Here is a 288,358-nt window from a genome sequence, read left to right as displayed (position 1 = left end):
CAAGTGAACACTCACAGGAGAAAAGCAGACTAAATTTTTGTGTACATTCTAATTGTAGGTTTTCCTGTAATTTCTAAATATTTTAAGTAAAGAACCCCATGTTTAAAGAAAAAAGAATATAGGTGGCAAGTTCTCATTAAATAAAAATGTCAACAGAGAGACAGAATGATATATGAAAAGAAAAACACTGATGATTTTGGCATTGAAATTCCAATAACTTTTAGGTAAAATGTATTAAAAGGGCTCAGGAATAGATTGGAATTGCTAGAAGAAAGAATCTCTACACTTAAAATAATGGGAAAAGTAGAGCAGAGAGAAAACGGGCAGGAAAAGCATCGGAAGAAATAATGGTTGAATATCTTCAACAAATTCAATGATAAATTTCAATCTGCATATCCAGGCTCAATGAAATCTAAGTAGAATAAGTACAGTAAAATCTACAACCGGATTTTCTACTACCATCTTGAAAAAGTTATGAAAGACAAAGAAAATCATAAAACCCACAAAGGGCTGATGGAAAGCACTGTCACCCAGAAGGTTATATCTAGTCAAACTATTTTTTAAAGTGAAGGTGTAAAAAAGAGATTCCCAAATTTTAAAAAACAAAACAAACAATCGAAAACTAAACAGTTGGTTTGCCAGCAGAGTTGCCTTAATAGTAATAGTAAGGAAAGTTTTTATATGTTGAAAGCAATTGACTTCAAGCGGTAATTTGATTCCCTCCTTTATTTATTTTTTTTTTTATTTTTTTTTTTTTTTTATTGATTAAAGTATTACAAAGGGTATTACATATGTGTCCATTTTATCCCCCCGCCCTAGACAGTCCCCTAGCCTCCCCTATCCCCCAATGTCTTATGTCCACTGGTTATGCTTCTATGCATGCATAAAAGTCCTTTAGTTGATCTCTTACCCCCCTACCTCCTGCCCCGCAACCCTCCCCGGCCTTCCTGCTGCAGTTTGACAATCTGTTTGAGGCAGCTCTGCCTCTGTATCTATTATTGTTCAAAAGTTTATAATGGTCTCTATTATCCATGAATGAGTGAGATCATGTGGTATTTTTCCTTCATTGACTGGCTTATTTCACTTAGCATAATGCTCTCCAGTTCCATCCATGACGTTGCAAATGGTAAGAGTTCCTTCCTTTTTAGAGCAGCATAGTATTCCATCGTGTAGATGTACCACAGTTTTCTAATCCATTCATCTACTGATGGGCACTTAGGCTGTTTCCAGATCTTAGCTATGGTGAATTGTGCTGCTATGAACATAGGGGTGCATATATCCTTTCTGATTGGTGTTTCTGGTTTCTTGGGATATATTCCTAGAAGTGGGATCACAGGGTCAAATGGGAGTTCCATTTTCAGTTTTTTAAGGAAACTCCATACTGTCTTCCATAGTGGCTGCACCAGTCTGCATTCCCACCAGCAGTGCACAAGTGTTCCTTTTTCTCCACATCCTCTCCAGCACTTGTCGTTTGTTGATTTGTTGATGATAGCCAGTCTGACAGGTGTGAGATGGTACCTCATTGTTGTTTTGATTTGCATCTCTCGGATGATTAGTGACTTTGAGCATGTTTTCATATGTCTCTTGGCTTTCTGAATGTCCTCTTTTGAAAGGTGTCTATTTAGGTCCTTTGCCCATTTTTGATTGGATTGTTTATCTTCCTTTTGTTAAGTTGTATGAGTTCCCTATAAATTTTGGAGATTAGGCCCTTATCGGATATGACATTGGCAAATATGTTTTCCCACACAGTGGGTTTTCTCGTTGTTTTGTTCATGGTTTCTTTTGCTGTGCAGAAGCTTTTTATTTTGATGTAGTCCCATTTGTTCATTTTCTCTTTAGTTTCAAGTGCCCTAGGAGCTGTATCAGTGAAGAAATTGCTTCGGCATATGTCTGAGATTTTGTTGCCTTTGGATTCTTCTAGAATTTTTATAGTTTCCTGTCGTACATTTAAGTCCTTTATCCATTTTGAGTTTATTTTTGTGTATGGTGTAAGTTGGTGGTCTAGTTTCATTTTCTTACATATATCTGTCCAATTTTCCCAGCACCATTTATTGAAGAGACTATCTTGGCTCCATTGTATGTTCTTGCCTCCTTTGTCAAATATTAATTGAGCATATTGGTTCTGGCCGATTTCTGGGCTCTCTATTCTATTCCATTGATCTATATGCCTATTCTTGTGCCAGTACCAGGCAGTTTTGAGAACAGTGGCTTTGTAATACATCTTGATATCTGGTATTGAGATCCCACCTACTTTGGTCTTTTTCAGGATTGCTGCAGCTATTCGAGGTCTTTTTTTATTCCAGATGAATTTTTGGAGAGTTCGTTCTAGATCTCTGAAGTATGCCGTTGGTATTTTAATGGGAAGTGCGTTGAATTTATAGATTGCTTTGGGTAGTATGGACATTTTAATGATGTTGATTCTACCAATCCATGAACACGGTATGTTCTTCCATCTGTTTATGTCTTCCTCTATATCTTTTTTCAACGTCCTGTAGTTTTCTGAGTAGAGGTCTTTTACCTCTTTAGTTAAGTTTATTCCTAGGTAGCTTAATTTTTTTGGTGCGATGGTAAACGGGATTGTTTTTATAATCTCTCTTTCTGAAAGTTCACTATTGGTGTATAGAAATGCCTCGTATTTCTTGGGGTTAATTTTGTATCCTGCTACATTGCCAAATTCATGTATTAAGTCCAGTAGCTTTTTGATGGAGTCTCTAGGGTTTTGTATGTATAATATCATGTCGTCTGCAAATAAGGACAGTTTTACTTCCTCTTTTCCAATTTGGATGCCTTTTATTTCTTCTTCTTGCCGAATTGCAATGGCTAACACTTCCAGTACTATGTTGAACAGGAGTGGTGAGAGGGGGCATCCCTGTCTTGTTCCTGTTCTTAGGGGAAATGGTGTTAGTTTTTGTCCATTGAGTATGATGTTGGCTGTGGGCCTGTCATATATGGCTTTTATTATGTTGAGGTATGATCCTTCTACTCCCACCTTGCTGAGAGCTTTTATCAAAAATGGGTGTTGAATTTTGTCAAATGCTTTTTCTGCATCAATTGATATGACCATGTGGTTTTTTTCTTTCAATTTGTTTATGTGATGTATCACGTTTATTGATTTGCGGATATTGTACCATCCTTGCATCCCTGGGATAAATCCTACTTGGTCATGGTGTATGATCTTTCTGATGTACTGCTGGATCCGATTTGCTAAGATTTTGTTGAGGATTTTGGCATCTATGTTCATAAGCGATATTGGCCTGTAATTCTCTTTCATTGTGTTGTCTTTACCGGGTTTTGGTATTAGGGTGATGCTGGCTTCATAGAATGAGCTTGGAAGTGTTCCTTCCTCTTGAATTTTTTGTAGTAGTCTGAGGAGAATAGGTTTTAGTTCTTCCTTGAATGTTTGGTAAAACTCCCCTGTGAAGCCGTCTGGTCCTGGGCTTTTGTTTGCTGGAAGCTTTTTGATGACTGCTTCAATTTCTTCCATAGTTATTGGCCTGTTGAGATTTTTAGATTCTTCCTGATTGAGTTTTGGAATGTTGTATTTTTCTAGGAATTTGTCCATTTCCTCCAGGTTGTCTAGTTTGTTGGAGTAGAGCTGTCCATAGTATTTTTTAACAATCATTTGTATTTCTGTGGGGTCTGTTGTTATTTCGCCTCTATCGTTTCTGATTTTGTTTATTTGGGTCCTCTCTCTTTGCTTCTTGGTGAGTCTGGCTAGAGGTTTGTCAATCTTGTTTATCCTTTCAAAGAACCAGCTCTTGGTTTCATTGATTTTCTGTATTGTTTTTTTGGTCTCTATGTCATTTATTTCTGCTCTAATCTTTATTATCTCCTTCCTTCTGCTCACTCTGGGGTTTTCTTGTTGCTCTCTTTCTAATTCTTTGAGTTGTAGAGTTAGATGATTTACTACCATTTTTTCTTGTTTGTTGAGATAGGCCTGTAGAGCTATAAACTTCCCTCTCAGGACTGCTTTCATTGTGTCCCATAGGTTTTGGATTGTTGTGTTTTCATTGTCATTAGTTTCCAGGATGTTTCGAATTTCTTCTTTGATTTCATTGGTAACCCAATCAATATTTAATAGCATGCTATTCAGCTTCCAGGTGTTTGAGTATTTTGGGTTGTTTTTATTGTAGTTTATTTCTAATATTATGCCATCGTGGTCTGCGAAGACGCTTTTTATGATTTCAATTTTCTTGAATTTGGGGATACTTTGCTTGTGACCCAATATATGGTCTATTTTTGAATATGTCCTATGAGCATTTGAGTAGAATGTATATTCCCTGGCTTTCGGGTGAAGTGTTCTGAAGATGTCTATTAAGTCCATCTGATCTAGTGAGTCATTTAGGATTGCTATATCTTTGCTGATTATTTGTCTAGAGGACTTATCCAGTGCTGTCAGTGGTGTATTAAAGTCCCCTACTATGATTGTATTGTTGTCGATGTCTCCTTTGATATCTTCCAGGAGTTTTTTTATGAATTTGGGTGCTCCTGCATTGGGTGCATATATGTTTACCAGGATTATATCTTCTTGTTGTATTGATCCCTTTAGTATTATGAAGTGGCCTTCCTTATCTCTTGTTATGGCCTTCACTTTGAGGTCTATTTTGTCCGATATAAGTATTGCTACCCCAGCTTTCTTTTCCTTTCCATTTGCCTGAAAGATATTTTTCCATCCTTTCACTTTCAGTCTGTGTGAGTCCCTTCTAATGAGGTGGGTTTCTTGTAGACAGCAGATGTATGGGTCCTGTTTTTTTATCCATTCAGCCACTCGATGTCTTTTGTTTGGAGCATTTAGTCCGTTTACGTTTAAAGTTATTATTGAAAGGTACTTGTTTGTAGGCATTTCTGTTTTTGTGTGGCTGTTTTCTTTCTGAGCTTTTTATTTCTTATTTTTATACCAGTCCCTTTAGCATTCCTTGCATTGCTGGCTTGGTGGTGATAAACTCCCTTAGCCTTTTTTTGTCTGTGAAGCTTCTTATTTCCCCTTCAAGTTTGAATGATAGCCTTGCTGGATAGAGTATTCTTGGATTCAGTCCTTTGCTTTGCATCACTTTGTAAATTTCCGTCCATTCTTTTCTGGCCTGATGTGTTTCTGTTGAGAAATCATTTGACAATCTAATGGGAGATCCCTTGTATGTAACTTTCCGTCTCTCTCTTGCAGCCTTTAAGATTCTCTCTTTGTCCTGAACATTTGCCATGGTAATTATGATGTGTCTTGGTGTGGGTCTTTTTGGGTTCACCTTGTTTGGGACTCTCTGGGCTTGTGTGACTTTTTTCTTCCCCACCTCAGGGAAGTTTTCTGATATTATTTCTTCTAATAGGTTTTCTAATCCTTGTTCATCCTTCTGTTGTTCTGGTACCCCTATTATTCGTATGTTGTTTCGTTTCATGTTGTCCCAAAGCTCTCTTAGGCTCTCCTCCTGTCTTTTCATTTTTTTCTCCAATTGCAGTACATTTTGGGTGTGTTTTGCTTCCTTGTCTTCTAAATCACTAATTCGGTCCTCCGCTTCTCCTAGTCTACTGTTGATACTTTCAATGGAGTTTTTCATTGCAGCTATATCACTCTTCATATCTTCTTGGGTCTTACTTAAGTTGTTGATTTTTTCATCTGTTTCTTCTAGCTTCTTCCATATGTTATCGATTTTTTCATCTGTTTCTTCTAGCTTCTTCCATATGTTATCGATTTTTTCATCTGTTTCTTCTTGCTTCTTGCTGAGGTTGTCGATTTTTTCCTCCATCCGGTTTATGCACTCTAGGACCCTTATTCTGAATTCTTTTTCTGTCATGTTGCATGCCTCTGTATTACTTAGCTGCTTTTCTGGCGAGTCCTCCTTCTCTTTCCTTTGGGGGTTTCTTTGTCTACCCATGTTTGATCTCACTGACATATCTAGACGTTGAGTCGTTCAGTGGCTGCTCCCTTGGTGGCAGTGACTCCTTGGTCTGCGGATCCTCTTCGGGCGGTTGCGGTAGCAGCTGCTCTTCAGTTGGCAGCAACTCCTCTGGTGGGTGCTGTTCACAGCTGTGGTGGCTCTTCTGGCTGGTGGGGCGAGGTTTCACGTACAGCTGCTGTTCCTCAGCAGAGGGTGTGGTGCTCAGGAGGTTGCTATTGCTTGGATCTGCTGTGTTGATTTAAAGGCACAAAATACAACACAACAAGGCACCACGTACCAGGCACTATACACAAATATATTCACGATATTAATAACCCCAAATAAAGGTGACCACCTGAATTAAGAGAATTAGGGGATAAGGAAGAAGGAAGAGAAAAAGAGAAAAGAGAAAAAAGAAAAGAAAATTAGGGACCAAAAAAAGGAGTGCAAAAATGAAAGTGGGAAAAAGGAGGGGTGAAAGTAAAAGCGAGAAAAGAAAGGAAAAGAAAAAAAAAAGAGCGAATAGAGAGAATGAAGTGGAAGAGGGGAAGAGACTTTTTATATGAGGAGAATACTCCTATAGAACAGCCATTAATCCCAACAAATTCCAGCAACAGCTCCCTGGAGATAAATGCAAACTAGAAACAACCAATAATATAATGATGAAAATAGAATGGAGAACACTAATCCCAAAATAAAATAAAGAGAAAATAAAATGGCACTTTTAAAAAAAAATGGTAAAATGGTAGCAGTAATAATACTGGTTAAAAATAAGAAGGTAGTAATTAAAAGGGTAAAATCAGGTGATGGAAAAAAGAAGAAAAAAAAAAAAAGAAGAAGAGGAAAAGAAAAAAAAAAGAAAAAAAAATTGGTTTCTTAGTTAAAAGGTGAAAAAAGAAAAAGAAAAAAAAATATTGCAGTAGTGAAGGTCCTTCGGTTCTTCTATTCTTCAGTGTGGCTCGCCTTAGACCTGCCAGGTATTCAGGAGAGTGTTGAGTTTCCCTGCGATACACTGTTCCTCTGTGTTGTAAACCACAGTCCTTATTTTAAAGCAAGCCGCATTTGTTTCCCAGACTGCCTTATTTTGTGTTTAGCAAAGAGTCAGTTTGTGGGTCAGCCTCTGGGTGGCAGTGCTCTGGGGTTGGCCTCTGAGGCTACAGGGCCTCTCTGTCCAGTGGAAGTTCACTGCCCAGAGCTGGCTGCGTAAGAGTTACCAGTGCTGTGTTGTTGCTGGGATTGAAAATCCCTCTATAGGCCAGACCCTGTTAACTCCCAGGGACTGATCAGGTTATTTTAATCCTTGATCTCCTACAGGGTGGAATCTGGGTGTGGCTGTGCTCCTTGCCTGGGGGCTGGGGGGAGGGGTCTCACTCTCTGGAGAGAATGGCTGCCTCAGACGTGGGCTCAGGGGTGTCTCAGCACTCAATTCGCTGCCACCTCTCCCGGCCCCCCTTCTCTCCTCAGTCTCTCCCCAGATTCCACTCCTCCGCACACTCTCCCTCTCTTCAGCACAGGTGAGTGTCTGTATCCGAAATGTCCCATGAACAGGGTTCAGTGAAAACAAACAAACAAACGCCGGCCGCGGAAACAGGGAAGGCTTGGTTTCTGTAAGCTTCTTCTCTTACCGGGACTGCATGGTCTGGTCAGCTCTTCAGGCTGCCCCTTTAGGCTTAGTCCTCTGTGATCACAGACCGAGCTCTCAATTCCCCCGGCAGCGCCAGGAATCCCGCGGTTCTCCTTTCCCCCGTCAGGGGCTGTGCCTGTCCCAAGGGACGCGGCTGTCTGCCACGCGGTCTCCCTCCGACTCTCTGGGCTCAGAGGTCTGGCAAACTTTCCTGCCCAAATCCCTGGTTTTTTTACCTTTCCAGGGGAGTTCTGCTCTTCCCGGCTGTAAACCGTCTCGCCAGCTGAGGAATTTCGCCAATTCGGGGTGGATGTTACTAGTTTCAGCTGCTCACTCCATTTGCTCAGGGACACGACCTGGGACGCGTCTGCCTATACCGCCCTGATTCCCTCCTTTAAAGGAACATGGGTTCGATGCACCTTTTGTCTCCTTAATTGATTTCAAGAGGCAATTGAATAATCCAAATGTATATCATTGTATTGTTGTGCCTATAAAATGTGGGAAAGGAATACATTCCACTGTAGCAGCACAAAAGAGAAGTGTGGGAGTCACGATGTATTTCAGTAACATGCTACAGCATTTGTAAACTCAAATGTGCAAAACAAATGAAGAGAACCTGGAATCATAAATAAAGAGACTAATATAAAAAACACATTGTAAATATATACTTTCTCTTCTTTTTTCTCAGCTTATTCAGAGGACAACACTTATATAAAAACAAGTATAATTCATGACTTTATATCATAGGTGTATTATTACTATCACCTTCCATTGTCTGCAGATTTAATTTGGGCAGTTTCTGTTACCCATGCTCAATCATGAATCGAATATATAAAATGGAAAATTCCAGAAATAAATAATTCATAAGTTTTAAATTTGCACTCTTCTATGGAGCATTAAGAATCTCATGCAGTCAGCCTCTGTCCCAACCAGAACATAAATAATCCCTTTATCCAGGATATAAATGCTGAGCATGTTTCCTCACGATGACCATTCTGTAGCCTTCTCATTTATCTCATGGGTAAGCACCATCATAGTATTTCACTGAAATATATCAGCTAATGTTAGCCAATTTGATATTGTTCTAACTCATAAATCTATAAAAATATTTCTAATCAATTAATGAACACTTGTTCTGCCCAATATGAGCTATTTAAAAAAAAAAAATGTTTTGTGGTCCCCCAGCTGGGAAACTCTCTGTGGAGAAGGTACATGGTATGTGTTGGCTGGCAGTCATAGTGGAACCTTTTATATTTCTTCCTGGGCTCAGGCATTTCTTCAAAGCAAAAGGTCTTCTGTGCAGTGTCAGGACCATGAGATGTTTCCAACTACACTTGCAGGGTCCACTAGAACTTACTTCCAAAACCCCATATACTGTTGGTCCCGAAGTCCACTCTAGTTCACCAATCCAATTTATCCCTTCTACAAAACTAATTTCTCTTTAGTATATTTCTTGCATTTTTATGTCACTGAACAAACATAATAATTGTTAATTGTAGGAAAAACTTTGAATCATCTGAAAACTCCAGTGGAAATGGATTCAACCAGTACCGTGGTACTGCTGCAAACTTAACCCTTTCCTTCTTGCACATCACAAGCTCTCCATGCCAAAGGATCTTCACGGTTATTTTTCTCAATCCAAACAAAGTCTTTTTATTCTCTTAATCACTGATATCTACATGGCTTACAGATACAGAACGTAAAGGGGAATTAAAATTTTCCTTGGTGAGTCAAAGCATTTCTGCTCACAGTAAGTTTATGTGACTATACAGTCTATGATTTGCAACTTCTCCTGTGGTAAAAACAACAATAACAAAAACAAAGCAAAAATAAACAAAAAAACAAACTCACAGAAAAGAAACACACAAACAGTGAAGTTCTGATGCATGAGGTATATCCCTAAAGAAAAAGGATGCATATAATATAAGCCTGGGAGTAATTTTATTATCATAACTTCTCTGGGATGATTTCAATTTGCATAAGAGAGAATTTGTATGGAATGAACACTGTTTAAGGAATTATGTGGCATAGCTCCTAAAATGTATATCAATTTTGTCATTAACTTGATACTTGGTTTTGGACAAGTCAGTAAAAGTCTCTGATCATAAACATAATATAGCTGATATCCTCGCTCCATCACTTCCAATTTAAGTTTCTGTGAAGCTACAATCCATATATTTTAATATAACACTTTTCTGGACAATAAAATATGCTAGTTACAACAAGCATACACACTCACTCTTGGAAACATATATATTCCTACATAAATGATGATATAATGAGTTTTAAAGTCTGCTTGTTTCTATAGGGGTTAATGCAGAACCCTCAAAAGATGCAACTGCACATGGTATAATAAAGGGACAACTCAAGACACAATCAATGAAACTCCTTGGTAAGAAGAAGAATTTAAAAAATAAAATATTTCAGTATATTTATATTATTTTGAGTTGATTTAAGTGTGGAACTTAAAAGAACTAAAGTACCTATAAGTTACAATTACATAGAGAAAAGTTTTTATGAAAATTGTCCTTTAATTAACTTATTTTGTGAAGTACAGGCATACGTTGGACATGTTTTGGGTTTGGTTCCAGAGCATTGCAATGCAGTGATTAGCACAAAAACAAGCACATGAAATTTTGGGTTTCCAAATGTGTACAATAGTGATGAGTACACTATATTATAGTCTACCCTGTGTGCAATAGTATTTTATCTACAAAAGAAAATAATGCATATGTTTAATTAAAAATACTTTATGGCTTCAAACTGCTAGTAATCATCTGAGTCTTCAGTGATTTGTAATTTCTTTGCTGATGGAAGGTCTTACCCCAATACGATGGCTACTGATGGATCAGACTGGGTAGTTGCCAAAGGTTGAATAGCTGTGGCAATTTTTAATATAAGATAACAAATGAGTTTGCCAAATTAACTGACTCTTCTGTTCATGATGAGTTCTCTGTAGCATTCAATGCTGATTGATAGCACTATACCCACAGTAGAACTTCTTTTAAAAGTGGAGTAGTATTCTCAAAACCTGCCACTTCTTTATCAGCTAAATTTAGGTAATGTTTTAAATCTCTTGTTGTCAATAGAACATTCTTCCCAGCATCGTTTTGTTTTGTTTGTTTGTTTTCTAAGAGTCAATTCAATCTCATGAAACCACCTTTCTTTGATCAGTCATTAGAGAAGGTGCTCCTCATCAAAGTTTTATCATGAGATCGCAGCAAAAATCCAGGCTCCGGTTCTTCAGTTTCCACATATTATTCTAGTTCTCTTTTCCACCACTTCACCAGTTATTTTCTTGATGGAAAACTTGAAATTTTCAAGGTCATTCAGGAGGGTCTGAATCAACTGCTTTCAAACTCGTGTTACTATTGATATTTTGACCTCCCTCATGATTCACAGGTTTAGTTAATGGCATAGTGGGCCATTTCCTACAGGTTTACAACTTACTTTATCCAGATCCATTGGAACAATTACTATGTATGGTAGCTATGGCATTTTGAAATGCACTTCTCATATAATAAGACTCGAAATTACTTAGCATTTCTCCCTTCACCCATGTGCTTTAGAATGGATGTAGTGTTGGCTGGTATGAAACACCATTAATCTCATTGGCCATCTCCATCAGAGCACTTGGGTGACCAGGTGCCTTGTGAATTTGCACCAACATTTTGAAAATATTAATTTTTTCCTGAATGGTTGGTCTTACAATAGGCCAAAAGATTCAGAAAACTATGTTATAAGCCGATGTATTGTCATCTGTGCATTGTTCTTACAGTGTTCAAGCCATTCACCCCTCAAGGGCTATTCTCATTGCCTTTCTGATTACCAATATTGTTTGCTCTCTCTCAATTCAAATGAATCAATTCTTCTAATTGTATTTGTTGGAGGAAGACCAAGGAATAACACATGTCTGCTAAGGTTGTCCTCTCATGTGTTGCTGTAACTAAGGTTACTTTCACAAACGTCATAGCTTACTGTGACAAAGTTGTTCTGGCCAATCCAGTATGTCTTTGTCTTTGCTAATGTAGCACCTTCTTAATTTCATCTCTGCTTAGATTGTTGTGGTGGTATGTTTGTACTGCCATGGTGATATTCATGGGCTCAGTCATTTCGTTAAAACAAGGCTTCCAATCTATGATGTCTACATCATGCCAAGTTTCTATCTCAGTCCATTTGATTTGGAACCATTTTATTTATTTGTTTGTTTGTTTTGCTGAGAAAACTTTATAAAGTAGGTGATGCGGAGTCACCATTCAAATTATGCTTTCTGCATGATGCAGATTTTAAAACTAAATTTCATTATAGTATTTTTGTCATTGGGCCTAGAAAGTAGTTTCCAAATCCAGCAAAAGGGGAAAATTCCCAACGAGTCATGTGGAAAGGGACACAATACCAATGCTCACATTGTTGTAAATTACCTATTTTCCCTCCCCAGCTAGAAGATTTACATTCTTATAAGACTTGAGAGGGCATAAACTTCACCTCTGTCCACAAATTACCTGTTATTCTTTTCCAATGCTAGCTAATGCCTAACTGCTTTACACTTACATAACAAAAAGAGGATGAGGACATGAATATATTCATAGACAATTCTAAGTATTTCTGCCTCACAGTAGGATTCTGTGACTATGAAGACCATTGTTTGCAATCTGAACTTGGGAAAACTGTTTGGACCTGCCTAACTAGATTTATCCTTGCAATAGAAATATGTTGTTGTTGTTTTTTTTACACATGAAAATTAAGTTATTAAGATCAGCTCTCAGGATGATTTGAATTGGCAAACTAATTTGTATCTTATGAGAAAAGACCCAGTTAACTAATTACGAGATATCAGTTTGTGATTGAATTTTATCATTAGCTGGATATGATACCTTGATCAAATCACTGAACATGTATAAGCCTCAGAACAAAGAGATTTATCTAATGGTTAATCACTCTAACAATTCTAAGGTGTTTATTTGAAAACACATATATCTCAGTATAATCCTTCCCCAGTGAGAAAAAGGCTAATATAAGGTGAGTACTACACAAAAACACTTACACACAGAAAACAACACATACACAAATCAACACACATAATTAAATATTTGCCTTACAAAACTGATTTAAAACTGCTTCTTTCTATAGAGACTGATATAGAACAGTTACCTGGTGCTTTTGGAAGAGGTATAATAAAAGGGGAAGCCAAGACACAATCAATGCACCATGCTGGTAAGAACAAGAATATGTTTATCTTCTCATAAGTTTATTTAAGTTTGGACCTTCAATAACCACAGTACCTATATGCTATTTTACATAATAGCATAATTTAGATACATATTTTATCTATAATGTTTTTTAATATATTTTATTGATTTTTTACAGAGAGGAAGAGAGAGGGATAGAGAGTTAGAAACATTGATGAGAGAGAAACATTGATCAGTTGCCTCCTGCACACTCCCTACTGGGGATGTGCCCACCACCAAGGTACATGCCCTTGACCAGAATCGAACCTGGGACCCTTCAGTCCGCAGGCCAACACTCTATTCACTGAGCCAAACCGGTTAGGTCTATAATGTTTGTATGTATTTATTTATTTATTTATTTATTTATTTATTTATTTATTATTATTGCTTCTAAGGTGATTTTATTTTACTTTTTTTTTAACTTTATTTTTGAAAGTATTACATTGGGTCCTCCTTTTCTCCCCATGAACCTCTTCCAGCCCTCTTCCTGCTCCCCCTGACCACCCATGCCCTCACCATCCTACTGTCTGTGTTTTCTGGTTATTCAAATATCCATACAAGTTCATTGGTTGATCTCTTCCCGACCACCCTCACGTGCCTTCCCTCTGAGAGTCTAAAGTCTGTTCATGTTTCTGTGTCTCTGGGTATATTTTTGTTCATCAGTTACTTGGCTCATTAGATTCCATGTGATACTTTTGAGTGAGATCATGTGATACTTTTCTTTCTCTGACTGGCTTATTTCGCTTAGCATAATACTCTCCAGTTCCATCCATGCTGTTGCAAATGGTAAAGGTTCTTTCTTTTTGATTGCTGTGTAGTATTTCATTGTGTAAATGTACCAAAGTTTTTTTTTATAAACTCATCTGCTGATGGACACAGGCTGTTTCCAAATCTTAGCTATTATAAATTATGCAGCTATGAACATAGGCATACATATATCCTTTCAGATTGGTGTTTCTGATTTCTTGGGATATATTCCTAGAAGTGGGATTACTGGGCCAAATGGGAGTCCCATTTTTAACTTTTTGAGGCAACTCTATACTATTTTCCACAGTGGCTGCATCAGTCTGCATTTCCACCAGCACTGCAAGAGGATTCCTTTTTCTCTGCATCCTCGCCAGCACTTGTCATTTGTTGATTTGTTGATGACAGTCATTCTGACAGGTGTGAGATGGTAGCTCATTGTTGTTTTGATTAGCATCTCTCAGATGATTAGTGACTTTGAGCATGTTTCCATATGTCTCTTGGCTTTCCTTATGTCCTCTTTTGAAAAGTATCTATTGAGGCCCATTGCCCATTTTTTTTATTGAGTTGCTTAGCTTCCTTTTGTTAAGTTGTATGAGTTCCCTGTAAATGTTGGAGATTAAACCCTTATCAGAGATAACATTGGCAAGTATGTTCTCCCATGCAGTGGGCTGTCTTGTTGTTTTGTTTATGGTTTCTTTTGCTGTGCAGAAGCTTTTTATTTTGATGTAGTCCCATTTGTTTATTTTCTGCTTAGTTTCCATTGTCCTAGGAGATGTATGTGTAAACATATTGCTACCAGAGATGTCTGAGATTTTGGTGCCTATGGTTTCTTCTAGGACTTTCATGGTTTCATGTCTTATATTTAAGTCTTTTATCCATTTTGAGTTTATTCTAGTGTATGGTGTAGGATGGTGGTCTCGTTTCATTTTTTTGCATGTACCTGAGCAATTTTCCCAACACCAATTATTGAAGAGACTGTCTCTGCTACAATGTATGCTTTCGCCTCTCTTGTCAAATATTAATTGAGCATAGTGGCTTGTCTCAATTTCTGGGTTCTCTGATCTGTTCCGTTGATCTATATACCTGTTCTTGTGCCCATACCAGGCCATTTTAAGCACAGTAGCTTTAAGTATAACTTGATATCTGGTATTGTGATTCCTCTAACTTCTTTCTCAAGATTGTTGCTGCTATTTTGGATCTTTTTTGGTTCCATATAAATGTTTGTGTTTTGTTTGTTCTAGATTTGTGAAATAAGCCCTGGTATTTTAATAGGGATTTCATTGAATCTATAGATTGCTTTGGGTAGTGTGGACATTTTAATGATGTTGATTCTACCAATCCATGAACATGATATATTCTTCCTCTTGTTTATATTTTCCTCTATCTCCTTTTTTCAATGTCCTATAGTTTTTGAAGTATAAGTCTTTTATCTCCTTGGCTAAGTTTATTCCTAAGTATCTTAAATTTTGTTGCAACAGTAAATGGGATTGTTTTCTTAGTTTATCTTTCTGAGAGTTCACTATTGGTGTATAAAAATACTATAGATTTTTGGGTGTTAATTTTGTATAGTGCTACCTTCTGAATCCGTTTATTAAGTCTAGTAGTTCTTTGATGGAGTCTTCAGGATTTTCTTCAAACCCTACAGTATCATGTCAACTGTGAATAATGAGAGTTTTACTGCCTCCTTTCCAATTTGAATGCCTTTTGTTTCTCTTTCTTGTCTGATTACTATGGCCAGAACTTCCAGAACTATGTTGAACAAGAGTGATGAAAGAGGTCATCCCTGTCTTGTTCATGTTCTTAGGGGAAATGGTTTTAATTTTTGCTCATTGAATATGATGTTGGCTGTAGGTTTGTCATACATGGCTTTTATTATGTTGAGGTATGATCCCTCTATTTCCAGGTTGCTGAGAGTTTTTATCAAAAAAGGTGGTAGATTTTGTCACATGCATTTCCTGCAGCGATTGATATATTCATTTGATTTTTGTCTTGCAATCTGTTGATGCGCTGTATCACATTTTTTTATTTGTGAATATTATACTAGCCTTGTATCCCTGGAATAAATCCCACTAATCATGGTGTATGATCTTTTTAATGTGTTGCTGGATCCTTTTTGCTAAAATTTTGTTAAAGATTTTAGTGTCTATGTTCATCAGTGATATTGGCCTGTAGTTCTTTTTTTTTTTCATTCTTTATCTGGTTTTGGAGTTAGGGTAATGCTAGCCTCATAGAAAGTTCCTTTCTTTTGATTTTTTTGGAATAGTTTGAGGAGGATAGGTGTTAGTTCTTTAAATGTTTGGTAAAAACTCCCCTGTGAAACCATCTAGATCAGGTCTTTTGTTTGCTGGGGGTTTTGTTTGTTTTTTTGTTTTGTTTTGTTTTGTTTTTACTGCTTCTATTTCAACATTAGTTATTGGCCTATTCAGGTTTTCTGATTCTTCCTGATTGAGTTTTGCAAGGTTGTAGGTTTCTAGGAATATGTCCATTTCATCCAGGTTGTCCCATTTGTGGGAGTAAAGTCATTCATAGTATTTTTTTTATGATACCTCTATTTCTGTAAGGTCAGTTGTTACTTCACCTCTTTATTTTCTGATTTTGTTTATTTGGGTCCTCTTCTTTTGTTTCCTGGTGAGTTTGGCTAGAGGTTTATCAGTCTTGTTTATCTTTTTGAAGAACCAGCTCTTGGTTTTATTGATCTTTTGTATTGTTATTTTGGTCTCTATGTCATTTATTTCTGCTCTAATCTTTATTATTTCCTTCCTTCTATTTGTTCTGGGCTTTTTTTGTTTTGTTTTGTTTTTATTTTTCTTTCTAATTCTTTAAGTTGTAGTGTTAGCTAGCTTATTACCAGTTTTTCTTTTTTCTTTTTCTTTTTTTTTTTTTTTTTTTTTTTTTTTTTTTTTTTGAGGTAGGCCTGTAGTACTATGAACTTGTCTCTCAGGATTGTTTTTATTATGTCCTTTAAATTTTGGATTATTGTGTGTTCACAGGTCTGCCTGTTCAGCTGCCATTTTCTCCTCCCTACATACATAATATATGTTTTAGGACTAATATTTTTAAAGTGATCTACAAATATCCAATGATAGTGTGAGCTTGGAATGTGCTCAATGGTAGCCTTTAAAATGCCATTTTACTCACTTTCTTAATCAGACCCAAATCATTAGTTGCTTTGTATTTGCAACTGCAGAAAAGCTACCTAATGAAAGGTATTAAAAGAGGAATTTAGAAATAGATATTGCATTGTTTATGAATACTTCCCATGTAATTATACTATCAGGCAAATTTCTAATATCTCAGGTGAGGGTGCATACTTTAGTTTTTCTCTTTTTAATACAGTTTAAAGTATAAATTATTGCTTCCCATGCTGGAAGATCAGTGGCTAACACACGTTGTTACCATCTTTGACATGGTAGCAAAGGAAATGGGCAGATTAAGAGAGTAATCAGGGAAGGAGACAGTAAAAGAGAGGCTTTAAAAACACCAGTCATCCAAAGGTGATGTTGTTCATGCCCTAAGTTCATGCCCTCACAGGAACAACCCTAGAAGCTTCACACTGCAGGGAAGGACACATCAGTAAAATATGAAATAGTCCAGACTTATCACTCAGTAAGTTACTACACACATAATGACTACAAGCCTTAAAATGAGGGAGATGGGGAACACACTACCCAGATTTGCTAAATTACATTGCCAAAAATGCACAGGATTTACCACAAAAATGCATGAGTCATACAATGGTAGAGTAGTGTGAACTCTCTACAGGAGAAAAGCAGACTACAAAAACTCCTTGTGTGAAGAACCCCATATTTAAAAAAGAACAGAATATATGTGGCAAGCTCTCATTGAATAAAAATATCAACAGAGAGACAGAAGGACATATGAAAAGAAAAACGCATGATTTTGGCATTGAAATTTCAATAACTGTAAGGTAAAATTCTCTAGAGGGGCTTAGGAATAGAATGGAATTGTCATAAGAATCTCTACTCTTAAAATAATGGGAAAAGTAAAAGTAGAGCAAATAGAAAAGGAGCAGTAAAAGCACTGGAAGAAATAATGGTTGGATATTTTCAAACATACATATTAAATGATAAATATCAATCTGCACATCTATGCTCAATAAAATCTAAGTAGAATAAGTAAAGTGAAATCTACATAAGACCCATCTTGATGAAAGTTTTTTGGCAAGAAGAAGAAATAAAAGGCATCCAAATTGGAAAAGAGGAAGTAAAACTGTCCTTATTTGCAGACGACATAATATTATACATACAAAACCCTAGAGACTCCATCAAAAAGCTACTAGACTTAATACATGAATTTGGCAATGTAGCAGGATACAAAATTAACCCCAAGAAATCTGAGGCATTTCTATAAACCAATAGTGAGCTTGCAGAAAGAGAGATTATAAAAACAATCCCGTTTACCATCACACCAAAAAAATTAAGCTACCTAGGAATAAACTTAACTAAAGAGGTAAAAGACCTCTACTCAGAAACTACAGGACATTGAAAAAAGATATAGAGGAAGACATAAACAGATGGAAGAACATACCATGTTCATGGATTGGTAGAATCAACATCATTAAAATGTCCATACTACCCAAAGCAATCTATAAGTTCAACGCACTTCCCATTAAAATACCAACGGCATACTTCAGAGATCTAGAACGAACTCTCCAAAAATTCATCTGGAATAAAAAAAGACCTCGAATAGCTGCAGCAATCCTGAAAAAGAACAAAGTAGGTGGGATCTCAATACCAGATATCAAGTTGTATTACAAAGCCACTGTTCTCAAAACTGCCTGGTACTGGCACAAGAATAGGCATATAGATCAATGGGATAGAATAGAGAGCCCAGAAATCGGCCCGAACCAATATGCTCAATTAATATTTGACAAAGGAGGCAAGAACATACAATGGAGCCAAGATAGTCTCTTCAATAAATGGTGTTGGGAAAATTGGACAGATATATGCAAGAAAATGAAACTAGACCACCAACTTACACCATACACAAAAATAAACTCAAAATGGATAAAGGACTTAAACGTACGACAGGAAACCATAAAAATTTTAGAAGAATCCAAAGGCAACAAAATCTCAGACATATGCCGAAGCAATTTCTTCACTGATACAGCTCCTAGGGCACTTGAAACTAAAGAGAAAATGAACAAATGGGACTACATCAAAATAAAAAGCTTCTGCACAGCAAAAGAAACCATCAACAAAACAACGAGAAAACCCACTGTGTGGGAAAACATATTTGCCAATGTCATATCTGATAAGGGCCTAATCTCCAAAATTTATAGGGAACTCATACAACTTAACAAAAGGAAGATAAACAATCCAATCAAAAAATGGGCAAAGGACCTAAATAGACACCTTTCAAAAGAGGACATTCAGAAAGCCAAGAGACATATGAAAACATGCTCAAAGTCACTAATCATCCGAGAGATGCAAATCAAAACAACAATGAGGTACCATCTCACACCTGTCAGACTGGCTATCATCAACAAATCAACAAACGACAAGTGCTGGAGAGGATGTGGAGAAAAAGGAACACTTGTGCACTGCTGGTGGGAATGCAGACTGGTGCAGCCTCTATGGAAGACAGTATGGAGTTTCCTTAAAAAACTGAAAATGGAACTCCCATTTGACCCTGTGATCCCACTTCTAGGAATATATCCCAAGAAACCAGAAACACCAGTCAGAAAGGATATATGCACCCCTATGTTCATAGCAGCACAATTCACCATAGCTAAGATCTGGAAACAGCCTAAGTGCCCATCAGTAGATGAATGGATCAGAAAACTGTGGTACATCTACACGATGGAATACTATGCTGCTCTAAAAAGGAAGGAACTCTTACCATTTGCAACGTCATGGATGGAACTGGAGAGCATTATGCTAAGTGAAATAAGCCAGTCAATGAAGGAAAAATACCACATGATCTCACTCATTCATGGATAATAGAGACTATTATAAACTTTTGAACAATAATAGATACAGAGGCAGAGCTGCCTCAAACAGATTGTCAAACTGCAGCAGGAAGGCTGGGGAGGGTTGCGGGGCAGGAGGTAGGGGGGTAAGAGATCAACTAAAGGACTTGTATGCATGCATATAAGCATAACCAATGGACATAAGACACTGGGGGATAGGGGAGGCTAGCAGACTGTCTAGGGCAGGGGGGTAAAATGGACACATATGTAATACCCTTTGTAATACTTTAAGCAATAAATTTAAAAAAAATAAAAACAAAATAAAATTATGTGTGAGGAAAGTCTCAAAATGTTGAAAAAAAAATCATAAAACCCACAAATGCCAAACAACTCACCATGAAAAAGGAAAACCTGGTAAGATGAAAAGCTGTCTTGACATCACAAATTGGTGAGGCCTGAAGGCAATGGGCTGGCATGTTCAAAGGACTAATGGGAAACACTGTCACAAAGAAGGTTATATCTAGACAAACTATCTTTTTCTCTTTCTTTTTTTTAGGGGTAAATATATATGAATTTATTAGGTCGTCTGGATACCAGATGGGCTGAGCCCCAAAATGGTACCAGTTAAGCCAAACTATCTTTCAAAAAGTGAAGGTGACAAAAACAGATTCCAAAATTTAAAAAACAAACAAAACAAAACAAGCGATCTGTTTGCCAGCAGACCTGCTTAACAGTAACAGTCAAGCAAGTTGCTTATGTTGAAATTAATTAACTACATGCAGTAATTTAATTCCCTCCTTTAAAGGAACATGGGTTCAAGGGACTAAGTAACTCCAAAAGACTGCTTGAATGCATCTTTTGTCTCTATAATTAATTCAAAACACAGTTGCATAATCAAAATAAATATAATTATATTGCTGTGCCTATAAAATGTGGAAAAGGAATACATTCAACTGTAGCAGCACAAAGAAGTGTGGGAGTCACAATGTATTTCAGTAAGATGCTACAGCAGATGTAACTTCCAATGCACAGGAGCAAATGAAAAACAAATGTGGCAGAATAAAAATTAGGAGACTAATATAAAAGAATGTTGTAAATATATACTTCCTATTCTTTATTTAGCTTCTTCAGAAGGCACACACATATAAAAAATGTATAACACATAACTTTATATCATAGGTGTATTCAGTACTGTCATTTCCATTTTCTGCTGTTTTAATTTGTGTGGTTGGTTTTCCATTCAATCACAAATTGAATATATCAAATGGAAAATTACAGAAGTAAATAATTTATAAGTTTTAAATTTGCACTCTTCTTTTTATTTTTTTTAAATATATTTAATTGATTTTTTACAGAGAGGAAGGAAGAGGGATAGAGAGTTAGAAACATCGATGAGAGAGAAACATCGATCAGCTGCCTCCTGCACACTCCCTACTGGGGATGTGCCCGCAACCAAGGTACATGCCCTTGACCGGAATCGAACCTGGGACCCTTGAGTCCGCAGGCTGACACTCTATCCACTGAGCCAAACCGGTTAGGGCAAAATTTGCACTCTTCTATGAAGCATGAAGAATCTCATGCAGTCACCCTTTGTCCCACTCAGAACATAAATCATCCCTTTGTTCAGTATATAAATGTTGAGCATGCTTCCTGACCAAGATCATTCTGCAGCCTTATTGTTTTTCACATGGGTAAGCACTCTCTCGCTATTGCAGTGAAATATATCGGCTAATGTTGTCCAGTTTTGTGTTGCTCTAGCTCATGAACCTTTAAAATATGTTTCTAATCAAATAATTAACATTTGTCCTGCCCAATATGAGGAATTTCTGTTTATTTTGTTAATGGTATCCTAGCTAGGATATTCTCTATAAACAAGGTGTTATGGTGCCTGTTGACTAGCAGAGTCATAGTGCAACCTTTTATATTTTTTCATAGGCTCAGGCATTTCAACAAAGCAAGAGGTCTGCTGTGCAGTGTTAGGACCATGAGATGTTTCCAACTACACTTGCAGAGTCCACTAGAAATGATTTCCAAAACTCCATACACTGTTGAATTCGAAGTCCACTCTAGTTCACCAATTTATCCCTCCCACAATATTAATTTCTATTTAATACCTTTCATGCAATTTGTATGTCACTGAACAAATGTAATAGTTGTTAATTGTAGGAAAAACTTGGAATAATCTGAAAACTCGAGTGGAAATGAATCCAACCAGTACCTTGGTACTATTACAAATTTAACCATTTCCTTCTTGTATTTCATAAGCTCTCATGCCAAAGGATATTCAGTGGTCATCTATTTCAATCAATCAATGTCTTTTTATTCTCTTAATCACTGATATCTACATGGTTTAAAGTTACAGAACCTAAAGGGGAATTAAAGTTTTCCCTGGTGAGTCAAAGCATTTCTGCTCATGGTAAATTTCTGTGACTACAACACAGTCTATGTTTTGCAAATTGTCCTGAGGTAATAAAAAAAAAATACACAAACAGTAAGGTTCTACTTCATGAGGTACATCCCTAAAGAAAGAGTGCACATTTGTATAAGCCTGGAAGTAATGTTATTATCATAACTTCTCTGGGATGATTTCAATTTGCATAAGAGAGAATTTGTATGGAATGAGCACTGTTTAAGGAATTATATGGCATAGCTCCTGAAATGTATATCAATTTTGTCATTATCTGGATATTTGGTTTTGGACAAGTCACTAGGAGTCTCTGAACATCAACAAAAGATGGGTTTTTTTCAATCTTTAATTTCTTTATTGATTAAGATATTATATATGTGACCTCATCCCCCACAACCCCACCCCCACCCCCAACGCATGCTCTTATCCCCCTGTTGTCTGTGTTCATTGGCTAGGCTTATGTGCTTGCATACAAGTCCTTTGGTTGATCTCTCTCCCTTACCCCCACCCTCACCTACTTTCCCTCTGACATTTGACAGTCTGATCGCTGCTTCTCTGTCGCTGAATCTGTCCCTGTTCATCAGTCTATATTATTCACTATATTCCACAAATGAGTGAGATCATTTGATATTTTTCTTTCTTTGACTGGCTTATTTCACTTAGCATAATGCTCTCCAGTTCCATCCATGCTGTTGCAATTGGCAAGAATTCCTTCTTTTTTACCACAGCATAGTATTCCAGTGTGTAGTTGTACCACAGTTTTTAAATCCACTCATCTGCTAATGGACACTTAGGCTGTTTCCAAATCTTAGCTATGGTGAATTATGCTGCTATGAACATAGGGGTGCATATATCCTTTCTAATTGGTGTTTCTAGCTTCTTGGGATATATTCCTAGAAGTGGGATCACTGGGTCAAATGGGAGCTCCAGTTTTAGTTTTTTTGAGGAAACTCCATACTGTTCTCCACAGTGGCTGCACCAGTCTGCATTCCCACCAGCAGTGCAAAAGGGTTCACTTTTCTCCACATCCTCTCCAACACTTGTTGTTTGTTGATTTGTTGATGATAGCCATTCTGACAGGTGTGAGATCATAACACATTGTCGTTTTGATTTGCATCTCTTCTATAATTAGTTACTTTGAGCATGTTTTCATATGTCTTTCAGCCTTCTGTATGTCCTCTTTTGAAAAGTGTCTATTTAGGTCCATTGCCCATTTTTTTAAAAATATATTTTATTGATTTTTTACAGAGAGGAAGGGAGAGGGATGGAAAGTTAAAAACATCGATGAGAGGGAAACATCGATCAGCTGCCTCCTGCACACAACCTACTGAGGATGTGCCCACAACCAAGGTACATACCTTTGACCAGAATCAAACCTGGGACCCTTGCATCTGCAGGCTGACTCTCTTTCCGCTGAGCCAAATCGGTTAGGGCCATTGCCCATTTTTTAATTGGATTGTATGTCTTCCTTTTATTAAGTTGTATGACTTCCCTGTAAATGTTGGAGAATATACCCTTATCGGTGATAACATTAGCAAATATGTTCTCCCATGCAGTGGGCTTTCTTGTTGTTTTGTTAATGGTTTCCTTTGCTGTGCACAAGCTTTTTATTTTGATGTAGTCCCATTTGTTTCTTTTCTCTTTAGTTTCCATTGCCCTAGGAGCAGTATCAGTGAAGAAATTGCTTCGGCATATGTCTGAGATATTGTTGCCTTTGGATTCAGCTAGTATTTTGATGGTTTCCTGTCTTATGTTTAAGTCTTTTATCCATTTTGAGTTTATTTTTGTTTATAGTGTAAGTTGGTGGTCTAGTTTCATTTTTTTTTTGCATGTATCTGTCCAATTTTCCCAACACCATTTACTGAAGAGACTATCTAAACTCCATTGTATGCTCTTGCCTCCTTTGTCGAATATTAATTGGGCATAGTGGTTTGGGTCGATTTCTGGGTTCTGTATTTTATTCCATTGATCCATATGTCTGTTCCTGTGCCAGTATCAGGCAGTTTTGAGAACAGTGGCTTTGTAATTCAGCTTTATATCTGGTATTGAGATCCCACCTACTTTGTTCTTCTTTCTCAGGATCGCTGCAGCTATTCAGGGTCTTTTTTAATTCCAGATGAATTTTTGGAGAGTTCGTTCTAGGTCTTTGAAATATGCCATTGGTATTTTAATGGGGATAGCATTGAATCTATAGATTGCTTTGGGTAGTATGGACATTTTAATGATGTTTATTCTACCAATCCATGAACACAGTATGTTCTTCCATCTGCTTATGTCTTCCTCTATCTCTTTTTTCAACGTCCTGTAGTTTTCTGAGTAGAGGTCTTTTACCTTTTTAGTTAGGTTTATTCCTAGGCATCTTAATTTTTTTGGTGAGATGGTAAATGGGATTGCTTTTTTAGTCTCTGTTTCTGTAAGTTCACTATTGGTTTATAGAAATGCCATAGATTTCTTGGCATTAATTTGTATCCTGCTACATTGATGAATTCATTTATTAAGTCTAATAGTTTTTTGATGGAGTCTTTAGGGTTTTTTATGTACAATATCATATCATCTGTGAATAAGGACAGTTTTACTTCTTCTTTTCCAATTATGATGCCTTTTATTTCTTCTTCTCGTCTAATCATAATGGCTAATACTTCCAGTACTATGTCGAACAGGAGTTGTGAGAGTGTGCATCCCTGCTTTGTTCCTGTTCTTAAGGGAAATTGTTTTAAGTTTTGCCCATTGAGTATGATGTTAGCTGTGCGTTTGTCATATATAGCTTTTATTATGTTGATGTATGATCCTTCTATAACCACCTTGCTGAGAGTTTTTATCAAAAATGGGTGTTGGATTTTGTCAAATGCTTTTTCTGCATCAATTGATATGACTATGTGGTCTTTTTCTCACAATTTGTTTATGTGATGTTTATTGATTTGCAAATGTTGTACTATCCTTGCATCCCTGGGATAAATCCTGCTTGGTCATGGTGTATGATCTTTCTGATGTACTGCTGGATACTATTTGCTAGAATTTTGTTGAGGATCTTGGCATTTATGTTCATGAGAGATTTTGGCCTATAATTCTCTTTCATTGTGTTGTCTTTATCTGGTTTGGGTATGAGGGTGATGCTTGCTTCATAGAATGAGCTTGGAATTGTTCCTTCTTCTTGAATTTTTGGAATAGTCTGAGGAGGATAGGTTTTATTTCTTCCTTGAATGTTTGGTAAAACTCCCCTGTGAAGCCGTCTGGCCCTAGGCTTTAGTTTTCTGGAAGCTTTTTGATGATTGCTTCAATTTCTTCCATAGTTACTGACCTATTGAGATTTTTAGATACTTCCTGATTGAGTTTTGGAAGATTGTATTTTTCTAGGAATATTTCCATTTCCTCCAGTTTGTCTAGTTTGTTGAAATAGAGTTGCTCATAGTATTTTTTAATAATCATTTGTATTTCTGTGGGGTCTGTTGTTATTTCACCTCTATCATTTCTGATTTTATTTGGGTCCTCTCTCTTTGCTTCTTGGTGAGCCTGCCTAGAGGTTCATCAATCTTGTTTATCTTTTCAAAGAATCACGTCTTTGTTTCATTGATCTCATGTATTGTTTTATTGATCTCTATGTCATTTACTTCTGCTCTGATCTTTATTATCTCCCTTCTGCTCACTTTGGACTTTTCTTGTTGCTCTCTTTCTAATTCTTTGAGTTGTAGAGTTAGATGATTTATTACCATTTATTCTTGCTTTTTTAGGTAGGCCTGTAGAGCTATAAACTTCCCTCTCAGGACTGATTGCATTGTGCCCCATAGGTTTTGGATTGTTGTGTTTTGATTGTCATTAGTTTCCAGGATTTTTTTAATTTCTTCTTTGATTTCATTGGCAACCCAATCAATATTTAATAACATGCTATTCAACTTCCAAGTGTTTGAGGTTTTTGGATTGGTTTTATTGTAGTTTATTTCTGTATTATGACATTGTGGTCTGAGATGATGCTTGGTATGATTTCAATCTTACTGAATTTGGGAAGACTTTGCTTGTGACCAATATGTGGTCTATTTTTGAAAATGTCCCATGTGCACTTTAGAAGAACGTATATCCCGTGGCCTTGGGGTGAAATGTTCTGAAGAAGACAATTAAGTCCATTTGATCTAGTGAGTCATTTAGGATTGCTGTTTCTTTGTTGATTTTCTGTCTAGAGGATTTATCCAGTGATGTCAGTGGTGTTTTTGAGTTCCCTACTAAGATTGCATTGTTTTCAATCTCTCCCTTGATATCTTCCAGGAGTTTTTTTATGTACTGTGGTGCTCCTACATTGTGTGCATATATGTTTACCAGGATTATATCCTCTTGTTGTATCAATCCCTTCAGTACTATGATGTGGCCTTCCTTATCTCTTGTTATGGCCTTCACTTTGAGGTCTATTTTGTCCAATATAAATATTTCTACCCCAACTTTTTTTTCATTTCCATATGCCTGAAAGATATTTTTCCATCCCTTCACTTTCATTCTGTGTGAGTCCCTTCTTCTGAGGTTGGTCTCTTGTAGACAGCAAATGTATGGGTCATGTATTTTTATCCATTCAGCCATTCGATGTCTTCTGATTGGATCATTTAATCCATTTACGTTTAAAGTTATTATTGAAAGGTACTTATTTGTAGCCATTTTTATTTTTTGTGCCTGTGTTCCTTCTTCCCTTTTTATTTCTTCTTTTTACACCAGTCCCTTTAGCATTTCTTGCATTGCTGGTTTGGTAGTAATAAACTCCCTTCAGCTTTTTTTGTCAGTGAAGCTTCTTATTTCCCCTTAAATTTTGAATGATAGCCTTGCTGGATAGAGTATGCTCGGATTCAGTCCCTTGCTTTGCATCACTTTGTAAATTTACTTCCATTCTCTTCTGGCCTGATGTGTTTCTGTTGAGAAATCATTTGATAATCTAATGGGAGATCCCTTGTATGTAACTTTCCGTCTCTCTCTTGCAGCCTGTAAGATTCTCTCTTTGTCCTGAACATTTGCCATGGTAATTATGATGTGTCTTTGTGTGGGTCTTTTTGGGTTCATCTTGTTTGGGACTCTCTGTGCTTGTGTGACGTTTTTCTTCCCCACCTCAGGGAAGTTTTTGGACAAATATTTCTTCAAATAGTTTTTCTAATCCTTGTTCCTCCTCCTGTTGTTCTGGCACTCCTATTATTCGTATGTTGCTTTGTTTCATGTTGTTCCATAGCTCCCTTAGGCTCTCCTTCTGTCTTTTAATTTTTTTCTCCAATTGCAGTTCAGTTTGGGTGTGTTTTGCTTCCCTGTCTTCTAATTCGCTAATTCGGTCCTCTGCTTCTCCTATTCTACTTTTGACATATCCATGGTGTTTTTTTATTGCAGCTATATCACTCTTCATTTCTTCTTGATTCTTACATAAGTTGTTGATCTTTTTCATCCATTTCTTCTTGATTCTTGCATAAGTTGTTGATTTTTTCTTCCATCCGGTTTATGTAAGCTAGGACAATTAGTCTGAATTCTTTTTCTGACATATTGCATGCCTCTGTTTCACTTAGCCGCTTTTCTGGCGAATCATCCTTTTCTTTCCTTTGGGTTTTTTTTTTTTTTTGGTCTACCCATTTTTGGTCTCCCCAACTGATCTAGATGTCGAGTCGTGTAGGGGCTTCTCCTTGGGTGGCAGTGGTTCCTCGGGCTGCAGTTGCCCCTCAAGTGGTCACAATACTGGCTGCTCCTCAGTTGGCAGCGGCTCCTCTAGTGGGTGCTGTTCGCAGAAGTGGTGTCTCCTCTGGCTGGTAGGTGAGGCTGCTTGCCCAGTTGCTGTTCCTTGGACAGGGGTGGGCTGATCATGAGGCTGCTGCTCTTCAGGTGTGGGTGGGTTGAGCGCGGCTGCTGCTCCTTGGGCAGGAACGGGCTGTTCACGTGGCTTCTGCTCCTCAGATGGGGGCGGGTTGCTCACACAGCTGCTGCTCCTTGGATTGGCCAGGCTGCTCATGCAGCTGCTGCTGCTTGGATGAGGGCAAGATGCTTGCGCAGCTTCTGCTCCTTGGGCTGGTGCAGGGTGCGAGCTGTGCGCAGCTGCTGCTCCTCGGATGGGGGCGGGCTGCGCAGGGCTGCCACACCTCAGATGTAGGCAGACTGGTCATGCAGCTACTGCTCCTTGGATGGGTCGGGCTGCTCGTGTAGTTGCTGCTCCTTGGACGGGGGAACGGGTTGCTCACAGAGCTGCTGCTCCTTGTACTGGGGCAGGCCACATGAGGCTTCTGCTCTTAGGCCTGGGGCAGGCTGCTTGTAGGGCTGATGCTCCTTGGACAGGAGCGTGCTGCTCATGTGGTTGCAATGCACTGGACTAAAGTGTTGGGCTGGTCAGAGGAAAGCGTGCTTCAGAACTCACAGGAACCTGCGCCCAGGGTGGCTCGAGACTCGGTGACCGTGGAGCCACCGCCAAGGTAGCAGGTCCCTGGCAGGGGTGGCTGTAGAGTCCCAGGGTGTTACCTGAGGGCACCCTGGGTGGAGGTGAGGCTGGGCTCTCAGTTACATCAGCTCTCCCCTTCGAAAAGGTGAGGCCTCTGAAGAAGAGCTGGCCTCCTGGTCCTGTTTGGAATGGTAGCAGAGGCTGCCTAGTTAGGCTAGCCCAGTTAGCCTGCCCCCAAAGGTCCTGCAGGGTCTAACTGTCCCTCATTCACACACACACACACACACACACACACACACACACAGACACACCCCACAAACAACCACACACTCCTCTTTTGCTTCCTCTCTGCTGCCTTCTTTCTGCCTCTGTAGCTGGCTCTAGGGTGTAATTGACCTGTTCGTTATGAAGTTTCCTCTCCAGGGGTCTGGTTATGTGGCTTGCTCTCTAGCACTTTAGCCAGACAGGATAAAATTCATCTTAAGAAACCAAGATGGCGGCATAGGTTAACGCCGGAGATCGCTGCCTCAAACAACCACTTCAGAGATATAACTAAAGGACAGAACGGACATCACCCAGAACCACGGGAAGGCTTGCTGAGTGGAAATTCTACAACTAGGAGGAAAGAGAATATCATACCCAGACTCAGAGGAGGCGCAGTGCTGAAGTGAAATACTCAGATCCCCGGGGACCCGCCCCGCCCAAGCCCTGCGCAGCGCCATTTGCCGGATAGCCTCAGGCAAACGCTAGATTAGCACCACCCTAGAGATCCAGCACAGAAGCCCTCCCACTACAGACACAGCAGACTCTCATAGCCAGTTAGCCTGGAGGTCAAATCACCCCAGTATTGCAGACATCAATCAAGGCTTAAAGGCAACAAGACTGCGGACAAAGACCACTAGGGGGTGCACCAAGAAAACATAAAAAATGCGGAGACAAAGAAACAGGACAAAACTGTCAATGGAGGATATTGAGTTCAGAACCACACTTTTAAGGTCTCTTAAGAACTGTCTAGAAGCTGCCGATAAACTTAGTAAGGCCCTCGAAAAGACTGGTGAGACCGCCGATAAATGTAGTGAGATCCTCAAGAAATCTAATGAGACCCTCGATGTTGTGATAAAGAACCAACTAGAAATTAAGCATACACTGACTGAAATAAAGAATATTATACAGACACCCAACAGCAGACCAGAGGAGCGCAAGAATCAAGTCAAAGATTCGAAATGCGAAGAAGCAAAAAACACCCAACTGGAAAAGCAAAATGAAAAAAGAATCCGAAAATATGAAGATAGTGTAAGGAGCCTCTGGGACAGCTTCAAGCGCACCAACATCAGAATTATAGGGGTGCCAGAGGATGAGAGAGAGCAAGATATTGAAAACCTATTTAAAGAAATAATGACAGAAAACTTCCCCCACCTGGTGAAAGAAATAGACCTACAGGTCCAGGAAGCGCAGAGAACCCCAAACAAAAGGAATCCAAAGAGGACCACACCAAGACACATCATAATTAAAATGCCAAGAGCAAAAGACAAAGAGAGAATCTTAAAAGCAGCAAGAGAAAGAAACCCAGTTACCTACAAGGGAATACCCATACGACTGTCAGCTGATTTCTCAACAGAAACTTTGCAGGCCAGAAGGGAATGGCAAGAAATATTCAAAGTGATGAATACCAAGAACCTACAACCAAGATTACTTTATCCAGCAAAGCTATCATTCAGAACGGAAGGTCAGATAAAGAGCTTCACAGATAAGGAAAAGCTAAAGGAGTTCATCACCACCAAACCAGTATTATATGAAATGCTGAAAGGTATCCTTTAAGAAGAGGAAGAAGAAAAAAAAAAGGTAAAGATACAAATTATGAACAACAAATATGCATCTATCAACAAGTGAATCTAAGAATCAAGTGAATAAATAATCTGGTGATCATAATAGAATCAGGGACATAGAAAGGGAATGGACTGACTATTCTTGGGGGGGAAAGGGGTGTGGGAGATGCGGGAAGAGACTGGACAAAAATCGTGCACCTATGGAAGAGGACAGTGGGTGGGGCGTGAGGGCGGAGGGTGGGGTGGGAGCTGGGAGGAGGGGAGTTATGGGGGGAAAAAAAGAGGAACAAATGTAATAATCTGAACAATAAAGATTTAATTAAAAAAAAAAAATTCATCTTAACAAGACATGACCCAAAAGGAACAAAGCATGAATGTACTCATGACACCGATAACCCCAATATAAGTGACCACCTGAGAAAAGAGAATTAAGGGAGAGAAAAGAGAGCACAAATGATATCTAAGAGAGAAAAAAAAAGATAGGAGAGAAAAGAAAAAGAAAAGAAAAAGAATATATATATATATATATATATATATATATATATATATATATATATCTTCTCCTTAAACACCACAGAACCAATAGATAAACCAAAGAAATACAAACACAAAACACCCAGTAAATGGTGGGGGCTGAATCTGTAGAGGCTGAGCTGATATACAGGAAATAAGGTTAAGAATTGGATAAATATGGGGAGGACCTCAATTCAGTATAGAGGAAGTAGAAAAGAGATGAGTGGATAAGAAGAGAAAGAAGGGGAACAAAATAATATATTTACAAAAAAATTGATTTAAAAAATGATATAAAAATAGAAAATAACAAGTAAAAATAAAATAAAATTGAATGATGAAAAAATAATGTGAAAAGAAGTAGAAAATAAAGCAAGAAACAAATAAAGGAAAACAAAGGAAAAAGCATAAAAAAGAGCAGCAAACACAAAAAAAGGAAAACAAAGAAAAAAACAAAAAAAAAGAAAAAGAAAATAAAAGAGCCAAGAAATAATAATAAAAAAATAAAAATGAGAAATTAAAATGTCATTCCTTTGGCTGGCTTAAGATCCCAGTTTTCTGGAATGTCTATGATTTTTTTGTTTGTTTTTTGTTGTTGCTGTGACTGAAGGCCTCTCTATAGGCCAGACCCTGTTAACTTTAAGGGACTAATCAGATTTGTTTAATCCTCCTTCCCATTCAGGTTGGAATCTGGGTGTGGCTGTATTCCTTGCCCGGGGCCTGGAGGGAGGGGTTAGAGTAGCCATGGGCAAACTACAGCTCCTTTGAAATGAATAAAACTAAAAAAAAAAAAAAGACCATACCCTTTTATGTAATGATGTTTACTTTGAATTTATATTAGTTCACACAAACACTCCATCCATGCTTTTGTTCCGGCCCTTAGGTCCAGTTTAAGAACCCATTGTGGCCCTCAAGTCAAAAAGTTTGCCCACCCCTGGGTTAGAGCTTCAGGAGAAAATGGCTGCCTAGGTCCTGGGCTTAGGCATGACTCAGCACTCAACTTGCTGCCACCTCTCCTGGACTCCCTTCTCTCCCCAGCCTCTCCCCTGATTCCACTCATCTGCACCTTCTCCCGCTCCTCAGCACGGGCGAATGTTTGTATCTGAAATGTCCTATGAACAGGGTTCAGTGAAAGGAAAAAAAAACAAAAACAAACGCCAGCCACAGGAATGGGGAAGACTGAGTCTCTGTGAGCTCCTCTCTTACCGGCACTGTGTGGTCTGGTCAGGGCTTCAGGCTGCCCCCTTTGGGCTCAGTCCACTGTAATTTTAGAACAGTGGCTTTGTAATACAGCTTTATATCTGGTATTGAGATCCCACCTACTTTGTTCTTCTTTCTCAGGATCGCTGCAGCTATTCGAGGTTTTCTTTTATTCCAGATGAATTTTTGGAACGTTCATTCTAGATCTGTGAAATATGCCATTGGTATTTTAATGGGGATAGCATTGAATCTATAGATTGCTTTGGGCAGTATGGACATTTTGATGATGTTGATTCTACCAGTCCATGAACACGGTATGTTCTTCCACCTGTTTATGTCTTCCTCTATCTCTTTTTTCAGTGTCCTGTAGTTTTTTGCATATAGGTCTTTTACCTTTTTAGTTAAGCTTATTCCTAGGTATCTTAATGTTTTTGGTGCGATAGTAAATGAGATTGCTTTTTTAGTTTCTCTTCCTGTAGTTCACTATTGGTATAAAGAAATGCCATAGATTTCTTGGCATTAATTTGTATCCTGCTACATTGACGAATTCATTTATTAAGTCTAATAATTTTTTATGGAGTCTTTGGGGTTTTCTGTGTACAGTATCATGTCATCTGCAAATAAGGACAGTTCTACTTCTTCTTTTCCAATTTGGATGCCTTTTATTTCACCTTGTTGTCTGATCACAATGGCTACTACTTCCAGTACTGTGTTAAACTGGAGTGGTGAGAGTGGGCATCCCTGTCTTTTTCCTGTTCGTAGGGGAAATGGTTTCAGTTTTTGACCATTGAGTATGGTGTTGGCTGTGGGTTTGTCGTATATGGCTTTTATTATGTTGAAGTATGATCCTTCTATTCCTACCTTGCTGAGAGTTTTTATCAAGAAAGGGTGTTGAATTTTGTCAAATTCTTTTTCTGCATCAATTGATATGACTATGTGATTTTTATCTCTCAATTTGTTTATATGATGTATCACGTTTATTGATTTGCGGATATTGTACCATCCTTGCATCCCTGGGATAAATCTGACTTGGTCATGGTGTATGATCTTTCTGATGTACTGCTGGATCTGATTTGCTAGAATTTTGTTGAGGATTTCAGCATCTATGTTCATGAGGGATATTGGCCTGTAATTCTCTTTCACTGTGTTTTCTTTATCTGGTTTTATTATTACGGTGATGCTGGCTTCATAGAATGAGCTTGGAAGTGTTCCTTCCTCTTGAATTTTTTGGAATAGTCTGAGGAGGATAGGTTTTAGTTCTTCCTTGAATGTTTGGTAAAACCCCCCTGTGAAACCATCTGGCCCCAGGCTTTTGTTTGCTGGGAGCTTTTTGATGACTGCTTCAATTTCTTCCATAGTTACTGGCCAATTGAGATTTTTAGAATCTTCCTGATTCAGTTTTGGAAGGTTGTACTTTTCTAGGAATATGTCCATTTCCTCCAGGTTGTCTAATTTCTTGGAGTATACTTGTTCATAGTATTTTTTAACAATCCTTTAAATTTCTGTGGGGTCTGTTATTATTTAGACTCTTTCATTTCTGATTTTGTTTATTTGGGTTCTCTCTGCTTCTTGGTGAGCATGAAAGGATAATCTTCTTTATCCTTTCAAAGAACTAGCTCTTGGTTTCATTGATTTTTTGTATTGTTTTTTTGGTCTCTATGTCACTTATTTCTGCTCTGATCTTTATTATCTCATTCCTTCTGCTCACTCTGGGCTTCTCTTGTTGCTCTCTTTCTAATTCTTTGAGTTGTAGAGTTAGATGATTTAGTATCATTTTTTCTTGTTTTTTGAGGTAGGCCTAGATAGCTATAAACTTTCTCTCAGGAACTGCTTTCATTGTGTCCCATAGATTTTGGATTGTTGTGTTTTTATTGTCATTAGTTTCCAGGATGTTTTTATTTATTTATTTTTTAATATATTTCTTTATTGATTTCAGAGAGGAAAGAAGAAGGACAGAGAGATAGAAACATCAATCATGAGAGAGAATCATCGATTGGCTGCCTCCTGCACACCCCCCCACTGGGGACCGAGCCCACAATGCAGACATGTGCCCTTGGCCGGAATCAAACCTGGGACCCTTCAATCCACAGACCAATGCTCTAGCCCAGCCGTGGGCAAACTACGGCCCGCAGGCCAGATCCAGCCCGTTCGGCTGTTCTATCCGGCCCGCGGAGCCAAAAGAGCAGAGGGTTCTCTTGCTCTCCCCTCTGCTCCTTCACCAGCAGCAGTGTTAACATGGCAACGTCGGGAAACACGGCCGCAGCTCCTTCTTCTGAGTCCAGTTTAAGAACCCATTGTGACCCTCGAGTCAAAAAGTTTGCCCACCCCTGCTCTAGCCACTGAGCCCAGCCAGCTAGGGTAGTTTCCAGGATGTTTTTAATTTCTTCTTTGATCTCATTGGCAACCCAATCATTATTTTGTAGCATGCTATTCAGCTTCCAAGTGTTTGAGTTTTTTGGATTGGTTTTATTGTAGTTTCACTTTCATTCCATGTGAGTCTCTTGTTCTGAGGTGGTCTCTTGTAGACAGCATATATATTGGTATGTATTTTTATCCATTCAGCTACTCAATGTCTTTTGATTAGAGCGTTTAGTCCATTTACATTTAAAGTTATTATTGAAAGGTACTTGCTTATAGTCATTTCTATTTTCATGCCTGTGTTCTTTCTTAGCTTTGTATTTCTTCTTTTTACAGCATTCCCCTTAGCATTTCTTTCGTTGCTGGCTTGGTAGTGATAAACTCCCTTAGCCTTTTTTTTGTCTGCAAAGCTCCTGATTTCCCCTTCAATTTTGATTGATAGTCTTGCTGGATAGAGTATTCTTGGATTCAGTGCTTTGCTTTGCAATACTTTGTACACCACCTTCCATTCCCTTCTAGCTTGATGTGTTTTTGTTGAGAAATCATTTGATAATCTGATGGGGGATACTTTGTAGGTAACTATCTCTTTTTTGAAGCCTTTAAGATTCTCTCTTTGTCATGAAGATTTTCCATTGTTATTATGACGTGTCTTGTTGTGGGTCTTTTGGGATTCATCTTGCTTTGATTCTCTGTACTTGTGTAGCTTTTTTCTTCCCCATATCTGGGAAGTTTTCTGTCATTATTTCTTCAAATAGATTTTCTAATCCTTGCTGCTCTTCTTGTCCTTCTGGCAGCCCTATTATGCACATGTTATTTTATTTTATGTTGTCCCAAAGCTCCCTTAGGCTCTCCTCCTGCTTTTTAATTTTTTTCTCTAGTTGCTGTTCAGATTGAGCTTGTTTCTCTACCTTATCTTCTAACTCATGAATTCAGTTCTCTGCTTCTTCTAGTCTACTGTGGAAACTTTCCATGGTGTTTTTGATTGTAGCTATATCACTTTTCATTTCTTCCTGATTCTTGCATAGGTTGTTGATTTTCTCATCCACCTGGTGAATGAATTGTACAACCATTATTCTGAATTCTTTTCCTGTCATGTTGCATGCTTCAATTTCACTAATTTCCTTTCTAGGCGACTCCTCTTTTCTTTCCTCTGGGGATTGTGTCATCTCCCCATTTTGACTATCATCAGAAGGTTCAAACTTCGAGTTGCGTGGGCCTGAGCCATGTGCAGTGGGAGCTTCGCACCACCCTAGTTTCACTGAAAAGCTCTGACATTAAGATGTGTGGCTGTCATGGGTTGATGGGAACCAGGTTTGCCCAGAGGCAGCGTTACCAGCATTCAGTGTGGCCTCGTGTGTGCACCTAGAATCAGGACCCTGCCTGCACCTCGCTGAAACAGAGACCCCCCCGCCTGGTGTGTGTTGAAAACGGAGACCCCTAGCGTGTGCCAGGAGTCAGAGTTCCCCAAGAATCCAGTATCTCAGCCTCGTGCTGAGAATCAGGGTCCCTGTGTGCACATGCTCCAAGAATTGGAGTCACTGGCTCTTAGTGTGAATGCACTGGGAATCAGGGATCCCAGGCACACATGATAAGAAACAGAGTCAAGTCACTGGTGCTTAGTGCTGCCTCCCGCCTGGAGAATCGGGGTCCTGGTCAGCTTGGGGGACTTCAGTGAGTGCTTTCCCAGAATCAATGTCAGGTGGCATGGGCTTTGGGTTTGGTCACCTGATTGTGTTGTGGGGAACAGATTCCCAGTCTCGCCTCAGTCTCAGGCTCAAATTCCTATAACGGCTCTGTTGTTTGTGCGAGGGGCGGGTCTATCTGTTACTATGGCGCTGCCCTTTGCCCGGGAGCCTTTGGGGATGGGGATGGGCTTTGTTACTCACAGAAATCTGTGGCCAGGATGTCTGGATTCTTGGTGTCTGTGGATCTGTAGCTGTGGTCATAGGTCTCTGTCCGCAGTGGCTGCAGGGTCCTGGTTTGCATCTGAGACCAGACTGGGTGGTGCTGAGGCCAGGATCCTTGTCTCAAGCAGCTCTGTTTCTCAAGATATGGCATGGTCTCTGTGCCAGCGCTGGCTGCCCAAGAGTGCCCACGCTGGGAGTGGGGCTCCGCCGTCTAAGACTTCCCAGTTTGGCAGCCCCTTCGAAGATCTGCAGAATCTAACTGTCCCTAGCTCATACACACACACACCACACACGTCCACACACTCCTTTATCGATCCCTCACTCTCTCACACTCTCTCCCGCCCTACCTTCCTGCTGGTCGCCATCGACATCACTCAACATAAGATGGTTTTATATCCTTGCTGCACCTGTTCCAAATTAGGTTTCTGTGATTCTACAATCCATATATTTTAATATACTGCTTTTCTGTACAATAAAACATCTAGTTACAACGAGCATACACATTCACTCTTGGCAACATATATATTCCTACATAAATGATGATATAATGAGATTTGAAGTCTGTTTGTTTCTGTAGGGGCTAATGAAGAACACTCAACAGATGCAACTGCACGTGGTATAATAAAGGAACAATTCACAACACAATCCGTGGAACTCCCTGGTAAGAAGAATTTAAAAAATAAAATATTTCACATTTGTTTATCATCTTTGGAGTTGAATTAAGTGTGTAACTTAAAGAACAACAGTACCTAGAGGTTACTATTACATGGAGAAAAGTTTTAATGAAAACACTCCTTTAATTAGTTAGCGTCTTTTGTAAAGTACAGGCATACTTTTGAGATATTTTGGGTTTGATTCCAAAGCTTTGCAATACCGTGACTAGCACAAAAACAAGTCACATAAATTTTGGGTTTCCAAGAGTGTACAAAAGTGATGATTACACTATATTGTAATTATACTATATAGTCTACCTTGTGTGCAATAGTATTTTATCTGCAAAAGAAAATAATACATATCTTTAATTTAAAATACTTTATGGCTTTAAACTGCTAATAACCATCTGAGCCTTCAATGAGTTGTAATCTCTTTGCTGATGTAGGGTCTTACCCCAATGTTGATGGTTGCTGATGGATCAGACTGATGGATGCTGAAGGCTAGGGTAGCTGTGACAATTTCCTAAAATAAGACAACAATGGAGTTTGCCACATCAACTGACTTTTCTGCTTAAGGATAATGTGTAATGCATTATGCCCACAGTATAAATACTTTTTTAAAAATTTGATCTAATTGGCTTTATTAAGTGCCACATGAATCAAGCAGCTTCTCACCTACCATTTAGAAGGGCTTTCTCAGGAGTTATACAGAATGGAAGGTTTTTATAAGAATAAGGGTGGGGCAAGAAGGTTTTTAACAAAAGAAAATATTTTTAGGCCAGGACCTCTACATTTGGGAGAAAGGGAATTGCAAGGTTGTTTTTGTTTTTTAATTATTATTTATTGACTTGATTCTTGTATGTGCCCTACCAGGGATAGAATCTGCAACCTTGGCATATCAGAACAATGCTCCAATCAATTGAGTGACCAGGCCAGGGTTGTTTTTATTTTTCATTTTGGAGTGTTAGCAGGTTTTTTTTATTTTTAATTTATTTTTTTTCTTTATTGATTAAGGTATTACATATGTGTCCTTACCCCCCCCCCACCCCCATGCCCTTACCCACCTGGTGTCTGTGTACATCGGTTAGGCTTATATGCATGCATACATAAAATTGGAATAGTACTCTCAAAACCTGGCACTTCTTTATCAGCTAAGTTTAGGTGATGTTCTAAAACTTTGTCCTCAGTGGAACAAACTTCCCAGCATATTCTCGTAAGAGTAGATTTCATCTCAAGAAACCAATTTCTTTGATCATACAGAAGAAAGTGCTCCTCGTTCATTAAAATTGTTATCATGAGATCCCAACAGAAACCCAGACTCCAGTTCTTAGGCTTCACTTATTCTAGGTCTCTTGCTATTTCCACCACCTCAACAGTTATTTCCTTGATGGAAAACTTGAACTTTTCACAGTCATTCAGGAGGGTCTGCATCAACTTCTTTCAAACTCCTGTTACTATTGATATTTTGACCTTTCCTGTGAATCACAAGTTTTGTTAATGGCATACATCATAGTGGGTCCTTTCCTACAGGTTTACAACTTGCTTTACCCAGATCCATTGGAGCAATTACTATGTATGGTAGCGATGGCATTTTGAAATGCACTTCTCATGTAATAAGACTTAAAATTACTCAACATTACTCCTCTTCACCCATGTGCTTCAGAATGTGTAGTGTTGTCTGGTGTGAAACACCATTAATCTCATTGCCTATCCCCTCAGAGCACCTAGGTGACCATGTGCCTTGTCATTTTGCAGCAATATTTTGAAAACATTATTTTTTTCTGGAAAGTATATTTTAACAGTGGGCCAAAAGATTCAGAAAACTATTTAGTAAGCAGATGTGTTTTTATCTGGGCATTGTTATTCTCATTATAGTGCAGAGGCAGAGGAGTTTGAACCTAGATCTGAAGGGTCCTAGGATTTTTAGAATGGCAAATGAACATGGCTTCAAAGTAAACTTGCCAGGTGCATTAAATCCTAAAAATTGTGATCTGCCTGTTGTATGAAATTCTGGAGGCAGTCACTGACTTCCTTTCTAGCTATGCAGGTTGCTACTGAACATCTTCTTCAACTATAAGGCTACTGTTTCACCAGTGAAAACCTGCTGTGTGGTGTGGCCACCTTCATTAAGTGTCTAAGCTAGAGCTTTTTGGTACTTTGCTGTGGCTTCTCCGGGAGCACCTGCAGCTTCCCCTGTACCTTTACGTTTATGGAGGTGGCTTCCTTTTTCAAACCTCCTTAAACAGTCTCTCTGAGCTTCAAACTTTTTTCTGCAGCCTTCATAGTATTGAAGAGAGTTAGGGTCTTGCTCTGGATTAGGTTTAGGCTTAAGGAAATGTTATGGCTGATTTGGTCTTTTATTCAACCACGATAATTTTTTCCATGTCAACAATAAGAGAGTTTTCCTAGCTTATCTTTATTGGGATTCCTGGAGTATCAACTTTACTTTCCTTGAAGAAAATTTTGGGTTTATAAAACCTGGCTCACTGCCACCAAAGGCCTAGCTTTGACCTTTCTTGGCTTTTGCCATGACTTTCTTACTAAACATAATCATATCTAGCACTGGATTTAAGGGAGAGGTGTGAGACTCTGCCTTTCTGTTGAAGACTTAGAGGCCAATATGGCATTATTAATGGGCCTCACTTTAATAGTGTTGTGTCTCAACAATAGGAAGACTAGGAAACCCACAGTTAGGGAACGAAATCGAAAAAGTCAATGTGTGGAGCCATCAGATAAACCACAACAGTTATTGGTTGAGTTTGTGATGGTGTATGGGCATGGTATGAGGTACTCCAAAACAATTATAATGGTAACATCAGATATACCCGTTTGCATATCACTATAACAACTGCAATACTAATGAAAATGTTTGAAATATTGTGAGAATTACCAACATGGGCCTCAGAGACACAGGTGAGCAAATGATATTGGAGTGAGGATCCCAATTACTTACTTGATGTAGGGTTGTGAAAATCTTCGTTTTGTAAAAAATATAGTATTTGCAAAGAAAAATGAAGATATGATGAACATATTACATTAAATAGGTAGTATCAACCAAAAGATAAAAATTAATTTGAAAAACCAAATGCAAATTCTGGAGTTGAAATGGAAAATGAGTAAATTGGGGGGTGGGGGGAGAATCATGGGAGGGGTTCAAAGGAAGATTTGACAGGCCTGTAGAAAGAACCAGCACCCTTCAGCAGGTGCTGGGAATACCAGAAGGAGAGTAGAGACAGAAATGAGCAGTAAAAATATTTGAAGAAATAAAGCTGAAAATTTTGAGTAGTATTGAATGAAAGTTATTAATCCACATGCACATTCATGTTGAATGAAATATAAGTAAAATGAGCACAAGGTAATCCACAACCAGACGCACTATGCTGAAAATGTTGGAAGATGAAGAGACAAACAACAAATTATGAGAAAGAGAAGTGAGTCAGGTAAGCAGGTGAGTGACTAAACATCAGAGACTATGGAGACCAAAAGGCATTGGGTGGAATAGCCAAAGTGCATAATAACAGTCTGACAACTAGGAACCCTATATCAGGCAAACTATTTTTCCAAAATGAAGGTGAGGTAAAGACACTCTCAAATAAATAAAAAATGAGATACGTCATTGCTTGCAGACACACTAGACAAGAAATGCTGAAGTTAAGACATCTTCTCTCTCAGTAGATTGAATCTACACAAAAGAAATAAAAAATAAAATTTTTAAAAAATCACCCTAAACAATTGTACAGTTACAGAAGGCCATGAAAATGCATTTGTGACTCTTTTCTTAATTCTTAGCAACTGTATAAAACATATATTGTTGGGACTATAAACTAGAGATAACTAGTATATATTTAAAAAGTAGCATAAAGGAGTTGGTGATGAAAAGGGTGAATTAGAGGGGAAAAAATGACACTCAATCCACAGGAAGCACATAAAAACCAAAGATTGTAAAACAGACGGGTATATAATGAACACTCTAAATATAATCCTTTTTGAATTTTGTCTCTCAACTTCCTTAAAAGTTATAGATTCATAAAGAAATAAGTATAATTATACTTATAATTATAACAGTATTTTTAGCAATGTCTTTAATATGCATATATGTAACATGATATACAGCACCAGAAAAATGAGAAAGAGCGAATAAAACTGTATAGCAAGCTCTATTCTATATCTCCCAGAATTTATTATATATAAGTCAGAAGCATATACTACAGGGTGACTATGCTGATTGTGGCACAATACTCTGAACTATTAATAACCATTGACTAGTCATTTAATATCATAATGTTGTACAGTACTATGTTGTATGTTGTTAAAAAAAATAGCTTAGGTGACTTCAAGACGCATAGAATTTTTCAAAAGTAGTGGTAGGATTTTGTGTAATAAGAAAAGTGTGGCCCTAACTGGTTTGGCTCAGTGAATAGAAAATTTTGAGTGGGACTTAAGGGTCCCAGGTTCGATTCCGGTCAAGGGCATGTACCTTGGTTGTGGGCACGTCCCCAGTAGGGAGTGTGCAGGAGGCAGCTGATCGATGTTTCTCTCTCATTGATGTTTCTAACTCTCTATCGCTCTACCTTCTTCTCTGTAAAAAATCAATAAAATTTATTTTAAAAAAAAGAAAAAGAAAAGCATGCCTCTTAATGGATTATAAGTTTCTCCACCATACTTTTTTTGCTCACAGTGTTAAAGCCAATATTTCCTCAGGGCTATTCTCATTGCCTTTTTGATTATTAAATTTTTTGGCTCCCTCAATTTAAATGGATACAAGTCTTCTAATTGTATTTGTTAGAGGAAGACCAAGGAATAACACATTATTTATTTATTTATTTATTTATATTTGTCCAGAAAACTTTACCATTTATGTGATGCAGAGTCATTATTCTAATTATGCTTTCTGCAAGACACAGATGTTAAAACTAAACATCATTACACTTTTTCCATCACTGTAATTAGAGAGTAGTTTCCAAATACAGCAAAAGGTGAAAATCACTTAAAGACTCAAATGGAAAGCTCACATTTTCCCTCCTCGGGCAGAAGGTCTACATGCTCATAAGACTTGAGAGGGTGTTAGCTTTACCTCTGTCCACATATTGGCTGGTATTCCTTTCCAATGCTAGCTTATGCCTAACTACTTTACATTTACATAACAAAAAGAGGGGAGGACATGGATATATTCATGGACAAGTTTAAGAATTTCTGTCTCACAGTAGGATTCTGTGACTATGGTGACTATTGTTTGCAACCTGACTTGGAGAAAACTCTTTGGACCTGCCCAATAGGTTTATCTTTGCAAAACAAATGTGGGTGTTTTGGGGTATTTTTTCAAACATGAAAGATATGTTATTAAGATAACCTCTGTAGGATTATTTGAATTTGCAAAAGAATTTGTATATTATGAGAAAAAACCCAGTTAAGAAATTATGAGACATCAGTTTGTGATTAAATTTTGTCATTAGCTGGATATATCACCTTGGTCAAATCACTGAACATGTATAAGCATCAGTGCAATGGGACTTATCAGATGGCTAATGGGTCTAAAGATTTTAAGGTGTTTATTTCAGACACATAGCTTTTTCTATTTAATCCTTTTCCTGTGATAAAAAGGCTAATAAAAGGGGAATACTAGACAAAAACACACTTATACACAGAAAACAACACGTACAAACATCAACACACTTTTGTTAATATTTGCCTTACAAACTGATTTAAAATTGCTTATTTCTATAGAGATTGATACAGAACACTTACCGGGTGCTTTTGGAAGAAGTATAATGAAGGGGGAAGCCAAGAAACAATCAATGCACCAAGCTGGTAAGAACAAGAATATTTCAAGTCTATTTATGGTTTATTTATCATCTCAGAAGTTTATTTAAGTTTACACTTTCAGTGACCACGGTAACTAAATGTTATTTGACATAAAAAAAAAACAGCTCCATAATTTCTTCCTATAATGAGTAGAACTCTAGCAGTTACTATGGCGGGCGTGCTGGTCTCTTCTCCGCATCCCTCATGGAGGGGGAGACTTGAACCGGTTCGAGCAAGCTAGGAGGCACTTTCGGGATTAAAGAATAATGAAAGACAGACATAAAATAGATTAAAAGCTTGGGCTGGGTGTGGTGTCTGCCTTCTGACTCGAGGGACAGGCAGAGAGAGCCTGCCCTCTGGAGGGACAGGCACAGAGAGAGAGCCAGCTCCAAAAGCTGTTTATTATATACTCCAATTACAGGAAGTTACACCACATTTGGGTGGGCCTTTGACATCATGAGATCCATCCCCTTAACACTGGGCGGGAGAGACAGACTGAGTGGCATCCAATCTTTGACAGGTCCCTCCCTCAGGACGTGGCTCTGCCCTGCCCTGAGTCCCAGCTGACATGAATTAAGCCAAGTGTTTTCTAAAGGCCCTTAACAGTTACCATCAATGGGTAATTAGATACATAATATATGTTTTAGGACTCATCTCTTTAAAGTCATCCACAAAAATCCAATGCTATTGTGAGCTTGGACTGTGCTTGATGGAAGCCTTTAAAATGCCATTTTACTCACTTTTTTTCAAATCCAAATAGTTAGTTGCTTTGTATTTGCAAATGCAGAAACACTACCTAATGAAAGGTATTAGAACAGGAATTTAGAAAATAGATATTGCATTGTTTATGAATACTCTCCATTGAATTACACTGTCAGGCAAATTTCTAATATCTCCTGTGATGGTGCTACCTTTAGTTTGTCTTTGTTTTTTTGTAATAGAGTTTAGAGTATAAAATATTTCTCCTTGTTCTGGCAGATCAGTGACTAACACACTTTGATTCCATCTTTGACATGTTAACAAAGGAAATAGACAGTTAAGGGAGCAATCAGTAAAAGAGAAGAGACAGTAAAAAAGAGGATTTCAAAACACCAGTCATCCAGAGGTGAGGTGCTCATGCCCAAATTCATGCCCTCACAGGAACAACACTAGAGACGTCACACTTTAGGGAAGGACACTTCAGTAAACTATAAATACTCCAACCTCATCACTCAGTAAATTACCACACGCACTATGACAACAAGCCTTCAAATGAGGGGGAAGGGAACACAGTACCCAGATTTGCTACAATACATTGCCAAAATGTGCAGGTTTTACCAAAAGATGTATGAGACATGCAAAGGAATAGCAAAGGTGAAGTCGCCTCAGGAGGAAAGCAGACCAGAACAAATCTTTGTGTGTGTTCCAGTTGTAGGTTTTTCTATAATTTATAAATATTTTTAATAAAGAATCCTATGTTTAAAAGAGAAAAGAATATATGTGGTATGATTTCATTGAATAAAAATATCAACAGAGAAACAGAATGATATATGAAAAGAAAAACACTGACAATTTTGGCATTCAAATTCCAATAACTATTAGGTAATATGCATTATAGGGTCTCAGGAATACATTGTAATTGTCAGAAGAATCTCTACACTTAAAATATTGGGAACTTGCCCTAACTGGTTTGGCTCAGTGGATAGAGCGTCGGCCTGCGGACTGAAGGGTCCCAGGTTTGATTCCAGTCAAGGGCATGTACCTCGGCTGTGGGCATATCCCCAGTAGGGGATGTGCAAGAGGCAGCTGATCGATGTTTCTCTCTCATCAATGTTTCTAACTCTCTATCCCTCTCCCTTCCTCTCTGTAAAAAATCAATAAAAAAATTTTTTTTTAAATATTGGGAACTGTAAAGGTAAAGCAGAGAGGAAAAGGGCAGGAAAGGCAGAAGAAATAATGGTTGAGTATTTTTAAATATATTCAATGATAAATATCAATCTGCACATCCAAATTTAATAACATCTATGTAGAAAAAGTACAATGAAATCTAAAACAAGACCCATATTGGTAAAAGTTATGAAGGACAGAGAAAATAAAAAACCAACAAAGGGCAAACAACTCATCATGAAAAGGAGCAACATAGTTAAATGAAGTTTCCTGACATCATAAATTGTCCAGGTCAGAAGGCAGTAGGATGGCATATTTAAAGGGTTAATGGAAAACACTGTCACCAACAAGGCTACACCTAGTGAAACTGTCTTTCAGAGTGATATTGACAAAAAGAGATTGTCAAATTTCAAAGAGCAATACAAATAAACAATCAAAAAAACAACACAGGGAGTTTGCTTGACATCAGAACTACCTTAACTGTAACAGGCAGGTTTTTTAAGTTGAAAGCAATTGACTACAAACAATAATTTGACTCCCTGCTTTTTTAAAAAAAAAAAAATACTGTTTAAAGTATTACAGATATTATTATATATGTCTCTTTTACCCCCGACTGACCTCTCCCCAATTACCCCCAACCCCCGTATATGCCTTCATCACCCTAGTGTCTCTGTCCATTGCTTATGCCTATATGCATGCATACAAGTCCATTGCTTGATCCCTTACCCCCAACCCCTCCCCTCCGTTCCCTCTGAGGTTTGAGTGTCTGTTCAGTGCTTCTCTGTCTCTGCATCTATTTTTGTTCATCAGATTATGTTGTTTATTATACTACACAAATAAGTGAGATCGTGTAATATCTATCTTTCTTCGACTGGCTTATTTTGCTTAGCATAATGCTATCCAGTTCCATCCATGCTGTTGCAAATGGTAAGAGTTTTTTTTCTTTTTTACAGCAGCATAGTATTCCATTCTGTAGACATACCACAGTTTTCTAATCCACTCATCTGCTGATGGGCACTTAGGTTGTTTCCAAATCTTAGCTATGGTAAATTGTGCCACTATTAACATAGGGGTGCATATATCCTTTCTGATTGGTGTTTCTGGTTTTTTGGGATATATTACTAGAAGTGGGATTACTGGGTCAAATGGGAGTTCCATTTTTAGTTTTTTGAGGAAACTCCATACTGTTCTCCACAGTGGCTGCACCAGTCTGCATTCCCACCGGTAGTACATGAGGGTTCCTTCTTCTCTGCATCCTTGCCAGCACTTGTCATTTGTTGATTTGTTGATGATAGCCATTCTGACAAGAGTGAAATGATACAGCATTGACCTTTCTCTCTCGGATGATTAGTGACTTTGAGCATGTTTTCATATGTTTCTTGGCCTTACTTATGTCTTCTTTCAAAAAGTATCTACAGGCAGTCCTCAGATTACACCGGACTTGACGTATGTCGTTTCATGGCTACATCACCATCTCCATTTATTTATTTAAAAAAAATTTCCATCATTTTAACTTATATACATATAGACTTTATGTTTTTTATTATTTATTTACCACAAGTAAAGGTCAAGAATTATTATCATTTTTTTAAATTTTTTTTACTGTTTCACTTCATTACTGCTGTGTATGTGCTCCTTGTGAGTGATGTAGGCGCTTATGTAGGTGGGTTCCAACTTACGGCGAAAATCGCATTATGTTGCGCCGAAGGAACGGGTCTCCAAAGTAACCCAAGGACCTACTGTATTTAGGTCATTGCCCATTTTTTGATTGGGTTGTTTACCTTCCTTTTGTTAAGTTGTATGAGTTCCCTGTAAATGTAGGAGATTAAACCCTTATTGGTGATAACATTGGCAAATATGTTCTCCCATGCAGTGGGCTTTCTTATGGTTTTGTTGATGGTGTCTTTTGCTACACCAAAAGCTTTTATTTTGATGTAGTCCCATTTGTTTATTTTCCCTTTCGTTTCCATTGCCCTAGGAGCTGTATCTGTGAGGAAATTGCTTCGTCATATATCTGAGATTTTGCTGCCTGTGGATTTCTCTAGTATTTCTATGGTTTCCCATCTTATGTTTAAGTTCTTTATCCATTTTGAATTTATTTTTGTGTATGGTGTAAGTTGGTGGTCTGGTTTCATTTTTTTTTTTTTTTTTTGCATGTATCTGTCAATTTTCCCAACACATTTATTGAAGAGACTGTCTTGGCTCCACTGTATGTTCTTGCATTCTTTGTCAAACATTATTTGAGCATAGTGGTTTGGGTTGATTTCTGGGTTCTCTATTCTATTCCATTGATCTATATGTCTGTTCTTGTGCCAGTACCAAGCAGTTTTGAGAACAGTGGTTTTGTAATACAGCCTTAAATCTGGTATTGCGATCCCTCCTACTTTGTTCTTTTTTCTCAGGATTGCTGTGGCTATTCAGGGTCTTTTTATATGCCAGATGAATTTTTGGAGAATTTGTCCTAAATCTTTGAAATATGCAATTGGTATTTTAATGGGGATTGCATTGAATCTATAGATTGCTTTGGGTAGTATGGACATTTTAATGATGTTGATTCTACCAATCCATGAACACGGTATGTTCTTCCATCTGTTTATGTCTTCCTCTATCTCTTTTTTCAGTGTCCTGTAGTTTTCCGAGTACGGGGCTTTTACCTCCTTAGTTAACTTTATTCCTAAGATATCTTAATTTTTTTGGTGTGATGGGAAATGGCATTATTTTTAGTCTCTCTCTCTGTAAGTTTACTATTGGTGTACAGAAATGCCATAGGTTTCTTGGTGTTAATTTTGTATCCTATTACAATGCCAAATTCATTTATTAAGTCTAATAATTTTTTAATAAGCTCTTTAGGGTTTCCTATGGATAGTATTATGTCATCTGCAAATAATGACAGTTTTACATCTTCTTTCCCAATTTGGCTACCTTTTATTTCTTCATCTTGTCTAATTGCCATGGCTAGCATTTCCAGAACTATGTAAAACAGGAGCAGTGACATCCCTGTCTCATTCCTGTTCTTAGGTGAAATGGTTTTAGTTTTTGTCCATTGAGTTTGGTATTGGCTGTAGGTTTGTCATATAAGGCTTTTATTATGTTGAGGTACGTACGATCCCTCTATTCCCACTTTGTGAGGGTTTTTATCAAGAAAGGGTGTTAGATTTTCTCAAATGCTTTTTCTGCATTAATTTTTATGACTATATGGTTTTTATCTCTCTTTTTTTTTAAATATATTTTACTGATTTTTTACAGAGAGGAAGAGAGAGAGATAGAGAGTTAGAAACATCGATGAGAGAGAAACATCCATCAGCTGCCTCCTGCACATCCCCCACTGGGGAAGTGCCCACAACCCAGGTACATGCCCTTGACCGGAATCGAACCCGGAACCTTTCAGTCCGCAGGCCAACGCTCTATCCACTGAGCCAAACCGGTTTCGGCATTTATCTTCATTTTTTATGTGATGTGTCACATTTATTGATTTGCAGATATTGAACCGTCCTTGAATTCCCAGTATAAATCCTACTTGGTAATGGTGTATGATTTTTCTGATGTAATGCTGAATCTGATTTGCTAGAATTTTGTTGAGGATTTTGGCATCCATGTTCATGAGTTATATTGGCCTGTAATTCTCTTTCACTGTGTTGTCTTTATCTGGTTTTGGTTTTAGGGTGATGCTGACTTCATAGAAAGAACTTGGAAGTGTTCCTTCCTCTTGAATTTTTTGGAATAGTCTGAGGAGGATAGGTTTTATTTCTTCCTTGAATGTTTGGTAAAACTCCCCTGTGAAGCCGTCTGGCCCCAGGCGTTAGTTTGCTGGAATCTTTTTTATGACTGCTTCAATTTCTTCCATAGTTATCAGCCTATTGAGATTTTTAGATTTTTCCTGATTGAGTTTTGGAAGGTTGTATTTTTCTAGGAATATTTCCATTTCCTCCAGGTTATCTAGTTTGTTGGAATAGAATTGTTCATAGTATTTTTTAGCAATCCTTTGTATTTCTGTGGGGTTTGTCGTTATTTTGCTTCTTTCATTTCTGTTTATTTGGGTCCTCACTCTTTGCTTCTTGGTGAGCCTGGCTAGAGGTTCATCAATCTTGTTTCTCCTTTCAAAGAACCAGCTCTAGGTTTCATTGATCTTTTGTACTGTTTTTTTTGTTTGTTTGTTTGTTTTGGTCTCTATGTCATTTATTTTTGCTCTGATCTTTATTATGTCCTTCCTTCTGCTCACTCTGGGCTTTTCTTTTTGCTGTATTTCTAATATTGATTGGGGTTTTTTTGGTAGTTTATTTCTAATATTATGCCATTGTGATTTGAGAAGATGCTTGATATGATTTCAATCTTCTTGAATTTGGAAAGACTTTGCTTGTGACCCAGTATGTGGTCTGTCTTTGAAAATGTCCCATGTGCACTTGAGAAGAACATATATTCCATGGCTATGGGGTGAAATGTTCTGAAGATGTCAATTAAGTCAATCTGATCTAGTGAGTAATTTAGGATTGCTGTTTCTTTGCTGATTTTTTGTCTAGAGGATTTATCCAATGATGTCAGTGGTGTATTGAAGTCCCCTACTATGATTTTATTGTTGTCGATCTCTCCCTTGATATCTTCCAGGAAGTTTTTTATATATATTTGGGTGCTCCTGCATTGGGTTCATATATGTTTATCAGGGTTATATCCTCTTGTTCCATAGATCCCTTTAGTATTATGAAGTGGCCTTCCTTATCTCTTGTTATGGCCTTCACTTTGAGGTCTATTTTGTCAGATATAAGTTTTGCTACCCCAACTTTTTTTTTTTCATTTCCATTTGCCTGAAAGATATTTTTCCATCTCTTCACATTCAGTCTGGTCAGTCCCTTGTTCTGAAGTGGGTCTCTTGTAGACAGCATATATATGGGTCATATTTTTTTATCCATTCAGCCACTCAATGTCTTTTGATTGGATCATTTAGTCTGTTTATTTTTAAAGTTATTATTGATAGGTACTTGTTTGTAACCATTTTTACTTTTTGTGCCTGTGTTCCTTCTTCCCTTTTTATTTTATTTTTTATACCAGTCCTGTCAGGGCCAGCCTGACAAGGTTGAGCCGGGCTGAGGCAGGGAGGTCGGAATTGAGAAAAGAAAGAAAGACAGGAAAGCAGGATCGAGAGGACTCCAGTTCTCAAGGAACTGAAGCAACTTTATTAGCCACACAATCCTATTTATACATAACACACTAAATAGGAGGTCTGTCAAGAGGAATGTATTCTTTGTTCCTCTTTATCTCTAAGGGAAAGATATAGCAGAAGGACAAGTTCTCAGTACAGCATATCTCAGTAAATAGTTACAGGCTTCTTGGTAAACTATGAAAGGGTGTTCTTATTCTACAAAGGTTGCTCTCATTCTACTGATAATTGCCATCCAAACAAGTCTGGGAAAACTTTGTGGGTAAGGGTCCCAGCCTTGCTAGCCCCTTCAGGTGCAAGGACCTTGCCAGCTTACATCTGGCCCCCAACAGATCCCCCTTCTTTGTTTTTTAGGCGAAGTTCATGTTTCAGTGTCCGATAGTTTCTTATGTGTACATGTCAGCAGTAATATTTCAGTTCTGGATGGTGGACAAATGGTGACAATGCAGGTCTGACCCTCTCTGGTTTGGTCCTGGGCAACCTGCAGCGACGCACAGCTGCTGACTGCTAGCATGATAAGGCGTCTTCACCATCTTTATTTCTGGACTGCTTCTCTTCTTGTTGTCTCACGGGGCCACTGCTATTCTGTGGCTGGAGCAGTCCTGATAATTCTCTTCTGTTGTAGGAATCCATATGGTCTTGGAGTTGTTTTCTGAAAATATACAAACGTATTCTCGACCAAAGGTTAATAAAGGAATCATATCTATAATTTAGACTTGGGATTCCTTTAATTTTTGTCCAAGCGATTTTCCTTTGGCTTATTTTGACACCACGTATGTTTTTCATGGGTGTCTTGCTATTAACATTATAAATGAAAAAATGAATTTTCAAGTAAAAATATTAAAGCAATTAAGGCATTTACTTAACAGGTTATTATTCCACTATCCCCCCCTTTTTTTTTTGTTTTTTAATATTAGGAGGTTTTTGCAAATTTTATAATGTAGTCTAGATAACTTTTCATTTTAATTTTTTGTATAAAAATATGACTGTTTTATGTTTATTGTATGTTAAGCAATTTATCCATGAAATGAAAATTTTGGTTAATACTTCTTGAGCTAGTTTTAATTAATCTGAAAACTTGACTATTATTTTACTGTCAAATTTAATACTTTAATAGCAAAATTAGTTTATACTGTAAATATTAATGGAAAGGATTATTTTGTATCCTTGAGAAGGCCCTGAGCATTCCTGGTGTTAAGCTGGATTTAGATATAGGGTAGCTGCTGTTAGCGAAGTCTCCGTTCTCCGGGTATCGATCTCGATTGGGCTAAGTCTCTCTCTGTTATCTGGGTCCCAATCTGGGCTGGGCATGGGAATCGAGAAGCAGCCATGGGGGCAGGAGACCTCCCTCATAAGGGGCTAGTGTTCAAGCCCCTGTATAGTTGGGGGGGTGAGGATCTCTGCCCCACCTCTGTTGGCCCCCAAGTTCTCCCCTGAGGCCCCCTGTGACTGTGCCTGTCTTAGGTCGTTCCTCCCTTAGGAATCTTATCTGTCATTGACTAACCAGTCATCCTCCGGGGCCAAGCAGGGTGATGTGAGGTTTAGTTCTGTCTTCTTGGTAGAGTATGCCCCTGTGGCCTCCATGCCCAGCAACTGCCTTGGGATCCCCTCACCAGCTGGTGGGGCGCTGGCATTGATCATGGGGAACCCAGGTTTCTTCTCTAGTGAGGACCCAGCTTACGCCATTGGGTGAGAGACAGATCTATGGTACCAGCCATCATGAGGCTTCAACCTAAGTATGAATAGAGAGCTTAGGTAACAGCTATGGGTAATTGAAAGAGGGACCCCCTTGGAAAAAAGGTCAAGAGAGGTCAATATAGAATGCTAAAGTGCCTTCCCAGGGGGCCTTCCACATAGTGGAAGGGATTAAATCCTTTTATGTTCTTATTTATTTGTATCCTAGGATGCTGGGTCCCAGTGGGCTGGTGAGGAGGCCTGGTGTGGGAGTTCACTCTGCTGGCACATGGTTCCTGAAGAAGTATCTGATTCCCTCCTTTAAAGGAACATGGGTTCAAGGAATTATGTAACTCCAAAAGACTGCATGAATGCATGCTTTTTCTCTGTAATTTATCCAAAAGGCAATTGCATAATCAAAGTGTATATCATTGTATTTTTGTGCCTATAGAATATGTAAAAGTAACACATTTCACTGTAGCGGCACAAAGAAGAAGTGTGGGAGTCACAAAGTATTTCAGTAACATGCTATAGCAGATGTAAACTCAAATGTGCAGGAGCAAATGAAAAGAACCCAGAATCATAAATAAGGAGACTAATATAAAGACATTGTAAATATTTACTTTTACTTCTTTCTTCTCTTAGCTTCTTTAGAAGGCAAACATTTATATAAAAATAAGTATAACAGATAATTTTACATCATAGGTTTATTCAGTACTGTTGTTCCCCATTGTCTGCAATTTTAATTTGTGCAGTTTCTTTATCCATGGTCAATCCTGAATTGAATATATCAAATGGAAAAATAAAGGAATAAATAATTTACAAGTTCTAAAAATGCACTATTCTGTGGAACATGGTGAATCTCATGTCATTCCCCTCTGTGCCACCCAGAACATAAAAAATCCCTTTTCCAGCTTACAAATGCTGAGTATTCTTCCTGCCCATTATCACTCTGCAGCCATCTTGTTTTTCACATGGGTAAGCATTATCATGGTATTACAGTAAAATATATCAGCTAATGTTGCCCAGTTTTGTGTTGCTCTAGCTCATAAATCTTTTTTAAAAAAATTTCTAATCAATTAAGGAACATTTATTCTGCCTCACATGAGGAATTTGTGTTTATTTTGTTAATGGTACCCTAGCTAGTATATTCTCTATAAACAAGGTGCTATGGTGCCTGTTGTCTGGCAGAGTCAGAGTGTAAACTTTTATATTTTTTCATGGCTCAGGCATTTCAACAAAGCAAGAGGTCTGCTGTGCAGTGTCAGGACCATGAGATGTTTCCAACTACACTTTCAGGATCCACTAGAACTGACTTCCAAAATCCCATACACTGTTGGATTCAAAGTCCATTCTAGTTCACCAATCCAATTTATCCCTCCCACAATATTAATTTCTATTTAATACCTTTCATGCATTTTTATGTCACTGGACAAACTTAATAATTGTTAATTGTAGGAAAAACTGAATAATCTGAAAACTCCAGTGGAAATGAATCCAACCAGTGCCTTGATACTATTACACACTTAACCATTTCCTCCTTGCATGTCACAAGCTCTCCATTCCAAAGGCTCTTCAGGGGTCATCTATTTCAATCAATCAATGTCTTTTTATTCTCTCAATTACTGGTATCTACATGGTTTAAAGTTACAGAACCTAAAGAGGAATTAAAATTTTCCCTGGTGAGTCAAAGCATTTCTGCTCATGGTAAGTTTCTGTGACTACACAGTCTATGGTTTGCAAATTATCCTATTGGGGGGAAAAAAGAAAGAAAAAAACAGGTACAAGTAAACAGTGAAGTTTTCTACTTCATGAGGTACATCCCTAAAGAAAGAGTGCACATTTAGTATAAGCCTGGAAGTAATATTATTATCATAACTTCTCTGGGATGATTTCAATTTGCATAAAAGAGAATTTGTATGGAATGAACACTGTTTAAGGAATTATATGGCATAGCTCCTGAAATGTATATCAATTTTGTCATTATCTGGATATTTGGTTTTGGTCAAGTCACCAACAGTCTCTGAATATCACATAATATGGCCTTATATTCTTGCTCTACTTGTTTAAATTGCAGTTCTTGTGAATCTACAATCGATATATCTTAATATAATGCTTTTCTGTACAATAAAACATGCTGGTTACAACCAGCATACACACTCACTCTTGGAAACATATATGTTTCTATGTAAATGATGTGTACATAAATGGTGATAGAATTTTGAAGTCTGTTTGTTTCTGTAGGGGCTAATGCAGAACGCTCAACAGATGCAACTGCACGTGGCATAATAAAGGGACAATTTAAGACACAATCAGGAGAACTCTCTGGTAAGAATAATATTGAAAATAAAATATTTCACATTTATTTTTCATCTTTGGAGTTAAATTAAGTGTGGAACTTAAAGAACAATAGTACCTTGAGGTTACTATTATATGGAGAAAAGTTTTGATGAAAAGCCTTCTTTAATTAGTTAACTTACTTTGTGAAGTACAGACATACTTTGGACATATTTTGTGTTTGGTTCCAGAGCATTGCAATACAGTACTAGCACAATAACAAGTCACAAATTTTTGGTTTTCAAAAGTGTACAATAGCAATAATTACACTATATTGTAGTCTACCCTGTGTGCAATGGTATTTTATCTACAAAAGAAAATAATACATATCTTTACTTAAAAATACTTTATGGCCTCAAACTGCTAATAATCATCTGAGTCTTCAGGGAATTGTAATCTCTTTGCTTATGGAGGGTCTTATTCCAATGTTGATTGCTGTTAATGGATCAGACATATGGATACCGAAGGTTGGGGTAAATGTGGAAACATCTTAAAATAAGACAATAGAGTTTGCCACATCAGCTGACTCTTCTGCTCTTTGATAAGTTCTCCATAGTACGCAATGCAGATTGATAACATTATCCTCACAGTAGAACTTTTTCTAAAAGTGGAGTAGTACTCTCAAAGCCTGCCACTTTTTTTCTGCTAAGTTTAGGTAATGTTCTAATTCCTTTGTTGTCAATTTGACAATCTTCCCAGCATCTTTTTAAGAGTAAATGCCATCTCAAGTAACCATTTTCTTTGATCAGCCATAGAAGATGATCCTTATCCATTAAAGTTTTATCATGAGATCACAGCAGAAATCAAGGCTAGGGTTCTTCAGGCTCCACTTATTATTCTAGTTCTCTTGCTATTTCCACCACCTCAACAGTTATTTCTTTGATGGAAAATTTGAACTTTTCAAAGTCATTCAGGAGGGTCTGCATCAACTTCTTTCAAACGCCTGTTACTATTGATATTTTGATCTTTCCCATGAATCACAGGTTTTTTTAATGGCATAGATCACAATGGATCATTTCCTGGATGTATACAACTTACTTTACCCAGAACCATCGGAGCAATTGCTATGTATGGTAGCTATGGCATTTTGAAATGCACTTCTCATATAATAGACTTGAAATTACTCAACATTACTTCTCTTCACCCATGTGCTTCAGAATGGATGTAGGGTTGGCTGGTGTGAAACACCATTAATCTCATTGGTCATCTCCATCAGAGCACTTGGGTAACCAGGTGCCTTGGAAATTTGCAGTAATATTTTGAAAAGATTATTTTTTCCCGAATGGTAGGTCTTAATTAATGGGCCACATATTCAGTAAGCTATGTTGTAAGCAGACGTGCTATTATCTGAGCATTTTTGTCCTAATTATAGTGCAGAGGCACAGGAGTTTGAATATAGATCTGAAGAGTCAAAATTTTTTTAGAATGTCAAATGAGCATTAACTTCAAAATAAACTCATCAGATGCATTAAGTCCTAAAAATGTGGTGTGCTTATTGTTTGAAACTTTAGAGGCAGTCACTGACTTTTCCTTATAGCTATGCAGCTTCCTATTGCCATTGTCTTCAAATATAAGACTACTGTATCACCTTTGAAAACCTGTTGTGTGGTGTCACCACTTCACTATCTTAGCTAGAATTTCTAGGCACTTTGCTCTGGTTTCTCCAGGAGCAGCTGCAGCTTGACCAGCACATTTACATTTGTGGAGATGGTTTCCTTTTTCAAAATACTGAAACAATCTCTATGAGCTTCCAAGTTTTTTCTGCCACTTTCGTAGTATTGAAGAGAGTTAGGGTATAGCTCTGGATTAGGCTTAGGCTTTAAGCAGTGGTTCTCAACCTTCTGGCCCTTTAAATACAGTTCCTCATGTTATGACCAAACCATAAAATTATTTTCATTGCTACTTCATAACTGTAATGTTGCTACTATTATGAATTGTAATGTAAATATCTGATATGCAGGATGGTCTTAGGCGACCCCTGTGAAAGGGTCGTTCGACCCCCAAAGGGGTCGTGACCCACAGGTTGAGAACCGCTGCTTTAAGGAATGTTGTGCCTGACTTGATCTTTTCTTCAAACCACTATAATTTTCTTTATGTCAACAATAAGTCAATGTTCCTAGCTTAACTTTCTTGGGATTCCTGGAGTATGACCTTTACTTTCCCTCAAGAAAATTTCGTGCCCTAACCGGTTTGGCTCAGTGGATAGAGTGTTGGCCTACAGACTGAAAGGTCCCAGGTTCGATTCCGGTCAAGGGCATGTACCTTGGTTGTGGGCACATCCCCGGTAGGGGGTGTGCAAGAGGCAGCTGATCAATGTTTCTCTCTCATCAATGTTTCTAACTCTCTATCCCTCTCTCTTCCTCTCTGTAAAAAATCAATAAAATATATTTTAAAAAAGGAAAAAAAAGAAAAGAAAATTTCGGGTTCACCCAACCTGGCTTACTGCCACAAGAGGCCTAACTTTGGGCCTATCTTGGCTTTTGCCATACCTTACTTACTAAACTTAATCTTATCTAGCCTTTTATTTAAGGGAGAAGTGAGAGAATCTTCCTTTTCCTTGAAGACTTAGAGGCCAATGTGGGAGTATTAATGAGCCTAATTTTAATTGTGGTGTGTCTCAGGGACTAGTGAGACCAACAGTAAGGGAAAGAGATTATAATGATAAGTCAGTGGAGCAGTCAGATAAAGGACAACATTTATTAGTTAAGTTTGTCAGGTTATATGGGCATGGTAAGAGGCACTCCAAAACAAATATAATAGTAACATAAATTATCCCTGTTTGCTTACCACCATAACTGTATTATTATTGAAAATGTTTGAAATATTGTCAGAATCACTAACAAAGCCTCAGTAACACATATGAGCAAATGTTGTTGGAGAGATGGCCCCAATTACTTGCTTGATGTGGGGTTTCGATAAATCTTCATTGTGTAAAAAATGCAAAATTTGCAAAGAAAAATGAAGATATGATGAATATATTACATCAAGTAGATGGCATGAAACAAGAGATAAAAATCAATGTGGAAAACCAAATGAAAATTCTGGAGTCAAGATGGAAACTGAGTAAAATATAAAAAAATCACTGGAGGGGTTCAAAGGAAGACTTGACAGGCCTGAAGAAAGAAACAGCACCCTTCAGGTACTGGGACTACCAGAAAGAGAGAAGAGAGAGAAAGCTTAAAATTTTGAGTGGTATTCAATGAAAGTTATTAGTCCACATACACATCCAAGCTCAATGGAATCTAAGTAGAATGAACACAAATTAATCCACAGCCAGACTCACTATGTTAAAAATGTTGAAAGATGAAGAAATAAACATCAGGTTATGAGAAAGAGAAGTAAATCAAGTGAGCAGGTGACTGACTGAGCATCAGAGACTATGGAGGCCAGAAAGCCTGGGGTATAAATTGCCCAAGTGCATAAGAAACCTGACAACTAGGAATCCTTTGTCAGGGAAACTATTTTCCAAAAATGAAGGTGAGATAAAGACATTATCAAATAAATAAAAATGAGAGAATTCACTGGTTGCAGACCTGTTAGACAAGGAATACTAATATTAGAATGTCTTCTCACACATTAGTTTGAACCCACACAAAAGAAATAGAAAATAAGTAAAATTCAAAATAATCACTCAAAATAATTTTAGAATTACAGAGGCCATGTAATGCATTTGTGACTTTTTTAATTGTTTTAAAAGGAAATTGTATAAAGTAGTAAGTAAAACATATATTGTTGGTATTGTAACCTAGAGACAAATGGTATATATCAAAAAAGTAGTATAAAGGAGATAGTGATCATAAGGATGAATTAGAGTAAGAAAATGACACTAGATCCACAGGAAGCACATAAAATACCATGGCGATAAATAAGACACATATATAATGAACACTCTAAATATATTCTTCCTTAAACTTTGTCTCTCAGCTTCCTTAACAGGTACTGTTTCATAAAGGTATAGTTATAGCAGCATTTTCAACAATGCTCTTAATATGCATACATGTAACATGTAATACAGTACCAGAAAAATGGGAAATAGTTAATAAAACTGTATAGCAATCTCAAGTCTATATTTCCCAGCATTTATTTTGTATAAATTAGAGGCTTATACTAAAGGGTGACTATACTTGATTGTGGCATAACCATCTGATAACCATTGAATAGTCATTTATATGGAAATACTATAGAGTAATATGTTATGTGTTTTTTAATAGCATAAGTAACTTCAAGAATGATAGGATTTTTTAAAAGGCTCAAAAGCAATGGTAGGATTTTGTGAAAAACAAAAATTGTGCTTCTTAATAGATAGAGGTTTCTCCACCACATGCCATTTTTGCACACAATGTTAAAGCCAATCTGCCCTTAAGGGTTAATCTCATTGTCTTCATGATTATCTAATTTTTTTGCTCCCTAAATTTCAATGAATTAATTCTTCTAATTGTGTTTGTTGAAGGAAGACCAAGAAATAACACAGGCCTGCTAAGGTTGTCCTGTCATGTGTTGCTATAATTAAAGTTACTTTAATGAATGTCATAAATTATTGTGGCAAAGTTGTTCTGTCCAATACTGTGTGTCTTTGTCTTTGCCATTGACGCCCTTTCTGAAATTCACCTCTGCTTAGATTGCTGTAGTGGTATGTTTCTACTGGCATGGTGATAATCATGTGTTCAGTAATTTCCCCAAAACAAGGCTTCCATTCCATCGTGTTTACATCCTGGCAAGTTTTCATGTCAGTTCCATTTGATGTGGAACAATATTTATGTATTTATTTATTTATTTATTTATTTACTTATTTATTTATAGAAAACTTTACCCAATACATGATGCTTTCTGCAAGATACAAATTTTAAAACTAAATATCGTTATAGTTTTTCTGTCATTGGGCCTAGAGAGTAGTTTCCAAATCCAGCATAATGTGAAAATCACCTAAAGACTCAAATGGAAAAGAACACAATACCAATGCTCACATTACTGAAAATTAGCCATTTTTCCTCCCCAACTAGAAGGTATACATGCTTGTAAGACTTGAGAGGGTGTAAGCTTTACCTCTGTCCACAAATTACCTGTCATTATTTTCCAATGCTAGCTAATGTCTAACTGCTTTACACTTGCATAATAAGAAAGAGAATGAGGACATGGATATATTCAGAAACAGTTCTAAGAATTTCTGCCTCACAGTAGGGTTCTGTGATTATGAAGACCATTGTTTGCAACCTGACCTGGGGAAAACTATTTGAATCTGTCCAATTAGGTTTATCTTTGCAATACAAATGTGTTTTTGTTATTGTTTTTACACAAGTTATGATATTAAATTCAGCTCTCGAGGATGATTTGAATTTGCAAAAGAATTTGTATGTTATGAGAAAAGACCCAGTTAAGGAATTATGACACATCAGTTTGTGATTGAATTATGTCATTAGCTGGATATGTCATTTGGTCAAATCACTGAACATTTATAAGCTTCAGTACAATGAGACTTATGTGATAGCTAATGGCTCTAACGATTTTAAGGTGTTTATTTCAGACACACAGGTATTTCAGTTTAATCCTTTTCCTGTGATAAAAAGGCTTATATAAGGAGAGTACTAGACAAAAACACACTTATGCAAGTACACACATCAATACACATGTTAATATTTGCCTTACAAAACTGTTTTTAAAATGCTTATTTCTATAGAGACTGATACAGAATACTTATCTGATGATTTCAGAAGAATTATAATAAAGGGGGAAGTCAAGACACAATCAATGCACCAAGCTGGTAAGAACAAGAATATTTCAAGTCTATTTATTGTTCATTTATCTTCTCAGACATTTATTTAAGTTTACACCTTCAATTACCACAGTAGCTATATGTTATTTGAAATAATAAAACATCTCCATAATTTCTTTCTGTAATGAGTAGAAAACTAGCAGCTACCATCAGTGAGTAATTAGATACATAATATATGATTTAGAACTCATTTGTTAAAAGTGATCCCATAAAACTCCAATGATAACATGTGAGCTTAGACTGTGCTTGATGTAAGCCTTTGAAATGCCATTTTACTCACTTTTTTTTCTCAAACCCAAATAGTTAGTTGCTTTGTATTTGAAAATGCAGAGATGCTACCTAATGAAAGGTATTAGAACAGGAATTTAGAAAATAGATATTGCATTGTTTATGAATACTCTCCATGGAATTACACTGTCAGGCAAATTTCTAATATCTCAGGTGATGGTGCGACCTTCAGTTTGTTTTTGTTTTTTTTGTAATAGAGTTTAGAGTATAAATTATTGCTTCTTTTTCTAGCAGATCAGTGACTAACACACTTTGTCTCCATCTTTGACATGGTAGGAAAGGAAATAGGTAGGTTAAGGGAGCAATCAGGGAAGGAGACAGTAAAAGAGAGGCTTTAAAAACACCAGTCATGCAGAGGTGAGGTGCTCATGCCCAAGTTCATGCCCTCACAGGAACAACACTAGAAGCTTGGCTCTGCTGGGAAGGGCACTTCGGTAAAATATGATAGTCCAGCCTCATAAATCATTAAATTACTACACACACAATGACAATAAGCCTTCAGATTTGCCACAATACATTGCTTAAAATATTGCAGATTTTACCAAAAAATGTATGAGACATTCAAAGGAACAGCAAGTGTGAACTCTAAACAGAAGAACAGCAGACCACAAAAACACTTTGTGTCTATTCCAGTTGTAGGTTTTTCAATAATTTATAAATATTTTAAGTAAAAAACTCCATGTTTAAAAGAAAAAAGAATATAGATGCAAGTTCTCATCAAATAAAAATGTCAGTAGAGACATAGAATGATATATGAAAAGAAAAACACTGATGATTTTTGCATTGAAATTCCAATAACTATTAGGTAAATTACACTAGAGGGGCTCAGGAATATATTGGAGTTGTTGGAAGAAAGAATTCCTACACTTAAAATAATGGAAAATGTAAAATTAGAAAAGAAAAAAATGGGTCAGGGAAAGCATTGGAAGAAATAATGGTTGAATATTTTCAAACATATTCAATGATAAATATCAATCTGCACATCCAAACACAATGAAATCTAAGTAGAGTAAGTACAATGAAATCTACAACCAGACCCATCTTGGTAAAAATTATGAAAGCAGAGAAAATCATAAAGCCCACAAAGGCCAAAAACTTATCATGGAAAAGAGAAACTTGGTAACATGAAGAGCTGCCTTCTTATCACAAACTGTAAGGGCCAGAAGGGAGTGGGATGGCATATTCAAAGGGCTAATAGAAAACACTGTCACCAAGAAGGTTATTCCTAGCCAAACTATCTTGCAAAGTGAAGATGACAAAAAGATATTCTCATATTTCAAAAAACAAAACAAACCAGGAATTTGTTTGCCAGCAGACCTGCCGTAACAGTAATAGTCAGGCAAGTTGTTTATGTTGAAAGTAATTGACTACAGGCAGTAGTTTGATTCCCTCCTTAAAAGGAGCATAGGTTCAAGGAATTATCTAACTCCAAAAGACTGCATGGATTCATGTTCTGTCCCCATTATTGTTGCAAAAGACAATGCATAATCAAAATGCATATAATTGTATTGTGCCTATAAAATGTGGGAAAGGAATACATTCCACTGTAGCAGCACAAAGGATATGTGTAGGAGTCATAATGTATTTCAGTAAGATGTTGCAGCAGATGTAACCTCAAATGGGCAGTAGTAAATGAAGAGAACACAGAATCATAAATAAGAAGACTAATATAGGGAGAGAAACCAAGATGGCTGCATAGGTAAACACCTGAAATTGCTGCCTCGCACAACCACTTCAAAACTACAACTAAAGACAAAACGGACATCATCCAGAACCACAGGAAGGCTGGCTGAGTGGAAATTCTACAACTAGAAGGAAAGAGAAAAGCACACTGAGACTCACAGAGGAGGTGCGGAAGTAAAGTACAGAGGTACGAAGGCTCCAGCACACGGAAAGGGGCTGGCAACGGAGGACGCCAGTGTCTTTTGCAATCGGGAGGGAGGGGGGGAGGCACAAGCTCCCCATGGCCCTGACTCCAGTTCTGGGCGAGTCTCTGGGGACCCAGACTCATACGGGGAGAAACTGGACTGTCTGACAGTAGGCGGAACTTGAGGGTGGCTTTCTCTCAGAGGTGCTTGCAATGATTACTGGGACACTGAGACCCGGGACCTCTTTGGGAAGGACTGATGATCAGCCATAGCTGCTTGCTCTACCCTGTTGATTCCCTGAGACCCCGCCCCACCCAAGCTGTGTGCAGAGGCTTTTGCATATGAATGGGCTGGCCCTTTGAGATCTAAAATTACCTAACAAACTGCAGCTGGGTCAGAAAGACCCAGAACATCCAAAAGAAGGCCCAAGGCCCAACAGCAGCTTCCATTGCTTCACAGCTGGGCCTCATCTGGGCACCTCCAAAACCCAAACAAGGAAGAGGAACCTGCAGATCTCCATAACTCCTGATGGGTAGCCTCAGGAAGAGGCTAAATTAGCACCTCCTTAGAGATCCAAGAGCCTGTGTACCAGTGGTCAGATTGGGACCATCCAGATTACAACCCCTCAGATCCATAAGGGACACACTCAAAGGACAGACTCAGTGAGCACCAAAGCCCCACTGAAGCAAGTCTTGCCCCAGAAGGGTGTCTTCAGCACAGAAGTTCTCCCACTGTAGACAGCTGATTCTCACAGACAATTGGCCTGGAGGTCAATTCCTCCCAGTGATACCTACAACAATCAAGGCTTAACTACAACAAGACTGTGCACACAGCCCACGGAGGTGTGCAATAATAGTGTCCACCTCAGGTAATTGTGGAGGCTGAGCCACTGGTCCCTATAGGACACCTACCAGAGAAAGCCACTCTATCAACACAGGGAAGCATAAAAAATGCAGAGACAAAGAAACAGATCACAAATGACAGAAATGGAGGAAAGCAAACTACTGAATATAGAGTTCAAAACCACGGTTATAAGGTTTTTCAAGAATTTTCTAGAAACCACCGATAAATTTAGTGAGACCCTCAAGAAATCTAGTGAGATCCTCAAGGATATGAAAAAGGACCAACTAGAAATTAAGCATACACTGACTGAAATAAAGAATAATATACAGAGATCCAATAGCAGACAAGAGGATCCCAAGAATCAAGTCAAAGATTTGAAATATGAAGAAACAAAAAATACCCAACCAGAAAAGAAAAATGAATAATGAATCCAAATATATGAAGATAGTGTAAGGAGCCTCTGGGACAACTTCAAGCATACCAACATCTGAATTATGCGGGGGGGTGGGGGGGGGGAAGAAGAGAGAGGGCAAGATATTGAAAACTTATTTGAGGAAATAATGACAGAAAACTTCCCCTACCTGGTGAAAGAAATAGAGTTACAAGTCCAGGAAGTGCAGAGAATCCCAAACAAAAGGACAGTGAGGTTCTACTTTACTAGGTACATCCCTAAAGAACAAGTGTGCATTTAGTATCAGCCTGGAAGTAATTTTATTATCATAATTTCTCTGGGATTATTTCAATTTGCATAAGAGAGAATTAGTATGGAATGAACACTGTTTAAGGAATTATGTGGTATAGCTTCTGAAATCTATATCAATTTTGTCATTATCTGGATATTTGGTTTTGGACAAGTCAGTAAAAGTCTCTGAACATCAACATAATATCGCTGATATCCTTGTTCCATCTGTTCCAATTTATATTTTTGTGAATCTATAATTCATATATTTCAATATAATGCTTTTCTGTACAGTAAAACATGCTAAATACAATCCGCATACACATTCACTCTTGGAAATATATATATATATTCCTACATAAATGCCGATATAGTGGGTTTTAAAGTCTGTTTGTTTCCATAGGAGCTAATGCAGAACACTCAATAGATGCAACTGCACGTGGCATAATAAAGGGACAACTTAAGAAACAATCAATGGAGCTCCCTGGTAAGAAGTATTTTTTTAAAAAAAAATATTTCCAGTTCATTTACCAACTTTTGAATTGAATTAAGTGTTGAACTTAACAAAATTACCTATATGTTGCTATGGATAATTGGAATTGCAAGCTGAGGGTTTTTTTTTTTCCGGGGTCATATCTTATGATGCGGAAGAATGATCACCGTAGACCAGACAATTTAAGCAAAAGGCTGAAAAATTTATTGCAAGTAGATTCAGACTCCCTGCCTGGGAAGGATGCCCAAATAATGGGTTTCCAGTGAAGCTAGTAAGTCTAGAGGTATATATGTGCGCCAAGCCTCCTCTATATCTACCTGTTACCACCTGATTGATTCCCTCATTGATCTTGCCCAACAATGGACCTGAACTTTTCCTGTACCTACAGGTCAGTACACCTTGCTGCTGCAGGCCCTCCCTTGGTTACACAGGCCATCCATTCTGAGTTAAAAAACACTCTATTATTTCTGCATGTTTGTTTTCTGTTATTAGGTTTGCTCAAACTGCTCTGTCTACCCCTACCTATGTTCTATGTGCCTTTGTTTTGAACTGAACTCCTGCCATGTCTGCCTGCATGTCAAGCTAACTCCTCTCACTATACATGGAGAAGAGTTTTGATGAAGAAAGCTCCTTTAGTTAACTTCTTTTGTGAAGTATAGGCATATTTTGAACATATTGTGGGTTTGGTTCCAGAGCATTGCAATACAGTGACTAGCACAAAAACAAGTCACATGAAATTTTGGGTTTCTAAGAGTGTACAATAGTGATGAGTACACTATATTGTAGTCTACCCTGTGTGCAATTATATTTTATCTACAAAACAAAATAATACATATGTTTAATTAAAATACTTTATGGCTTCAAACTGCTAATAATCATCTGAGCCTTCAGTGAATTGTAATCTTGTTGCTGATGGAGGGTCTTACCCCAATGTTGATGGCTGCTGATGGCTAAGACTGGTGGTTGCTGAAGGCTGGAGTAAGCTGTGGCAATTTCTTAAAATAAGACAATAGATTTTGCCTCATCAACTGACTCTTCTGTTCATGGATGAATTCTCTGTAGGATGCAATGCTAATGTTTCATAGTATTACACCCACAGTAGAACTTCTTTTAAAATTGGCCAAGTCACTAAAAGTCTCTTTATCAGTTAAATTTAGGTAATCTTCTAAAACTTTGTCGGCAATTCAACCTTCTTCCCAGCATCTTTTCTAAGAGTAGATTCCATCTCAAGAAACCACTTTCTTTGATCATATATAAGAAGATGCTCCTCATCCATAGAAGTTTTATCATGAGATCACAGTAGAAATCCAGGCTGTACTTCTACAGGCTCTACTTATTATTCTAGGTCTCTTGCTATTTCCACCACCTCATCAATTATTTACTTGATGGAAAACTTGAACTTTTCAAAGTCATTCGGGAGGGTCTGAATCAACTTCTTTCAAATGCCTGTCACTATTGATATTTTTACCTCTCCCGTGAATCACAAGTTTTGTTAATGGCATAGGTCATAATGGTTCATTTCCTGGATGTACACAATTTACTTTACCCAGATCCATCGGAGCAATTACTATGTATGGTAGCTATGGCATTTTGAAATGTACTTCTCATATAATAAGACTTGAAATTACTCAACATTACTTCTCTTCACCCATGTGCTTCAGAATGACATAGTGTTGGCTGGTATGAAACACCATTAATCTCATCGGCCATCTCCATCTGAGCATTTGGGTAACCCGGTGCCTTGTCAATTTGCAGCAATATTTTAACAATATTCTTTTTTTCCTGGAAGGTATCTTTTAACAGTGGGCCAAAATATTCAGAAAACTAGTAAGCAGATATGTTGTTATATTGGCATTGTTGTACTCATTGTAGTACAGAAGCAGAAGAGATTGAACCCAGATCTGAAAGGTTCAAGCATTTTTGTAATGGCAAATGAGCACTGGCTTCAAAATAAACTCACTAGAAGCATTAAATCCTAAAAATGTGGTCTGTCTGTTGTATGAAACTCTGGATGCAGTCACTGACTTTTCCTCTCTAGCTATGCAGTTCTTACTGCCATCTTCTTCAAATATGTGGTTACTGTGACACCAATGAAAACCTGTGAGGTAGAGGTTCTAGGTACTTTGCTGTGGCTTCTCCAGGAGCACCAGCTGCTTCCCTTGCACCTTTACATTTATGAAGATGGCTTCATTTTTCAAACCTCCTGAAACAATCTCTATGACCTTCAAACCTTTTTATTCAGCCCTCATAGAATTGAAGAGAGTTAGGGTTTGCTCTGGATTAGGTTTAGGTTTAAGGGAATGTTGTGAGTGGCTTGATATTATATATAAACCACCAAAATTTGCTCCATGTCAACAATAAGTCTGTTTTGCTAGCTTATCTTTCTTGTGATCCCTAGAGTAGCACTTTTTAAAAAATATATATTTTATTCATTTTTTACAGAGGAAGGGAGAGGGATAGAGAGTTAGAAACATCTATGAGAGAGAAACATCAATCAGCTGCCTCCTGCACACCCTGTACTGGGGATGTGCCCGCAACCACCGTACATGCCCTTGACCAGAATCGAACCTGGGACCCTTCAGTCCGCAGGCCGACGCTCTATCCCAGCACTTTTACTTTCCTTCAAAAACTTTTTCTTTGTGTACACAACAAGACTTACTGCCATAAGAGGCCTAGCATTGGGCCTATCTTGGATTTTACCATACATTATTCACTAAACTTTATCATATCTAACTTTTTGTTCAAGGGAGAGGTGAGAGACTCTTCCTTTCCCTTGAAAATTTAGAGGCCAATGAGGAATTATTAATGGGCCTAATTTCAATATTTTTGTGTCGCAGGGACTAGGGAGGCCAAACATATGGAAAAGAGACAGTAATGGTGAGTGGAGCAGTTAGATATAGCAAAACCTTTATTGGTGTCATTTGTCTTGTTACATCGGCATGGTATGAGGAACTCTAAAACAATAATAATAGTAACATCAAAAACTGTGTTTGCATATCACTGTAACAATTGCAGTACTAATGAAAATCTTAGAAATAGTGTGCAAATAATCAACATGGGATCCAGAGACACAAGGTGAGCAAATGCTGTTGGAGATAGGACCCCAATTATTTGATTGATGTAGGGTTTACAAATATCTGCATGTTATAAAAAATATAATATTTGCAAACAGTAATGAAGGTATGATGATTATATTACATCACATAGATAGTATCAACCAAGAGATAAAAATTTATGTAATAAAACAAATGTAAATTCTGGAGTTGAAATTGAAATGAGTAAAATAGAAAAATTCACTAGAGGGTTGAAAGGAAGATTTGACAGCCTGAAGAAAGAACCAGCACACTTCAGGTATTGGGAATACCAGAAGGAGAGCAGAGAGAGGAATGAGCAGTAAAAATATTTGAAGAAATAAAGCTGAAAATTTTGAGTGGTATTCAATGAAAGTTATTAATCCACATGCACATCCAAGGTGAATGCAATCTAAGTAGAATGCACACAAAGTAATCCAAAACCAGGCCCACTATGTTGAAAATGTTGAAAGATGGAGACAAACAGAAGGTTATGAGAAAGAGAAATGAGTCAGATGAGCAGGTGACTGACTGAGCATCAGAGACTATGGAGGCCAGAAGATATGGGGTGTAATTCCCAAACTGCATAAGAACAATCTGTCAACTAGGAATCCTTTGTCAGGGAAACTATTTTCCAAAAATAAAGGTGAGATAGACATTCCCAAATAAATAAAAAAGGAGGGAATTCATTGGTTGAGGACCTACGAACAAGAAATACGAAAGTTAAGGACATCTTCTCACTTAGCAGTTTGAATCCACACAAAGGAAATAAAAAATAAACAAAATTTAAAAATATCACTCAAAATAATTTTAGAATTACAGAAGGCCACGAAAATGCATTTGTGACTTTTTTCTTAATTGTTTTTATTTATTTATTTATTTATTTATTTATTTATTTATTTATTTTACTGGGCATTGCACTTTTTTTATTGTTTAAAGTTTTACAAATAGTACTACATATGTCTCCTTTTTTCCCCATTGACCTCCCCCCAGCTTCCCGTACCCCCCAGCATATGCCCTGCCCCCTTCCCCCAGTGTCTTGCTTCCATTGATTATGCTTATATGCATGCATACAAGTCCTTCGTTTGATCTCTTACCTCCCCCAATCCTCCCCTGCCTTCCCGCTGTAGTTTGACAGTCTGTTCGATGCTTCTTTGCCTCTGTATCTATTTTTGTTCATCAGTTTATAATGTTCTTTATATTCCACAAATGAGTGAGATCATGTGGTATTTATCTTTCTCTGACTGGCTTATTTTACTTAGCATAATGCTCTCCAGTTCCATCCATGACGTTGCAAATGGTAACAATTCCTTTCTTTATACAGCAGCATAGTATTCCATTGTGTAGATGTACCACAGGTTTTTAATCCACTCATCTGCTAATGGGCATTTAGGCTGTTTCAAAATATTAGCTATTATAAATTGTGCTGCTATGAACATAAGGATGTATATATCCTTTCTGATTGGTGTTTTTGTTTTCTTGGGATATATTCCTAGGAGTGGCATTACTGGGTCAAATAGCAGTTCCATTTTTAATTTTTTGAGGAAATGCCATACTGTTTTCCACAGTAGCTGCATCAGTCTGCATTCCCACCAGCAGTGAAGGAGGGTTCCTTTTTCTTCACATCTTCTACAGCACTTGTTTGTTGATTTGTTGATGAAAGCCGTTCTGGCAGGTGTGAGATGGAACCTCATTGTTGTTTTGATTTGCATCTCTCGGATGTTTAGTGACTTTGAACATGTTTTCATATGTCTCTTGGCTTTCTGTATGTCGTCTTTTGTAAATATTTCTCTCTTCTCTGCATCCAGCGTGGCTAGAGAGTGGTCTGGTTTCTGAGTAGGGACAGCTGGGGATTGAGAAAATGAAAGAGACAGACACAGAGATGGAAGGAAAAAGCTGTGGCTGGGTGTGACCACTGTCCTCTGATGGAAAGATAGGGACAGGGACCCAGAGCCAATACAGGGTGTTTATTTTATACAGCAAAAAAACAGGAAGTTTTACTCAAAGTCAAGACAAAGGAAATTATGTGCATTCTTGGGTGGGCCCCAGTCATATTCATTCCTGGTGCTTGGCTGGATTTAAATAACAAAACCCACCCCCTGGCACCTGGGCTGAAGGTCAAGCTGACAACACTCCTGCCTTTTGGCAAAGCATATTTCCAGGATGTGGCTTTACCAAAGCCACTGGATTCAGCTGACAATAATTAAAGAAATGCCCATGTGCCTTCCCAGGAGCTCTCTACACTCTTTCAAAAACTGTCTATCTAGGTCCTTTGCCCATTTTTTTGATTGGATTGTTTATCTTCCTTTTGTTAAGTTGTATCAGTTCCCATAAATTTTTTAGATTAAACCCTTATTGGAGATAACATTGGCAAATATGTTTTCCCATGCAGTGGGCTTTCTTGTTGTTTGGTTGATGGTTATTTTGCTGTGCAGAAGCTTTTTACTTTGGTGTAGTTCCATTTGTTTATTTCCTCCTTGTTTCCATTGCCCTTGGAGCTGTGTCAATATAGATAATGCTACAACATATGTCGAATATTTTGTTGCCTACGGCTTCTTCTAAGATTTTTATGGTTTTCCATCTTACGTTTAAGTCCTTTATCCATTTTGAGTTTATTTTTGTGTATGCTGTAAGTTGGTGGTCTATTTCATTTTTTTACAAGTATCTTTACAATTTTCCCAATACCATTTATTGAAGGGACTGTCTTGTCTCCATTGTAGCTCTTGCCTCCTTTGTCAAATATTAGTTGAGCATAATGGCTTGTGTTGATTTCTGGGTTCTCTGTTCTGGTCCGTTGATCTATATGTCTGTTCTTGTGCCAGTACCAGGCAGTTTTGAGAACAGTGGCTTTGTAGTAGAGCTTGATATCTGGTATTATGATCCCTCCAACATTGTTCTACTTTCTCAAGATTGCTGCAGCTATTCGGGATCTTTTTTTATTCCAGATGAATTTTTAGAGAGTTTGTTCTAGGTCTTTGAAGTATGCTGTTGGTATTTTATTGGATATTGCATTGAATTTGTAGTTTGCTTTAGGTAGTATGGACATTTTAATGATGTTGATTCTACCAGTCCATGAACATGGTATATTCTTCCATTTGTTCATGTTTTCCTCTATCTCTTTTCTCAGGATCCTAAAATTTTCTGAGTACAGGTCCTTTATATCCTTGGTTAAATTTATTCCTAGGTATCTTAATTTCTTTGTTGCAATGGTAAATGGGATTGCTTTTTTAGTTTCTCTTTCTGTGAGTTCATTGTTGGTGTATAGAAAAGCCATGTACTTCTGGGTGTTAATTTTGTATCCTGCTACATTGCCGAATTCATTCATTAAATCCAGTAGTTCTTTGATGGAGTCTTTAGGGTTTCCTGTGTACAATATAATGTCATGTGTAAAAAAAGACAGTTTTACTTCTTCTTTTCCAATTTGGATGCCTTTTATTTCTTCTTCTTATCTGATCACAATGGCTAGTATTTCCAGTACTATGTCGAACAGGAGTGGTGAGAGTGGGCATCCCTGTCTTGTTACTGTTCTTAGGGGAAATGGTTTTAGTTTTTGCCCATTGATTATGATGTTGGCTGTGGGCTTGTCATATAGAGCTTTTATTACGTTGAGGTATGATCCTTCTAGTCCCACCTTGCTGAGAGTTTTTATCAAGAAAGGGTGTTGGATTTTGTTGAATGCTATTTCTGTATGTATGGATATGATTATATGGTTTTTATATCTCAGTTTATCTATGTGGTATAGTACGTTTCTTAATTGTTTTTAAATGAAACTGTATGAAGCAGTAGGTAAAACATATATTGTTGTGACTATAACCTACAGACAAATAATAGTATACCTCAAAAAGTAGCATAAAGGAGATGGTGATGATAAGGATGAGTTAGAGTAAGAAGAAAACACTAGATGCACAGGAAGCACATAAAAACCCAAGATGGTAAATAAGATTGTTATGTAACAAACACTCTAAACATATTATTCTTTGAACTTTGTCTCTCAGTTTCTTTAAAAGGAATAGTTTCATAAAAAATTATTATAACAGCATTTTCAGCAATGCCTTTGTTATGACTACATTTAACATGTAATACAGTACCAGAAAAATGGGAAATAGTTAATAAAACTGTATAGCAATCTCAATTCTATATCTCCCAGGATTTATTTTGTATAAATGTAAAGCTATATTAAAGGGTGACTTTGCTGATTGTGGCACAACACTCTGAACTATTAATAACCATTACTAGTCTTTCAATATGGGAATATTGTACAGCATATATATTATATATATATATATTATATATATTATATATATATATATATATATATATATATATATATATATATATTGATTAGGTAACTTAGAAAAGAATAAAAATTTTTTAAAGGCTCAAAAGCAATGGTAGGATTTTGTGAAATAAGAAAATTATGCCTCTTAATAGATTATAAGTTTCTCCACCACATATATCTTTTGCTCACAGTATTAAAGTCAATCTGTCCTGAAGGGCTATTCTTGTTGCCTTTCTGATTATATAAATTGTTTTGTTCTCTATTCAAATGAATCAATTCTTCTAATTGTATTTGTTGCAAGAATACCAAGAAATAACATGTCTGCGAAGGTTGTCCTGTCATGTGTTGCTATAACTGATGTCACTTTCACAAATGTCATAACTTATTGTGGCAAAGTTATCCTGCCCAATCCAGTGTGTCTTTGTCTTTGCTAATGATGCCCCTTCTGGACTTCACCTCTGCTTAGATTGCTATGGTGGTATGTATGTACTGCCATGGTGATAATCATGTTCATGCTAAAACAATGCTTACAGCCTATAATGTCTGCATCATGTAAAGTTTCTGTCTCAGTTCTATTTACACTGAAACCATTATTATTATTATTATTATTATTATTATTATTACTATTACTATTACTATTACTAGAGGCCCAGTGCACAAAAATTTGTGCACTCGGGGTGGGGAGGTGCATCCCTCAACCCAGCTTGTGCCCTCTCGCAGTCTGGGACCCCTCAGGGGATGACCACTTGCTGGCTTAGGCCTGCTCCCCAGGGGATTGGGCCTAAGATGGCAATCAGACATCCCTCTGGCAGCCCTTGGGGGATGTCCACTTGCCAGCAGGGAGCAGACTTAAGCTGCAGTCAGACATCCTTAGTGCTGCTGAGGAGGCAGGAGAGGCTCCCACCACCACCGCTATACTGGCAGCCATCAGCCTGGCTTGTGGCCGAGCAGAGCTCCCCCATGTGAGAGCACACTGACCACCAGAGGGCAGCTCCGACATTGAACGTCTGCCTCCTGGTGGTCAGTGTGTGTCATAGTGACCAGTAATTCCCAGTCTTTCTACTGTTAGGGTCAGTTTGCATATTACCCTTTTACTATATAGGATAGAGGCCTGGTGCACATGTGGGGGCCGGTTGGTTTGCCTTGAAGGGTGTCCCGGATCAGGGTGGGGTCCTGCTGGGGTGCCTGGCCAGCCTGGGTGAGGGACTGATGGCTGTTTGCAGCTGGCCACACCCCCTTCAGAGTGGGAGTCCCCACTGGGGTGCCTGGCCAGCCTGGGTGAGGGACTGATGGCTCTTTGCAGCTGGCCATGCCCCCTTCAGGGTGGGAGTCCCCACTGGGGTGCCTGGCCAGCCTGGATGAGGGGCTGATGGCTGTTTCAGTCTGGCCACACCCCCTTTAGGGTGGGGGTCCCCACTGGGGTGCCTGGCAAGTCTGGGTGAGGGGCTGAGGGCTGTTTTCTGGCTAGCAGGAGACTGAAGCTCCAGCCTCTCCTTTTTTTCTTTTTTTTATATTCTGGGATTTATTTACCTTCTATAATTGAAACATTGTTGCTGTCACTGGCGCTCCCAGCTCTGAGGCCGAGGCCGGCTGAAAGCAGGTATCTGGGGTTTGTTTAGCTTCTACAATTGAAACATTGTTGCTTCTGGAGCTCAGAGCCGGGTCGCGGCAGGCGGGGAACCTTGGCTTCCTCCATCACTGGAGCAAGCAAACCTCCTGCTCACTTCAGCTGCGTTGCTGCCGGCCGCCATCTTTGTTGGCAGTTAATTTGCATATCTCCCTGATTAGCCAATGGGAAGCATAGCAGAGGTACAGTTAATTACCCTTTTTGTCTTTTATTAGATAGGATTATTATTCCAGAAAAATTTACCCAGTAGGTGATGCAGTGTCACCATTCTAATTATTTTTTCTGCAGGATGCATGTTTTAAAACTAAATTTCACAATATTTTTTCTGTCACTGGCCCTAGAGAGTAAATTACAAATCCAGCAAAAGGGAAAAACCACCTAAAGACTCAAATGGAAAGGGACACAATTCCAATGCTCACATGACTGCACATCACCTATTTTCCCTCTCCAACTAGAAGGTCTACATCAGCAGTTCTCAACCTGTGGGTCCCGCCGCCTTTGGGGGTCGAATGACCCTTTCACAGGGGTCGCCTAAGACCATCGGAAAACACATATATAATTACATATTGTTTTTGTGATTAATCACTATGCTTTAATTATGTTCAATTTGTAACAATGAAATTGGGGGTCACCACCACATGAGGAACTGTATTAAAGGGTCGCAGCATTAGGAAGATTGAGAACCACTTGTCTACATGCTTTTAGACTTGAGAGGGTATTAGCTTTACCTACGACCACAAATTACCTGTCCTTATTTTCCAATGCTAGCTATTCCCTGTTTTACATTTATATGACAAAAATACGGAGAGGTCATGGATATATCCATGGTCAGGTTTAAGAATTTCTGCTTCACAGTTTGGTTCTGTGACTATGGTGATCATTGTTTTCAACCTGAGTAGTGGAAAAACCTTCCCAACAAGGTTTAACCCTGCAATATACATGTGGTTTTTTTTTTACACATGGAAGTTATGTTATTAAGATAAGATCTCTTTGATATTTAATTACAAAGAATTTTTATGTTATGAGAAAAGACCCTGTAAAGAATTATGAGATATCAGTCTGTAATTGAAATTTGTCATTAGTTGGATATGTTACCTTGGTCAAATCACTGAATATGTGTAAGCCTCAGAACAATGAGACTTATCTAATGGTTAATCACTAACAATTCGAAGGTGCTTATTTCAGAAACACAGATACTTCAGTACAATCCTTTCTTGTGATAAAAATGATAATAAGGGGAGCACTAGTCACAAACACATTTACACACAGAAACCAAGACACACACACATCAAGGCACATAGTTTAATATTTGCCTTACAAAACTGATTTAAAACTGTTTATTTCTATAGCATCTGATACAGAATACTTACCGAGCAATTTCAGAAGAGATAAAATAAAGGGGGAAACCAAGAAACAATCGTTGCACCAAGCTGGTAAGAACAAGAATATTTCAAGTCTATTTATGGTTTATTTATTGTCTCAGAAGTTTATTTAAGTGTACATTTTCAATGACCACGGTAACTAAATGTTATTTGACATAATAAAACAGCTCCATAATTTCTTCCTATAATGAGTAGAACTCTAGCAGTTACCATAAATGGGTAATTGGATACATAATATATGTTTTAGGACTCATCTCTTTAAAGTCATCCACAAAAGTCCACTGCTTTTGTGAGCTTGACATGTGCTTGATGGAACCCTTTTAAATGACATTTTGCTCACTTTCTTTATCAGATACAATTCATTAGTTGCTTTGTATTTGCAAAAGCAGAAAAGCTACCTTATGAATGGGATTAGAATTGGAATTTTAAAAAAAAGATTTTACATTGTTTATTAATTTCCTCCATGTGATTACACTATCAGGCAAATATCTAGTATTTCAGGTTGTGTAGTATCCTTTAGGATTTCTTTTTAATGCAGATTAGAGTATAGTTTACTGCTTCTTGTCCTGGCCGACCAGTGCTTAATACACTTTGTCACGATCTTTGACATGGTACCAAAGAAAGTAGGCAAGTCAAGAGATCAATCAGAGAAGGAGACAGTAAAAGAGAGGCTTTCAAAACACCAGTCATTCTAAGGTGATAGTGTCCATGCCCTGAGAGGAACAACGCTAGAAGCATGGCATTGCAGGGAAGGACATTTCAGTAAAATATGAAACAGTCCTTCTTCATCACTCAATAAATGACCAGGCACACAATGACAACAAGCCTCCCAATTTGGGGGAGAGGGCAGACACAGTATTCAGGTTTGCTACAATATATTGCCTAAAATGCTGAAGTTTTACCACAGAATATATGAGACACTCAAAGGAACAGCAAGTGTGAACCCTACAAAAGAGAAAAGCAGGCCCCAAAAATTCTTTGTGTTTATTCCAGTTGTAGGCATTTCTATAATATATAAATATTTTAAAGACACAATCCCATTTTTAAAAAAAGAAAAATAACATAGCAGCATTGAATAAAAAATATCAACAAAGTGATAGGTATATGAAAATATAAACACTGAAAAAGTTATTAGAATGGCATTTTAAAGACTTCCATCAAGCATATTCCAAGCTCATAATAGCATTGTATTTCTGTGGATCAGTTTAAATAAATGAGTTCTAAAAAATTTGGCATTGGAATTCCAATAACTATAAGGCAAAATGCTCTGGAGGGGCTCAGGAATAGATTGGTATTGTCAGAAGACAGAATCTCCATGCTTAAAACAATGGGAACAGTGAATATAGAGCAGAGAGATAAGGAGCTGGAAAAGCATTGGAAGAAATAATGGTTGAAATATTTTTAACATATTCGATGATAAATATCAATGTGCTCATCCAAGCACAATGAAATCTAAGTAGAATAAGTACAATGAAATATACAACCAGATCCATCTTGGTAAAAGTTATGAAGGACAGAGAAAATCATAAAACCAACAAAGGACAAACAACTCATCATGGAAAAGAGAAACCTGGTAACATGAAGAGCTGCCTTGACATCACAAACTGTCAGGGCCAGAAGGGAATGGGATGGAATACTCAGAGTGCTAATAGAAAACACTGTCACCAAGAATGTTATATATAGCCAAACTATCTTTCAAAGTGAAGGTGACAAAAAGATATTCCCAAATTTCAAAAAACAAAACAAACACAAGGGATCTGTTGCCAGCAGACCTACCTTAACAGTATCAGTCAAGTAAATTGTTCATGTTGAAAGCAATTTGGCTTCAGGCAGTAATTTGATAACCTCCTTTAATGTATCATGGGTGCAAGGAATTAAGTAATTCTGAAAGACTGCATGAATGCATGTTTTGTCTCCATAGTTGATTAAAAAGGCAATTGTGCCCTCACTGGTTTGGCTCAATGGATAGAGCGTCAGCTTGTGGACTGAAAGGTCCTGGGTTCAATTCCAGTCAAGGGCATATGCCTGGGTTGCTGGCTCAATCCCCAGTGGGAGGCGTTCAGGAGGTAGCCAATCAGTGATTCTCTCTCATCATTGATGCTTCTATCTCTCTTTCCCTCTCCCTTTCTCTCTGAAATAAATAAAAATATATTAAGAGAGGAAAAAAACGGCAATTGCTTAACCAAAATGTATATCATTGTATTGTTGTGCCTTTAAAATGTGGAAAAGGAATACATTCCACTATGGCAGCACAAAGGATAAGTGTGGGAGTCACAAAGTATTTCAGTAAGATGTTTTAGCAGATGTAACCTCAAACGTGCAGGAGAAAATGAAGAAAACCCAGAATCATAAATAAGGAGACTAATATAAAAGAACATTGTAAATATATACTTTCTGTTCATTCTTCTCTTAATTTCTTCAGAGGACACACAGTTATATAAAAATAAGTATAACACATAACTTTATATCATAGACATATTCAGCACCATTGTTCCCTATTGTCAGCAGTTTTAATTGGCCCAGTTTCTGTTATTTATGGTCAATCACAAAAAATATATATATCAAATGGAAAATTCCAGAAATAAATAATTCATAAGTTTTAAATTACGCATTATTCTTTGGAACATGGTTAATCTCATGCCATTCCCCTATATCATGCCCAGAACTTAAATAATCCCCTTTTGCAGCTTATACCCGCTGAGTACACTACCTGCCTTTTTGTCACTCAGTAGTCTTTTCTGTTATTACACGAGTAAGCACTGTCATGGTATCACAGTGCTTGTATTTAAGTAAACCTGATTTTACTTCATACTGGCACCAATAGACAAGAATAATGATGCTGGCAGTTTGGATGTGCCAAAGGGAAAGCAAAAAATTTATCATAAATAAGTATGTATAGGAATGTTCATAATATATTTAGGGCTTGAGACAAACCACAGTTTCAAGCATCCATCCACTGGGGGATCTTGGAATGGATCCCTCAATAATAAGGTGGGCCTGCTGTGTAATAATAGCACAAAAAGGGGAAAGAGGTAAAAGAACTATATTGGATAGGCTGTTCAAGATATCTCTGAAAATTATTTCGAATCTATCTGAAGTGGATTCTAAAGTGATCAATTTGGGTAGTTACAAAACTCTGAATATAAATTTTAAAGACTCATTGAATTTCACACTTTATATAGGAAAAATGTATTGTATGCTATACATTTGCTAAAATAGCTATCTGAACTACAAATAGTAAGAGATTAAGGAAGATTTAAAGCAATGGAAAGATATTTATGGGAAGAAAGTTTTGATTCTTACCATATTATAAATTTCTCCCCTCAACTGCTATTTTGATTACCTTCCGCTTATCTTAGTATACTTTACATACTTGATTCTTCTGTCTTGGTGTTTCTTACTTATACCTATTGGAGAAAGACCAGAGCAGGTAAAATATATTGGCTAATGTTGCCCAGTGTTGTGTTGAAGCTTTCACAAAATCTATCTAATCAATTAGTGAAGATTTGTTCTGCACAAAATGAGCTATTTGTTTAGTTTGTTATTGACCCCAGCTGGATCACTCTCTGTAAAGAAAGTGGTATGGTATGTATTGGCTGGCAGAGTCATAGTGTAACCTTTTATATTTTTTTATGGGCTCAGGCATTACTTCAAAGCAAGAAGTCTGCTGTGCAGTGTCAGGACCATGAGATCTTCCCAAGTACACTTGCAGAATCCACTAGAACTGACTTCCACTCCATACATTGTTGGCCCTGAAGTCCTTTTTAGTTCCTGAATACAATTTATCCCTCCCACAATACTAATTTCTATTTAAAACCTTCCATGCATTTTTATGTCACTGGAAAAACTTAATAGTTGCTAATTATAGGAAAAACTTTGAATCATATAAAAACTCTGGTGGAAATGGATCCAACCAGTACCATGGTACTACTGCAAACTTATAACTATTTCCTTCTTGCATGTCACAAAGTCTTCATGCCAAAGGATCCTCAGAAAACATTTTTCTCAATCTAATCAATGTCTTTTTGTTCTCTTAATCACTGACATCTATACGGTTTACAGTTATAAAACCCAAAGGGAAATTAAAATTTTCCCTATTGAGTCAAGTATTTCTGTGACTATACAATCTATTCTTTGCAACTTGCCCTGTGGTAAGAATCAAATGGACAAACAGTATTGTTCTACTTCATGAGGTACATCCTTAAGAAAAAGTGTGTACATTTAATATAATCCTGGAAGTAATTTTATTATCATGACTTCTCTGGGATGATTTCTATTTGCATAAGAGAGAATTTGCATAGAATAAGCACTGTTTGAGGAATTATGTGGCATAACTTCTAAAATGTATTTCAATTTTGTCATTTTCTATATATTTGATTTTGGATAAGTCACTAAACATCTCTAAACATCAGCATAATATGGCTGATATCCTTGCTTCATCTATTCCAATTTAAGTTCTTGTGAATCTGCAATCCAGATATTTTAATATAATGCTTTTCTTAAAAAAAAAAAACAATACATGTTCGTTACACCCAATATACATACACTCATGGAAACATATATTCCTATATAAATTATTTATATGTAAATGATCATATGGTGTGTTTTTAAATCTGTTTGTAATGCAGAAATCCCAGCAGATGCAATAGCACATGGCACAATAAAGGGACAACTCAAGCCACAATCAATGAAACTCCTTGGTAAGAAAAATTAATTATAAAATCTGATATTTCAGGTTTTTTATCCTCTTTTGAATTGAATTAAGTGTGTATATTTAAGAACAAAAGTATCTACAGGTTATTATTACATAGAAAAAAAAAGATTGATGCATACCCTTCTTTAATTAGTTAAATTCTTACATTCAGTACAGGCATACTTTGGAGATACTTTGTTTGTTTCCAAGGCATTTCAATAGAGTGACTATCACAAAAAGCAAGTCACATGAAATTTTTAGTTTCCAAGAGTGTATAAATGTGGAGAAAACCAAGATGGCGGCATAGGTAAACATCGGAGTTAGCTGCCTCGAACAACCACTTCACAAATACAACTAAAAGACGGAATGGACATCACCCAGAATCACAGGAAAGCTGGCTGAGGGGAAATTCTTCAACTAGAAGGAAAGAAAACAGCATATGAGACTCAGAGGAGGCGCAGTGCGGAAAATACAAAGGTGCGGAGGTATGCGCAGAGCGGGCTGGTAGCTGAGGGCACGGTTGTCATTTTCAATCGGGAAGGAGTCTCAGATTCTGAGCTCCAGTTCTGGGCAAGTCTCTAGGGACCCAGACTCAAATGGGAGAAGAGGGACTGTCTAGCATCGGTCGGAACACGAGGGCAGCTTTATCTCCGAGGTTTGCAGCAGTTGCTGGGACTCTGAGAGGCAGAGCCTCTGGGGACAGGACTGAGAGCAGCCATAACTGCTCTCTTCGCCCGCCCTGTTGATCCCATGCAACCCGCCCCGCCCAAGCCCTGCGCAGAGCCATTTGCTGGATAGCCTCAGGCAAAGGCTAGATTAGCACCTCCCTGGAGGACAGAAGTTTTCCCACTGCAGACACAGCTGATTCTCACAGCCAGTTGGCCTGGAGGTCAAATCCCCCTAGTATTAACTACAACAATCAAGGCTTAACTACAACAAGACTGTGCACAAAGACCACTAGGGGGTGCACCAAGAAAGCATAAAAAATGCGGAGACAAAGAAACAGGACAAAGCTGTCAATGGAGGATATTCAGTTCAGAACCACACCTTTAAGGTCTCTCAAGAACTGTCTAGAAGCCACTGATAAAGTTACTGAGATCCTCAAGAAATCTAATGAGACCCTCGATGTTATGATAAAGAACCAAATAGAAATTAAGCATACACGGACTGAAATAATGAATATTATACAGACTCCCAACAGCAGACCAGAGGAGCGCAAGAATCAAGGCAAAGATTTGAAATGTGAAGAAGCAAAAAACACCCAACCAGAAAAGCAAAATGAAAAAAGAATCCAAAAATACGAAGATAGTGTAAGGAGCCTCTGGGACAGCTTCAAGTGTACCAACATCAGAATTATAGGGGTGCCAGAAGATGAGAGAGAGCAAGGTATTGAAAACCTATTTGAAGAAATAATGACAGAAAACTTCCCCTACCTGGTCAAAGAAATAGACTTACAAGTCCAGGAAGCACAGAGAACCCCAAACAAAAGGAATCCAAAGAGGACCACACCAAGACACATCATAATTAAAATGTCAAGAGCAAAAGACAAAGAAAGAATCTTAAAAGCAGCAAGAGAAAGAAACTCAGTTACCTACAAGGGAATACCCGTACGACTGTCAGCTGATTTCTCAACAGAAACTTTGCAGGCCAGAAGGGAGTGGAAAGAAATATTCAAAGTGATAAATGCCAAGAACCTACAACCAAGATTACTTTATCCAGCAAAGCTATCATTCAGAATTGAAGGTCAGATAAAGAGCTTCACAGATAAGGAAAAGCTAAAGGAGTTCATCACCACCAAACCAGTATTATATGAAATGCTGAAAGGTATCCTTTAAGAAGAGGAAGAAGAAGAAAAAGGTAAAGATACTAATTATGAACAACAAATATGCATGTATCAACAAGTGAATCTAAGAATCAAGTGAATAAATAATCTGATGAACAGAATGAACTGGTGATTATAATAGAATCAGGGACATAGAAAGGGAATGGATTCACTATTCTTGATGGGGAACGGGGTGTGGGAGATGCGGGAAGAGACTGGACAAAATTGTGCACCTAGTGATGAGGACAGTGGGGGGGGGTAAGGGCAGAGGGTGGGGTGGGAACTGGGTGGAGGGGAGCTATGGGGGGAAAAAAAGAGGAACAAATGTAATAATCTGAACAATAAAGATTTACTATAATAAAATAAAAATAAATAAATAAAATAAAAATAAATTAAAAAAAGAGTGTATAAATGTGATGATTACCCTATATTGTAGTCTAGCCTGTGTGCAATTGTATTTTTTCTACAAAAGAAAGCAATGCACATCTTTAATATAAAATACTTTATGGCTAGACTGCTAATAATCATCTGAGCCATCAGTGAATTGTAAACTTTTTGCTGATGGAGGGTCTTACCCCAATGTTGATGGATGCTGATGCATCCAAGAGGTGGTTGCTGAAAGTTGGGGTAGTTGTGGCAATTTCTTAAAATAAGACAACAATAAGTGTGCCACATCTATTGACCCTTCCTTTCATGGATGAGTTCTGTGTAGATAGCAAGGCTGGTTGGTATCATTATACCCATAGTACAACTTATCTTAAAATTGGAGTAATACTCTCAAAACCACTTCTTATTTTATTTTGATATTATTATGTATTAAATTTTTTGGGGTAACATTGGTCAACATGAACTTATATGTTTCAGGTGTGAGTTTTTATGTTACAAGATCTGTATATTGCACCGTGTGCTCACCACCCAAAGTCAGATCTTCTCCTGTCACCTTATATTAGGACCTCTCCCCCTAACACTCTGCCAACCACCACACTGCTGTTTGTGTTCATAAGTTTCAGTTTTATATCCCACATATGAGTGTAATCATATGGTTCTTAGCTTTTTCTTACTGACCTATTTCACTTAGCATAATATTCTCAAGGTCCATTCAGGTTGTTGCAAATGGCACTATTTCATCCTTTCTTGTGGCTGAGTAGTATTCCACTGTGTATGTGTACCACATCTTCCTTATCCAGTCCACTCTCATGGGACACTGTGTGTGTTTTTTTCATGTCTTGGCCACCATGAATAATGTTGCAATGAACATACATGTGCACTATCTTTGTGAGTATAGGATTTCAAGATTTTGGGGTATATACATAGGAGAGGGATTGCTGGGTCATATGGTAACTCTACTCTTAATTTTTTGAGGAATTGGCAGAATGCTTTCCATAGCTGTTATATCCATCTACATTTCCACCAGCAGTGAATGAGGGTTCCCTTTTTTCCACAACCTCTCCAACACTTATTATTGCTTGTGTTGTTGATAATGGCCACTCTAACAGGTGTAAAGTGGTGTCTCATTGTAGTTTTTATTTGCATTTCTCTAATTGCCAGTGATGTTGAAAATCTTGGCATATATCTATTGTATGTTTGTACATCTCCTTGGGAGAGGTGTATTTTCAGGCCCTCTGCCCACTTTTTGATTGGGTTATTTGTTTGGTGTTGAGATTTATTAGTTCTTTATATATTTTGGAAATTTTTTGGAGCTACTGTTTGCAAATATCCTCTCCCATCTGGTTGGCTACCTCTTTGTTTTGTTGTCAGTTTCTTTTGCTGTGCAGAACCTTTTTAGTTTGATATAGTCTCATTTATTTTATTTTATTTTTATTATTTTTTATTTGTTTTTTTAATTCTAAAGTATTACATATGAATCCTTTTTCCCCCATTGACCTCTCCCCACTCGTTCTCACCCCCCCAACACATGACCTCACCCCACCCCCCACTGTCTGTATCCATGGGTTATGCTTATATGCATACAAGTCCTTTGGTTGATCTCTTACCTCTCCCACACAGTTCCCCTCCACCCCCTCCGCACACACACAGGTTGGGTGTTCCCCTGAAATAAGATGTTCTGTTCCATGATTCTATGTCTCTGGATCTATTTTAGTTCATCAGTTTATGTTGTTCATGATATTCCACATATGAGTGAGATCATGTGATATTTTGCCTTTACTTCCCTTGCCTTTGGGATCAAGGTTATAAAATATTCTGTTTCAAGGTCCATAAGTTTGGTACCTGTATTTTCTTCTATGTGACTTATTGTTTTGGGTCTTATATTTAGGTCTCTAATCCATTTTGAATTAATTGTTGTACATGTGGACAAACTGTAGTCCAGTTTCATTTGTTTGCACGTGGCTTTCCAGTTTTCCCCAGTACCATTTATTGAAGACAACCTTTACTCCATTGTGTATTTCTTCCTCCTTTGTCAAAATTATCTGTCCATATACATTTGGTTCCATTCTGTTCCATTGCTCTGTGTGTCTGTTTCTCTGCCAGTATTATGCTATTTTGATTATCAGCTCTGTAGTATAATTTGAAATCAGGTTGCGTGATACCTCCAGCTTTGTTCTTTTTTCTCAGGATTGCTTTGGCTATTTGGGGTCTTTTGTGATTCCATACAAATCTGATGATTTCTCTTTCTATTTTCTTAAAAAATGCCACTGGGATTTTGATGGGGATTGCATTAAATCTGTATATTGCTTTGGGTAATATGGCCATTTTAACTATGTTGATTCTTCTAATCCATGAACATGTGATACTTTTGCATTTTGTTGTGTTTTTCAATCTCTTTGAATAATGCTTTGTAATTTTCAGTATATAGGTCTTTAACATTCTTTGTTTATTTCTAGGTATTTTATGCTTTGGTTGCAATTGCAAAGGAATTGTTTTGTTCTTTTCTCTTTCTGAAGTTTTGTTGTTAGTATAAAGAAAGGCAATAGATTTTTGCACATTAATTTTGTACCCTGAAATTTGACTGTATTTGTTTATTGTTTCTAATAGTTTTTTGGTGGGGTCTTTAGGTTTTTCTATATACAGAATCATGTCATCTGCAAAAAGTGACAGTTTGTCTTATTCCTTCCCTAGTTAGATGCCTTTATTTCTTTCTCTTGCCTCATTGCTCTGGCTAGGACTGACCATACTATCATATATAATAAAATCCTAATATTCCTAGAAGTGGGATCACTGGGTCAAATGGGAGTTCCATTTTTAGTTTTTTGAGGAAACTCCATACTGTTCTCCACAGTGGCTGCACCAGTCTGCATTCCCACAGCAGTGCACGAGGGTTCCTTTTTCTCTGCATCCTCGCTAGCATTTGTCATTTGTTCATTTGTTGATGATAGCCATTCTGACAGGTGTGAGATGATAGATACCACATTGTCATTTTGATTCGCTTCTCTCGGATGATTAGTGACTTTGAGCATGTGACATCTCCACAAAGGAATACTATGCTGCAGTAAAAAAGAAGGAATTCTTACCATTTGCAACAGCATGGATGGAACTGGAGAGCATTATGCTAAGTGAAATAAGCCAGTCAGAGAAAGATAAATATCACATGACCTCACTCATTTATGGAATATAGTGAACAACATAAACTGATGAACAAAAACAGATCCAGAAACAGAGAAGCATTGATCAGACCGTCAAACCTCAGAGGGAAGGTAGGGGAGGGTGGGGCTAATGAAGAGAGATCAACCAAAGGACTTCCATGCATGCATATAAGCCTAACCAATGGGCACAGACAACAGGAGAGTGAGGGCATGATGGGGTGGGGGGGAAATGGGGCAATAAGGACACATAAGCAATACCTTAATCAATAAAGAAAAAAACTTTTTTAAAGCCTAATATGCTAAGTGTCTGGTCATCCGTTCATCTGTTCAACCAATCAAAGCATAATGTGCCAATGATATGCTAAGGCCACTCAACCTCTCACTATGACGTGCACTGACCACCAGGGGGCAGACACTCCAACTGGTAGATTAGCTTACTGCTGGGGTCCAGCCAATCAGGACTGAGCAAGACAGGCCAGACATGCCCTGGAGCCCTTCTGCAGTCCCTCCCCGGGGTAGGGAGAACATCTCATAGAAAACCATTCCAAGAATAAGACCTTCAAAGGTTCTTGCTTGGGACCAGGAGGAAATGCTTAGTCCTCCTCCTGTGGATTGGACAGGTAACATGCTTACAGGAGACTCTTGATCAATCCCACTGAGCCTGGGCAGCTGAAACTGCTCCTTCAGAAAAGGCAACAAGCTATTTTCAATCTGAACATGCATTAGGCCACCTAAAATGGAACTACATTTGGAGGATATGGTAGAGATTGAGTAGTTTGGCTTTGAAGCAGAGATTAATTTACACTCATTGAGTGCCTGCTGGTGAAATCTCTAAGAAGAAGGCTCACTAGCCCTAGCTATGCTTGCTTTCCTGCCTCCACCCTAAAGACATTCTTTGGATGACACTGCAGGAAGACCAGGAAACCTCAGGAGAGAGGCAGATGGAGGATATTCTCAGAGAGCCTCAGACTGACCACAGCTTCAACAGAACACTGAAAGCCAAACTTAGACAGCTCCTGAAATTGGCTAACCCAAAAGTACCTCCCAGGAGACCTGAAATCAGCAGACAAAACAGTAAGCCTCAGACAATATAAGCTGCCTAGACAAACTTCCTATGACTGGCTTTTTAAAAAATGTCTTATTTGTTTGTTTCTTCTTCTTTCAATATTTTTCTTATTTTTTCTCCTTTATTACTTTGATATTATTATTATTAAGATTTTTGCTCATTTCTCTCATTTCTTTCATATCTCTTATTGGCCTCCTTCCTTTTCTTAAGCATTTTTCCCTTTTTACTTTCCATTCTTTCTTTTGCTTTTCCTTTCTCTCTCTTCTTGTTACCTTTGCATAATATTTTTGCTTTCTTACTCTATCTTCTTGTATTTTTTTTACTATTTTCCTTTTTTTACCTCTACTCTTATTCTTTCTCTCTAGTCTTTCCTCTTAGAATCTTTTTTCTGCCCATTTTCTCTTCCAGTATCCTCTTTATTCTTTATTTCACTATTAGCAATATTATCTTTTTCTCTCTCTATTTTTAGTTTAGTATTCATGTTTTCTCTTTCTTTCCTAATTCTCTTTTCTTCTGTGGTGGTTTTTGCTGTTGTTGTCAGGATCTTTTGTATGTTCTTGTTTGTTTCCTGTTTATTTGTTGTTGTTGTTTTGGGGGATGTTTGTTTTGGCTTGTAAGCACCTATTATAGCAGCTCACATAACATGGCAATGGCGAGCCTCACAGTTAACCGACCTGAGAGGAGAGCCCACCCATAAACTGCATAATAACAATCAAGATCCAATTAGAACTGGAAAACCCCAATAATCCTCAAAAGGGGCATGACTAGAGCATACAGCTCAGTAAATGTAAGTAAATCACACCACTGAGTCCCACAGGACATTTACTGCAAAAGCCAACACTACAAATCCTAGGAGTCATAGCAACTATATCTAATACAGAGATACAAACACAAAGAGACAACTAAAATGGGGAGACAAGAAACAACCCCCAAATTAAAGAAAAACCAAAAACACACCTAAATAAGATGGAGATAAGCAAGTTATCACATATAGGGTTCAGAGTAATGGTTATAAAGATGTTTAAAGAACAGTGAAAACAAGAAACTTAATAGAACTAATAGTGGGAACTGCAAGGAATTTAGTGGAAGGTACCTCAGCATGAAAAAAAAAATAGAAATTATGACTAAGAATCAGGCAGAAATAAACAATACTACATCTGACATCAAGAATACACTGAAAGGAATTAAAAGCAGGCTTGATGAAAAAGATGATCAAGTAAGCAAATTAGTAGAGAAGGTAGAAAATAAACTCTTAATCAGAGCATCAAAAAGTAAAAATACTTAAAAATCATGAGAACAGTTTAAGGGAACTATGGGACAACATGAAATAGAACAACATCTGCATCATAGAAGTACCAAAGGAAGGAGACAGGTAGTAAGGTATAGAGAACCTGTTTGAAGAAATAATGACAGAAAACTTCACTAAGCTGGTGAAGGCAAAAGCCAACAGAAACACTTCAGACAAAAAAGGAATACTATGAAATATTTAAAGTAATGAAAAGCTAGAATCTAAAACCAAGATTACTTTATCAGCAAGTCTATCATTCAAAAACATATAGGAGAGGCTTGAACATGGTGGCTGATGGAACGGCAGGATGCAACATAGTGTATGAGTGAGAGAGCAAAAGGAGAATGCGTGGACATGTGCGGAGTGTCTGTATTTATGAGTGAGGGACAGTTATACTCCACAGGATTGTTGGGGACTGACGGGCCAGGCTCCCCTGGCTGGGCAGCCTCTACTACTGCTGAAATCTCTCCTGGCAGCTGGCTCTGTCACAGAGACTGCACAATCTTGAAGGGGAGAGCAGCTGTGATCGGAAGCCCAACCTTACCTTTAACCAATGAGACCTTGGATACCTCCTGGGACCCTACAACCACAATGCCCAGGGACCAGCTCCCTCAGCTACAAACCCACAAAGGTGGCGGCCAAATACCCAATTGGATCCTGCACCTTCTCACAGAGAAGATAGAAGGAACAGCTGAATCAAATAATACCCACCCATAACTGGCAAATTAAACCCAGCTGGTGAGGCAATCTGTGAACAGAAAGTTCAAAGATCACCTGGAGAGAGACAATGCAGGAGAGAGCGAGCTGCATAACCAGACACCCTGGGAGGAGTGAACATGGGGAGACAAAGAAACAGCCCCCATAGGTAAGAAAAGGAGGAATCATTGGAAAAGGAAATAGACAAAATGGAGGCAAGCAATTTGTCAGAAAAAGAATTCAGAGTGACAGAATCCCATCTGCTTTCTCTGCAGAATCACCATGGCAGCTGGGACTCTGTACACATATCCTGAAAACTGGAGAGCCTTCAAGGCCCTCATCACCATGCAGTAAGCGGGGCTCAGGTCCACATACTCTCTGCACCACACCACTTCCACTTTGGCCAAACCAACCACACTCCTGAATTTCTCTGCAAGTTTCCTGCAGGCAAGGTTCCATCATTTGAAGATGATGATGATTCTGTTTATTTGAGAGCAATGCCATTGCCTAATATGTGAGCAATGAGGACATGTAGGGAAGTAGTCCAGAAGCAGCAGCCCAGGTGGTGCAATGGGTGAGCTTTACTGATAATGACATAGTGCCCCCAGCCAGTACCTGGGTGTTCCCCACCTTGGGCATCATGCACTACAACAAACAGGCCACAGAGGACATGAGGCAAATACTAGTGCTGCTGGATGTTCACTTGAAGACAAGGACCTTTCTGGTGGGAAAACGTGTGACACTGGCTGACATCACAGTTGTCTGCACCCTACTGTGACTCTATAAGCATGTCTTGGAGCCATATTTCTGCCAGGCTTTCCCCAACACCAACTACTGGTTCCTCACCTGCATTAACCAGCCCCAGTTCTGCACTGTCTTGGGGGAGGTGAAGCTCTGTGAGAAGATGGCCCAGCTTGATGCTAAAAAGTTTTCAGAGAGCCAGCCTAAAAGGGACACCCTTCAGAAGGAGAAAGGACCTCGGGAGGAGAAGCCAAAGCCCCAGGCCAAGCAGAAAGAGGAGAAAAAGGCCACTGCGCCTGCTCCTAAGGAGGAGATGGACAAGTGTGAGCAGGCGCTGGAGGGAGAGCCAATGGCCAAGGAACACTTTACTCACCTGCCCAAGAGTACCTTTGTGTTGGATGAATTCAAGTGCAAGTACTCCAATGAGGACACGCTGTCAGTGGTGCTGCCATACTTTTTGGAGCACTTTGGTAAGAACAGCTGGTCCCTGAGGTACTCCGAGTACCACTTCCCTGAAGATCACACCCAGACCTTCATGAATTGCAACCTCATCACTGGAATTTTCCAGTGGTTGGACAAGCTAAGGAAGAATGCCTTTGCCCCTATCATCCTCTTTGAAACCAACAACAGCAGCTCCATTTCTGGAGCCTGGGTCTTCCAAGGCCATGAGCTTGCCTTTCTGCTGAGTCCAGACTGGTAGGTGGACTATGAATCATACACGTGGCAGAAGCTGGATCCCGGCAGCGCAGAGACAGAGACATTAGTGTGAGAGTACTTTTTCTGGGAGGGGGCCTTCCAAAACATGGGTAAAGCCTTCAATCAGGGCAAGATATTCAAGTGAACATCTCTTGCCATCGCCTAGCTGCCTGTACCTGTCCTCCAGGGAGCTGGGGGTAATTAAAGGAAACTGAACATAAAAAAAAAAAAAATTCGGAGCAATGGTCATAAGGATGCTGAAAAAGATGAAAAACATATTCAATAATATGTGTAAAAATCAAGAGGAAATGAAGAATGGAGAAGAAATTAAAAATGACATTGCTACATTAAAGAACACAATAGAAAGCATCAACAGTAGACTAGAAGAAGTGGAAGACCACATCAGTGAAATAGAAGACAAGGTAGGAAAAAAACACCCAGCAGAGCAGCAACTATAAAACAACTTAAAAAACAGAGGAGCACCTAAGGAAACTTTGGGGCAACACAAAATGAAATAACATCTGCATAATAGAGGTGTCAGAAGGAGAGGAAGTTGAGCAAGAAATGGAAAACCTATGTGAAGAAATTATGAAAGAAAACTTCCCTGATATTCGGGGGGGAAACATCACACAAGTCCAAGAAGCTCACAGAGTCCCAAACAAGATGAACCCAAAAAGGCCAACACCAAGACACATTATAATTACATTGGCAAACACCAATGATGAAGTAAGAATCTTAAAGGCTGCCGGAGAGACACAGAAAGTTACATACAAGGGATCTCCCATCAGACTATCAACTGATTTCTCAACAGAAACACATCAGGCCAGAAGGGAATGGGATGGAATATACAAAGTCATGCAAAGCAAGGGTCAGAATCCAAAAATACTGTACCCAGCAAGGATATTAATCAAACTTGAGGGTGAAATCAGGAGCTTCACAGACAAAAAAAAATGACTAAAGAAGTTTATTACCACCAAATCAGCAATGCAAGAAATGTGAAAGGGACTGCTGTAAAAAGAAGAAATAGGCAGGGAAGAAGGAACACAGGCGTAAAGAATAAAAATGGCGACAAACAAGTACCTCTCAATAATACCTTTAAATGTAAATGGATTAAATGCCCCAATCAAAATACATAGGGTAGCTGAATGAATAAGAAAACATGACCCATATATCTGCTGTCTACAGGAGACCCAGCTCAGAAAAAAAGGACTCCCACAGACTGATGGTGAAGGGATAGAAAAGGTTTTTAAGGAGAATGGAAATGAAAAAAAAAAAAAAAGCTGGGATAGCAATACTTATATCTGACAAATTAGACCCCAAAATGAAGGCTATAACAAGAGGTAAGAAAGGCCACTCCATAATACTAATGGGAGCAATTTAAGAAGAAGATATAACTCTGGTAATCATATATGCACCCAATACAGGAGCACCCAAATATATAAAAAATATTCTAGAAGATATCAAGGGAGAGATTGACAGCAATACAGTCATAGTAGGGAACTTTAATACCCTACTAACACCACTGGATAGATCCTTTAAACAAAAAATCAGCAAAGAAACATCAATCCTAAATGACTCACTAGATTAGGTGGACTTAATTGACATCTTCAGAACATTTCACCCCAAAGCCACAGAATATACATTCTTCTCAAGTGCACATGGTCATTTTCAAAGATAGACCACATATTGGGGCACAGGCAAAGTCTCAATAAATTCAAGAAGACAGAATCACATCAAGCATCTTCTCAGATTACAATGGTTTAAAATTAGAAATCAACTACAATAAAAACAATGGAAAAAATCAAACACCTGGATGCTAAATAGCATGCTATTAAGCAATGATTAGGTTACCAAAGAGATTAAAGAAGAAATAAAAAGCATCATGGCAACAAACGACTATGAAAACAAAACAATCCAAAATCTATGGGACACAGTGAAAGCAGTCTTGAGAGGGAAGTATATAGCTCTACAGGCCTACCTCAAAACACAAGAAAATATTATAATAAATTATCTAACCCTACAACTCAAAGACTTAGAGAGAGAGCAAAAGGAAAAGCCCAGCATAAGCAGAAGAAAGGAAATAATAAAGGTCAGAGAGGAAATAAACAACTTAGAAACCAAAAAAAAAAAAAAACAGTACAAAAGATTAACAAAACCAAGAGCTGGTTCTTTGAAAGGATAAATAAGATGAACTTCTAGGCAGGCTCACCAAGGAACAAAGAGATATGACCCAAATAAACAAAATCAGAAATGAAAATGGTGAAGTATCAACTGATTCCACAGAAATACAAAGGATTAAAATAAAATACTATGAGCATCTCTGTTCCAACAAATGGACAACCTAGATGAAATGGGAATATTTTTAGAAAAATACAAGCTCCTGATATTCAATCAGGAAGAAGAAAAAAAACCTGAATAGGCCAATAACTACCAAAGAAATTGAAGCAATGATCAAATATCTTCCAGCAAACAAAAGCCCTGCTCCGGATGGCTTTACAGGGGGAGTTCTACCAAGCATTCAAAGAAATAAAACCTATCCTCCTCAGACTATTCCAAAAAATTCAAGAGGAAGGCACACTTCCAATCTATTTCTATGAAGCCAGGATTCCCCTAATTCCAAAACCAGATAAAGGTACCACAAAAAAAGAGAACTACAGGCCAAAATCCTTGATGAACATAGATGCTAAAATCCTCAACAAAATTCTAGCAAACTGAATCCAGCATTACATTAGAAAGAAAATACACCATGACCAAGTGGGATTTATTCCAGTGATGCAAGGATGGTACAATATCCGCAAATCAATAAATGTAATACATCACTTAAACAAATTGAGAGACAAAAATCACATAATCATATCAATCAATGCAGAAAAAGCATTTGACAAAATCCAATACCCTTTCTTTTTTTAAAAATATATTTTATTGATTTTTTTACAGAGCGGAAGGGAGAGAGATAGAGAGTTAGAAACATCTATGAGAGAGAAACATCGATCAGCTGCCTCCTGCACATCTCCCACTGGGTAATGTGCCCGCAACCCAGGTACATGCCCTTGACCGGAATCGAACCTGGGACCTCTCAGTCCACAGACTGACGCTCTATCCACTGAGCCAAACCGGTTTCGGCCAACACCCTTTCTTGATAAAAACTCTCAGCAACGTGGAAATAGAGTGATCATACCTCAATATAATAAAAGCCTTATATGACAATCTTACAGCCAACATCATACTCAATGGACAAAAACTAAACTCATTTCCCCTAAGAATGAGAACAAGACAGGGATGCCCAGTTTCACCAATCCTGTTTGATATTGTACTCAAAGTGTTAGCCATAGCGATCAGACAAGAAGAAGAAATAAAAAGCATCCAAATTGGAAAAGAAGAAGTAAAACTGTCCTTATTCGCAGATGACATGATACTATATATGGATAACCCCAAAGACACCATCAAAAACCTATGAGACCTAATAAACGAATTTGGCAATGTAGCAGGATACTAAATTAACACCCAGAAGTATATGGCCTTTTTGTACACCAATAATGAACTTACAGAAAAAGAAACTAAAAAAAAAAAATCCCATTTATGATTGCAGCAAAATTAAGATACCTAGGAATAAACTTAACTAAGGAAGTAAAAGACCTATACTCAGAAAACTATAGGGCATTGAAAAAAGAGATAGAAGAAGACATAAGCAAATAGAAGAACATCCCATGTTAATGGATGGGTAGAATCAACATCATTAAAATGTCCATACTACCCAAAACAATCTACAGGTTCAATGCACTCCCTATTAAAATGCCAACAGCATATTTCAAAGATTTAGAACAAATTCTCCAAAAATTCATCTGGAATAAAAAAAGAACCCAAATAGCCACAGCAATCCTGAGAAAGAAGAACAAAGTTGGAGGGATCACAATACCAGCTATCAAGCTATATTATCAAGCCACTGTTCTCAAAACTGCCTGGTACTGGCACAAAAACGGACATATAGACCAACAGACAAGAACAGAGAACCCAGAAATCAACACATTATGCTCAATATTTGACAAAGGAGACAAGAGCATAAAATGGAGTCAAGACAGTCTCTTCAATAAATGGTGCCAGGAAATTTGTCAGATACATGCAAAAAAAATGAAACTAGATCACCAACTTACACCATACACAAAAATAAACTTAAAATGGCTAAAGGACTTAAATGTCAGACAGGAAACAATAAAAATCCTACAAGACTCCATAGGCAGCAAAATCTCAGACATATTTTGTAGCAATATCTTTACTGACACAGCTCCTAAGGCAATGGAGATTAAGGAGAAAATAAACAAATGGGACTACATCAAAATAAAAAGCTTCTGCACAGCAAAAGAAACCATCAACAAAACAACAAGAAAGCCCACTGCATGGGAGAACATATGTGCCAATGCTATTTCAGAAATGGTTTAATCTCCAAAATTTACAGAGAACTCATACAAATTAACAAAAGGAAGATAATGATCCAATAAAAAAATGAGCAAAGGACCTAAGTAGACACTTTTTGAAAGAGGACATACAGAAGGCTGACATATGAAAACATGCTCAAAGTCACTAATCATCTGAGAGGTGCAAATCAAAACAACAATGAGGTACCATCTCACACCTGTCAGAATGGCTATCATCAACAAATCAACATACGACAAGTGCTGGAGAGGATGTGGAGAAAAAGGAACACTCGTGCACTGCTGGTGGGAATGCAGACTGGTGCAGCCACTGTTGAAGACAGTATGGAGTTTCCTCAAAATGTTAAAAATGGAACTTCCACTTGATCCAGTGATTCCACTTCTAGGACTGTATCCCAAGAAACCAGAAACACCAATCAGAAAGGATATATGCACCCCTATGTTCATAGCATCACAGTTTACAATAGCTAAGGTTTGGAAACAACCTAAGTGCCCATCGACAGATGAGTAGATTAAAAAACTATGGTATATATACACAATGGAATACTACGCCACTATAAAAAAAGAAGAAACCTTTACCATTTGCAACAGCATGGATGGAACTGGAGAGTATTACGCTAAGTGAAATAAGCCAGTTGGAGAAAGATAAATATCACATGATCTCACTCATATGTGGGATATAATGATCAACATAAATTGATGAACAAAAATAGATCCAGAGACAAATGGCAGAACAGGTGGGGAGGTTAGAGAGCAACCAAAGCACTTGTATGCATGCATATTAGCATAACCAATGGACACAGACCCTAGGGGTGTGGGGGCTTGCCCAGGGTGGGAATGGTTTGGGGGGGGTAGGGGCAATAGGGGAAAAAGGAGACATATGTAAAACTTTAGACAATAAAAAAATATATATTTAAAGTTGAAAAAAAAAATATAGAAATCATGACTAAGAATCAGGCAGAAATAAACAATACTACATCTGACATCAAGAATACTCTGAAAGGAATTAAAAGCAGGCTTGATGAAACAGATAATCAAATAAGCAAATTAGAAGGGAAGGTAGAAAAAAAAAACAGTCAATCAGAGCAGCAAAATGTAAAAATACTTAAAAATCATGAGAACAGTTTAAGGGAACTATGGGACAACATGAAATAGAACATCTGCATTATAGGTAGTACCAAAAGAAAAAGACAGTTAAAAAGGTATGGAGAACCTGTTTAAAGAAAAAATAACAGAAAACTTCCCTAAGCTGGTAAAGGAAAAAGCCACACAAGTTCAGGAAGCACAGAGGATGCCAATCAAGATGAACCCAAATAGACCCATTGCAAAACACATAATTAAAATGGCTAATGTTAAAAACAAAGAGAGAATCTTAAGGGCAGCAAGAGAGAGACTGTCAAGGACTATCTCAGGTGCACATGAGACAGTTTCAAGATAGATCACATGTTAGGACACAAAATAAATCTCTACAAGTACAAGAGCATTGTAATCATATCAAGCATCTTTCTATATAACAATGGCATGAAACTAGAAATCAACTACAATAAAAACACCCAAAAACATTCAAACACCTGGAGGTTAAATAGCATGCTATTGAACAATGAATGGCTACCAATGAAATCAGGAAGAAATAAATTTTTAAAAACTTCTTGGAAACAAATGAAAATGAACATACAGCAACCAAAATCTACAGGACACAGCTAAAGCAGACATAAGAGGGAACTTCATAGCATTACTGGCCTACTTCAAGAAACAAGAAAATTCTCTAATAAATTATTTAACCCTAAATCTAACAGAATTAGAAAGAGAATAAGAAAAGCCAAGAGTAAGTAGAATGAAGTAAATAATAAAGATGAGTGGAAATAAATAACATAGAGACTGAAAAAAAAAACAATACAAAAGATCAATGAAATCAAGAGCTAGTTCTTTGAAAAGATGAACAAGATTTCACCAAACTCATCAAGAAAAAGAGAGAAAGGACCCAAGTTAATAAAATCAGAAATGAAAAAGGAGACATAAGAACTGGCATCACAGAAATACAAAGGTTTGTAAGAAAATACTGCAAACAGCTATATGCTTATAAATTGGACAACCAGGGAGAAATGGAAAAATACCTAGAAACATACAATCTTCCAAAATTGAATCAGAAGGAATGAGAAAACCTGAATAGACCAATCACATCTAATGAATTGAAGCAGTAATGAAAAAAGCTTCCAGCAAACAAAAGTCCTGAGCCAAATGGTTTCACAGGGGATTATTACCAAACATTCAAAGAGGAACTAATACCTCTCCTCTTCAAACTATTCAAAAATAAATTCAAGAGAAAGAAAGACTTTCAAGCTCTTTTTACAAGATCTGTATTATCTTAATTAATGAACCAGATAAAGACACTACAAGAAAAAAATTATAGGCTAATATTCCTGATGACCATAGATGCTAAAATCATCAACAAAATATTAGAAATAGGATTCAGCAATTCATTAAAAATATCACACACATTGACCAAGTGGGATTTATTCCAAGGATGCAAGTCTGGAACAATAGTCACAAATCAATAAATGTGATACATCACATTAACAAAGTGAAAGATAACAATCACATGTTCATATAAATTGATGCAGAAAAAGCATTCAACAAAATCCAACACCCACTGTTTATAAAAATTCTCAGCAAAGTGGTAATAGAGGACTCAAACTTCAAAATAATAAAGACCATGTACAACAAAACTAAAGTCAACATCATACTCAATGGACAAAACTACAAGTATTTCACTTAAGAATAGGAACAAGACAGGGATGTCTGCTTTCATCGCTCTTATTCAACATGGTACTGGAAGTCCCAACCACAGCAATTAGTCAAGAAGAAAAAATAAAAGACATCAAAATTGGAAAAGAAGAAATAAAACTGTCATTATTTGCAAATGTCTTGATATTGTACATAGAAATCCCTACAGAATCTACTAAAAAACTACTAGAGTTGATATATGAATTTTGCAAGTAGCAGGATACAAAATTAACATCCAGAAATCAATGACATTTTTATACACAAAAAAATTCTGTGAAAGGGAAACTAAAAATCCACTTTACAATTGCATCAAAAAAAGTAAGATACCTAGGAATAAACTCAAGAAAGAGATAAAAGTTCTGCACTTGGGCTAGAGAAACCAAGATGGCAGCATAGGTAAACACCGGAGTTTGCTGCCTCGAACAACCACTTCAAAAATACAACTAAAAGATGGAACAGACATCATCCAGAACCACAGGAAGGCTGGATGAGTGGAAATTCTACAACTAGAAGGAAAGAGAAAAGCATACCGAGACTCAGAGGAAGCGCAGTGCGGAAGTAAAATACTAAGGTGCAGAGTGCATGCGGAACAGGCTGGCAGCAGAGGGTGCGGTTGTTGTTTACAATCAAGAGGGAGTCTTAGGCTCTGAGCTCCAGTTCCAGGCAAGTCTCTAGGGACCCACACTCATACAGGAGAAACAGGACTGTCTGGCATCGGTTGGAACTCAAGGGCAGCTTTTTCTCTGAGGGGCTTGCAGCGATTACCAGGACACTGAGAAGCAGAGCCTCTGAGGGCTGGACTGAGAGCAGCCATAACTGCTAGCCCCGCCCTGTTGATCCCGTGGGACCTGCCCCGCCCAAGCCCTGCACCGAGGCATTTGCTGGATAGCCTCAGGCAAAGGCTAGATTAGCACCTCCCTAGAGATCCAGGAACCAGGAAACCCAGAGGTCAGAGTGAGACCATCCAGTTTGCAGCTCCCTGGAACCATAAAGGACTTACTCAGGGGGCAGATTCAGTGAGCACCAAAGCCCCATTGAAGCAAGTCTTGCCCCAGAGGAGTATCTCCAGCACAGTTCTCCCACTGCAGAAACAGCTGATTCTCACAGCCTATTGGCCTGGAGGTCAATTCCTCCCAGTGATAACTACAACAATCAAGGCTTAACTACAACAAGACTGTGCACAAAGACCACAAGGGGGTGCACCAAAAGTGTCCTCCTCAGGTAATTGGGGAAGCTGAACCACTGGGCCCTAGAGGACACTCAGCACAGAAAACCACTTTATCAACACCGGGAAGCATAAAAAATGCGGAGAGAAAGAAAAAGGACACAAATGACAGAAATGAAGGAAAGAAAACTACTGGATATAGAGTTCAAAACCACACTTTTAAGGTTTTTCAAGAATTTTCTAGAAACTGCCGATAAACTTAATGAGATCTACAAGAAATTTAATGAGACCCTCGAGGTTGTGATAAAGGACCAACTAGAAATTAAGCATACACGGACTGAAATAAAAAGTATTATACAGACTCCCAACAGCAGACTAGAGGATTGTAAGAATCAAGTCAACGATTTGAAATATGAAGAAGCAAAAAACACCCAACCAGAAAAGCAAAATGAAAAAAGAATCCAAAAATACGAAGATAGCGTAAGGAGCCTCTGGGACAGCTTTAAGCGTACCAACATCCGAATTATAGGGGTGCCAGAAGATGAGAGAGACCAAGATATTGAAAACCTATTTGAAGAAATAATGACAGAAAACTTCCCCTACCTGGTCAAAGAAATAGACTTACAAGTCCAGGAAGCACAGAGAACCCCAAACAAAAGGAATCCAAAGAGGACCACACCAAGACACATCATAATTAAAATGCCAAGAGCAAAAGACAAAGAGAGAATCTTAAAAGCAGCAAGAGAAAGAAACTCAGTTACCTACAAGGGAGTACCCATATGAATGTCAGCTGATTTCTCAACAGAAACTTTGCAGGCCAGAAGGGAGTGGAAAGAAATATTCAAAGTGATGAATGTCAAGAACCTACAACCAAGATTACTTTATCCAGCAAAGCTATCATTCAGAATTGAAGGTCAAATAAAGAGCTTCACTGATAAGAAAAAGCTAAAGGAGTTCATCACCACCAAACCAGTATTATATGATATGCTGAAAGGTATCCTTTAAGAAGAGGAAGAAGCCAAAACCGGTTTGGCTCAGTGGATAGTGCGTCGGCCTGCAGACTGAAAGGTCCCAGGTTCGATTCCGGTCAAGGGCATGTACGTTGGTTGCGGGCACATCCCCAGTAGGAGATGTGCAGGAGGCAGCTGATCGATGTTTCTCTCTCATCGATGTTTCTAACTCTCTATCTCTCTCCCTTCCTCTCTGAAAAAAAATCAATAAAATATATTTAAAAAAAAAGAAGAGGAAGAAAAAGGTAAAGATACAAATTATGAACAACAAATACACATCTATCAACAAGTGAATCTGAAAATCAAGTGAATAATCTGATGAACAGAATGAACTGGTGATTATAATAGAATCAGGGGCATAGAAAGGGAGTGGACTGGCTATTCTTGGCAGGGAAAGGGGTGAGGGGGATACGGAAAGAGACTGGACAAAAATCATGCACCTATGGATGAGGACATTGGATGGCGAGTGAGGTGTCCCGACCCGCAGGGCATGCAACGTGGGTACCGTGATGATTCCTGTAAGGGAATGAGAGGATAGGAGACGCGAAGAAATGGAGGCAAGACAAGATTCTGATCAAGCCTCAAATTTTATTCTTACAGCGGCAGAATATATATTGTTTTAGGGAAGGGGGGTGGGTGTAGAAGCCTATTAGCTTATCAGCAGGGTTGTAGCAGGCTCCGGTTGTGGCGGTAGTTGCTTCAGGGTATGAGATAATTATCTTTAGCTGCTGACCAAACCTCAGGACATACGTGGTTTCTGGTAACTAGGAGTTTCCAGAACTTAATGGCCTTGACGTGGTTACTACCAGAAACTTATTGTTCTTAAGATGGCTTTGTCTAGGCCGGTTTCTCCGATGGCTCCCAACATTTCCTCCCTTTTTCTTTATTAAGGAGCGGGCTTTAACCGACTGGGGGAGTAGGGACCTGGTTCCTCCCGTGGGATGGTGGGATCCCACCACCAATGGCTCTTGGTATCTTTTTGGGGAGGAGAGGCAGAGCCAATAGTTATGTATGGATACCAACCTCTATGCAAACCAGGTGTGCTCACAGGGAAATCCAGAGGAGGTCGAAGGTTTTTGTGACCTTCCCTTGCAGTGCTTTGCCGTGCACCCAGGTCGGTGACCATGCCTTTCTCCTTTTATGGGGAGTAGGCAAGCATCCCTCTGGCATCATGCTGTCCCCACAGGGAGGGAGTTTTGGCAGTCATTATAATCACATTCACGGTCTAACATGGCTAGACGGTGGTAGTGTAACTGAATAGGTTTGGCCAGGATGCTATCAACCTGCTGTTTTACAAAGTCTGTTAATTTTCTAAAAGCCCAGGGGCCGAAAGCTAGGATTAGGAGAAGGCTTATAAGGGGGCCAAGAGCAGGAAGCAGGTAGGGTAGGAGTCCATTTAAGCTGTTCCAAAGGGGGTTTTCGAATAATTCTCTCTGTCTCTTCACTAAATCTTCTTGTAACTTCTTTGTCTTGTTTCAGACGATCCCAGATTTGTTGGCATAGAAGCAGCAGCGTTCCTGTAGGGCTAAGCATATTCCTCCCTGTTCTGCTGTGAGCAAATCTAACCCTCTTCTATTTTGTAGTACTACTTCAGCTAATGAATCAATATGATCTTGGAGATCATTGATAGTGCCTGAGAGAGCTTGGACATCATCAATTAGCTGGTTAGATAATTTATTATAGGTATGCAATGCTGTTCCTAAAAAAAGGTCAAGAGAGGTCAATACAGAATGCTTAAGTGCCTTCCCCAGGAGGGAATAAATCTCTTCACATTCTCAAAATATCCAAGGTAAATATTAGTTTGTAAGTTTGTTTGGGATAAATGCACAATATACTGTTGTAAAGCATCAAAAATTATGAATAAAACTTGTAGAATAATACCATGTAAGAATATTCTTTGCTCTAGGTCATGACAATTCAATTTTAAATTGGCTGTCTCGAGGTTTGGAATGAGGAACCTAGTTTGCAAAAAAATGCAATTTACAGAAACAGAAACAGCATGCCATCCAAACTACCATTTTGGGTAAATACATTATCTAGAGTCCTTGGGTAACCCAGGTTAAACTGAGGCATGTTATTTAAATTACAGTTTTGGGTCCCCAGAACACTGAGTTGACATATTAACTGGAGCCCTCTAACCTTGGGATAGCTGTGCTGTCCTTCCCAGGTAAAGGAAAAATGTGCCTTCTAAGATCAGTATGAAACTATAGTTTTTACCTGAAATGATTGTTACCATACTTCACTTTACCGTGCCCCAGGTGGTCTCTGGGATGTTCCTTTTATTCTGACACCAATGTAGCTCCACAGGTGTCATCCATTAGCATCACAAGTGAAAAAAATTCAGAGTAATTAAAGCTAGGTGCAGCCTACCTGTAGGTGATCTCTCCATCATCCCCCTTTTTTGTTTTTCAAGTTGGGATTTTTAAAAGCTGATGAGACTCTGAAGCCTCTTTTAATAAAGCAACCAGTTGATCAGCATGTGCCTTTCCCTTAGTTAATGGGCTAGGTAATATGCTGTGAGCCCTGATGTGGGTGATATAAAAAGGGTATTTTCTGTGCTGCACAATCTGTTGAACTTGCTTAAATAGAAAGAATAAACTTTGGTCACTAAACCATTTCAACCAGGCAGTTTCAATTCTACTTACTAGGCCCGAAGCATAAGAGGAATCAGAAATTATGTTAACAGGCTGTTGGAAATCTTGCAATGCAGCCTTAATAGCTTCTAATTCAATTCTTTGCACAGAAGTATGACTGGTCAGTATGACTCGGTCAGAATTTATAGTATGATAGGCAGCTTTCCCATTTGATGACCCATCAGTAAAAACAGTTAAAGCTTCAGGAATTGGTTCCTGCCTAGTATTTTTTGGTATAATGATGGAGGTCTTATTTAAAAATTGCAAAAGTTTATCTTTTAATAGGTGACTGCTAAGTTCCCCTGAATATCCACTTAGCCCAATTTGCCAATTTTAAGTCAGTTTGAAATAAGATTTATTCTTTTAACTTTACTTGTCCTAAGTTATGGACAGTAAATGACATTAATTAAATTTCTGGTATTAGTCTTTAAGTAAATTTACATAAACTTTGTTTAAGGAGGCAAAACACAAATTATTTAATTTAGCTTATGAGGCCCAATATATTGATTTTTAATTTTAGTTAGACATCTGAAGGAAACCTCTTTTTATTTCCTTCCTGACAGTTTTCTTTCTCACACAAGCAACAAATGTAAGGAACATGGTTGCCTTTTGAGATTTTAACAAATACTGTCGCAAAGCTATATATTTCAAGTGATTTTTCATTTATGGTGACTAATTATTGTCAGATTTAGTATTTTAACAACAATCTGTAAATGTTAAAGAGTATCCCCTTTGGCTTATTTGCATATACAGAGGAATCATGGGAAGCCTTTAGTAACCTTTTTAGAAGAATTTTACTTTACTAAGATTCAATTGCTTACAAGGATTAGTAAATTCAGTAAAAGTTTTATGTCTGATACACGAGGTGCAAACGCTGCCCCACCTCCAGCCTAATTTAAAATGCAGTAGTGAGGAGCTTTTGTTATTTCAAATTACATCTTAAAATTTCACTGCTGTATTTTAAGAAATATTAAACAAAATAACTTGTTTTGCCCTTTCTCAGAGGCAAAAACTTAAAATATATTTATTAATTTTTATTTGATAAAGCTTTCCATATGATTTCTAGTATAGTTTTGAAATCCAACTTGAAAGACCATTAAATATATATATATAATTTAAAAATTATATACTTCTTATAATTATTAAGAGATATCAATTAAATTTAAACTGGTTTTAAAATATCAGCTGGGATCACAGAAATTGGATTGCTGCTATCAGTCCCTTTTAAATACTTTGACATAAGCTATTTAACTTTTGTTTAGGGAGGGAACATATAATCTTTAATTGTCCTTAGTTTAAGGAAAGCAGGGTTTTCTAGATTTAAGAGATTAGAAACACTTTCTGCCCCATCTGCATTTCTGTAGTGAAATTCCGCCTTAAAGCTCCACCCCTGAAATTACATCCTGCCTCAGTGAGAAGACATTCCCTTTGTGATTGGCTAAATCAGAGGGAGGGGCCTTTGTTGTTTCAAGATGGCGGGCCCCCAGGGGCACGGCAGGCCATGCGGCCAACATGGCGGCTGCCAAGTCATGCAGCCCAACATTGTGGCTGTCTACACTGTTCTCTGACAGAAAACATGATTTCCTTATTCTCACAATAAACAAGGGAAGAGGAAACCAAAATTCCTAAAAGATAGATGGCCAACATTATATTGTAGACAAGCAGAAATCCCATTAGCTGTTTATACCTTTTATAATTATTTTAAAGAATATCAATCAAATTTAAACTGGTTTTTGTATTAAAAATTTCAGTTGAGATGACAAAATTAATCCTCTTTTTTAAATAAGACCAAGAAGTAACATATTTTGAATTCCTAATCATTTAAGGGAAAACACATTTTATTTTTTCAAAAACAAGTTATACATTATTTAATTAATTTCTCCCGATTCAATTTGCACTTCAAACTTTCAGAGCTTTAAATCTTAGTAGCAAATTAAATACTTAGCATTCTTCAAATCAATACTTTTACATTTAAGGATACATTTCAAACAAAATATAAGGCATTTTCAATTAATAGATTAACTTCTATCATCTTGACTTTATACTAGACATACTCAGATCAACATTTCAATATTATGTCACTTTAAGATACCTAGGTATAAACTCCAAGGTCTTAAATTTCACAGCAGCTTTGGAAAACCACACTTGAGCCTGGCAAGGCAGGCCTGGACCAGCCTTTGATTTTAAAAGGACCATAATTTTTTCCTCTGGGGAAGGTCAAGAAACAAGGTTTAGCTACATTGTTTCCTGCCCCTTGCTTGCCAGTGGGAAGTTTTAAAATTGGCCTGGGGGGCGGGGAGGCGGGGGAGGAACTGTTTTCCATGGAAGAACAGGTTTGGCCTACCCTGGACCAATCAGATGTAAATTGACCACATTCTTTAAGAATTTGCTACAGGCGGGAAGCAACTAGCCCCTTTTCTAATTAGAAATGTTTTGGCCAGCCTTTTCAATAAACAAAGGGCTGATTTTTTACTGGGCTACTTAGATTTTTATAATTAGAGATTTTAATAATTTTTGAGATTCAATTTCAATTATTTTAAGGCATTTACTTTAGCAAATTTTTGTAACAGAGACAATTATACTGATATTCCTTTTAGAGGTCTTAAAGTTAGCTTTGGAATAGGCTTCATTAACATTATTATGGAAAAATACCAATCTTGTTGCTAGAATTTCTACCCTGGGTCAAATTCGCCATTTTATTTAGGAAATAATCAGTCTTGGGTTTTATTCTGCTCATTTGCAAAGAGATTCTAGCTTAAAACTCTATCTAAATGTCCAAAATCGGAACTTGCGCGCATCAGTTTCAAGCCAGGTTTTCTCTTTACACGTGAACAGAAATCCCAGATGCATTTTAAATTTTGTAAAACTTTTCAATCACGCGAAGGAGACTTTAAATTAGAATACTGGGGAGGGGGCGTCCATATTAGATCGCCATGTGCTCCCTTTTCCTTTCCACCACATCCTGCTTTTGGGGGAAGTTTCAGCAAATGACTCAGATGGCGTATTTGTTCCCAAAGTCATGCTTAATAGAAAAACAGATTTTAAAGAGTTTTTCCTCTTTTTTTTTTTTTTTTCGCTTTCTAAAGTAATAGCTAGAACCCAAGGTGACCTTGGCTAGACTTTGCACTTCCCGACATGTTCTCAGGTAATTCTTAAACAGAACATTAAGTCTTCAGCCTGATCTAAAAGAGTACCTTTTTCAAGAAAAACAAAGGTTATATTCTATAATAACATGCAAAAACTGTAAAAGATTTCCTTCTAAAATTTTAACACTTTAAACATGCAAATCAAAAGTCTATAATAAACCATGAGCAAAGGTCAGTGACGAAAGTGAAAAAATTCCTTAAATCTTTCTTTTTAACCTGAAATCCTCGCGCCTTGAGGGACTCCTTGAGTCCCCTGAGACATAACTCATGAGAGCTCAAAGCCTGACCCATATTTCCGCCTCTTCCACATAAGCCTCCGGGACGTATAAACCCCGTACCAGGTCAGCCCAGGAGTCCACGAGGAGACAAACCACCAAGGAAGATCAACGAACCTCAACCTCAAAAAGAGGCCCCTGGTCACGTATCATAGGTCGGGATGTATAAGCCCCATGCCAGGAGAACGACCACTAAGATGAAGTGAACTCAGGGTTTTTGGATGAAGATCAACCAAGGGGAACGAAACCAGGGAACAAGCCTGAGTGATTCGGAGTTCTCTCAGTCGAACTCGGGTACCCTTCACTCTTCCGCGAGGCAACAAGAGAGTGCTCGAAGTGGACTAGAGGCAGGAGAATAAGGGAGGGCAATGATGAAGGATGATGCCTATCCACAATTCCAATGCGTTCACTTACCTTAACACCAGGTCTGACTCGCAGGGTGCGTGGGCCGAGCGGCGACCAAGAAAACAGGCTGACTCACAGGGAGATCCCAGTGGCGCCTAAGAGGTCCGGCCGGACACTTGAGTGAACGTTCCCAACGGGAACCGAAGTACGGAGGCCACGTTGGGCGCCAATTATGCCCCAACCAGCGGGGCATGCAACATGGGTACCGTGACGATTCCTGTAAGGGAATGAGAGGATAGGAGACGCGAAGAAATGGAGGCAAGACAGGATTCTGATCAAGCCTCAAATTTTATTCTTACAGTGGCAGAATATATATTGTTTTAGGGACGGGGGGTGGGTGGAGAAGCCTATTAGCTTATCAGCAGGGTTGTAGCAGGCTCCGGTTGTGGCGGTAGTTGCTTCAGGGTATGAGATAATTATCTTTAGCTGCTGACCAAACCTCAGGACATACGTGGTTTCTGGTAACTAGGAGTTTCCAGAACTTAATGGCCTTGACGTGGTTACTACCAGAAACTTATTGTTCTTAAGATGGCTTTGTCTAGGCCGGTTTCTCCGATGGCTCCCAATAGTGAGGGAGGAGGCTGGGGTGGGAACTGGGTGGAGTGGAGTTATGGGGGGAAAAAAAGAGGAACAAATGTAATAATCTGAACAATAAAGATTTAATTGATTAAAAAATAAGTTCTTTACTTGACCATAAAACATTGGGGGGAAAAAGACAGAGGAAGATAAAACAAGTGGAAGAACGTATGGTGTTCATGGATTAGAAGAATTTGCATCTTTAAAATGTCCATACTACCCAAAGCAATCCCTAGATTCAAAGCAATACTTATTAAAATACCAATGGCATATTTCACAGATTTAGAACTAATACTCTAAAAATTTACATGGACATGAAAAAAACAACACAACTAGCTGCAACAACCTTGAGAAAGCGGAACAAATTTGAAAGGATCACGATACCAAATATCAAGTTATATTACAAAGCCATTGTAATCAAAACAGCCTGGTACTGGCACAATAACAGACATAGAAATCAATGCAACAGAACAAAGAATCAAGAAATCAACCCATGCCATTATGCTAATTGATATTTAACAAAGGAGGCAAGAGCATGTAATGGAGTCAAGACAATCTTTTCAATAAATGGTGTTGGGAAAATTGGACATATACATGCAAAAAAGAAACTAGACCACCAACTTACACCCTATACTAGTACAAGAATAAACTCAAAATGGATAAAAGACTTAAATATAAGTGATAAAAACATAAAAACCCTGCAAGAAAATGCAGGCAGCAAAATCTTAGGTATCTCACATAGCAGAATCGTCATTGATACATCACCTATGACAAGAGAAACAAAGGAAAAATAAACAAATGGGACTACATTAAACTAAAAGGCTTCTGCATAGCAAAAGAAACCAGCATCACCTGGTCAATGGACTCAGTAGTTGAGCATCGACCTATGAACCAGGAGCTCACAGTTCCATTCTCAGTCAAGACACATGCCCAGGTTGCAGGCTCAGTCCCTAGTTGGGGGCATGCAGGATAGAGGAAAGAGCTATATAAGAGTAACCTTTCCATATTTCTTTGGAATTTATTTAGTATCAATTGGAAGTAGATTCTAAAATTTACAATGTTGGAAGTTACGCACCCTGACTATAAATTTTTAAAACCCATTGATTTTCACACATTAAATCAGCAAAATGTGTGGTATGTTATATATTTTATAAATATAGCTTTCTGAACTACAAATAATAATATATTAAGAAAGACTTAAAGCAATGGGAAGATATTTTGGTGGGAAAATATCATGATTTTTACTGTATTATAAGTTTCTCCAGCATTTCTCCCCTCAAATGCTATTCTGATTGCCTCCCGCTTATCTTAGTATGTTACATGCTTGGTATTTCTTATACCTATTGGAGAAAGACCAGAACAACTAAAATATATTGGCTAGTGTTGCCCAGTGTTGTGTTGCTGTAGCACATGAATCTTTTACAAAATGTTTCTAATCAATTAATGAGCATTTGTTATGCTCAGTATGAGGCATTTTTATTTATTTTGTTAATGGTAACCCAGCTGAGATACTCTCTGTAAAGAAACTGGTGTGGTACATATTGGTTGGCAGAATCATACTGTGACCTTTTATATTTCTTCCTGGGCTCAGTCATTTCTTCAAAGCAAGAGGTCTTCTGTGCAGTGTCAGGACCATGAGATGTTTCCAACTACACTTGCAGGGTCCACTAGAACTGACTTCCATCCCATACACTGTTGCCCTCAAAGTCCACTCTAGTTCACGAATCCAATTTATCCCTCCCACAATAATAGTTTCTCTTTAATACTTTTCATGAATTTTTTATGTCACGGGACCAAGTTAATCGTTGTTAATTATAGTAGAAGCTTTGAATCATATGAAAACTCATGTGGCAAATGATCCAATCAGAACCCTTGGTACTGCTGCAAACTTAACCATTTCCTCCTTGCAAGTCACAAAGTCTCCATACCAATATAACCTCAGAGGACACTTTTTCTGAAACCAGTTAACATCACTTAATCACTGATATCTACATGATTAACAGCTACAAAGTCTAAGGGAGAAGTAAAATTTTGGTCGGTGAGTCAAAGTATTTCTAGCTCATGGTATATTCTTTGGTTTTTATAATTGTCCTGTGGTAAAAAAAAAAATAATAAAAATTAAATTTTTTTTAAAAAACTAACAATCAAATAGAAATATTATACTTCATCAGGTTCATCCCTATATAAAGAGTTTGCATTTAATGCAAGCATAGAAATAATTTTATATTTATTACTTCTCTGGGATGATTTCAATTTGCATGAGAGAATTTGTATGAAATAAGCACTGCTGAAGAAATTATGTGGCATAATTCTTAAAATTAATGGACAAGTCACTAAACATCTCTGAACATCAACATAGTATGGGTTATATCCTTGCTCCATCTGTTTAAATGTAAGGTTTTGTGATTCTGCAATCCAGAGATTTAAATATAATGCTTTTCTGTATAATAAAGCATGCTAGTTATACCCACCATACACACACACTCAAAACACATATATTCATATGTAAATAATATCTATGTAAATCATCATATGATGTTTTTCCATATTGGTTTGTTTCTCAGGCAATAATAAAGAACGCTCAACAGATGCAATTGCACCTGACATAAAAAAGGGACAATTCAAGACACGGTCAATGGATTTCCCTGGTAAGAACAAGATTTTTAAAATATAATATTTTAGGTTTATTTATCCTCTTTAGTGTTGTATTAAGTGTGGGACTTAAAGAACAAAAGTGCCTCTAGTTTACTATTACATGGAGAAAACTTTTCATAAGCACCCTCATTTAATTAGTTAACTTCTTTTGTGAAGTACAGGCATACTTTGAAGATATTTTGGATTTGTTTCCAAAACATAGCAATAGAGTGACTATCACAAAAAACAAAGCACATGAAATTTACACTATATGGCAGTCAACTCTGTGTGCAATAGCATTTTATCTACAAAAAACCCCCCACCTCTTTAATTAAAAATACTTTATGACTACAAACTGCTAATAATCATCTGAGCCTTCAGTGAGCTGTAATCCCTATGCTGATGGAGAGTCTTACCCCAATGTTGATGGCTGCTGAATGATCAGAGTGGTAGTTGCTGAAGCTTGGGGTAGCTGTGGCAACTTCTTAAAATAAGACAACAATGAACCTAGCCGATGTGGCTCAGGGGTTGAGTGTTGACCTATGAACCTGGAGATCATGGTTTGATTCCTAATCATGCTTAAGTTGCAAGCTTCATCCCCAGTAGGGGTCATGCAGGAGTCAGCCAATCAACGATTCTCTCTCATCATTGATGTATCTATCTCTCCCTCTCCCTTCCTCTCTGACATCAATAAAAATATTTTTGAAAAAAAGAGAACAATTGGTTTGCCACATCCACTGACTCTTTCTCTCATGGATGAGTTCTCTGTAGCATGCAAGCCTGTTTGATAGCATTATACCCACAGTAGAACTTCTTTTAAAATTGGAGTAGTACTCTCAAAACCTGCCACTTCTTCATCAGCTAAGTTTAGGTAATGTTCTAAAGTCCTTTGTTGTCAATGAAACAATCTTCCAAGCATCTTTTCTAAGGGTAGATGCCATCTCAAAAAAACAATGTCTTTGATCAGCCATAAGAAGATGCTCCTCATCCATAAAAGTTTTACCATGAGATCACAGCAGAAATCCAGGCTGCAGTACTTCAGGCTCCTCTTATTATTCTAGTTCTCTTGCTATTCCCACCACCTCAACAGTTACTTCCTTGATGGAAAACTTGAACTTTTCAAAGTCATTAAGGAGGGTCAGAATCAACATTCTTCAAATTCTTGTTACTATTGATATTTTGACCTCTCCGGTGAATCACAGATTTTACTAATGGGATATGTCATAATAGTTCATTTCCTACAGATTTACAACTCACTTTTCCTAGATCCACAGAAGCAATTACTATGTATGGTAGCTATGGCATTTTGAAATGCACTTCTCATATAATAAGACTTAAAATTACTCAAAATTACTCCTCCTAACCCATGTGCTTCAGAATGGACGTAGTGTTGGCCGGTGTGAAACACCATTAATCTCATTGCCCATCCCCTCAGAGCACTTGAGCGACCAGGTGTCTTGTCAATTTGCAGTAATATTTTTAAAATATTCTTTTTTTCTAAATGGTAGGTTTCAATATTTGGCCAAAATAGTCAGAAAACTGTGTTGTAAGCAGATGTGCTGTCATCTGGGCATTTTTGTTCTCATTATAGAGCAGAGGCAGAGGAGATTGAATATATATCTGAAGGGTCCTAGGATTTTTAGAATGGCAAATGAATATCGGCTTCAAAATAAACTCATCTGATATATTAAATCCTAACGATATCATCAGCCTGTTTTTGAGACTCTGGAGGCAGTTACTGACTTTTCCTCTCTAGCTATGCAGTTCCTATTACCGTCTTCTTCAAATATAAGGCTACTGTGTCACCAGTGAAAACCTGTTGTGTGGTATGGCCACCTTCAGCAACTGCAGTTTCTGGACACTTGGATATAGCTTCTTTATGTGCACTTGCTGCTTGCCTTGGCACTTTCATGTTTATGGAGTTGGCTTTTTTTCTTAAACCTCTTGAAATAATTTCTAGGAGCTTCATGCTTTTATCTGTCACCTTCATAGTATTGAACAGAGTTAGGTCTTGCTCTGGATTAGGCTAAATCTTAAGGGAATGTTGTGGCTAGCTTTATCTTGTATGCAAATCATTAAAATTTTCTCCATGCCAACAATAAGGCTGTTTTTTCCATCTTATCATTCTTGGGATTCCTGGGGTAGCACTTTTACTTCTCTTCAAGAGGTTTTCCTCTGTATACATAACATGGCTTAATGGCACAAGAGGCCTAGCTTTTGTCATGCCTCCCTTAATTGTATCTAGCTTTTGATTAAAGGGTGAGGTATGAGGCTCTTCATTTCCCTTGAACACTTAGAGGACAATGTGGAATTATTAATAGGCCTAATTACAATATTGTTGTGTCTCAGCGACGAAGAAGCCAAGAGACATAAATGACCAGTGAGTGGAGCAGTCAGTTAATGCACATTTCTCAGTTGTTTGTCATCTTATATGGGTATGGTATGAGGCACTCCTATACAATTACAAAAGTAACATAAAAAATCCTTCAACAGGACTTCCAAAATGGCGACCAGCAGGAAGGTAGGGAGGGAGAGAGTGTGAGAGCGCAAGGAAGTGATAGAGGAGTGTGTGGACGCGTGTGGTGTGTGTGTATGAGCTAGGGACAGTTAGATTCTACAGGTCTTCTAAGGGGCTGCTAAACCGGGCAATCTTAGGTGGCAGAGTCCCGCTCCCTGCGCGAACACTCTTGGGCGGCCAGCACAGGCACAGCGACTACACCATCTTGGGAAACAGCTGCTTGAGACTAGGATCCTGGCCTCAGCACCACCCAGTCTGATCTCAGACGCATACCAGGACCCTGCAGCCACTGGGGACAGAGACCTGTGACCACAGCTACAGACCTGCGGACACCAAAAGTTCAGAAATCCCCGAGGCAGATCCATGAGTAACAGAGCCCATCCTCCCTTCCTGCAGGCTTGCGGGGCAGTGCCAGAGTAACTAACTGATAGACCCACCTCTTGCCTGGGCCTCAGCGCTCCAGGAACTTTAGCCTGGAACTGCGCAAGCACCTTGGAACTGATCCTATGCGCACTGCCAGCTTCTGAGCCCTGGGCTGGGAGCAAACGCGCGAACCCCAGGAATTGAGCCTAGGCGCACTGCCGGCTTCTGAGCCCTGGGCTGGGAACAATCGCGCTAACACCGGGAATTTGTCCCACATATCACAGGCCCAGGGACCCCGATTCTCTGGGCAGGTGGCAGCACTAAGCACCAGTGACTTGACTGTGTTTCTTTTCACCTGCGCCTGAGATCCTGATTTCCTGTGCATTCATACTAAGAGCCAGTGACTCCAATTCCTGGTGCAAGGGCACACAGGAACCCTGATTCTCAAGGCAAGGTCGCGTGAAGCAACAGAGACTCTGATACTGGATTCTGGGGAACTCTGACTCCTGGCGCACGCTAGGGGGCTCTGGTTCTCAACATGCTTCAGGGGGGTCTCTGTTTCAGCATGGTGCAGGCAGAGTCCCTGATTCTAAGGGCACATACGAGGCCAATTTGAGCGCTGACAACACTGACTCTGAGCGAGCCTGGTTCCCACCAACCCACAACAACAACCCATCTTAGTGTCAGAGCTCTTCAGTGACACTAGGGTGGTGAGAGGCTCCCACTGCACATGGCCCAGGCCCACACAACTCGAAGTTTGAACCATCGGGAGATAATCAGAATGAAGAGACGAAACAACACCCAGAGAAAAGACAATGAGGAGTCACCAAGAAAGGACATTAATGAAGTTGAAGCATGCAACATGACAGAAAAAGAATTCAGAATAATGGTTGTACAATTCATTCACCGGATGGATGAGAAAATCAACAACTTATGCAAGAATCAGGAAGAAATGAAAAGTGATATAGCTACAATCAAAAACACCATGGAAAGTTTCAACAGCAGACTAGAAGAAGCAGAGGACCGAATTAGTGAATTAGAAGATAAGGCAGAGAAACAAGCTCAATCTGAACAGCAACTGGAGAAAAGAATTAAAAAACAGGAGGAGAGCCTAAGGGAGCTTTGGGACAACATGAAACGAAGTAAAATACGCATAATAGGGCTGCAAGAAGGACAAGAAGAGCAGCAAGGATTAGAAAATCTATTTGAAGAAATAATGTCAGAAAACTTCCCTGATATGGGGAAGAAAAAAGTTACACAAGTACAGAGAGTCCCAGGCAAGATGAACCCCAAAAGGCCCACACCAAGACACGTCATAATAATGATGGCAAATGTACAAGACAAAGACAGAATCTTAAAGGCTGCAAGAGAGAAACAGAGAGTTACCTACAAAGGATCCCCCATCAGATTATCAAATGATTTCTCAACAGAAACACATCAGGCCAGAAAAGAATGGACAGAAATTTACAAAGTGATGCAAAGCAAAGGACTGAATCCAAGAATACTTTATCCAGCAAGGCTATCATTCAAAATTGAAGGGGAAATAAGAAGCTTCACAGACAAAAAAAAAGGCTAAGGGAGTTTATCACCACCAAGCCAGCAATGCAAGAAATGCTAAAGGGACTGGTGTAAAAAGAAGAACTAAAAAGCCCAGAAAGAAAACAGCCACACAAAAAAATAGAAATGGCTACAAACAAGTACCTTTTGATAATAAATTTAAACATAAATGGACTAAATGGTCCAATCAAAAGACATCGAGTGGCTGAATGGATAAAAAAACATGACCCATATATTTGCTGTCTACAAGAGACCCACCTCAATAGAAGGGACTCACACGGACTGAAAGTGAAGGGATGGAAAAATATCTTTCAGGCAAATGGAAATTAAAAAAAAGCTGGGGTAGCGATACTTATATCAGACAAAATAGACCTCAAAGTGAAGGCCATAACAAGAGATAAGAAAGGCCACTTCATAATACTAAAGGGATCAATACAACAAGAGGATATAACCCTGATAAACATATATGCACCCAATGCAGTAGCACCCACATACATAAGAAAACTCCTGTAAGATATCAGGGGAGAGATCAACAACAATACAATCATAGTAGGGGACTTTAATACACCACTGACATCACTGGATAAATCAGCTAGACAAAAACTCAGCAAAGAAACAGCAATCCTAAATGACTCACTAGATCAGATGTACTTAATTGACATCTTCAGAACACTTCACCCCAAAGCCACAAAATATACGTTCTTCTCAGATGCTCATGGGACATCTTCAAAAATAGACCACATATTGGGTCACAAAGTCTCCCCAAATTCAAGGAGATTGAAATCATACCAACCATCTTCTCAGACCACAAGGCCATAATATTAGAAATAAACTACAACAAAAACAACTCAAAATACTCAAACACTTGGAAGCTGAATAGCATGTTATTAAATATTGATTGGGTAACCAATGAGATCAAAGAAGAAATTAAAAACATCCTGGAAACTAATGACAATTAAAACACAACAATCCAAAACCTTTGGGACGCAATGAAAGCAGTCCTGAGAGGGAAGTTTATAGCTCTACAGGCCTATCTCAACAAACAAGAAAAAATGGTAGTAAATCATCTAACTCTACAGCTCAAAGAATTAGAAAGAGAGCAATAAGAAAAGCCCAGAGTGAGCAGAAGGAAGGAGATAATAAAGATTAGAGCAGAAATAAATGACATAGAGACCAAAAAAAAATACAGAAAATCAATGAAACCAAGAGCTGGTTCTTTGAAAGGATAAACAAGATTGACAAACCTCTAGCCAGGCTCACCAAGAAGCAAAGAGAAAGGACCCAAATCAACAAAATCAGAAATGATAGAGGCGAAATAAGAACAGATCCCACAGAAATACAAATGATTGTTAATAAATACTATGGACAACTCTACTCCAACAAACTAGACAACCTGGAGGAAATGGACATATTCCTAGAAAAATACAACAATCCAAAACTTAATCAGGAAGAATGTAAAAATCTCAATAGGCTAATAACTATGGAAGAAATTGAAGCAGTCATCAAAAAGCTTCCAGCAAACAAAAGCCCAGGACCAGATGGCTTCACAGGGGAGTTTTACCAAACATTCAAGGAAGAACTAAAACCTATCCTAATCAGACTACTACAAAAAATCCAAGAGGAAGGAACACCTCCAAGCTCATTCTATGAAGCCAGCATCACCCTAATACCAAAACCAGGTAAAGACAACACAATGAAAGAGAATTACAGGCCAATATCCCTCATGAACATAGATGCCAAAATCCTCAACAAAAATCTTAGCAAATCAGATCCAGCAGTATATCAGAAAGATCATACACCACGACCAAGTAGGATATATCCCAGGGATGCAAGGATGGTACAATATCCGCAAATCAATAAACTGATATATCACATAAACAAATTGAAAGAAAAAAACCACATAGTCATATCAATTGATGCAGAAAAAGCATTTGACAAAATTCAACACCCATTTTTGATAAAAACTCTCAGCAAGGTGGGAATTGAAGGATCATACCTCAACATAATAAAAGCCATATATGACAAACCCACAGCCAACATCATACTCAATGGACAAAAACTAACACCATTTCCCCTAAGAACAGGAACAAGACAGGGATGCCCACTCTCATCACTCCTGTTCGACATAGTACTGGAAGTATTAGCCATTGCAATTAGACAAGAAGAAGAAATAAAAGGCATCCAAATTGGAAAAGAAGAAGTAAAACTGTCCTTATTTGCAGATGACATGATATTATACTTAAAAAACCCTAAAGACTCCATCAATAAACTATTAGACTTAATAAAAGAATTCGGCAATGTAGCAGGATACAAAATTAATGCCAAGAAATCTATGGCATTTCTATTCACCAATAGTGAATGTGCAGAAAGAGAGACTAAAAAAGCAATCCCATTTACCATCGCACCAAAAAAATTAAGCTACCTAGGAATAAACCTAATTAAAGAGGTAAAAGACCTCTTCTCAGAAAACTACAGGACGTTGAAAAAAGAGATAGAGGAAGACATAAAGAGATGGAAGAACATACCATGTTCTTGGATTGGTAGAATCAACATCATTAAAATGTCCATACTACCCAAAGCAATCTATAAATTCAATGCACTTCCCATTAAAATACCAATGGCATATTTCACAGACCTAGAACGTACTCTCCAAAAATTCATCTGGAATAAAAAACGACCCCAAATAGCTGCAGCGATCCTGAGAAAGAACAAAGTAGGTGGGATCTCAATACCAGATATCAAGCAGTATTACAAAGCCACTGTTCTCAAAACTGCCTGGTACTGGCACAAGAACAGACATATAAATCAATGGAATAGAATAGAGAGCCCAGAAATCAGCCCCAACCAATACGCTCAATTAATATTTGACAAAGGAGGCAAGAACATACAATGGAGTCAAAATAGTCTCTTCAATAAACGGTGTTGGGAAAATTGGACAGATACATGCAAGAAAATGAAACTAGACCACCAACTTACACCATACACAAATATAAACTCAAAATGGATAAAGGACTTAAATATACGACGGGAAACCATACAAATACTAGAAGAATCCAAAGGCAACAAAATCTCAAACATATGCGGAAGCAATTTCTTCACCGATACAGCTCTTAGGGCATTGGAAACTAAAGAGAAAATAAACAAATGCGACTACATCAAAATAAAAAGCTTCTGCACAGCAAAATAAACCATCAACAAAACAACAAGAAAACCCACTGTGTGGGAAAACATATTTGCCAATGTCATATCTGATAAGGGCCTAATCTCCAAAATTTATAGAGAACTCATACAACTTAACAAAAGGAAGATAAACAATCCAATCAAAAAATGGGCAAAGGATCTAAATAGACACCTTTCAAAAGAGGACATTCAGAAAGCCAAGAGACATATGAAAACATGCTCAAAGTCACTAATCATCCGAGAGATGCAAATCAAAACAACAATGAGGTACCATCTCACACCTGTCAGACTGGCTATCATCAACAAATCAACAAACGACAAGTGCTGGAGAGGATGTGGAGAAAAAGGAACACTTGTGCACTGCTGGTGGGAATGCAGACTGGTGCAGCCACTATGGAAGACAGTATGGAGTTTCCTCAAAAAACTACAAATGGAACTCCCATTTGACCCTGTGATCCCACTTCTAGGAATATATCCCAGGAAACCAGAAACACCAATCAGAAAGGATATATGCACCCCTATGTTCATAGCAGCACAATTCACCATAGCTAAGATCTGGAAACAGCCTAAGTGCCCATCTGTAGATGAATGGATTAGAAAACTGTGGTACATCTACACGATGGAATACTATGCTGCTATAAAAAAGAAGGAACTCTTACCATTTGCAACAGCATGGATTGAACTGGAGAGCATTATGCTAAGTGAAATAAGCCAGTCAATGAAGGAAAAATACCACATGATGTCACTCATTTCTGGATAATAAAGACCATTATAAACTTATGAACAAAAATAGATACAGAGGCAGAGCTGCCTCGGACAGACTGTCAAACTACAGCAGGAAGTCCAGGGAGGGTGGGAGGGCAGGAGGAGGGTGGGTAGGAGATCAACCAAATGACTTGTATGCATGCATATAAGCATAACCAATGGACATAAGACATTGGGGGGTAGGGGAGGCCAGGGGATTGTCAAGGGCGGGGGGAAAAAAAAGGAGACATATGTAATACTTTTTGTAATACTTTAAGCAATAAAAAAAAATAAAATAAAATAATAAAAAAAGGTCCTTCAACAAATTAGTTTACCTGTCTTTATTATGTGGACACCTTTGTGCAATTTAAATTAAATATGTATCATATGTTTAATTTCACAATAAACAAATATACATGGCTGGGGTGTGGATTAGCACAGGTCAGAACACTGGCCATAACATTTTAAAACTACTACACAAAGTCATGCCACCCGACGACAGGACTAATTACCATGTGCCGTGTGCAGTGGGAGCTTCGAACCACCCTAGTGTCACTGAAGAGCTCCGACACGTAAGATGTGTGGCTGTCATGGGTTGGTGGGAACCAGGCTCTCCCAGAGCCAGCATTACCAGCAATCAGTGTGGCCTCGTGTGTGCACCTAGAATCAGGGACACCGCCTGCACCTCGCTGAAACAGAACCGCCCCCCCACCACGTGTGTTGAAAATCAGAGCCCCCTAGTGTGTGCCTGGAGTCAGAGTTCCCCAAGAATCCAGTCTCTCAGCCTCGTGCTGAGAATCAGGGTCCCTGTGTGCACATGCTCCAAGAATTGGAGTCACTGGCTCTTATTGTGAATGCACTGGGAATCAGGGATCCCAGGCACACGTGATAAGAAACAGAGTCAAGTCACTGGTGCTTAGTGCTGCCTCCCGCCTGGAGAATCGGGGTCCTGGTCAGCTTGGGAGACTTCAGTGAGCGCTTGCCCAGAATCAAAGTCAGGTGGCATGGGCTTCGGGTTTGGTCACCTGATTGTGCTGTGGGGAACAGATTCCCAGTGTCCCTGCAGTCTCAGGCTCAAATTCCTGTAGGGGCTCTGTTGTCTGTGCGAGGGTCGGGTCTATCAGTTACTATGGCGCTGCCCGGGAGCCTTTGGGGAGGGGGATGGGCTTTGTTACTCACAGAAATCTGTGGCCAGGATGTCTGGATTCTTGGTGTCTGTGGATCTGTAGCTGTGGTCATAGGTCTCTGTCCCCAGTGGCTGCAGGGTCCTGGTTTGTATCTGAGACCAGACTGGGTGGTGCTGAGGCCAGGATCCTAGTCTTAAGCAGCTCTGTTTCTCAAGATGGCATGGTCTCTGTGCCAGTGCTGGCCACCCAGGAGTGTCCGTGCTGAGGAGCGGGGCTCCGCTGTCTAAGACAGTCCAGTTTGGTAGCCCCTTAAGCTTTTGTGAATTTGCAATCCACATATTTCAATATAATGCTTTTCTGTGTAATAAAACATGTTAGTTGCACCCAATATAAACAAACCCTCATGGAAACATATATTCCTGTGTAAATGACTTGTATGTAAATTATAATATGATGTGTTTTAAATTATGTTTATTTTTGTAGATACTAATGCAGAACGTTCAACAGATGCATTTGCACATGGCATAATAAAGGAACAACTCAAGACACACTCAATGAAACGCTTTGGTAAGAAGAAGGATTTAAAAAGTAAAATATTTCAGGTTTATTTATATTCTTTGAAGTTGAATTAAGTGTGGAATTTAAAGAACCTAGAGTTTACTTACTATTATATGGATAAAAGTTTTCATGAATATCTTCTTTCAATTAGTTAAATTCATGTATTAAGTACAGGCATGTGTTGGAGATGTTTTGGGTTTGCTTCCAGGTCATGGCAATAGAGTGAATATTACAAAAGGAAAACAATGCACATCTTTAATTAAAAATACTTTATGGCTAAAACTGCTAATAGTCATCTGAGCCTTCAGTGAGTTGTAATCTCTTTGCTGATGGAGGGTGTTACCCCAATGTTGAAGCCTACTGATAGATCAGACTGGTGGTTGCTGAAGGTTGAGATAGCTGTGGCAATTTCTTAAAATCAGACAACAATAGAGTTTGCCACATCAACTGACTCTTCTGCTCATGGATGAGTTCTCTGTAGCATTTAAGGTGTTTTATAGCATTATGCTATAATGCTATAAACAGTAGAACTTCTTTTAAAATTGGAGTAGTACTCTCAAAACCTGCCACCTTTTTTTCAGCTAAGTTTAGGTAATGTTCTAAATCAGTGTTCCCAACCTTCTGGCCCTTTAAATACAGTTCCTCATGTTGTGACCCAACCATAAAATTATTTTTGTTGCTACTTCATAACTGTAATGTTGCTACTGTTATGAATCGTAATGTAAATATCTGATATGCAGGATGGTCTTAGGCGACCCCTGTGAAAGAGTTGTTTGACTGCCAAAGGGGTCGCGACCCACAGGTTGAGAACCGCTGTAATCTAAATCCTTTGTTGTCAATCCAACAAGATTCCCAGCATCTTTTCTAAGAGTAGATTCCATCTCAAGGAACCACTTTATTTGATCATCCATAAGAAGGTGTTCCTTCTCCATTAAACTTTTATCATGAGATCACAGCAGAAATCTAGGCTGCAGTTCTTCAGGCTCCCCTTATTATTCTAGTTCTCTTGCTATTTCCACCACCTCCACAGTTATTTCCCTGATGGAAACCTTGAACTTTTCATGGTCATTTAGGAAGGTTTGAATTAACTTCTTTCAAACTCTTATTACTATTGATATTTAGACCTCTCCCATGAATCACAGGTTTTTCTCATAGCATATATCATGGTGAGTTTTTTTCCAGAATGTTTACAACTCACTTTTCCCAGATACATCAGAGCAATTACTATGTATGGAAGGTATGGCATTTTGGAATGCACTTCTCATATAATAAGACTTTAAGTTACTCAAAATTATTCCTCTTCACCCATGTGCTTCAGAATGGCCATAGTTTTGGCTGGTGTGAAACACCACTAATCTCATTGGCCATCTCCATCAGAATACTTACTTGGGTGACCATGTGCCATGGCAATTTTGCAGCAAAATTTGAAAGGATTCTTCTTTTCTGAATGGTAGTTCTCAACAGTGAGCTAAAATATTCAGAAAACCATCATGTAAACAGATATGCTCTCATCCAGGCTTTGTTGTTCTAATTATAGGTCACAGGCAGAAAAGATTGAACATAGGCCTGAAGAGTCCTAGGTTTTTTAGAATGGCAAATGAGCATTGGCTTAAAAGTAAACTAACCAGATGCATTAAATCCTAAGAATATGGTCAGCCACTCATTTGAAACTCTCCTGGCAATCACTGACATTTCCTCTCTAGCTATGGAGGTTCTTTCTGCATCTTCAAAATTAAGTCTCCTTTGTCACCAATAAATATCTGTTGTGTATCTTCACTCACTAACTTAGCTAGATTTTCTGGATAATTTGCTGCAGCTTCTTATGAGCACCTACTGCTTGCACTGGCACTTTTATGTTTATAGAGATGGCTTCTTTTTTAAAACTTCCTGAAACAATCACTACAAGCCTCAAACATTTTTCTTCAGCTTGCTAAGGTTTTCAGCCTTCATAGTATTGAAGAGATTTGGGGCCTTGCTCTGGATTAAGTTTGGCATAAAGGAATTTTGTGGCTGGCTTGATCTTGTATGCAAATCACTAAAACTTTCTCCATATCAAAAATAAATCTCTTTTCTTATTGTTCATGTGTTCCCTAGAGTAGCATCTTTATTTATCTTTAAGGATTTTTCTTTTATATTCACACCCTAACTTACTGGCACAAGAGGAGGCTTATCTCAGCTTTTGCCCTGCCTTAATTACAAAACATAATCATACCTAGCTTTTGATTTGAGAGATGTTAGACACTTCTTTCACTTAAACAATTAGCATCTAATAAGTGGTTATTGATGGGCCTAATTTCATTATTCTTGTATCTCACAATCTATTAGGATTATTAAATGAATTCAGCAATGTAGCAGGATACAAAATTAATGCCAAGAAATCTATGGCATTTCGTTACACCAATAGTGAACTTACAGAAAAAGAAACTAAAAAAGCAATCCTAATTACCATCACACCAAAAAAATTAAGATACCTAGGAATAAACGTACCTAAGGAGGTAAAAGACCTATATGCGAAAAACTACAGGACACTGAAAAAAGAGATAGAGGAAGATATAAACAGATGGAAGAACATACCGTGTTCATGGATTGGTAGAATCAACATCATCAAAATGTCCATACTACCCCAAGCAATCTACAGATTCAATCCAATCCCCATTAAAATACCAATGGCATATTTCACAGATCTAGAATGAATGTTCCAAAAATTCATCTGGAATTAAAAAAAAGACCACGAATAGCTGCAGCAATCCCGAGAAAGAAGAACAAAGTAGGTAGGATCTCAATACCAGATATCAAGCTGTATTACAAAGCCACTGTTCTCAAAACAGCTTGGTACTGGCACAAGAACAGACATATAGATCAATGGAATAGAATAGACAACCCAGAAATCGACCCAAACCACTATGCTAAATTAATATTCAACAAAGGAGGCAAGAGCATACAATGGAGTCAAGACAGTCTCTTCAATAAATGGTATTGGGAAAATGGGATAGATACATGCAAAAAGATGAAACTAGACCACCAACTTACACCATACACAAATATAAACTCAAAATGGATAAAGGACTTAAACATAAGATGGGAAACCATAAAAATACTAGAGGAATCCACAGGCAGCAAAATCCAAACAAAAGCCCGGTGTCAGAGGGCTTCACAAGGGAGTTTATTGTTTGTAGACATATACCGAAGGAATTTCTTCACTGATACTGCTCCTAGGACAATGGAAACTAAAGAGAAAATAAACAAATGGGACAACATCAAAATAAAAAGCTTCTGCACAGCAAAGGAAACCATCAACAAAACAGCAAGAAAGCCCACTGCATGGGAGGACATATTTACTAATGTTATCACCGATAAGGGTTTAATCTCCAACATTTACAGGGAACTCATGCAACTGAACAAAAGGAAGATAAACAATCCAGTCAAAAAATGGACAACGGACCTAAATAGACACTTTTCGACAGAGGACAATTAGAAGGCTGAAAGACATATGAAAACATGCTCAAAGTCACTAATTATACAAGAGATGCAAATCAAAACAACAATGTGGTATCATCTCACACCTGTCAGAATGGCTATCATCAACAAATCAACAAACAACAAGTGTTGGAGAGGATGTGGAGAAAAAGAAACCCTTTTGCACTGCTGGTGGAATGCAGACTTGTGCAGCCACTGTGGAGAACAGTATGGAGCTACCTCAGAAGACTAAAAATGGAACTCCCATTTGACCCATTGATCCCACTTCTAGGAATATATCCCAAGAAGCTAGAAACACCAATCAGAAAGGATATATGCATCCCTCTGTTCATAGCACAATTCACCATAGCTAAGATCTGGAAACAGCCTAAGTGCCCATCTGTAGATGAATGGATTAGAAAACTGTGGTACATCTACACAATGGAATACTACACTGCAGTAAAAAAGAAGGAATTCTTACCATTTGCAGCAGCATGGATTGAACTGGAGAGCATTATGCTAAGTGAAATAAGCCAGTCAAGGAGGGATAAATACCACATAATCTCACTCATTTGTGGAATATAGTGAACAATAGGCTGATTAACAGGGACAGGTCCAGAGACAGAGAAGCAGCAATCAGACTGTCAAACCTCATAGGGAAAGTAGGGTGGGTGGTGGTAAGGGTGAGAGATCAACCAAAGGACTTGTATGCACGCATATAAGCCCAACCAATGGACACAGACAACACTGGGGTGAGGGCATGAGTAGGGGGGAGTGGGGGTTTATAGGGGGATGAAGTCACATATGTAATACCTTAACCAATAAAGAAATTAAAGACTGAAAGAAAAGAAAAATAAAGGAAATAAGAAAAATATCAAGTAAACAATCTACCTCAACACACACACCTCCCCACACACACACACACACACACACACAGCATAGAAAAGAACAACAGGAAAAGCCCAGAGTAAGTAGAAGGAAGGAAATAATAAAGATCAGGGCAGAAATAAATGAAATAGACCTTAAAAAACAATACAATAGATAAATGAACTTAAAAACAATACAATAGATAAATAAAACCAAGAACTGGTTCTTTAAAAAGATAAGATTGGTGAACTAGATAAATCAAGAAACAAAGAGAGATGACCCAAATAAATAATATTAGAAATGAAAGAGAAGTATCAATTGGCATCACAGAAATACAAAAGATTGTAAGAAAATATTTTGGACAAATTGGACAACCAGGGTGAAGTATACAAATTCCTAGAAATATACAGTATTCTAAAACAAAATAAGAAAAAATTATAAAACCTGAATAAACCAATAACAACTAATAAAACTGAAGAAGTAATAAAAGAAAAAACCTCCAAACAAAAATTCTTCACCAAATTGCTCCACAGGGGAAATTTATCAAACATTCAAAGAAGAATTAACACCTATCCTCCTCAAACAATTCCAAAAAATTCAAGAGGAAGGAAGACTTCCAGTCTCTCTTTATGAGGCCAGCATTTCCTTAACTCCAAAGGCAGATAAAGACATCACAAAGAAAGGAGATGAACAAAGGTGCTAAAACCCTCAACAAAATATTAGAAAATCTCACCCAGCAATATATATTAAAAAGATCATATACCAGGATCAACTGGGATTAATTCTTAGGATCTATGGTTGGTATAATATTCACAAATCAATAAAAATGATACCTCACATAAAAAGTAACATAAAAATCAAATGATCATATCAATGGATGCAGAAATTATTTATGAGAAAAACTGTCAGCAAAGTGGGAATAGAGGGATCATAAATCAACATAGTAAATGCCATATATGAAAAACCTACAGCTAACACCATACTCAATGGGCAAAAACTAAAAGTGTTTCTCTTAATATCAAGAAATAACTGGGATGTTCACTTTCACCATTCTTATTCATCATAGTACTGGAGGTCCTAGCCACAGGGATGAGGAGAGTAGAAATCAAAGGCATCCAAATTGGAAAGGAGGTAGTGTTAACGTAAAAAACCATTGAAACCTGTAAAGAATTTTTGTGAGTTTATTTGAGCCAAACCGTCGACATATGCCGGGAAGCAGAACCTCAACGAATTGAGATAATGCTCTGAAGAACGGTGGGGTTACAATTGTATTTATACATTGCAATCAAAGGAGGGACATACGTGGGTTACATGAAATTCATTGGTGACAGATTTAAGGAGGGGAGATTAAGCGAAGCCGGGGGGGGGGGGGCGGGGGGGACCTCTAGGATAGGATAAAAAGTAAAATGATGGGCACATACTTAGGTGGGTACAGGAACAATTAACAAGGAATCTGTGGTATCTATCCTGGGCCCAGCACACCTGGCTGTGCCCCAGAGGCTCCATAAAAAGGGAAGTCACAAGTTACCCAGACATCCCAAGGACATGTTATCATAGATGCAAAGAGACAGATAGGCTCAGTTACAGTAAAGGTTGACCTTATCAGTGAAGATATCGGCTTAGGACGTAACTGCCCACCATAACTGCTTTTAGTTAAGGTTTAATTTCAGACCATCCTTTGTGGTTACTTTAGGTCTCCGAGTCTGCAAAACTGCCATGCAGGCCTCTCCTAAGTTTGTCAGGTCAGCATGTGGCCCCTTTCGTCCACAGTAGTAAAACTGTCATTATTTGCAGTTGAAGTGATATTGTACATTGAAACTTCTAAAGATTCCACCAAAAAAACTACTAGATCTAATAAATTAATTTGGAAAAGTAACAGAATACAAAATCAATATATAGAAATTAATGGCATTTTTATACAACAATAATGAGTTCTCAGCAAGAGATTCTACCAGTGGTCTTGATCCAGCATCTAGAAGGGTTCAGCAATCTGGAGAAGGCACTGTGCATCCTATCTAATAAAAGAGAAACATGGTAATTAGCCGTACGTCCACTACCCTTCCCATTGGCTAATCAGGGCGATATGCAAATTAACTGCCAGCCAAGATGGTGGCCGGCAGCTAGGCAGCTTGAAGCTAACATGAGGCTTGCTTGCTTCAGTGACAGAGGAAACCAACGTTCCCCGCCTGCCTTGCTGGCCTCTGAGCTTGCAGTTTGAAACATTTTTACAAATATAGAAGCTAAACAAAACCCCAGAAACCTGCTTTCAGCCAGCCGGGATCTCAGAGCTGGAATTGATACAGTGTTTCTATTATAGAACCCAAACAAACCAGATACCTGCTTTCAGCAGCAGAGGCCTCAGAGCTGGGGCCAGAGCTAAAGCTGGCCCAGAATAAAAAAAGAGAAAAAAAGGAGCAGTTGGGAGCTTCAGTCACCCGCCAGCCTGAAAAGAGCCCTCAGCCCCTCACCCAGACTGGCCAGGCACCCCAGTGGGGACCCCCACCCTGAAGGGTGTGTGACCAGCTGCAAATAGCCATCATCCCCTCACCCAGGCTGGCCAGGCACCCCAGTGGGGACCCCCACCCTGATCCAGGACACCCTTCAGGGCAAACCAGCTGGCCCCCACCCATGCACCAGGCCTCTATCCTATATAGTAAAAGGGTAATATGCCTCCCGGCACGGGGATCAGCGTGAAAAGAGGCAGCACCCAAACCCCTGATCGCCCTGCGGCTCTGTGTGTGACAGGGAGTGGGGCCACAACCTCCCTATCCACCCTGCTCTGTTCATGACAGGGGAAGGCGCCCCAACCCCCTGATCAGCCCTGCTCTGTGCCTGATAGGGGGGAGTTCCCCAACCCCCTGATTGCCCTGAGGCTGTGTGTGTGACAGGGTGCGGCGCCCCAACCCCCTCACCCCCACAGGCCCTGCTCTGTGTGTGACAGGGGGGAGCTCCCCAACCCCCTGATTGACCCTGCTCTGTGTGTGACAGGGTACAGAGCCCCAAACCCCCTGATGGGCCCTGCTCTGTGCGTGACAGGGGGCAGCACCCCAATCCCCTGATTGGCCCTGCTCTGTGCATGACAGGGGTGGCGTCGCAACCTCCCCATCGACCCTTCCTTGAGTGTGACGGGGTGGTGCCCCAACCCCCCAATGGTCCCTACCCTGAGCGTGACTGAGGGTGGCATTGCAACCTCCTGATCCGCCCTGCTCTGTGCATGACAGGGGGCGGTGCCCCAACTCCCCTATCGGCCCTGCTCTGAGCCCGACCAGGGGCTGTACCTAGGGATTGGGCATGCCCTCTGCCACCTGGGAGCAGGCCTAAGCCAGCAGGTCGTTATCTCCCGAGGGGTCCCAGACTGCGAGAGGGCACAGGCCGGGCTGAGGGACCCCCCCCCCCCGAGTGCACAAATTTTTGTGCACCGGCCTCTAGTAAATTAAATAAGAGTCCAAAGACAAAACATAATTTTGAAAGGCATATTGGGGAGTCAGAAAAGACTTGGCTAAAGGAACTAAGTTCTTCTTGTCTCAGAACCCCTTACTTTTTATTAACACAATTTGTCCTAAGGCAAGGTGGAGATATACACATCAAAGGGTAGGGTTTCCTATATACAATCCATTGTCAGATTGGAAGAATATGCCTTTGGCTGTTCAGGTGTTGGCCAGTAAGAGGCAATAATATGTAGATTAAGATGCCCTTAGCTGTCTGGCAGCAAGCAATTATTTAATGCATCCTTTTCAGGTTTGGGGAAATGCCCTCAGCTATCTCTAGATAATTCAGCCCTGCTGACATGCTGACAGGCTTCTGGCAAGATTCTAAGAAAAAAATTCAATTTAACATTGCAGAAATAGTAATTAATAATAATGATAACAATAATGTACCTGGGAATAAATTTAACCAAGAAGTTAAAATGCCTATACTTATAAAACTATAGGACATTGAAGAAACAAATGTTGGAAGATAATAAGTAAAGCTTGTACTGTGTTCATGATTTGGTAGAGTTAACATTAAAATGTACATACTACCCAATGCAATCTGTAAATACAAAACAATCCCTATTAAAATACCAATAGCATATTTCGCAAATATGATAGAACAAATATGCCAAAACTTTATATGGAATCAAATAAGACCCCAAATAGCCTCAGCAATCTTGAGAAAGAAAAACAAAGTTGGAGGGATCCCAATATCAAGACATAAAACTCAAGGCCATTGTAATAAAAACAGCTTCATAGTGATACCAAATTTTTGGACTGGAACCTGGATTCTTTGTCCACCAGATTCAAAGAATAAATTCACGGACAGAAAGTGGTATAGCAAAGATGGAGATTTATTGAAGAACAAGTACAGATTGCCATGTAGCGAGGGAGAAGAATCCCACTGAGTTTTTTCCCCATGGCTTATAAAGTCTGCAGTTCCTGTGTCCTGATATCCCCTCTGAGTGGTTAATATTCCCCTTTGAATTGGTTACTTTAGTGATTCCTAAGGCCCTCCTCCCTCAGAGTCTTTCCATTCCTCTGGGCTTTCTTCTTTTCCTTCTGAATGAAGGGCTTCCTTCTCTTTATTTTGTAAAAATAGACTTCTCTTGGCTACTTCTAGTTCCCTTGTCTTATGTAAATACAACTGTTGCTGCTCCCTTGTCTTATGAAGATGTAACTGCACCTGGCTTCCTTGTGTTATGGAAATGTACCTTGTCCCAGGCTGCAGCCCTGTGCTTTTCCATGGACCCCAATTCTAAAAAATCCCTAAGCCTGCCTATGTTACCAAAAATTCCTGCTTCAATAGTGGCACAAGAACAGGCAAATAAATCAATGGAAAAGAACAGAGATCCCTGAAAACAACCTATGCCTCTTTGATCAATTAATATTTGAAAAAGTAGTCAAGAGCATACAATGGAGACAATCTCTTTAATAAATGGTGTGGGGAAAATTGAACTGGTACATGCAAAAAAAAAAATGAAGCTTGACCACCAACTTACACTATACACAAGAATAAACTCAAAATGGAAAAAAGACTTACTAGTAAATGTAAATCACAAAACCATGAAAATCCTAGAAGACATTGTTGTAATGTACCCCGCGAATCACAGAAGGATGCCTCAAGAAGTCGAATTAAAGAGTCACATTGTTGTAATGTACCCTGCAAATCACAGAAGGACGCCTCAAGAAGTCAAATTAAAGAGTCACATTTATTGCAATCCGGGACTATGAGGGGGCATTCCCAAATCTCATAGTAATAAGATGATGACAAAACCAGACTTATATAGGCAAAAATCACAAAGGTATTGATTACATCCCAGGGTTTGGAATGTGGCACCTGGCTCCCAAAAAAGCAGATTACAGAAGCAGAATTAAGCATGTTAATTACAGTTTCAGGTCTTGGGGTCACTGAATTGACAGAAATACATTATCTAGAGTCCTTGGGTAACCTGGGTTAAACTTAGGCATGTTATCTAAATTACAGTTTTGGGTCTCCGGATCACTGAGTTGATAGAAACACATTATCTAGAGCCCTTGGGTCTCCCGACCACTGAGTTGTCAGGACAATTTAGAGTAATTGTGCTGTCCTGTTTCCAGGTACAGTAGAATGTGCTCTCTAAGACCAGTATGATAACAATCAATGGAATAGTCATTCAATCGATAAGGCATTCAATCGAATGGGATGACTTATACAATTTAGAAAATCAAAGTAACCTGTCCATTGTTAAACAAAGCAGATAGGTACCATATTTCATTCCCCACTGGTTTTATGTACATGAGTTAAATCATGGACTCATCTTCACTAGTTAGGGGATGGTACTGCCCCCTAACTACAAGTAGTTTGACCGAATTAATTTTTCTAAACTGCCTGCTTGGCACATTTAATTTTCATTTACTCACCCCACTTCTTTTAGGGGCATTCTCCATTCTGTTTCTGCTCTCCTGTTGCCTAGCACATCTAGCCCCCCTTGGCCATGGACTTTCTCACTGGCTAGTAAAAATGTTCTTACAGTTACCAAGTGCCCTAGTGCCAGGGTCCCTGTCAGTACTGTCCTCACTGAAGTCCAGTTCCCCTCCTGCGGGTGTCGAGCCTCCTCCTGGCCTGCGTGGAGCCCCAGGCTAGGGATCTCATAGGTGAGGCCGCTGGCTGCCAGGATCAAGGCCATTTCCTGGTGCAGGAGCTGGGAGTGGTGTAGCCAGGACTGGATGCCATCAACAGGGCAACAGTGTATAGTCCTTTCCAAGTTGGGGTGAGTCCTTGGGTCATGAGCTTCTTTACCCACACAGAGTCCCCAGGCTGGAAAGGATGACCAGGGTCCGAGGTGGCACTGGCAGGGCATCTCGCACAAGCTTATGAGTGGCTCTCTGGGTATACTGCAGAGCCTGCAAGGACTTGAGCAAGGAACGGTTATGACTTTAAACTTTTAATTCCTCCCCTAACTTTGGGTAGGATAGGGGGATGTCTACCAAACATGATTTCAAAAGGAGAGAACCCCTCCCGGTTGGGGGTTCACCTGGCCTGTAAGTAGGCAAAGGGCAGGAGGTTGGTCCAGTTTTCACCTGTTTCTGGGATAAATTTAGTTAAAATCCTTTTAGAATCCTGTTCATACCTGCCCTGAATCTGTGGCCGGTATGCACAATGGAGTTTCCAATTTATGCTTAAGACCTTAGCTGTACTTTGAGATACCTTGACTACAAGGCGGAGCTGTTATCTGATCCTATGACTGCTGATAGCCCAAATCTAGGTATAGGCAGTTTCTGTCCTGGTGGCATAGGCTTAAACCCATCCCGAGAAAGAGTCTATAAAAAACTAGCAGGTACTTATACCCTGATGCCGGTGGCTTAATCTCTGTGAAATCCACCTCCCAATGCTCTCCTGGGGAGTTTCCCCAGGCCTGAATTCCCAGGGGGACCCCCCTTACCTTGGATTTACCTGTGACCTGCCTCACAAAAGTTCAGAAGTCTTGGTGACACCTATGTGGGTAGCCTGGTGTAACTGGGCAACTAAAGTCTGACCTAGAGCCTCTGGGACCAACAGTCTGTCATCTGGTAGAGTCCACCAACCATTTGGTCCTCTGGTAGCTTGCTTCTGTTCTGCCAATACCTTCTCTTGTAAAGGCCCCACTGGTTTTTGAGCGGCTTCCTTGGCAGCTTGTTACTGGGTGACCCTGGCGTTTGACATCCATCTCTCCGGAGCACCTCAAAGGAGGGCTTCCACAGCATGGGGTGTTGTCAGGGCGAGTTCCTGGCCCAAAGTCAGCTTATCTGCCTCCTTTACCAGCAATGCTGTGGCGGCCACTGCCTGGAGGCACACTGGCCACCCTGCAGCCACGGGGTCTAGTCTCTTGGACAGATAGGGACCTAGAGTCTGGGTGAGAACCCCTTTGGCAATGCCCCTTACCTCACTCACATAGAGGTGGAAGGGCTTCCTGACGTCTGGCAAGGCTAGGGCAGGTGCTGAGATGAGAGCCTTCTTTAGCTTCTCAAAAGCCCATTGCTCCACTTCGGTCCAGTTTAACGGCTGCGCCTCCTCAGCACTTGAGCACAGAGGTTCAGCAATCTCCGCGAACCCCAGTATCCACAGGCGGCAGTATCCAACTGCCCCTAAGAATTCCTGAACCTGAGCTGGAGTGGCGGTGGCTTGCAATTGGACTACTATAGGTGCTTGATGACTTGCTAACCCCGGGGGGGGGGGGGGGGGTGTTTTCTGCCCAAACCATGGGAAAGAGGCGTCGTAATTTCCCCAAGTAAGCAGAGTCACCTTTGCCCTTTCCTGCAAGAGATATTCATCTGAGAGAGGACAGGTTAGAAGAATGCGGTCAGGGGAGGATGGTTCCGGGCCTGGGTTCCTTGGATCCACAGTGAAGTGTGCTCCGCCCCCCTCAAATGATATGGTGGCTTGTAGTTTCTGTAAAAGATCACGTCCAAGAAAGGGGTACGGGCAAACTGGCATGACCAGAAATGAATGTGTTACCATGTTCTTTCCAATGTCCAAAGTCCTCTTTGATGTCCAAGGAAAAAGGCAGTTTGTCCAGTGGCTCCCTGGACCGATGTCTTCTAAGATGTTACGGGTCCCATTGGCTCTGTCAAGACTGAATAGGCTGCTCCAGAATACACCAGGAAACTAACTGGGGGTCATGGCCCTATTAGTTCCCTTCCCTAAGTGTAAATCCTTCAGAGCCTGCATTTTCCCTCAGCTTTCCGCTTTCCTTTGTTAATCTACCAGGATATTCTCTCTTCCAGTGCCCCCACTTCCTACAATAGGCATACTAATTCCTTCCTAGTTTGCTGCCGGCCTTTTCTTTCCTTAAGCCCTGTTTCTCCTCTGGGGTGTCCCTAAAGACTTTCTGGGCTACCTCTACCAGGTGTGACCAATTCATTCCTTCTACTGCATTTTAAGCCCCCCCTCGCCAAACCCCCAACAGAACGCCTTGAAAAGTATCAAAGGAGGCCTTGCCTTGAGGGTTCTTGTGTCTCATTGCTGGGGAGGGAGATACAAGGAGGCACAGGGAAATTTCCCTCCTCAAGTGCCTACTCAAAACAACCCCTCAGGGGATGAGAGGCAATTACAACCCCAGTGAGCAGAGGGTGCGGGAGATGGGAGCCAGATAGGTGGAGGGGGGGAGCTCAGCGCAGGTCCCCAGGTGACCAGTGGAGGTGCTCCCCCCACAGGGAGAGGCATTTTCATTACAAAGCACTGTGGCAGTGGGTTGGGTACCAGGCCCCTGCCATCTTACCAGTACCCTGTGACAGAGCAGCGATCAGGCCTCCCCCAAGGGAGTGCACTGGAAGGTGATATCAGCCCCTCCTCTGCTAGCAGCAACAGGTACCGAACCCTTTCAGTACATTTGACCAGCTTCATTCCCAGCCATTTTTACAGATTCCAGGGCCCGTTGTCTTCCTTTAACCAGCAAGCCAAAACATTGGCCTGTATTATTTAATTCAGCACAGGCAGGGGGAAGGGCCCATAAAATCTCTGCCCTGAGGAACTGTGAGCCCCACACCTAAATGTCCCAATCAGACTAGAAAAGACACAAATACCTTTAAATCTACTTAGAATTCCAAAATTTCAACCAACACAGAAATATCACAGAGCAAATTAAAGTCCCTATGAAACAAACATACAGAAATCTTTACTAGTTAGGCGGGCCGATTCCACCTCTGACAGAGAGCAAGCGCCCTTTTGAAAAGAAGCCAGTTTGCTATCGGTCAGAGCACTCAGCCTTTAAATCAAACATGGTTTTTTTTCTCTAAGACTTCCACACTTACATGAACAAATAATTATACCTAATTGGACATACAAACATCAAATAAACATCCACACTTACACCCTTTCAGTGAACAAGTACTTTTACAGTCTTGGGATCTTGAGCAGATAACAGGAACACCGCCCAAGTCCCCTGATGGGGGCCTGACAGGAACAGATGTGGGGGCCACCCTTTCCCACATCCCAGGACAGGATTATTGACCCATGTCTCATCCAAATAGAAACGGTACTCATACTGAACAAAGAAAGCAAGACTAATAGACACAACTAGATACATTCCCCATTAAAAACTTTGAATCATCACGGGAACTCAGGAGATGTTTTAGAAGTTGTTTTTAAGAAAACAAAACAGAAACAAACATAAAAACACTTTTACACAGGCACAGGCCATATTTACACCACAAAATACCAACAAATCAGTTTCAGTTGTGCTGAGATACAGAACAAGTCTCTGAACACAGGCAGTAGAAAACTGCCTACGAATGCTTCTCTTCTACCTTTTTTTAAAAGACAGGCCAGACTCTAACCCTTTGCCAGTCTGAGTTTTGACTTTCCTCCTGGAAGTCCCAGAGATGGTGAATACCATCTAGAAGCCATTCCTCCAGATACAGGACAAGTCCCTTAGAGATCCTTGATAACCTACATCAGTAATCCATTCACACAATCCCCAAAAGTTAAAGAGGAAGGAAAGAACCATTCAATGTCCTCCAAGAGGATTTCTGCAAAACAACAAAATCGACAGGCTGAACACATTGGACTCACAAACAATAACCAGAACCAAAAAAGGCTAACAAATAAAACCAAAAAGACTCACAAACAAAGCCAAAAAAGGCTCACAAAAATCCAAAACCAAAAAGGCTAGCAAAGACAAAACAAACCAGACAAATGCAACCTAAGGTTGCCCAGACCAGGACCCCCAGGTGCCGTCGCGTCAGGTGTCGGACTCTGAGGTTCCGCTGCGTCCAGCCCTCTTTTGAGTCCACTACGAGTGACCGGTCCCAGAACCTACCTCTAGAGGTTTTTCAGGTGACTCCGATGAAAATTTTTTAGGGACAGGCGAACGTCCCCTGCCCGTTCGCTGGATCCAAAGGGAGTTCTCCGGAGCCCTGGAACTTCTCAGGGTGCACACCCCCTAGAGACCCCTCAGTCTCCACGAATGGCTCAGGGGAGGTTTTGCCTCCCTTTGCATCCGAAACAGCACCCCTAAGGGGCTGCATCTCACTGGAGCCTCCAAATGTTGTAACGTACCCCGCGAATCACAGAAGGACGCCTCAAGAAGTCAAATTAAAGAGTCACATTTATTGCAATCCGGGACTATGAGGGGGCATTCCCAAATCTCATAGTAATAAGATGATGGCAAAACCAGACTTATATAGGCAAAAATCACAAAGGTATTGATTACATCCCAGGGTTTGAAATGTGGCACCTGGCTCCCAAAAAAGCAGATTACAGAAGCAGAATTAAGCATGTTAATTACAGTTTCAGGTCTTGGGGTCACTGAATTGACAGAAATACATTATCTAGAGCCCTTGGGTAACCTGGGTTAAACTTAGGCATGTTATCTAAATTACAGTTTTGGGTCTCTGGATCACTGAGTTGATAGAAACACATTATCTAGAGCCCTTGGGTCTCCCGACCACTGAGTTGACAGGACAATTTAGAGTAATTGTGCTGTCCTGGTCTCAGGACCACTGAGGCAGCTGGAACGCACCACCTGTGGCCACTAAAACAATATAGGGTAATTGTGCTGTCCTGTTTCCAGGTACAGTAGAATGTGCTCTCTAAGACCAGTATGATAACAATCAATGGAATAGTCATTCAATCAATAAGGCATTCAATCGAATGGTATGACTTATACAATTTAGAAAATCAAAGTAACCTGTCCATTGTTAAACAAAGCAGATAGGTACCATATTTCAACATTTATTGCAATCCGGGACTATGAGGGGCCATTCCCAAATCTCATAGCAATAAGATGGTGGCAAAACCAGACTTATATAGGCAAAAATCACAAAGGTGAATCCCAGCAACAACACAGCACTGGTAACTATTACGCAGCCAGCTCTGGGCAGTGAACTCCCACTGGACAGAGAGGCCCTATAGCCTCAGAGGCCAACCGCAGAGCACTGCCACCAGAGGCTGACCCACAAACTGACTCTTTGCTAAACACAAAATAAGGCAGTCTGGGAAACAAATGCGGCTTGCTTTAAAATAAGGACTGTGGTTTACAACACAGAGGAACAGTGTATCGCAGGGAAACTCAACACCCTCCTGAATACCTGGCAGGTCTAAGGCGAGCCACACTGAAGAATAGAAGAACCGAAGGACCTTCACTACTGCAATATTTTTTTTTTCTTTTTTCACCTTTTAACTAAGAAACCAATTTTTTTTTTAATTTTTTTTCTTTTCTTCTTTTTTTTCTCTTCTTTTTTCCATCACCTGATTTTACCCTTTTAATTACTACCTTCTTATTTTTAACCAGTATTATTACTGCTAAAATTTTACCATTTTTTTTTAAAGTGCCATTTTATTTTCTCTTTATTTTATTTTGGGATTAGTGTTCTCCATTCTATTTTCATCGTTATATTATTGGTTGTTTCTAGTTTGCATTCATCTCCAGGGAGCTGTTGCTGGAATTTGTTAGGATTAATGGCTGTTCTATAGGAGTATTCTCCTCATATAAAAAAGTCTCTTCCCCTCTTCCACTTCATTCTCTCTTTTCGCTCTTTTTTTTTCTTTTCTTTTCTTATCTCGCTTTTATTTTCCCCCCTCCTTTTTCCCAATTTCATTTTTGCACTCCTTTTTTTGGTCCCTAATTTTCTTTTCTTTTTTCTCTTTTATCTTTTTCTCTTCCTTCTTCCTTATCCCCTAATTCTCTTAATTCAGGTGGTCACCTTTATTTGGGGTTATTAATATCGTGAATATATTTGTGTATAGTACCTGGTACGTGGTACCTTGTTGTGTTGTATTTAGTGCCTTTAAATCAACGCAGCAGATCCAAGCAACAGCAACCTCCTGAGCACCACACCCTCTGCTGAGGAACAGCAGCTGTACGTGAAACCTCGCCCCACCAGCCAGAAGAGCCACCACAGCTGTGAACAGAACCCACCAGAGGAGCTGCTGCCAACTGAAGAGCAGCTGCTACCGCAACCGCCCGAAGAGCAACCACAGACCAAGGAGTCACTGCCACCAAGGGAGCAGCCACTGAACGACTCAACATCTAGATATGTCAGTGAGATCAAACATGGGTAGACAAAGAAACCCCCAAAGGAAAGAGAAGGAGGACTCTCCAGAAAAGCAGCTAAGTAATACAGAGGCATACAACATGACAGATAAAGAATTCAGAATAAGGGTCCTAGAGTGCATAAACCGGATGGAGGAAAAAATCGACAACCTCTGCAAGAAGCAAGACGAAACAGATGAAAAAATCAACAACTTAAGTAAGACCCAAGAAGAAATGAAGAGTGATATAGCTGCAATGAAAAACTCCATTGAAAGTATCAACAGTAGACTGGGTGAAGCGGAGGACCGAATTAGTGAATTAGAAGACAAGGAAGCAAAACACACCGAAATTGTACTGCAATTGGAGAAAAAAATGAAAAGACAGGAGGAGAGCCTAAGGGAGCTTTGGGACAACATGAAACGAAACAACATACGAATAATAGGGGTACCAGATCAACAGAAGGATGAACAAGGATTAGAAAACCTATTAGAAGAAATAATATCAGAAAACTTCCCTGAGGTGGGGAAGAAAAAAGCCACACAAGCCCAGAGAGTCCCAAACAAGGTGAACCCGAAAAGACCCACACCAAGACACATCATAATTACCATGGCAAATGTTCATGACAAAGAGAAAATCTTACAGGCTGCAAGAGAGAGACGGAAGTTACATACAAGGGATCTCCCATTAGATTGTCAAATGATTTCTCAACAGAAACACATCAGGCCAGAAAAGAATGGACGGAAATTTACAAAGTGATGCAAAGCAAAGGACTGAATCCAAGAATACTCTATCCAGCAAGGCTATCATTCAAACTTGAAGGGGAAATAAGAAGCTTCACAGACAAAAAAAGGCTAAGGGAGTTTATCACCACCAAGCCAGCAATGCAAGGAATGCTAAAGGGACTGGTATAAAAAAAGAAATAAAAAGCTCAGAAAGAAAACAGCCACACAAAAACAGAAATGGCTACAAACAAGTACCTTTCAATAATAACTTTAAACGTAAACGGACTAAATGCTCCAAACAAAAGACATCGAGTGGCTGAATGGATAAAAAACATGACCCATACATCTGCTGTCTACAAGAAACCCACCTCATTAGAAGGGACTCACACAGTCTGAAAGTGAAAGGATGGAAAAATATCTTTCAGGCAAATGGAAAGGAAAAGAAAGCTGGGGTAGCAATACTTATATCGGACAAAATAGACCTCAAAGTGAAGGCCATAACAAGAGATAAGGAAGGCCACTTCATAATACTAAAGGGATCAATACAACAAGAAGATATAACCCTGGTAAACATATATGCACCCAATGCAGGAGCACCCAAATTCATAAAAAAACTCCTGGAAGATATCAAAGGAGAGATTGACAACAATACAATCATAGTAGGGGACTTTAATACACCACTAACAGCACTGGATAAGTCCTATAGACAAACAATCAGCAAAGATACAGCAATCCTAAATGACTCACTAGATCAGATGGACTTAATAGACATCTTCAGAAAACTTCATCCCAAAGCCAGGGAATATACGTTCTTCTCAAGTGCTCATGGGACATATTCAAAAATAGACCATATATTGGGTCACAAGCAAAGTATCCCCAAATTCAAGAAGATTGAAATCATAAAAAGCGTCTTCGCAGACCACGATGGCATAATATTAGAAATAAACTACAATAAAAACAACCCAAAATACTCAAACACCTGGAAGATGAATACCATGCTATTAAATATTGATTGGGTTACCAATGAAATCAAAGAAGAAATTCGAAACATCCTGGAAACTAATGACAATGAAAACACAACAATCTAAAACCTATGGGACACAATGAAAGCAGTCCTGAGAGGGAAGTTTATAGCTCTACAGGCCTATCTCAAAAAACAAGAAAAAATGGTAGTAAATCATCTAACTCTACAACTCAAAGAATTAGAAAGAGAGCAACAAGAAAACCCCAGAGTGAGCAGAAGGAAGGAGATAATAAAGATTAGAGCAGAAATAAATGACATAGAGACAAAAAAAACAATACAGAAAATCAATGAAACCAAGAGCGGGTTCTTTGAAAGGATAAACAAGATTGACAAACCTCTAGCCAGACTCACCAAGAAGCAAAGAGAGAGGACCCAAATAAACAAAATCAGAAACGATAGAGGCGAAATAACAACAGACCCCACAGAAATACAAATGATTGTTAATAAATACTATGGACAGCTCTACTCCAACAAACTAGACAACCTGGAGGAAATGGACAAATTCCTAGAAAAATACAACATTCCAAAACTCAATCAGGAAGAATCTAAAAATCTCAACAGGCCAATAACTATGGAAGAAATTGAAGCAGTCATCAAAAAGCTTCCAGCAAACAAAAGCCCAGGACCAGACGGCTTCACAGGGGAGTTTTACCAAACATTCAAGGAAGAACTAAAACCTATCCTCCTCAGACTACTACAAAAAATTCAAGAGGAAGGAACACTTCCAAGCTCATTCTATGAAGCCAGCATCACCCTAATACCAAAACCAGGTAAAGACAACACAATGAAAGAGAATTACAGGCCAATATCCCTCATGAACATAGATGCCAAAATCCTCAACAAAATCTTAGCAAATCGGATCCAGCAGTACATCAGAAAGATCATATACCATGATCAAGTAGGATTTATCCCAGGGATGCAAGGATGGTACAATATCCGCAAATCAATAAACGTGATACATCACATAAACAAATTGAAAGAAAAAAACCACATGGTCATATCAATTGATGCAGAAAAAGCATTTGACAAAATTCAACACCCATTTTTGATAAAAGCTCTCAGCAAGGTGGGAGTAGAAGGATCATACCTCAACATAATAAAAGCCATATATGACAGGCCCACAGCCAACATCATACTCAATGGACAAAAACTAACACCATTTCCCCTAAGAACAGGAACAAGACAGGGATGCCCCCTCTCACCACTCCTGTTCAACATAGTACTGGAAGTGTTAGCCATTGCAATTCGGCAAGAAGAAGAAATAAAAGGCATCCAAATTGGAAAAGAGGAAGTAAAACTGTCCTTATTTGCAGACGACATGATATTATACATACAAAACCCTAGAGACTCCATCAAAAAGCTACTGGACTTAATACATGAATTTGGCAATGTAGCAGGATACAAAATTAACCCCAAGAAATACGAGGCATTTCTATACACCAATAGTGAACTTTCAGAAAGAGAGATTATAAAAACAATCCCGTTTACCATCGCACCAAAAAAATTAAGCTACCTAGGAATAAACTTAACTAAAGAGGTAAAAGACCTCTACTCAGAAAACTACAGGACGTTGAAAAAAGATATAGAGGAAGACATAAACAGATGGAAGAACATACCGTGTTCATGGATTGGTAGAATCAACATCATTAAAATGTCCATACTACCCAAAGCAATCTATATATTCAACGCACTTCCCATTAAAATACCAACGGCATACTTCAGAGATCTAGAACGAACTCTCCAAAAATTCATCTGGAATAAAAAAAGACCCCGAATAGCTGCAGCAATCCTGAAAAAGAACAAAGTAGGTGGGATCTCAATACCAGATATCAAGTTGTATTACAAAGCCACTGTTCTCAAAACTGCCTGGTACTGGCACAAGAATAGGCATATAGATCAATGGAATAGAATAGAGAGCCCAGAAATTGGCCCAAACCAATATGCTCAATTAATATTTGACAAAGGAGGCAAGAACATACAATGGAGCCAAGATAGTCTCTTCAATAAATGGTGTTGGGAAAATTGGACAGATATATGCAAGAAAATGAAACTAGACCACCAACTTACACCATACACAAAAATAAACTCAAAATGGATAAAGGACTTAAACGTACGACAGGAAACCATAAAAATTTTAGAAGAATCCAAAGGCAACAAAATCTCAGACATATGCCGAAGCAATTTCTTCACTGATACAGCTCCTAGGGCACTTGAAACTAAAGAGAAAATGAACAAATGGGACTACATCAAAATAAAAAGCTTCTGCACAGCAAAAGAAACCATCAACAAAACAACGAGAAAACCCACTGTGTGGGAAAACATATTTGCCAATGTCATATCTGATAAGGGCCTAATCTCCAAAATTTATAGGGAACTCATACAACTTAACAAAAGGAAGATAAACAATCCAATAAAAAAATGGGCAAGGGACCTAAATAGACACCTTTCAAAAGAGGACATTCAGAAAGCCAAGAGACATATGAAAACATGCTCAAAGTCACTAATCATCCGAGAGATGCAAATCAAAACAACAATGAGGTACCATCTCACACCTGTCAGACTGGCTATCATCAACAAATCAACAAACGACAAGTGCTGGAGAGGATGTGGAGAAAAAGGAACACTTGTGCACTGCTGGTGGGAATGCAGACTGGTGCAGCCTCTATGGAAGACAGTATGGAGTTTCCTTAAAAAACTGAAAATGGAACTCCCATTTGACCCTGTGATCCCACTTCTAGGAATATATCCCAAGAAACCAGAAACACCAATCAGAAAGGATATATGCACCCCCATGTTCATAGCAGCACAATTCACCATAGCTAAGATCTGGAAACAGCCTAAGTGCCCATCAGTAGATGAATGGATTAGAAAACTGTGGTACATCTACACAATGGAATACTATGCTGCTGTAAAAAGGAAGGAACTCTTACCATTTGCAACGTCATGGATGGAACTGGAGAGCATTATGCTAAGTGAAATAAGCCAGTCAATGAAGGAAAAATACCACATGATCTCACTCATTCATGGATAATAGAGACCATTATAAACTTTTGAACAATAATAGATACAGAGGCAGAGCTGCCTCAAACAGATTGTCAAACTGCAGCAGGAAGGCCGGGGAGGGTTGGGGGGCAGGAGGTAGGGGGGTAAGAGATCAACTAAAGGACTTGTATGCATGCATATAAGCATAACCAGTGGACATAAGACATTGGGGGATAGGGGAGGCTAGGGGACTGTCTAGGGCGGGGGGATAAAATGGACACATATGTAATACCCTTTGTAATACTTTATGCAATAAAAAAAAAAAATCACAAAGGTATTGATTACATCCCAGGGTTTGGAATGAGGCCCCTGGCTCCCAAAAAAGCAGATTACAGAAGCAGAATGAAGCATGTTAATTACAGTTTCGGGTCTTGGGGTCACAGAATTGACAGAAATACATTATCTAGAGCCCTCGGGTCTCCCGACCACTGAGTTGTCAAGACAAGTTAGAGTAATTGTGCTGTCCTGGTCTCGCGACCACTGAGTCAGCTGGAACACACCACCTGTGGCCACTAAAACAATTTAGGGTAATTGTGCTATCCTGTTTCCAGGTAGAGTAGAATGTGCTCTCTAAGGCCAGTATGATAACAATCAATGGGATAGTCATTCAATCAATAAGGCATTCAATCGAATGGGATGACTTATACAATGCCGAAAATCAAAGTAACTTTTCTATTGTTAAACAAAGCAAATAAGTACCATACTTCAACATAAGCAGTAAAATCTAAGACATCTCATGTAACAATATTTTTGCCAACAACCTTCTAGTGCAAGGAAAACAAACGCAAAAACAAGCAACAGACTACATTAAGCTAAAAAGCTTTTGCACAAGGACAACAAAAAACACATCAGCAAAATGAAAAGATAATCCACTGTAAGGGTTGCCAATGATACATCTGATAAGGAGTTAATTTCCAAAATATATAAAGAACTTATACAACTCAACATCAAGAAGATAAGTGGTCTTGACTCCATTATATGTTCTTGCCTCCTTTGTCAAATATTAATTGAGCATATAGATTCAGGTCGATTTCGGGGTTCTCTATTCTATTCCATTGATCTGTATGTCTGTTCTTGTGCCAGTACCAGGCAGTTTTGAGAACAGTGGCTTTGTAATACAGCTTGATATCTGGTATTGAGATCCCACCTACTTTGTTCTTCTTTCTCAGGATTGCTACAGCTATTTGGGGTCTTTTTTCATTCCAGATGAATTTTTGGAGGTCTGTGAAATAAGCCATTGGTATTTTAATGGGAAGTGCATTGAATTTATAGATTGCTTTGGGTAGTATGGACATTTTAATGATGTTGATTCTACCAATCCATGAACACAGTATGTTCTTCCATCTGTTTATGTCCTCCTCTATCTCTTTTTTCAACATCCTGTAGTTTTCTGAGTAGAGGTCTTTTACCTCTTTAGTTAAGTTTATTCTTAGTTATCTTAATTTTTTTGGTGTGATGGTAAATGGGATTGCTTTTTTAGTCTCTGTTTCTGTAAGTTCACTATTGGTATAAAGAAATGCCATAGATTTCTTGGCATTAATGTTGTATCCTGCTACATTGCCAAATTTATTTATTAAGTCTAATCGTTTTTTGATGGAGTATTTAGGGTTTTTTATGTACAATATCATGTCATCTGCGAATAAGGATAGTTTCACTTCTTCATTTCCCATTTGGATGCCTTTTATTTCTTCTTCTTGTCTAATAGCAATGGCTAATACTTCTAATCGAACAGGAGTTATGAGAGTGTGCATCCCTGCTTTGTTCCTGTTCTTAGGGAAAATGGTTTTAGTTTTTGCCCATTGAGTATGATGTTGGCTTTGAGTTTGTCATATATGGCTTTTGTTATGTTGAGGTATTATCCTTCTATTCCTACCTTGCTGAGAGTTTTTATCAAAAATGGGTGTTGGATTTTGTCAAATGCTTTATCTGCATCAATTGATATGACTATGTGGTTTTCATATCTCACTTTGTTTATGTGATGTATTATGTTTATTGATTTGTTGATATTGTACCATCCTTGCATCCCTGGGATAAATCCTACTTGGTCATGGTGTATGATCTTTCTGATGTACTGCTGGATCCGATTTGCTAGGGTTTTGTTGAGGATTTTGACATTTATGTTCACGAGGGATATTGGCCTGTAATTCTTTTTAATTGAGTTGTCTTTATCTGGTTTTGGTGTCAGGGTGATGCTGGCTTCATAGAATGAGCTTAGAAGTGTTCCTTCCTCTTGAATTTTTTAGAATAGTCTGAGGAGGATAGGTTTTATTTCTTCCTTGAATGTTTGGTAAAACTCCCCTGTGAAGCCGTTTGGCCCCAGGATTTTGTTTGCTGGAAGCTTTTTGATTACTGCTTCAATTTCTTCCATAGTTGTTGGCCTATTGAGATTTTTAGATTCTTTTTGATTGAGTATTGGAAGGTTGTATTTTTCTAGAAATATGTCCATTTCCTCCAGGTTGTCTAGTTTGTTGGAGTCTAGTTGTTCATAGTATTTTTTAACAATCCTTTGTATTTCTGTGGGGTCTGTTGTTATTTCATCTCTATAATTTCTGATTTTGTTTATTTGGGTCCTCTCTCTTTGCTTCTTGGTGTGCAGGGCTACAGATTCATCAATCATGTTTATCCTTTCAAAGATCCAGCTCTTAGTTGATCTTTTGTATTGTTTTTTTGGTCTCTATGTCATTTATCTCCGCTCTAATCTTTATTATTTCCTTCATCTGCTTACACTGGGCTTTTTGCTCTCTTTCTAACTCTGAGTTGTAGGGTTAGGTAATTTATTATCATTGTTTCTTGTTTTTTGCTCTTGTAGAGCTATGAACTTTTGAAGTATGGTAGCAACCATTTCAGGTGGAAACTGTAGTTTAACTCTAACCCTGTTGTTTGGCTTAACAATATAAAAGTTACTTTGATTTTCTGAATTGTATAAATCATCCTATTCGATTGAATGCCTTGTTGATTGAATGACTGTCCCATTAATTGTGATCTTACTGGTTATCGAAGCACATTCTTCTGTACCTGGGAAACAGGACAGCACAATTACCCTAAATTGTTTTAGTGGCCACAGGTGGTGTGTTCCAGCTGACTTAGTGGTCCCGAGACCAGAACAGTATAATTACTCTAAATTGTCCTGACAACTCAGTGGTCAGGAGACCCGAGGGTTCTAGATAATGTATTTCTGTCAATTCAGTGACCCCGAGACCCAAAACTGTAATTAACATGCTTAATTCTGCTTCTGTAATCTGCTTTTTTGGGAGCCAGGTGCCACATTCCAAACCCTGGGATGTAATCAATACCTTTGTGATTTTTGCCTATATAAGTCTGGTTTTGCCATCATCTTATTGCTATGAGATTTGGGGATGGCCCCTCATAGTCCTGGATTGCAATAAATGTGACCCTTTAATTCGACTTCTTGAGGCGTCCTTCTGTGATTCGCGGGGTACGTTACAACACTTTCCTCTCAAGACTGCTTTCACTGTGTCACATAGGTTTTGGATTGTTGTGTTTTCATTGTTGTTTGTTGCCATGATGTTTTTTATTTCTTCTTTGATCTCTCTGGTAACCCAGTCGTTGTTTAATAGCATGCTATTTAGTTTCCCTGTGTTTGATTTTTTTGGATTGTTTTTATTGTAGTTGATTTCTAGTTTTATGCCATTGTGATCTGAGATGATGCTTGATAGGATTTCAATCTTCTTGAATTTGAAGAGGCTTTGCCTGTGACCCAATATATGGTCTATCGTAATAAATGACCCATGTGCACTTGAGAAGAATGTATATTCTGTGGTTTGGGGGTGAAATGATCTGAAGATGTCAATTAAGTCCATTTTATCTAGTGAGTCATTTAGGATTGGTGTTTCTTTGCTGATTTTTTGTTTAGAGGATTTGTCCAATGGTGATAGTCGGGTATTAATGTCCCCTACTATGATTGCATTGCTGTCAATCTCTCCCTTGATCTCCTCCAGAAGTTTTTTTATGTATTTAGGTGCTCCTATATTGGGTGCATATATGTTTACCAGAGTTATATTTTCTTTTTGGATTGCTCCCTTTAGTATTATGAAGTGGCCTTCCCTATCTCTTTTTATGTCCTTCACTTTGAGATCTTATTTGTCAGATATAAGTATTGCTACCCCAGCTTTTTTTTTCATTTCCATTCGCCTGAAAAACCTTTTTCCATCCTTTCGCCATCAGTCTGTGTGAGTCTTTTTTTCTGAGCGGGTTTTCCTGTAGACAGCAAATATATGGGTCATGTTTTCTTACCCACTCAGCTACCCTATGTCTTTTGATCGGGGCATTTATTCCATTTACATTTAAAGTTATTATTGATAGATACTTGTCTGTTACCATTTTTATTCTTTACCCGTGTTCCTTCTTCGTTTCCTATTTTTTCCTTTTTACAGCAGACCCTTGAGCATTTCTTGCATCGCTGGTTTGGTGGTAATAAACTCCTGTAGTCCTTTTTTGTCTGTGAAGCTCCTGATTTGACCCTCAATTTTGATTGACAGCCTTTCTGGGTACAGTATTCTTGGATTCAGACACTTCCTTTGCATGACTTTGTATATTTAATTCTTTTCCTTCTTGTCTGATGTGTTTCTGTTGAGAAATCAGTTGCTAGTCTGATGGGGGATCATTTGTAGGTGACTTTCTGTCTCTCTCTGGCTGTTTTTAAGATTCTTGCTTTGTCGTTGGTGTTTGCTAATTTAATTATAATGTGCCTTGGCGTCGGTTTTTTGGGGTTCACTTTTTTGGGTACTCTGTGAGCTTCTTGGATTTGTGTGAGTTTTTTCTTTCTTATATCAAGGAAGTTTTCTGTCATTATTTCTTCAAACAGGTTTTCTATTTCTTGCTCAGTTTCCTCTTCTCCTGGAACCCCTATTTTTGTGGATGTTGTTTTGTTTCGTGTTGTTCCAAAGTTCTCTTAGGATCTCCTTCTTTTTAATTTTTTTTCTAGAAGCTGCTCTGCTTGGGTATTTTTTCTTACCTTGCCTACTAGCTCACTGATGCAGTCCTCTGCTTCTTCTAGTCTACTGTTGATACTTTCTATTGAGTTCTTTATAGCAGTGATGTCATTTTTCATTTCTTCTTGGTTCTTCTTCATTTCCTCTTGGTTTTTACACATGTTGTTGAATTTGTCTTCCATTCTTTTCATCCACCTTATGACCATTTCTCTGAATTCTTTCTCTGACAGGTTGCTTGCCTCCATTTCGCTTCCTTTTCTGGTGATGCTGGTTTTCTTTCATGTGCGGGCTGTTTTTTTGTCTCCCCATGATCTCTCTTTTCCAGGTGTTTGGTTATGTAGTTTTTTCTCTGCTGCATTGATTTAAAAGCACAAAATACAACACAACAAGGCACAACACACAGGGCACTGAACACAAATGTATTCATGATACTAATAACCCCAAATAAAGGTGACCACCAGAGAAAAGAGAATTAGGGTATAAGAAAGAAAAGAAGAAGAAGAGAAAAAGAAAAAAGAGAAAAAGAAAAACAAGGAGTGCAAAAATTAATTGGGAAAAGGAAAGAGAATGAAATAGAAGAGGGGAAGAAACTATTTATATCGGGAGAAAACTCCAATAGAACAGCCACTAATCCCAACAAATGCCAGCAACAGATACCTAGAGATGAATGCAAACTAGAAACAACAACTAATATCAAGCAAGGCTAGGGAAAACAGAAGCAAAACATAACAAACAAACAAACAAAAAGATAAAGAAAAAGTGAAACAATCTCACAAAGAAGCATAAAAAGACCCAATATAATCAACAATCAAGCAAACAACAACAAAATAACAGAGAGAAAAAGAATTTGGATAGTGAAAAAAGAGAAGAGAGAGGTATATATGGACTTAGAGCAAGGGATTGGAAATTAGATATATAATTAGGGTACAATTTTAACAGGGGTTAGAAAGAATGAATAGGGAAAATCTAAAGCAGGAATAGGGTAAGAGAAATAATAACAAAAGGGGAAAAGTGAGAGTTTTGGCATAAAGGTAAAGTTGAGATAGAGTAAAATGATGCTAAAAGAAAGATGAAAATAGAATGTAGAACACTAATCTCAAAATAAAATAAAGAGAAAATAAAATGACACTTTAAAAAAAGGTAAAATGGTAGTAGTAATTATACTGGTTAAAAATAAAAATGTAGTAATTAAAAAGGTAAAATCAGGTGAGGAAAAAAGAAAAAGAAATTAGTTTCTTAATTAAAGGGGAAAAAAATAAAAATGTGCAGTAGTGAAGGTCCTTCATTTCCTCTATTCTTCTGTTTGGCACGCCTTAGTCCTGCCACGTATTCAGGAGAGTGTTGAAGTTCCCTGTGATACACTGTTCCTCCATGTTGTAAACCACAGTCCTGATTTTAAAGCAGGCAGTATTTCTTTGTTTCCCAGACTGCCTTTATTTGTATTTACAGAAGAGTCAGTTTGTGGTTCAGCCCCTGGGTAGCAGTGTTTCTGGGTTGACCTCCAAGGCTATAAGTCCTCTCTAGCCAGTATTTAGGTTTTGTTCTCCCTATCACACTTAATACTGGTTTGGGAGAGTCGACTGCCCAAGAGCTGGTTCCTTGATCATTACTCCCCACTCTGATTCCCACGTTCCACAAAAACTTTCCCCTGCAGTCTCTGTGAGTGACCCCAATTGGGCAATCCTATGTATTGGGTTTAATAATCAAAAGCAAAGATTTAAGGAGAGAAAAAAAAAAAGAGCCAGAGTAAGTGCGCAAGCTCGTAACCCTCCACCATCCAGCTCTGTGCGCAATTCTCCCAAAGTCTCTTTCACACATCCTCTCTCCCCTGACACTAAGCAGCCAGCACACTGGAAAAATCTGAGGCTGCCTTTTTTGCACCCAGTGAAGCTATGGGCTGATTTTTAGAGTTCCCTTCTGCCAGAAGCCCTGCGGGACCCCTCCCACACTCGCGGATCATGCTGGCCCCAATGGCCGCGGACTTTGTGGGGTGCAGACTTCCCCTGCGTGTGTTCCTCTCTCCAACCTGAATTGCAAACCACACCTTTATCTAGGTGAAATCTGACTTTTCCGTGAGTAGGAGCAGGGCTCATCTGAGTCCACATATTTGCGCTGCTTGAGATCAGGTGTTCCTGGGTTCATAGCTGGTCCCTGGGTGCCATGGTTGCAGAGTCTCTGGATGTATATGCTTCCGATATCAGCCACTCAAGATGGCGTGGTCTCCGAGGCTGAGCAGGCTGCTCTGGGAGAGATTTCAGCAGCAGTGGAAGCTGCCCGGTTGGGGGAGCCCGATCCATCAGTCTCCAACAGTCCCCTGGAGTATAGCTATCGCTTTCCCACAAATTTACACTCTCAGTACATCCACATACTCTCCTTTTGTTCTCTCACTCTCACACTGTCTTGCAGTCTGCCTTCTTATCAGCAGCCATATTTTCTCTGGTCCTGATTGGTCAGTTTCTATGCCAGTCAGCATCTCTGGGCCTATCAACAGGGCCTGATCAGAAAGGTGGGGCTGGTCAGCAGCCCCGTGGAGGTCTGGAGAGAAATGAAGGCATGGCTGTTGGCCCGACCAGGAAAGAAAGAGAGGCAAGTTCTGATCAATGGCTGCCACAGAGGCTATGGATCAGACCCTGCCTCTCTCTCTGCAGGCCTCTCTCCAGGCCTGATCTGCAGCCCCCTAGGCAGTCAGTGCTGGGTCAGGGCTCCTGCAGTGCCCCAGTCAGTGCTGGGTCGCCATGGCAATCCAGCACTGACTTCCGGTCTGCTCGAGCCTTCGGTGGTAATTGTTATTACAACCCTGGCTCTTTATTATATAGATATGCATTGTATTTTAATAAACCAAAATGGCACAAAAAATTGAAAGTGATACAAAGAGAGTCTTAAATAAATAAAAAGAGAGATAATTCTTTGATCGCAGGACCACTTCATAAGAAATTGTATAGAAAGAATGTCTCTTCAATAAATGGTGTTGGGGAAATAGGACAGGTATATGCATAAATTTGAAGTTAGACCACCAACTTACACCATACACAAAATAAACTAAAAATGGATAAAATACTTAAATTCTTGAAAGAAACCATAGGCAGCAAAATCTCAGACATTTCATGTAGCATTATTTTCACCAATACATCCCCTAGTACAAGAGAAACAAAAATAAAAAATGAGCAAATGAGACTACATCAAACTGAAAATCTGCACAACTCACATTTAAGTCTTTACCCATTGTGAGTTTATTCTTGTGTATGGTGTAAGTTGATGGTCTAGTTTCAGTTTTTTTGCATGTACCTGTCCATTTATTGAAGAGACTGTCTTTACTCCATTGTATGCTCATGCCTCCTTTGTCAAATATTAATTGAGCTTAATGGCTTGGGTCAATTTCTGGGTTCTATATTCTGTTCCATTAATCTATATGCCTATTCTTGTGTCAATACCAGGATGTATTGACTATAGTGATTTTGTAGTGGAACTTGATATCTGGAATTTTGACCCCTCCAACTATGTTCTTCTTTCTCATGATTGCTGTGGCCATTTGGGGTCTTTTGTGTGTGTGTGTATATATATATATATATATATATATATATATATATATATATATTCTATATCTTTAAAATATGCAGTTTGTATTTTAATTTGAATCTATAGATTGCTTTGGGTAGTATGGACATTGTAATAATGTTGATTCTACCAATCCATGAACACAGTATATTCTTCCACTTGTTTATATCTTCCTCTATCTTTTTTTCAACATCCTGTAATTTTCTGAGTACATGTCTTTTCCTCCATGGTTAAGTTTATTCCCAAGTATCTTAATTTTTGGTTGCAATTATAAATGGGATTGTTTGTTTAGTGTCTCTTTCTGAGATATCATATGTGTGTATTAAAATGTCAGGGATATCTGGGTGTTAGTTTTATATCCTGATACATTGCTGAATTCATTTATTACATTTAGTAGTTTTTTAGTGAAGTGTAGGGTTTTATAAATACAATATTGTGTCATCTGCAAATAATGACTTAAGTATAAGTCATGAAACCATAAAAATCCTAGAGGAAACCACAGGCAGCAAAATCTCAGACATCTCTCACAGAAATATGTTTATGGATACATCTACTAGAGCAAGGAAAATAAGAAGAAAATAAACAAATAAGACTACATAAAAATAAAAAGCTTATGCACAGCAAAAGAAATCATCAACAAAATGAAAAGAGAGGCCACTGCATGGGAGAACATATTTACCAATGATATGTCAGATAAGGGGTTAATTTCCAAAATATATAAGGAACTCATACAACTTAACAAAAGGAAGACAAACAATCCAATTTAAAAATGGGCAAAAGACCAAAATAGACACTTCTCCAAAGTGGATATACAGATGGACAAGAGACATGAAAAAATGCTCAAACTTACTAATCTTCAGAAAGATGCAAATTAAAATGATAATGAGGTATCACCTCAGACCTGTCAGAATGGCTACCATAAACAAATCAGCAAATGATAAGTGCTGGTGAGGATGTGGAGAATAGGGAACCCTAGTACACTACTGGTGGGAATGCAGACTGGTGTAGTCACTCTGGAAACAGCATGGAGTTTCCTCAAAAAATGAAAAGTGGAATTGCCATTTGACCCAGAGATCCCACTTCTGGGAATATATCCTAAGAAACCAAAAAGATGAATCAGAAAGAACATATAGCAGCATAATTTACAATAGCTAAGATCTGGAAACAGCCCAAGTCTGCATCAGGAGATAAATGGATAATAAAGTTGTGATACATTGATACCATGGAATACTGTGCAGCAGTAAAAAAGAAGGGTCTTTTACCCTTTGAGACAGCATGGAGGGACCTGGAAACTATTATACTAAGTGAAATAAGCTGGTCAGAAAAAGACAAGTATCAAATGATCTCACTTATATGTGGAACCTAATGAGACAAATACACTGATGATCAAAATAGACCCAGAGATATGGATACATGGAACAAACTGACAGATCTCAAAGGAGAGGGGGCTGGAAGAGACAAGAAGAGATTAACCAAGGACCTTAAATGCATATACGCATAGCCCATGGACACAGACAATCGAGTAGTGAAGGTATGGGGTGGGCAAGGTCTGGGTAGAGATGGGCTTGTAGGGGGTCGGGGATTTGGGGACATCTGTAATACTGTCAAAATTTTTAAGAAAGAAAAAGAAAGCAATGGTAAGAATTTGTGAAATGAGAAAATTGTGTCTCTTTATAGATTATAGGTTTCTCTACCACATACCTTTTTTGCTCATAGTTTTAAAACCAATCTGATTCTGATTATCTAAGAATTTTTGCTCCCTCAATTCAAATGAATCAATTCTTCTTTTTGTTTATTAGAGGAAGACAAAGGAATGTCTGCTAAGGTTGTCCTGTCATGTGTTGCTATAACTGGTGTCACTTTCACAAATGTCATAACTTACTGTGTTGTTCTGCCCAATCCAGTGTGTCTTTGGCTTTGCTAATGATGCCCCATTTGGACTTCACCTCTGTTTAGATTGTTGTGGTATATGTATGTATTGCCATGGTGACATTCATGTTCTCAGTCATTTTGCCAAATTTAGTTATTTCCTTATAATCCTCTTATAATAAAAAATACTATTTTTAGTACTGCACCCTTCACACTCACATACTTGTTAATAATTGTCTATTTTTATAGAGGCTGATACAGAACAAATACTGAATGCTCCTGGAAGAGGTCTAATAAAGGGGAAAGTCAAGACACAATCAAAGAGGCATGCTAGTAAGAACAAGAGTATTTCAAGTCTATTTATGGTTTATTTATCGTCTCAGAAATTTAAGTTTGGATCTTTAATGACCACAGTACCTATATGCTATTATTTTTCATATTTTTTTAAATTTCAGAGTAAGGAAGGGAGAGAGAGACAGAAACATCAATGATGAGAGAGAAACATTGATTGGCTTCCTTCTGACCGCCCACCAGAGATTAAGCCCATAACCTAGGCATATGCCCTGACCGGAAATCGAACCGTGACCTCTTTGTTCATGTGTCGATGCTCAACCACTGAACCACACCAGCATGGCACCTATTTGCTATTATTACATGATAGAACTTCATAATTTCCCGTTATAATTAATGGAATTCTAGCAGCTAAATCAGTAGATAATTAGCTACATAATATGTTTTAGAACTCATTCGTTTAAAGTGATCCACAAAAAAATAATATTGTTGTGAGCTTGGAATATGGTTGTTGGAAGCCTATAAAATGCTGTTCTACTCACTTTCTTTTGCAGGTCCTATCATATAGTTGCATTGTACTTGCAAAGGCAGAAAAGCTACCTAATGAATGGGATTAGAGGAGGAATTTAGAAAAGGGACATTGCATCGGTTATTAAGTCCCTCCATGTGATTAAACTATCAGGCAAATTTGTAATATCTAAAGTGAAGTAGCAACCTTTAGGAGTTTTTAAAATATAGTTTATAGTATAGACTACTGCTTCCTGTCCTGTTAGATCAGTGCTTAACACACTTCATCAGGATCTTTGACATGGTACCAATGGATGCAGGTAGGTTAACAGCAATCAGGGAAGGAGACAATAAGAGAAAGGCTGGCATAATACCAGTCATCCAAAAGGTATGGTCTTCTTGCCCCAAGTCCGTGCCCTCACAGGAACACACTAAAAGCTTGACATAGCAGGGAAAGACACTTCAGTAAAATATAAAATAGTCCGGCCCTCATCACTCAATAAATGACCAGGCACACAATGACAACAAGCTTCCAACTGGGTGGAGGGAACCCAGTACCCAGATTTGCTGCAATACATTGACTAAAATGCCCAGTTTTTACAACAAAATATGTGAGACATGAAAAGGGACAGTGAAGTGCAAACTACACCTTTTAAACTCCAGGGAATATTGGTTTTAAAAAAATTAGTAGAGTAATGGAAGGATATTGTGAAGATGGGAGCTTGTGATTCTTACCATATTGTTTATCTAGCACATATTTTATTTCCTAATCTTATCCAACCTCTTATCAAATGTTCTTTATAATGCCTCCTTATTTATTTAAGCATCTCTGCATGCTCGTTTCTATGGCCCATTCCTTTTTACTTATGCCAGTTGAAAAAGAACCAAAGAGTCTCAAATGCATCTACTAATATCTCATTTTGCATTGCTGTAACTCATTACTTTCACAAAATGTAGTTTTGTACTTATTGAAAGTTGTTTTCCTTTTTTATGTGTTCTTATTCATTTTTATAATTATGAAAACCAAGGTAGTTTCCATCTCTTTTTTATATTGCACTAGATGTATATTTGAGCTGCAAAGGTCATAGTGCAACCGTTAACATGTCTCATGGTCTCAGGCATTACAACAAACATATCCATCCACCTTATAGTGTCAGGTTCATGATAGGTTTCTAACCTTTGGTACTTGCTCTCCTACAACCAACTTTCATTCACAAAACATTAAATACATTGTTTGGCAGAAGTCACCTATTCTAATAATCCCGTTTTCAATATGAACTCCTCTTTAATAATACTCATATTCTTTTCCTTTCATTTTACCTAATTAGCTTTTAAATTCAGCAAAAATGTCAAATCGAATTAAAAGATCAAATAGCTGTAATCCCAATGCCAGTACAGTAAAACCTCAATATAATGACCTAATTCAGGCAAGGAGTTGTCCATTAAAGCTGAAATTCTGTTATATAATAAAGTAGGTTTTCCAAGTGCATATATTAAAAAATTGACAAATTAGATAAAGTTTACCTGTTTTTACTTATGTAGACACATTTGTGTAATTAAAATTAAGTATATATAAAAAGTTCAATTTCTCAGAAATTAATACAGTAATTTCAAATTTATACTGAATGCATGCATTCACCAGTCACTGTGAGTAAACAAAATTCATATGGCTGGGGCATGGCCTAGTGCAAGTCAGAACATTAGCCAGCACATGTTAAAACTGCTTCAAAAAGTGTGCCATGCGACATGGTCATGAGCTAATCGTTCACTGGACATTGTTTATAAGTGCTGACTCTTGGAATTAAATATGTAGACTATAGCTGTAGATATGTAATATGTATGTCAGCAAAATTACTATGGTGTTTTCTTCCAACCTATGGCCTATTAGCTAAAATTTGTTAAAAATAACAGTGAATAATAAGAAAATGACCTGTTAATTTAATTATAAACAAATCTTAGTTAAAAGCATTTTAAAATTAACAAGGTGTAAATTTTCACATATGACATATTGACTGGAAATTTTGTTTGTTAAATCCAAAGTCAGTTAAATCAAAGTCTGTGAAATCAAGGATTAACTATATTGCTATAAATTTTACCCTTTTTACCTCTCCCCAGCTATAATGTATATGTATTAAAGGAACCTGGTAGGCATTTGTTCTTAGACCACAGAGTAAATTATTTTTCTACATCATTGATGCCCACTTGATTTACAATTACATAGCCTAAAAAGTGCATAAAATATTCTTGAGAGAGTTAAAGAATTTCTACCTTATAGTAACTTTCTGTGATGTGGGACCTTGGTTTGTGATTTAACTTGTGAACAAAAATGTTATGCTCCACCTCAAGAGGTATACTCCTACAAGTATGAATGTCCTCTGAGTATAAACTTGGAGGTTATATTATGAACATAAACTCCCCAAAATGATTTAAGTTTGTATAGGAAATAGCCCTGTATAGAAAAAGTACTGGTTAAGGAATTATGGAACATCAGTTTATATGTCAGTTTTGTCATTATCTTGATATGTGTTCTTAATCAAATCACAAAAAATCTCTAAGCCTCCAAATAATGAGGCTTATATGATTACTAAGAGCTCTTCAAATTCTAAGTTTTTCTGATTGTGCAATGTCAGACATTTATTATTTTTCTTCTATAGCAAATACTAATTAAGTAGTACCATAGACACAATCACACATGTCTATTAATGGTTACCATAAAAAGTGTTTTTGAAATATATTTTATGTTTATAGAGACTGATACGGAACATTTGACAGATACTGTTGGAAACGAAAAAATAATTGCTGAAATCAGGGAACAACTTAGGAGTTATGCTGGTAAGAACAAGAATTTTTCAAGTTTAATATTTATAGATTATGTCTCCTCCAAGGTTTAACTAAGTATGGATCTTTAATAACAACAGTAACTATCTGTTATTACTACATGGGTAAAATTTTTAATGAATTCCCTCTTATAATTAGCTAAACTCTAGACTTTACTATCAATAGAAAGCAAGCTAGGTTTTATTGGCTTTAAAAACCCATCAAATTATAAAGTAATCCATAAAATCTAATGCTCTAGTGACCTTAGAATATTTTTGGTGTAAATATTCCCAACTGCTATTCCACTCACTTTCTATTGAAAGGATTAGAAAGGAAAGTTGATCTGAATGTGAAAAAGCAAAAAAACTATTTAATATGTGTTATAAGAAGAGAAATATAGCCGATAGGCATTGCATTGGATACCAATTCCCTCTAAATAAGTTGGCCCATAAATTTATACCTCTACTAGACACCTGATGCACAGATTTGTGCACCGGTGGCATCCCTCGGCCTGGCCTGCAGAGATCTGGCTGAAACTGGCTCTTCAACATCCCCCGAGGAGTCCTGGATTGTGAGAGGGCAGTTCCAGGCTGACATGTCCCAGAATCGGGCTCCCTCTACTCTGGTTCCCAGTGCATCACCCGAGAACCGCAGCTGCCAAGTCACCGCAGCTTGGCAGCTCCTGCATTGAGTATCTGCACCTTGGTGGTCATTGTGCATCATAGCTACCAGTCAGACGGTCAAACAGTTGGATGGTCGCTTAGACTTTTATATATATATAGACTAGAATAGTATTCTCTAGCTGTGTTACATAATTCACAAATCACAGTACTGTCTTTAGTCCTAGAATAACAGTGTTAGATACGTTTCTCTTTGATGTAAGAAATACTGTAGTTATGAACTTTAGTGCAGAATTGATGGTGAAAGTTAGATTTAGAAGTAGCTGAATATTCATATATAAGCACTGTGTTCTTACTGAAATTTAAGATGAGAGCAAGATTTCCGAAACTGTTCTTTTATCATTTATTTTATTCTTTTCACACTTTTATTCCTGAAAAAAGTATTATTAAAATGAATCAAAAATTATTTACTTAAACAGCTTATAACAGAGAAAAGCTGGTGGTGTAAATATAAAATTGTTTGAAGCAAGCAATTTGTTTTCTGATTTACTCTAAAAAATTTGGTAAATTATGATAAACCATTTTTCTATGTCAATAATTTTCAGGTTTTTGCTTAGGTACACCCAATTACTAATTTTTTTTCTCTTTTTATTGAATTTATTATGGTAACATTCTATATAATAAAAGGCTAATATGCAAATCAACTGAGCGGCAGAACGACCGGTCACTATGACAGGCACTGACCACTAGGGGGTATGCCTCAATGCAGGAGCTGCCCCCTGGTGGTCAGTCCACTCCCACAGGAGGAGTGCCACTCATCCAGAAGCGGGCTCACTGCTGGTGAGTGCAGCAATGGTGGTGGGAACCTCTCCCACCTCTGCAGCAGTGCTAAGGATGTCCGACTGACAGCTTAGGCCCACTCCCCATGGGAAGCAGGCCTAAGCCATCAGTCAGACATCCACTGAGGGTTCCCAGACTGCAAGAGGACACAGGCCAGGTTGAGGGATGCCCCCACCCCAAGTGCCTGGCCTGTGGGGATCAGGCCTAAACCGGCAGTGGGACATCCCCCGAGGGATGTAGCAGTGCACCAAGCAGCAGGTGGCCAGAGAGGAGCCTGAGCCAGCACCTCACTGCTTGCACTCATCCCAGCCTGCTGCACCTGCCGCCACCACTTGTAGCACTGCTGCAGAGTCGAGAGAGGCTCCCTCTGCCACAGCAGTGCTTGGCAGACATGAACCCGGCTGCTGGCTAAATGCACTGACCACCAGGGGGCAGCTCCTGTGTTGACCATCTGCCCCCTGGTGGTCAGTGTGCATCATAGCAACTGGTAAACCAGTCATTCCAGTTGTTCCAGTCATTCGGTTGTAATGGTGGCTTAGGCTTTTATATTTATAGATGGTGAATTTATAATTAAATGCTCTAAACAATTAAATGCTCTATTTGATAGAAATTGTCAAGGGGAAGAGAGTTAAAAGGAGACTATAGATCAAAGATAGAAGTGAATACTCTTGTTTAAGGTAAAAATGGGTTGATTTAAAGGTCAAAATTAAGGAAAATGCTATCTAAGAACCCAGAGAAAATAAAGGATTAGAAAATGAACAAAGAGTTTATAGAAATTGGAGTTATAGACAAATGCCTATCAAACATAAGAAGAAAAAATTATAATTTCAGAATTAAAAAATAATACATGGGAGATAACTAGCATGCAGAGTCATAGTATCTTTGTATAATTTTTTTAATTTTAGGTGTGAATTTCTTTAAAAACAGAGATATGTCCACACATCAAGAAGATTTTTTTACAAGTCCTACTACACCAACTAAATTGTCATCAAACGTCATCAATTTTTCACCCTATAACAATCAAGGTAAAAAATAATATAAAATAAGTATCTAATCACTCAGAATGTTTTGTAGTATACTTTTTAATTTTACCCTTTATAAAATACTTAAAACATCAGAAAATACCTAACACATATAAAAATACTACATTCTAATGATTTCCTTTCTAATCTGTTAAAATCATATTAGCCCCTTTCTCAGCATTTATCATATGTAGTCATAAACTATATGTAATGATGTTCTATAAAAGTATTTATCAAAATATTTTATTGTGTTCTCTTTACATTTAATTTTCATTATGGAATTCCCACCTTATCTTCTCCTCCACAACACATATTATTCAATTAATTTCATTTTAAAAGTGTATACACACACACCTTTCTAGAAGAAATTCCTAACTTAAATGTTTTGACTACCTTTTTGTTCTCTAGAGTATTTTTATGCCATTGCAGCTACACTTTTTAAAATACATTTTTAAATCTAGCAATTTTGTTGCTGGAATTAGGACATTTGGGATAGCTAGTCTTCTATACCACCTGTATCCAAACATATGTTCAGTTTCTATTTTATTTTAATTTATTTTTAAAATATTTATTGTTGAAAGTATTACATAGGTTCTCCTTTTCCCCCCCATATACTTCTTCCCGTTCGCTCCCCTGCCCCAGATCCTAACCACCCCATTGTCTGTGTCCACATGTTATGCATATATGCATACAAGTTCATCAATTGATTTCTTCCTACCCACCCTCTCCTGCCTTCCTTCTGATGTTCAAGAGTCATTCATGCTTCTGTGATACTGGGTCTATTTTTGATCATCAGTTTATTTGGTTCATTAGATTCCACATATGAGTGAGATCATGTGATACGTATCTTTCTCTGACTGGCTTATTTTGCTCATCATAATACTCTCCAGGTCCACCCATGCTGTTGCAAATGGTAAGAGTTCTTTCTTTTTATTGCCTCGTAGTATTCCATTGTGTAGATGTACCACAGGTTTTTACCTATTCATCTGCTGATGGGCACTTAGTCTGTCTCCAAGTCTTAGCTATTATAAATTGTGCTGCTATGAACATAGGAGTTCATATATTCTCTCTGATGAGTGTTAAAGTTTTTTTAGGAAATATTCATAGAAGTGGGATAACTGGGTCAAATGGAAGTTCCATTTTTAACTTTTTGAGGAAACTCCATACTGTTTTCTACAGTGGCTGCAACAGTCTGCATTTCAACCAGCAGTGTACTAGGGTTCCCTTTTCTTTACAACATTGCCAACAGTGGTCTTTGGTTGATTTGTTGATGATAGCCATTCTGACAGGTGTGAGGGGATATCTTATTGTCATTTTGTTTTGCATCTCTCAGATGATTAGTGATTTTGAGCATTTTTTCATTTGTCTCTTGGCTTTCTGTATGTCCATTTTGGAGAAGTGTCTATTTAGGTTTTATGCCCATTTTTAATTTGATCTTTTGTCTTCTATTTGCTAAGTTGTATGAGTTCCACATATGTTTTGGAGATTAAACCCTTATCAGATATATCATTGGTAAATATGTTCTCCCATGCAGTAGGATCTCTTGTTAATTTGTTGATGGTTTCTTTTGCTGTGCAGAAGCTTTTTATTTTGATGTCGTCCCATTTGTTTATTTTCTCCTTAGTCTCCATTGTCCTAAGAGATGTATCTGTAAGCATATTGCTACGAGAGATGTCTGAGATTTTGCTGCCTCTGGTTTCTTCTAAAAATTTTATGGTTTCACTAAGTACATTTAAGTCTTTTATCCATTTTGAGCTAATTTTTGTGTATGGTATAAGTTGGTGGTTTAGTTTCTTTTTCATTTTCTTATTTAATGTATCTGTACAATTTTCCCAGCACCATTTATTTTATTTTTATTTCTTTTTATTGTTTAAAGTATTACGTATGTCTCCTTTTTCCCCTATTGACCACTCCCAGGCCACTCCCATGTCCCTAAACAAGCCCCCACCACCCCAGTGTCTGTGTCCATTGGTTATGCTAATATGCATGCATACAAGTCCTTTGGTTGATCTCTTACATTCCACACCTCCCAGCCCTCCCCTATCTTGCCTCTGAGGTTTGACAGTCTGTTTGGTGCTTCTCTGTCTCTTGATCCATTTTTGTTCATCAGTCTATTTTGTTCATCATATTCAACAAATGAGTGAGATCATGTGATATTTATCTTTCTCCAACTAGCTTATTTTGCTTAGCATAATGCTCTCCAGTTCCATCCATGCTGTTGCAAATGGTAAGAATTCCTTCTTTTTTACAGCAGCAGAGTACTCCATTGTGTATATGTACCACAGTTTTCTAATCCATTCATCTGCTGATGGGCACTTAGGCTGATCCAAATCTTAGCTATTGTAAATTGTGCTGTTATGAACAAAGAAATGAATATGTCCTTTCTAACTGGTGTTTCTGTTTTCTTGGGATATATTCCTAGAAGAGGCATTACTGGGTCAAATGGGAGTTCCATTTTTAATTTTTTGAGGAAACTCCAAACTGTTTTCCACAGTGGCTGCACCAGTCTGCATTCCCACCAGCAGTGAAGGAGGGTTCCTTTTTCTCCACATCCTCAAGAGCACTTGTCCTTTGTTGATTTGCTGATGATAGCCATTCTGACAGGTGTGAGTTGGTATCTCATTGTTGTTTTGATTTGCATCTCTCAGATGATTAGTGACTTTGAGCATGTTTTCATGTGTCTCTTGGCCTTCTGTATGTCCTCATTCAAAAAGTGTCTATTTAGGTCCTTTGCCCATTTTTAAGTTGGATTATTTATCTTCCTTTTGTTAAGTTGTATGAGTTCTCTGAAAATTTTGGAGATTAAACCCTTATCGAAGATAATATTAGCAAATATGTTCTCCCATGTAGTGGGCTTTCTTGTTGTTTTGTTGATGGTTTCTTTTGCTGTGCAGAAGCTTTTTATTTTGATGTAGTCCCATTTGTTTATTTTCTCCTTAGTTTCCATTGCCCTAGGAGTTGTATTGGTAAAGATATTGCTATGACATATGTCTGAGATTTTGCTTCCTATGGATTCTTCTAAGATTTTTATGGTTTCCCTTCTGACATTTAAGTCCTTTATCCATTTTGAGTTTATTTTTGTTTATGGTGTAAGTTGGTGGTCTAGATTCATTTTTTTGTATGTATCTGACCAATTCTCCCAACACCATTTATTGAAGAGACTGTCTTGACTCCATTGTATGCTCTTGCCTCCTTTGTCAAATATCATTTAAGCATAATGGCTTGGGTCTATTTCTGGGTTCTCTGTTCTATTCCATTGGTTTATATGCCTGTTCTTGTACCAGTAACAGACTATTTTGAGTACAGTGGCTTTGTAATATAACTTGATACCTGCTATTATGATCCCTCCAACTTTGTTCTTCTTTCTCAAGATTGCTGCAGCTATTCAGGGTCTTTTTTGATTCCATAAAATTTTTGGAGAGGTTGTTCTCGGTTTGTGAAGTATGCCCTTGGTATTTTACTAGGGATTGCATTGAATCTGTAGATTGCTTTGGAGAGTATGGACATTTTAATGATGTTGATTCTACCAGTACAGGAACATAGTATATTCTTCCACTTGTTTATATCTTCCTGTAGATTTTTTTTTCTGTATGCTATAGTTTTATGAGTGTTTTACCTCCTTAGTTAAGTTTATTCCTAAGTATCTTAATTTTTTTGTTGCAATGGTAAATGTGATTGGTTTGGTTTGGTTTGGTTTTTAATTTCTCTTTCTGAGAGTTCACTATTGGTATATAAAACTGCTATGGATGTTTGGGTGTTAATTTTATATCCTGCTACATTGACGAATTCATTTATTAAATCTAGTAGTTTTTTTATGGAGTCTTTAGGGTTTTCTGTAATCTGTAAAAAATGACAGTTTTACTTCTTCCTTTCCAACTTGGATGTATTTCAATTTCTTCTTCTTTTCTGATCTCTATGGCCAGGATTTCTTGAACTTTGTATAGTAAGACTGGTGAAAGAAGGCATTCCTGTTTTGTTCTTGTTCTTAGGGGAAATGGTTTTAGTTTTTGCCCATTTATGATGTTTGCTGAAGATTTCTCATATATGGCCTTTATTATGTTGAGGTATGTTCCCTCTATTCCAGCTTTGCTGAAAGTTTTTATCAAAAAAAGATGTCTGCATCTATTGATATGATCATGTGTTTTTTGTCTTGTAATCTGTTTATGTGCTGTGCCACATTTATTGATTTGCGAATACTATACCAGACTTTTATTCCCGGAATAAATGCCACTTGGTTATGATATATGAACTTTTTAATGTATTGTTGAATCCAGATTGCTAAAATTTTCTTGAGGATTTTGGCATCTATGTTCATCAGGGATATTGGCCTGTAGTTCTATTTCTTTGTTGTGTCTTTAACTAACTTTGGAATTAGGGTTCCTTTCTTCTGAATTCGTTTGAGGATAGGTGTTAGTTCTTTGAATATTTGGTAAAACTCCCCTGTGAATCCATCTGAACCAGGGCTTTTGTTTTCTGGAATTTTTTTATATTACTGCTTCCATTTCATCAGTGGTTATTGGCCTATTTAGATTTTCTGATTCTTCCTGATTGAATTTTAGAAGGTTGTAGTTTTCTAGGAATATGTCCATTTCCTCAGTTGTACCATTTGTTGGAATTAAGTCATTCATAGTATTTTATTACAATCCTTTGTATTTCTCTGGGTTCACTTGTGATTTCACCTCTTTCAGTTGTGATTTTGTTTATTTGGGTCTTCTCTTTTTGTTTCCTGATGAGTCTGGCTAGAGGTTCATCAACCTTATTTATCTTTCCAAAGAACCAGCTCTTGGTTTTATTGATTTTTTGTATTTTTTTTGTCCCTATGTCATTTATTTCTGCTCTGATATTTATTATTTTCTTCCTTCTACTTGTTCCTGGCTTTTCTCGTTGTTCTGTTTCTAGTTCGTTACATTATATCACTAGATAACTTATTACCAGTTTTTCTTATTTTTTGAGGTAGTACTATAGTACTATGAACTTCCCTCTCAGGACTACTTTCACTGTGTCCCATAGATTTTAGATTGTTGTGTGTTCATTTTCATTTGTTTCTAGGATGTTTTTATTTCTTCTTCGATCTCTTTGGTAACCCATTCATTGTTTAATAAAATGCTATTTAGCCTCCATGTATTTGAGTGTTTTTATTGTAGCTATTTTCTAATTGCAAGCCATTGTGGTTGGAGAAGATGCTTGATATAATTTCAATCTTCTTGAATTTGTAGAGGTTTAATTTGTGTTCTAACATGTGATCCATCTTTGAAAATGCCCCAGGTGTGCTTGAAATGAATGTATATTCTGTAGCTTTGGGGTGGAATGTTCTGAAGATGTCAGTTAGTTCCATCTGTTCTAGAGTGTCATTTAGGCTTACCATTTAATTGTTGATTTTTTGTCTAGAATATTTATCCAGTGATGTCAATAGGGTATTAAAGTCTTCTACTATGACTGTATTGCTGTCAATCTCTCCCTTGATATCCTCCAGAAATATCCTATCTAATAATAAACAAACATGGTAATTGGCCATACCTTCGCTATGCCTCCCATCTGCCAATCAGTGTGATATGCAAATTAGCTGCCAACAAAGATGGCAGCTAATTTGCATACTGCAGGCAGGGCAGGCCAACACAAGCTGCCATCCGGGCCCCCGTGTGTGGCCCTGGGTGGCGGGGCTTGGCAGCAGGAATGCACTGCCTAAGCCCCGCTGCCAGCCGGGACCCCCGTGTGTGGCCCTGGGCGGTGGGACCCTGCGGCCATGATCATGATTGGAAACCGGGCCCCAGGCAAGGTGGCACCCCGGGACCCAGGAGCCGCCTTGCCTGTGGCCCGTGATCATGATTGTGATCGGAAAGCCAGGCCTCAGGCAAGGCGGCACCCTGGGACCCAGGAGCCCATCAGCGAGGTCTGCAGGTGAAGCAGCAATCAAGCTATGAGGGGGCAGGTGGGGGGGCGGAAGGAGCTAAAGGAGCAGCTCTGGCCTGAGACTGAAGACTCCCGCCAGAGTGAGGAGCAAAGACTGAAGGCTCCAGCTGCAGCAAAGAATGTGTCCAGAGTGAAGATGGAAGGCAGTGGCCAGAGTGAAGGTCTGGTTCCTGGGTGCCAAAGGAAAACTGATGCTGGCAGCAAGGGTAAAGAAGGCCTATTGCACTAATCTTCATGCAATAGGCCTCTAGAATATATATGAATATATATATTTAGATGTTCCTGTATTGGGTGCATCTATGTTTACCAGAGTTATAGCCTCTTGTTGTATTGATCCCTTTAGTATTTTAAAGTAACCTTATTTATATCTTGTTATACCTTGTTATGGCCTTCACTTTGAGTTCTATTCTATCATATATAAGTATTGCTACCTCAGCTTTTTTTCATTTCCATTTTGCTTAAAAATTTTTCCCCATTCCTTCATTTTCAGTCTGTGTGAATTCTTTGTTCTAAGGTATGTCTCTTGTAGACAGCATATATATGGGTCATGTTTTTTATCCATTCAGCTACTTTATGTCTTTTAATTGGAGCATTTAATCATTTATGTTTAAGGTTATTATTGACAGCTTCTAGTTTGATGCCATTTTTATGTGTTCCTTCTTCCCTTTCTATTTTTTCTTTTTACAAGTCCCTTTAGGATTTCTTCCATTCCTGGTTTTGTGGTAATAAACTCCTTTAGCCTTTTTTTGTCCATAAAGCTTCAATTTTGAAGCTTCAATTTTGAATGATAGCCTTACTGGATAGAATATTTTTGGGTTCAATCCCTTGCTTGGCATCACTTTGTGTACTTCATTCCATTCCCTTTTGGCTAATGTGTTTCTGTTGAGAAATCAGTTCATAGTCTGATGGGAGTTTCCTTATATGTAACTTTCTGTCTCTCTCTGACAACCTTTAAGATTCTTTCTTTGTTGTTAATGTTTGCCAAATTAATTATGGTATATCTTGGAGTCAGTCTTTTTTGTTCATATTTTTTGGGACTCTGTGCTTCTTGGACTTATGTGAGTTTTTTCTCCCCTAAGTCAGGAAAGTTTTCTGTCATTATTTCTTCACATAGGTTTTTCTATTCCTTGCCCATCTTTCTGTCTTTCTGACACCCCTATTATGAGAATGCTGTTTTGTTTCATGTTATCCCCAAGCTCCCTTAGACTCTCCTCCTGCTTTTTTAAAATATATTTTATTGATTTTTTACAGAGAGGAAGGGAGAGGGATAGAGAGTTAGAAACATCGATGAGAGAGAAACATCAATCAGCTACCTTCTGCACACCCCCAACTGGGGTTGTGCCCACAATAAAGGTACATGCCCATGACAAGAATCAAACCTGGGACCCTTCAGTCCCCAGGCTCTATCCACTGAGCCAAACCGGTTAGGGCTCCTCCTGCTTTTTAAGTGGTGTGTTTTTTTTCCAGTTTCTGCTCTTCTTGGGTGTTTTTTCTTACCTTATCTTCTAACTTGCTGATTTGGTCCTCAGCTTCTTCTCTTCTACTGTTGAAACCTTCCATTGTGTTCTTAATTGCAGCTATGTCATTCTTCATTTCCTCTTGATTCTTACATGTGTTGGTGAATGTCTCATCTAAACATTTGAGCATCCTTATAACCATTACTCTGAATTCTTTCTCTGACAAATTGCTTGCCTTCATTTCATTTAGTTCCTTTTCTATTGATTCCTACTTTTCTTTCATTTGGGGGTTGTTTCTTTGCCTCCTCACTTTTCCTGTTCCTTTGTATTTTTCCTTTGTATTTTTCCTTTGTATTAGATCAAAATGCTATGCCACCCAGCGTTTTTAATTGGTTTTATGTAATAGACTTTTTGTGGGATCCAGAGGTGTGGTCTCTCAGGTCTCCTGTGTTGGGTGTTCTAGGGAGGTCCCCTACTTGATATATTTGTGTTCTCCTGATGTAGTTGGGTCTTGAATGTTATTGTTCCATTTGTGAATGGAGTCTTCTCTCAGGGTTTCTATTTATGTGGTTCACTTCCTTCCATGTCATGCCAACTGTTGTAGAGGTGCTGACTGAGCAGCAAAAGGTACAACATGGACAAGACATGACACAGAAGGAACATAACATGAATGTACACAAGACCCCTATAACCCAAGTAAAAGTGACCACCAGAGAAAAGAGAATTATGAATGTGAAAAGTGAACAATAAGAATAGGGAAAAATCGGGGGGGCAGGGGAAGAGGGAAAAGAAAAAAAAATGGGGATAACACAAAACAAACAAATAAACCAAAAAGCACAAATAAAAAACAACAAAAAAGGGAGAGGGGTGGCAGGATCTTTAGATACAGAGCCTAAATAAAGAAAATAAGGTTAAGGAATTGTATGACTAGGGAAAGGACCATGTTTTAGAATAGATGAATGAGAAAAGAAATGAGAAGACAAAAAGAAAAAGTAAAAGAAAAATTTTTAAAGGGGAACATAGGAGAGAGCAGATAGGCCTAAATTTAAGAAGTGAAACAAATTTAAAAATTAAGAGAAGAATAGGGGAAGAGAAAAGAGAAAAAAAGGAGTAATGAAAAAAAAAGAGAAGGGGAAATGGGGTAGGATCAGGGAAGAGGAAATTAGATATATGAATAAACCAACAGAGACTAGAATAATAACATCAATAAAGCAGATAAATTAGATCAATTTTTAAAAGGAGAGAAAGAAGAAAGGAAAGAGAAAAACTAAAACAGAGAAATGAGAAGAAAACAGAATAAAAAAGAGAATAAAGGAAGAAAAAGATGCAAAAATGAAAAATAAGAATAGAATAATAAACAATTTTTTTTAATTAAAAAGTGAAGTGTCATTCGCTTCAACTGAGCTTTAATGCCCCACTGGAGCTGGTTTAGGACCCCACTCTTCTGTTGGTCTGCCAATTCTGGGCTTCCTGTTTGTTACTTGTGTGCTAAACTCTGTCAGGCACTGTCTTTGGCTTTTAGAAACCTGCTTGAAGCTCCTAGCAATCCACTGGGTCCTCTGCTTGTGTCTGTCTCCACAGGCCTTGGCTGCAAGCAGGCAGGGCCAATTTTCCCTCTTTGCCTGTCTTCCAGCTGTCAATCTTAATCACTCAAGCATCTGTTTCCGGCAGGTCTCTAGGTGGGGTTGATGCTGTCTTGCTTTCAGGGAATAAGATGGATGGTTTTTTTTCTATCCCAGAGCTACTCCCCTATAAGTGACCCAAAATATTACTCTGGCCTTGGTTGGTCAGAGATCCTTGTATGGAGACCAGTGGGGTTGACTGGCAACCTGGGGTTTTTATAGACTAGTTCCCAGTCACTGAGGGCTCGTTTAGACTATTCAGACTGGTAAGCTTGGCCTCTACCTTTGTTCCCTCTGTTAAACTCAAATGCAGGGTGTGGAGGCTGAATTACCTGCCCTGAGGCTAGTGGGAGATGCTAGCTTTTTTAGGGGGAAATGTCCACTTAGGTTTGGAAGCCTAAGTACATCCCAATGCAGGACTACTGGCCACATCTCCCTGCCCTGCTTCCCTTCCCAGTCTCTCCTCAGGCACCTCAACTCCATGCCTCCCTCCCTGCACCAAAACCTTGGGTGAATGGTTGCAATCGAAAAGTCCTGTGTTCTGGGTTTAGAGAATAAACACAAAACAAAACAAAAACAGGAAGGGAACAACAGCTTTCTACTACCAAACTACTTTCCAGCACCAAACTACTTTCCCCTCGCAGCGCAGCACTGCTTTTCAGGCAGCCAGCAGCCCTGTGGCTTCTCCTTTTCACACCTGCCGCCAAATGATGTGGCTCTGGTGCTTAGCCTGGGCCCGGCTTCTATTTTACTGAGGGAACTGATATGCCCATAACTCAGTTTTCTCATCTACTTCTCGCCCAGCCACTCCTTTCAAGCCCAAATCAGCCTTCCTGCCAGTCTCTAGGAATCCTCTGCCCTTCTTTGTTGTGAGTTGTCTCCCCAGCTGTGCTCAATTTGTTCTATAATAAGCTTTTAATACCAAGATCTACAATATATCTTCATGAAAACAATCTAGCTTTCATGCTTTCATGAAAATAAGATCAAGAATAAACAAGTTCAACAGTATGGGGCCATTATACTAACATACAAGTTTTTATGACTTAAAAATTCTCTGCAACTTTTACTCTTTTTAAAAAAATATATTTTATTGATTTTTTACAGAGAGGAGGGGAGAGGGATAGAGAGACAGAAACATTGATGAGAGAGAAACATCGATCAGCTGCCTTCTGCACACTCCCCACTGGGGATGTGCCCGCAACCAAGGTACATGCCCTTGACTGGAATCGAACCTGGGACCCTTCAGTCCTCAGGCCAACACTCCATCCACTGAGCCAAACCGGTCAGGCAACTTTTACTCTTATATGACAAATGTGAAAAGGTAGCTTGGAGTCATGGCTTCTGAAATACATTGTGTCTACAATATTTTATTTTCTTAATAACTACCTCTAACTAAATCTCTCAGCCTGTGACTTCAGTTTAATCTCTAGCTAATGATTGAATAATATGTGACTTATAATTCTTTATTTAAATGGATATGTTCCATAATAGCACATGTCACTTTAGTAATAAATGGAGTTATGAAAAAATTCTAACAAACACTGAATGGGTGGGGAAAGTAAATGGTTTATGCATAGAATTTTAATCTCCAAAATGTATGTATTCTTCTACATGTAAAGTATAGATAAATTATAGAAATGAATATTCTGGTTTGAGCAAAGATCAAAATTAAGGCAGATGCTGAGAATAGATATTCTTTCCTCAGACAGAAACCATGTATGCTACCTTCCAAGAAAACAACAATAAGAAGAAAACAACAATAGCAAAAACAGTGTAAGCTTTGCCATTAATTATTCTAATTTACCTAAAAAATGGAAAAAGGAATTTAGTGCATCTACATTGTCAAATATTAAAAAACTACTTCATCAAAATTCTACAAAAGTAGCTTCCTCAACCAGAAGGGAGAAAACTCTACATGAATTTGAAAGAATTGTACATATCAGTGACCTAAAGCAATAAGCAACATTTCCTATAGAAAATATTTGGCAAGAGAGAAAGAAAATTACAGTTAACATCAATAGGATTTTCTACCATTTTACCCCACCCCAGAGAGAACCGATTTGACAATCATTCACAGATGACAGAGCCTTTATGAAAGTCCAGAAGCCTGGTAGAGAAGTAAAAGCACACAGTTGGAGAAAAATATCTGAGATTGAATGCATTGAAGGGGTAAGAGTTTAACTTTGCCTGCATCATTTCTCCCCCTGGAAATATATCTCAATGCCATGACAGCAGTTCTCATCCCATAATTTCTCCTATGGGGAAAGTGAGGGCATGTGAGTGCACACCTAGCAACTCTAGCCCATTTTTATCTTTCCCATTCAGAGGGCTGAGTTACAAGCTGCATGACTCGGAGACTGCAAGTGGCTGAGAGAACAACAGCCACAGCATAAAATGGAATGTTTAAAGGGATGTGAATACTGGTAATTATATCCAAAAACATGAGAGGCTCATCAGGAGGTATGCACATCAGCTGCTGCAAACACCATATGTGTAGCCCCACAAACTGGCCCACAGGCACCCCTTTCGAACTCTATATGCCTCACACATACAAATCCCCACCCTATAGATGTTGTTACTATTGTTGTTTTCTTTTCTTATCTGGTTCCCTATGTGTTCTCCTAATGGCAGCAAGAGTGAGCTTTAATAGACAGCTATTACACATAGAAAATGGGCCTGATTTGCAAACATGGGAGAAACCACAAATTTGAGCACTTAGCACCACTTAAGATAAAGCAAAAGGGAAGCTGTCAACAATGAGCCTGCTTTACAGAACAGAGGAAAGGCATATACAAGTTGTAAAATTCTGTTGCAAAAGAGCCAAGAAGTGTAGAGCAGTGTTACCCATAGAAAGGGTATAAGAAAGCCACACAATCCCTAACAGGGATGACAGAAGGATTTCTCTCCAGAAACCAGTGAGTAAAGCCTGGAGGAGGAACCTGCTTCTAAAATGCAAACAACAATGCGGTACCATCCCCCACCTGTCAGAATGACTATCATCAACAAATCAACAAATGACAAATGCTGGCGAGGATGCAGAGAAAAAGGAACACTTGTGCACTGCTGGTGGGGAGGCAGACTGGTGCAGCCACTGTGGAAAACAGTATGGAGTTTCCTCAAAAAACTAAAAATGGAACTTCCATTTGACCCAGTGATCCCACTTCTATGAATATATCCCAAGAAACCAGAAAACCAATCAGAAAGGATATATGCACCCCTATGTTCATAGCGGCACAATTTACCATAGCTAAGATTTGGAATCAGCCTAAGTGCCCACCAGCAGATGAGTGGATTAAAAATCTTTGGCACATCTATGCAATAGAATACTATGCCGCAGTAAAGGAAGAAACTCCTACCATTTGCAACAGCATGGATGGAGAAGGAGAGCATTATGCTAAATGAAATAAATCAGTCAGAGAAAGATAAATATCACATGATCTCAATCATTTGTGGACTATAATGAACAACATAAACTGATGAACAAAAACAGATTTAGAGACAGAGAAGCATCGATTAGATGCTCAAACCACAGAGAGAAGGTAGGGGAGAGGAGGGGTAAGGGGGAGAGATCAACCAAAGGACTTGTATGCATGCATATAAGCATAAGCTATGGACGCAGACAACAGGGGGTGAGGGTGAGGGCAAGACTGGGGGGATGAGGGGACAATGGAGGGATAAAGACACATTTGTAATACCTTAATCAATAAAAAGTTAAAAAATAAAATGCAATTATTGCAGTATAGGACATGAAGGAACATGAAAACATGTTTTCATACAAGAGATACAATACTTTCCTAATAACCACCAAATAAATGGATATTTGTGATTTAACTAATAAATAATTTAAAAATAGGTAAGCTCAGTGAGCTACAGGAAAACAAGGAAAGTTCAACAAAGGCAAAAAAACAGTAAACAAAATAAGTAGACATCAAAAGAATGGTGGTGTGAGAGGCCACACTGATCTCTCCCCTCGAGGTTTCAACCATTTGAACAGGTATAATTCAACAAAGGATCACCTGCCCAATACACAAACAGGTTTGAGAGACCTGCATATTGAAACATCTAAAGGTGGGCAAGTGAGAGTGAACTCAGAAGGTGGGGAAAAAGAAGAGCTAGGATGGTGCCAAGGATGCAGCCTGGAGCCCACAGCTCTGAGCTCACTGCAGGTCTCATCCCAGAGGGGGGAGGAATCAGGTTTTCATTGGAATTCCCTTCAGTCCAGCATTGGATGAAGCAGGTATTTCTTCCAGCTCAGAGAGATACAGGGAGCATTCCTGCAGGAACAGGGATAAAGCACAAAGGTGCAGTCATGATTATCTGGCAAATGCTATCACCAAACATAAAAATAAAGCAAGTAGAGCCTGGCCATGTTCCCTCACCCACCCAGAGCTAGCAGCAGGCCTCTGAGGAAGTTATAGCAGTGAGTATTGGGTTGTAGTGCACATTATCTGCAAACCGGAGAAATAGAACTACTAAAACATTGTTTTCCCTGTGATAGGAGCACTCTGGGACTAATCCTAAGGACAGGGAGAAATACAGAAGGGAAGTCTGCCAGTCACTATTACTGAGAGAACAAAGTCACAGAGGCACCAGCCAGCTTCTCCCAGGTGATGCCACCCCCACACATCATGGCTGCACTGCTGGTAGCATCTGGTTTTAGGGAACAGCACTTTGGTATCACACATTTGGAACCCAATTTTCCATCACATTCCCACGTAGTGACGGTGCCCTGACACCAAGGTGAGCTGATCATTGAAAAGACACCCACCTTCCAAAGGGACACAGGACATCTTCCACCACACCAGAGAGATCTGAAAAGCCAAAGTAGTGCAAGAGAAACTGAAAAACTTCTGCTTTGCCTCAGCCAGTTTGCTCAATGGTTAGAGCATTGGCCCACAGACTGAAGGGTCACAGCTTTGATTCACAGTTAAGGGCATGTACCTCAGTTGTAGATTTGATCCCCAGCCCTGGTCAGGGTGCATGTGAGAGGCAACCAATCCATGTGTCTCTCTCACATAGATGTTTTTCTCTCTCTCTCCCTCACCTACTCTCTCCCTTCCAATGGAAAAAATACCCTTGGATGAGGATTTTTTTAAAAAAAACACACACACAAAAAAAACATGTGCATCAGTGCTACATACTAGAAAATAATAAGAAGACTTCTTGTCAATCTACTAGAGAAATGACACTTATACATAGATGCCAATACAGGGATATAATCCATCAAATACCATGAATAACCTAGGTAATGAGCAGCACAGAAAACAAGAAATCTCCAGAAAAATTACACAGAATTCAGGATTGAAGTTCTGAAAAACCTCAACAAGGTATAAGAAAACACAGATAGGCAGTTTAAAAAACTCAGAAATAAAATCAATGAACATCCCAGCCAGTGTGGCTCAGTGGTTAAGCATTGACATATGAACCAGGAGGTCACAGTTCAATTTCCGGTCAGGACACATGCCCAGGTTGTTGGCTTGATCCCCAGTAGGGAGCATGCAGGAGGCAGCCAAACAATGATTCTCTCTCATCATTTATGTTTCTATCTTTATCTTCCTCTTCCTTCCTCTCTGCAATAAATAAAAATATATTTTTTAAAAATTAAAATCAACGGAAAAAATGAGTACGTTACCTAAGAGTTGAAACTTTAAAAAAGACCAAATATTATTCTGGAGATGAATTCAATAACAGAGATAAAGAATGAACTAGCAAACTTAAGAAATAGAGATGGGCAGAGAAAGGAAAGGATTAGGAATATTGAAAACAGAAATCTAGAAATAACACAGTTGAAGAGAAAGACATGACCATAAAAAAAGGAAGAACTCTGTGAGAACTATCTGACTCCATAAGAAAGATTAATATAAGAATAATAGAAAGGGAGAGGAAGATGGCTGCTGACGGGAAGGCAGACTGCAAGGTAGTGTGAGAGGGAGAGAAGAAAAGGAGAGTGTGTGAATGTACAGGGAGTGTATATTTGTGGGTGAGGGACAGCTATACTCCAAGGGACTGTTGGGGACTGCCGGACTGGGCTCCCCTGACCAGACAGCCTCTACTACTGCTGAACTCACTCCCGGAGCGACCAGCTCTACTGCAGAGACCTCACCATCTTGAAGGGGAGAGTGGCTGTTATCAGAAGCCTATACATCCTGGGAATCTGCAAGAGCAACACCCAGGGAACAGATGCGAACCCAGGAACATCGGATCTCTAGTAGCACGAATATGCGGATTAGGATGAGCACTGCACCTTCTCAAAGAAAGGTCACAGCATGAAACAAAGTAACATACTTATAATAGGGGTGCCAGAAGTACAAGAAGAGCAGCAAGATTTAGAGAACTTATTTGAAGAAATAATGACAGAAAACTTCCCTGACATGGGGAAGAAAAATATCACATAAGCACAGAGTCCCAAACAAGATGAGCCCAAAAAGACCCACACAAAGACACGTTGTAATTTCAATGGCAAACATTAATGACAAAGACAGAACCTTAAAGGTAGCAAGAGAGAGACAGAGAGTAATCTACAAAGGATCTCCAATCAGATTATCAAATGATTTATCAACAGGCCAGAAGGGAATGGAATGAAGTATTCAAAGTGATGCAAATCAAGGGACTGAATCCAAGAATACTCTATCCAATAAGGCTATCAATCAAAATTGGAAGAAAAATCAGGAGCTTCAGACAAAAAAAAAAAAGCTGAGGGAGTTTATCACTACAAAGCCAGCATTGCAACAAATGCTAAACGGACTACTGTAAGAGGAAGAAATAGAAAAGGAGGAAGGAACACAGGCATCTATACTAATAAAACAGTAATATGCTAATTAGACCAGGAGACCTTCCTTACATTCTTCTGGACGAAGCCATGGTGGTTGGGCCAAGGCAGAGGAGGTTAGGTGCAATCAGGCTGGTGGTGGAGGGGCAGTTGTGGGTGAGCAGGCTGGTGGGGGAGGGGCAGTTGGGGGTGATCAGGCCAGAAGGGGGGGCAGTTGGGGGCAATCAGGCTGGCAGGGGAAACCCAAGCCATTATGCTCAATTAATATTTGACAAAAGAGGCAAGAGCATACAATGGAGTCAAGACAATCTCTTCAATAATGATGTTAGTAAAATTGGTCAGATACATGCAAAAAAATAAAACTAGACCACCAACTTACATCATACACAAAAATAAACTCAAAATGGATAGAGGACTTAAACATAAGACATGAAACCATAAAAATCTTAGAGGAATCCACAGGCAGCAAAATCTCAGACATATGCCGAAGCAATATCTTCACCAATACAGCTCTAGGGCAATGGAAACTAAACAGAAAATAAACAAATGGGACTACATAAAAATAAAAAGCTTCCGCACAGCAAAAGAAACCATCAACAAAACAACAAGAACTCCCACTACATGGAAGAACATATTTGCCAATGTTATCACCAATAAGGGTTTAATCTCCAAAATTTATAGGGAACTCACACAACTTAAGAAAAGGAAGATAAACAATCCAATCAAAAAATGGGCAAAGGACCTAAATAGACAATTTTTGAATGAGGACATATAGAAGGCCAAAGGACCCATGAAAACATGCTCAAAGTCATTAATCATCCAAGAGATACAAATCAAAATAACAGTGAGGTACCATCTCACACTTGTCAGAATGGCTATCATCAACAAATCAACAAACGACAAGTGCTGGCAAGGATGTGGAGAAAAAGGAAACCTCTTGCACTGTTGGTGGGAATGCAGACTGTTGCAGCCACTGTGGAAAACAGTATGGAGTTTCCTCAAAAAATTAAAAAAGGAACTCCCATTTAACCCAGTAATCCCACTTCTAGGAATATATCCCAAGAAAACAGAAACACCAATCAGAAAGGATATATGCAGCCCTATGTTCATAGCAGCACAATTTACAATTGCTAAGATTTGGAAACAGCTTGAGTGCCCATCAGCAGATGAGTAGATTAGAAAACTGTGGTATATTTACATAATGGAATACTACACTGCTGTAAAAAAAAGGAGGAATTCTTACCATTTGCAACAGCATGTATGGAACTGGAGAGCATTTTGCTAAGCGAAATAAGCCAGTCAGAGAAAGATAAATATCACATGATCTCACTCATTTGTGAAATATAATGAACATCATAAACTGATGAACAAAAATAGATCCAGAGACAAAGAAGCATTGAACAGACTTTCAAACTTGAACGGGAAGATAGGGGAGTATTGGGGGTGGGGGTAATTGATCAACCAAAGGACTTGCATGCATGCATGTAAGCATAAACAATGGACACAGACACTAGGGGATGAGGGCATATGTCAGGGGGTGGGGAAACTGGTGGAGGTCAATGGGAGAAAAAGGAGACATATGTACTACTATTTTAATACTTTAAACAATAATAAATAAATAAAAAGAATAACAGGCATACCAGGAGAGAAAGGAGCAGACAGCTGTTCAAACAAATTGTTAATGAGATCTTCACAAACCTATTGAAAGAGCCATATCCTCAGATCCAAGAAGCAAACAACATTTAATTATATCAAATCCAAAAAGTCCTTTCTTTTAAAAATTTTTTAATTCTCACCCAAGGACATTTTTCCATTTATTTTAACAGAGTGAAGGGAGAGGGAGAGACAGAGAAACACTGATGTGAGAGTGACACATTAATGGCTGCCTCCCACACATGCCCCAACCGGGCCAGTGATTAAGCCTGGAAAAGAGGTACACACCTTTGACTGGAATCGAACCCATGATCCCTCAGTCTGCAGGCTGATGCTCTACCTATTGAGCCAATTTGGCTCGATTTAAGCTGTATTAAAGCTGTCAAAATTAATGACAAAAATTCTCAAGGTAGCCAGAAAAAAGAACACAGTAACCTATAAAGAAAAACTCATTAGATATAATAGGATTTCTCAGTAGAAACCCTACAAGCTATGAAAGAGTGAACTCAAATATTCTAACTACTGAAAGTAAGAAATTACCAGCCAAGAATAATATATTCAGCCAACTTATCCTTTAGATATGAAGGAGAAATGCTTTTCCAGACATACTGAAGCTGAGGAAATTTACAACCAGAAGACCTTCATTACAAATTCTTATGGGGTTATTATAGCTAAAACAGAACAAAATGACACCTAACTATGAGTAAGATCACCAACAGACAGACAGAAGCAAGACAGAAGCAAGACTATACACTTAAATAGCACATAAAGGTTAACAAAAATAAAACATTAAAAAAGAAGACAATAGCTACTACAATTCAGAAGTGAACTCACAGCATAAATAGGGATAATTTATGACAACAGAATATAAAAGGGGAGGGGATAAAGCTCTGAATTAGCAAAGCAGATAAGATGCATTCAGAAGAAAAGACTATTGAATATATAAAACTATTTTTGCATAAAACTAATTGTAATCACACACAGTAAAAGAGTAAAAGCTTATAGAATACCACCAAACTAAAACAAAGGACAAAAATACAAGGGATAAGAAACAAAGGAAACACAGAAACGAAACAAAATGGCTATGGGAAATCTTCATACATTTATAATCACCTACATGTAAATGCACTGAACTCACCAATAAAATGTCACAGAGTAGCAGTCTGGATCAAAAAACAAACCCAAACATATGATGCCTTCAGGAGACACGTCTAAGCTTCTAAGACAAATATAAACTCAAAGTGAAATGGTGGAAAATGATTCTGCAAGAAAATGGCATCCAGAGAAAAGTAGGTGTGATCACAGTTATATCTGACAACATAGATTTAAAGATTTTAAAAAAAGGTAAGAAGAGACAAAATGAACATTTTAAAATGATAAAGGGGATATTACATTAAGACATCACACTTCCCAATCAGGGAGCACAGAAATATATAAAGTAACTACTAACAGAACTCACGGGAAAAACTGACAGAAACACAATCATAGTTAGGGAGTTAAGTATTCTTTAGACAGCTCTAGATAGATCATCCAAAGAGAAAATCAATAAAAAACTATCAGCCTAAATAACACATTTGAACAAATAAATATAATAAATATTTATAGAGACTTTCATCCCAGGACACCAGTTTATACATTCATAACCAGTGCACATGGAACATTCTCAAGGATAGACCATATGTTGGGACACACACCTAGCCTTAACAAATTTAAGAAGATTGAAATCATACCAAACGTATTCTCTGAATACAGTGCTTTGAAATGGAAAATTAACTGCAAAAGGAAGTTGGGGGGAAAAACAGAAATATGTGGAGATTAAACAACAGGTTACTATACAATGACTGGGTCAGGGAAAAATAAAAGATGAAATCAAAAGATATATAGAGATAAATAAAAATGACAATATGACATGTCAAAACTTTTAGGATGCAGCACAAGCAGTAATAACAGGAAAGTTTATATCATTACAGATGAAATCTCAAGAAACAAGAGAAATCCCAAGTAAGAACCTAACATTGCATCTTAAAAAAACTAGAAAAAGAAGAACAAAAGCAGCCCAAAGTCAGAAAAAGGAAGAAAATAGCCCAGCCGGTGGTGCTCAGTGGTGGAGCATTGACCTATGAACTAGGAGGTCACGGTTTAATTCCTCATCAGGGCCATACCCAGGTTGTGGCTCCATCCCCAGTAGGGAGCATGCAGATCAATTATTCTCTTTCATCATTGATGTGTTTTGTTTTTTTTCTTTGGTTGTTAGCATTTTTATTTATTTTTATTTATTATTTTTTTTATTGCTTAAAGTATTACAAAGAGTATTACATATGTCTCCTTCTCCCCCTCCCATCACTTGACATGATGTTTTTCTATCTCTCCTTCTCCCTTCCTTTCTGAAATAAATAAAATATATTTTTAAAAGAAAATAATAAAAATTACAGGACAATTAAATAAAATAGGGAACAAAAAGCTTACACACACAAAAATAATACAACAAAGAGCTTGTTATTTAAAAAGATTAATAAAATTAACAAATCTATGGCTAGACCCCCTAAGGAAAAAAGATAAAAGACTGAAATAAACAAAATCAGAACAGAAAGAGACATCACAGATATACAATAATCATATAAGATCTTACTATGAAAGACTATATTCCACCAAAGTCTATAACCTAGAAGATATTGATAAGTTTCTAGAAATATATAACTTTCTTAGATTGAATCACAAAGAACTTGAAAATCTAAATAGATTGATGAACAGTGAGGAAATTAAAACAACTATATAAAGCCTCCCCAAAAGTTAAGGCCAGAACCAGATGGCTTCACTAATAAATTCTTCCAACCATTCAAAGATTTGATACCTATCCTTCTCAAATTCTTCTAAATAATTGAAGAAAAGAAAATATTTCCTACCACATTTTATGAGGCCAACATAACCGTGATGCCAAAACCTGGCAAGGATATCAAAAAGAAAAGATGAGGAAAGAAAAAAAAAGAAAACCACAGTCCAACATCTCTGATGATTACAGATGCAAAAATCCTAAACAACATAATAGCAAATTAAATACAACAATACATTAAACAAATAATACACAATGATCAAATGAGCTTCATTCCAGATACAGAAGGCTGGTTCAACATATGCAAATTGATCAATGTAATGCACCACATTAACAAAATAAAGGATAAAAAATCATATGATCATACAAATACCTGCAGTAAAAGCATCTGACAAAATACAACATACATTTATCATTAAAGCACTCAACAAAATGGGGATAGAAGGAAAGTACCTCAATAAAGGCCAAATATGACAAATCTTCTACCAATATACTGATCAAAACCTGAAAGCTTCTTTTCTACCATCAGTAACAAGACAAGGATGCCCAATCACCACTTGATTCAACATAGTACTGAAAGTCCTAGTCAAGCAATCAGGCAAGAGAAAAAAAAAAGGCATCCTAATTGGAAATTAAGAAGTAAAAATGTCACATTTTGCAGATGACATAATTCCTTATATAGAAAACCCTAAAGAGTCCACCAAAATCTATTAGAAATGATAAACGAATACAGTAAATTTGCAGGATACAAAGTTAATCTACAGAAAGATTAAAAATGGTGGCAGAGTAAGTGGATGCTGCACAGACACACTCCCAGGACCAAACTGGAATTACAACTAAAATACAAAATTAATATACAAAAATCCACTGCCTTCCTATATACTAACAATAAAATTTCAAAAAGAGAAGTGAAAAAAAATAATTTCTTTTTCAATTGCAACAAAAAGAATATAATATCTAGGAATAAACTTAACCAAACTTGTGAGGTTGGACCTATACATTGAAAACTACAAAGCATTATTAAAGGACACTGAAAAATATACAAAGAAATGGAAAGATGTCTCATGTACATGAATTGGAAGAATCAACATAGTTAAAATGCCCATATTACCCAAAGCAACATACAGATTTAATGCAATCCCCATCAAAATCCAATTGGCATTTTTTAAAGAAATAGAACAAAAATTTATCAGATTTGTATGGAACCACAAAAGACCCCAAATAGCCAAAGCAATCCTAATAAAAAAGAATGAAGCCAGTGATATCACACTCCTTGACTTAAAATTATACTGCAAATTGACACTAATCAAAACAGTATAGTATGCGCAGAAAACCAGACACACTGACCAATGGAAAAGAATTGAGAGTCCAGAAATAAATCCACGTGTATATGAGCAAATAATTTTTGACAAAGGAGCCAAAAGCGTACAATGGACAGAAGAAACCCTCTTCAATAAATGGTGCTGGGAAAATTGGAAAGCCATATGCAAAAGAATGAAACTAGACTACTGATAGTCCCCAGATATAGAAATTAATGGAATAGAATAGAGAACCCAAAAATCGACCCAAACCACTATGATCAATTAATATTTGACAAAGGAGGCAAGAACATACAATGGAGTCAATATAGTCTCTTCAATAAATGGTGCTGGAAAAATTGGACAGATACATGCAAAACAATGAAATTAGACCACCAACTTACACCCAAACACAAAATAAACTCAAAATGGATAAAGGACTTAAACATAAGACATGAAACCATAAAAATCTTAGAGGAATCCACAGGCAGCAAAATCTCAGACATATGCCAAAGCAATATCTTCACTGATACAGCTCCTAGGGCAATGGAAACTAAACAGAAAATAAACAAATGGGACTACATAAAAATAAAAAGCTTCTGTACATCAAAAGAAACCATCAACAAAACAAAAAAAAACCCCACTACATGGAAGAACATATTTGCCAATGTTATCCCTGATAACGGTTTAATCTCCAACATTTACAGGGAACTCATGCAGCTTAACAAAAGGAAGATAAACAACCCGATCAAAAAATGGGCAATGGACCTAAATAGATACTTTTTGAAAGAGGACATAAGGAAAGCCAAGAAACATATGAAAACATGCTCAAAGTCACTAATCATCAGAGATGCAAATTAAAATGACAATGTGGTACCATCTCACACCTGTCAGAATGGCTATCACCAATAAATCCACAAATGACAAATGCTGGCAAGGATGCAGAGAAAAAGGAACCCTCCTGCACTGCTGGTGGGAATGCAGACTGGTGCAGCCACTGTGGAGAACAGTATGGAGTTTCCTTAAAAAAACTAAAAATGGAACTCCCATTTGACCCATTGACCCCACTTCTAGGAATATATCCCAAGAAACTAGAAACACTAATCAGAAAGGATATATGTACCCCTATGTTTATAGCAGCACAATTTACAATAGCTAAAATTTGGAAACAGCCTAAGTGACCATCAGCAGATGAATGGATTAAAAAACAGTGGTACATCTACACAATTGAATACTACACTGCTGTAAAAAAGGAATTCTTACCATTTGCAATAGCATCGATGGAACTGGAGAGCATTATACTAAGCAAAATAAGCCAGTCAGAGAAAGATAAATATCACATGATCTCACTCATTTTTGGATTATAATGAACAACATGAACAGATGAACAAAAACAGATCCAGAGACATAGAAACATGGATCAGACTGTCAAACCTCAGAGGGAAAGTAGGGGAGGGTGGGAGTAAGGGGGAGAGATCAATCAAAAGACTTGTATGCATGCATATAAGTCAGCAGTTCTCAACCTGTGGGTCACAACCCCTTTGGCAGTCGAACAACCCTTTCACAGGGGTCGCCTAAGACCATCCTGCATATCAGATATTTACATTATGATTCATAACAGTAGCAACATTACAGTTATGAAGTAGCAACGAAAATAATTTTATGGTTGGGTCACAACATGAGGAACTGTATTTAAAGGGCCAGAAGGTTGAGAACCACTGATATAAGCCTAACCAGAGGACACAGACACCAGGGTGGTGAGGGATGAGTGGGAGGGGAGGAGGGGAGGTATGGAGGGATAAGGTCACATATGTAATACCTTAATAAAAAAAAGTATAAAAGCCCCAAATAAAAGACCTGAAACATTAAGTTACATAGAAGAAATCATAGGTACTAAACTAATGGACCTTGGTTTTAGAGAGGAGTTTATGAATTTGACCCCAAAGGCAAAAGAAGCAAAGGCAAACATAAGTAAATAGGACTATTACAGATTAAAAAGCTTCTGCACAGCAAAAGAAACCATCAACCAAACAAAAAAGGCAACGAACCAAATGGGAAAAGATATTTGTGAACAAAAGCTCCAAAAGGGGTTAATATCCAAAATATATAAAGATCTCACACAATTCAACACCAGACAAACAATCCACAGACAACAGTGTGGTGATTGCTGGGGCGAGGGTGTTGTAGGAGGTACAGGAGGGTATAAGAGAGATAAATGTGATGGACAGAGACTTGACTTGGGTTGGTGAACACGCAATACAGTGTGTAGATGATGTGTTATAGAATTGTGCACCTGAAACCTGTGTAATTTTGTTAACCAGTGTCACCTCAATAAATTCAATAAAAAGGAAAAGTAAAATTAACTAATTAATTAATTAAAACTGGGCAGATAACCTTAACAGAAACTTCACCCAAGAAGACATATAAATCGCCAACAGATATATGAAAAGATGCTCAATGAGATACCACCTCACACCTGTTAGAGTAGCTATTATCAACAAGACAAGTAATAACAAGTGTTTGAATGGTTGTGGAGAAAAAGGAACCCTCATTCACTGCTGTTGGTGTGGTAAACTGATACAGTCACTATGGAATGCCATACGGAGCCTCCTCAAAAAATTAAGAATATAATTACCATATGACCCTACGTTTGGATATCTACCCCCAAATTTTAAAATAATTTATTCATAAAGATACATGTATCCCTATGTTCATTGCAGCATTATTCACAGTGGCCAAAACATGGAAATGGAAATAACCAAAGTGAAGTATCCTTCAAAAGATGACTGGATAAAGATGGTGTGATGCATATGTACAATGGAATACTAATCAGCCATAAGAAAAGATGAAATACTGACATTTGTTACAGTATTGAATAGACCTTGAGAATATTATGCTAAGTGAAATGAGCCAGATAGAAGTTTGCCCCGACCCGCGGGGCATGCAACATGGGTACCGTGACGATTCCTGTAAGGGAATGAGAGGATAGGAGACGCGAAGAAATGGAGGCAAGACAGGATTCTGATCAAGCCTCAAATTTTATTCTTACAGCAGCAGAATATATATTGTTTTAGGGACAGGGGTGGGTGGGTGGAGAAGCCTATTAGCTTATCAGCAGGGTTGTAGCAGGCTCCGGTTGTGGTGGTAGTTGCTTCAGGGTATGAGATAATTATCTTTAGCTGCTAACCAAACCTCAGGACATACGTGGTTTCTGGTAACTAGGAGTTTCCAGAACTTAATGGCCTTGACGTGGTTACTACCAGAAACTTATTGTTCTTAAGATGGCTTTGTCTAGGCCGGTTTCTCCGATGGCTCCCAACAGAAGTTAAGAACCATAGGATTTCACTCATATGTGAGAAATAACACTGAAAGCAACAAATGAACAAATAAGAAAAACAAACAAAAATTCAGTCTCAGACATCAGTATGGTGGTTACCAGGAAGAAGAGGGTAGGGATAATAAAGAATAAGGGGGGGTCAAATATATGGTGAGGGAAGAAGATTTGACTTTGGGTGGTGGACACCCAATGAAACATACAGATGATATACCATATAATTTTACACTTGAAACCTCTATAATCTTATTAACCAATGTCACTCCAATACATTTAATTTAAAAATAGGCATAGAGTGGCTAAATGGATATATATTTTTAAAGAGACATGCAAAAAAAGGGAAAGTATGTAAGAATTACTTTGGAAGTCAACTGCAAGAACCTGATGACTAACTAGATGTGAGAAATGTGATTGCCTCACAACTTGTCAGAAACGTCTTCAGAAACAAACAAGGTACTCATTCATCTCTGCCTCAGAATGCCATCCTTGATCCAGACCTATTTTGGGTGCCTGGCCCCCAGAAATCAATGGAAGTCTCTCTGAGATGGAATTTTATGTCAGGTGGTATTGAATTTGATGAGGACTTACATCAAGGATGAGAGGCTGACCAAAATCAAAGTACCCAAGGCTGACAAGCGTACGGTGGAAAAACATTTTTAAACAGCTGTCATTCATGATAGGAAGGCAAGGTTTTTAAGCTAGTGATATGAGAGCAGCATGGACAGACTTGACAGCCCAGATTGTTAGCAGCTAAACTAAACTGCAGTGATGGAAAAAAAAAAAAGAAAAAGAAAGAATGAGGAGGAGGGGATAGAGTAGGTGAAGTGGAGTAGGAGGAAGAGAGGAAGAGGAGGAGAAGGAGGAGGAGGAGGAGGAAGAGGAGGAGGAGGAGGGAAAAGAAAAAAGGAAAGAACACAACAACTAAGCCAGGAAGTGAGACTGGGTGGCATAAATACTTAGAGGGATATTGACAATGCACATTTCCTTCTCTTCACACAAGGAGCCTGTCTTTGACAAGTGTTGCAGTTCACCCACCACAAATCTCCACTTACAGTGGTTCTCAAACTTCCTAATGCCGCAACCCTTTAATACAGTTCCTCATGTTGTGGTGACCCCCAACCATAAAATTATTTTCCTTGCTACTTCATAACTGTAATTTTGCCACTGTTATGAATCGTAATGTAAATATCTGATATGCAGGATGTATTTTCATTGTTACAAATTGAACATAATTAAAGCATAATGATTAATCACAAAAACAATATGTAATTATATATGTGTTTTCTGATGGTCTTATGCGATCCCTGTGAAAGGGTCGTTCGACTCCCAAAGGGGTCGTGACCCACAGGTTGAGAACCGCTGACTTATAAGGACAGGTATAGGGGGATGAAATACCCTATTTCCTGACACCTACAGGCTAAAAGAGGAATAGAAACCAGGAAGGGATGCAACTCCCAGGTCCTGAAATTTAATTACTGGATCACGGATTTTAGTCCTCAGTTACATTAAATTCAGGTTAAGGACTACCAACATGATATCCTTCTCACGCAAGGTATATGGCTAGGAAGAACCGGCCGCCTCTGTGTCCTTCCTTCCAGCTAGGATGAGTGTGAAGGGTTACAGAGGCCACAGGTCTGCTAGTTTTCTGTGCCTCGATCCTTGTAGCTGCACCATTGGCCTGGCCTCTGAGCCCCCACAGCACATAGACACTATCCCCGCCCACCACCCCAACTCCTCTCAGGGTGTTTGGAGAAAAAGCCAGTTCTCACCTGGAAGGGAAGGTGCAGAAGGGAAGATGCAGCCCTGGTAGTGTCCTTTCCCTCTAGCCCTCCCACTTTTTTAGTCTGGGCAGTGGAATTGGAGAAGAAAGACAAAGGGGAAGATGTACCTATGGGTGTAGAGCACAGGAGAGGCTTCCAGGAAGAAGAAAACAAAACAAACATAGAATCACAACAATTCAGGGCAAATCAATTAAGCACCACTTTGCGCAGGTCCCTAAGAAAAGCTCAGTTTCTCTCTCCCAGTGATCAAAATCCATGAACCCAGGGACAAGTGGAATTCCAGACGCCCGATCCACAAGGGATAAGAAATTGCCTAAGAAACTCCAGGGGCAATTCGGCAGGAACCGAGTGTCTGGACGCATGGGTAGGTGTATGCCAAATTTCCGCTGGTGGGACCCCATGGCTCCCTGGGTCAAAGCCACGACCTCATCTTCTACCATCACCCCCCACAATTCATCAGAGAAGCTCCAGTTTCCCAGCGGTTTCCTGAGGCCCCCGAGGTGCACCTTGCAGCTCCCTCCCCACTCCTTACTCCCCAGCCAAACCTGCCCAGGTGTCCCAGGTGCACCACCTGCTGCCCATTGCTAGGCAACCCTGCCATCAAACTTGGCAACTGAGTGTGCTTCCTCCCAACTCTTGGTTGGAGGGTGTCCTCTCCCACCACACCCTACCTCCTTTGACCATTTATTAAAAATTAGAGCATAACCAGTTTAAGAGAGAGAAGAGAGAAGAGAGAGAGAAGAGAGAAGAGAGAAGCGAGAAGAGAGGAGAGAGAAGAGAGAAGAGAGAAGAGAGAAGAGAGAAGAGAGAAGAGAGAAGAGAGAAGAGAGAAGAGAGAAGAGAGAAGAGAGAAGAGAGAAGAGAGAAGAGAGGCCAAACTATATTGCTAAACAGGAGACTCACTTCAACTTTAAGGACTCACATAGGGTCAAAGTGAAGTAATGGAAAAAGATATTCCATATCAATGCAAATCAAATTAGAGCAGGATTAATTACACTTATGTCATACAAAATAGACAAACTTGGAAGTAGTAATAAGAGACAAAGAAGATCATTATATAATGATAAAAAGAACACAAGTATATATTCATTCAACATCAGATACCTAATATGTTAAATACTAATAGATATAAAGGGAGAATTACAATAATAGTAGGATACGTCAACACTCCACCTCCAACAATAAGTAGATCATCCAGACAGAAGATCAATAAGAAAAAATTGAATTTGAACTATAAGTAGGCCAAATTGATCTAACAGTCATATAGAGGGCATTCCATACACATTCTTTGCAAGTTCACACACAACATTGTCCAGGATAGATCATATGATACTCACAAAGCAAGTCTTAGCATATTTAAGTATCTTTTCTGTCCACAATAGTATAAAAGGAAAAACCAATAACCAGGTGAAAAATGAAAAATTCACAAATATGTGAAAATTAAACAACACATTCCTGAACAATCAATGGGTCAAAGAAGAAATAAAATGTAAAATTTAAAAAAATATTAGAACAAATGAAAATGGAAACTCATTACATCAAAACTTAGGGGATGATACAAAAGCAGTTATATGAGAAAAACTTATAAACTAGAAAAAGAAGTACAATTAAGCCCAAAGTTGGCATTCGTAAGGAAATAACAAAATCAGTGTGAAAATAAATGAAATCAAGACCAGAAAGACAATAAAAGGATCAAAGATGCTAACGGTGTTTTTGTTGTTGCTTTTTTTTTTTAAGGTAAACAATACTGACAAAACTTTAGGCTAAATAGGAAAGAGAGAAAAGACTCAAATAAAGTCAGAAATTAAAAAGGAGACATTACATCTAACACTACAGAGATACAAACACTATAAGAGATACTGTAAATAATTATATGCCAACCAATTAGATAACCTAGAAGAGGTGGATAAATTCTTAGAAACATACCACCTATCAATACTGAATCATAAAGAAATAGGAAATCTGAACACACAAATAACAATAAGAAGATTTAATCAGTAATGAAAAAAAACAAACATTAAAGTCCACCTAGATGGTTTCACTATGAATTCTACCAAACATTTAAAGACTAATTAATACCAATCCTTCTCAAAGTCTTCCAAAACAAAAAGGAGGAAATTCTCTCAAGCTCATTTTGCAAGACTATCATTATTCTGATACCAAAGCCAGATAAGGACACCACAAGAAAATAAAACTACAAATCTGATAATGATATCTCTGATAAAAAAAATTGATGCAAAAATTCTCAACAAAATACTAGCAAACCAAATTTAACAGCACTTTAAAAGGATCATACTCCATGATCTATTTGAAGTTACCTATGCCATACAAGAATGTTTCTACCCATCTAAATCAATATATGTGTTATACAACATTAACAAAATGAAGGGTAAAAATCATATATTCATCACAATGGATGCAGAAAAGGCCTTTGACAGAGTTCAACATTTTTCCATGATAAAAACTCTCACCAAATTTGGCATAGAAGGCATATACCCAACAATACCACAGCTAAATCACAGTCAATGATGAAAGTTTAAATGGTTTTTCTCTAAGATTAGAAATAAGGTACCTACTCTCATCACTACTATTCAACTTAGTACTGAAATTCCTAGCAATCTAGCAAGAAATATAAATAAAAAGGACAAAGTACTATAGTCTCTCTTTGCAAATAATATAGAGAAAATTCTAAAAACTCCACCATAAATCTATTAGAACTAATAAGCAAATAAAGTTGAAGGATATAAAAATCAATATATAGAAATCTGTTGCATTTCTATACACTAAGAATGAACTATATGAAATAGAAATAAAGCAATTCCATGTACAATAGCATAAAAAATAATAGAAAACTGGGGTAGATGCTTAAAAAGTAGCATCTCAGATGTCAGTTGGGCTGTGAATGAAATATCAGGACCTGATGTTAGAAGAAGGGACACACCCTCAACATGAGAGAGCCAGTCCTCAAGGGACCCCTAGCCTCATTGGGTTAGCTCAAATCCAAGTTGGGATTGCCCTGGGGAAGAGGGATGGGAGACAGGGCTGGACACTATTTGACCCCTAAGTTGAGGGTGCCCAAGGGTGAGGCTTGATTCTGATGGCATGTCCTTGAAAGCACTATGGGCTGGTGGCTGCATGCTTTGTGAGGGGCCCTTTCATACCCATCCTTGCTGATAAAAGAGTTTACCTGGTCAGATGGGTCCAATGCACTTTATAATAAAGGTTGAACATATACACACACACAAAGACCTCTTAGGAATAAATTTAAACAAGGTTGAGAATGATCTAAACAGTAAAATCTATAACACTTTGATGGAAAAATTTGAAGAAGCACATATAAATGGAATTATATCCTGGGTTTATGGGTTAGAATAGTTAATGCTTTTAAAATATCAATACCCCTCCCCATCCATCTATAGATATAATGAAATCCTTAACAATATTCTAATGGCGTTTTCCAAAAAAAAAAAGAAAAGAAAAATTTGGGGAACCAAAAAAGACTCTGAATAGCCAAAGCAATCCTGTGAGACAAAAACAAAGGTAGAGGCATCACATTTCCTGATTTCAAACTATTACAAAGCTACAATAATCAAAACAGGATGGTACTGACATATAAACAGACCAGGCACCAATGGAACAAAATCAATTGCCTGAATATACCCTCATGTTGACAACTAGTATTTCACAAGGGAGCCAAGAATACTCAATGATATTCTCTTCAATAAATGGTTTGGAAAATTTGATATCCACATGCAAGAATACAATTGACTCATATTTTATATCATTAACAAAAATTAACTTGAAATGGATTAAAGGCTTAAATGTGAGACCAGAAACCTTAATATTTCTCCAAGAAAACACAGAAGAAAAGAAAATCTCCTTGACATTAGTCTTGGTGACAGTATTATGGACCTTCCACCAAAAGCACATGCAAAAAAAGCAAAAATCAACAGGTGGGACAACATCAAATTTAAAAACTTCTGGCAAGAGAAGCCATCAGCAAAATAAAAAAGGTAACCTACAAAATGGAAAAAATATTTGCAAACTAAATACACTAATAAAAGACAAAGATGCTAATTGACCATACCTTCGCTATGCCCTAAGCCACGCCCACCAGCCAATCAGAGTGACTAGATGCAAATTAACCCAACCAAGATTGCGGCCAGCAGCCACGGAGCTGGAGCAAGCATGAGGCTTGGTTGCCCAGACGATGGAGGAAGCCAAGCTTCCTGCCTGCCCTGAGCTGGGGGTGGCTTCTGCTCATGGCAATGAAGTTTCAATTATAGAAGACAAATAAATCCCAGATACCTGTTTCCAGCCAGCCTCCACTGGGAGCTTGGGTGGCTGGGGGTTGTGGCCAGCCTGAAAACAGCCATAAGCCCCTCACCCAGGCTGGCCACACCCTCATGGGGTGAGGATCCCCACTGGGGGCTTAGCCAGCCTAAAAACAGCCCTCAGCCCCTCACCCAGGCTGGCCAGGCACCCCAGGGGAGACCTCCACCTGAAGGGGCTGTGGCCAGCCTGCAAACAGCCATCAGCCACTCACCCAGGCTGGCCAGGCACTCCTATATAATAAAAGGGTAATATGCAAATTGACCCTAACAGCAGAATGACTGGGAATGACTGGTCACTATGACCCATACTGACCACCAGGGGTCAGATGCTCAATGCAGGAGCTGCCCCCGGTGGTCAGTGCACTCCCACAGGGGGAGCTCTGCTCAACCACAAGCCAGGCTGATGGCTGCCAGTACAGCAGTGGTGGTGGGAGCCTCTCCCGCCTCCTCAGTAGTGCTAAGGATGTCCGACTACAGCTTAGGCCTGCTCCCTGCTGGCAAGTGGACATTCCCTGAGGGCTCCTGGGCTGCCAGAGGGATGTCTGACTGCCAGCTTAGGCCCAATCCCCCAGGGAGAAGGCCTAAGCCAGCAGGTGGTCATCCCCAGAGGGGTCCCAGCCTGCGAGAGGACACAGGCCGGGCTGAGGGGCCCCTTCCCCCGAGTTCACAATTTTTTGTGCACTGGGCCTCTAGTCTATCTTATAAGGGTTAATATCCAAATTATGTAAGGGGATAATACAACTCAATAGCAAAAAAAAACAAACAAAAAATTTGATTATTATAAATGGACAGAGGGCCTGAATAGACATTTTTCAAAGAAAACTTACAAATAGTGAATAGGTAGACAAAAAGGTATTTAACATTACCAGTTTTAGAAATGCAAACTAAAATCACAATGAGATATTATCTCGTACCTGTTGGGATGGCTAATATAAAAAAGACAAGAAATAGCCTGGTGGGTGTGGCTCAGCAGATGTCGACCTATGAACTAAGAGGTCACAGATTAATTTTCAATCAGGGCACATACCCGGGGCTCAATCCCCACTCGGGGGCATTCAGGAGACAGCTGATCAATGATTCTCTCTCATCATTGATGTTTCTATCTCTCTTTCCCTTTCCCTTCCTTTCTCTGAAATCAATAAAAACATATTTTTAAAAAGATAAGAAATAAATATTGGCAAGGATGTCAGAAAAATGGAACCCTTGTACACTGTTGGTAGAATTGTATTTGATACAGTCACTATGGAAAACAGTATAGATGTTCCTCCAAAAATTAAAAATAGAACTACCATATGACTTAGCAATCTCACTTCTGGATATATATCTAAAAGTAATGAAATCAATACCTGAAGAGCTATTTGCACTCCCTTGCAGCATTAGTCACAATAGCCAAGACATGGAAACAATCTAAGTGTCTATAGACGGTTAACGAGATAAGGAAATTTTTATATAATATACATAATGAAGTATTGTTGAGCTATAAAAAAGGGAAATCCTGCCAAAGCTTGAGGTCATTGTAGTAAATATCCAAATTATGTAAGGAGCTAATACAACTCAATAGCAAAAAACAAACCAAAAATTTAATTATTATAAATAGACAGAGGTCATTATATAAGTGAAATGAGACAGAGAAAATATTTGTATGATCTCACTCATATGTGGAATCTAAAAAAACTGATCTCTTTGAAACAGAGTAGAACGGTGATTACCAAGGGTGGTGGGGTGGCGAAAATGGAGAGATGTTGGTCAAAGAGTACAAACTTACAGTTAAAAGATGAATCAGTTCTGCCCTGGCCAGGTGCCTCAGTTAGTTGGAGCATTGCCCCATACACCAAAAGGTTGTAGGCTCAATTCCAGTTTAGGGCATATACTTAGGTTGTGGGTTTGATCCCCAGTTGTGGCACATACTAGAGGCAACCCATTGATGTTTCTCTCTCTCACATCAATATTTCTCTCTCTCTAAAAAAATTCAATAAACATATCCTCAAGTAAGGATTTTAAAAAAATGATGAATCAGTTCTGGGATTTAATGTACATGTGATGACTATAGTTAACAATACTGTATTATATACTTGAGAGTTGCTAGGAAAGTAGTCAATGTTGTTACCACAAATTTTAAAAAGATAATTACATATGGTGATGGAGGTTTTAACTACCCATATTGTGGTAAGCCTTTCATAATATATACATGTATCATATTATGTTGTACTCCTTAAACTTATACAATATTACATGTCAATTATATCTCAATAAAGGTGGGAGGGGAAATAAATAATTTTGCATAGGTCCTCCTTTTTTCTCCATTAACCTCTTCCAGCTCACTCCCATCCCCTCTCCATCAGGCCCTCACCACTCTATTGCCTGTGTCCACTGGATACAAGTTCATCCCTTGATCTCTTCCCACCCACCCTCCCCTGCTTTCCCTCTGAGGTTCATGCTTCTATGTCTTTGGGTTTATTTTTGATCATCAGTTTATTTAGTTCATTAAATTCCACATAAGAGTGTAATACTTTCAACAATAAATATTTTTTAAAAGAATATTAAACAAAAAAATAAAATAAAAAAGAGAAAGAAAAATGAAAAAATAAATGCATATATATAAATAAAATAAAAAATAAAATTTGGTATGTATATATTTTTTTAAAAAAGAAAACTTTTCCATGTGCAACAACATGGATGAATCTGGAAGACATTAATGCTAAGTAAAATAAAGCAGTCACAGAAGTACAAATACTGCATAATTCCACTTACATGAGATGTAAAACACTCAAACTCTAGGGACGGGTTAGGGAGAAATTAGTTGTTCAATAGGCATAAAGTTAGTTACATTGGATAAATAAGCTCTAGAAATCCATGTATAGCATTGTGTCTACAGTTAACAATACAGTGCTGTGCACTTAGAATTGTTAAGAGGGAAGTACGTGTGTTAAGTGTTCCTATTACACACACAAAAACAGGGAGGCATAAGATGTCTTTGGAGGCGATGGATATGTTTACTTTGAGAGTGTGATGGTATCACAGGTGTATGAATATGTTCAAACATCAAAACACATACATTAAATATGTATACATTTTTCTATACTATGTATACCTCGAAAAAGGTTAAAATAAGATGCTATCTAGGAACACAGAATAAAGACAGGAAGAAAAAATAATTAAATAATTTATAGAAACTGGAGTAATAAAAATGTGGGAAGAAAACATTATCCTATCTAATAAAAGACAAAAAGGGTAATTAACCATACCTCCACTACACTTCCCATTGGCTAATCAGGGTGATATGCAAATTAACTGCCAAGAAAGATGGTGGTTAACCGCCAACAAAGATAGAGGTTAATTTGCATACATAGGCACAATGATGGGAGGCAAAAGGGGAAGGAGGTGATTGGAAACCCAGGCGGCAGGCAAGAGCCAAAAGGCAGGGCAAAGGCAGCCTCCTGGGGGCTGCCTTTGCCCTGCCTCCTGGCCCAGGATCGAAGAACCAGGCCGCCTTTGTACGCCCCCCAGCCGGTGATCAGAGAAGCCACAATGATCCCACAGCAGACAAGGGCGGCCTGTAGCCAGCCCCCCATGTGCGCCTGCCCCTGGGTCACTGCAGCGATCCCACAGCAGGCAAGGGTGGCCCCACCCTGGCCACAGTTCAAGAGAGAGTACAACATGCAGTGGAGGCCAGGAGCCTGAGTGATCAACAGAGAGGGGCGCCTGCTCCAAGCCTCCACGCTGTGGCTGGGGGCAGGCCCCCAGCAGACACACACACACACACACACACACACACACACACACACGGGACGCCTGATCCAAGCCTCTGCTGCCAGACTGTGGCCATCAGTAGGACATCCACTGAGGGCTCCTGGACTGAGGGGCAGGCTGGGCTGAGGGAACCCTTCCTCCCCAGTGCACAAATTTTATGCACTGGGCCTCTAGTATATTCATAACTAAAGACATGGATTAGAGGGAGTAGTGTGAATATCCAAAGTCTTCACGTAATTTTCTTTTTAAATTTTATTTTAGGTATGAATTTATTTAAAAACAAAAATATGTCCTCATATCATCAAAAAGGTTTCTCCACCAGGCCCATCACATCAACTAAATTCCCAACAAAAGTGATCAATTTATCACCCTTTGACAAGCAAGGTAAAAAATTATACTTATAGACATAAAATAAGTATGTAATTAAAATAGTTTTATAGTATGGTTTTCATTTTTCTCATTTTGCATCTTAATTTTTATTAAAATATCTTAGGTAAATCCTTGCAAGCCTGAAAATGAAATGGTTCTCTCTCTCTCTTTCTCTCTCCCTCCCTCTCTCTCTCTCTCTCTCTCTCTCTCTCCTTTTACTGGCAGGATGATATTTCATAGAATAGAATTAATTGTTCAGATATTTTTCTATTAAAGGGCACTAAGGTTTTTTTAGTATTTTGTTCTTTTGTGTTTTATTTTGTTTTTTGTTTGTTTGATTGATTGATTGTTTTGCTTTTTACCACTACTAAATGTGTTCCTAAACATTTTCTTATGTATTGGTACTTTTATCTCTTTGCGATAGAGTTCCAGGAGTGAGATTGTTAAAGCATACATGGATTTTTTTACTTTAAAAGACACTTTTAGACTGCATTCCTAAAAGGCTATTAAAATTAACGTTTTCAACAGCAATTTGGGGAGAGAAATATTTTCTCTGAATAACCATGAACCATACAGATCAGTGGGGGGGTTTGTGGGGGTGTAAAGGTTTTTCATTTATGCTCATATGACAGTTATTAAATCATATGTCAATCTTATTTTAATTTTTTCATATTTGCTAGTGATCTTTTTTACTGTATAACTACCCCAAACATATTTAGCATAAGCCTTAACTATTAACATAGCTCATATTTAGGAGGTAGCAGTGTAGACTGGGTTGGGCTAACTTATGCATCTTTGGTCAACTTGTGGTCAGTGGTTTCACTCACATGTGTGGCAATTGGCTGGCCATTGTTTGGGTTCCATCAATAAATAGAAACCTCACCGGTGTTTGAAAAAAGAGCAATAATGGGATAAAAAAAACTAAGTAAGTACAAATCTGTAAAGTAACATGGAGGCAGCAATTTCAGGAAAAAGGTTGCCAAACCTAGGGCTGTAGAGAATGCAGCTTGGCTGATATTGTGTCTAACTTTTTAAGAAGGGGACCCAGACATGTTTTGGAAGAGAGGCACTGCTAGTGTCTCAGGTGGTAAGAGACATGTGAGGGCATATTACCTCTTTATCATATAGGATCTAGGTACTCCTATATTGGGTGCATATATGTTTACCAGGGTTATATCCTCTTTTTGGAAAGATTCCTCTAGTATTACTTAGTGACCTTCTTTGCCTCTGCTGTGGTCTTTGGAAGTCTATTTGTCAGGTATAAGTATTGCTACCATAGCTTTTTTCATTTCCATTTACTTGGAAATTTTTTTTCTATCCCTTCACTATCAACCTGTTTGAGTCTTCTGTTCTGAGGTGGGTCTCTTGTAGAGAGCATATACATAGCTCATGTTTCCTTATCCATTTAGCTATCCTCTGTCTTTTCATTTGAGTATATAACCCATTTACGTTTAAGATTATTCTATCTAATAAAAGAGAAACATGGTAATTAGCCGTACCTCCGCTACCCTTCCGATTGGCTAATCAGGGCGATATGCAAATTAACTGCTAGCCAAGATGGCGGCCGGCGGCCAGGCAGCTTGAAGCGAACATGAGACTTGCTTGCTTTAGTGACAGAGGAAGCCAACGTTCCCACCTGCCGCTGCCGGCCTCTGAGCTTGCAGTTTGAAACATTGTTACAAATATAGAAGCTAAACAAAACCCCAGAAACCTGCTTTCAGCCAGCCGGGATTTCAGAGCTGGAGTTGAAACAGTGTTTTGATTATAGAACCCAAACAAACCAGATACCTGCTTTCAGCAGCAGAGGCCTCAGAGCTGGAGCCAAGCCTCAGAGCTAAAGCTGGCCCAGAATAAAAAAAGAAAAGAAAAAAGGACAGGTTGGGAGCTTCAGTCACCCGCCAGCCTGAAAACAGCCCTCAGCCCCTCACCCAGACTGGCCAGGCACCCCAGTGGGGACCCCCACCCTGAAGGGTGTGTGACCAGCTGCAAATAGCCATCATCCCCTCACCCAGGCTGGCCAGGCACCCCAGTGGGGACCCCCACCCTGATCCAGGACACCCTTCAGGTCAAACCAGCTGGCCCCCTCCCGTGCACCAGGCCTCTATCCTATATAGTAAAAGGGTAATATCCTATATAGTAAAAGGGGAATCAGCGGAGCAGCAAGGCCTGCCAGCACTGGGATCAGCGGAGCCACGAGTCCTCCTGGCACTGGGATCAGCGTGACAGGGGTAAGCAACAAATCCCCTGATCGCCCTGCGGCTCTGTATGTGACATGGAGTGGGGCCACAACCTCCCTATCCTCCCTGCTCTGCTCATGACAGGGGAAGGCTCCCCAACCGCCTGATCAGCCCTGCTCTGTGCCTGATAGGGGGGATCCCCCCAACCCCCTGATCGGCCCTGCTCTGTGTGTGACAGGGTAGAGCCATAACCTCCCCATCGGCCCTGCCCAGAGTGTGACAGTGGCGGCGCATCAACCCCTGATCGGCCCTGCTCTGTGTGTGACAGGGGACGGTGCCCCAACTCCCCTATAGGCCCTACTCTGTGAGTGACAGGGGAGAACTCCTCAACCCCCTGATCAGCCCTGCTCTGTGTGTGACAGAGGGGAGCTCCTCAACCCCCTGATCTGCCCTGCTCTGTGCGTGACAGGGTACAGAGCCCCAAACCCCCTGATGGGTCCTGCTCTGTGAGTGACAGGGGGAAATGCCCCAACCCCCTGATTGGCCCTGCTCTGTGCATGACAGGGGGTGGCACCATAACCTCCCTATCGACCCTGCCTTGAGTGTGACAGGGGTGGTGCCCCAACCCCCCAATCGGCCCTACCCTGAGCATGACTGAGGGTGGCATCGCAACCTCCCAATCCACCCTGCTCTGTGCATGATAGGGGGCAGTGCCCCAACTCCCCAATCAGCCCTGCTCTGAGCCCGACCAGGGGCTGCACCTAGGAATTGGGCCTTCCCTCTGCCACCCGGGAGCAGGCCTAAGCCAGCAGGTCATTATCTCCCCAGGGGTCCCAGACTGCGAGAGGGCACAGGCCGGGCTGAGGGACGCCCCCCTCCCCCCCGAGTGCACAAATTTTTGTGCACCAGGCCTCTAGTTATTGATAAGTACTTATTTATTTCCATTTTTATTCTTTATGCCTATGTTCCTCTCTTTATATATTTCTTCTTCTTACAACAGTCCTTTTCACATTTCTTGCAATGCTGGTATGCTGGTAATAAACTCTTTTAATCTTCCTTTGTTTTGGAAACTCTTCATTTCCCCTTCAATTTTGAATGATAGTCTGACTAGATACAGTAGTCTTAGTTTCAGGTCCTTTCTTTCCATTACTTTGAATATTTCATGCCATTCTTTTCGGACCTGGAGTGTTTCTATTGAGAAGTCAGCAGACAGGCCTTATGGGAGCTCCCTGTAGGTAACAAACTCTCTTGCTACCCTTAAGTTTTCTCTTTGTCTTTAGCATTTGCTATTTTAATTATGATGTGTTTTGGTGTAGGTCTCTTTATATTCGTCTTGACTTTTTAACTCTTTCTGCTTCCTGAACTTGTGTGACTTTTTCCTTCACCAGGTTAACGTTTTCTGCAAGTATTTCTTCAAACAGGTGCTCACTTTCTTCACCCTCTGGGACCACTATTATGTGGATGTTGTTCCATTTCATGTTGTCTCATAGTTCCCTTAAACTCCAAGTTGCTTTAAGTGTTTTTCATTATGCAGCTCTATTTGAGTGTTTGGTTTCTTCTACAGTGTCTTCAAAATTGCTGATTAGAGCCTCAGCTTCACCAAGACTGTTTTTAATTGTTTCCAGTTTATTATTGATGTCAGTTATAGTCTTCCTCATTTCCAACTGCATCTTATTCATGGTTTTTATGTCATTATTCATGCTGATGTTTTTCCCATTAAGTTACTTGTAGTTCACACTAAGTTTCTTGTAGTTCTCAATAACTTTCTTGAGCATCCTCGTAGCCATTACTTTGAAGTCTGTGTCTGATAAATTGCTTACCTTCATCTCATTTCAGCCATTTTTGGGAGATTCCCCCTTTTCTTTCATTTGGGTGTTGTTTCTGTATCTCACATATTAGTTGTCTCTTTTTGTTTGTTTCTATGTATTAGATTTACCAACTATTACTTCCAGCCTTTGTGGGATAGCCTTATATAGTAAATGCCCTATGGGACACAGTGGTTTTGTTTCCTTGAACGCCTGAGCCGGATGCTGTAGGAGTGACACTTTTGTGTGTTATTTACACCCTCCTGTGTGTTTTTTTTTCCTTCCCCCCCCCTAAGGTATGGGAAAAGATATTTAATAAAAATAAAAACAAACTAACTAAAAATAATCTGGGGTAACAACACTCATCCCAGACAAAATAGACTGTGTAACAAGAGACAATGAAGGACTCAGCAATTCTGCTTTGGTATTTTTCAGAAGAAACCCAAACTACTAAATTAAAAAGACGTATATAGCTCTATGTTTATTGCACCATTACTTTATTTATTTTAATCTTTATTGGTGAAAGTATTACATTTGTCCTCCTCTTTCCCCCATGGATGCCCTCCCTGCCCCAGGTCTGAACCACCTTATTGTCTGTGTCCATGGGTTATGCATATATGCATTATGCATACAAGTTCTTTGGTTGATCACCTCCCATCCACCCAAATTTCGCCACCTTCCCTCTGAGATTCTGCACTTTGTTGCATGTTTCCATGTCTCTGGATCCACTTCATTAATCAGTTTATTTTGTTAATTAGATGCCACATATGAGTGAGAGCATGTGATACTTGTCTTTCTCTGACTGGATTACTCCATTCAGCATAATACTCTCCATGGTCCCTCCATATAGTCTCAATGGTATGAAATCCTTCCGTTTTACTGCTGCATAGTATTTCATGGTATGAATATACCACAGCTTTTTAAAAATATACATTTTTATTGATTTCACAGAGAAAGGGAGAGTTAGAGAGAGATAGAAACATCAAGGATGAGAGAGAATCATTAATTAGCTGCTTCCTCTATGACCCCCACTGGGAATTGAGCCCAAAATACCGGCATGTACTCTTGAAAGGAATCAAATCTGAAACCCCTTGGTCCCCAGGGTGAACTCTATCCACTGAGAAAAAACCAGCTAGGGCTATACCACAGCTTTTATAACCACTCATCTACTGATGGGCACTGGATCTGTTTCCAGATCTTAGATATTATAAATTGTGCTGCTATGAACATAGAGGTACATACGTTATTTCTCATTGGTATGTTGGGATTCTTAGGATATTCCTAGAAGTGAGATCACTGGTCCAAATGAAAATTCCATGTTTAATTTTTTGAAGAAACTCCATACTGTTTCCATAATAGCTGAACTAGTCTGCATTCCCACCAGCAGTATACTATGGTTCTCTTTTCTCCACATCCTTGCAACCCTTGTCATTTGTTAATTTGTTAATGGTAGTGATTCTGACAGGTGTGAGGTGTTACCTCATTGTTGTTTTAATTTGCATCTCTCTGATGATCAGTAAGTTTGAGCATTTTTTCATATGTCTCTTGTCCATCTGTATGTCCACTTTGAAAAAGTATCTGTTTAGGTCCTTTGCCCATTTTTAAGTTGGATTGTTTGTCTTCCCTTTGTTAAGTTGTATGAGTACCCTATAAATTTTGGAGATGAACTCCTTATTGGATATATCATTGGCAAATATGTTCTACTATGCAGTGGGCTCTCTTGTTATTTTGTTGATGGTTTCTTTTGCTGTGCAAAAGCTTTTTATTTTGACGTAGTCCCATTTGTTTATTTTCTCATTAGTTTCCTTTGCCCTAGATGTATCCAGAAATATATTGTTACAAGAGATGTCTAAGATTTTGTTGCCTATGGTTTCTTCTAGGATTTTTATGGTTGCACAACTTATATTTAAATCTTTTATAAACTTTGAGTTTATTCTTGTGTATGGTGTAACTTGGTGGACTAGTTTCACATTTTTGCATATATCTGTCCAATTTTCCCAACACTATTTATTGAAGAGACTTTATTGACTCCATTATATGTTCTTACCTCCCTTGTCAAGTATCAATTAAGTAAAATGGCTTGACTGGATTTCTGGGTTCTCTGTTTTGTTCCATTGATCTATATGCCTGTTCTTTTGCCATACCAGGCTGTTTTGAGTTCAGTGGCTTTGTAGTATTATTTGTTATCTGGTAACAAATTTATCCAACTTTATTATTCTTTCTAAGATTGCTAGGGCTATTTAAGGTCTTTTGGATTAGATATAAATTCTTGGAGTATTTGTTCTAGATCTGTGAAATATGCTGTTGGTATTTTATTAGGTTGTGCATTGAATTTGTAAATTGCCTTGGGTTGAATGGACATTTTAATGATGTTAATTCTACCAATCTACAAATACTTGTTTATATCCTTCCACTTGTTTATATCTTCCTCTATCTTTTTATTCAACATCCTGTAGTTTTCTGAATACAAGTTTTTTACATCCTTGATTTAGTTTATTCCTAAGTATCTTAAATTTTTTTATTGCAATGGTAAATGGGTTTTTTTTTTTAGTTTCTCTTTCTGAGAATTTATTATTGGTGTATTAAAAAATCCATCAATTTTTTATTTTATATCTTGCTACATTGCCAAATTTATTTATTAAATCTAGTACTTTTTGTGGCAACTTTCAGGTTTTCTATGTACAAAGTCATGTCATCTGCGAATAGTGACAGTTTTACTGGCTAGGACTTCTAGTACTATGATGAACAAGAGTGGTGAAAGTGTGCATCCATGTCTTGTTCCTCTTGCTAGAGTAAATGGTTTTAATTTTTGACCATTGAGTATGATGCTGGGTAAAGGTTTGTTACATATGGCCTTTATCATGTTGCGGTATGCTTCCTCTATTCCCACTTTGCTGTGGATTTTTATCAAAAATGGGGGTTGGATTTTGTCAAATGCTTTCTCTGCATCTATTGATATAATCATATGATTTTTCTCTATACATGTTAATGTGATGTATCACGTCTATTGACTTGTGACTATTGTAATACTCTTGCATCCCAGAGTAAATCCCACTTGGTCTTGGTGTATGATCTTTTTAATGTATGGCTGGATGCAATTTGCTAATATTTTGTTGAGGATTTTGGCATCTATGTTTATCTGGGATATCGACAAACAATTCCATTTCTTTGTAGTGTCTTTATCTGGTTTTGGAATGAGGATAATGCTGGCCTCTTAAAAGGAGTTTGGAAGTGTGTCGTCTTCTTGAATTTTTTGGCATAGTTTGAGGAGGATATGTGTTAGTTCTTCATTTAATGTTGGGTAAAACTCCCCAGTGAAGCAATCCAGACCAGGGCTTTTGTTTACTGAGAGATATTTTTTCCAGTGCTTCTATTTCCTCAGTTGTTAATGTCCAATTCATGTTTTCTGATTCTTATTAAGTTTTTTATTGTTTGAAGTATTATCTATTTCTGTTTTTCCCGCAAATATCCCCCACGGGCACTCCCACATCTGAGGGCATGCCCCCACCACTCCAGTGTTTGTGTTCATTGGTCATGCTAATATGCATGCATAAAAGTCCTTTGGTTGATCTCTATTCTCACCCCACACGCACGCGTGCACACACACACACACACACACACACACACACACACACACTCCCCTGCTTTCTCCCCAAGGTTGGACAGTCTGCTCAGTATTATGTTGTCTCTGGATCCATTTTTCTTCCTCAGTTTATGTTGATCATTATATCCCAACATATGAATGAGATCATGTGATATTTATCTTTCTCCTACTGGCTTATTTCACTTAGCATAATGCTCTCCAGTCCAACCATGCTGTCACAAATGGTAAAAGTTTCTTCTTTTTTATAGAAGCACTAGAGACCCAGTGCACAAAATTCGTGCACAGGGGGGTGAGTCCCTCAACTTGACCTGCACCGTCTCCAGTCTAGAAGCTCTCATGGGAGCCCTCTCCAATCCAGGAGCCCTGATGGCTTAGGACCACTCCCTGTGGTTCTCTGCTCTCTGCGGGGCCTGGTCGTTCCATGCCCGCTACCCAGAGGTTCTCCATGACCCAGAGGCTCTCCACAGCTGGGGCAGGATGCTTGCCTCATTGTGGGTTTGATCCCCAGTTGGGGGTGTGCAGGAAGCAGCCGGCCGGTGATTCTATCTCACTGATGATGTTTCTGTCTCTCTTTCCCACTCCCTTCCTCTTGGAAATCAATGAAAATATATTGATTTAAAAAAAGAAGAAGAAGAAGAAGAAGAAGAAGAAGAAGAAGAAGAAGAAGAAGAAGAAGAAGAAGAAGAAGAAGAAGAAGAATGAATAAAACAAAACGAAAAACAGCCATTCTCCAGATTATTGTCCCAAACCCTTGAGATACTGCTTCCCGGCAAGTGTGGACAGTTTGGCTCAAGTAAACACATCAAAGTTCTCTACAGGTTTGAATGTTTTTACATGAACATGATGTATACACCTTCTGGTTTCTGAGGGCAAAAAAAAGAGAATCAGTCCATGAGGTCTGCTGTGAAACTGTAGAGGAGTCTGTTTTTGCTGTCAAAAGCCAGGTTACCCTAAGAAAGAGTGTAGAAAACAGGAAATGGGATTTACAAAGAGAAAACAGACAAAAGTGAACAGAGAGATGCTCCCCCTCTCTTTTCCACCCAGACAGGCCAGTTTCTCAAACATCCTCCTTCCATTAAGTTGGTGAGCTGCAGCCTAAGGGAGGGGGAGTCAGAGAAGCCTGAGGCATAGAATTCCCCTGTAAAACCATCCAGACAAGGGCTTTTGTTTGCTGGAATATTTTTGATAACTGCTTCTATTGCTTGGGTAGTTATAGGCCTATTAAGATTGTTTTATTCTTTCTTATTGAGTTTTGAAATACAGTTCTTTTTTATTGTATTTTTCTAAGATTATTTCCATTTTGTCTAGGTTGTCCAGTTTGTTGGAATTGAGTTGTTCATAGTATTTTTTCATAATCCTTTGTATTTCTGTGGGATCGGTAGTTACTTCACCTTTTCATTTCTGATTTTATATATTTGGGTCCTCTCTCTTTACTTCTTGGTGAACCTGGCTAGAGGTTCATCAATCGTGTTTATCCTTTCAAAGAACCAGCTCTAGGTTTTATTGATCTTTTGTATTGTTTGTTTGTTTTTTGGTCTCTATGTCATTTATTTCTGCTCTGGTCTTTATTATTTGCTTCCTTCTGCTTACTCTGGACTTTTCGTGTTGCTCCCTTTCTAATTCTTTGAGTTGTAGGGTTAGATAATTTATTACATTCTTTCTTGATTATTAATGTAGGCCTGTAGAGTTATAAACTTCCGTCTCAAGACTGTTTTAACTGTGTCCCATAGATTTTGGATTGTTGTGTTTTCGTTGTTGTTTGTTTCACGGATGATTTCATTGCTTTTTTTTTAATCTCTTTTATAACCCAATCATTGCTTAATAGCATGCTATTTAGGTTCCAAATGTTTGATTTTTTTTCATTGTTTTTATTGTGGTTGAAATCTAATTTTATACTCTGTGGTCTGATAAGATTCTTCATATGAATTCTATCTTCTTGAATTTGAAGAGACTTTGCCTGTGTTCTTATAAGTGGTCTATCTATGAAAATGTCTCATGTGCACTTGAGAAGAAAGTATATTCTGAAGCTTTGGGATGAAATGTTCAGAAGATGTCAATTAAGTTCATCTGATCTAGAGAGTCTTTTAGGAATAATGTTTCTTTGATGATTTTTTAATTGTTTTATTGCTTAAAGTATTACAAAGAGTATTATATATGTCTCCCTTTTTTTTCTCCCCTTGACCTTCCCCTAGTGTCCCATAACCCCCAGTGTCTTGTGTCTATTGGTTATGCTTATATGCACGCATACAAGTCCTTCAGTTGATCTATTACCCACCTCCCCAACCCTCTCCGGTCTTCCTGCTGTAGTTTGACAGTCTGTTCGATGTTGCTCTGCCTCTGTATCTATTTTTGTTCATCAGTTTATAATGGTCTTAATTAGATCATGTGGTATTTTTCTTTCATTGACTGGCTTGTTTCACTTAGCATAATGCTCTCCAGTTCCATCCATGCTGTTGCAAATGGTAAGAATTCCTTCTTTTTCACAGCAGCATAGTACTCCATTGTGTATATATACCACAGTTTTCTAATCCATTCATCTGCTGATGGGCACTTAGGGGTTAAAAAAAGGACAGAGAAAAACTAAAGCAGGGACAGGAGAACAGAAACAGGATTTAAAAAAGTGAAAAATGAGGAAGAAAGTGTTGGCATAAAGGAAAAAATTAAATAGAGTAAAGTAATGACAAAAAAATTAAATAAGAGAGCAATAAGAAAAGCCAAGCATAAGCAGAAGGAAAGAAATAATAAAGATCAGAGCAGAAATAAATGATAAAAAGACAAAAAAAACAAACAAACAAACAATACAAAAGATCAACAGAACCAAGAGCTGGTTCTTTGAAAGGATAAGCAAGGTTGATGAACCTCTAGTCAGGTTCATCAAGAAGCAAAGAGACCGGTTTGGCTCAGTGGATAGAGCGTCGGCCTGCGGACTGAAGGGTCCCGGGTTCAATTCCGGTCAGGGGCATGTACCTGAGTTGCGGGCATATCTCCAGTTGGAGATGTGCAGGAGGCAGCTGATCGATGTTTCTCTCTCATCGATGTTTCTAACTCTCTATCTCTCTCCCTTCCTCTCTGTAAAAAATCAATAAAATATATTAAAAAAAAAGAAGCAAAGAGAGAGGACCCAAATAAACAAAATCAGAAATTAAAGAGGTGAAGTTAACAACTGATCCCACAGAAATACAAAGGATTATGAATAAATTCTTTAAACAACTCTATTCCAACAAAATGGAAAACCTAAATGAAATGGACATATTCTTAGAAAAATACAAGCTCCAAAAACTCAATCAAGAAGAATCAAAAAACCTGAATAGGCTGATAACTACAAAAGAAATTAAAGTAGTGATCAAAAGTCTTCCAACAAACAAAAGCTCTGGTCTGGACAGCTTTCCAGTGGAGTTCTACCAAGCATTCAAAGAACTAAAACCTATCCTCCTCAGACTATTCTAAAAAAATCAAGAGGAAGGCACACTTCCAATCTCTGTTTGTGAAGCCAGCATTATCCTAATTCCAAAACCAGATAAAGGCACCACAAAAGAAAAGAACTACAGGCCAATATCCTTGATGAACATAGATGCTAAAATTCTCAACAAAAGTATAGCAAATTGGATTCAGCATTACATTAGAAAGATCATACACTACGATCAAGTGATATTTATTCCAGGGATGCAAGGAAGGTACAATATCCACAAATTAATAAATGGGATGCATCACATAAAAAAATTGAGAGACAAAAATGACATAATCATATCAATAGATGCAGTAAAAGCATTTGACAAAATCCAACACCCTTGCTTGATAAAAAACTCTCAGCAAAGTGAGAATAGAGGGATCACACCTCAACATAACAAAACCTTTATATGACAAACCTACAGCCAATATACTCAATGGGCAAAAACTAAACTCATTTTCCTTAAGGACAGGAACAAGACAGGGATGCCCACTTTCACAACTCCTTTTTGATATAGTACTGGAAGTGCTAGCCATAGCAATCAGACAAGAAGAAGAAATAAAGGGCATCCACATCATAAAAGAAGAAGTAAAACTGTCCTTATTCACAAATGACATGGTACGATACATAAATAACTCCAAAGACTGGATGAAAAAACTACTAGACTTAATAAATGAATTCAGCAATGTAGCAGGATACAAAATTAACACCCAGAAATCTATGGCCTTCTTATACACCAATAATGAACTCACAGAAAGAGAAATGAAAAAAAAAATCCCACTTACCATTGCACCAAAAAAATTAAGATACCTAGGAATAAACTTAACTAAGGAAGTAAAAGACCTGTACTCAGAAAACTATAGGACATTGAATAAAGAGATAGTGGAAGACATAAACAAATGGAAGAATATACCATGTTCATGGATTAGTAGAATCAACATCATTAAAATTTCCATACTACCCAAAGCAATCTATAAATTCAATGCAATTCCCATTAAAATACCAATGACATATTTCAAAGATTTAGAACAAATTCTCCAAAAATTCATCTGGCATAAAAAAAGACCCCGAATAGCCACAGCAATCCTGAGAAAGAAAAAGTTGGAGGGATCACAATGCCAGATATCAAGCTATATAACCAAGCCATGGTTCTCAAAACTGCTTGGTACTGGCACAAGAACAGAACTATAGACCAATGGAACAGAACAGAAAACCCAGAAATAGACCCAAGCCATTATGCTCAATTAATATTTGACAAAGGAGGAAAGAGCATACAATGGAGTCTCTCTCTCTTTATTTTTTTAATTAAATCTTTATTGTTCAGATTATTACATTTGTTCCTCTTTTTTTTCCCACGTAACTCCCCTCCTCCCAGTTCCCGCCCCACCCTCCGCCCTCACTCCCCACCCACTGTCCTCATCCATAGGTGCACGATTTTTGTCCAGTCTCTTCCCACATCTCCCACACCCGTTCCCCCCTCCCAAGAATAGTCAGTCCATTCCCTTTCTATGTCCCTGATTCTATTATAATAACCAGTTCATTCTGTTCATCAGATTATTTATTCACTTGATTCCTAGATTCACTTGTTGATAGATGCATGTTTGTTGTTCATAATTTGTATCTTTACCTTTTTCTTCCTCTTCCTCTTCTTAAAGGATACCTTTCAGCATTTCATATAATCCTGGTTTGGTGGTGATGAACTCCTTTAGCTTTTCCTTACCTGTGAAGCTCTTTATCTGACCTTCAATTCTGAATGATAGCTTTGCTGGATAAAGTAATCTTGGTTGTAGGTTCTTGGTATTCATCACTTTGAATATTTCTTGCCACTCCCTTCTGGCCTGCAAAGTTTCTGTTGAGAAATCAGCTGACAGTCATATGGGTATTCCCTTGTAGGTAACTGAGTTTCTTTCTCTTGCTGCTTTTAAGATTCTCTCTTTGTCTTTTGCTCTTCGCATTTTAATTATGATGTGTCTTGGTGTGGTCCTCTTTGGATTCCTTTTGTTTGGGGTTCTCTGCGCTTCTTGGACCTGTAAGTTCATTTCTTTCACCAGGTGGGGGAAGTTTTCTGTCATTATTTCTTCAAATAGGTTTTCAATATCTTGCTCTCTCTATTCTTCTGGCACCCCCATAATTCTGATGTTGGTACGCTTGAAGCTGTCCCAGAGGCTCCTTACACTATCCTCGCATTTTTGGATTCTTTTTTCATTTTGCTTTTCCGGTTGGGTGTTTTTTGCTTCCTCGCATTTCAAATCATTGACTTGATTCTTGCGCTCCTCTGGTCTGCTGTCGGGAGTCTGTATAATATTCGTTATTTCAGTCCGTGTATGCGTAATTTCTAGTTGGTTCCCCATCATAACATCGAGGGTCTCATTAGTTTTCTTGTAGATCTCATTAAGTTTGTCGGCGGCTTCTAAACAGTTCTTGAGAGACCTTAAAAGTGTGGTTCTGAACTCTATATCTTCCATTGACAATTTTGTCCTGTTTCTTTGTCTCCGCATTTTGTTATGCTTTCTTGGTGCACCCCCTAGTGGTCTTTGTGTGCAGTCTTGTAGTTAAGCCTTGATTGTTGTAGCTAATACCAGGGAGGGTTTGACCTCCAGGCCAAGTGGCTGTGAGAATCAGCTGTGTCTGCAGTGAGAGAACTTCTGTCCTCTAGGGAGGTGCTAATCTAGCCTTTGCTTGAGGCTATCCGGCAAATGCCTCTGTGCAGGGCATGGGCGGGGCGGGTCGCACAGGATCAACAGGGTGGGCTGGAGAGAGCAGTTATGGTGGCTCTCAGTCCTGTCCCCAGGGGCTCTGCCTCTCTGAGTCCCAGCAACCGCTGCAAACCTCGGAGAGAAAGCTGCACTCGCTCTGACCGAAGCCAGACAGTCCCGCTTCTCCTGTTTGAGTCTGGGTCCCTAAAGACTGGCCCGTATCTGGAGCTCAGAGTCTGCAACTCCCTCCTGATTGAAAACGCCAACCGCGCCCTCCGCCGCCAGCCCGCTCCGCGCACTCCGCACCTCAGAATTTGACTTCAGCACTGCGCCTCCTCTGAGTGTCTGTATGCATTTCTCTTTCCTCCTAGTCGTAGGACTTCCACTCAGCCAGCGTTCCTGTGGTTCTGGGTGATGTCCGTTCCGTCTTTTAGTTTCACTTTTGAAGTAGTTGTTAGAGGCAGCAAACTCCGGAGTTAACCTATCCCGCCATCTTGGTTCTCCACAATGGAGTCTCTTAATGGGCCTCATAAACACCAAACCCTGGGGTAAGGGGTTTTCCAATAGACTGGGTCAACTGTCTTCCCCCCAGGCAAAAACCGCTTGGATAGCAAAGGCCTGCCTGAGAAAGATGACCTCTGCAGTGTGATGGAATGACTCAACCCGGGAAACTGGGGTGTCTGCCTTCTGAGCTCTATCCTCAGGTTCTCCAACCCTGTCTTCTACTCACACAACTCCAGTCCACTCTGCCCTCCCTCTGCTGGAGCACAAGGTGAATGGCTACACACGTAATTTTGTTCATTTGCCCTTTAAGAGAGTGCTTGCATTTCCAGCCATCTCTCCGTGAAAGATAGCAACACTGCTGCTTTTCACAGCCAGATATTATGTGGGCACATTTCTCAATTCTGGTGCTCTGAGCTGGGGTACCCACCCTGGGGATTAGACACTAAAGCTCTCAGTGGCAACCCCTCACAGCTGAGATATCTCTCCAGAACTTCAGCTCCTGTCTATGGGAGCCCAGCCAGTGCTTTCACGCCTCTGCCCTTCCTACAAGTCTCTATGCTGTCTCCATTTTCCGTCCTTGGTAATCAGGGTTCTATCTAGATAGTCTTCAGTTTATTATTCAGGATGTTTTTTGTTGTTTGGGGTTTTTGTTTTCGTTTTGTTTTATATTTTTTGTTGTAGTTGTAATTCCAGTGTGGTCTTGGGAGCATCCACTTATTTCACTGTCATTTTTAATCTATTTTCTGCACCCTTCTTTTGTAACTGGTCTTTGTTGTGGTTGTCTTATTTTTTGTCCCATTCATGGCTGGCTAGCTGTAATTTTCAACCCTGAACACATCATGTGAGCAATTGTACAGAGACTGACAGGACAAAAAAACAAATCATGAAACAAACAACTATATACAAAAGAAGTTGACATCAACAGCAAAAGCAAGTATGAAAGAAAAAAAGAATTAGGAAAGAGAAAGAATAAAAATAAACAGAAAGAAAAAATAATAAAATTTTAAAAAATACTAGGAAAGTAAAGGGCAAGAAAAATATTCTGAAAGAAAAGAAGAGAGAAAAAAATAAAAATAATTAGTAGGAAAAGGAAAACAGTAAAAAAGGAAAGAAGAAAGAGAAAAAGTATTGTGAAAAGTATTAAGAAGAGCAAGAAAGATAAAGCAAAAGAAAGAAAAGAGCTTGGCCAGTGTTGCTCACTGATTGAACATTAACCCATGAACCAAGAGGTCACCAGTTTGATTCCCAGTGAGGTCACATGCCCGGGTTGTGGGCTCAATCCTAAGTAGGAGGCATTCAGAAGGCAGCTGATTGATGATTCCCTCTTATTATTGATGTTTCTCTCACTCTCCCTTTCACTTATTCTCTCTAAAATAAAATTTTAAAAAACATTTTTAAAAACAGAACGGGGGAAACTAAGATGGCGGCATAGGTAAACACCGGGAAATTGCTGCCTCCCACAACAACTTCAAAAATACAATGAAAAGACAAAACGGACATCATCCAGAACTACAGGAAGGCTGGATGAGTGTAAATTCTACAACTAGAAGAAAAGATAAAACCACACTGAGACTCAGAGGAGCTGCGGAAGTAAAGTGCAGAGGTACGGAGGCTCGTGCGCGAGCGGAAAGGGGCTGGTACCTGAGGACACGGCTGTCTTTTTGAATCAGGAGGGAGTCACAAGCTCCCGACTGCTCTGAACTCCGGTTCTGGGAAGACTCTGGGGTCCCAGGACTCATACAGGGAGAAACTGGACTGTCTGGCAGCAGGCAGAACTCTGAACTTGAGGGTGGCTTTCCCTCAGAGGTGCTTGCAGCAATTATCGGGACACTGAGACGTGTGGCCCCTTAGGGCAGGGCTGAGGACCAGCCATAGCTTCTTGTTCCGCCCTTTGATTTCCTGAGACTCCGCCCCACCCAGGCTGTGGCAGAGGCTTTTGCATATGAATGCCCTGGCCCTTTGCAACCTGAAAATTACCTAACAAATTGCAGCTGGGCCAGACAGACCCAGAACTTCCAAGAGAAGGCCAAGGCCCCACAGCAGCTTGCATTGCTTCACAGCTGGGCCTCATCAGGGCACCTCCAAACTCCAAAAAAGGAAGGGGAATCTGCAGTTCTCTTCGTAGCTCCTGTTGGGTAACCTCAGGAAGAGATTAAATTAGCACCTCCTTAGATCCAAGAGCCAGTGTACCCAGTGGTCAGAGGGGGACCATCCAGATTACAACTCCTCAGATCCATAAGGGACACACTCAGGGGGCAGACTCAGTGAGCACCAAAGCCCCACTGAAGCAAGTCTTGCCCCAGAAGGGTGTCTTCAGCACAGAAGTTCTCCCACTGCAGACACAGCTGATTCTCACTTTCAATTGGCCTGGAGGTCAATTCCTCCCAGTGATAACTACAACAATCAAGGCTTAACTACAACAAGACTGTGCACAAAGCCCACAAGGGGGGTGCACCAAGAGTGTCCACCTCAGGTAACTGGGGAGGCTGAGCCACTGGGCCCTACAGGACACCTAGCACACAAAACCACTCTACCAACACAGGGAAGCATAAAAAATGCAGAGACACAGAAACAGGTCACAAATGACAGAAATGGAGGAAAGCAAATGACTGGATATAGAGTTCAAAACCACATTTATAAGGTTTTTCAAGAATTTTATGGAAACCGCCAATAAATTTAGTGAGACCCTGGAGGATATGATAAAAGACCAACTAGAAATTAAGCATACACTGACTGAAATAAAGAATAATACACAGAGATCCAACAGCAGAAAAGAGGATCCCAAGAATCAAGTCAAAGATTTGAAATACGAAGAAACAAAAAATACCCAACCGAAAAAGAAAAAAGATTCCAAAAATATGAAGATAGTGTAAGGAGCCTCTGGGACAACTTCAAGCATACCAACATCAGAATTATAGGGGTACCAGAAGAAGAGAGAGGGCAAGATATTGAAAACCTATTTGAAGAAATAATGACAGAAAACTTCCACTACTTGGTCAAAGAAATAGACTTACAAGTCCAGGAAGCACAGAGAACCCCAAACAAAAGGAATCCAAAGAGGACCACACCAAGACACATCATCATTAAAATGCCAAAAGCAAAAGACAAAGAGAGAATCTTTAAAGCAGCAAGAGAAAGACAGTCAGTTACCTACAAGGGAGTACCCATATGACTGTCAGCTGATTTCTCAACAGAAACCATGCAGGCCAGAAGGGAGTGGCAAGAAATATTCAAAGTGATGAATACCAAGAACCTACAACCAAGATTACTTTATCCAGCAAAGCTATCATTCAGAATTGAAGGTCAGATAAAGAGCTTCACAAATAAGAAAAAGCTAAAGGAGTTCATCACCACCAAACCAGGATTATATGAAATGCTGAAAGGTATCCTTTAAGAAGAGGAAGAAGAAAAAGGAACTCTTACCATTTGCCACAGCATGGATGGAACTGGAGAGTGGATAAATACCACATGTTCTCACTCATTTATGGAGTATAATGAACAACATAAACTGATGAACAAGGACCGATCCAGAGATGGAGAGGCATTGATTGGACTGTCGGGCCTTGGAGGGAAGGTAGGGAAGGGTGGGGTAAGTGGGAAAGATCAACCAAAGGACTTATATGCAAGCATATAGGCCTAACCAATGGACATGGACAATGAGGGGGTGAGGGCATGAGCAGGGGGGCGGGGGGAGTAGGGAGCAATGTGGGGATAAGGACACATATGTGTAATATCTTAATCAATAAAAAATATATTTTAAAAAAAAACAGAACTGAAAGAAATTTTTTAAATAGAGTAAAAAAAGGAAGGATGCAAATAAGAGATATTAAAGAAACATGAGAGAAAAGATAATAACCATAATATAATAATAATACCTAAGCAATAAAAAAGAATTAAAAAACAAACAAAAAAAGCAAATGAATTTGGTCTCAGCAGATTTTAGTGCCTGCTTTGATTTCTCTTTGGATTCTACCTTTATGTTGTCTAAAGCTAACTGTTTTGTATGCTGATTTCAGGCCTCCTGGGAGATATATTTGTGCTAGCAAATGTCAGAAGCTGTACAAGTTGGCTCTCCACACCCTGTTCAAAGATACAAGTGATCCACAGCTTGTGACTATCTCCACTGTGCTTGGCTGCCCATGGGATGGGCCAAGCTGAGCTCCTAGGCTGGCTTTTCAGCAGCAGGGGCCCTAAGGGGGGTCAGAGAATGTTCAGACCTAAGGGAAGATGGTGGTTGTGTACCCAGTCTATTTTCCTGATCTCGGGTTGATAGAGTCCCTCTTAGGTAATCTAGTGAATGACACTCCCTGAGACTGCTGCCTCATCATCAGGAGTCAAGGATGCATGGTGGGGCATGGTGGAATCCAGAGGATGAAGTGAGATATATCCTGGAGGTGTGGGGTATTTGCTCCTACCCAGTCTTGTACGGTTGGGTGGGGCTTGTGCCTCTCAGGAAAAAATGACTACTGTGATATCAGGGGTGATGACTCAGCATGGGGATGACTTAGCACAGGTATCCCAACAGCCACCCTCCTCATGCCTCTCCCCAACTACTTCCACCCCTGTCTCTCTTTAGATGACTCCAGTCTGCCCTGCCCCGCCCCACCTCCCCTCCTCTGCCAAAACCTAGTGTGAGTTTCTGGGAACAAAAAAATCCTTTTTTTAAAAAAAAGTGGTTTTGTCTCTGGGCAGTTCAGCATTCTGGCTGTTAGAAGCCCCACCACTGGTTGCTGTGTGGGCAGCTGTTGCCAGCTCTGGCTGACAAGGCCAGAGTGCCCTGCCTGGTGTCTAGGCCTCTCTCCTCTTTAGGGGATCCCTCCTGGCTCTTGGCTCATTGCTCCTGAGAGCTGCGTGAGCACCTCCCACGGCCCTCCCCTTCCTACCAGTCTCAAGGTGGATTTTGCCCCTTCTTATCTAAAAGTCTCTTCAGCCAGTCTTCTACTGTTATTTTATGGTAAATATTCCCCAATTTAGTTCCTTTTTCAGTTGAATTCTGGAAGGAGGTGAGAGATTTGCTGCTATCTTCCAGTCTTGAGTTTTGACATTTTATCCTGTCCTCTATTCTATACCTTTTCAATAGTGAATTCAGTCATTTACTTTTAGGGTGATTATTGATACATGAGGTTTTCCTATAGCCATTTTATCTATTGTTTTCTGGTAACTCTGTGCCTCTATTATTTCTTTTTTGTGTTTCTGTCTATTATTTCAATTTGGTGGCATTCTATTATTTTTTATGTTATGTGTATTAGTTCTAGCTTTAGGTTAATGCAAAAGAACACTTTATATATCTAATAGTCATTTTTTTTCTTCTGAATGCATCTTACCTCCACTTCCCTATACAAATTCAGACCTTTATACACTCCCCTTTTATGTTTTGCTATAATAAATTATCTCTTTATATGGTGTTTATTTCCAAATTGCAGTAGCTATTGCCTTTTTTCTTTTATAAAATGTTTTTCTCTGCTTTTAACCATTATGTTATATTTAAGTGTGTGATACCTATTCTGAATAAAGGTTGTAATTTGAATATTTTATTCCAATCTACCTTAGCTTATAGGGTTTATGCTAAGAAATCTAATGATAATCTAATGTGATTTCCCTTATAAGCTACCACTTTCTATTCCCTGGCTACCTTGAGAATTCTTTCTCTATCACTAATTTTTGACAGTTTAATATCACACACATTGAAGAATGCCTATATGGATTGAGTGGTTTTCTTTGCTTCTTGAATCAAATAAAATTAAAGACATAGAAATCTATCATTTAAATTAAAGAAAATGCAAGACTGCAGTTCTGAAAAAAACCTCAATGAGGCATAAGAAAACTCAGGCAGTTTAATGAATCAGAAATAAAAGTAATGAACAAAAAGAATGTTTATCATAGAGATTGAAACATTTTAAAAGAAGCAAATAGAAATTCTGAAGCTGAAGAAATCAATAAAAGAGATGAAGTATGAATGACTGAGCTAAGGAAATAGAGCTAGCTAGCTCTTTCCATAGGTTTTGGAAGTTCTTATTGACTATATAGATAAATTCTCTGTTTGCTCTTCCTCTCTTTGGTTTCTGGTATATCCATTACTCTCATATTGCTCTTTCTAGTGGAGTCAGATAGTTCTCCTTGAGTTGTTTATTTTTTTAATTTTCTTTACTCTCAAATCTCTCTCTTCTTCCATCTGCATAGTTTCCAAATTTCTATCTTTGATAGCACTAATTCTTTCTTACATCTGACCAGCTTTTTATTTTGATGTAGTCCCATTTGTTTATTTTCTCCTTACTTTCCATTGCCCCAGGAGCTGTATCGGTAAATATACTAATATGACATATGTCTGATATTTTGGTGCTTATGGATTCTTCTGAGATTTTTATGGTTTCCCATCTTACATTTAAGTCCTTTATCTATTTTGAGTTTATTTTTGTTTACGGTGTAAGTTGGTGGGCTAGTTTCATTTTTTTGTATATATCTGAACAATATTCCCAACACCATTTATTGAAGAGACTGTCTTGACTCCATTGTATGCTCTTGTCTTCTTTGTCAAATATTAATTGAGCATAATGGCTTATGTCGATTTTTGGGTTCTCTGTTCTGTTCTATTGGTCTATATGCCTGTTCTTATGCCAGTACAAGGCAGTTTTGAGAACAGTGGCTTTGTAATATAGCTTGATATCTGGATATCAGGTATTGTGATCCCTCCAACTTTGTTCTTTCTCTCAAGATTGCTGCAGCTATTTGGTTCCTTGTTTATTCCAGATGAATATTTGGAGAGTTTATTCTAGGTCTGTGAAATATGGCATTGGTATCTAAATGGGGATTGCACTAAATCTATAGATTGCTTTAGGTAGTATGGAAATTTTAATGATGTTGATTGTACCAATCCATGAACATGGTATAATCTTCCATTTGTTTATGTCTTCCTCTATTTCTTTTTTTTTTTTCAATGTCCTATAGTTTTCTGAGTACATGTCTTTTACCTCCTTAGTTAAGTTTATTCCTAGGTATCCTAATTTTTTTGTTGCAATAGTAAATGTAATTGTTTTGTTTGTTTGTTTCTCTTTCTGCGAGTTCATTGTTGGTGTATAAAAAAGCCATAGATTTCTGGTGTTAATTTTTATCCTGATACATTGCCAAATTCATTTCTTAAATCTAGTAGTTTTTTATGGAGTTTTTAGAATTTTCTATGTACAATATCATGCCATCTGTGAATAATGACACATTTACTTCTTTTCCAATTTGGATGCCTTTTATTACTTATTTTTGTCTAATCGCTATGGCTAGCATTTCCAGTACTATATGGAACAGGAGTGGTGAGAGTGGGCATCCTTGTCTTATTCCTGTTCTTAGGGGAAATGGTTTTAGTTTTTGCCCATTAAATATGATGTTGGCTATAGGTTTGTCGCATATGGCTTTTATTATGTTCAGGTATGAGGTTTTTTCTGCATCAATTGATACGATTATGTGATTTTTGTCTCTCAATTTGTTTATGTGATGTAACATTTATTGATTTGGAGATATTGTACCAGCCTTGCATCCCTGGAATCAATTTCATTTGTTCCTGTTGTATGATCTTTCTAATGTAATGCTGGATCCAATTTGCTAGATTTTTGTTGAGGATTTTAGCATCTATGTTCATGAGGGATACTGGCCTGTAATTCTCTTTTTTTGTAGTGTCTTTACCTTGTTTTGGGATTAGTTGATGCTGGCTTCATAAACAGAGCTTGGAAGTGTGCCTTCCTGTTGAATTTTTTGAATGGTCTGAGGAGGGAAGGCTTTCGTTTTTCTGTGAATGTTTGGTAAAATTACCCTGTGAAGCCATCTGGCCCATGGCTTTTGTTTGCTGGAAGTGTTTTGGTTACTGCTTCAATTTCCTCCATAGTTATTGGCTTATTCAGATTTTTTTATTCTTCCCGATTTAGTTTTAGATTATATTTTTCTAGTAATATTTCCATTTCATCAAGGTTGTCCATTTTGTTGGAATAGTGTTGTTCATAGTATTTTTTTTTTTTACAATCCTTTGTATTTCTGTGGGGTTAGTTGTTACTTCACCTCTTTAATTTCTGATTTTGTTTATTTGGGTCCTCTCTCTTTGCTTCTTGGTGAGCCTAGCTAGAGGTTCATCAATCTTGTTTATCCTCTCAAAGAACCAGCTCTTGTTTTTATTGACCTCATATTGTTGTGTGTTTTTTTTTGTTGTCTGTATGTCATTTATTTCTGCTCTGATGTTTATTATTTCCTTCTTTCTGCTTACTAAGGGCTGTTCATGTTGCTCTCTTTGTAATTTTTTAAGTTGTATTGTTAAATAACTTATTAACAGTTTTTCTCATGTTCGTTGTTGTTGTTGAGGTAGATCTGTAGTGCTATGAATTTCCCACTCAGTACTGCTTTCACTGTGTCCAATATATTTTGGATCATTTTTTTCCTTGATCTCTTTGGTCACCTAATCATTGTTTAATAGCATGCTATTTTGCCTCAGAGTACTTGTTTTTTATTGTTTTCATTATAGTTGATTACTAATTTTATGCCATTGTGATTTCAAAAGATGCTTAACATGATTTCTTTTTCTTTTAGCATTTTATTTTTTAATTTTGTTTTTTGCTTAAAGTATTACAAAGAGTATTACATATGTCTTCTTTTTTTTTTTTCTCCCCTAGACCTTCTCCTGGATTCCCTTACGCTCCAGTGTCTTGTGTCCATTGGTTATGCTTATATGCATGCCAACAAGTTCTTCAGTTAATCTCTTACCGCCCCCACCCCCGCAACCTTCCCCGGAATTCCCGCTGTAGTTTGACAGTCTGTTCGATGTTGCTCTGCCTCTGTATCTATTTTTGTTCAACAGTTTATAACGGTCTTCATTATCCATAAATGAGTGAGATCATGTGATATTTTTCTTTCATTGACTGGCTTATTTCTCTTAGCATAATGTTCTCCAGTTGCATCCATGCTGTTGCAAATGGCAAGAATTCCTTCTTTTTTATAGCAGCATAGTATTCCATTGTGTAGATGTACCACAGTTTTCTAATCCATTCATCTGCTATGGGCACTTAGGCTGTTTCCAAATCTTAGCTATGGTAAATTGTGCTGCTATGAACATAGGGGTGCATATATCCTTTCTGACTGGTGTTTCTGTTTTATTGGGATATATTCCTAGAAGTGGGATCACTGGGTCAAATGGGAGTTCCATTTTTAACTTTTTGAGGAAAGTCCATACTGTCTTCCATAATGGCTGCACCAGTCTATATTCCCACAAGCAGTGTACAAGGGTTCCTTTTCCTCTGCATCCTCTCCAGCTCTTGTCATTTATTGATTTGGTGGTGATAGCCATTCTGACAGGTGTGAGATGATATCTAATTGTTTTGATTTGCATCTCAAAGATGATTAGTGACTTTGAGCATGTTTTCATATGTCTCTTGGCTTCCTGAATGTCCTCTTTAGAAAAGTGTCTATTTAGGTCCTTTGCCCATTTTTTGATTGGATTGTTTATCTTCCTTTTGTTAAGTTGTATGAGTTCCCTATAAATGTTGGAGATTAAACCCTTATCAGTGATAACATTAGCAAATATGTTCTCCCATGCTGTGGGCTTTCTTGTTGTTTTGTTGATGGTTTCTTTTGCTGTGCAGAAGCTTTTTATTTTGATGTAGTCCTAATTGTTTATATTCTCTTTAGTTTCCAATGCCCTAGGAGCTGTATCAGTGAAGAAATTGCTTCGGCATATGTCTGAGATTTTGTTGCCTTTGTATTCCTATAGTATTTTTATGGTTTCCCATCTTACATTTATATCCTTTATCTATTTTGAGTTTTTTGTTTGTGTATGGTGTAAGTTGGTGGTCTAGTTTCATTTTTTTTCCTTGTAATGTCCAATTTTGCCAACACCATTTACTGAAGAGACTGTATTGACTCCATTGTATGTTCTTGCCTCCTTTGTCAAATATTATTGAACATATTGGTTCAGGTCGATTTTTGGGTTCTCTATTCTATTCCATTGATCTGTATGTCTGTTCTTGTGCCAGTACCAGGCAGTTTTGAGAACAGTGGCTTTGTAATACAGCTTGATATCTGGTATTGAGATCCCACCTACTTTGTTGGTCTTTCTCAAGATCGCTGCAGCTATTCTGGGTCTTTTTTCATTCCAGATGAACTTTTCGAAAGTTCGTTCTAGATCTGTGAAATATGCCGTTGGTAATTTAATGGGAAGTGCATTGAATTTATAGATTGATTTGGGTAGTAATGACATATTAATGATGTTGATTCTACCAATCCATGAACATGGTATGTTCTTCTATCTGTTTATGTCTTCCTCTATCTCTTTATTCAATGTCCTGTAGTTTTCTGAGTAGAGGTCTTTTACCTCTTTAGTTAAGTTTATTCCTAGGTATCTTACTTTTTTTAGTGTAATAGTAAATGGGATGGCTTTTTTAGTCTTACCTTCTATAAGTTCACTACTGGTGTATAGAAATGCCATAGATTTCTTGGCATTAATTTTGTATCCTGCTACAATGCCAAATTCATTTATTAAGTCTAATCGTTTTTTGATGGAGTCTTTATGGTTTTTTATGTACAATATCAGGTCATCTGCAAATAAGGACAGTTATACTTCTTTTCCAATTTGGATGCCTTTTATTTCTTCTTATTGTCTAATCGCTATGGCTAGCACTTCCACTACTATGTCCAACAGGAGTGGTGAGAGTGGGCATCCCTGTCTTTTTCCTATTCTTAAGAGAAATGGTTTTAGTTTTGCCAATTGAGTACGATGTTGGCTATGGGTTTGTCATATATGGCTTTTATTATGTTGAGGTATGATCCTTCTATTCTCACCTTGCCAAGAGTTTTTATCAAAATGGGTGTTGGATTTTGTCAAATGATTTTTCTGCATCAATTGATATGACTATGTGGTTTTTCACTCAATTTGTTTATGTGCTGTATCACGATTATTGATTTGTGGATATTGTACCATGCTTGCATCCCTGGGATAAATCCTACTTAGTCATGGTTTATGATCTTTCTGTTTTACTGCTGGATCTGATTTTACTAGGATTTTGTTGAGGATTTTGGCATCTATGATCATGAGGGATATTGGCCTGTAATTCTTTTTAATTGTGTTGTCTTTATCTGGTTTTGGTATTAGGGTGATGCTTGCTTCATAGAATGAGCTTGGAAGTGTTCCTTCCCCTTGAATTTTTTGGAATAGTCTGAGGAGGATAGGTTTTATTTCTTCCTTGAATGTTTGGTAAAACTCCCCTGTGAAGCCATTTGGCCCCAGGATTTTGTTTGCTGGAAGGTTTTTTATGACTCCTTAAATTTCTTCCTTCATTATTGGCCTATTGAGATTTTTAGATTCTTTTTGATTGAGTATTGGAAGGTTGTCATTTTCTAGGAATATGTCTATTTCCGTCAGGTTGTTTAGTTTGTTGGAGTAGAGTTGTTTATAGTATTTTTTAAAAATGATATGTATTTCTTTGGGGTACGTTGTTACCTTTATTATTTCTGATTTTGTTTATTTGGGTCCTCTCTCTTTGCTTCTTGGTGAACCTGGCTAGAGGTTTATCAATCTTGTTTATCCTTTCAAAGAACCAGCTCTTGGTTTCATTGATCTTTTGTATTGTTTTTTTTTTCTCTATATCATTTATTTCTGCTCTGATCTTTATTATCTCCTTCCTTCTCATCACTTTGGGCTTTTCTTGTTGCTCTCTTTCTAATTCATTGATTTGTAGAGTTAGATGATTTACTATTATTTTTTCTTGCTTTTTGAGGTAGGCCTGTAGAGCTATAAACTTCCCTCTCAGGAATGCTTTCATTGTGTCCCATAGGTTTTGGATTGTTGTGTTTTCATTGTCATTAGTTTCCAGGATGTTTTTAATTTCTTCTTTGATCTCATTGGTAACCCAATAATGATTAAGCTCCCAAGTGTTTGAGTGTTTTGGATTGTTTATATTGTAGTTTATTTCTACTGTTATGCCATTGTGGTCTGGGATAATGCTAGGTATGATTTCAATGTTCTTGAATTATGGATGAGTTTGCTTGTGACCCAGTATGTGGTCTATTTTTGAAAATGTCCCATTTGCACTTGAGAAGAACGTATATTCCACTGCTTTGAGGTGAAATGTTCAGAAGTTGTCAGTTAAGTCCATCTGCTCTAGTGAGTCATTTAGGCTTGCTGTTTCTTTGCTGATATTTTGTCTGGAGGATTTATCCAGTGATGCCAGTGGTGTATTAAAGTCCCCTATTGTGATTGTATTTTTGTCAATCTCTCCCTTGATATCTTCTAGGAGTTTTTTATGTATTTGGGTGCTCCTGCCTGGGGTGCATATATGTTTATTAAGGTTATATCCTCTTGTTGTATAGATCCCGTTAGTATTATGCAGAGGCCTTCCTTATATCTGGTATGGCCTTCACTTTGAGGTCTATTTTATCTGATATGTATTTCTACCTCAGCTTTTTTTTATTTCCATTTGCCTGAAAGATATTTTTCCATCCCTTCACTATCATTTTGTGTGAGTCCCTTGTTCTTATTTTTGTTTCTTGAAGACAGCATATATATGGGTCATGTATTTTTATCCATTCAGCCACTTGATGTCTTGATTGGAGCATTTAGTTCATTTACGTTTAAAGTTATTAATGAAAGGTACTTGTTTATAGCCATTTTTATTTTTTGTGCCTGCTTTCTTTCTTAGCTTTTTATTTCTTCTTTTTACATTCGTCCCTTTAGCATTTCTTGCATTGCTGGCTTGGTAGTGATAAACTCACTTAGCCTTTTCTGTCTGTGAAGCTCCTTATTTCCCCTTCAATTTTGAATAATAGTCTTGCTGGATAGAGTATTCTTGGATTCAGTCTCTTGCTTTGCATCACTTTGTAAATTTCCTTCCATTCTTTTCTGACCTGATGTGTTCCTGTTTAGAAATCTTTTGATAATCTAATGGGAGATCCCTTGTACGTAACTTTCTGTCTGTCTCTTGAAGCCTTTAAGATTCTCTCTTTGTCCTGAACATTTGCCATTGTAATTATGATGTGTCTCTAGGGCGGTTCTTTTTGGGTTCATCTTGTTTGGGACTCTCTGTGCTTGTGTGACTTTTTTCTTCCCCACATCAGGGAAGTTTTCTGACATTATTTCTTCAAATAGGTTTTCTAAGCCTTGTTCCTCTTTCTGTTGCTCTGGAATGCCTATAATTCATATGTTGCTTTGTTTCATGTTGTCCCATAGCTCCCTTAGGTTCTCCTCCTGTTTTTTAAATTTTTTTCTCCAATTGCAGTTCAGTTTGGGTGTGTTTTGCTTCCCTGTCTTCTAATTCGCTAATTCAGTCCTCCACATCTCCTAGTCTACTGTTGAAACTTTCCATGGTGTTTTTTATTGCAGCTATATCACTATTAATTTCTTCTTGATTCTTACATAAGTTGTTGATTTTTTCATCCATTTCTTCTTCATTCTTACATAAGTTGTTGATTTTTTTCCTCCATCCGATTTATGTACGCTAGGACCCTTATTCTGAATTCTTTTTCTCACATGTTTCATGCCTCTGTTTCACTTAGCTGCTTTTCTGTCGAATCCTCCTTTTCTTTCCTTTGGGGGTTTCTTTGTCTACCCATGTTTGATCTCACAGACAGATCTAGATGTTGAGTCGTTCAGGGGCAGCTCCTTGGGTGGAAGTGGCTCCTCAGGCTGCCGTTGCTCCTCAGCCGGTTGCGGTAGCAGCTGCTCCTCAGTTGGCATCAGCTCCTCTGGTGGGTGCTGTTCGCAGCCATGGTGGCTCCTCTGGCTGTCGGGGGAGGCTTCTCGCACAGCTGCTGTTTCTCAGACAGAGGTTGTGCTGATCACAAGGCTACTGTTCCTTGGAAGGGTGAGGGCTGCATGAAGCTGCTACTCATTAGCCTGGGACAGACTGCTTACGTTGCTGCTCTTCCTTCGATGGGGGCTGGCTGTACGCTGCTGTTGTTCCTCTGATGAGGTGGGCTGCTTGTGAGGCTACCGCTCCTTGGACAGAGGCAGGTTAATTGCAAGGCTGCTGCTCTTCAGACTGGGTTGGGCAGTTCACATGGCTGCTGCTCTTTGGGTGGGTGTGAGCTGCACGCATGGGTGCTCCTCCTCGGATGAGGACGGGTCACTCAGCTGGCTGCTGCCCAATGGACAGGTGCAAGCTGTGTGTGGCTCTGTTCCTCGGACTGGTGCTTGCTACACAGGGCTGCCGCTCCTCGGACGTGGGCGTTCTGCTTGTGTGGCTGCTGCTCCTCAAACTGGGGTTGGCTGCTGCTGCTCCGTGAATGGGGACAGGCTGTTCACAGAACTGCTGCTCCTTGGATATGGGCAGACTTCTCACACAGCTGCTGCTCTTTAGATTGGGGCAGGCTGCTCGTGCAGCTGCTGCTGCTTGGATGAGGGCAGGTTTCTTGTACAGCTGCTGCTCCTCAGACTGGTGCAGGGTGCGGGCTGTGTGCAGTTGCTGCTCCTCAGATGGGTCAGGCTGCTCTCGTGGTTGCTGCTCCTCGGATGGGGGAGCAGCCACTCACACAGCTGCTGCTCCTTGAACAGGGGCAGGCCACATGAGGCTGCTTCTCTTAGGCCAGGGGCGGGCTGCTTGCAGGGCTGATGCTTCTTGGACAGGAGTGGGCTGCTCACGTGTCTGCTGCTCACGTGTTTGCAGTGCCCTGGACAAGGCTGTGGTGCAGGTGGAGGTGGTTTGGTGGAGGCTGGGGAGCAAAGCAGGAGAGGCAACCAGGAATACAGCTCTGGGACAGCCTGGTCTCTCAATGCTAAACAGCCATTTTTCTCCAAAAGATCTAGCCCCTCTGCTTAACATGATTTCAATATTCTTGAATTTGAAGAGAATTTGCCTGTGTCCCAATATGTGGTCCACCTTTGAAAATGCCCAATGTGCACATGAGAAGAATGTATATTTTGTATCTTTGGGATGAAATTATCTGAAGATATCAATTAGTTCTATCTGATCTAGTGAGTCATTTAGAATTCTTGTTTCCTTGCTAATTTTTTGTTTGGACGATTTCTCCAATGGTGTTATTGGGTATTAAAGTCCCCTAGTATGATTGTATTGCTGTTCATCTCTCCCTTGATATATTCTAGAATTTTTTTATGTATTTTGGTGCTCCTGTATTGGGTGCATATATGTTTACCAAAGTTATATCCTCTGGTTTAAATGTTCCCTTTAGAATTATGAAGTGGGTCTCTTGCAGATAGCATATATATGGGTCATATTTTCTCATCCATTCAGCTACTCTATATCTTTTGATTGGACCTTTTAATGAATTTCTTCCATTGCTGTTTTGGTGGTAATAAACTCCCTTAGCCTTTTTTTTCTGTGAAGCTCCTGATTTCTCCTTTAATTTTGAATGATAGTCTTGCTTAGTATAGTATTCTTAGATTCAGTCCCTTGCTTTGCATGACTTTGTATGTTTTATTTCATTCCCTTCTGGCCTGATGTGTTTTTGTTGAGAAATCATTTCATAGTCAAATGGGAGATGTTGTAGGTAACTTTCTGCCTCTCTCTGGCAGCTTTTAAGAGTCTTACTTTGTCATTGATATTTGTCAATTTAATTGCCAATTTAATTATAGTGTATCTTAGAGTCCGACTTTTTGGGTTTATCTTGTTTGGGACTCTCTGTACTTCTTGGACTTGTGTGAGATTTTTCGCCCCTAAGTCAGGGAAGTTTTATGTCATTAATTCTTCGAACAGGTTTACTATACCTTGCTCATCTTCCTCTCCTTCTGGCACCCCTATTATGAGGATGTTTCATTTCGTGTTGTCCCAAAGTTCCCTTAGCCTCTCCTCCTGCTTTTTAAGTTGTTTTTTTTTTTTTCAAGTTGCTACTCTTGTCTTTCTTTTACCTTTTCTTCTGACTCGCATATTTGGTCCTCAGCTTCTTCTAGTCTACTGTTGAAACCTTCCATGGTTATCATTATTGCAGGTATGTCATTCTTCATTTCCTCTTGATTCTTACACATGGTGAATTTGTCTTCCAGCTTTTCCAGCATCCTTATAACCATTGCTCTTAAGTCTTTCTCTGACAAGTTGCTTGCCACCATTTTATTTATTTCCTTTTCTGGTGATCCCTCCTTTTCTTTCATATGGGTTTTTTTTTCTTTGTCTTTACAGTTTTTCTGTTTCTTTATACTTGTTTCTATGTATTAGATCAAACTGCTATGCCACCCAGATTTTTTGAGTTTGTCTTATATAGTAGATGTTTTGTGGGACCCAGTGGTGCAATATTTCAGGTTTTCTCAGCTGGGTTTAGTGAGTGAAATTAACTAAACAATTGAGAGAAAAAGAGAGCAAGAGAGGAGAGGAAAAACAAAAGCATAAGAAAGTTATCTAGTGAAGAGAAAAAAGAAGGGTGCATGGACTTTGAGCAGGTGAAAGGAAATTAGATATATGAGTAAGCCAACAGAGACTATAATAATAATAATAACACATCAATAAAGCAGATAAAGGAGATCAATTGTTAACAAGGAGTAAAAAGAATGAAAAGAGAAAAAGTAAAGTAGGGACAGGAGAAGAGAAAATAAGATGAAAAAAGGAGAAGTGAGGAAGTAAAAGGTGAGAAAAATAAAAAATAAAATAACAATAAAAAGTAAAAATAGAATAAAGAAAAATAATACTAAAAATTAAAGAAAACAAAATTTTTTTAAAAAATTAAAAAGTGAAGTGTTGTCGCTTCAGCCAAGTTTTAATGCCCAGTGATGGTTGGTTTAAGACCCCACTTTTTCATTCTGTCTGCCACTTCTGAGTTTCCTGGTAGGTGGTCAACACCGTGTTGATGTTCCAAGTGATCCACTGCTCTTCTGTGTCTGTCTCCACAGGCCTTGGCTTCAAGCAGGCAGGACCAATCTGCCCACTTTGCCTGTCTGCCTGCTAATCTTAATCACTCAAGTGTCTGTTTCTGACAGGGTTTTAGGTGGGGGTGTTGATGTATCATTTTCTGGAAATGAAAGCCCCCCCTTCAACCCAGTCCCTGAGGGCTTTTGGGGGCTCTTCAAAGTCTTTGTTTTCTTTGTAAAGCTCAAGGTGTAAGCGGGGTGTGGCAGTATTAGCTTCCTTGAGGCTGCTGGTAGGGGCTGGCTCTTCATGTGATAATGGCCACTTTGTTTTAGAGTGTCACTAATGTCTCCCTGCTAGATTCCCAGCCACTTCTCCTTGCCCTGCTCTCCTCCATAGCCTCTCTGCACCGCAGAGATCTGTACCGCAAATCTGCACCACAGCCTCAGGTGAGTGCTTGTAATTGAAAGGTCCCCTGAAATGGGTTAGATAAATAAAAGTAAAGACAAAAGAAAGGCAAAACAACCACAAGACCATGAGTTTCTCTCCCCATTGGCACCATGCTGCTTGGGCAGCTCTTCATTCTGCCTTTCTGAGCATAGCCCCCTATAACTGTGGACTTATATCTAGATTCCCCAGCTGCCAGTGGCCCTGTGGACTTCCTTTGTACAGTTGGGTGTTATGCCTGCCCCCAAGGGACACAGACTTGGTGCAGTGCAGCTTTTTCCTGACACTCTCAGCCCAGTGGTTGTGCGTCTCTCTCCAGCCCAGATCTCCAATCCTACCATTCTCCAGGCATCCCCTGCCCTTCCCGGTGGCAAATTGTCTCACCATCTGTGTCCAATTGGCCAATTCTGGATGGATGTTATTTGATTTAGTTGCTCCCTCTATCTTCTTTGGGACAAGGTGCAGAACACATCTGCCTATTTGGCCGCCATTTTTTCTCTCTTCTTTCATTCTTCTGGCTTCTCAGATTTCATGAAGCAGTGAGAAATACCCTGTATTTCTTGTGGAGGTGGGCATCTTCTCTATGATCAGGTGTCAGATATAGATATCGTGTTCTCTATAATCCCACACTCAATGCTGCAACTTCTGCTATGCACTGTGAGTTTAAAGAGGGTGAGGAGAGGAGGGTAATGGGAGGCAGCTAGGCTCAGTGGTTTTGTTTTCTGCCTGGAAATGACAGCTGCTAGAAAACCTTTTTGAAGAAGTAATGACATAAAACTTCCTTGGTTTGGGGAAGAAGTCACACAAGCACAGAGAGTCCCAAACAAGATGAACCCAAAAGAACCACACTAACACATCATAATTACAATGTAAAATGTTAACAATAAAGATAATTTTAAAGGCTGAAAGAGAGAAACAAAAAGTCAAATACAAAGGATCTCACATTAGATTATCAAATGATTTCTCAATAGAAACACATCAGTCCAGAAGGGAGTGGAATGAAGTACACAGAATGATGCAAAGCAAGGGACTGAATCCAAGAATACTCTATTCAGCAAGGCTATCATTCAGAATTGAAGGGGAAATCAGGAGCATCACAGACAAAAAAAAGGGCTAAGGTAGTTTATCACTACCAAGTCAGCAATGCAGGAAATGCTAAAGGGACAGTTGTAAAAAGAAGAAATAGAAAGTGAAGAAGGAACACAGGCATAAAGAATAAAAATAGCTACAAACTAGTACCTATCAATAATAACCTTAAACGTAAATGGACTGAATGCTCCAATCAAAAGACATAGAGTGGCTGAATGGATAAGAAAACATGACACATATATATGATGTCTATAAGAGATCCACCTCAGAAAAGAGACTCACACAGAGAGAAAGTGAAGGGATGGAAAAATATCTTTCAGGCAAATGAAAATGAAAACAAAGCTGGGGTAGCAATACTTATATCTGACAAAACAGACATCAAAGTGAAGGCCATAACATGAGATAAGGAAGGTCACTTCATAATACTAAAGAGATAAACACAACAAAAGGATATAACTCTGGTAAACATATATATGAACCCAATGCAGGGGTACCCAAATACATTAAAAAAAAAAAAAACTTCTTGAAGATATCAAGGGAGAGATCGATCACAACACAATTATAGTATGGGACTTTAATACCCCTTCACAAACTGGATAAATCCTCTGGACAAAATATCAGCAAAGAGACAGCAATCTTAAACAACTCACTAGATCAGATAGACTTAATTGACATCTTCAGAACATTTCACCCAAAAGCTACAGAATATATATTATTCTCAAGTGCACATGGGACATTTTCAAAGATAGACCACATATAGGAACACAGGCAAAGTTTCTTCAAATTCAAGAAGATTGAAATCATATCAAGCATTTTCTCAGATCACAGTGGCACAATATTAGGAATAAACTACAATAAAAAAATTAAACACTTTGAGGCTGCACGGCATGTTATTAAACAACTATTGGGTTACCAAAGAGATCAAAGAATAAGTAAAAAACATCCTGGAAACAAATGACAAGGAAAACACAGCAATCCAAAATCTATGGGACACAGTGAAAGCAGTCTTAAGAGGGAATTTCATAGTATTACATCCCTACCTCAGAAAAAAAACAAACAAGAAAAACTAGTCATAAATTATTTAACTCTACAACTTAAAGAATTACAAAGAGAGCAATGGGAAAAGCCCAGAGTGAGCAGATGTAAGGAAATTATAAAATTCAGAGCAGAAATAAATGACATAGGGACAAAAAATAGAAAAAATCAGTAACACCATGACCTGGTTCATTGAAAAGATAAGCAAGACTAATGAACCTCTAGCCAGGCTCACCAAGAAGCAAAGAGAGAGAACCCAAATAAACAAAATCAGAAATTAAAGTGGCGAAATAACACCAGGCCCCACAGAAATATAAAGGTGTATAAAAAAAAATACTATAAGCAACTCTATTCCAACAAACTGGTCAACCTAGAAGAAATGGACATATTCCTAGAAAAATACAACCTTCCAAAACTCAATCAGGAAGAATAAAAAAATCTGAATAGGCCAATAATTATGAAGAAAATTGAAGCATTAATCCAAAAAATTCCAGCAAACAAAAGCCCTGGGCCAGACAGCTTCACAGGGGAGTTTTACCAAACATTCAAAGAAGAACTGAAACTGATCCTCCTAAGACTATTCCAAGAAATTCAAAAGGAAGGAACACTTTCAACCTCTTTTTATGAAGCCAGCATTACCCTAATCCCAAAACCAGATAAAGACACCACAAAGAAAGAGAATTATAGACCAATATCTTTGATGAACATAGATGCTAAAATCCTCAGCAAAATTCTAGCAAATCAATCCAGCATTATGTTAGAAAGATCATACACCATGACCAAGTAGGATTTTTTCCTGAGATGTCGGGATGGTATCAATGAATCAATAAATGTGATACATCACATAAACAAATTAAGAGATAAAGATCACATAATCATATAAATTTATGCAGAAAAATTATTTGACAAAATCCAATATGCTTTCTCGACAAAACCTTTCCGCAAAGTGGGAATAGAGGGATCATACCTCAACATAATAAATGCTTTATATGACAAACCTACAGCCAACATAATAATCAATAGGCAAAAATTAAAACCATTTCCCCTAAGAACAGGAACAAGACAGGGATGCCCATTTTCACCACTCCTGTTTGACATAGTAGTGGAAGTGCTAGCCATAGCGATTAGACAATAAGAAGAAATAAAAGGCATTCAAATTGGAAAAGGAGAAGTACAACTGTCATTATTCACAGATGACATGATATTGTACATAGAAAATCTAAAGATTCTATCACAAAACTACTAGATTTAATAAATGAATTTGGCAATGTAGCAGGTTACAAAATTAGCACCCAGTATCTATGGCTTTTTTATACACCAATAATGAACTGACAGAAAGAGAAACAAACAAAGAACCAATCCCATTTATCATTGCAACTAAAAAAAAAAAAAATTAAGATACCTAGGAATAAACTTAAATAAGGAGGTAAAAGACCTGCACTCAAAAACTACAGAGCATTGAAAAAAGAGATAGAGGAAGACACAAATAAATGGAAGAATATACTGTGTTCATGGATTAGTAGAATTAACATCATTAAAATGTCCATACTACCCAAAGCAATCTATAGATTTAATGCAATCCCCATTAAAATAACAATGGTATACATCAAAGACCTAGAAGAAACTCTCTAAAACTTCATATGGAATAAAATGAGACCCCAAATAACCACAGCAATCTTGAGAAAGAAGAACAAAGTTGGAGGGATCACAATACCAGATATCAAGCTATATTACCAAACCACTGTTCTCTAAACTGCCTGGTACTGGCACAAGAACAGACATATAGGCCAATGGAACAGAACAGTAAACCCAGAAAATGACCCAAGCCATTATGCTCAATTAATATTTGACAAATGAGGCAAGAGCATACAATGGAGACAAGACAGTCCCTTCAATTAAAAATGTTGGGAAAATTGGACAGATATATGCAAAAAAAACACAAACAAAAACAAACTAGACCACCAACTTCAACCATACACAAAAATAACCTCAAAATGGATAAAGGGCTTAAACGTAAGACAGGAAACCATAAAAATCTTAGAAGACTCCATAGGCAACAAAATATCAGACATTTGTCATAGTAATCTCTTTACTGACATAGCTCTTAGGGAAATGGAAACAAGGGAAAAATAAACAAATGGGACTACATCAAAATAAAAAGCTTCTGTCCAGCAAAAGAAACCATCAACAAAACAACAAGAACTCTCACTGCATGGGAGAACAGATTTGCCAATGTTATATCCAATAAAGGCCTAATCTCTAAAATTTATATGGAATTCATACAACTTAAAAAAAGGAAGATAAACAATCTAATCGAAAAATGCGCAAAGGACTTAAATGGACATTTTTCCAAAGTGGACATACAGAAGGCCAAGAGACGTATGAAAATGTGCTCAACACTAATCATCTGAGAGATGCAAATCAAAACAACAATGAGATAGCATCTCACACCTGTCAGAATGGCTATCATCACCAAACCACACTATCCTATAAATAGATATAGAAAAACATTTTAAAAATTCCAGCACCCATTATGATCAAAACTCTCAGTAATGTAGGAATAGAGGAAACATATCTCAACATAACAAAAGCCATATATGACAAACCAACAGCCAACATTGTACTCAAAATGGAAAAATGAATAATGTTTTCTGGGTTTTTTTAAAATCAGGAACTAGGCAGGAATACCTGCTCTCAGCACTGTTATTCAACATAGTACTAAAAGTCTTAGCCACAGGGATTAGACAAGAAGAAGAAATAAGAAGTATCTGAATTGGAAAGGAAGAGGTAAAACTGTCATTATTTGCAGATGACATGATACCCTATATAGAGAACCCTAAATATTCCACAAAAAACTAATAAAAGTAATAAATTAATTCAGTAAATTAGAATGCAAAATAAATATCTAGAAATCAGTTGCATTTTTATATAGTAGTGATAAACTATCAGAAAGAAAAAAACTTTAAAAAATCCATTTACAATTGCACAATAATATCCTAAAATACCTAGGTGTAAATTTAACAAAAGAGCCAAAAGTTCTGTACTTAGAAAACTATAAGAATTAAGAAAAAAATGAAGAAGATACAAATAAATGAAAGCATATACCAGGCTCATGGAGAGGAAGAATTGTCATAATTAAAATGTCAATACTATCCAAAACAATGTATAGATTACATGCAATTCCTATCTAAATTCCAATGGCATATTACAGATCTAGACCAAATAATTCACATTTTTTATGGAACCACAAAAGACCCTGAATAGCCACAGCAATCTTGAGGGGAGGGGGAAAGTTGGAGGTATCGTGCTAATAGATATCAAACTATAGTACAAGGCTGTAGTAGTCAAAACAGCATGGCACTGGCATAAAAACAGACCCATAGATTAATGCAACAGAATAGAGATTCCAGAAATGAATCAGTGCCTATAAGATCAATTAATATTTGACAAAGGAGGCAAAAACATTCAATAAATACCATATGTTCAATAATGGTACTGAGAAAATTGGACAGATACATCCAAAAAATGAAACTGGACTACCTTCTCACAAATATACAAGAATAAACAAAATGGGTTAAAGAGTTAAATGTAAGACTTGAAGCCATAAAACTCCTAGGAGTAAACATAGGCAGTAAAATCTAACATTTCTCTTTGCAACGCCTTTTTCTAATGCATCTCCTCAGGCAAGGGAAACAAAAGAAAAAAGAACAAATTAAACTATATCAAATTAAAAAGCTTTTGCACAGTAAAGAAAACCTTCAACAAAACAAAAAGACAACCCACTGAATGCAGGAAGATATTCACCAATGATATATCTGACAAAGGGTTAATAACAAAAATGTGTGAAGAACTCATACAGATCAACACCAAAACAAAACAAACAAACAAAAACCCCAAACACAAAGAATCCAATTAAAAAGTGGGCAGGGGACTTGAATAAACACTAATTCAAAGAGGGCATACAGACATATGAAAAGATGCTCAATGTCACTAATCTTCAGAGAAATGTAAATTAAACCACAAGATATCACATCACACCTGAGAACAGACAGATGGCTGACAGATGGGAAGGGGGTTGGTGGACTGGTTGAAAAAGGTGAAGAGATTTAGAAGTACAGATTGGTAGTTACAAAATAGTCACAGGGATGTAAAATACAGCATAGGGAATATAGTCAATAATATTGTAAAAAGTATAGTATAGGGTACCAGGTGGGTACTGGAAACATCACTGGGATGACTTTATAAAGTATATGATTGTATAATCACTATGCCATACACCTAAAACGAATACCACATAATATTGAATGTCAACTATAACTTAAAAATTTTTAAATGCAGACAGTATTTAGGAAAAACAAGATCCTTCATGACAGTTTAGTTAGTTCCCACTTCCAATTGCAGGCAACCACTAATCTGCCTTCTGTGTCTATATATTTGATTCTTCTGGATATTTCATACAATATGTGGTATTTTTTAAAATATATTTTATTGATTTTTTACAGAGAGGAAGGGAGAGGAATAGAGAGTTAGAAACATCGATGAGAGAGAAACATCGATCAGCTGCCTCCTGCACACCCTCCTACTGGGGATGTACCTGCAACCAAAGTTCATGCCCTTGACTGGAATTGAACCTGGGACCCTTCGGTCCACAGGCCAACGCTCTATCCACTGAGCCAAACCGGTTAGGGCTGTAGTATATTGTATGTATCTTCTTTCACTTTGCATGTTTTTGAGGTTCATTTGTACTGTAACATGTATTATATTTAATTCATTTTTAGTGCTAAATAATATTCTCTTATAGTATGCTAGCTGTAGCAAATGTTTTTTCTCCATTCTTAGGTTGATAGATATTAGGGTTTATTCCACTCTTTTGGCTATATAATGAATAATGCTATGCTGAACTTTCACATGTTGGTCTTTGTGAAGACATAATGTTTTCATTGCTCTTAAGTGGGTACCTAAAAGTAGAGTTGCTGTGTTTTATTGTAAACTTATGTTTAGCTATTTTTTAAAAATGCCAAACTGTTTTTCAAAGTGGCTTATCATTTACATACAAGTCAGCAAGGACTGAAGGTTTCTATTTCTCCCTATCATTGCCAACATTTCACTATTGTCTTTCCTTTTGATTATAGACATTCTGTTGGATGTGAAATGGCATTTTCTTGTGGTTTTACTTTGCATTTCCCTGGTGACAAATTATGTTGAACATCTTTTCATGCGCTTATTAGCCATTTGTGTATTTCTTTGGAGAAATATCTTTTCATTTTTTTGCCACTTGCAAAGTTGGGTTTTTAAGAGTTCTTTATATATTCTGCAGTTGGACAAACTCTTTTATTAGATGCATGATTTGTAAATGCTGTCTTCTAGTCTATGGCTTGTCTTACCTTTATTAATGATATTTAAAAGTTTTGAATTTTGATAAAGCCTATTTTACTAATTTTTCTTTCATGACTAATTCTTTTAAATTTGTATCTTAAAAAGTATTGCTTAGCCGAAACCAGTTTGGCTCAGTGGATAGAGCGCCAGCCTGGGGACTGAAGGGTCCCAGGTTCGGTTCCGGTCAAGGGCATGTACCTGGGTTGCAGGCACATCCCCAATAGGAGATGTGCAGGAGGCAGCTGATCGATGTTTCTCTCTCATTGATGTTTCTAGCTCTCTATCTCTCTCCCTTCCTCTCTGTAAAAAAAAATCAATAAAATATATTTAAAAAACTAAAAAAGTATTGCTTAATTCAAAGTCTCAAGATTTTCTTTTTTTTTCTAAGAGTTTATAGTATAGCCATTATATTTACGTATGTAATTTATTTTGAGTTAAATGTTTTGTGTAGTGGGGACTAAACTTTCATGTTCAGCCCTGGCCAACTGTGTAGTAGCTCAGTTGGTTGGAGCATCATCCATTCACCAAAGGGTCACTGGTTCCATTCCCATTCAGGACACATACCCAGGCTGTGGGTTTAATCCCTGGCCAGGACACATATGGGAGACAGTCAATCAATGTCTCTCTCTCTCTCTTTCCCTCATCCTTTTCTCCCTAGAATCAGTGAAAAACATATCCTTGGGTGAGGAATTTAAAAAAAAAAATAAGTAAAGTTTCAGGTTTATCTTTTTGCAACTGTCTATTTGCAAGTGTCCCAGCACTATTTGTGAAAAGAGAATCCTGTTTTAATTGAATGGCCCTGGCAACTAGTTGAAAACCAATTAGCTATAATTATAAGGGTTGATTATTAGAGTCTCTGTTCCTTAAATCTATTTGAATTCTTAAAAATTTTTATTGTTGAAAGTTTTACATAGGTCCTCCTTTTCCCCCCATTAACCTCTTTCAGCCTGCTCCTGCCCTCCCCCCATCCTCACCCCTGCCCAAGGCCCTCATGACCCCATTGTCTGTGTGCATGGGTTATGCATATATGCATACAAGTTCATTGGTTGATCTCTTCCCACCCACCCTCCCCTGCCTTCCCTCTGAGAATCAACAATCTGTTCAGGCTTCTATGACACTGGGTCTATTTTTGATCATCAGTTTATTTCAGTGATGGCGAACCTTTTGAGCTCGGCGTGTCAGCATTTTGAAAACCCTAACTTTGGTGCCGTGTCACATATAGAAATTTTTTGATATTTGAAACTGTAGTAAAACAAAGACTTATATTTTTGATATTTATTTTATATATTTAAATGCCATTTAACAAAGAAAAATCAACCGAAAAAATGAGTTCGCATGTCACCTCTAACACACGTGTCATAGGTTCACCATCACTGGTTTATTTGGTTCATAAGATACCACATATGAGTGATATCATGTGATACTTATCTTTCTTTCACTGACTTATTTTGTTCAGCATGATACTCTCCAGGTCTATCCATGCACTTGCAAATGGTAAGAGGTCTTTCTTTTTTATTGCTGCATAATATTCCACTGTGTAAATGTACCATGTTGTTGTTTTTTAATCCAATAATATGCTGGTGGACACATAGGCTGTTTCCAGATCTTGTGCTGCTATGAATATAGGGGTGCATATATTCTTTCTAATGAGTGTTTAAGATTCTTAGGATATATTCCTAGAAGTGGGATGACTGGGTCAAATAGGAGTTCCATTTTTAATTTTTTGAGGAAACTTCATACTCTTTTCCACAGTTATTGCACCAGTTTGCATTCCCACCAGCAGTGTACTAGGATTCCCTTTTCTCCACAACATTGCCAACACTTGTCATTGGTTGATTTGTTGATGATAGCCATTCTAACAGGTATGAGGTGATACCTCATTGTCATTTTGATTTGCCTCTCTCGGATGATTAATGACTTTGAGCATTTATTCATATGTCTCTTGGCTTTCTGTATGTCCACTTTGGAGAAGTGTCTATTTAGGTCCTTTGCCCATTTTTTAAATTGGATTGTTTGTCTTCCTTTTGGTAAGTTGTATAAGTTCCTTATATGTTTTGGAGATTAACCCCTTATCCGATATATCATTGTCAAATATGTTCTCCAATGTAGTGGGCTCTCTTGTTATTTTGTTGATGGTTCATTTAGGAGTGCAGGAATTTTTACTTTGATGTAGTCTCATTTGTTTATTTTCTCCTTAGTTTCCATTGTCCTAGGACAGCGGTTCTCAACCTATGGGTCGCGACCCCTTTGAGGGTCGAACGACCCTTTCACAGGGGTCGCCTAAGACCATCGGAAAACACATATATAATTACATACTGTTTTTGTGATTAATCACTATGCTTTAATTATGTTCAATTTATAACAATGAAAATACATCCTGCATATCAGATATTTACATTATGATTCATAACAGTAGCAAAATTACAGTTATGAAGTAGCAACAAAAATAATTTTATGGTTTGGGGTCACCACAACATGAGGAACTGTATTAAAGAGTCACAGCATTAGGAAGGTTGAGAACCACTATTCTAAGAGGTGTAACCATAAACATGTTGCTAAGAGAGATGTCTGATATTTTGCTGACTATGGTATCTTCCAGGACTTTTATGGTTTCACATATTACATTTAAGTCTTTTATCCATTTTGAGTTTATTTTTGTGTATGGTGTAACTTGGTGGTCTAATTTCATTTTTGCATGTACCTATCCAAAAATTCTCAAAACCATTTATTGAAGAAACTGTCTTGACTCCATTGTATGCTCTTGCCTCCTTTGTCAAATATTAATTGAGCATAATAGCTTGGGTCAATTTCTGGGTCCTCTGTTCTGTTCCATTGATTTATATGCCTGTTCTTGTGCCAGTACTGGGCTGTTTTGAGTACAGTGGCCTTGCAGTATAATTTGATATCTGGTATTGTGATTCCTCCAAACTTTTTCTTCTTTATCAAGATTACTGCAGCTATTCGGGGTCTTTTTTGTTGTTGTTGTTCTATATAAATTTTTAAGTGTGTGTTCTAGGTCTGCAGAATATACTGTTGGCATTTTAGTAGGGGTTGAATTGAATCTATAAATTGCTTTGGGAAGTGTGGACATTTTAATGATGTTTATTCTACCAATCCATAAACATGATATATTCTTCCTTTTGATTGTATCTTCTTCTATCTCTTTTTTCAATGGCCTGTAGTTTTCAGAGTACAGGTCTTTTACTTCCTTTGTTAAGTTTATTTCTAAGTATCTTAATTTTTTGTTGCCATGGTAAATAGGATTTTTTTTTTAGTTTCTCTTTCTGAGAGTTCATTATCCTATCTAATAAAAGAGAAACATGGTAATTAGCGTACGACCGCTACCCTTCCCATTGGCTAATCAGGGTGATATGCAAATTAACTGCCAGCCAAGATGGTGGCCAGCAGCCAGGCAGCTGGAAGCGAACTTGAGGCTTGCTTGCTTCAGTGATGGAGGACTCCGACGTTCCCCGCCTGCCACTGCCGTCCTCTGAGCTGCAACTCTAAGCAACTATGTTACAAATATAGAAGCTAAAAAAAAAACCCCAGAAACCTGCTTTAGTCGCTGGGCTTCAGCCATCAGGATTGCAACATTGTTTTAAATACAGAAGGTAAACAAAGGCCAGAAACCTGCTTTCAGCAGCAGAGGCCTAAGACCTGGAGCCAAGCCTCAGAGCTAAAGCTGGCCCAGAATAAAAAAAAAAGAAAAAAGGAGCGGTTGGGAGCTTCAGTCACCTGCCAGCCTGAAAACAGCCCTCAGCCCCTCACCCAGACTCACCAGGCACCCCAGTGGGGACCCCCAGCCTGAAGGGTATGTGACCAGCTGCAAACAGCCATCATCCCCTCACCCAGGCTGGCCAGGTCCCCAGTGGGGACCCCCACCCTGATCCAGGACACCCTTCAGGGCAAACCAGCCAGCCCCCACCCGTCCACCAGGCCTCTATATAGTAAAAGGGTAATATGCCTCCCAGCACCAGGATCAGCGGAGCCGCGAGGCCTCCCGGCACCGGGATCAGTGTGACAGGGGGCAGTGCCCAAACCCCCTGATCGCCTTGCAGCTCTGTGTGTGACAGGGGGTGGGGCCACAACCTCCCTATTGGCCCTGCTCTGTTCATGACAGGGGAAGGTGCCCCAACCCCCTGATCAGCCCTGCTCTGTGCCTGATAGGGGGGAGCTCCCCAACCAACTGATTTCCCTGCGGCTCTGTGTGTGACAGGGTGCGGCTCCCCAACCCCCCGCCACAGGCCCTGCTCTGTGTGTGACAGGATAGAGCCATAACCTCCCCATCGGCCCTGCCCTGAGTGTGACAGTGGTGGCACCCCAACCCCCTGATGGGCCCTGCTCTGTGCATGACAGGGGGGAGCTCCCCAACCCCATGATCAGCCCTGCTCTGTGAGTGACAGGGGGAAGCTCCCCAAACCCTTGATCGACCCTGCTCTGTGCGTGACAGGGTACGGAGCCCCAAACCCCCTGATGGGCCCTGCTCTGTGAGTGAAAGGGGGCAGCTCCCCAACCCCCTGATTGGCCCTGCTCTGTGCGTGACAGGGGGTGGCGTCACAACCTCCCTATCGACCCTGCCTTGAGTGTGACAGGGGGCGATGCCCCAACCCCCCAATCAGCCCTACCCTGAGCGTGACTGAGGGTGGCATCGCAACCTCCCGATCCACCCTGCTCTGTGCATGACAGGGGCGGTGCCCCAACTCCCCAATCGGGCCTGCTCTGAGCCCGACCAGGGGCTGCACCTAGGGATTGGGCCTGCCCTCTGCCACCCGGGAGCAGGCCTAAGCCAGCAGGTCTTTATCTCCCAAGGGGTCCCCAGACTGCGAGAGGGCACAGGCTGGGCTGAGGGACCCTCCTTCCCCCCGAGTGCACAAATTTTTGTGCACCGGGCCTCTAGTTGGTATATAACAATGCCATGGATTTTGGGTGCTAATTTTGTATCCTGCTATGTTGCTGAAATCATTTATTAAATCTAGTAGTTTTTTAATGGAGTCTTTAGGGTTTTCTATGTATGTTCCATGTCATCTGAAAATAATGAGAGTTTTACTTCTTCCTTCTCTATTTGGATGCCTTTTATTTCTTCTTCTTGTCTGGTCACTATGGCCAGGACTTCCAGAACTATGTTTAACATGAGTGGTGAAATAGGACATCCCTGTCTTGTTCCTGTTCTTGAAGGAAATGATTTTAGTTTTTGCCTATTGAGTATGATGTTGGCTTTAGGTTTTTCATATATTGCCTTTGTTATGTTGAGGTATGTTCCTTCTCTTCCCACTTTGATGGGAGTTTTTAAAAAAAAATGGGTGTTGGATTTTGTTGGAAGATTTTTTTCTGCATCAATTGATAAAGTCATGTGATTTTTGTCTTACAATGTTTATGTGCTGTATAACCTTTGTTGATTTGTGAATATTGTACCAGCCTTGCATCCCTTTTTTCATGATGTATGATCTTTTTAATGTATTGCTGAATCTGGTTTGCTAAAACTTTGTTGAGGATTTTAGCGTCTATGTTCATCAGGGATATTTGCCTGTAGTTCTTTTTCTTTGTCGTGTCTTTATCTGGTTTTGGAATTAGGGTAATTCTGGCCTCATTCCAAGAAAGAGTTAGGAAATGTTCCTTTCTCTTGAATTTGTGGAATAGTTTGAGGAGTATAACAGTGAATTATTCTCTGAATATTTGACAAAAAGCCCCTGTAAATCTATCTGGATCAGAGCTTTTATTTTCTGGGAGTTTTCTTTTATTACTGCTTCAATTTCATCAGTAGTTATTAGCCTATTCAGCTTTTCTCACTTTTCCTGATTGAGTTTTGGAAGGTTTTATTTTCCTCGGAATATGTCCATATCATCCAGGATGTCCAGTTGGTTGGAGTAAAGTCATTCATAGTATTTTTTACGATCGTTTGTATTTCTGTGGAGTCAGTTGTTACTTCACGTGTTTCCTTTCTGATTTTGTTTATTTGGGTCCTCTCTGTTTCCTAGTGAGTCTAGCTAGAGGTTTATCAATCATTTTTTATCCATTAAAGGAACCAGCTTCTGGTTTTATCAATCTTTTTTATTGTTTTATTTTATGGATTTTTTTTTCTTCTTTTTGGTCTCTATGTCATTTATTTCTGCTCTGATTTTTAGTATTTACTTCCTTCTAATTATTCTGGATTTTCTTGTTGTTCTCTTTCTAACTCTTTAAGTTGTAGTGTTAGATAACTTACTACCAGTTTTTCTTGTTTTTTGAGGTAGTCCTGTAGTGCTATGAACTTCCTTCTCAAGACTCCTTTCACTGTGTCCCATAGATTTGGGATTATTGTGTGTTCATTTTAATTTGTTTTCAGGATGTTTTTTTAATTTCTTCTTTGATCTCTTTGGTAAACCATTCACTCTCCAATAGCATGCTATTTAGCCTCCATGTATTTGTTTGTTTTGAGCGTTTTTATTGTAGCTGATTTCTAATTTCATGCCATTGTGGTCTGAGGAGATGCTTGATATGATTTCAATCTTCTTGAATTTGAAGAGACTTTGCCTGTGTCCCTACATGTGATCTATCTTTGAAAATATACCCTGTGCACTTGAGAAGAATCTATATTCCATGGCTTTGGGGTGGAATGTCAATTAATTCCATCTGTTCTAGAGTGTAATTTAGGATTGCTGTTTCCTTATTGATTTTTTGTTTAGAAGATTTGTGCGGTGATGTCAGTAGGGTATTAAAGTACCCTACTATGATTGTATTGCTGTCACTCTCTCCCTTGATATTTTCCAGAAGTTTTTTTTTATATATTTAGATACTCCTGTGTTGGGCGCATATAAGTTTACTAGAATTATAGCCTCTTGTTGTATCCATCCCTTTAGTATTATGAAGTGGCCTTCCTTATCTATTGTTATGGCCTTCATTTTGAGGTCTATTTTGTCAGCTATAAAATAGACCCTAGTTTTTTTATATATATTTTTTCATTTGCCTGAAAAATTTTTTTCCATTCCTTCACTTGCAGGTTGTTTGACTCTTTAGTACTAAGGTGGGTCTCTTGTAGACAGCATATATATGGGTCATGTTTTCTTACCCACTCAGCTACTCTATATCTTTTAATTGGAGCATTTAATCCATTTATGTATAAGGTTATCATTGATAGGTTCTTGTTTGTTGCCATTTTTATTCTTTATACCTGTGTTCCTTCTTCACTTTCTATTTCTTCTTTTTAAAACAGTCCCTTTAGCATTTCTTGCATTGCTGGTTTGGTGGTAATAAACTTCCTTAGCCCCTTTATGTCTGTGAAGCTCCTGATTTCACCTTAAATTTTGAATGTTAACCTTGCTGGATAAAGTATTCTTGGATTCAGTCCCTTGCTTTGCATCACTTTGTATATTTCTTGCCATTCCCTTTTGACCTGATGTATTTCTGTTGAGTAATCAGTCTGTAGAATAATGAGAGATGCCTTGTAGGTAACTTTCTGTCTCTCTCTAGTGGCCTTTAAGATTCTTTTTCTTTTAACTTTGCCAATGTAATTAGGGAAATATATTGGTGTCAGTCTTTTTAGGTTCACCTTGTTTAGGGCTCTGTGTGCTTCTTGGACTTGTGTCACTTTTGTCTTCCCAAAGTCAGGGAAGTTTTCTGTCACTATTTCTTCAAACAGGTTTTCTAATCCTTGCTCAGCTTCTTCTCCTCCTGACACCCATATTACGCAGATGTTGTTTTGTTTTGTGTTATCCCAAAGTTCCCTTAGACCAGTGGTTCTCAACCTGTGGGTCACGACCCCTTTGGGGTCGAACGACCCTTTCACAGGGGTCGCCTATGACCATCCTGCATATCAGGTATTTGCATTACAATTCATAACAGTAGCAACATTACAATTATGAAGTAGCAACAAAAATAATTTTATGGTTGGGTCACAACATGAGGAACTGTATTTAAAGGGCCAGAAGGTTGAGAACTACTGCCTTAGACTGTCCTGCTGCTTTTTCTTTTTTTTTTTCCCCACTTGTTGCTTTGCTTGGGTGTTTTTTTCTACTTTGTCTTCTAACTAGCTGATTTGGTCCTCAGCTTCTTCTCTTCTACTGTTGAAACCTTCCATTGTGTTCTTAACTGCAGCTATGTCATTCTTCATTTCCTCTTGATTCTTACACATGTTGGTGAATTTCTCATCCAGATGTTTGAACATCCTTATAGCCATTACTCTGAATTCTTTCTCTGACAAATTGCTTGCCTCCATTTAATTTAGTTTTTTTTCTGTTGTTTCCTACTTTTATTTCTTTTGGGGATTCTTTGCCTCTCCATTTTTGCTGTTCCTTTGAACTTGTTTCTGTGTATTATATCTAACTGCTATGCGACCCAGATGTTTTTGGATTGGTCTCTTGTAGTAGATTTTTTGTGGGACCCAGTGGTGCAGTCTCTCAGGTCTCCTGGGCTGGGTGTTTTAAGGAAGTCCCCTACTTGAGATGTTTGGGTTGTCCTGATGTAGTTGGGTCTCAAATGTTATTGTCCTGTTCATGGATGGAGTCTCCTCTCAAGCTATCTGATTATGTGGCTCACTCCCTACCACATTGTTCCAGCCTGTGTGGAAGTGCTGACTGAACAGTACAAAATATAACACAAGACATGACACAGAAGGAACAGAACACAGATGTACACAAGACAACTATAACCCCAACAAAAGTGACCAGCAGAGTAAAGAGAATTAGGAAAGTGAATAAAAAAGTAAGAATTTTAGAGAAAGAAAAAACATGAGGACAACAAAACAAAAAAACAAACCCAAAAACACAAAGAAAAGACACACAGAAAAAAGGGGCAGCAGAATCTGTAAATGCAGAGCTTAAGTAGAGAAGATAAGGTTAAGGAATTAGATGAATAGGGGAAGGATCATGGTTTAGAATAGAGGAGGGAGAAAAGAAATGAGAAGGCAAGAAGAAAAAAAATTTTGAAAAGGAAAATAGAGGAGAGAGCTGATAGGCCTAAATTTAGGAACTGAAACAAGTTAAAAAATTAGGAGAAGAAAAGGGAATGGGAAGAGAGAAAAATAATTGCATAGGAAGAAAAAGAAAAGAGAAGGGGAAATGGAGTAGGATCAGGGAAGAGGAAATTAGATATATTAATCAACCAACAGAGACCAGAATTATAACACATCAACAAAGCAAATAAAGAAGATCAATTTTTAAAAAGGAGAAGAAAGGAAAGGGAAAACTAAAACCGACAAAGGAGAGGAAAAACAGGAGGATAAAAAGAAATAAGAGGAAGAAAAATGTGCAAAAAATTAAAAATAAAATAAATAATAAGAAAGTAAAAATTAAAAAATAAAAAGTGATGTTAAATGTCATCCACTTCAGTCACATTTTAATGCCCATGGGAGCTGGTTTAGAACCCCAACTCTTTTGTTCTGTCTGCCAATTCTGGGTTTCCTGTTACTTAGGTGCTAACTACAGTCAGGCACTGTCTTTGGCTTTTAGCACCCTGCTTGAAGCACCAGGCAATCCACTGGTCCTCTGCTTGTGTCTATCTCCTTAGACCTTGGCTGCAAGCAGGCGAGGCAATCTGCCCTCTTTGCCTGACCGGGCTTTAGGTAGGGTTGAGTTTTGATTTCAGGGAATATGATGGGTGTTTTTTCCTGTCCTAGGACTACTCCATGAGTGACCCATAATATTACTCTGCCCCTGGTTGAACAGAGATCCTTGTATGGAGACTAATGGGGTTGGCTGGCAACCTGGGGTTTTTATCAATCTGGTTCCCAGAATAGTGAGGCAGAGGGCCCTCTTCCTATTCAGTCCTAAGGCCTCCTTGAGACTATTCAGATCCATAAGCTTGGCCTTTGCTTTTGTTTCCTCTGTAAAGCTCAAAAATGCAGGGTGTGGCAGGCTATATCTCCTGCCCTGAGGTTACTGGGAGAGCCCAGTGGTTCTCAACCTGTGGGTTGCAACCCCTTTGGGGGTCGAACGACCTTTTCACAGGGGTCACCTAAAACCATCCTGCATATCAGGTATTTACATTATGATTCATAACAGTAGTAACGTTACAGTTATGAAGTAGCAACGAAAATAATTTTATGTTTGGGTCACAACATGAGGAGCTGTACTTAAAGGGCCAGAAGGTTGAGAACCACTGGCCTAAATCATCTGGGGAAAAATGGTCACTTAGGTTTAGAGCCTAGGAACAGTTCAAGGCAGGGCTCCTGGCTACCTCTCTCTGCCCTGCTTCCCTCCCCACCTCTCCTCCAGCACCTCAAGTCCATGCCTCCTTCCCTGTGCTAAAGCCTCGGGTGAGTGATGCGACTGGAAAGTCCTGTGTTCTGGGTAAAGAATAAAAACAAAGACACAACAAAACAAACAACAATGAAACCACAGTTTTCTCTCCTCCTAGCACTGAACTGCTTTCCCTCTGTGGTTCAGCGTTTTGCAGGGCCGCCTTTCAAGGCGCAGCCTTTCCTGGCTGTGGTCTCAGGTCCAGACTCACCAGCAGCCAGCAGCCCTGTAGATTTTCCTTTTCACATTTGGATGTTATGCCTGCTGCTAAGGGATGCAGCTCTGGTGCTCAGTCTGGGCTGGGCTTCTATTTTTCTAAGGGAACTGAAACATATGAAACTTCCTCTTCTCCCTCTCGGCCCACTGGCCTGTCGTCCTGCCACCTTCTGGAGCCCTCACTACCCTTTCTACAGGTCTCCAAGTGTTTCCTGTCCTTCCTTGTTATAAGCTGCCTCCTCAGCTGGGCCTAATTTGTTAATTCCAGGTGGATATTCTCAGATTTAGTTGTATTTCTAGTCTGGCCCCAGGATGAGATGCACAGCACATCTGCCTATTGAGCCACCATTTTTCCTCTCCCTATTTGAATTTTTAAAATATATTTTTATTGATTTCAGAGAGAGGAAGGGAGAGAGGGATAGAAACATCAGTGATGAGAGAGAAGGCAGCCACCTCCTGTATGACCCCTACTGGGATCTAGCCTGCAACCTAGGCATGTACCCTGACTGGGAATCAAATTGTGAGCTCCTGATACATGGGCTCAATGCTCAACCACTGATCCACACTGGCTGGGCAAATCTACTTGAATTTTATTACTTTAGCACAGTTTTGATAACTAAAAGATAATAGTTAATTTCCTAATTAGGAAGAAAATGCCCTACAGTTTTATTTATCTTCTACAAATGGTTTTGGCTATTCTACATCTTCTGCATTCCCAAATAAATTTTAGTTTCAGGTTGTTAATTTCTGCACACAAAAAATCCTCTTGAAGTATTGACAAGGTTTATATTGAAACGTAATTTTTGGACTGGAACACACAGTGTTCCCTGGGCAGGATGGTTCCCAGGCTCTTTGTCCAGCAGAGTCAAAGAATGAATCCATGGACGGAAGGTGGTATAGCAAAGATGGAAATTTCACTGAAGAACAAGTACAGATTCCCACGTGGGGAAGGGGAAAGAATCTCACAACACAGACTCCCACATGGGGAGGAGAAAAGAGTCCCACAGAACAGACTCCCACATGGGGAGGGGGAAAGGGTCCCACTGAGTTCCCTTTTTCATGGTTTTATAAAGGCTGCAGATCTTTGTGTCTTGATATCCCTTCTAATTGGTCACTATTCCCTTAGACTGGTTACTATAGTAACTCCTGAGTTCAAAGGTCAAACCTCACATGGGCTTTCTTCTCCTTCTGGAGGGGCTTCCTTCCCTTTATTTTGTAAATATAGACCTTCTGTTGTTTCCAGTTCCCTCATTCTATGGAAATGTACCTGTTGCAGCTTTTCAGCTCCCCTATTCTATGGAAATATACCTTCTGCTGCTCTGCAGCCTTGTGCTTCTTCCATGGTCCTCTTAATTTCTAAAATTTCTAAAACTTCCTAAACCTTTCTTTTTCATCCCTAAAAATTCCTGTTTCAATATTAAGTCTGTTAACGTAAAAAACCATTGAAACCTGTAAAGAATTTTTGTGAGTTTATTTGAGCCAAACTGTCTACCGGGAAGCAGAACCTCAACGAATTGAAATAGTGCTCTGGAGAATGGCAGGGTTACATCCATATTTATACATGAAATTCATTGGTGACAGATTTAAGGAGGTGGGATTAAGCAAAGTGGGGAAACCTCTGGGATAGGACAAAAAGTAAAATGATGGACACATACTTAGGTGGGTGCAGGAACAATTAACATGACAAATGAAAGAATCTGCTGCATCTGTCCTGGGCCCAGCACACCTGGCCATTCCCCAGGGGCTCCAGGTACAGGGAAATCACAAGTTACCCAGACATTTCAAGGGTATGTTATCATAGATGCAAAAAGACAGATATGCTCAGTTACAGTAAAGGTTGACCTTATCAGTGAAGATACCGGCTTAGGACGTAACTGCCCACCATAACTGCTTTTAGTTAAGGTTTAATTTCAGACCATCCTTTGTGGTTACTTTAGGTCTCCGAGTTTGCAAAACTGCCATGCAGGCCTCCCCTGAGCTTGTCAGGTCAGCATGTGGCCCCTTTCGTCCACAAGTCAATATATCAATTGGGAGAACAGTCATCTTAAAAATAGGAAGATTCCAAGAGTTCTAGTTCAAAATTGTGACATAAGAGATTCCTGAACTTCTCTCACTGCCACACCCAATATACAGCTACACTCATTATTCCCTCTGAAAGAAATACAGAAACAAGCTGAGTGACTCTTAAACATCAAGTAATAAGGGAAAAAAAAACCTTTGAAATGAATAGGAAAAGCTGAGACAAAATCTTGTCATAAACCACCAGTTCAGTGACACACAATGGGAAGGAAATTCACTACTCCCATATTCTCACTGAGGAACGGATGGTTTGGACTCCACGTCTTGCACCCAAACTTTTAAGACTTCCAACTGAGAGGTGACACCCTAACACATCTATCCCTAAAAGGCAATTTTACTTGTATCCACAAGACCCACAAGGAAATAGCAAACTAAAATATAATTCTTAACTGGGTCCTGTGCACTCATCCTTCAGGGCTCTATTTCAGGGCCCAGCACAGAGGCAGCAGGCTAAACTAGTCTTTCAATGAAAGAGGCCATTTTTTTGTTTTAAATGCTGTGGCCTGTGGACAGGCTTCTAATTTAATAGACATATAGGGGATGACTACAGTGCTCTCTAGAGACTGGGAAGGTCAGGAGGTGCCATATCTTTGCACCCTCCCTCTGCCTCACTCTATCTTCTAAAAAGGTGCTTGTGTATATGTCTGGTATTCTAGCTTTCTGGCTGCTATTCAGAGGATGCACCCTTGGTGGCCAGCAGGGCCGATGTTCGTGACTTCCACAGTACTGTAATAACAACAACAACAAAGATTCTTAACTAGCTATCCCCCCCCAAGGCTAAGTACAGAGGCCTCAGACTGAAAGCAATCTTTCAATGAAAGCATCTATGTGCGGATCTTAAAAGAAGCAGCCTAAGGGTAAGGCTTCTAATTTAACACACATCTAGGGTCCTCTCCAGTGAATGGGGAGACTAGCAGGGATATAATTATAACAGTGTATTGTTCATTTAGCCACTGCTTCAAGAGTATATCTTAAAAGCTCTCATTGCAAGAAAAAAATTGTGAATATGTGTCATAATGGATGTTAACTATACTTGTAGTAACCATTTTGCAATACAGTAAAACCTCGATTTTGAGGGCCTTGATTTAATGGACAAAATTTCTGGTCTGTATGTCATATCTGAAAATTAACACCCAGTTAATTTTAAAATGCTTTTAGCCAAGATTTGCTTATAATTATATTTTCAGGTTAATTTTTGTTAGTAATTCATTGTTATTTTTAATAAATTTTAGCAAATAATCCATATGTTGGAAAAAATACTGTATGGCCCACATAAATAAATATTACATATCTACATATTAATCTTTTTAAAGTTTTTAAATTTTTAAAAATATGGTTTTATTTTATTCTATTTTTTAAAGACAGAGGGAAGGAGAGGGAAAGAGAGATAGAAACACCAATGACAGAGAAACATCAATTGGCTGCTTTCTGCTTGCCCACTACTGGGGTCCAGCTGGCAACCTGGGTGCATTGGGATGATGCTCAACCAACTTAGCTATACTGACCAAGCATAGTCTACATATTTAAATCCAAGAGTTACCCCTCCTAAATAATGTTCAGCAATTGATTAGCATGTAATCATACTGCATTATTGTGGTAATTAGTTCTGTTGCCACATGGCATGACTTTCTGCAGCAGTTTTAACTCATGCTGATATTCAAATGTGCGCTAAGCCATGCCCCAGCTATGTGCATTTGTTTACTTGTGGTGACTGGTGAATGCATGCATTTACTAGACCTATTCAGTATAAATTTAAAATTACAGTAACACATGTAGAAAGTTTCCTGTGAAATTAAACGTTTCATACATACTTACTTTTAATTACACAAATGTGTCTACATAAATAAAAGCAGGTAAACTAATTTGTCAATTTTTTAACATACACATTCAGAAAACCTACTTTATTATATAATGGATTTTCATCTTTAATGAATACACCCTCATTCAAATTAGTCCATTATATTGAGGTTTTACTGTTTATACATATATCAAACTATTCAATTATACATGAAAACTAATACAATGCTATGGGTCAATTATATTTCAATAAATAATAAGTAGGGATGTTCTAATTCATGAACATTGAATTTTTTATTTATTTAGATCAGCAACTTTCAACTGGTGTGCCACAGCACACTGGTGTTCTGCAAGAATTTTTAAAACATGCAATACCTGACTATTTAATAAGTGGAACTAACCTCTTTTTTCCTTAGATTGTCAAATAACAAAATGGCAATAGTCAACACAATTATAGCTGTCTGTTGTGAATGCGTCTTGAACCATAAATATATAGGTCATTAGTTGCATCTTATTGGTAATGTTGCATAATAAGGTTGCATCATATTGTTTAATTCATAGTACCAGAAATCCTTATTTACAAGTATGTGCACCTGATTTTTTTTTTAAAGTCACTTTGGAGCAAAGGGGTTGATTTTTCTGTAAATCAATAAAAATTATACATTTTTTAAAAATCCTTTATTGTTTAAAGTATTACATATAGTATTTTTCTCCTTTTTTCCCCATTGGCCACCCTCACCCTCCAGCACATGCTCCCACCCCCCTAGTGTCTGTGTCCATTGCTTACACCTATATGCATGCATACAAAGCCTTTGGTTGATCTCTTACCCCCTCAACCCCACTCTTCCTTGCCTTCCCTCTGAGAACTGATGGATTGTTTGATGCTTCTATGCCTCTGGATCTATTTTTGTTCATCAGTTTATGTTGTTCATTATATTCCACAAATGAGTGAGATCATGTGATATTTATATTTCTCAGACTGGCTTATTTCGCTTAGCATAATGCTCTCCAGGCCCATCCATGCTGTTGCAAATGATAAGAGTTCTTTCTTTTCATAGCAGCACAATTTACAATAGCCAAGATTTGGAAACAACCCAAGTGCCCATCAGCAGATGAGTGGATTAAAATTATACATTTTTAAGAAAAAAATTATTTTTATTGATTTCAGAGAGAAAAGGAGAGGGAGAGATAAAAACATCAATGATGAGAGAAAAATCATTGATCGCTGCCTTCTGCATACCCCCTACTGGAGACTGAGCCTGCAACCTGGGCATGTGCCTTCAACCAGAGTCAAACCAGGACCCTTCAGTCTGCAAGCCGACACTCTATCCACTGAGCCAAACTGGCTAGAGTGGAATTACACCTTTTTTTGTCAGATAGGAAAAAAATATATTTTTGTCAGGGGAGTGAAGGCATGAAGGGGGGTGGGGTTTGCACTGGGGGGAATAAGAACACAAATATAATACCTTAATCAATATGTGTGTGTGTGTGTGTGTGTGTGTGTGTGTGTGTGTGTGTGTGTGTGATGAGATGAAAAAGGTTGAAAACCACTGATTTAGGTTTTTATTTTCCTCAGCAATGTTTTGTAACTTTTAGTATAAGTCTTTTTCCTTGGTTAAATTTATCACTATATCATTCTTTGCAATGTTATTGAAAATAAAATTATTTCTCTGATTTAGTTTTTGGATTATTCAGTTCTCATATATAGAAGTAAAACTGAGTTTTGTTTTATGTGCCCAGCAATAAAATTTTATTCACTTGTCTTTTAACTAGTTAATTGAAGAAAAGAGTAAAAAATGTATATAGTGTCATTTATATTTATTGATATAATTACCTACAAGCTATTTTTTATATCTTCATGTAGATATGAGTTACCACCTGGTATCATTCTGTTTCACCTGAAGTATTTCCTTCAGTAGTTCTTTAAGACATGTTTGCTAATATAACAACAAAATTTCTTAGTTGCTTTTTACCTGGGAATGACTTTGTTTAACTTTATTTTTAATAATAATTTTTCTGGGTATAAAAATCTTGGTTGTGAATTTTTGTTTTCAGCACTTTGAAAATATCATTCCACTACCTTTTTTCTCCACTCTTTGTAATGATAAATCAGATGTTAATCTTTTTAATAGCTTTATTGAGATATAATTCACATATAATTTACTCATTTAACATGTGAAATTCAGTGGATTTTAGTACACATTCACAGAGTTGTGCTTTCATCACCACACTTAATTTTGGAACATTTTAATTATGGGGGGAAAAACAACCTCCACAACCCTTAACCATTACCCTCCAATCTTCTAATACCTCCAATTTTTTTAAACATTTTACTGCTATTGGCAACTAACTCACTGTGTATTAAAAGTAATTTTAAACAATCCATATTATATCTAACATATTTTCTAAATATTTCTAGGCGAAACTTATGAAGACTTTTCACCCCATATGACTGAAAGTTCAAAAGCATTTAATACAAGACCTAGGGCTAAGTCAAGCATTTATAAAGGCATCCGTTTTCCTTCACTGAAAAAAGAATCTCCAGGTAATTATTAATATTTTAGTGTAAAATATGACTTTTTACATTAATAAAGTTTTAATTATGAAAACAATTAGATTGTATTATCTGTAGTAATACTATAGTTTAGCAAAACATAAGTGGAAGTAAATGTATTCTTAGTGGATGATTAGTGTCCCTGTCATGGCTCTTCCTTCCCCACTATCACTAAATTGAAACTCCATTTTTCCTTTCCTGCAACATAGCTTTCTTGCACTATGATAGATAGTGCAGATGACTGAGATAAACTCATTTTATAATTCTCTTCCTTATATGTTTCTCTTTTATGTCCATCTAAGATAGGTTCTGCAATATAAAGACTTAACATGAAGACTAGTGGGAAGAAAAATAAACATTATGTTCATTTTTCCCTTTCCCTTCATTACCATTTCCTCAGCCATCTAATCCACTAATATCTAACAACTTATTTACAGACCCTACTTATTATGCATTGCTCCAGGAGCATTACATAAACATTACCCTAGTGCATTTCCTACAGATATTGAATGAGAACTTTTTAAAAATGTAGATGATTTTTCTTTGATCTATTATGTTCTCTAAAACCCAAAATCTATAATAAAAGTGTAATATGCTAATTAGACTGGACAGCCGAACGACTTTCCGGAAGACCTTCCAGACGAAGCCAAGGCTGTGAGGGCCAAGGCAAGCTGCCACAGCTGTGAGGGTGGAGCTCCTTGCACGAATTTCGTGCATCAGGGCTCTAGTAATTATATCAATACTTTTGCCAGTTTTTATTCTAACTCTGCCTCTCTTATTATCATGTCTATTAGCTATATTTTACATTTTACTAATCTATGTTTTACAGGTTTGGGCAAAAGTAGGTTTACAGTAGTGAGTATACAAAAGTTTATTCTCAAATTATTATGTATTAATTATTGTACTATTTTCCGTACAAATAACTGTAAAACTACCTTTGCTGCACACCCTGTATAATTCAGAGATAAGTTAAATTTGACTGTTAATTAAAGTAATATATAGTGGGCAAACAAACCTGCAAAATTAAAAAATAATTATAATATGCCTTTATGTTTAAATAAGCTATATTCTTCTTCCTACTAACTGCTAGATAGTGAAATAAGAATCTTTTAGCATATTTTCGAAAAATGTAATTGATTTTAGATTCACCAGCCATTTTATATCACATACGTACAATACTGCTTTCTATTTATGTAGCTCCTACTTTTATCTACAATTTTGGTTTTCTCTTCTAAGCCTTCTCTTTGACAGAGATATTAATTATAAGTAGTAATATTGTCTAACAAAACAAAAGGAAGAGAGTAAGAACTAACAAATAATCTACTATCCAAATTTTTACTCCATAATTAGAGAACAATAATAATGATATTTTTTTGTGTGGTGTGGATTAAATGAAAATGATGATACATACATATTTCTATTTTCCATCATAAGTTTTTAATCTAAAAGTAATGGCAGATAAACATTTTTAAATAAACATATGTCTTAAAAATTGAAAAGTTGAATGATCTATTTCTTTGCAAGACATGCATTATGAAAATTCAACGCATTAACACATAAAAGATAGTACTTTTTCACGTTATCGCTGAAAAAGTATTTTCTAAATGCCCATATTCTGCTTTTTGTATTGTATTTTTCCCTAAATGAGCATGTTCAAAATATTTTTATTATTGTGTAGTTTATAACAATCTAAAAATATGTATTTTTACAATAGCATTTCTAAGCATCACTCCTTCCATTATACACTAAATTTTTTACTATGGGAATGTAAATTTCTTTTTAAATAAGTATATGTTATTGCAAATAGAAATAACAATTTTATCTGATGATTTACTTATTGAGTTGTTAAAGTGTTTTATTTTCCTACTATAAAAAAGTTCCTTTTTCTGACATTTTTATTTACAGAATATCTTTTTCTTGATTTGCATTCTTACTAGTTATGTTCATAAATATCAAGTACTAACCAAGGAAAAATCAGAGAGAAAATATTTTTATTAGTAAAGCTATGTTATCTAAATTATTAGAAAAACATAAGGAAGTTATGGTTTAGAAGTGGATTAAAATTTATTTTTAGCTTTTTAAAGGTTAAAATTAGGTCATTTCTAGGGTACTTTATTAATAATATTTTCATTTTTTAGTGCATCCAAAAAAATCAATCTCAAAGAAAAAAGATGTTGAAGTGACAAATACTCTGCCTGCTGTGATCTCTAAACCAAGGAAATCTATCTACAAAGGTAAAAGAATCAGTGCTATACAATATATGAAATAAAGCATTATACTCTTTTTATAGTCTCTATTTACTAATAACCTCAAAACTGTGGACCCCTTTCCCAGACAACCAATCTTATGAGCCAAGATATTTTCCCAAACTTTTCTTCAAACTTGTGTGTGTGTTTTCTAGTTATACAATAACTAGAGGCCCAGTGCACAAAATCAGTGCACTGAAGGGAGGGGGCGGCTCAGCTTGGTCTGTGCCCTCTCGCAATCCAGAAGCCCTTGGAGAATGTCTGACTGATGGCTTAGGTCCACTTTATAAGCCAGCAGTCGGACATCCTTAGTGCTGCTGTAGAGGCGGGAGAGGCTCCCACCACCATGGCTATACTCGCCAGCTGTGAGCCCGGCTTCTGGCTGAGTGGCATTTTTTTTGTGGTAGCGCACTGACCACCAAGGGGAAGGTCCTGCATTAAGTGTCTGCTCCTTGGTGGTCAGTGCATGTCATAGTGACTGGTCATTCCACCGTTCAATCAATTTTCATATTAGCCTTTTATTATAGAGGATAGGATTATATGCATGGATCCTCCTTACCTCTGATCCAGGTATATGGATATAGATTTTTTTTTATCTTTCACACCTTTCAATTATTGCATAATATTTTTTCTTTATTGATGAAGGTATTACATATGTGTCCTTATTGCCCCATTGCCCCCCCACCCCCATCCCTCCACTCATTCCCTCACCCCCTGGTGTCTGTGTCCATTGGTTAGGCTTATATGCATGCATACAAGTCCTTTTGTTGATCTCTCCCACTTACCCCACCGTCCCCTAACTTCCCTCTGAGGTTTGATGGTCGGATCAATGCTTCTCTGTCTCTGGATCTATTTTTGTTCATCAGTTTATGTTGTTCATTATATTCCATAAATGAGTGAGATCATGTGATATTTATCTTTCTCTGACTGGCTTATTTTGCTTAGCATAATGCTCTCCAGTTCCATCCATGCTGTTGCAAGTGGTAAGAATTCCTTTTTTACAGCAGCATAGTATTCCATTGTGTAGATGTACCACAGTTTTCTAATCCATTCATCTGCTGATGGGCACTTAGGCCGTTTCCAAATTTTAGCTATGGTGAATTGTGCTGCTATGAACATAAGGGTGCATATATCCTTTCTGATTGGTGTTTCTGGCTTCTTGGGATATATTCCTAGAAGAAGGAGTATATCTGGGTTCTCTATTCTATTCCATTGATCACTGGGTCAAATGGGAGTTCCATTTTTAGTTTTTTGAGGAAACTCCATACTGTTCTCCACAGTGGCTGCACCAGTCTGCATTCCCACCAGCAGTGCCGCATCCTCTCCAGCACTTGTCATTTGTTGATTTGTTGGTGATAGCCATTCTGACAGGTGTGAGATGGTACTGCATCGTCTTTTTGATTTGCATCTCTCAAATGATTAGTGACGTTGAGCATGTTTTCATATGTCTCTTGGCCTTCCTTATGTCTTCTTTCGAAAAGTATCTATTGAGGTCCTTTGCCCATTTTTTGATTGGATTGTTTATCTTCCTTTTGTTAAGTTGTATAAGTTCTCTGTAAATGTTGGAGATTAAACCCTATCAGTGATAACATTGGCAAGTATGTTCTCCTATGCAGTGGGCTTTCTTGTTGTTTTATTGATAGTTTCTTTTGCTGTGCAAAAGCTTTTTATTTTGATGTAGTCCCATTTGTTTATTGTCTCTTCAGTTTCCATTGCCCTAGAGCTGTATTGGTGAAGAAATTGCTTCAGCATATGTCTGAGATTTTGCTGCCTGTTGATTCCTCTAAGACTTTTATGGTTTCCTATCTAATGTTTAAGTCTTTTATCCATTTTGAGTTTATTTCTGTGTACGGTGTAAGTTGGTGGTCTAGTTTCATTGTTTTGCATTTATCTGTCCAATGTTCCCAATACCATTTATTGAAGAGACTGTCTTGACTCCATTGTATGTTCTTGCCTCCTTTGTCAAATATTAATTGAGCTTAGTGGTTTAGGTTGATTTCTGGGTTCTCTATTCTATTCCATTGATCTGTATGTCTGTTCTTGTGCCAGTACCAGGCAGTTTTGAGAAGAGTGGCTTTGTAATACAGCTTGATATCTGGTATTGAGATCCTACCTACTTTGTTCTTCTTTCTCAGGATTGTTGCAACTATTCGGGTGCATAATATTTTACAATATGAATGTGCTATTCAACCATTTCTCTATTGAATGATATTTATAATTTTTACCAATTTTGTTTTACTCAAAGGCCAGTTTTGCTTCTGATTAGAGCATTGGCCCTCAGACCAAATGGTCATGGGTTCGATTCCCAGTCAATGGCACATACCTTGGTTGCAGGCTAGATCCAACCTAGTCTGGTGCTTGTGGGAGGCAACTAATCAATGTGCCTCTCTCACATCAATGTTTCTCTCTCTCTCTCTCTGTCTCCCCCTCCTCCCTCCCTAAATTCTCTCTTTAAAAAAAAAATCAATGGAACATGTATCCTCTGGTGAGAATTTTTTTTAAAATTAGTTTTACTACTACAAGCAATGGCGCAATAAATATCATTGTGTCTATATATTTATACTGTGGTAATTATATTTCTATAGGCCATATAAACTGGAATTGCTGTATTAAAGGGTATATATGTCTTTATTTTAATATATACATATTGACAAATTATTTTCTAAATGACTTTAGTTAATAATTCTCCTAGCAAATTCATGAAAGGTTTGTTTTCCAACATATTACCCAGCACTAGACTTTTTATAGAATGGCAAACAATATTTTTAAGGTGTATTGTGCTACAGATTTCATACAATTTCTATCAAAATCTCACTGATGTTTTTTGAAGAAATAGAAATATGCATTTTAAAATTCATATGGAATCTTAAGGGCACTTCATAATTTCAAAGCTTACTTCAAAGCTACCATAATCAAAACAGTGTGGTAATGACATAAAGACAGATACATAATCAAGGAAATAGAATAGAGGACTCAAAAAGAAACCCTCACATATATACTGAAATAATTTTTGACAAGAATGCCAAGACTATTCAATGGGAAAAGGAGAACTGTTGCAACGTATTGTGCTGAGAAAAGTAGATATCCACAAGCAAAAGAGTGAAATTGGACCCTTATCTTACACCATATGCAAAAATTAGCTTAAAGTAGATTAAAGACCTAAAAATAAGTGCTAAGCTATAAAACTCTTAGAAGAAAACATATGACAATGTTTTCTTTTCTTTTTTTTCTTTTTTTTTTTAAAGAGTCACATTTATTGCAATCCGGGACTATGAGGGGGCATTCCCAAATCTCATAGCCCTAGGATGGTGGCAAAACCAGACTTATATAGGCAAAAATCACAAAGGTATTGATTACATCCCAGGGTTTGGAATGTGGCACCTGGCTCCCCCCCCAAAAAAATAACACAGATTACAGAAGCAGATTTAAGCATGTTAATTACAGTTTCGGGTCTCGGGGTCACTGAATTGACAGAAGTACATTATCTAGAGCCCTTGGGTAACCTGGGTTAAACTTAGGCATGTTATCTAAATTACAGTTTTGGGTCTCCGGATCACTGAGTTGTCAGGACAATTTAGAGTAATTGTGCTGTCCTGTGGGGGGCTGTTTCTCTCTCTTCCATGTCCCGCATGGAAAAGGAAACAGTCCATTTGCTGAGTGGAGGAGCTGGGGATTAAGAAATTAAAGAAAGACCAGGATGCAGAAATAGATTTTAAGCTGGGGCCAGGTGGGAGCCATCCTCTCTGATGGAGAGGCGGCAAAAAGCGGGCTGAGCCACACAGCAGGTTTATTTTAAAGGCCTAGATTTACATATCTAGTTCTGCCCCTGCCTGAGTAACATGTCCAGCCTTATTGGGGAAGCATGTTCCCAGGGCGTGGCTCTACCTATGCTCTGAGTTCAGTTGACAATAATTATACGAAAATGCCTAGGTGCCTCCCAGGCAGCCCTCTACATCTCCCCCGTTTTTGTTTTTTAAGCTACTATAATAAAAGTAAAATTTTAAACATTAATAGTAGGGCTGTAGAATTAAAACAATTGCAAACAATGCAAATGCAAAAGCTAAACTACATACATGTTATCATTTTCAAAATTTGAACATTAAGAATAAAACTGGCTATTAAATAATAACAAAACAATGCCAATGCAAAACAACAATATGAGAAATCAGAACTATAAACATATTAACATTTTTGCTACTAAATGAAAAAAAGTCTATTTTGCTGCTGGTATATATTTACTCAGAGTCCTTGGACTTGGCTGCGCAAGACTTTGCAGAAGACTGGCAGCTAACAGATGCTAGCATGAGCAGGAACAATGTTGAAGAAGTAGCTTCAACTTCTTGCTTTTCCACAATCTGTTGCGCTTCAGTCGTTAACTTCTTCAGATGACTTCATATTGGCACAACAGTCCCTTGCATCTTTCAGTTTTCTTTTTCTTCACTTTTGCTGTCATTAGGGCAGTACTTAGTCCTTTTTAGTGAATGTCTGAGTCCATTGTGGTGACGGATGTAATGCTCTGGCACCCGAATTGGCTGCATTGCTCCTTCTTCCTTGCTCTTGGTCCTGGGCAACCTGCAGCGATGCACAGGTGCTGACTGCTATCATGACAAGGCGTCTTCACCATCTCCATCTCTGAACTGTCTTTCCTGTCTTTGTGGCTGGAGCAATCTGGTCAGTTGGGATCTGTTGTTGCAGGAATCCACATGGCCTGGGAGCTGTTCTTCTTATTCCTTTGAATTTGTGTGCACACGCTTCTGGGAGTGACCCCCTCGCTTTCTTCTCTTGCCTCCGTACTCAGTCCCTGTTGGGGGGCGCCAAATGTGGGGGGCTGTTTCTCTCTCTTCCATGTCCCACATGGAAAAGGAAACAGTCCATTTGCTGAGTGGAGGAGCTGGGGATTAAGAAATTAAAGAAAGACCAGGATGCAGAAATAGATTTTAAGCTGGGGCCAGGTGGGCGCCATCCTCTCTGATGGAGAGGCGGCAAAAAGCCTCTTTTTTTTTTTTCTTAAATTAAGTTTTATTGGAGTGACATTAGTCATCATGGACACATAGGTTTCATGTGTGGATTACTAAATTACAAAATCTGTATATATGACCATGTGCCTACCACCCAAAGTCAAGTCTTCACCTGTCACCTCATATTAGGAACCCTCTTCCCACCTTCCTCCCTTCAGCAACCAGCACACTGCTGTTTGTGTTCAGAAGTTTCAGTTTTATATTCCACATATGAGTGAAATCATATAGCTCTTAGCTTTATCTATCTGACTTATTTCACTTCGTATAATGTTTTCAAGGTCCATTCATGTTATTGTAAATGATGCTATTTCATCCTTTCTTATGACCATGTAGTACTCCATTGTGTGTGTTTATATACCACATCTTCTTTATCCAATCCTCTATCGCAGGACACTTTGGCTGTTTCCAAGTTTTGGCCATCATGAATAATGCTGCAATATTTTCTTGAATATTACATCAAAGGCACAGTCAAACAAAGAAGAAATAGGCAAATTTCATCAAAATTTAAAAATTGTTTAATAAAGGACAATATTAATAAAGTAAAAGGCCAACCACAGAATGGGAGAAAATATTTACAAATCACATATATGATCAGCTAATGTCCAGAATATAGACAGAACCTCTAAAACTCAATGAAACAAAATACTTGAAAACAAAATACTTGATTAAAAAAATGAGCAAAGAACTTTAATAGACATGTATTTCTCCAGAGAAGATATACAAATAGCCATAGGCACATGAAAATATGGTAAACATTTCTATTCATTAAGGAAATGCAAATAAAAAGCACAATAAGTTATCACTTCACACCCAACATGATGGCTATCACTGAAAATAAAAAAGCAAAGAGAGGAAGTGTTGGGTAAGATGTGAAGAAATTAGCACTTTTGTGCACTACTGATGGGGGTGTGAAATGGTACAGCTGTAATGAAAAAACAGTATGGTGATTCCTCAAAATATTAAAAATAGCATTACCATATGATTCAAATATTCCACTCCAGATATATGCCCAAATGAATAAAAAGCCGAGATATGAACAGATATTTTATGACAGCCAAACGATAGAAGCAATCCAAGTGTCCAACAGTGCTAAATGTATTTTTTAAGCTACTATGAAAAATTAGTCTCCTTATTTATTTTTGGTCTGTTAAGATTTTCCATTTCTTTATGATTCAGTTTAGTTAGGTTGGATGTTTCTAGGAATTTATTCACTTAATCTGACTTACCTAATTTATTGGTATGTAATTATTGGTAGCTTTATTATCCTTTGAATTTCTGTGGTATCAGTAGTATTGTCTTTCTCTTTTGTTTAGAATTTTTTTAATTTGAGTCATCTATTTTTTTTCTTAGTCTACCTCAAGTTGGTCAATTTTATTTTTTTTAAAAACCAAGTCTTAGTTTTATTGATTTTTTTTCTATTGTTTTACTAGTCTTCTTTTTTTCAATTCTGCTCTCATCTGTATTATTAAATTCCTTCTGCTAACTTTAGGTTTAATTTCTTGCTTCTTTTCTAGTTTCTTGGAATGTAAAATTAGGATGTTTATTTGAGAGCTTTCTTGTTTCTTGATCTAGTCATTTGTCACTAAAACCAGGAGTGATCTTGCTGTGTCTCATAAGTTTTGGTATATTATGTTTCCATTTTTGGGTACTATTAGATTTTTAAATTTCCCTTTGATTTTTTTCTTTCATCCATTGGTATGTTGTTTAATTTCCAAATATTTGTGACTTCCCAGCTTTCCTCCTGATTTTTGGTTTCATGAAATTTTGGTCAAAAGATAATATTTGATATAATTTCAATCTTCTTAAATTCTTAAGACTTGTTTTGTCACTTAATATATGCTCTAATTTGTAGAGTGTTCCATGTGCACTTGGAACAATGAAAATACCTCTAGGAAGAGCTATTTCCAAAATATCAGCACATCCAAATCTAAGAAGAATGGGGGTGATCCTTTTTTGTTGTTGCTTTGAGTGCTCTGCATGTGTCTGTTAAAACTATATGGGCTAAAGTGTAGTTCAAGTCTATTATTTACTAACTAGAAGCCCAGTGAACAAATTTTTTTGGGGGGGTTGTCCCTCAGCCCACCCTGTACCCTCTCCAATCTGGGACCCCTCGAGGGATGTCAACATCCCTCTCACAATCCAGGACTGCTGGCTCCCAACCTATCGCCTGCCTGATTGCCCCTAACCGCTTTTACCTGCCAGCCTGATCGACACCTAACTTCTCCCCTGCCAGCCCGATTGGCCCCAACTGCCCTCCCCTGCTGGCCTGGTCACCCCCAACTGCCCTCCCCTGCTGGCCTGGTCACCCCCAACTGCCCTCCCCTGCTGGCCTGGTCTCTCCTAACTGCCCTCCCCTGCCAGCCCTCTTGTGGTGGCCATCTTTGACCACATGGGGGCAGCCATCTTGTGTGAGGGCATGACGGTCAATTTGTATATTACCTCTTTATTTTATAGGATTAATTTTATTTCTAGTCTATCCTTGAGGGTGGATTATTAAAGTCCTCCAATATTATTGCTTTACTGCCTATTTTTAACCTCCATGTTTGTTAATAACTGTTTAATATATTTAGGTACTTCAATATTGGGTACATATATATATTTATGATTATTATATCCTCTTAATGAATTGACCTCTTTATCATTATATGATTACTTTAATTCTCTTGATCATTTTAAGCCAAAAGTCTATTTTGTCTGATGTAAATATAGCTACTATTGCTCTCTTTTGGCTTTCATTTGCATTAATACCTTTTCCATGCATTTATCCTATGAGTGCCCTGAAAGCTTAACTGAGTTTCTTGAAGTCAGAGTCTTGGTTTTTTTTATTTTATCCTTTCAACAATTTCACGTCACTTAATTGGTGATTTTAAACCATTTACAAATTTAGAGTAATTATTAATAGATAAGGATTTACTAACACCATTTTACTTTCTGAATTTTTTATAGTTCCCTGTTTTCTCTCTTGCTATCCTTTGTGCATTTATTTTTTTGCAGGTTTTTGTAGTAATATGCTTTTATTATTTTCTCTTTATCATTTCTGTATTTATTATTGTTTTTTGCTTTGTGATTATCATAAGGCTTTTATAGTACATCTTATAGTTATAACAGTCTAATTTAAACTGATAACTTAAATTCCATAAAGAAGTTCTACACATTTGCTTGCTTCCAATTTATTTTGATGATGTCTCAATTTACATCTTTTGTATAGTATCCATTAACATAATATTATGGCTATAGTTATTTTAAATATTTCTGCTTTTTAACATATGCTAGAGCAGTGATGGCAAACCTTTTGAGCTCAGTGTGTCAGCATTTTGAAAAACCCTAACTTAACTCTGGTGCCGTGTCACATATAGAAATTTTTTGATATTTGCAACTGTAGTAAAACAAAGACTTATATTTTTGATATTTATTTTATATATTTAAATGCCATTTAACAAAGAAAAATCAACCAAAAAAATGAGTTCACATGTCACCTCTGACACGTGTGTCATAGGTTCGCCATCACTGTGCTAGAGTCAATGTGATTTACAAATCACTATTTAGAGTGTTTTGAATTTGACTATATATTAATCTTATCAATAGACTAGAGGCCCGGTGCTCAAATTCGTGCACCAGTGGGGTCCCTTGGCCTGGCCTGAGGAATCAGGCCAAAACTAGCTCTCCAACATCCCCAAGGTGTCCCGGATTGTGAGAGGGTGCAGGCCAGGCTGAGGGATCCCACCCATACAGGATCAGGGCTGGAGAGGGACCATGGGAGGGCTCCAGGGCATCTTGCTCAGTCCCAATTGGCCGGACCCCAGCAGCAAGCTAACCTACCAGTGAGAGCATATGCCCCCTGGTGGTCAGTGCACATCATAGTAAGCGGTTGAGCGGCCTTAGCATATCATTAGCATATTATGCTTTGATTCATTGAACAGACGGTGGGACGACCAGACACTTAGCATATTAGGCTTTTATTATATACTAGAGGCCTGATGCACAAAATTCATGCAAGAGTAGGCCTACCTTCCCCCAGCTGCCGGCACCAGCTTTCCTCTGGCACCCAAGACCCAAGCTTCCCTCTGGCCGCAGACAAGCATCTGGGACCCGGGCTTCCCTCACAGCCCTGGCTTCATCTGAAAGGTCTTCCAAAGGACTTCTGGAAGGACATCTGGTCTAATTAGCATATTAAGCTTTTATTATTTTTTTAATTAAATCTTTATTGTTCAGATTATTACAGTTGTTCCTCTTCCCCCCTCCCCATAGCTGTGCTCCACCCAGTTCCCACCCCACCCTCTGCCCTTACCACCCCCCACTGTCCTCATCCATAGGTGTACGGTTTTTGTTCAGTCTCTTCCTGCACCCCCACACCCCTTTCCCCCCAAATATTGTCAATCCACTCCCTTTCCATGCCCCTGGTCTATTATATTCACCAGTTTAGTCTGTTCATCAGATTTTTTATTCAATTGATTTTTAGATTCACTTGTTGATAGATATGTATTTGCTCTTCATAATTTGTATCTTTACCTTTTTCTTCTTCCTCTTCTTAAAGAATACCTTTCAGCATTTCATATAATACTGGTTTGGTGGTGATGAACTCCTTTAGCTTTTTCTTATCTGTGAAGCTCTTTATCTGGCCTTCAATTCTGAATGATAGCTTTGCTGGGTAAAGTAATCTTTGTTGTAGATTCTTGCTATTCATCACTTTGAATATTTCTTGCCACTCCTTTCTGGCCAGCATCGTTTCTGTTGAGAAATCAGCTGACAGTCATATGGGTACTCCCTTGTAGGTAACTGACTGTCTTTCTCTTGCTGTTTTTAAGATTCTCTCTTTGTCTTTTGCTCTTGGCATTTTAATTATGATGTATCTTGGTGTGGTCCTCTTTGGGTTCCTTATGTTTTGGGTTCTCTGTGCTTCCTGGACTTGTAAGTCTATTTCATTCATCAGGTAGGGGAAGATTTCTGTCATTATTTCTTCAAATAGGTTTTCAATATCTTGCTCTCTCTCTTCTTCTGGCACCCCCATAATTCAGATGTTGATACGTTTGGAGTTGTCCCAGAGGCTCCTCACACTATCTTCATATTTTTGGAATCTTTTTTCTTTTTGCTTTTCTGGTTGGGTATTTTTTGCTTCTTCGTATTTCAAATCTTTGACTTCATTCTTGGGATCTTCTTGTCTGCTGTTGGATCTCTGTATATTATTCTTTATTTCAGTCAGTGTATGCTTAATTTCTAGTTGGTCTTTTTTCATATCATCCAGGTTCTCACTAAATTTATCGGCGGTTTTCAGAAAATTCTTGAAAAACCTTATAAATGTGGTTTTGAACTCTATATCCAGTCGTTTGCTTTCCTCCATTTCTGTCATTTGTGACCTGTTTCTTTGTCTCTGCATTTTTTATGCTTCCCTGTGTTGGTAGAGTGGCTTTGTGTGCTAAGTGTCCTATAGGGCCCAGTGGCTCAGCCTCCCCAGTTACCTGAGGTGGACACTCTTGGTGCATCCCTTTGTGGGCTTTGTGCACAGTCTTGTTGTAGTCTTGTTGTAGTTAAGCCTTGATTGTTGTAGTTATCACTGGGAGGAATTGACCTCCAGGCCAATTGAAAGTGATAATCCGCTGTGTCTGCAGTGGGAGAACTTCTGTGCTGAAGACACCCTTCTGGGGCAAGACTTGCTTCAGTGGGGCTTTGGTGCTCACTGAGTCTGCCCCCTGAGTGTGTCCTTTATGGATCTGAGGAGTTGTAATCTGGATGGTCCCACTCTCACCACTGGGTACACTGGCTCTTGGATCTAAGGAGGTGCTAATTTAACCTCTTCCTGAGGTTACCCAGCAGGAGCTACAAAGAGATCTGCAGATTCCCCTTCCTTTTTGGGGGTTTGGAGGTGCCCATATGAGGCTCTGCTGTGAAGCAGTGCATGCTGCTGTGGGGTCTTAGGCCTTCTCTTGGAAGTTCTGGGTCTGTCTGGCCCAGCTGCAATTTGTTAGGTAATTTTCAGATTGCAAAGGACCAGGGCATTCATATGCAAAAGCCTCTGTCGAAGCCTGCCTGGGGCAGTGTCTCAGAGAATCAACAGGGTGGAGCAAGCAGCTATGGCTGATCCTCAGCCCTGCCCTAAGGGGCCCCACGTCTCAGTGTCCTAGCTGCAAGCACCTCTGAGGGAAAGCCGCCCTCAAGTTCCAAGTTCTGCCCGCTGCCAGACAGTCCAGTCTCTCCCCATATGAGTCCCGGGTCTCCAGAGACTTCCCGGAACTAGAGATCAGAGCAGTTGGGAGCTTGTGACTCCCTCCCAATTCAAAAAGACAGCCACGTTCTCAGGTACCAGCCCCTTTCTGCTCGCGCTCGAGCCTCTGTACCTCTGCACTTTATTTCCTCGGCTCCTCTGAGTCTCATTGCGCTTTTCTCTTTCCTTCTAGTTGTAGAATTTCCACTCAGCCAGCCTTCCTGTAATTCTGGATGATGTCCATTTTGTCTTTTCTTTGTATTCTTGAAGTTGTTGTGGGAGGCAGCAATTTCCAGGGTTTACCTATGCCACCATCTTGGTTCAAAACCTAAGCTTTTATTATTTTAGAGGATTTTATACTTTCCTTTTTGTCATGTTTCAGCTTGAGAAACACCCTTCAGCATTTCTGTAAGGCAGTTCTAGGGGTGATAAATTTCCCCACTCAAAGGTGGCTGTGAGGTCACTGACTGGCAGGGTTGCATTATCTATGGTTCTTGGGAGGACACAGCAGTATATTCTCCATACAGTTCCATCAGCTGAAGTCAATGTTGGGGAACACTGGGGGAGTCTCCTGTGGCCAAGACTTTAAAGGTCCTGTAGGTGGTGGTAGCAACTAAGGCTGTTAGGGTTCTTGGAGATAAAGGCTGCTGTGGTTCTCTTCTTCTCCTTTTTTTGCCCGTAAGAGGAAGTTCCAGCTGAGGAAATCCTCCTGGTGCCAGGTCTGGTGTGCTAGCCCTCAGATTAGCAATAGAGACAATCTTGGGATCAGGTACACATGGAACTATCACAATGCTTGGGTCCTGGGACAAAGGTACACTTGCTGTGGCAGTGGCACTAGTGTCTGAGGTATGTGCATATGCTAATTTCCAGTGGAACTAAAGTCTAGGTCTCTGGAGTTTGCTGCAGTGACTGTGGGAGGGAATTGGAGGGAACGTAGTAGCCACTTGGACTCTGGGATAACAGGGTGCAGAGGTGGCTTGGGCTCAGGGAGCAGGATGCAGTATCATCACGGTCTGGGAATGGTAGGTCGAAGTATTCCCTCTGGCCTGAGGGATCAGTCACAGAGAACAACAGTATGTCCAGGGGATGGTCTGTTAAAGCTAAGTGTCAGGACACACAGGATGGAGTATGGAGCAGCAGCAACTTGGTCTAGTGATGGCAAGTCAAAGACACAACCTAGGACCTGGAGCAGTGGCAACTCCTCTGGTCCCATAGATGATAAGATGCTGTGGCTTCCAAATCTCAGAAAATGTGGTGCAGCAGCTTCTGGTGACCCCGAGGACAGGTCTCATCACAGCCACAATTCCAGCCCTGAATAGATAGGGGGCTTGAGGGCAGTCCAGGCAGCTCCATCAGCTAGGACAGTGGTTCTCAATCTTCCTAATGTTGTGACCCTTTAATACAGTTCCTCATGTTGTGGTGACCCCCAACCATAAAATTATTTTCATTACTACTTCATAACTGTAATTTTGCTACTGTTATGAATCATAATGTAAATATCTGATATGCAGGATGTATTTTCATTGTTACAAATTAAATATAATTAAAGCATAGTGATTAATCACAAAAACAATATGTAATTATATATGTGTTTTCCGATGGTCTTAGGCAACCCCTGTGAAAGGGTCATTCAACCCACAAAGGGGTTGCGACCCACAGGTTGAGAACCGCTGAACTAGGATCAGCATTGGTGAATACTGTAGGAGTCCTCCATAGCAAAGGCTTCAAACATCCATGGCAGTGAGGTATGCTGTGGTTCTCTTGCTATCCTTTTTCCTCTGGGGTAAAATCTCTCCCAGGAATTCCTTCCTGGCTGTCCTGGACTGGATCATAAGGTGACTCAGGCAAAATGCTCCCTATGCTTTTTTATGCAGCCATTTTTAGTTTTTGAGCTCCTCATGATTTCTGCTGCTTTTCTTTGTAAGGCAGAAATAGCTCTTCTAGAGCTATTTTCATTGTTTACTCATTGTTTTTGTTGGGGATACTAGCACTGGGACCTCCTGACCCTCGATCTTGCTGATGTCACCTTTATTATTATTTATTCAAGAAAACATGATTTTTCCTGTTCATTAATGATTAAAGCATAGTAATATATCTTCTGATTCATATCAGCACATCCAAATCAACTTAATTCTTTTTAAGACCTTTATAGTTAAGCATACTATAGTATATTTAGTTGGACCTCTGTTAAATGGGTTCTTTCCAGTTTTCTTTTTTTTTATAAAAAACAATCCTATATAATTAAACCCTAATATGCAAATCCACCGAATGGCAGAACAACCAGTGGACCAACCAGTCACTATGATGTGCATTGACCACCAGGGGACACACACTCTGCGTTGAGTGTCTGCCCCCTGAGGGGAGATGACCAGCAGTGGTGATCAAGGGGCAGGGCCGGCCAGCAGGCAACGCCAGGCCACCAGCCAAGGCAGGGCCAGCGGGGGCCCCCCCCAATTGCCCCGCCTGCCAGTCACCCCATAGATGGCCCTGATCGCTGGCAGGCCTAGAGACCCTACCCTATATATTGGGAACAGTCTCTTAGATTTAAAAATTAAAACCTGGCAAGGCTCCTCTAACACTGAAAAAACAGGATGATGCAGCAATGACATGCATGGACTCTGGCTTGCACATTTTGTGGTCAGCCTGATTCTGACACTTATAACAAAGCCAATTACTTAACTGCTCTCTGCTTCAGTTTTCCCACCCATACGATGGGGAAAATGGTACTACTTCCTCAGAAGGATCATGTAATGTACTACTTTTTATAATCAGGGCAAAAAAATGTAGCTTCCCATACAACAGCAAGGTGCCTTTCATCTGTATGAAAAGTATGCTCAATGGTACATGCAGTGTCCCAGATTGCGAGAGGGATGTCTGACTGCCGGTTTAGGCCAGATTGTGAGAGGATACAGGCCAGGCTGAGAGACACCCCCCACCACACAAATTTTGTGCACCAGGCATCTAGTCCAGTGGTTGCCAAACTGCGGCCCCTTGAGTGTGGCTCTTCCACAAAATACCACGTGTGGGCGTGCACGTACAGTGCGATTGAAACTTCGTGGCCACACTCAAGGGGCCAAAGAGCCACATGTGGCTCACGAGCCACAATTTGCCGACCACTGATTTAGTATATATATATATATATATATATATATATATATATATATATATATAATGCAAAGTGTCCCCTCCAAGTTCGACCAGGAGACCAGAAGTTTGATCACTCACTATTACTTGTGCTGACCACCAGGGGTCAGCATAGAAAGAAGAAATGCCCCAGCCAGCATCTGGCAACCAGGGAAGGAAGGCCCAGTCAGCAGTCAGCAACAGGGGAAAGCCGCAAGGCCCTGGCCAGCAACTGGTAGCTGAGGAAGGAAGGCCCTGGCAGGCAGCCAGAAGGCCCCGACCAGTCCTGATCACTGGACAGGCCTAGGGACCCTACCTGTGCACAAATTTCATGCACCAGGCCTCTAGTGTTGCAATGAAGATCATTGGAATAAATAGATATTTTATAATCCAGTCTTGGTTTCCATTAATTCAAAATTAGTCTTCTACATAAAGGAATTACTGCTCTTTTCTCCCTGGCACTAATTTCTTTTGATCTCTTTCATTACAGTTCATAAATTGGCCTCTCATTTAAAACTGTCTTTTTGAAGAATCCTATATAAGAAAAGCCTAATATGCAAATCAACCAAACCAGGGGTCCTCAAACTTTTTAAACAGGGGGCCAGTTCACTGTCCCTCAGACCATTGGAGGGCCGGACTATAGTTTTAAAAAAAACTATGAACAAATTCCTATGCACACTGCACATATCTTATTTTGAAGTAAAAAAACAAAACGGGAACAAATACAATATTTGTATTTGCATGTGGCCCACAGGCCGTAGTTTGAGGACCCCTGAACCAAATGGCTAATTGCTATGATGCACACTGACCACCAGGGGGTAGATGCTCAATGCAGGAGCTGCCCTCAGCCTGCAGGCCCCAGGCCAGTCGAGGCAGGTGCCAGCTGGGGCCCCCCTATTGCCCCACAGAGGGAGGCAACTGAGGGAGGCGACCAGCAGTGGTGGCGGGGGGTGGGGCCAGCGAGTAGGCCGCGCTAGGCTGGCCAAGGTGAGTGCCAGCAGGGCACCCCCCCACCCCCCGATCGCCCCGCTGGTTGCCCCACAGATCAGCCCTGATCGCCGGCCAGGCCTGGACACCCTACCCATGCATGAATTTCATGCATTGGGCCTCTAGTCATATATATATTAAGCATACACATTTTATGTATTCAGTTCACAAACTGGCCTCTCAGTTAAAACTGGTGTTTTTGAAGAACCATAGCATATTAAGCATACACATGTTATGTATTCCAAAAAACAATATTGCAGTGAACATGAACTTTTAAAATTTCTCTATTCTATAAATGCTTCTCAAAGTTTGACTGCTGGATTAGCAGCCTGTGCATTAACTGGAAAGTTATTAGAAATACAAATTATTGGACCCTGCTACAGACTTGCTGAATCAGAAGCTGTGAGGTTTGAGTTAAGCAATCCATTTTAACAAATCCTCTGGGTAATTCTGATGAGGCTAAATTTGGAGAACCATTATCTAATCTAATAAAAGAGAAACATGAAAATTGACCGCACCTCTGCTACGCCCCAAGCATGCCCACCAGCCAATCAGAGCGACTGCATGCAAATTAACCCAACCAAGATGGCTGCCAGCAGCCACGGAGCTGGAGCAAGCAGAAGGCTTAGTTGCCCGGTCGATGGAGGAAGCCAAGCTTCCCGCCTGCCCTGGCTGGCTGTGGTCTCTATTCAAGGCAACAAAGTTTCAATTATAGAAGATAAATAAATCCCAGACACCTGCTTCCAGCAAGCCTCCACTGGGAGCTTGGGTGGCTGGGGGCCATGGCCAGCCTGCAAACAGCCATCATCCCCTCACCCAAAATGGCTACACCCTCATGGGGTGAGGGTCTCTGCTGGGGGGCTTGGCCAGCTTGCAAACAGCCATCAGCCACTCACCCAGACTGGCCAGGCACCCCAACAGGATCCCTCACCCTGAAGGGGGTGTGGCCAGCCTGCAAACAGCCCTCAGCCCCTTACCCAGGATGGCCAGGCACCCCAGGGGGACCCCCATCCTGAAGGGGCTGTGGCCAGCCTGAAAACAGCCATCAGTCACTTACCTAGGCTGGCCAGGCACCCCAGCGGGACCTCTACCCTGATCCGGGACACCCTTCAGGGCAAACCAGCCTGCCCCCACCCATGCACCAGGGGTCTGTCCTACATAATAAAAGGGTAATATGCAAATTGACCCTAAGAGCTAACTGGGAATGACTGGTCACTATGACACACACTGACCACCAGGGGGCAGACACTCAATGCAGAAGCTGCCCCCTGGTGGTCAGTGTGCTCCCACAGCCGGAGCTCTGCTCAGCCACCAGCCAGGCTGCCAGCTGCCAGTATAGCGGTGGTGGTGGGAGCCTCTCCTACCTCCTCAGCAGTGCTAAGAATGTCCGACTGCAGCTTAGGCCTGCTCCCTGCTGGCAAGTGGACATCCCCTGAGGGCTCCCGGGCTGCCAAAAAGATGTCTGACTGCCAGCTTAGGCCCAATCCCCCAGGGAGTGGGCCTAAGCCAGCAGGTGGTCATTTCCCGAGGGGTCCCAGACGGCAAGAAGACACAGGCCGGGCTGAGGGACCCCCCCCAACTGCACAAATTTTTGTGCACCAAGCCTCTAGTATTATATATTCTGCTCCAAGTTAAGTATGTCCTGGTATCATTTCTATAGAAATATAGGTAGTTATTAAATACTAGAGGCCCGATGCATGAAATTCATGCAAGAGTAGGCCTTCCTTTCCCTGGCTGCCAGCACCAGGTTCTCTCTGGCACCCGGAATCCGGGCTTCGCTCGCAGCCCCAGATTTGTCCAGAACGTCGTCCAAAAGGACATCCAGTCTAATTAGCATATTATGCTTTTATTATTATAGATATGTACTGTTTTTCCATTTTCAATGTTACTATTATTAGCATGTAATGATATTCTGTTTTCCGTGATGTGCTATGTAATAAAAATTACATCAACTATAATGAAAATAAGTAAAGTATTTTTTAAAATCATATAACTTTTCTTTAAGTGCCACATACCACTGCTGGAAAACCTTCAACCTACTCTTGAGAATTAAAAGCATTCTGAGCAAGCTAAGCAACATATGCAAATCAATGAAGACAACAATGAAAAGTGCAAGTATGGAAGCCTTATGAAAATAACAATGATTTAAGTGGATGATGCTTACTGAGCAACAGTGAAAAATACCCAGAATAAACAGGATAAACTCAGATTATGAGGATCTTAATCTGCAACAGGTGAGTTTGAATATTTATATTGCTTTCCCTTTTTTCTTTTAAAAAATTACAGCTATCTTTTAAATCACATATGATGAAAATATTAACCCTAATGAAAATATTAATGTTTGAACATTGCACAACCAATTTTTTTTTAAAAAAGGAAGCAAACACAATGCCTCATAACTGTAACCTGATTGAAATGTGCTAGAGCGTATTCTGTAGAATTTGTAATGGCACAAATACAAGTGCTAAGATTTTAAAGACATGATTTTTGTCAATCAATATTAATGGCATTAAAATATTATTTTAAGTCACATTTTTATTGCGGCCTGGACAGCTTAATATTATTGAATGAGATTATCTTAAAAGCAATCTGGATTATCACTGACATAGGTATTTAATTTTATATAACATCTTTTTGTACCTGGAATCTATACTAATAAAAGCCTAGGTGGTCATCGCGCCCTCGCGCAATGCCCTCACGTCATCACAAGATGGTCACCACAGGTGGTCGCCACAAGATGGCTGTCCTCATGTCATCACAAGATTACTGCCACAAGATGGCCAGCAGGGGAGGGCAGTTGGGGATGATTGGGCCAGCAGGGGAACAGTTAGGCGTCATTAGGCCAGCAGCGGAGCGGTTAGAGTGTGATCAGGCTGGCAGGCAGAAGCAGTTAGGGGCAATCAGGCTGGCAGGCAGGCGAGCAGTTAGGAGCCAGCGGTCCCAGATTGTGAAAGGAATGTCCAACTGCCAGTTTAGGCCCAATCCTGCATCAGGCCTAAACCAGCAGTCAGACATCCCCCGAGGGGCCCCAGATTAGAGAGGGTGCAGGCCAGGCTGAGGGACACCCCCCTCCATGCACTAATTTTATGCACCGGGCCTCTAGTGTAAGTATATTTCCCCAGAATGGATTAGATCAGCTGTGGGTAAACTATAGCCCACGGGCCGGATCCGGCCCTTTTGAAATGAATAAAACTAAAAAAAAAAAAAGACCACACCCTTTTATGTAATGATGTTTACTTTGAATTTATATTAGTTCACACAAACACTCCATCCATGCTTTTGTTCCGGCCCTCCAGTCCAGTTTAAGAACCCATTGTGGCCCTTGAGTCAAAAAGTTTGCCCACTCCTGGATTAGATCAATGAATAATAATATTAATCTAAATATTTTGGAGATCTATCTTATGTCAAAAATTAATAAGAAAATTGGGTTTTGATAGAAACAATATAAAGTAATATAAAATTAATGAAATAATGGCTATACTCTAAAATCTCTCATTGTAAAGCTATAATTTACATTTTCTATAATAGTAAAAATGTACAACTTATACAGTAGGAAACCATGAATTGAGCATAAAGTATCAGTCAATAGAAAATAAATGGAGTAAATCTTTACTAATGACTAATTATCTATTCTCTGAAACTGAAAGATACCAAAGGTAATATGAAGATGAAATGTATGAATAATTCTTTTGAGGGTTTTGAAGGCACATATGCAGAAATGAATAGGAAAATAGTTCTTGCAGCTTGCCAATTGGGTTGTGAGCAAGTAAATTTTATGTTATTCTCTAGAATTATTTTTCCAAGGTTTAATTAAGCATAACAGCATAACAGCATTCCCCCATGTCTAGAATTTGCTGAGATTATCTAAATGAGATCCAATCCAGCTTCTCAGTTTGCTGCCATGTACTACACAGATAATAGTGATATATATATATATATATATATATATATATATATATATATATATAGTGATCTTTTGATTAAATGAGCTAATATATGTGCTAAATCAGTGCTTCTGAAGCCTGTCTACAAAATAGGATTCACTTGAAGTGCTTTTAAAAAACACGACTTCTCTGCCTCCATACCCAGATCAATTAAACCAAATTCTCTATAGATTATTCAAATATGCATGCAGAGTTAGGAACCATCATGCTTATTATTTAACTAGAGGCCCGGTCCACAAACTCTGTGCACTGGGGTGGAGGGGTGAGTCCCTAAGCCCAGCCTGCACCCTCTCCAATCTGGGACCCCTCAGGGGATGTCCGACTGCTGGTTTAGATTCAATCCCTGTGGCCCAATCGGGCCTAAACAGACAGTCGGACTTCCCTCTCACAATCCGGGACTGCTGGTTCCCAACCACTCACCTGCCTGCCTGCCTGATTGCCCCTAACTGCTTCTGCCTGACAGCCTGATCACCCCTAACCACTCCCCTGCCAGCCTGATCAATGCCTACCTGCTCCCCTGCCAGCCCAATCACCCAGAACTGCCCTCCCCTACCGGCCTGGTTGCCCCCAACTGCCCTCCCCTGATGGCCCAGTCGCCCCCAACTGCCCTCCCCTGCCAGCCCGGTCCTCCCCAAATTCCCTCTCCCACTGTCCCAGTCACCCCTAACTACCATCCCCTGCTGGACAGGTCTCCCCTAACTGCCCTCCCCTGCATGCCTAGTCCCCCCCGCAACTACCCTCCCCTGCTGGCCTGGTTGCCCCTAACTGCCATCCCCTGCTGGCCTGATCACCCACAACTGCCCTCCCCTGCTGGCCATCTTGTGGCTGTGGGCACCACCATCTTTGAGGGTGTGGCAGTCAATTAGCATATTCCCTCCTTATTGGCTGTGGGTGCAGCCATCTTTGTGACAGTGTGAGAGTCAATTAGCACATTCCCTCTATTAGATAGGACTAGAGGCCCTGTGCACAAAATTCGTGCACTGGGGGGTGGCGGGTCCCTCAGCCCAGCCTGCCCCCTCTCACAGTCTGTGAGCCCTCAGTGGATGTCCTACTGACAACTTAGGCCCGCTCCCACAGGGAGCAGAGGCTTGAAGCAGGCACCCTGTGTGTGTGTGTGTGTGTGTGTGTGTGTGTGTGTGTGTGTGTCTGCGGGGGGCCTGCCCCCAGCCACACCACGGAGGCTCGAAGCAGGCACCGCGCGTGTATGTGTCCGCTGGGAGCCTGCCCTCAGCCACGTCGGAGCCTTAGAGCAGTCGCCCCGTGTGTGTGTGAGTGTGTGTGTGTGTGTGTGTGTGTGTGTGTGTGTGTGTGTGTCCCCACTGAGGGCCTGTCCCCAGCTGCATCAGAGGCTCAGAGCAGGCACCGTGTGTGTGTGTGTGTGTGTCCACTGGGGGCTTACCCCCAGCCACAGTGCAGAGACTTGGAGCAGGCACCCCTCTGTGTTGATCTCTCAAGCTCCTGGCCGTGCCTGTGTGTTGTTCTCTCCCTTGAGTAGCAACCAGGGCGGGAAGCAACCCAAGCCTCCAGCTCTGTGGCTGCTGCTCAAGGAGTGGCTGGGGGCCTAGGTCGCCAGGAGCAACCCAGGCTTCCAGCCCACCCTGGCCACTGCTCAAGGGAGAGAACAACACACAATAGGCCTTCCTTCCCCTGGCTGCTGGCACAGGTTTTCCTCCAGCACCCGGGACCCAGACCTTTGGTCCAGACACAGCTGAGAAGCCAAGCCTCTTCAGTCTTCAGTCTTTAGTCTTCAACCTTCAGTCTTCAGTCTTCACTCCAGCCAGAGCCTTCAGTCTCCGTTCTGCGCCTGCATATGCAAATTAACCGCCATCTTTGTTGGGTTAATTTGCATACCCATCCGATTATCTGGTGGGCATAGCAGAGTGACACTGATTTGCATGTTTCTCTTTTATTAGTGTAGATGATATAAGAGAAATCAATAGCCAATCCCATATACAAATGGTTACAACTGATTTTTAAATCTAGATTTTTTTTTTGTAGAATGCTTTGTAAAAAATAAAAAAGGGGTTATTTTTGGTTAAAAGAAAATGGTTGGGGTGAGAAAAATATTTTTAAAAACAATCTGTAGTTTAATACTGTATGAATGGATATTGAGAAAAATGCAGTAGAAAAGAATAAAACTCAAAAAGGAGAAAGTATTCTTTTTTCTTTCTGCTGCTCTGATTGTGTGTTTTCTGCTACCTTGTCTACCAAGTTTCTAATTCAGTTCTCTGCTTCATCTAATCTGCTGCTAATTTCTTCTAGTGTATTCTTCATTTCAGTTATTATATCCTTCTTTTATGTTTTTTTAATCATTTCTATGTCCTTTTTTTATTCTTACTATCCCTTTTTGAAGTTCTGAGTTCATTTATTCTTCCCTTAACTTCCTTGTGGATCCTTATAATCATTGTTTTGAACTCTGTATCTGGTAGTTCGCTTGTCTCCATTTTATTTAGTTCTTTTTCTAGAGGTTTCTCCTGTTCTTTCATTTGGACATGTTTGTCTTCTCATTTTGGCTGCCTCTCTTTGCTTGTTTCTGTGTTAAATAGATCTGCTATGTCTCCCAGTCTTGGCAGGATGGCCTTAATGTAGTTAGTGTCCTGTGAAGCCCATGCAGTCTCCCTGATCCCCTTAACTGGGTGCTCCAAGAGTATCCCTTGTGTGGGTTATGTTGTAGTTGAGCCTCAACTGTTATTGGCATGTCCATAGGTGTGGTAGACCTTCAGGCTGGCTGGGTGTGAGGATTGGCCATGACCAGTTTATAAGTGGCTGTTTCAGGGGCTGTCCCCACAAAGAAGAGTTTGCCCCAATAGTGTCTTATGCCTGCTGAGATCTCTTTGAATGTGCCTCCTGAAGAGCTAATCAGGTCATGCTCTGTTGTGGTCTGAAGCCAGCCAACTAGTATGTTGGTTTGGGGGCTTCTTGGGAGGAACTCTGGTGCAGTCAATGCCAGATGCTGCCTGTTACCCTGCAGGCAACCTTCTAGGAGCTACAAAGTAATGCCTGGTTTGTAGCCACCTGTGTTGGGCCTGGGTGCATGTGGCAGCAGCCAACCTGAATTGCCACCAGTACTAGGCCTGGGACAGGCCAGCAAAAGGCCCAAGGTAGCCCAAGACCCACTGATAGACACTGGCTTCCTCTTAGACTCTATCACTGAAGGAGCCTCTGGTGGTGTCTAAATTGCATAAGGCAGATTCTCAGGGAGTCACCAGTGTGGGGAGAGTGATGTTCACTAAGTTAATACAGATTCAAACTTGGCATCAGTGCTGGGTCTGAGGTCTCTCAGCAAAAAGTCTGAGAGTACACCTAGGCCTGCTGCCACCTGCCTGGGGTCTGTGAATCTTTTTGGTGGAGTGGGGTCTCAGGCAGTCTTCATGGTGAAGCTAGTAGAACTCATTAGATTAAAGTAGATTAATATGTGGCTGCGTGGAGGGAGGGCTTAACACATCAAAGTGGCACTTGTCAGGAATGTGGGAAGACATGCCTCACCCTAAAACCACACAACTCAGTTTCTCCCTGTGTGTCTCTGCCCTCCCACTGCCCAAACTTACCCAGAATTCCTTGAGACTTTTTAAAGAAAGACTGAAATGGGGGCCTAAGTTGGTTGCTGTTGGCAGAGCTTCCAGCAGTGAGCAAGATGGGTAGAGGGGGGCCTCTGAGAGTTGTCAGGTTGGGGCTAGAGTAGCTCTTCAGGCTAATGCCTTAAGAGAGGAGTGCTTGACCTAAAGAATGATGGTGTCTGTCTGTGGGTGGTGCAGAAGAGGGACTCAACACAGGAGAGGGCTGTCCCTCCAGCCTTCTCCCCAAGGCCACACAGCTCAGCCTCACCTTGTATGACTGTGATACTCCCTGAGCCACATCCCTCCCCTGAACCCCTGGATGAGTGCTTGCAAGCAAGTTTGTGCATTAGCCTTTTAAAAGGATGTCTGAGTTTCCAGCAGCCTTCCTGATTTGTACAGCCAGATGTTATATGGGCTCCTCTTCCCAACACTGGTGCTCTGGGCTGGGGAGCTTGGGGTAGGGTTGAGACCCCACATTCCTCAGGAGGGATATTTTCAGGTAAATAGCCCTCTGGATTCTTAATCGCCACACTTAGTTGTGGGGGGAAGCCTGTTTTCTGTCTCTGCCCCGCCCACCAGTTTCACTGGATTCTTCTATATCTCCTTAGTTATAAAGCTCAATTCTACAAGTGTTCAGGAGGTTCTCCAGGTTGATTGTTCTATAATTTAGTTGTAAATTTGATGTGATCTTGGGAAGAGGTGAATGCAACTTCTACCTACTCCATTTTTTACCATATCCCTTTTTGTTTGTTTTTTAATTTCTTTTTTTTTATCTTAGAGAAGAAGGGAAAAGGAGAGAGAGATAGAAACATCAATGATTAAAAAGAATCATTGATTGCCTGCCTCCTGCACTCCCCCTATTAGGGATCAAGTCCGCAACCCAGGCATGTGCCCTGACCAGGAATTGAACTGTGAACTTCTAGTTCTTAGGTCGACACTCAACCACTGAGCCACATCAGCTGGGCTGTACCATATCCTTCAATCTAGATCTTGTAACTACTGGCAGAGAGGGCCCAATGAACAGATTCGATGTGTATTGCATTCATTAAATGTTTCCCTCCCAGACCATATCTTGATGACTTCTCTATATCACTCCCCAATAGAACTTCCTCTGATAATAGGAATGTTCTGTATCTGTGCCCACCAGAGTGGGAGCTATGAGTCATATATGGCTATTAAGCTCTTGAACTGCAGATAGTGTGACTGAAAAATCTAGGTGCTTAATTTTGTTTAATTTTAATTAGTTTAAATCTAAATAGCTATATATACTTTGTGGCTCCCATTTTGGTCAGCGCAATTCAAGAATTATCAATGATCCAACAGTTAGACAGGACCTGGGTAGACACTGAGCTGTTCAGAGGGCTAAATAGAGAAGCTTTCTGCTAATTAATGACTGGTAAACTGAAAACAGCTGGAGAAGTTGGAGCAGGAACAATATTTCAACAAAACTGTTGGATAAGATGTAATGCTCCTTAGGATAGAAGAATGGCCCTTACTAGTGAGCAGGTGATGTCAGTTTCAACTAAGAACTCAGACTAGCTCAAATTAGGCCAAAGTGATTAGGATCTACAGCTTGGAAGACTTTGATTACCATCAAAGATAAGGCAAATCCTTACCTTCTTGAAGACGTCAGGTAATGAGATAGGGCATAAATATGAGAATAAACATCTAATGAACCCTGGACATTCAAATATTTCTTTGGTTCTATTGTGAGTCACTCAAAAGCTGAAAACTTGCTGGATATCATATGAATGCTTTAAGTGAACTGAAAAAGGCACAGAAAGTATTTCTCTCATATTTTGGGTGAATATACTTTTTATTACTATCCTTGATCTAAAGATGTTGCTGTTAAAGACAAATGTGGACCACCTAAGCTAATGGTTCATAGGAGGTCTGCTTTGGTGTGCAAATTAAAATATCATCTTCATAAACAAATTCTGTTCAGAAGATGATGGAAGAATAATATTTTATTTATCCTGTTGACATGGATTCACCCTAACCAGTTTGGCTCAGTGGATAGAGTGTCAGCCTGCGGACTCAAGGGTCCCAGGTTTGATTCCAGTCAAGGGCGTGTACCTTGGTTGTGGGCACATCCCCAGTAGGGGGTGTGCAGGAAGCAGCTGATCAATGTTTCTCACTGATGTTTCTAACTCTCTATCCCTCTCCTTTCCTCTCTGTAAAAAATCAATAAAATCTATTAAAAAAAAAAAAAAAAAAAAAAGCTCTGCTTGGGCTCTCTGTGGGAAAAAGGACCATCAACAAAGCTGTTAGTGAATTTGTTTAAAAAAAATTATGGATTCATTTATGCTGTTGAGGTTTATTCAGTGGGCAAGAGTGCCTCTAACAAAAACAATATATCTTCGTAACAACCGAAGGCTCCATCAGACCGGAAGTCAGTGCTGGGTGGCCTGGTGACCCAGCAGTGACTGGGGCGCTGCGGATGCCCCAACCCAGCACTGACTGCCTAGGGCAGTGGTCGGCAAACTCATTAGTCAACAGAGCCAAATATCAACAGTACAATGATTGAAATTTATTTTGAGAGCCAAACTTTTGAAACTTAAACTATATAGGTAGGTACATTGTTATTAACTTAATTAGGGTACTCCTAAGCTGGCCTTTGCTAAAATCGTCCTCAACCTGAGGGATCAACCCCAGCAAACGTACCCCCACTTCTTCTAATGCCACTTCTTCAAAATAGACTTGCCCAGGCCAAAAACCGACTTCTGCACATGGGCCACGAAGTTTTGATCGCACTGTACGTGCGTGCCCGCATGTGGTATTTTGTGGAAGAGCCACACTCAAGGGGCCAAAGAGTTGCATGTGGCTCGTGAGCCATGGTTTGCCAACCACTGGCCTAGGGGGCTGAGTATCAGGCCTGGAGAGAGGCCTGCAGAGAGAGAGGCAGGGTTTGATCTGTAGCCTCTGTGGCAGCCATTGATCAGAACTTGCCTCTCTTTCTCTCCAGGCCTGGCCAACAGCCATGCCTCCATTTCTCTCCAGGCCTCCACCGGGGCTTCTGATCAGCCCCGCCTTTCTGATCAGGCCCCATTGATAGGCCCAGAGACACTGACTGGCATAGAAACTGACCAATCAGGACCAAATTTGCCAGCAGAAGAGGACAGTTGGGGGTGAGATCAGGCCTTCAGGGGAGGGCAGTTGGGAGCAAGATCAGGCCAGCAGGGGAGGGAAGTTAGGGGTGATCAGGCAGGCAGAGGCAGTTAGGGGTGATCAGGCCAGCAAGGGAGGGCAGTTAGGGGTGATCAGGCAGGCAGGCAGAGGGGTTATGGGAAATCAGGTAGGCAGGCAGATGAGTGATTAGGGACCAGTGGTCCCAGATTATGAGAGTGGTGTCCAATCGCCGGTTTACATCCCCTGAGTATGTAAACCGATGGTTGGACATCCCCCGAGGGGTCCCCAATTGGAGTGGGTGTAGGCTGTGCTGAGGGAACTCCACCTACATGCATGAATTTCGTGCACTAGGCCTCTAGTATATATATTTAAAGAATAAAAACATTAAAAATAAAAAGAGTGCCTCTAACATTCTCTTTTCCATTTGTCACTATTTCTAATTGAAATCAAATTGGTGGTGTCCTAAACATCCAGTCCCAATATGCCATAAAGTTGGTCCAGGAAATTAGAGATCAACAGGTAATAATGTGATAACTTAGTACTTTGTGAGAGACAAAAAAAGAAAATCCTCAATTTTCTTCTTCAAGAAAAAACATGTATTTGGGGAGGGAGGCTAAAGAAACTTATTTTCTTCCTCTAAATATTAGCAGTTAACTTTTTGAACAGGGTCATGATTTCATGGAGAGAGAGAGAGAGAGAGAGAGAGAGAGAGGGAGAGAGAGAGAGAGAGAGAGTTCCTAAGTACCTGTTGATTATAGTTACATCCATGATGCAGGTGCAACTATGCAATTGTTTTCTTATTTAGGAAATAATTCTCAGTATCTTGTGTTCTTATATAGATCAATGAGCACTGGGGTGGCAAGTGAAATGAAATTTTTAACAGGGTTTAGGCAATAATTGTTACTTATAGAATATGAATTTTCAACAGAAATGGCTGAGTGTTGGGCCAAGAAATAAAGAGTGTTGGTCACTAAAATATAGGGTATTAATATCTTTTAATTGAGTGAAATCCTGGTCCATGTAGCTGCCTAACACTTTAAGTCAAACATTATTTTAATATAATGGCAGGAATGCATAACTCAGAGTTTCACTGAGACATAATATACTGTCTCTAAATTCACAGACTGGGAAGAGTAAAGGCATTATAATTATTCTCTCTATTATACATTTTCTATCTTTTTATCACCTGCCTGAACAGCCAGTCAGGTGCTCAAGTTGAAGATGGTAAGCTAATGGCAAGTGCCCATGGTCAATATGCCCCAATCTGAAAAATAGAAGCATTTATTCCTGACCTAGAAATAAAGAATTCCCAAACCCTTCAGTTTGGGCAGAGTTCAGATAAAAGATGGGAATCCATACAATGGCCTCTAAAGTCCAGAACTTTAATTTCTAATATATATCTTCACCACAAGGCCAAATCCATAATAGCCAGCCTCAAAAAAATCTGACATTTGTTAAAAATGGTAATGAAGACTTTATTCAAGACTATTTTAATAGGGGAGTGATATTAAATTCAACTCCAAATATAGGAAATAAAGCTGGGGATTTACAGCCAATGAGCAGAGTGAGGATGTAAAATGGGTAAGAAGGGGCATTAAGGGTAGGGGAATTCTTACTAAATTAGCCTAACAGTGTTCTTTCTAACAGCAGGACAAGGACTGGGTCAAATGTTATCTTTCACTTAGATTTCACATTTTTCAAATCAAATTATGCTGATCGAGTATAGAAAAGATAACATTTTATTTAGACTGGTGAAACCAGGGCTTTAAAAAGTCCAACTAAAGTTTGTTTAAGGAGGGAGTCTTTGTCAATGTCCAGCTAAAATGAACATTCTTAGCACTGAGAGAAAGATCATTGATTTTTAAAACCAACATGTCTAGATAATATTTTGGAAAAGTCCATACATTTAGTATAAACCAGCAATTTTCAGCCAGTGTGCTGCAAGAATTTTAAAAACATTCAATACCTGACTACTTAGTCAGGGATACTGACCTCTTTTCCTTCAGATTGCCAAATTAAAAATTACAACAGCCAACATAACAATAGCCATCCAGTGTAAATGAGTCAAAATTATACCCTCCCCCTTTTTTTTTGTCAGACAGGCAAAACATATATATTTTTGGTGTGCTGCAGAATTTTAGTAATTAGGTTATATTTGCCATGCATTTAAAAATGTTGAAAATTATTGGTATAAGATATACTATAATAACAAGAAATGCACAAAACTGAAAGTTTCAGAACTTCTTTTATGTGTGTGTATTAGAGGTCGAATTAAATAAAAGTTACAATTACTTGGTTTATTTGCAGAACTCTTCTGTACTATCTGGAACAAATCTGAAACGCTAAGATCAAAGCCTCTTTGTTGCTGATTTTAAGAAAGGACTCTGTTGAAGTTACAGCTTGCTTCTAGTCACTAATGTCTCTGTAATGCCTTCTGGTGTGTAAAAGCAATTAAATAAAATTTGTGCTCTGCATGTTTTGATAATGTCATAATTATTTAAATGTTATATTATTTGCAAATCTATTCAACATGATACTATAAAAAAAAGCCACCTCCATACATTTCTTACAATTCTAGGTAAAGAAACTGAATTTAGAAAATAAAATATCTTGTTTCAGCTTTTTCATATTAAAACTAAAAATTCATTGAAGAGATTAGAACAGTCTTTCTATTTATATATTTATTAAACCTATTAAGACTCTAACTCTCAGTACTAGCACTAGATAAATTATGAAAAAGATGTATAAACTCAAAGAATTTATTCAGTGTGAGAATGATATTAATAAACATCAAGTTTAATTTATATTAATGTTAAAAAGGACATTGAAAGAGGAAAAACTTGTAAATATTGAATGAGTCAGTAGTCCAGTGTCTGTGTTGTCTCGTTTTATCTTTTGACCCTGAGATTGATGGCTTTTCATTATTATTATCAACTAATCATGTGCCTCTTTTTATATTAATATTTTAAAATTTATTTTTAGACAATTTTATTAGCATCTAATATTTTTTTTATATTTTATTGAATTTTTTTTTTTTTTTTTACAGACAGGAAGGGAGAGGATAGTTAGAAGCATTGATGAGAGAGAAACATCGATCAGCTGCCTCCTGTACACCCCTCACTGGGGATGTGCCCACAACCAAGGTACATGCCCTTGACCAGGATCGAACCCGGAACCCTTCAGTCCACAGGCCAACTCTCTCTCTCTGCTGAGCCAAACCGGTCAGGGCAGCATCTAATATTTTATAAATATTACTAAGTAATATTTTGGTTCCTAAATACTTGAAAACCCAAATGAAATAAAGCTAAATAGAGAGAAAACCAAATTGGTGGCAGAGGTAAACACCGGAAATTGCTGCCTTGCACAACCACTTCAAAAATACAACTAAAAGACAAAATGGACATCATCCAGAACCACAGGAAGGCTGGCTGAGTGGAAATTCTACAACTAGAAGGAAAGAGAAAAGCACACTGAGACCAAGAGGAGGTGCAGAAGTAAAGTGCAGAGGTACAGAGGTGCATGTGGAAAGGGCTGGCAACAGAGGACGCGGCGCAAGTGGAAAGGGCTGGAAAATGAGGATATGGTTGTCTTTTTCAATCGGGAGGGAGTCTCCAGCTCCTGACTGCTCTGAACTCCAGTTCCGGGCGAGTCTCTGGGGACCCAGACTCATACAGGGAGAACCTGGACTGTCTGGCATTGGTCGGAACTCGAGAGCAGCTTTCTCTAAGACATACTTGCAGCGATTACCGGGAAACGGAGAAGCCGGGCCTCTTAGGCCAGGACTGAGAGGCAGCCATAGCTGCTTGCTCCACCCTATGGATACCCTGAGACCCCGCCCCATCCAAACTGTGCTCAGAGGCTTTTACACATGAAAGGCCTGGCCCTTTGCAATCTGAAAATTACCTAACAAATGGCAGCTGTGTTAGAGAAACCCAGAACATTCAAAAGAAGGCCCAAGGCCCACAGCAGCTTGCATTGCTTCACAGCTGGGCTCTTGCTGGGTAGCCTCAGGCAGAGGCTAAATTAACACCTCCTTAGTGATCCAAGAGCCAGTGTACCCAGTGGTCAGAGTGGGACCATCCAGATTACAACTCCTCAGATCCATAAAGGACACACTCAGGGGGCAGACTCAGTGAGCACCAAAGCCCCACTGAGGCAAGTCTTGCCCCAGAAGGGTGTCTCCAGCACAGAAGTTCTCCCACTACAGACACAGCTGATTCTCACAGACAATTGGCCTGGAGGTCAATTCCTCCCAGTGATTCCTACGACAATCAAGGCTTAACTACAACAAGACGTTGCACAAAGCCCACAAAGGGGTGCACCAAGAGTGTCCACCTCAGGTAATTGGGGAGGCTGAGCCACTGGGCCCTATAGGACACTTAGCACAGAAAACCACTCTATCAACACAGGGAAGTATAAAAAATGTGAAGACAAAGAAACACATAAAAAATGACAGAAATGGAGGAAAGCAAACTACTGAATATAGAGTTCAAAACCACACTTTTAAGGTTTTTCAAGAATTCTCTAGAAACCACCGATAAACTTAGTGAGAACCTCAAGAAATCTAGTGAGACCCTTGAGGTTATGAAAAAGGACCAACTAGAAATTAAGCATACACGGACTGAAATAAAGAATATTATACAGAGTTCGAACAGAAGACTAGAAGATCGCAAGAATCAAGTCAAAGATTTGGAATATCAAGAAGCAACAAACACCCAACCAGAAAACAAAAAGAAAAAAGAATCCAAAAATATGAAGATAGTGTAAGGAGCCTCTGGGACAACTTCAAACGTATCAACATCTGAATTATGGGGGTGCCAGAAGAAGAGAGAGAACAAGATATTGAAAACCTATTTGAAGAAATAATGACAGAAAACTTCCCCTACCTGATGAATGAAATAGACTTACAAGTCCAGAAAGCACAGAGAACCCCAAACAAAAGGAACCCAAAGAGGACCACACCAAGACACATCATAATTAAAATGCCAAGAGCAAAAGACAAAGAGAGAATCTTAAAAGCAGCAAGAGAAAGAAAGTCAGTTACCTACAAGGGAGTACCCATACGACTGTCAGCTGATTTCTCAACAGAAACTATGCTGGCCAGAAGGGAGTGGCAAGAAATATTCAAAGTGATGAATACCAAGAACCTACAAACCAAGATTACTTTACCCAGCAAAGCTATCATTCAGAATTGAAGGTCAGATAAAGAGCTTCACAGATAAGAAAAGGCTAAAGGAGTTCATCACCAACAAACCAGTATTATATGAAATGCTGAAAGGTATCCTTTAAGAAGAGGAAGAAGAAGAAAAAGGTAAAGATACAAATTCTGAACAACAATTACACATCTATCAACAAGTGAATCTAAAAATCAAGTGAATAAATAATCTGATGAACAGAATAAACTGGTGAATATAATAGAATCAGGGACATAGAAAGGGAATGGACTGACTATTCTTGGGGGGGAAAGGGGTGTGGGGGGTGCAGGAAGAGACTGGACAAAAATCGTATACCAATGGATGAGGGCAGTGGGGGCGCGTAAGGGCAGAGGGTGGTGTGGGAACCGGGTGGAGGGGAGCTATGAGGGGGAAAAAGAGGAACAACTGTAATAATCTGAACAATAATGATTTAATTAAAAAAAGAAATAAAACTAAATAAAATAATGCTCTTATGTATTTAATTAGTTTTTTTTCCAGAATCCAAAATTATTGCATTAGTTCAAAACATGCTTACATTGATAGGCTACAGCTTTAGTGAAAAAAAAAATTCAATAGGTACTTAAGTTTCTACGTTTAATAATTTAATCTTTCATATTTATCTCAGCATATGTGAACTCAGCATATAACACATATACATTCATTGTGGATCCCAGAGATGATTCAAAGTGGTTTCTTTGACATGTCCTTGGTGCCTCTCAGTGATACACACATTTTAAATCCAAATACATGTATACTCCATCAGCATAATTTGATTTGAAAAACATGAGATCTAAGTGAAATATAGCATTTTATTCCACTTCATCTTCATTTTATAGAAGAATATATTTCTTTAAAAATATGAGATCATGAGTTGTAACAAATCACACACAACATATCATTCTACTCCATATAGAATTCCTTTTACTTATTATTTTCAAAGACAACCATTTGGCCTCTACCTAAGTACATCCCATTCTAGAAATCTCATCTCTCAACTAGAGTCTTCCATGGTCAGAAATGATTCTTAATATTCAGTCAAATTCTACCTTCACATGTTATTTTTATTGTTGAAGCTAGAATGAAAGTTAAAAAATAGTTTAAAGAAAATTAAATGAAATAGGAGTAGAGTTCTGGGCCAGTGCCTAGCACCAAAAATGTTACCTAGTTATTATCATCAGAATCATTGAAAAAGCTTCAAAAGAATTATCTCCATGAGTGTGATGAGATATTAAATATAAGTGAAAGTGACATTGCTAGATGGGATTATTAGAGTAAGTTTTACTTAGAATCAAGAGACAGAAGTCAATATATCTATGATTTATGATATTATATAATACTCTTCTTAATTAAGAATAACCCTTGAATGTTTTAAGAACATAACATTGATTTTAAAAAATCAAATCTTACTGGAAACTGTGAGATTCAAGAAGAAATAACATATATAAACACTGAACTCTAGCCAATAAATTTTTTTCTTATATGTGTAGCAGCTTATAATTCTGAATATACTTTACATATATACTGGGATTGAACAAATAAATACAGAAATGATGGAGAGTGGGAGCTAGCAGTTACAGAAAGCTTAGAATGAACTCCATGGAAATGGGTGTATGGGAAGTCTTTATTATTTTTGCAACTAGTCTGTAGGTCTAAAATTATTTTAAAATAAAAAATTTAATCACTCAGAGAAAATTTGTATAATAAAATAAGAAGATAAACAGAAAACTGTCAATTTCAGATTTGGATAGAACAGGTTTTATTTTGATAACATATGTTGGCTTTCACAATTTTCCCATTATATTGCAAGATTGTTTCCTATTTCCAAAGTGCATAGAACACATCATATTTGCTTCAGAAGGAAAGGATAAAGTGATTGGTCTTAAAGACTTTGAATAAACTTTATAACCAATGACTGTAAGAATTAAATAGGACAGTAGCACTGAAAGTGCTATGAAGATATGAGGTATGTAAGAAACAAAATAAATGAGGGTGGTTAAATAGAAGTCTGAAAACAAAATTGAGTTTAACGCTTGCCTGGGGAGAAAAAATAGATACAGGACAAAAAGGGAGGAATAAGATTATATGTATTAGGAGAATTCAAAACAAAACTAGAATGAGTTAGCACCTCACACTCATTAGAATGTTGTTGTTGTTGTTGTTTTTACCTCCCAGGAAGTAACAAGTATTGTGCTAATAGGAATGTAAAATGGTAGCTTCACTGTAGAAAATATATGGCAGTTCCTCAAAACAATGAGAATTACAATATAATCCAGCAAACTCACTTGTAGATATAAACCAAAAGAATTGAAAGCAGAGCCTGAAAAAGACATTTGTACATTCGTATTTATAGCAGCATTATTCACAATAGCCAAAAAGTAAAAGCAGTCCAAGTGTTTGACAATGAGTAAATGGAGAAAGAAAATGTGATATATACATACACTGTAATATTATTCAGCCTTAAAAGGAAGAAAATTCTGACACATGCTACAACATGGATGAACCTTGAGACATTATGCTAAGTGCAATAAGATAGTCTCAAATGAATAAATATTGTATAATTCCACATATATGAGGTATACAGAGTCATCAAATTCATAGAAGTTAGAATGCTTGCCAGGTGTGAGGGAAAGGGTGAAGAAGCAGTTATTATTAAATGGGCACAGAGTTTCCATTTTTAAAGCTGAAGAAGTTCTGGAGATGAATAGTGGGAAAGGTTGTACAGCATTGTGAATGTGATTAATGTCAGTGAACTGTACATTAAAAATTGTTAAAATAGAGAAGGAGGCAAGATGGCTGCAGCTAGCAGGAGGCTGAGTGCCCTTGCTCCCAGCCAGGGACTGGATTTACACTAAGACCACGCAATCAACTTGAAAAAAACAAGAGAGCCCTAACCGGTTTGGCCCAGTGGATAGAGCCTCGGCCTGCGGACTGAAGAGTCCCAGGTTCAATTGCAGTCAAGGGCATGTACCTTGGTTGCAGGCACATCCACAGTGGGGAGTGCGCAGGAGGCAGCTGATGGATGTTTCTCTCTCATCGATGTTTCTAACTCTCTATTCCTCTCCCTTCCTCTCTGTAAAAAATCAATAAAATATATATTAATAAAAAAGAAAAAGAAACAAACAAGAGAAATGTAGCTGATTGGACAAATTCTATCTAAGGAGCACTGAAGAAACAAGAAACAACATACTGTGGGGTAAGGGAAGGGAAGTCATGGAAAGGGGAGCTCCCTTGGAACTGAAACTACACTGAGAGGCCCTAGTTATATTAGCTGCAAAGCTCCCTCCCCTTGAGAGTGTGGCCTTCCACCCCACGCAGGAATCCCAAACCCAGAGCAGCAAAGCCTGGAAGATGAACCTGCGGGCAGAGGGAAGCAGGGGCATTCTGTCTGCCTGGGAGGCTGGGACCACACATTCCCAGGGAAGGCTTGCACCTATGGTTAACAGCCCCAGCCTGGGAAGTTCGCCTGGGCTATGACTACTGGAAAGGCTGTGCTGCTGTTTGCAGGTCCAAAAAAAAGGGGCCTGGAACCTGCACCCAGCAGTGACTTGGAGGGACCAGCAATGTGAAGAGATCTGAGTCTTGCACGGAGCTGATTTTGTAACCCCTCCTGCTTAGACCTGTGGTGCAAGGTACCTGGGCCTTGCAGAGCCAGGATTTTAGGGCTATATCCCCCAGGGAAGACCCCTATTGGGGAGACAGAGGAGTGAGAGCTAGGCTTTATGACTGCATTATGAGAAAGCTAATCCAAGCTCCCCTATGAGGTCAGCCAGCTACTCTTGGGAAGGAGAGGGAGAGCTGTTTTCCCCTCTTGCAGGCTGGGAATAGCACCCTTAATAGGAGCCAGTTTGGATCAGCTGTTAAGACCCAGATACCCTCATAGGGTGCAGTTCAGTGGGGGACAGGAGAACAACTCATAGCAGGACAATCCAAATATAAGACCCTCAGGAGCTATTGTCTGGGGCCAGGAGGGTGAGCAACATTCTCCACAAGAGACTCTTTTGATCAATCCCACTGAGCCCAGGGCATCTGAAGCTGCTCCTGTAGAAAAGGTACCTCAGCAGAGCTTTAATATTATCCTATATAATAAAGAGCTAATATGCAAATGGTCATCACACCCTCATGCCATCGCGCTGTAATGGCTCAGACACTCAACACTGGGGAGAGAGGAATGGGGACCAGCCAGCCTGCGGCCTGGAAGAGGGACAATCTGCCCACCCCACAGGTGGGGCTGTGGCCCAGGAGAGGGACAAGCCACCCGCCCTGCAGTCCTGGGTGCCAGTGACTGCCCCTACACCTGTGCCTGTGGCCCGGCCCGGGAGAAGGACAAGCCGCATGCCCCATGGTCCCAGGAGCCAGCAGCTGGGGCTGCAGGCCGGGAGAGAGACAAGCTGCCCGCCCTGCAGTCCTGGGCGCCAGTGGCTGCGGCCTGGGTGAAGCTGCCTGCCCACGGTCCCCTGTGGCTGCGGCCAGCCTGGGTAAAGCTGGCCCGGGTCTTGGGTGCCTGCAGCCGGCCAGAGGGAGAGAAGCCCAGGTCCCAGGTGAGCTGTGACCGGCCAAAGGAGGGAATCCTGGGTCTTGGGTACAGGGTGAGGCAGAGGTGGTTAGGGGCGATTAGGCCAGCAGGGGAGCAGTTAGGGGCTATCAGGCAGGCAGGCAGAGGTGGTTAGGGGCAATCAGGCAGGCAGGCAAGCAGTTAGGAGCCAGCAGTCCCAGATTGCGAGAGGCAGTCAGACATCCCCCGAGGGGTCCCGGATTGGAGAGGGTGCAGGCTGGGCTGAGGGACCCCCTCCTCCCCCGCACAAATTTTGTGCACTGGGACTCTATTTTGTATATAATCTTTAGTACAACCAGCAGTGACTGTGAGAGGCCCTCCCTCCCCCTGATGCAACATTGTGCAGAGAGCCAGAGGGGCTGGTCTGTATACCTAGTGGGGGAAGAAAGAGAGATCAGAATTCCCTACTTCTCTTCCATCTCAAGTGTACTGATAGCACCCTGCCCCCAACCTGAGAACCAACTAAATCTGCTCCCTTATGCTATGACCCTAGCCAAAGGAAAATGAAAGGGGCTAGAAATCTGTGCAATTATAGCTCTGTCTGAAAGGGCAGAGAACAAGGACATCTAGCCAGTTAGAGCCTGGGCAGAAGTCCTGGCCAAGGGCAGCTGACTGTGCAGAAAGATTGAAGTGTCAAGAAAGGCTGATTTTTGTATTTGTTTTTTTATCCCCTCTGACTTCGAGTGGCAGCAAGGGAGTGCCAGGAAGCCAGGTGGAGCTGAGGTGTTGCAACAGTTTCTCCTGGGTGGGTTTCTGTCTGGGAGACAGAGTGGTGATCACTGGGCCCTTCAGCAACATTACAATGAAGCAGACCCAAGCTTCCCAGTGAGTACAGCCAGTGCAGCCCTGGGAAAAAGAAGAAGTGTCCACTCCTGTCCTACAGTTTATAGGTATTACCGCCAACACCAGGCTGCTTAAACCATCCTGGCCTAGCTCTAGATACTCCCACAAACAAGGATGTGTGGGGGAAGAAAGAGCAATTCAGAACAATGACAAAGGGCAAGACCCAATGCAGACTCAGTCTCTGGGCTTCAGAAGTCCCACCCACCAGCCTGTTTGGGGCTCTGACCTAACCACGTTCCAAAAGTTGAATGCAGTAGGCACCAAAATATACAGAACCGAAATCTACTTTTTTTCTTTTATTTATTTAATATTATTTTGTTTAATTAAGTTATATAATCTCTTTATTTTTTTAGATTTCACTTTGTTTCTGCTTATTTATTTCCCTCTCATATCCCTTTTTTCTCTTTCCTTTTCCCCGTCTGTTTTTTTCTTTCTCTTTGCTTTTGTTAATTTATTTTGTGTTTTTCTCTTCTTAACCCATATGTTAACTTATTCATTATTATTACCATTTTAAACTATTATTTCACATATATATTTCTCTTCTTTTCTTCTATTCTTATTTCTTCTTTCTTCTCTCCACCTTCTTTTTTTCACATTCTCCTCATTCATTTCCTTCTTTCTGCTCTAATTCTTTTAGTCTATTGTATTGTAGTATTCCTTTTTATTTCCTTTTGTTCCTCTTATCTTATTCTTTTTTTGATAGTGGGATTGTTTTGGTTCTTGTTATTAGTTTTAATTCTGTGTGTGTGTGTGTGTGTGTGTGTGTGTGTGTGTGTGTGTGTTCTTGTTTTATGTTTGGTCCTGCTTTGTTTTTGACTTATTATAACAGCACCTGTATAACAGCTGCCATAAGGTGGTTTGGGTTGAGCCTCATAGTCAGCCAGCCCAAGGAATGAGCACACGTAAAAAAGGGAAAACAGCCTCATGAGCCAGTTAAAACTGGCTCATAACCAGGAGGGGGCACATAACCTATGTAAGCACCCAGCTCAGAAGATCAAGGAGACTACACCACTGGGTCCCATAAGACACCCTACTACAGGAGCGCAGCCCACCAGCACTGGGATTCATAGCAGATCTAACTAATAAATAGATACAAGCATGAAGAGGCAGCCAAAATGGAGAGACAAAGAAACAAGCCCCAAATGAAAGAACAAGAGAATTCTCCAGAAGAGCTAAATCAAATGGAGATAAGCAATTTATCAGAGATAGAGTTCAGAGTAATGATTATACAGATGCTCAAAAGCATAAAAAAAGACATAGAAACTGAGAAATACAACCAGTCAGAAATAAAGAATGATATAGCAAAAATAAAGAATATACTGGAATGAATAATCAGCAGATTAGAAAGGGAAGAGGATCAAATCATCAAATTAGAAGATAGGGTAGAAAAAATCAATCAATCAGAGGATCAAAAAGAAAAAAAAATAAGAGGACAGATTAAGGGAGCTATGGGACAACATGAAATGTAACTGCATCTGCATCAAGTATCGGAAGGAGAAGAAAGTGAGCAAGAGATAGAGAACCTGTTTGAAGAAATAATGGCAGAAAACTTCCCTAAACTGGTGAAGGAAAAAGTCAGACAAATTCAGGACACACAGAGTCCCAAGTAAAAAGAATCCAAATAGTCCCATGCCAAGACACATAATTAAAATGCAAAGATTAAAGACAAACAGAGAACCTTAAAGGCAGCAAATGAAAAGCAATTCATTACCTACAAAGGAACTCACATAAGGCTGATAGCTGATCTCTCAACAGAAATTCACAAAAAAATCAACAAGAAAACAGAGACCTTAAATCACACACTAGATCAAATTGATTTAATTGACATTTACAGAATATTTCACCCCAAAACTGCTCAATATACATTTGTCTCAAGTGCACATGGAATATTCTCAAAGACAGACCACATGTTAGGACGCAAACTAAGTCTCTACAAGTTTAAGAAGATTGAAATCATATCAAGCATCTTCTTAGATCACAATGGCATGAAGCTACAAATCAAGTACAATAAAAACACTCAAAAACATTCAAACGCATGGAGGCTAAACAGCATGTTATTAAATAATAAGTGGGTTACCAATAAGACTAAGGAAGAAATAAAAAAAATCTCCTGGAAATAAGAATGAACACACAACAACCCAAAATCTATGTGAGACAGCAAAAACAGTCCTGAGAGAGAAGTTTGTAGCACTACAGACCTACCTCAAAAACAAACAAACAGCCCTAACTGGTTTGGTTCAGTGGATAAAGCGTCAGCCTGTGGACTGAAAGGTCCCAGGTTCAAATCCTGCCAAGGGCATGTATCACGGTTGCGGGCACATCCCCAGTAGGAGGTGTGCAAGAGGCAGCTGATTGATTTTTCTCTCCCATCGATGTTTCTAACTCTCTATCCCTCTCCCTTCCTCTCGGTAAAAAATCAATAAAATATATTTTTAAAAAAACTAAGACAATCTCTAATAAATGATCTAGCCATACAATTAAAAGAACTAGAAAGAGAAGAATAAGAAAATCCTAAACTAAGTAGATGTAAGAAAATCATAAAGATCAGAGCATAAATAAATGACTTAGAGATTGAAAAAAACAACACAAAAAATTAATGAAACCAAGAGCTGGTTCTTTGAAAAAAATAAACAAGATTGAAGGACCTTTAGCCAAACTCATCAAGAAACCAAGAAAGGACTCAAATAAATAAAATTATAAAGGAGCAAGGTGAAGTAAAAACTGATACCACAGAATTACAAAGGATTATAAAAAATACTATGAACAATACATGCCAACAAATTGGGCAATCTAGGTGAAAGAGATGAATTCCTAGACACATTATAATCTTCCAAAACTCAAAAACGAAGAATTAGAAAACCTAAATGAAAATTATTAACTATGTGATTGAAACAATAATAATAAAAAAAAACTCAAGCAAACAAAAATCTTGATCAAGATGGCTTCACAGAAGAATGTTAGGAAACATTTAAAGAAGAACACCTAACCTCCTCAAACTATTCCAAAAAAATCAAAAGAAAGACATACTTTGAAGCTCTTTTTATGGGGCCAGAATTATCCTTATTCCAAAACCAGATAAAGACAATACAAAGAAAGAAAATTATAGGCCAATGTCCCTAATGAACATACATGCTGAAATCAATAAATTATTAGCAAATCAGATCGAGCAATATATTAAAAAGGTCATATACCATGGCC

General features: G+C 39.0%; 1 protein-coding gene and 1 pseudogene across 1 annotated transcript; both read left to right on the top strand.

The window, feature by feature from the left end:
• The first annotated feature begins 52,412 nt into the window (after positions 1 to 52,412).
• On the top strand, positions 52,413 to 261,149 carry LOC118669953 (coiled-coil domain-containing protein 7-like). The gene is made up of 13 exons (XM_036336624.1): positions 52,413 to 52,470; positions 53,380 to 53,463; positions 59,147 to 59,230; positions 63,324 to 63,407; positions 73,740 to 73,823; positions 117,347 to 117,430; positions 149,624 to 149,707; positions 152,921 to 153,004; positions 155,355 to 155,474; positions 190,471 to 190,593; positions 246,233 to 246,358; positions 248,506 to 248,601; positions 260,701 to 261,149. Exons 1-13 carry the CDS (start codon positions 52,413 to 52,415, stop codon positions 261,147 to 261,149), a joined length of 1,560 nt encoding a protein of 519 aa, XP_036192517.1.
• Positions 87,162 to 88,461, top strand: LOC118676676 (annotated as a pseudogene).
• Positions 261,150 to 288,358: the final 27,209 nt, after the last annotated feature.

This window comes from Myotis myotis, unplaced genomic scaffold, assembly GCF_014108235.1.
Source record: "Myotis myotis isolate mMyoMyo1 unplaced genomic scaffold, mMyoMyo1.p scaffold_m19_p_1, whole genome shotgun sequence".
Taxonomy (NCBI): Eukaryota; Metazoa; Chordata; class Mammalia; order Chiroptera; family Vespertilionidae; genus Myotis; species Myotis myotis.
The sequence above is the reverse complement of the archived record's forward strand: the minus strand, read 5'-3'. Positions and strand labels throughout refer to the sequence as shown.

Bases quoted from the DNA above. Each gene is read 5' to 3' on its own strand.
- LOC118669953 (XM_036336624.1), top strand. From the start codon at position 52,413: ATGTTTCCAACTACACTTTCAGGATCCACTAGAACTGACTTCCAAAAT. The intron at 59,231-63,323 runs GTAAGAACAAGA...TTGTTTCCATAG, and splicing joins ACAATCAATGCACCAAGCTG to GAGCTAATGCAGAACACTCA. The intron at 190,594-246,232 runs GTAAAAAATTAT...AAATATTTCTAG, and splicing joins ATCACCCTTTGACAAGCAAG to GCGAAACTTATGAAGACTTT.